The sequence below is a fragment of the Prionailurus viverrinus genome, chromosome B1 (assembly GCF_022837055.1).
Source record: "Prionailurus viverrinus isolate Anna chromosome B1, UM_Priviv_1.0, whole genome shotgun sequence".
Taxonomy (NCBI): Eukaryota; Metazoa; Chordata; class Mammalia; order Carnivora; family Felidae; genus Prionailurus; species Prionailurus viverrinus.
This window is the reverse complement of record NC_062564.1, coordinates 81,458,770-81,747,127: the sequence shown is the minus strand read 5'-3', so window position 1 is coordinate 81,747,127 and position 288,358 is coordinate 81,458,770. Positions and strand designations below refer to the sequence as shown.

The window sequence follows — 288,358 nt, the reverse complement described above, 5'->3', positions numbered from 1 at the left end:
TTAATTTGAAGGCATTTTCCTTTACATTACTTTAGAATGCTTAATATTTTGACTAATGTACTTGAAAGAGTAAAGCTGTGGTTATTGTATGTAAACTGATTACTTTCTCACACTCTCTAATGTAATTTCCTGTACCACTTTCAACACTGAATACATCAACTCTGTGGTCTTTCTGTGTCTTTTTGTCTCTCCACTAAGCAACATCACAACTGTGCTTCTTCTTAATGCTTTGGACTGTTACTGTGTCATTTTTTCCCCTAATTAACCACATATATAGAGACAAATGGGCAAGAATATAATTTGTATGTAGTATTTTGACTTTAGAAAGTCTCTCTCTTTTTATTTTTTTAATCATTATAAGATTTTTTTTTTTGCAAAATGCCTCCTCACAGAAATTTTAAAAACAGCATCTGCAATATAAAGAAGCAGAAAAAGAAGGTGCATATAATTCCATCACTCCAAGGCAACCATTGTTAACTAGTCTTGCTTGTTTCCTTCTATTTTTTCCAGAACTGTTTTTACATGATTCAGATAAATTTTGTATTGTCTTTTCCATTATATCATGTATATTTTTCATTATTAAAATCTATCCATCAGAATTGTTTAAATGCCTTGATAACATTCCATTATTTACTTAATATTCCTTTAATGTTATAATTTTCAATATCTTTGTATTAACAATGTTTAGATGGATTTCTTTTCTTTTTTTCTTTGTTTTTCTTAACTAATACTGTTGGACCTCTATCTTTCAGATGCATTCGAAGCACCTGAAGAGCCCCATGCCCAGAGTTTCTGATTCAGTAAGTCTGGGGTGGGGCCAAAGAACTTGCTTTTGTAACAACTTTAGGTGATGCTGATTGTCCAGTGACATTTTGAGTCACTGGCATAGCTGTAATTAACAGAATGTACACAGATTGATTTCAATAAATTTCTAAAAACAGTGCTTCTTCCTTCCACAGTAAGTTATATCTTTGATATTGCAGAGGAAAAAATAGTAACACTTAACTTGATTAGAAAAAGAAATACTGATGTGTATTAAAAGGCCTCTAAAATCTTTACTCACAGGCTTTTGCTAACGTATTTGTGCTTACTGTGGAATCTTACTGGAACACTTATCCATTTGACCCTGGAGCTACATCACTATACAGCTGGTCTCTTTTTTTTCTTTTCTTTCTTTCTTTCTTTTTTTTTTTAAGTCACCTGCTCTCATTTAATTCATTTCCTTTGGTGTTTTCCTTCCTGTGGGAAGTCTCTGACATCTGTCCCACATACTTCTTTATGAATACAAAGGCTCATCTTTTATCTTATTTTTAACTTTTATGAGTCACTCTTACCCTTTTTATAGTTACGACCTTTTCATTCCTTATGTTTTAAAAAGACATTCTACACTGTAATTCTTGTGGTCGCTTTTTTCAAAAACAATCTTATTTTTTAACACCTTTAATTATCTTCTGTTGACTTTTATATTTAGGTCTGAGCCTAATGTCAAATACTAGCAGCACAAGGGCTTCTTACTTCATTGGCACCATCATGTGGCGAAACTGTGTATCACAGTGGAAAACCTGCCACATTATATAGAGATAACACTGGAACTGGAGAGCCCATAAGGTGGGGGATCTGAAACAATCCTATTACTTTAGTTAATGCACAGCAAAATGAGAGCTAATAAACACCAATGATTAATTATGAGGACACTGCCATTGAAGAGCTCAAACCCTGGCTTTCCCATTTATTATGATATGGCAATGGTTAATCTCCTTGACATTTCCTCATAAGTATCGGGCTACGAGCAGCATCTGTCTCACAGGAATGTCATGAGGAACAATTACTAATATGACAATAGCACAATGGCCATCAAATAGCTCAATAATATCAGTTGTGATTAGCTGTTAACAAACCATCACATTCATTTTTTTCTTTATGTTCAATATAGAATAGAAAGAGCACCAAAGAAGAAGACTTCCTCTGAGATTTTAGAGAATTATGCTAAAATGGTAGAATTATTTTCAGAATGATCGGAAGTAGCATGAAGTTAAAAACTGCAAAAGGTAGATATTGAAAGAACATTTAAACAAAAAATGTCTTTTCAGAAAAAAGGAAGGAAACTTCTGGTAAGGTCTTCTAAATTCTTCTTACAAAGTGAAATTTGAAAGTTATCTGGTTGAATTAACCATAACTGACCGTCAAAATAAGTAATTATTGGGGGGGGAGGTAACTTAAAATTCTTTTCAAGGGTAGAAAAAAAAACCTTTTAATATTAAACATAATTTATAGTCCTATATCCTTTTAAAGGTTATTTTTTTTTTAATGTCTATTTATTTATTTTGAGAAAGAGCATGAGCTGGGTAGGGACAGAGAGAGAGAGAGAGAGAGAATCCCAAGTGGGTTCCCTGTGGAGCCTGATGTAGGGCTTGATCCCACAAACCACAAGATCATGATCTGAGCTGAAATCACGAGTCAGATGCCTAACTAATTGAGCTACCCAGGTGCCCCCAAAATGTATGCTCTTATAAGTCCTTAAAAGAGATACACTTAGGATGAAATCTGGATGCTGGTAATTTTTCTATTTGAAAATGAATTTTAATTATTTCATTAGCAAAACTGGATAAAAAGTTATTTAAGATCAATGAGAATAAAGCATGTGGGATATTTGCCATGCCCTCCCCCCTACCCTTTTAAAACCATGCACACCATTAGATAGAATGGGTAATCTTGCCAGGACCAGAATCTTACATTCAGTTTCCAAAGTGTAGTTTCCCCAGATAGTTAGCATGGTTCAAAGAATTTTCGTTATGCCATTATGCAAATGCAGTCTATGTTCATTATCTTTCTACTTATTAAATTCATCAAAAGCTGTCCAGGAACAGATTTTCTGTTTTGTCAACTACACCCACAGTCTTGTTCCCAGATTTTTCATCAGTATTTTCAGACTGTGAGGGAAAGAAAGCAAGAAATGGGAATGATTTCATGAATTTTAAATATGCTGTAACTCTTGTTTCAGTGCAATACTCAAGTATATAACAGCCGTCTGTAGTTGCTCACAGCATACCCCAATCTCAGGGCACTGCCAGGTTAGCACAGTTGGTTAGAATGTGGCACTAATACATCCATAATCAATTCCTACATGATTCAGTTGGCTGTGGAGAGAAGAAAAACGTCTTTAGTGTCAACATGAACTTCTGTGGCTAGCAGTTTAGAAAGTCTATGCCTTTGATTACTGAGATTTGGGGATTTTCCAGAAATTTAGTATTGACTTCTATTTTAATTTTACTGTGGTCAGAGAACATACTTTGCACAATTTCAATCCTTACAAATTAATTGAGGCTGTTCTAAGGCCAAGAATATGATCTTTCTTGGTGTATGCTCTGGGTGCACAAATAGGAGATATATATAGGAGATCTATCTATCTATGTATCTATCTGTCTGTCTGTCTATATATACACATACACATCCATTTAGGCAATGTTTCACAGTAGTACAGTTTTCATGTATCTTTCATTAAATTTATTTCTAGATATTTATAATGCTATTTTAAATGTTATATTTATTTTTAAATTTTTAAAATAATTTTTTGAAGTTTATTTATTAATTTTGAGAGAGCGAGAGAGCAGGGAGAGAATGAGAGAGAAGGAGAGAGAATCTCAAGCACTGCCCACACAGAGCCCGATACGGGGCTCAGACTCACAAACCATGAGGTCATGACCTGAGCCGAAATCAAGAGTCGGACGCTTAACCTACTGAGCCACTCAGGCGCCCTTAAATGTTATATTTAAAAATTCATTTTCTAATTGGTGCTTGCTAATATGTAGAAATACCGATTCTTATATACTGATCTGTTATCCTGCGCTCGCTAACTTTAATTATTCATTCCAGTAGATCTCCAAGATTTTCTACATGGACAGTAATTAATCTAAAGACAAGTAATTAATAGTTTTTAAAAATAACTTTTGGGGCACCTGGGTGGCTCAGTCAGTTAAGCGTCTGACTTCAGCTCAGGTCATGATCTCCTGGTTTGTAAGTTCGAGCCCCACATTGGGCTCTGTGCTGACAGCTCAGAGCCTGAAGCCTGTTTCAGATTCTGTGTTTTCCTCTCTCTCTGACCCTCCCCTGCTCATGCTCATGCTCTCTCTCTCTCTAATCTAAACATTAAAAGAATAATTTTCTATGCAGACCTCTGTGAATAGACGGTTTTATTCTTCCTTTCTAATCTTTCCATGTTTTATAATTTTAATTTATTTTTGCCTATTGCAGTATCTAAGAGGACATAAAGTTGAATAGAAGTAGTGAGAGCAGACATTCTCACCTTTTACCCAATCCTAGGATTGAATATTTCACCATTAAGCATGATAGTAGCTACAGGTCTTTCTTAGATGCTCTTTATAAAATTGAGTCAGTTCTCTTTCTAGTTTTGTGAATGTTTTCAGCATAAATTGGCAATAAATTGTGTCAAATGCTTCTTCTGTGTTTATTGAAATGATCATATGATTTTTTTCCTTTTTATTAATATGGCAAGCTACCTTGTTTGATTCATTAAATGTTGAGCAAATCTTGCAGTCTAGGAAAAACCCCAACTGGCCACTGTATTTTATCCTTTTTGCTGTGTTCAATGTGTTAGTATTTTATATAGAATTTTTGCAGTTTTATTTATGAGGGATATTGGTCTGTGATCTTTTTCTTCTAATGTCTTTGTCAGACATTTCTATCATGGTTATGCTGTCATTATAAAATTAGTGGGGTATTATTCTCTCCTCCTCTGTCTTCTCAAAGACTTTATATAAGATTGACAGTTTAGGGGCGCCTGGGTGGCTCAGTCGGTTAAGCGGCCGACTTCGGCTCAGGTCATGATCTCGCGGTCTGTGAGTTCGAGCCCCGCGTCGGGCTCTGTGCTGACAACTCAGAGCCTGGAACCTGTTTCAGATTCTGTGTCTCCCTCTCTCTGACCCTCCCCTGTTCATGCTCTGTCTCTCCCTGTCTCAAAAATAAATAAAAACGTTAAAAAAAAACTTAAAAAAAAGTGACAGTTTATATTCTTTAAATATTGATAGAATTCACCAGTGAAATCATCTGGGCCTGGAGTTTTCTTTGCAAAGTGTTCTTTAATTATGAATTCAAGTTCTGTAATAGATGTACAACTACTAAGATTTTTCTACTTCTTCTTTAATCAGTTTTGGTTAAGTTTTGTTTTTCCAAGAATTTATCAATTTCTTCTAAGTTATCCAATTCTATTAAGCTAAATTTGTAATATTCTCCTTTGATGGTTTTAATTAGAATTTTCCAGCCTCATCACTATTGCTATTTGGGGCCAGAAAATTGCCGTGGGGAATTCTGTGCATAGCGGCAGTCGTGGCTTCTATATATTATATGCTGGTAGCAGCCTCCCCCATTGTGAGAACCAAAAATGTCTCTAGGGGACAAAACATCTCCAGTTGAGAACCAGGGTTTTAATGTCTGTAGGATCTTTAGTGATCTTCCATTTTAGATACTGGTAATTTGTCTCCATTTTTAAATTAGTTTTGTTAAGAGCTGTGTAGGGTGTACAAAAGCAGGCTTTGCCCCAAATTTGGCCTGTGGACCATTTCACTGACCTTGACTTAGAGCATTGATTAACTACTCTTTTTTCATAAAGTAATAAAAAAGGTATACATTTTTTCTCTAAGAATACTTTATCTGTATCCCATACCTTTTGAAATGCTGTGTTGTGTTGATGGATATTAGCCAAATAATGGCTATGGAGAGTTATTTATCTATGGAGAGAACATATGAGCATTATTGTTATTCGAACAAAATTGCTTACAAATGGACTTTTGGTTCTGTGAGAGACAAGCAATGAAGAACAATTAATATAACGATATAATAAAATTTAGTCACATAAATTAAATACACTCTCCCAAGTAGTTGATAAATTGATATAAATTCCTACCATCTGGTGACAATAGCCTTCTTGCTCTTGCAGCTAGGAGAAGCCGCAGTCTGCACCACCCAGAACATCTATTAGGACAAGAAGAATATAATAATTTTACCACACCTTATCGAATATTGATTTGCTGCCACCTGCTGGGAGGCAGGAGTTTCCAGTGTCCTTAAAGGGCAAGAATGATGACCTTAGAAGCTGTAAAACTTTGCCTATCTCATAAAATGAAGCATAATATAGGAACTTTTGGGCCTGAAAGAAATCAATAATTTTATTTTTATTTTAGCCTATTTTAGAAATCAGTAATTTTGAATACATTAACTGTGTATAAAGAAAATATGATCTGTATATAAAAATGGGAGTGCACTCTTTTCCATCTAAGAGAAATTAGATGGTACATTTGCATTTACCATGAAATGATGTACAATAAAGTTCCTTAAAATGATGAGTTCCTCAAGTGCTGATTGTATATTTATGTAACAGCAATTAACCTCTTGACTGGTGCTAATGGAGAAACTTCAGAGCTGAAGAACCACTACTAAATGAAGATTAGTAAAAAAACAATACTAAATCTAATGATAACAATGCTTGTGATGGGCAGAAATATAGCCTATCAAAGATGTCCATACTCTGATTCCCAGTGCCCAGAGAGTGGAGCTGTGAGCCCAGAGAGCAGAACCAAACAAGAACCACAGATCAGTGCTTGGCTTGAAACTTAATGGGGACTGCCTGATTGGTCTTTGAAATTATTTGGGACTGGTGACTCCTTTTTTTCTTCCATTTTCTCCCTTTTTGATTGGGAATGGCTGCAACTGCTCTCCTGAGCCTCCTCTTCCATGGCATTTTGAGAGCAGACATCTGGTTTTCTAGTTTCACAGGTCTATAGATGGAAAGGGATTTTGCCAGGGATGGGATTATACTTAGAGCCTCACCTATACATAATTTAGATGTGGTTTGGGATTTTTGAAATTCAGATGAAATGCTGCAATGTGTTGAGAATTTGGGGAGACTTAGGGAGGGGGTGAATAGATTTTGCATGTGAACAGACCTGAATGAATCTTTGGGGATCAGAGGATGGCCTGTGGGAGCAATGCCTCTCCCATAGATGTTCACACCCTGATTACCAGAGTCTGTGAATATTACAAGGATAAAAGGATTTTTGCAGATGTGATTAAGGTTAAGAACCCTGAGATGGAGAGATTATCCTCGATTACCTGGATGGGTCCAGTTTAATCACAAGATCCTTAAAAGTAGAGACTTTTTGACCAATGTTAATGACTTTGAAGACAGAAAGGGACCACAAGCCAAGGAATGTAAGCAGCCTCTAGAATCAGGAAAAGGCAAAGCAACAGATCTTTCCTTAGAGAGGATTCTCTCCAGAAAGGAATACAGTTAAGCTGATATCTTGATTTTACCCCAGTGAGACTTGTGTTGGACTTCAGATTTACAGAACTATAAGAAAATAAATCTGCCTTTTTTTAAACCACTCAGTTCATGGTAATTTCTTATCACAGCAAGAGAAAATGAATATGAACAGCTAGGGGTTACTATGTTCTGCTCCTGGGTAACTCTCTCTAAAAAGGAAGCTAAAACACCTCTGAAAGCATATTACATAATCTGGCCTCGGCCACCTCTCTGACCTCATCTCCTACAACTCCTCCTGTTTTTTATCATTCATTCACTCTGTTCTCCTTACTATTCTTGAAACATGCTAAGCCCGCTGCCCTTTCTTAAACCCCACTTTCCTTAGCTCCGCGTAACCCACTCCTTCACTTCCTTCAGGTCTCTGCTCCAATGTCATCTTCTCAGTGAGGTCTTCATTGTTGACCCTATATAAGTAGTATGTGCCCCACCCTTACCTGGTATCCCCAAATCTCTGACCCTAGTTTATTATTCTACATAGCCCTTATCATTTGATACATATTTGCTTGTTTACTGTTTGTTTTTGTTTTTCTGTCCACAGTATTTGTTAGTTGTTTATCAAGAGAAACTATTCCACAACCCAATATTCAGGAACACAGGTCAGTGACAAACTTCCACGGAACTCAACCCAAAGAAATTCTTTACATTCCCAAATTACTTTGCACTCAGAAAGATACCAGTCCTCCTCATCTCCTCAAAATCTTTCATGTAATCCTAATTTCTGTAGAAATCTGCATATGCCTTCTTTCTTGGTTTGGCCACAGCAAACTTACAGAAAGCTGCAACCCCCAGGGATACAACAAATGCTTCAACAATATGAAACTGCAGACACTTGGACACAAGGCCTTGCACCTGAGGTTTTGTCAAAGCACTGGAAGTCATGGCAGCTCTTCTCCTCAACACTAACCTCAAACTCAATGTTCTTTCTCGCTCCCCAAATGTACGCTGTATGTGGCAGGAGCTTTATCTATACATTATTGATGGCAGCTTTCTCTCTAGAACTTAATAGAGTACATGGGCACACAGCAGTAAAGAAATATTTGTAGGAATAAGCGAACATTTTAAAAACTATCAACAGATTATAAGAATTCACCAATATTGTTAAAATTCTAATGCAATATACACAACATAGAGCAGGGATCTTTGGATGATATACATGAACATTACTTTGGTAAATATGCCTCAATGGATTCAATATCACACCCTTGAGAATGAGGTCATTTCCCAAGTGATTTCCTATAGTTCTTAGACATGGCACACCATATCTTAAGGTCAGATTGTAAGAAAATTAGTATATAAATGAGTTCTGTATTTTCCTATAAATAAGCATTACCAGCATTTTTTTTAAAAAAAAAAGTTCGTAAAAAAAGTAAAAGCTAGGGGCGCCTGGGTGGCACAGTCGGTTAAGCGTCCGACTTCAGCCAGGTCACGATCTCGCGGTCCGGGAGTTCGAGCCCCGCGTCAGGCTCTGGGCTGATGGCTCAGAGCCTGGAGCCTGTTTCCGATTCTGTGTCTCCCTCTCTTTCTCTGCCCCTCCCCCATTCATGCTCTGTCTCTCTCTCTGTCCCAAAAATAAATAAAAACGTTGAAGAAAAAAAAAAAAGTAAAAAAAAAAGTAAAAGCTAGTAATTGCTAGCTACAATTTCTTCCCTAATTTTTAATTTTAATATTTTTTAATTTTTTTTTTTTTTTGAGAGAGAGAGAGAGCATGTACAAGCGGGGGAGGGCAGAGAGAAAGAGAGGATCCTAAGTGGGGTCATTGACAGCAGTTAGCCCCGCACGGAGATCATGACCTGTGAGATCATGACCTGAACCAAAGTCGAAGTTGGATGCTCAACCGACTGAGCTACTCAGGCGCCCCATCAGCACAACTATTAATTAAAAAAATTTTTAAACCTATAGAAAAGTTTAAAGAGCACTTGTATACTATTCAGCTAGAACCACAATTAACACAGTGCCAGGTTTTCTCTTTACATATACACTTTTTTTTTTTTTTGGCCTGGATTATCTTAAAGAAGTTCCCAGACAGATTTCATGATGTCCTTCCTAAATACTTGAGCACGTGTCTCCTAAGAATAAAAGCATTATTGTAATAACACAATTTATCATACCTGAGAAATTTAAGTCAACAATAGATCTACTTTGCTTCCATGTTCAAATTTTCTCAATTGTCCACAAAATGCCTCTAAAACTTAAAAAAAAAAAAATTTATAATCCTATACAGTTCAGTTGCCCTAAATGCAGATCAGTCCTTTTTTAAAAATTTCTTCTGTCCTTTGACCTTACTGAAAAGTCCAAATAAATCGCACTGAATTTATCTGAGTGTTCCTCACAGATTCAGGCTAACATTTTTCGCAAGAATGCTAGAAATTTAAATAACCTCACAGCAATAGGTTTGTGTTTTCCCCAGTGCTGATTCTAAGTGTTTTTTCCACAAAGCATCTATTAACGTTTTGCAAAGGACGAATGTTCAAAGAACAGTTTAGGAAACACCTGGATAAGGAAAGAAAAGAAAAAACAAAAGAGAAAAAAGAAAAGAGAAGGAGGGATGGAGGGAGGGAGAAGGAAGAAAGAAATGAACTAAAGTGTTTAAGTTTGTAGAATAACAACCAGGTAAGGATTAAAAATCATTTTTAAATTAACAAAGTCCTCATTTCCTTAGGTAAAGCAAACAGAGCTTTCATTAAATTTAACACTAATCCAAAAAAAAAAAAATTGGACAGATGAATAACCCCAAACTTAAAGAAATGAAGTAACCTCTACCAAGTTTTATCCTTATTGTATTTAGTGTGTTCAGGAGCTGAGATATGAAACCAGATCTGACTGCTTCCATGTTTTCCACAAGGCCCTCTACTTCACTCAGACTTAGTTTTATTTTTCTGTCATTCATTGTACTTGGGTCAATTACCATTACTCTGGGGTAAAAGTGGTGGTCTTTCAGTCTGAATAATAATGAAGACACTAAGGAAGACCAATTCATTCTTTTTATTGTTCTATGTTCAACAAGAATGAACCCACAAGTAGTTGAGAAAGGCCTAACCTCTCACAAATGCATGCAATTATGCTTATCATATGGGGAGACTGGGGTCAAGGCTCCAGATATTAATTATAACATAGCCCTCCGTTATGACCATTTCTATTTGCCATAATTTGAACCTTGCTATTTATTGCCTATTGATGCTGTCTTTATTACATTACAGCATACATTTGGGAGACTTGTTTTCCCTAAAAATCCTACACGCAGGTAAAACTCAGGATTTACAACTTATTACAGAATCCAACAGGTTTTCAAGAAACTAGTTACCATTCCGGCCCCGCTGTGAGGTAGCAAATATTAAGCACGTTCATTTCCATTTCCATTTCAGCCGGGAGCCTTTCCCCGTCGGTGGCTTTTCGAGGGCAGCGAGTTAAATTAAAATTAAAATGTTAATCAATACGAATGGTAACTTTTAAGAGAAAAAGCTACTCCATGACTTAAACACTTGAGTTATATTTCAGTTGAACAGTTATTCCAATAGGCTGGAAATTGCTTGGCGGAGTTTGGAGTCTTCCTGATGTCACCAGTCTGTTAAAAGGCCCAGTTTGTGTGTACCCCACATTTGAAGCTTCTGGGAGATAAAAAAGCGGTCTGCGCTCGCGGGCCGTTGCACGCCGCGGGAGCCCGGGGCTGGACCCTGGCTCCGTTCCCCGGACTACTAAAGTGCCAAGGCCGGAAGGGTATGAATGTTACTCTGCTGCTTTGGAGGCGAACGATCCAGTACGGACCTGCTTCATTTCTCGGCAGATTCCCAGCGCCCGACCAACTTCCCCACCCCGACGCAGGCCCACAGGCCTTAAAGCACACGCGTTCCCAGCACACGACGGAATTCTGCGGCCACGTCCGCCAGGACCCTAGTCCCGCCCTGCGCCGCCCTCCAACCCCCGGCAGCCCTCCGGGGCTCCGCGCGTCCGGCACCGGGTCCTGCGTCTGCGCGTCGCGGCCAGCGCGGGGCGGGGCGAACCCTGCCTGGCGGAAGGGGTGGGGCAGGGCCGCACTTCCGTGGCTTCGGGAGGGTGAGTGCGGGGTGGGGGTTGCGCGAGGCGTCTGGAGCCCGAGCTGGCTCTGGCCTCCCGCCGCCGGTGGGGGCCAACCCCAGCGTCGGGGGCGCCTCCTGGAGGATTTGGGATGGGGGAGGGAAAAGGAGAATATTGTTGGATTGGGCGATATTAGGAATGCGGAGTATGTGCTGACAGGAAGGCGTCGGCAAGTTTGGTTCAAAGGGAAGGGTCGCGCTGTAAAACAATATTTTAAAATTTACATCATTTTAGTCAGGTTTGTGAGCTTACTGTTGTGCCACAGTAAGGAAATTTTGGTGAGGTTGCTGGCTGGTCCCTTGCCGATGCCAAACTTGGTGAATGGTTAACCAAAGGATGGAGAGGGAAAAGGCACGATAGTCCAGTGTAGCTACAATCAAAGAGTGAAATTAAAACTTGTATGGAATATAATCTAGGATGTAAAGTAGGTTCATACTGAAAGTCACAGAGTACCTAGACTTTGTCAAGTACTCTGGAAAGGCATGGGCTAAGTCTCTTCTAGCAGACATACCGTATTCAAATAATTTATATTTCTTATTAGCAAATGAAAGACCACCTAAGCAAAAATGCCATGATAAATTTTTTTATTATCTTTCTTAAGAGTTGTGCCCTAGTACATATACATAGGAAAACTGATCATTATAGCTCTTCCAAGTTGGTAGGAAATCAACTTTCCTGGAGGCCTGTGAAGATACTAAATCATTTTGGGTCATCTGCAATGTCCACAAAGTATTATTTTATTTTATTTTATTTTTTTCAGTTTATTAGTGAGGGAGAGAGAGAATCCCAAGCGGGCTCTTCATTGTCCGTGCAGAGCCTGACTGGGGCTTGACCTCAGGAACCATGAGATCATGACTTGAGCCGAAATCAAGAGTCGGATGCTTAACTAACTGAGCCACCCAGGCTCCCCCCCAAATATTCTTTTATTAGTAAACAATATTGTTTTGTGCTCAAGGTAATAAGAATTTTAAAAAGGGAACAATTCAGTTATTTTTAGGGCTGTGTTCTGTTAGAGGCAAAACATGCTAAAAGTTATGTAACCATAAGAAATGTAAATATCATCTTGAGATATTTGAAGACTAAAGAAAACCTATATTTGGCATGGGAAGGACTGGCAACTGCTTGAAACATTTGCCTGTTAGCTGACTGTTCCTCATATAGTCATGTATGAGGATATGTGGGTCCCTCATATATAGATGTACATAGGGCTCCCCAAGACCATTTTGGATTTGAACTTGGGTGATAGCAATCGGGGTGAATGAAAACGTTTAATGGTGATGAAATTTTAAAAAATAGAGATTTACCAAACAGATTGAAACCTAAAAGTGGAAATTGGGAAATGTGAGTCGTAACTGGAAATGTGATAAAAGGTATAGTGGACAGGGAACCTTAGAGTATTTCCTGCATGAGTTCCGTATGTGTTCAGTATTACTCTTATATAACAATGACCTATTTAAAAGTTGCTTGTTTAAAAAGTCATTCTGCTCTACCAAAATTTCCTGAGATTATTTGAAAAGGAGAATGTAAAACCTTCTGTGGGGGATGGTGGGAGATGGTAAACAGATTAATGGCACCTGACAGTTTATCTTCTAATCAAAAATGATTACCATTGAGAAATGGAAACACATGGTGTAACACTGCATTGCCTGTATGAACTGTGCTTTGCTGCAGACACTGACCTAAGGTATTGATTTTGGAAATCCTGTATGCTTTTTCTTGCCAGGGTAGTTATTGAAATTGAGAATATTCATTGGATCAATTTCAACAAATATCCCAAGTCAGACTGGCTGCTGCTGAGCAAATTTTTAATGAAGGAAAACATCCATATATTGAAATAAGACCTTAAAAAGAGAATCCTTAAATAAATATATATTTACTGTAAAATCTAGCAAAATGTATGTTTTCAAACATTGATTAATTGAGTAATCAGCATAATGGAGTTATTGACCCATACAAAATTCTAGTACACATTCTTTTATTCTGTGAGCAATAAAATATGCTGTGGGTACAAAGATAACTCATAGTCTAGGCAAGACTAACAACTTAACAATGTGACCAGCATTATAATTGAGGGATGTAGCCTGCGTAGGATGACAAGAGATATGAGTGACAACTGAAAGGGCATGGAAAGGGGCAGAGAACTGTTTATAGAGGAGACACTTGGGTTGATTTTTGAAGGCTGAAGAGGAATTTGTGAGATGATTAAAGGAGAGAAGGGATTCCAATCAGAAGGAACATCATGGACAATGGCCAAGATGTTTAAGAGTGGTTTTTCTGGGACCTGCGTGCAGATCAGAATAGTTATAGCCATGTGGTAAAAGTGGAGGAGGGGAATGAATTAAGTTGGAGTTGGAGAGTTATTATTTATGTAATAACTGTCTTAGCTGGATTGTAAACTTTATGATGTCAGAAGCTATGTTGGGCACATATACCGATGTATAGCACAGTGCCTGGCATATAGTAGGTTCTCAATAAATAGTTGCTGAATAAATGAATGGCTGAATCCCAGGAAAACTTTTTATTTATTTTTTTTACAGATAAGGCAGAGGGGACTTTTTAAGTATTTTAAACAGAGGAGTAAAATAGACCTACATATTATGATAAGTGGTAATATGGTCATAGTAGATGAGCATTTTTCAGGCGTAAGGTTGTACCTGTGGTAGGTTGTAATCTGCATTAAAAAAAAAAAAAACAGAATAAGAAAGGTAACATTAGAGTGTATCACGTGAATTAGCAGTAAGAAATGTTTTGTGAAACTTTTGTTTCAGCTATATTCCTATTTGTTGGCCTGATGTAAGTGTGTTTCTTCCCATGGACCGTGATCAAAGCTTGAAAGCCATTATAGTAAGGTGGGAATGAGGGTGGTGTAGAGGGAATGGATATAAAAGAAGTATTGGAGGAAAACAAATGTGATTCTTAAAATGTTGCTGTCCATGTGAACCTTTTGCTTGAGAGGGGTTTCACTTACCAACTCATTTTAGTATTTTTGCCCACTTGGTGTTTTTCACTGTATATTAACAAATTGACATTCTGGTTTATTACAAATGGCAATGCTTTGAGAGATCTCACTGAATGTTGTAAATGCTGCAAAATTTCTCTTGTATTTTGGTAGTACACAGCTTAAAATTGTAGGTTGAGACCTCCACGATTCTCAGGAATCATGAAAATTCATTGAAACAGTTTAATTTGATTATTGGCCAAGTTTTAAAATTTCTTTCCTTAAGAAAGCAGGAGAAGATGCTTAGTTACATGTGCAGATGGGAAGTCTTTTTCCCTACCTCCATAATTTTGCTACTCTAAAGGCTTAGTCTGTTCTGTAGGTGACATATTATAATGGTGGAGGGTTGTTCAGACAAGGCTGAATTACACTGGCTTTAAAAGAAATTATGGACTTCTTCAAAATCTGGTTGATTCATTAAATTAATGGGTTTAAGTATGTTATACACTGAGTTATCAGGTGTGAGTTATTTGTGGAGTGAAAAACATTTAAAACTTGTATAAATTTGGCTTATTCTATCACCTAATATACTATTGGGATCTCCTACTGGTAAGGTTTGTACAGAAGATGTAAACTAATTTTTCATTATGGCTTAAGCAAAAAGAAAAAAAAATGAAGATAAACAGCCTGCCATAATCATTCTGTATTTAAATGTAAGGGGTTATTTGGTGTTCTCTTGATGTGACATGACACCACCTGTCTTCATATGGATCTGGATTTTTTTTATTGTTATTTTTATTTTTTTAAGTTTATCGAGAGAGAGAGAGAGAGAGAGAGAGAGAGAGAGAGAGAGAGAGAAAGCACAAGCAGGGGAGGGGCAGAGAGAAGGAGAAACAGAATCCCAAGCAGGCTCCACACCATCACCATCAGCGCAGAGCCTGACACAGGTCTCGAACCCACGAACCGAGAGATCATGACCTTTGATTCAAGATCAGGATTGGGACACTTAACCGACCAAGCCACCCAGGTGCCCCATAGATCTGATTTTTCAAATCCATAGTTTTTCCCAAGTTCTGCCGTTAGTTGTGAGGCCTTAAGTCAATCAGTGTAACTTTACTGAGCTTCACCTATAAAATAGAATCTTGTCTGCTATTGTGAGGCTTAGCTGAGGAAATGTATACAGGAATGTCTCACACATGATAAATGCTCAGTGAAAGGTAACAGCTGCTGCTCTGCTATTCACATGGTCCAGAAGGTTTGGGGGCAGCAAGAAAATCAGCCCCCAGAGATTTGAAGGTGTAAAAACCTTGAATTATATACATCTGGGTAGCTCTTTGGTTTTCGCAAAAGAATGGGGGAAAATGATATCATCTTTTTCCTGATTCTTGTCACTTAAAAGCCATTTAAGATCTGTATTGGTATCAAAGGACAGAGAACTTCATAATCCCAAATTGTGATAAACTCTGCAGTGTAAACCATAAGCTTGTCAGATAGTTGGTCTGGATTTTCTGAAAAAGACTTTGATTAAATTATTGTAAGAAATAACTATTCTAAATGTTAGAGCAACTTATATTACTATTTATTAGACAGTTTTTAGTTTCATCTCATTTATTTAGGGAATACTGTTTGTTTGCATCATTAGAAGTGGACATATTTTCATCTCGTGAACTCTTATTACTGGGTTTTGATTGCTTACAAATTTATCTTTCTGTTTTTCTGTTTTGGAAGATTAGTTAGATGTCAAAGGTGCCTTGATTCAAAACAGGGAACTTAGAAGGTAGAATGTTTTTAGATCACACAGGTTAAGGAGGTACTCACTTTCCTTTCAAGTATATTAGATTAACATAAGTAGAGAGTCCACTCATGAACCTTAAAAAAATTAACCGATTACTATATGCCTGGCATTGTGCTGGATTCCGAGGAAACAGAATAAGACACTGTCTCTTCTCTGGGACAGTCATTGGCTGGGCTGAGGGATCAGAATTGGTGGGGAGAGATCTGTAAATAGATAAATCAGAAAAGATGAATAAAACGTTGTGGAGCTTTGCAGATAGAACAGGTGACTGCCTGGGAAAGGTGGGGGAAGATGTGTCCTAGAAGAGGTATGTTTGAACTGAGTAGGAGTTTGTCATGCAAAAATGTGGAAGATAAGCATTCTGCTAATTTAATTAGCATTCTGCCGAATTTTTATTATAGCATATAGAATTTTTGTGTTTGTTTTTTAAAGCTGCCGTCCTCAAAAATGGTTAGTAGCCCACGTATATCACATTATTTCAGAGTTGAACTTCATATCTTAATATTATGTTGAACCTCATATCTTAATATGAGAATTCTGGTAGAACCTGTGCACAGAAGCATAGCTAAAATATGATTATCACTTTTTTCACCTCGTAAATAATTCTTTTTACTGGGTTTTTGAGTATATATGTTAATTTTATGTTTAATTGAGAAATTGACATATAAATATACATTGAATGTAATGCTGTTGGTCATAGTAACTGTTTAAATTAAGGACTCATCAGGTTTGATTCTCACATTATGAAATCTCAGTGCAGAAGGAAGCAAGTTACAGATTACAGATACAGACAAAGGTAAAAATTAAATCATGAATAGTTACTAGACATTTCTTATTAAAAGTATACAAATTCTGTGTTTTATCTTTAAAATGATTTTTTTTACTATAGCAACTGTATTAGTTTTCTTTTGCTGCTATAACAAATAACTATAAACTTCATAGCTTAAAACAACACGAATTATTCATCTTAGAGTCCTGTAGGTTAGAAGTCTGACGTAGGTTTTACGGGGCTAGAATCAAGGCATCTTTGTTCCATCCTAGATGTTCAGCAAGGGTGGGCTGAGTCCTCCTCACGTGACATCATTTTGCTGTTCCACCTCCCTCTTTCATTTTAAAGGACTTTGGTTATTATATTGGGTCCACCTGGATTATCCAGGATAATCATTTTATCTTAAAGTCAGCTGATTAGCAACCTTAATTTCATCTGCAACTTTAATTCTGCTTTGCCATGTAAGGTAACATATTCACAGGTTCCAGGGATTAAGACAAGGACATCTCTTGCGGGGGGCGGGGAGCTTCTGCCTACAACAGGAACATATACTTCTTTTAAAAAATCAGAAAAATATGATTAACCAAAAAACAACATATAAGCACTATAATACCACTCATTTATAGATGAAGTTAATGTTTTGACATATGTATTTCTCTGTATGTGTGTTTGTATGTAAAATTCTATGAAAAATGGTGTAACACCTTGTTTCCAGTCACACTTTTGGTAATCCCCTTTGGGCTCATGGATTTAAATCACACCTAAACACTTAATGATTCTCAAATTTACACTTCAGCTCTGACCCCTTCCTGAGACTAGTAACACAACTGCCTACTCAGGATGCCACTTGGATATTTAGTAGGCATCTTAAACTTAACGTATCAGAAACTAAACACGCCTAATCTTACCCAAAACCTGACTTCCTGCAGTCTTCCTCAGTTCATTAAAGGGCAACTCCATCTTTGCTGTGGCTCAGGGTAAGACCTGTGCCTCATCCTTGACTGCTATCTTTCTGTCCCGTCCTATATCTCATTCATTAACAGGTCCTTTAGAATTCATCCAGAATCCTGATTTAACGCCATCCCCACCTGGTTCCTGTCCTCATCATTTCTCATCTGGTTATTGCATTGATCTCTTAGCTGGCCTTCCCATTTCTGTTCTTGCATCCCCATCAGATCCTTTTAAAACAGAAGTCACATCAGGTTCTCCTTTGTCCTATCGCTTCCCTTCTCAGAGTTCCTCCAGTCCTATCTATAGTTGTATGTCCCTCTTTGGCCTTCTCTCCTATATTTCCCCTCTTATTAATGTCTAGCCACACTGGCCTCCTTATTTATATGTCTATTATCTGTTTTCTCTTACTAGGATGTTAGCTTTATGAGGGCAAGAACTTTGTTCTGTTTTGATCATTATATCCCCTAGACTATTGCATGACACATGGTAAATGCTCAAGTGTTTCTTGAATGAGTGCTTTATAATTTTCTTTCTCTGTCTCTCAACATACTACTTTCTCGTTTTTGAGCATAGCTTTGTTGGGTAATGAATCAGTCATGGTAAAATTTGTTAAAGGGAATGTTTTAAATAGTTATAATTTTTTCTTAGACTCTATAGACAGCATCTCTCCTATGGGAGGATAGGACTAGGATTGGTAGTAAGAATGTTCTGTATCCTGGTCAACATTTCCTCTTCTCTGCGCTTTGGCTCTTCCGAATGCTGCCACTGTCACTGCATACTTTTAAAAAATGCTTTTTACTTGCTTTGGGAGGGGCAGGGTTACTAATACCTTTTAGTCAAAAGACTTCTCCTTTATCCCAAAATAATTTATTAAGAAAAAATGCCACAGAGAGTCAAAAGACCTGAGTTTGAATCCTGGCCCGCCCATTGGTTATGACTAATTTAGTTACCTAACTCACTCTTGTTTTCCTTCCCTTGTTAAGTGAGAATAAATAATAATAATAATAAATGTCATCATAGAATTGTCTGGGGAAATAAAGTGAAATGGAGTATTTGAAAATGGATTATAAGCTCTTGAGTGACAGGCAGGTGGGAAATGAAATGAGTTCAGATCGGCAGCCTTTTTTTGTTTGTTTGTTTTTCAGCAACTGCAACTTGCCAGCCTCTGTAGTGAGCTTTGAGGATTCTAGTGTGGACAATAAGGTCTTGAATCTGACTTGTCTTTCCCTTAATGCCTTGCCTAAGTCCAGGTCCTCATCATCCCTTTTGGGTCTTTGCTAGGGTTTCCTAAACTGGGCTTTATGTTACCAGGGTCTAATTACTCTTCTTACCACCATTCCCGGTGTTATCTCCTAAAAACCAGAGCTGATGGTGTCACTAACCTTTGTATAGATCACTGTTGTGTCTCCCCTGCCAACAAGGCAAAATATAGCTCCTTGGCCTCGGTTTACATCCTGTTCCAGCTTCATCTCCTACACTAGTTCCATATATAGACTAGGCTTCTGCCTCACTGACTTGTTCAATCTTCTCTGATGGCAGGGAAGAGACCAATTTCCATTTGTGACTCTGTACATTAAGTCATCAGCCTGGAAAGCCTGTCTCGTCCTTCAGTTTTTGTTTTTTTTTTTTGTAATCCTTTCAGACTTAGCCCTGACATTGACCCCTCCATGACTCGAACCTTCTACTCCCCAAGGAGAGTTAGTTTCTATAATTTTCTCTGTTCCCACAGCCCTTCATGGGTTCTTTTTTTTTTTTTTTTTTTTTTGGACATGGTGTTATTATTATTTTTTTATTTTTTATTTATTTAATTTACATCTAAGTTAGCTTATAGTGCAACAGTGATTTCAGGGGTAGATTCCTTAATGCCCCTTACCCATTTAGCCCATCCCCCTCCCATAATCCCTCCAGTAACCCCTCTGTTTGTTCTCCATATTTAAGAGTCTCTTCTGTTTTGTCTCCCTTCCTGTTTTTATATTATTTTTTTTCCCTTCCCCTACGTTCATCTGTCCTCTGTCTTAAAGTCTTCATGTGAGTGAAGTCATATGATATTTGTCTTTCTCTGACTAATTTCGCTTAGCAAAGTACCCTCTAGTTTCATCCATGTAGTTGCGAATGGCAAGATTTCATTCTTTTTGATTGCTGAGTAATACTCCATTGTGTGTGTGTGTGTGTGTGTGTGTGTGTGTGTGTGTGTACACCACTTCTTTATCCATTCATCCATTCATGGACATTTGAGCTCCATACTTTGGCTATTGTTGATAGCACTGCTATAAACATTGGAGTGTATGTGTCCCTTCAAAACAGCATACCTGTATCCCTTGGATAAATGCCTAGTAGTGCAATTGCTGGGTCGTAGGGTAGTTCTATTATTAGTTTTTTTGAGGAACCTCCATACTGTTTTCCAGAGTGGCTGCACCAGTTTGCATTCCCATCAGCAGTGCAAAGAGATCCTCTTTCTCCGCATCCTCGCCAACATCTGTTGTTGCCTGAGTTGTTAATGTTAGCCATTCTGACAGGTGTGAGGTAGTATCTCATTGTGGTTTTGATTTGTATTTCCCTGATGATGAGTGATGTTGAGCATTTTTTCATGTGTCAGTTGGCCATCTGGATGTCTTCTTTGGAGAAATGTCTATTCATGCCTTTTGCCTGTTTCTTCACTGGATTATTTGTTTTTGGGTGTTGAGTTTAAAAAGTTCTTTATAGATTTTGGATACTAACCCTTTATCTGATATGCCATTTGCAAATATCTTCTCCCATTCTGTCGGTTGCCTTTTAGTTTTGCTGATTGTTTCCTTCACTGTGCAGAAGCTTTTTATTTTGATGAGGTCCCAATAGTTCATTTTTGCTTTCGTTTCCCTTGCCTCTGGAGACGTGTTGAGTAAGAAGTTGCTGCAACCAAGATCAAAGAGGTTTTTGCCTGCTTTCTTCTCGAGGATTTTGATGGCTTCCTGTCTTACATTGAGGTCTTTCATCCATTTTGGGTTTATTTTTGTGTATGGTGTAAGAAAGTGGTCCAAGTTCATTTTTTTCTGCATGTTGCTGTCCAGTGTTCCCAGCACCACTTGCTGAAGAGACTGTTTTTATTCCACTGAATATTCTTTACTGCTTTGTCAAAGATTAGGTGGCCATACGTTTATGGGTCCATTTCTGGGTTCTTTATTCTGTTCTACTGATCTGAGCGTCTGTTCTTGTGCCAGTACCATACTATCTTGATGATTACAGCTTTGTAATACAGCTTGAAGTCCAGGATTGTGAGGCCTCCTGCTTGGCTTTCTTCTTTAAGATTGCTTTGGCTATTCGGAGTCTTTTCTGGTTCCATACAAATTTTAGGATTATTTGTTCTAGCTCTGTGAAGAATGCTGGTGTTATTTTGATAGGGGTTGCATTGAATATGTAGATTGCTTTGAGTAGTATCGACATTTTCACAATATTTGTTCTTCCTATCTAGCAGCATGGAATCTTTTTTCCATTTTTTTGTGTCTTCTTCAGTTTCTTTCATAAGCTTTCTATAGTTTTCAGTGTATAGATTTTTCACCTCTTTGGTTAGATTTATTCCTAGGTATTTTATGGTTTTGGGTGCAATTGTAAATGGGATTGATTCTTTGATTTCTCTTTCTGTTGCTTCATTGTTGGTGTATAGGAATGCAACCAATTTTTGTGCATTGATTTTATATCCTGCAATTTTGCTGAATTCATGAATCAGTTCTAGCAGTTTTGGGGCCGAATCTTTTGGGTTTTCCATATAAAGTATCATGTCATCTGCAAAGAGTTAAAGTTTGACCTCCTTCTTGCCAATTTGGATGCCTTTTATTTCTTTGTGTTGTCTGATTGCTCAGGCTAAGACTTCCAATACTATGTTGAATAACAGTGGTGAGAGTGGACATCCCTGTCTTGCGCCTGACCTTAGGGGGAAAGCTCTCAGTTTTTCCCCATTGAGGATGATATCAGTATTGGGTCTTTTGTATATATGGCTTTTATGATATCAAGCTATGATACTTCTATCCCTACTTTCTGGTGGGTTTTATCAAGAAAGGATGTTGTATTTTGTCAAATGCTTTCTCTGCATCTGTTGAGAGGATCATATGGTTCTTGTCCTTTCTTTTATTGATATGATGAATCACATTGATTGTTTTGCAGATATTGAACCAGCCCTGCATCCGAGGTATAAATCCCACTTGGTTGTGGTAAATAAATTTTAATGTATTGCTGGATCCAGCTGGCTAATTAATATTTTGTTGAGGATTTTTGCATCCATGTTCATCAGGGAAATTGGTCTATAATTCTCCTTTTTGGTGGATCCTTTGTCTGGCTTTGGGATCAAGGTAATGCTGGCTTCATAGAAAGAGTTTGGAAGTTTTCCTTCCCTTTCTATTTTTTGGAATAGCTTCAAGAGAATAGGTGTTAACTCTTCCTTAAATGTTTGGTAGAATTCCCCTGGAAAGCCATCTGGTCCTGGATTCTTGTTTTTTGGCAGATTTTTTATTACTAATTCGATTTCCTTACTGGTTATGGGTCTGTTCAAATTTTCTATTTCTTCCTGTTTCAGTTTTGGTAGTGTATATGTTTCTAGGAATTTGTCCATTTCTTCCAGATTGCCCATTTTGTTGGCATGTAATTGCTCATAATACTCTCTTATTATTTTTTTTATTTCTGCTGTGTTGGTTGTGATCTCTCCTCTTTCATTCTTGATTTTATTTATTTGGGTCCTCTCCTTTTTCTTTTTGACCAAGCTGGCTAGTGCTTTATCAATTTTGTTAATTCCTTCAAAGAACCAGCTCCTGGTTTCATTATCTTTTCTACTGTTTTTGTTTTATTTTGGTTTGGTTTCAATAGCATTGATTTCTGCTCTAATCTTTATTATTTCCTGTCTTCTGCTGGTTTTGGGTTTTATTTGCTGTTCTTTTCCCAGCTCTTTAAGGTGTAAGGTTAGGTTGTGTATCTGAGACCTTTCTTCCTTCTTTAGGAAGGCCTGGATTGGTATATACTTTCCTCTCATGACCGCCTTTGCTGCGTCCCACAGGTTTTGGGTTGTGGTGTTATTATTTTCATTGACTTCCATGTACTTTTTAATTTTCTCTTTAACTTCTTGGTTGGCCCATTCATTCTTTATAAGGATGTTCTTTAGTCTCCAAGTATTTGTTACCTTTCCAAATTTTTTCTTGTGGTTGATTTCGAGTTTCATAGCGTTGTGGTCTGAAAATATGCACAGTATGATCTCCATCTTTTTATACTTGTTGAGGGCTGATTTTTTGGACATGGTGTTATTTATTCTGTGGACTTTTGAAGTGCTGAGATTATGTCATTTAGGGTACGATAATGAGACTGACAGTCCACCTAAGAAGGTGTAATGGATTGAATGGTGGCCTTCAAAAAGAAATCCATGTCCTAATCCCTGGAACTTGTGAATGTGACTTTTATTTGGAAAAAAAGGGTTTTGCAGATGACATTAAGTTAATGATCTTGTGATGAGATCATCTTTGATTATCTGAGTGGGCCCAATTCAGAGACAAATCTCCACACCGAGGACAGACATGAAGAGAAGGCCAAATGAAACCCGAGGCAGAGACCTCAATTGTGCATCCATGAGCCAAGGGACACCAGGGGCCACTGGGAGGGGCAGGGAACCGTCTTCCCCTAGAGGCTTCAGAGGGAGTGCAGGCCTGCTAACACTTTGATCTCTGACTTCCAGCCTCTGGAACAGTCAGAGAATACATTTCTGTTGTTTTAAGCCACTCAGGTTGTGGTTATTTGTTACAGCAGCCCTAGGAAACGAATACAGCAGGTCAGAATAAAATGACTGGAACATGGTAAAATGTCATTGTCATCACCCAACAATAACATCATCATCACTATCATTCTTAAACCTAGCCTGGGACCTGAAAAGTAGCATACACCTTGAAAATAGTGGTCGAATAAAAATACATTTCTTCCCTGTGAGCTTCCAGTCTGTGATAATGGTGGAGGTATTGTTGAGAAGTATGCTTACAGTGAGCTTCCAAAATAGATCCCCCTCTGAACTTTTTTGTTTTAAATATCTTTTTTGTATGTTTGTGTGAAGGGTGGTAGTGGATGTTTTAAATTGTTTTTTAGAACCATTTTTTACACAGTTTTCCATAAACTGTCCTTTTAGAAGAAGACTAATTTTGTACAAATAGAAGTCATATTTCCCCCAAAATAGAAAAAATGATGAGCAGTTACAGTTCTAACAATAAAAAATACTTAAAATGTCTTCTTTTTCCTGTTAGAATGTTATTTAGTAAAATTGATTTCATGCTGATTGGTCTTGAAATACAATTTAGAGAGGTACTTTGGAGCAATCAAGTAATTTATTTCATTCTGCTACGAGGAACTGAAAACCAAAATTTTCAAATAATCATAAACCCGAATTTGGTAGGCCATATGTATCATTTGTATGTAAATTGTAGTTTGCCACTGGAAGCTAGATCTGTGACCTAACTCTTAACCAAAGTTTTATAAATTGGTATAATAATAATAAAAGCTAATGCTGTTGATTTAATAAATAATAATAAAAGCTAATACCTCTGTATTTTCTTGACCCTCCATGTACTATGTCAGCTTTTGTTGTCAAATACAGTTTGGAGTGGAGAGTATCAGTAAATCTAAATAAAGCATCCTCATCTAATTCCATAGTGGTTCAAACTTCAGTGTGCTTATTTCTCTACAGAGATTCTGATTCACTGGGGCTGGGAGTATGCAGTTTTAGTAAGTGCCAGGCGGTTCTGGCCATGGTTTTTAAAAAAATCCTCTTTTTTAAATGTTTATTTTCCAAAGAGACAGAGACAGAATGCGAGTGGGTTAGGGGCAGAGAGAGGAAGACACAGAATCTGAAGCAGGCTCCAGGCTCCAAGCTGTCAGCACAGAGCCCGATACGGGGCTCGAACTCATGAGCTATGAGATCATGACCTGAGCCAAAGTCAGATGCTCAACCGACTGAGCCACCCAGGCACCCCTGGCCATGGTTTGAGATAGGCTGATCTAGTTACCATACAAACCTCACAGTTCATTTCACATGGAGGCCCCGGTGGCGGTGGTGGTGGTGATGATGGTATACTTATGTTAGGCCATTCTTTGAATATATAATAGGGTGAGCCTATTGAATACATACATTTATCTAAACTTAGACCTCAAGTGCCTGCACTACTAAGCACTTTTTTTTTTTTTTTTTTTTTTTTTTTTTGTAGAGAAAGAGTAAAAGGCTAGCATCAGAGGGATTTTTTTAAACCTTTTGAATGAGTTTCAAAATAGGGTATATTTGATCTGAGGAAGTTGTAAGGTCTGTAAACAGAAGAAAATAAACATGGCATAGAATTTCTACCCTACAGGGTTTTTTTGTATATTTTTTGTTTCGAAGAAAATTTTAATGTACATTGTATTTCACAGTAACTCCATAATTTAGGGCTACTCTGGTTGTTAACTGTAGGCAAGGGTGGGGGGATCTTCTCTCATGTTTGGTAAGAAACTTTCACCTATTTGTACTGCCAAGAAGCCTGATTATGTGTGTTTTAGAATATAGAGAAACCACTAAGCTTGCAGTTTTACTAACTTCAGAATCTTAATTGTACATTGAACTGGCAAAAATATGTTTTCTTCTTCTAGGGAATCACAAATCACATTGAGCCAAAAAAACATCCAGTGTTTTCTGCAGTTACAAACAAAATGAATATTCCCATGCTACTACAACACCCTCACCGGCATTTCCTAAAAGGCCTTTTAAGAACACCTTTTCGACGTTACCACTTCATCTTTCACTCAAGTAGTCATCGCGGATCAGGAGTCCCTTGTGCTCAGCCATTTAATTCTCCTGGACTCCATTGTACAAAATGGATGCTGCTGTCAAATGGTTTAAAGAGAAAATTATGTGTACAAACAACTTTAAAGGAACACACAGAAGAACTTTCTGATAAAGAACAAAGATTTGTGGATAAACTTTATACCGGTTTAATCCAAGGGCACAGGGCCTGCTTAGCAGAGGCCATAACTCTTATAGAATCAACCCACAAGAGGAAAAAAGAGTTAGCCCAGGTGCTTCTTCAGAAAGTATTAGTCTACCACAAAGAACAAGAACAAATAAATAAAGGAAAACCACTAGCATTTCGAGTGGGTCAGTCTTTTTTTTCCCCTTTATGTCTGTTCAGTAAATATTTTTCTACATTTTGTCTGTTTTGAAAGAGGTCTAAATAGTTTTCAATCTAATGGGAATTCTTTTTTCCTTTTCAGAATTTTGGGCTGGATTTTAAATGCCTTTTCTTTGCAAATATTAGTCTTGTTATGTTGGGGGGTGGAAGACTGTCATGGTCATTTGAACCAAGGCTCTGTATTTTAAGAGAATAATATAAGATTTCTATTTTTGCAAGAATCATGCTGTGGCTCCCAGGATAGAATATGCATATGAGGAACTTTTACAGGTTTACTTCTCTCTCTTGGTAGTCCTTCTGCTTGATAGTCTAAAGTAAATGCCTTGGTTTTGTGTTTCTATCAACTGTAATTATTCTTATCACATTTCAAAATTCTACCTCTCAGGTGTTTCATTAGTTTCTATGGGCAAGCCTCTTTCAGGTACTTTTTGTTAAAGTTTCTGGCAGTTGCTTGGCTCTAAGCACAGCCAACTCAATACCAAAATGTATTTTAAAGGAGGGACCGTATTCATTTGCTATCTAAACTATTAGATGTTCACTCGATTTCTTGAACAGTTGACTAGATTCCATAGTTGTAAATAAGCTTGTTATATATATTTTTTAATCGCGCATTATAAAACAACGTAGATGTGTTTGGGTGGAGTGAGAGCTTTTCATGATGGCAAAATAGGTGATTCCAACCAACTTTCCTACCAAAAAGAACTAGAAATGGTGAACAAAGTGCAGAAATTGAATAAATACACTTAAAATACACTTAAAAGTTGACTGGCATTGCATTAGACTTACATCTCAGTTTATTGATGATATGGGATTAAAGCCTCCTAATTTTTATGGTAACGGTATGAATTTTAAAGATAATTTCAAAAAGAGTTCACCAACCAACATTTGTATTGGTCTGCGTTCACACATCCTATTCTGCCATCACTGAAGGAACCCTCATTTTGACAGTACTACGTTGGGTGTTAATAATCTTTACGTATTGCAGACAGACAAAATAGCAGACTCCGAAAGAGAAATTCCAGCTATAACAAAGTGTTTACTTGATAAACCTAAAAGATATTTGAAGAGAGAAGGTCCCAGAAATATCTAGAGTTAACCAGCAACTCACACATAACTAATAACTCATAAATTTTCATTGCTATTCTGGTTCTTTTATCTTGGTCTTATGAGGCCAGATAAACCTGTGTCTCTGTGGTAGTTATTTTATTACCATCATAAATACGAGTAACAGATTCAGCACCCGTACCGATGTTTAAGACAGAGACCTGCCCTGAAAACTTCAGTAAGGAGCCAAGCATACCATATGACGTACACATACTTTTGAATATAATTACAATTAAATGCTTAAGTTTTATATACTTTGTGAACATAACACATATATCTCTTCCTTTATGCCATATGCTGTTCGAAACATTGCAAACATTAACATCTAATTCTTGACGACAACCTGAAGAGATAGGTGCTATCATATGCATTTTATTGCAGAGGAAAAAGGCACAGAATGGTTAAGTAACTTCACCAAGATTACATAGCTCAGAAGAGGTGGAGCTAGAACTGGAACTGGCCACCTGGCTGCAGAGTGTGCAGTCTTATCTGCATGCTCTGTGAACTCTCCAAGCAGGGGAGTTTTCTGCCTCTCTTTAGACAAATTAATTTTTCCTGGATCCAGTTTATAGGATATATTTTGAGTTATGGGTGGGAAGAAACAAATTATCCTTCATAAATAGAAAATTATTTTCTCAGTCACTGGGAATTTCTAGAGTAGTGAGTTGTTTTTCCACTGGGAAGATAAAAGTACAGCCCTGGGGTAGGTGGAATAATGACTGGTCATGATGAGAGGTGGGCAGATGTTGAGGGAATGTAGCACATTAACGACAGAGGCAATAAAGTCTGTCCAGAAAGATCTGAGTTATGGTAAAAAGGCATATCCTATTTTATAATCTTATAAAGTGAATTTGGTGAACATATGGAGCTCAGGATTGTTTTCTTCCTCTATATTACTCAGGAACTAGATAAATAGTGTTTTGTTTCATTTAGGAAATGTGAAATACATTAATAGGAGTTTTAATAAATTAGGAGAAATAGAAGGTAGTCTATTTGAATAGAACTTATCATAGGGCTGATTTCATTTCTTAAATTAGAAGGATTCTCTCTACTGTAGGATTGTCTGGGCCCCCTGGTGCTGGAAAATCAACCTTCATAGAATATTTTGGAAAAATGCTTACTGAGAGAGGGCACAAATTATCCGTGCTAGCTGTGGACCCTTCTTCTTGTACCAGTGGTGGTGAGTATTGCTGATTCTTTTTAAACTGCAAAGCAGGGGCTCGTGGGGCTCTCTGTTATAATTTAGTGGGAATTTGCACAGTCAGGTGACTTCTAACCTCTAGTGGAGTTTGGTCTCACTGAAAGAAGGGAGTCCTAGGGGCAAGGTGGAGATTGAGGGAGGTAGTTTGGGGTATTAGGCTCCTTGGCTAGTGGGTAGTCCAGGAGTAGCCTGGCTACTTAGAGAACTAGGAAAACAGGTGCCAGAAGTTGAAGATCATCAAAAGCAAATTTGAGCCCTCTATCACACCTGAGGCCAGGCCCCTACTTCCCTCCTGTTGTTTCCTCCTGGCAGGATCAGCCCCTATGCAGTTCAGAAAATGGGTCCGTCTATTCATTGCCTTTTTTCTTATATTGTTGTAACATCTCTTAAGCTTAAAAGAAAATCTTATTGCTCTTTACAATTTGTCACCCGTTAATATTACATGTTCGGTTCAACAGAAAGCTCTTAGGGGGTCCATGTAATATACCGCTGTTGTCCCTACAGCACTTAGCATGGTATGTCACGTACAGTGCTCAGCAATTACTGATTCAGGGTCACAGTCATCCGAGTTTACTCACAGCTCATCAGAGATACGATGAATAAACTTAGTTTCCCCAAAGGATCATTTAAGGAAAACATAAAGCATGCCATATAAATAGGAAGGTTTTTCTTCCCTTATCCCTCTTTATGATCTAGGCTTCTCACATTGCAGTTATTCATTTCACAAGTGTTTGAATGTCTGCTATAGGCCAGGCATTGTACAAGGAAGGTACCATGTTGTGTAATGGTGAATGAGACACAGTCCCCTGGCCTACGGAGCTCTGTATCTTACGAGGGAAACAGACATGTACACACAGGCCATTACAATGTAATGTGTGTTGTGGCGGGGGGAGGGAATACAGGGCACTTTGTGGAAATGTTTGGTTTGCATACGGTGGGTTTAACGCTAAAAAATAGAGATGATATAATCATATTTTAGGGGCTTTAGGTCAGTAGAAAGGTGGACAACAATTCCTGTCACCACCCATTGAGAACTTTAGCTGAGAGTATGCACGGTTTTTGATTCACTAAAATAAAAATGTTAACCATAAAATAAAATTGTATTTACAACGTTCAAGATTAAATCCATATCAGTATATTATCTTATTTTCAGTCTAAGAACTTTGGTAAAGGTAAGTATTTGAACAAAAAATTTTTTTTCTTTAGTGTTTGTTTATTTTTGAGAGCGGGAGCTCAAGCAGGGCAGGGGCAGAGAGGGGGGACAGAGGATCCAAAGCAGGCTCTGTGCTGACAGTGGTGAGCCTGATGTGGGGCTTGAATTCAAGAACTGCGAGATCAGAACCTGAGCCAAAGTCAGCACTTAACCGACTGAGTCACCCAAGTGCCCCAGAACAAATAATTTTTTTTATGGTGGCTCTCATTTTCATATAGGTGAGAGATCCTTTTTTCTCTTTTCCTTTGTAGTATTCTAGAATACTTGCAGTAGCAAAAGAAAACCATAGCTTGAGATAGTGATAGCAGGTATGGTGACAAGATAGTCTGATTAAAGTTGCATAGCTATGTGGTTCTTAATTCTTAAACTAAAAATGAACATCCCTTTCTCAGGTAAGAAAAAAAAATACATATATAGACTTTGAAAGAAAAAAATACATGGGGATAAACAGGACACTATAAGTTTACATTTCTACTTTAATATTGCTATAGGACTGTGCATTTGAAAGTAGCATGATGCCAAGGTTGAGAAGCATTCCTTTTTTGGCCAGTAGTCAACCCTTGTTGTGTTTTGGATTCACAGATTCCAGTAGTAGCTTTGAGACTTCCCTTAGGGTCTGCAAGTGACAGTTTTGGACTCACTGGCTAAGACAATTATATGGGAGAGTAATTTCATAATGTTTAGTTCAGTGTGTTAAGATCTATAGGATAATAATTTAAAGTATAGCTTTGGCAGATTGTCGACTTATCCAGAGATGATTTCATGTAGAAAATTGTTTTAGGAAAAAGTTTTAGAAAAACATCTAAATATTTTTAGAAAAAAGTAAATAAGGTAGTTGAGATGCATGGTAGGCGTGTGCTCGAGAATTAGAACCTATGGGAACTCTAAACTGGAGTCATGAGTGGAGAGCTCATATCTTTAAGGAACTTCTCAATGTTTAGCATCAACTTTATGTGGAAAAGTTAGCTCTTAGGCAGAGTGAAAATTGAAATTCGGGTTAGAACAGCACTACACCTCCAATGTTGTTATATGGCCAGAGGAAAGTAAAAGTTAAAGGAAATTTCAACAGTTCCAAGGCTTTTATTTTAGTCTTTTAGAATTTGCAAGTAGTGACGTTTACCAAAATACTGTCGTAAACCTTGGAACATCATTCATTCTGTACCATAGGTATTAAATTAATTGCCTACTGGGAACCGGCAGTCATTACAGAAAATGTAAGATGTGGTTCCATGGGCAAGGAACTTATATTAAAGCACTGGCACTAATGACAGTCTTGGTATGGGACACTGAACGACGCTTAGCAGTATCCTTGGCCTCTACCCACCAGATGCCGGTAGCATCCTGCCCCCTGTTGTGACAAGTAAAAATATCTTCAGACATTGCCAGATTTCCTCTGGGGTCATAATCATCTCCAGTTGCAAACCATAAAGACAATAATGTTAAAAGGACAGTAAAGAAGCTGTCTTGGCTGGAATTGGAAGATTGATTTGGGGGCAGTGGAAGCTGAAATTGGACGGGTAAGGTAGGGCTGCATTGTGAGGGCCTTTAGTGTTAGACTGAAGAATCTAGATTTGAACCTCTAGCCAATGGAAAGCCGTTATAAATTTTGAGGGGCTTGAGGTGTTAATTTGACATCATATACACTGTGTGGCGCTAAAGCTCAATTATATGAAATGATTTTGAGATCTTGGGAGAAATGTCATAAGGCACTTTCCCTGGGAATTGGCTGATTGATAATTGGCCCCTATAGGTGTTCCATGATTATAAAATGTAAATGTGTGTTTTAGGATCACTCTTAGGTGATAAAACCCGAATGACTGAGTTATCAAGAGATATGAATGCATACATCAGGCCATCTCCTACTAGAGGGACTTTAGGAGGTGTGACAAGGACCACAAATGAAGCCATTCTGTTGTGCGAAGGAGGGGGATATGACATCATTCTTATTGAAACCGTAGGTGAGTATGATTTTCTGTTTCATAACAATGAAGTACTATAACAAATGCTATATAAAGATGAGTGACAGCTAATACCATTTTGTTCATTGAGCATATATTTACTAACGGTGTCATTAAATACGAGGTACTGTATCTTGGATTCTATAGGAGATATGAGAATATGGGCTATCATCCTTACCTTTAAAGAAAAGCCATGTGTCTGGAGAACTGTTACACAGGGGTGGTGTGTTGTAAGTACCAGACGAGAACTGTAAGCATTGGAAACGATATTTTAACATAACACCTATTTTGTTTAAAGCACATTTCACATGTCTTCAATATTCGCTCAGAAAATTCATGTAGCTGGGTACCTTTTTAATACAGGGCCATGTTTTACTTCATCTTTATATCCCTAGCACATAGTTATACCCAGTGAAAAATACTGAAATGGAAATCCCAAGAAATTCGCCTTCCTCTGGAGAGACAATCCACTATTACTGAGTGATAAATGTTTGTGACACAGTCTGACTTGGGTTTGAGGGATCATGGAAGACTTCCAGGAGGAGGTGACAGTTAAAATCCATCCTGAAGGAGGAATTGGAGTTAAATAAAATGAAATAAAGAGAATGAGAGGACATGGCCCATTTAGAGAACTGCAGTTTGCTCAGGAGATTTAGCGCATAGAGTGTGGAGGCCGGGCATGAAGAGAGATGGGGCTGGAGACTAGAAACTCCACCATCTAAGGGTGGATGGGGGAAGAGTTGCCCATGCGGTTGTAGGAGAATCAAGGTAGAGGACCATAAGAACCAAGTGCATGACCTGGAAGTTGCATTTGACTGCTTGTCCCAGAGACTCAAAATCAACTGTGCCTCAAACAGAGAGTGGTTTATTTTTTGTAAACAGAAGAAACCTGGAGGCAGGCAGTCCCAAGCAGGTCTGGTCATTGTACAGTGCCCTCGGTGTCCCGGGGTTTCTGTCTCTGCTCTCCATTCTTAGCACTTAGTTCCCATCCTCAGGGTTGCTCATGGTTAAAAGACAGCTGATGAAGCTTGAACTGTCACCTCCACCTAGGTAGGGGGAGGGAAGGTGGGGGGAAGGGGTGGGCCCCTCCTAGCTGGGTCAGCTCCCTTTCAAGAACTTTCCTGAAAGCCCCATCTAGTGACTTTGGCTTTCACTAATTAATCATCTCTAGCTGAAATGGGTTCAGGTGACTGTGGGCTTTCGCCTGGTACATCGGTGCTTCTGACAACATTGGGATAAGGAAATAGGGGAGAATAAATATGGAATGGACAACCAGAAGTCTCTGCCACCCCAACGGACAGAATTTCGAGAGGAGTTTCAGTGAAGCAGGTGATGTGGAAGTCAGATTTAAGTGGGTTGAAATTAATGTGAAGTAATGAAGTGAAGACCAGTGAGCACACGTTGATTTTTTTTTTCTAGACACTTAGGTATAAAGAGAAATGAGAAATATGGTGATAATTGGAGTAGGTTGTGAGTTTTTGTCTTATTTTTTTCCTGTTTGTTTGGTTTTCAGATGACAAAGACATGAGCACAATTCCTGTCAGGTGTTGGGGAACAAGAGCCCGTAGACTAAGGAAGTTAAAGATAAAGCAAGGGCAAGAGCACAGAGGAAGTAGGAAGGAAAGAGAGGGTAACCTTCAGCCAGTACTTCTTATACTGCGACTGGAGAGGAGGCAGTGAGCAGAGCTGGTGTTCGGGCCCGCTGATCTGCAGAGGGTGGGGAGGGAAAAGCTGAGGGGGTTCTTGCCTTTATTTCACCGCCACGTAGGAGTCATGGTCATCATGCGGGGAGATTATGGCACAGTAAATGTTTGTAATAGCCACTGTGAGAAATGGGAAGGCAGCTGACTGAGGGCGTTTGGGGGCATTGCTTTTACCAGGCAGTGAGGAGGAGGTAGCAGATGTTAGACACCATGATCCTGCTGTGGTGCCTGTTCTCGAGCCATTTCTCCGGCACGCTTACGGAGGAGAGAACACGGGTAGTTGGACTGATCCATGGGTGGGGGTTTGTGGGGCTCACAGGAAGTTGAGAAGGCAAGAAAGCTGAACATCTTGACAGACATGATCTAGGGTTAGAGCCACATTGCTCAAGCTGCTTACTGCTGAGAGGGAAGCCAGGAAAGAGTTGGAAAGGGGGAGGAGAGAATGGACATCTCGATGTTCTCCATTCAGCCAAGACTAAGGCTAATGGGAATAAGCGAAGGGGAGAGCTGGGAAGGTCACAGTTTGCTCCTAGGAAAGCAGTGCGTTTAATAAATTCTCGAGAGGTGGGGTGTTTAAAGTGGGATCAGGCTGAGTGTGTGATCGTGGGTACAAGTGAATGAAGTGGAACGGGAATGGTGGTCAAGGTAGTTGAGAAAGCAAATTACTATGAATATTTTAGCATATAGTTGTGATTTACAATTGCAGGTGTGGGTCAGTCGGAGTTTGCTGTTGCTGATATGATTGACATGTTTGTTTTACTACTGCCACCAGCAGGAGGAGATGAATTGCAGGTAATTATATTGACTTTTTTTTCTCCCCAAACACAAAGTATACATCTCTGAAAGTACAAATTTCCAGTGTTGTACTTCTGTAAATTAAGTTGCTGTTAATGTAGGGAAAGAAACAGCATTCATATTGGCTAAAGTACCTGAGTCAAAGACAGATTCTCTATGTTTTTTCTCAACTTACAGTAATAGAGTTTATGACCTCGAGCTAACCATACAACTTAGATTTTTCCACCCGCAACACGGGAGTGAATGGAATACGTGGACAGCTCCAGCCAAAAGAGACTACTGTTGTGTGGGTGTTTGTAGTACAGAGACCGAGGCACTGTTTGCTATCAGGTTATTTTTCTTCAAATGTAAATTGGAGAAAAAATTACAAACATTAAGGAAAACCTCAAAGACTTTGTTTATGGAAATGCAGATGTTAGCGATAGGTGTCTTCTCTTTTTAAGCACTTAATGACGGATGATTTTGCATCCTGCAGTGTTAGCTCATGAGAAAGGGAACCCATCATGAGTCAGTGTGAATTGTCTCCTGCCACTCATTCATGTTGTGTCTTAATGACATATTTAATCGTGAATGTATCTTAGCATGTTAGTCTCTAAACTTGGAAGAGACATTGTAGATGACTTCCATAATCCCAACAGCTGGTGGTTCTGAGTAATTTCTGTTGAGTAACTGTAATTCCTGGAACCCAGGGTTTAGGAAGATGTAGAGGAAAAGTTAGTTAATAAAGTGCGTGACTCTCAATTGACTATTGTCCCATTTTTGGCTATAATTAAATGAAGTGTTTCTGATACATCACTGTCTTTTTCACTTTAGGGTATCAAAAGAGGCATAATTGAGATGGCAGATCTGGTAGCTATAACTAAATCTGATGGAGACTTGATCGTGCCAGCTCGAAGGATGCAAGCAGAGTACGTGAGTGCACTGAAATTACTCCACAGGCGTTCAGAAGTCTGGAGACCAAAGGTTAGCTTGCCTTCCTTTCTGCATTTTCACCGAGTGGATCATGCACATTAGAAGAGAGGATGCAAGTCCCAAGCTAGACAGATAATCAATCTTTGCTTGTATGTGAGATTACAATTTTAAAATTATGACAAAGCCAGAGTGTGCAGTCATGATTTTAAATCTAATCCTTCAACCACTAGATGTCAAAAACTAGATGTGAGGGGATAGATTAGATTGCTTAATGCTTGACTTGAGCCATTTGGAAGTGATAGCAAATCCATTCTGAAAGGAACCATTCTTAAGATTATGGAGCAATTAGTGATTTGATTATCTTTATTAGAGTTTGAGTAGGAGAGAAGAGGCTTTTGATGTGATAGCTTCCCTTCCCATTATGCTTGTTGGGTGCTATTTTCAATAAGAAAAAAAAAGACAAATTCTGTAATAAATGGTACGGTAATATTGATGTGGGCAGCTTTATCTGCAGGAGGACACTATGTTATTAAAGAATAAGCTACAGTCACTACAGTGAGAACAGCCACAACCTGTCTTCCCATCAGCTCCCGGTCTCCCTGGTCACATTGTCTGCGTTGTACTTGCAGGTGCTGGATGCTCAGTTCTTGGCACCTGCTGAATCAGGGAACTCTGACAAAGGGAGGGTATGGGGCTATTTTCTCAACTGAGTTTCATGGTCTGGCACTCAGGCCTCAGGGAAACCCACCCAGCCCTGCCCTTCTCATCCTCGTGACGCTCTCGCAGTTTGTCTGTGTTGCCCCTGAAGACCATCTGAGCGACCCTAACAATTGACCAGAATAGACCCTGGGCTAGAGATTTTGAGCTTGAATCAGTGTCTTGTTTCTGCATGTATTTAGTAATCCTAGTAAGTGACCTCAGTCTGTTTCTCAGTATATTCACTTCAACACAGTGATAAAATGTCTCCGTTTCACTTGCCTATTTTCATACACTTTAAGACTTAATTGGCAGGAAACCAGACTCCCCGTGAAAATGTTTTCTATCATTTTAAGTAAAACGGTCTTGGGTTCTTCCCTTTTTAATAGGTAATTCGTATCTCTGCCAGAAGTGGAGAGGGGATCACTGAAATGTGGGATAAAATGAAAGAATTCCAGGACCTCATGCTCGCCAGTGGGGAGCTGACTGCCAAACGACAGAAGCAGCAGAAAGTTTGGATGTGGAATCTCATTCAGGAGAGTGTGTTAGACCATTTCAGGACCCATCCCGCAGTCCGGGAGCAGATTCCTCTTCTGGAAAAAAAGGTTCTCAGTGGAGCCCTGTCCCCAGGACTAGCCGCAGATGTGTTGTTGAAAACTTTTAAAAGCAGAGACTTGTGAAATGTATCCTATATAATGACTTTATGTGACATTGCATAAAGTATTTTAATATTAAAGGTCACTTATATGCCTTTATTTTCAGCAGTTATTTTGTGGTGCCCTTGGCCCCATTTGTGAACTATGCTTGAAAAGTCAAAGAATGTTAGATATGGCTGGCAAAGGTCAGGCAGTCGGCAGTATTTGTAAGGTACCTGTTGTATGTTACTGATTTCCATTTCTTTCTATTCTCGTACGCTGCCATGGCAGCTGGTAGGATAGTTTCTTCTCATCAGTCATAAGCAGAGAAAGCTGAGGAGAACAAAAGAAGGTCATGTACCTTCTTTGATTTCTTTGATTCCATATTCGCTGAGTTTCCAGAGAAAATGTAAGCAAGAGTGACCACATTTCTGAATTCTTACTTCAGGCTAGAATCATACACGGTGGATTTCCAAGAGCTGAAAATAATGACTGGTGTTTAGTGTACCGGAGTATTCTAGCAATTTCTGAAATGGCTGTGTACACCAGTAACAAAACAGTTGGACTGTGTAGTGATGTGAACACAGTTTTTTTTTTTTAATTAATTTATTTTTTATTAATGTTTATTTCTGAGAGAAAGAGAGAGAGAGAGACAGAGTGTGAGTCGGGGAGGGACAGAGAGAGAGAGAGAGGGAGAAAGAGTGTGAAGCAGGCTCCAGGCTCTGAGCTGTTAGCACAGAGCCCGACGCGGGGCTCGAACTCACAAACTGCGAGATCATGACCTGAGCTGAAGTCAGACACTCAACCAACTGAGCCACCCAGGTCCCCAGTGAGCACAGTTGTAAAGTCTATTTGTCTAGACCTGTGGATCCCCCATGATAGGCAGGAGAGCCCAAAGGGAACTGGGGGAAATCAGCTGCAAATAATGTGGCCCATTAATCCCCAAGAGTTGGAGTAAACCCTCAAAAGACCCAAGTGAGGTCACAGTGAGTCAAGGGTTATTCAGGTTGAATTATTACCAAAAGCTTTTGCTTCTCTTCTTTCTTGGTCATTTGATTTCATATTAGCATCTTAAAAATCTATCTTATTCCTGATGGGGAGGAGCAAGTTTTCCAACAGAGGAAGTGTGGCACAGTGATTTAGAGATTGGGTTCTGGAGTCAGACTGTGTGGGTTTAAACTTTCAACCTAGATCAGTCACTTGTTAGTTGTTTAAGTTTGGACAAATAGCCTACCTCTCTTTAAGCTTTGGTTTCTTTCCTGCTAAAAGGGAATTGACACATTAACGTTATAGGGTCGGTGAGGGTAAAGGAGATACCTCAGGAGAATCATTTTCCTACCATGATGGTACCTAGGAAATACCCAGAGGCTGCTTCCTATCATTATTATGTTAGTTACAAATACCTGAAACTGTACAAATCTTATATATAAATTGAATTTTCTCTCACGGTCTTACTACTACCATCATGTTCTTGTGATATTTTATGATTGTCTCTAAAGTACCTGCTGTAGTTAATTCTTTGAATATATTTTATACTGTTTGATGGTAGTTGTAAGTCTATACATCTGAATAAAATTGTTTCTAACCAAAAAATTTCTCCATTGCACAAAATATCTTCCCAGAAATTTAAACCTTAAACTATTCTGAATCCTTTAGAATATTTTACACAGTATGTCAGCTTTCTGGAATTAAATTGCCTAAGTATTATTTTAGCAAACATGTGTAGCTTTTTTTTAATGATTTTTTTTATTTTTTATGATTGGTGTCACTGGCATACCTACATCTCATATGAGGTTTAGGAGAAATGGAAAGATTATCCAGTCAGTTCACCTCATTTCAGAAAGGACAACCATTAAACCAGATGAAAACTGTTTTTAGAATCTTCCAGAGAAAGAAGTTCATAATTTCCCTTAGTAAACTATTACAGGGTCTGACAAACATGTCATTTGTGGTTCAGTGTGAGTAGCAGTGGGAGCAGATGCATGCTGCATTATGAAGAAGGTGGCCAAAGAGTGGCTTTTATTAGCCCTAAACGGAGCTATGCATTTCTTCTCAGTTTGAGTTCCTTTTAAATGTTATAAATATAGTCATAGAATGTGTTAGAACCCCTCCCCACCCTTGTCCTCTTTCACTCGTTATTGTACCACGGGCTATAATGTGGAGACCAATTTCTAAGATACTGTTTACATTTATTTGCTATTTGTTATACTGGAAGCTGTAGAACATAGTAAAATGTTTGTAGCCTTTAAAAAAAAAATTCCATGCTCTCTTTTGTTAAGCTCGAAAATGCCATCCTTCCAGGCCATCTGTGATTCTACCATTGCTAAACCCTTGACCTGGTCAAAAACGATGGATTTTGACTTAGATGCACGTTGTCAGATTTCAGCGGTCACTAACTAGCCGTATGATTTGAGGCAGGTTTTTTTTCCTCTTTTGTATGCACCAGTTTCCTTATATTTAAAATTAGGGTAAGAATAGCTATTTTGTAGGGTTGGTGGGATAATTAAATGAGAGTGTGGAATATGTCAACACAGTAAGTGGTAGGTGTTTGGGGGAATATTATACACTGACAGCTCGTTGTTCTGTAAAACAGACTGGCATCATTTAATTTGAGTTTGGCCAAACTACTTAATCCCCCTGTGTCCCAGTTTCCTCATTATTAAATGGGGTTGACTATATATTAACTATTTTAGTTAATATATAGTTCCTGGACACAGTAAGTGCTAAATAAATATTTAAAGAGCAAAATATTTAACATCTTAGGGTTGTTTTAAGGATTAAATGAGTTACTCTCCCCCTATCTTAAAAGAATAATTCTTTTCTGAAAAAACCTCATAGGTTGACTTTGCCTCTGTCAAAAGTATAATTACCATTAATTTCTGTAGGTCGGTAAAAAGGTGCTCTGTTCTAAACTGAGCTTCAAAATTGACAGACGTTTTGCTAAAACAGTACCAAACTTCATTAAGGGGACTACAATTACTTGTGCAGTTATAGCTGCAGTTAACATTACTCATCATACGGGGTGCCTGGGTAGCTTAGTCGGTTACGCATCTGACTTTGGCTCAGGTCATGATCTTGCGGTTTGTGAGTTTGAGCCCTGCGTCAGGCTCTGTGCTGACAGCTCAGAGTCTGGAGCCTGCTTCAGATTCTGTGTCTCTCTTTCTCTCTCTGTGCCTCCCTGATTCATGCTCTCTCTCTCTCTGTCTCTCAAAAATAAATAAACGTTAAAAAAAAAAAAACACTGAAAATATTACCCATCACAATACAACCTAGCAAGGAATTCTTTATTTTTATTTATTTATTTTTAAAATTTTTTATTACATTTATTTATTTTTGATAGAGACAGAGCACAAGTGGGGGAGGGGCAGAGAGAGAAGGAGACACAGAATCCGAAGTAGGCTCCGGGCTCTGAGCTGTCAGCCCAGAGTCTGACGCGGGGCTCGAACTCACGAACCGTGAGATCATGACCTGAGCTGAAGTTGGACGCTCAACCAACTGAGCCACCCAGGCGCCCCTATTTTTATTTTTTTAATGTTTTATTTATTTTTGAGAGAGAGACAGAGTGTGAGTGGGGGAGGGGCAGAGAGAGGGGGACACACAGAACCCAAAGCAGGCTCCAGGCTCCAAGCTGTCAGCACAGAGCCTGATGTGGGGCTCGAACTCACAAACCGTAAGATCATGACCTTAGCTGAAGTCGAAGTCGGACGATTAAGCAACCAAGCCACCCAGGTGCCTGAAGGAATTCTTTCTTTATTATCACTCTCTCATATGGTTATTTACTTCTTTCCAAGAGTGCATGTAGCTTTTGTAGCTCTGGTACATGCTGAAGACAAGAGTTAATAAACATGCATATGATACTGTTTATGCAGTTCAACCTTTAATACAGAAGAAAAAAAAAAAAGGAAAAATCAGTGAAAACAATTGTAGCATTACACCCACCCAGTAGATTGCCATCATAGAAGTCATGACACCCTTGCTAAAAACTAGTAAAGTACAAGGATTTTGAAAAGAGAAGCAGTAGCTTTTATGATCTATATGTTTGTATAGATGGTGGCACTCAGCTGCTCCTAAAGCCTGAGAAAGCCATATGGGGCTTCATAAACACAAATGCTTCCTAAGCCACTTCTCAAACACCTCAGAAGGTCGAGTTCTCATCATGTAAGGGGTGTATCTAATGAACAACTGTAACTCATGTAGGGTGTCGGAGTGATGGCTGGGACCAGTACTTGCTAAATGTTAGCATGGTTATTCAGGTGAGATGAAGAAAATGATAAACAAGTCAAAATTTGCCTTGAAAAAGAACAATCAAAAAGCGACAGCAGCCTGTTTATTTTTCTTCCACTATCATATTTGGGTTAGTTGGTTACTAATTATGAACTTTCTTAACCCCCTTGACATAAATGCTTGATGACAATTCCTGCTCCATGAGGTTCATATAAGTTCAACATTTTGGTCATTAGTGCTATGTTTGATTATAAAATATTAGAGTGGCACAAAAGCAGTTATAAAATACTGAATTTTTTTTTCAGAAAAAACTGTATTATGAAATGTAGATGGTGCTAATGTGAGTCGAAGTACATTAATATTTACCTGTAAATTTGATGCATAAAGGTAACCTTGGAGAAATTTACTTTGCTTAGCCACCTCAGCTTCCTGATGGGAGGAAGGTGAGTGCACATGAAAGTCAGTGAACTTTTCTACTCACAGCAAGACCAAATGCTTAATCTCAATTAATGTTTCCTTTCAACTAACACGGAGGAAATCATGTGAGCTCATCCTCAATGCTCTGTAACATCTGCCTGGCCAGTGTTAAGGTGTGGTTAGAATTCCATATAGAGATATCTTAGGATGACAGTAAAGCCATTTATCAGGCTCATACCTAAATACCAAATCTTGTCATGTATAGAAGCCAACTATTTCAAAGATCAACACTCTTCTTATGAATAAAATCATATGAGGTTTTACGCTCAAATTTTGCTGACTTGGGATTCCGTCCTATCATGAGACAGGATCTCAGTCCCCGAAAGTCCTCTTGTCACGTATTTTTGGAAGTCCCTGGGGTTCCTCACTGATGTACAAACGAGCTCACACTCTCACGTGCAGCTTGCTCCTCCCAGGCTTTTCTTGGGCCTCTGCTATTTTAGCTGCTGCCGTTCCTGTAGGAGAATCCTGCCTTGCTTAGGTGTTCCAAACTGTGAAACTCTTTTTTTTTTAATTTTTTTTTTTCAACGTTTATTTACTTTTGGGACAGAGAGAGACAGAGCATGAACAGGGGAGGGGCAGAGAGACAGGGAGACACAGAATCGGAAACAGGCTCCAGGCTCTGAGCCATCAGCCCAGAGCCTGACGCAGGGCTCGAACTCACGGACCGCGAGATCGTGACCTGGCTGAAGTCGGACGCTTAACCGACTGCGCCACCCAGGCGCCCCAAAACTGTGAAACTCTTAAGTTCCCCAAATAGTGCTGTTCCCTGAGAACAGGATCCTTGCCTCTCTCCTCACAGGGGCTGCTCCCACAGGCTGGGGTAGGAACCAGTTACCAGACGATTTCTCATTTTCTCATAGTAGTCCTATTTTCATTGTACTTGAGCTCTCCTGTCTCCTCCTGAGCATACAGTCTCTGAAGCAGATTTTCCCCTCACACATCTCCTCTTCAAAATGTGGATCGACTCCGGCAAAAGATGCCTGGGTTGGAGAGTTGGCAGGCTCTTCCCTTCTGGCATATCAACTTTATGTTGAGTCATGATCTCCCAGCTTCACATATCGATGATTGCTAATTCTGTCAACAACCTGTCAAGAGAGGCGTTATGACCCCATTTTACAGGAAAAGAAATTGAACAACCAGAATATTAAGAAATTTATCTAAATTTATTGTTCCTAAGTGTGATATACATTAGATTTTGAAAATACTGTTTTCTAAGTTGCTCAAAGCACTTTATGAACTTCTTTTCATACTTCCTATAACATAGTTTCATGACAGATACTATATTCATAACTTATAGATGCTTCTGTGGTATAGGGTAGATTTGTGCATAAATCCAGATGGTAAGATCTTGCTTGGTATTTGATCTTAATGGCCTATCTTCTGTAACTTACTATCTTAGATTTTGTTCTTTTGGAAACTGGTGCCTCAATGTATTTTTTTTTTCCAGTAGAATTTTCTGCTTCTGTTTGAAGATAATATTTTAGATATTAAAAACCAAACCACAATGAAACTTAATGTCAGTTTTTATATTAGCCAGGATTCTTGGCCATAAATAATAGAAACCTACTAGTTTGGGCAAAAATCCTATTTATTGGCTTATCCAGTCATAATGTGGGGAAAAGTAGGGGTTCAGCAAGCTTTTCAGGGACATAAATAACACGAGGGTTCTCCGTGTCTCATTTCTTCCCCTCTGTGTATTGACTCCATTCTCCCAGCTTCCTCCACGTAGCTGAAGATGTGGCAACCAGCAGCACTTGGGTCCAGGGGAAGAACTTCTCTCCATAGCTCCAAGTCTAAAAATCTCAGGGAAGCACTCAGACTGGCCTGCCTGAAAGATCACAAGTTCATCTCTGTGGCCAGAAGTATGAGGACTGGGATTGGCTGGAAACACTTGGACTTCAAAATAAGCAGGGTGCTAGTTACAGAATAAGGTAGGATGCCAGGCAGACAGAACATATGTCTACTACAGATGACTGAGTATGCTTTGTGTTTTGCACTAAGGTGAGATATAAATAAATGTTATTGATATGTTATATTTAAAAGATATGATTTTTGTGAAAATGAGCATTAGCCCAATTGTTGGTAATATATCACCAGAACACACAAGTGACATTCATGTAGTCAGCTGCCACTCATTTTTAAACTCATGTGGCTATACCTCTATTTTGTTTTTTTTTTAAGTAGGCTTTACGCCCAGCACGGAACCCAACACAGGGCTTGAACTCATGATTCTCAGATCAAAACCTGAGCTTGAGAGTCAGACACCCCAATGACTGAGCCACCAGATGCCCATATACCACGCTTATTTATTGAAAATATCTTTCCCTAATCCAGTTTTACAAGTAGAGTATTCCCCCCCACCCCCAACCACCACTAGGATATTTACCCTTCCTTACAGTGAAGATGCATCTGAAAACAAGAAAGGATCAGTATGTTAAAGAGGAATGGTTTAAAAAGTGTGGTATAGCTTAGGTAATATTTCCCTTTTATGTCTAACTGATTAATAGAAGATTTTAGAGTTCTTCAGCCTAACTACCTCCTTTATGCAGTTGGAGAAGCTGCAACTCATGACAGGCAATGAATTTTGGACAAAGGTCTTTTGAATGCATGGTTGACCCACACTCAGGAGAAGGTAGAGTTACTTTAAACATGGGGATCTCGTGAAAATCCAAAGATAGGAATCAAAGTTCAGCCTTCAGGAAAGGAGGTGATGATGAGGACCTACATTTTAAACTCTGACACATAAAGAATTTGGAAGTCTTCACTCTCATCCTTACAACTTAGAGACAGCTGGTCAAACTGAAAATTCTCTTTCTTGGACCTCTGGAGAAACCACACCGTGAAATCTGGGGATAGAGGTATAGCCAGAGAGTCACAGCCAGGGTCTGCTTATCTGGAAGAGACTGTTGGAGCCATAAATTAGTAGGAATGCTTTAGTGGTTACTCTGAAGAACTGCTTAAGTCTGAGTGGGAACTGGTGGGAGAGTAAGAAACTTCTGGGGCTGCAGTCTTGCGGGGCCCATACACTTTCATGGACTTTACCTGTAGGAAGCGTGTTGTCACAGTCAAGACCCAAGAAAAATCCCCTCGTGGCGCTGACAGGAGGAAAGTAAGAGTAATCGTGTAGTAAACCCAGGATCTTCTCCATAAGGACTACACTTCAGGAGAAAAGACTTTGCTGGGGCCTTATCCAAGCTAGGGTAAGGGCATTCCTCCCAACCCCTAGTGGTTTTTGTTGTTGTTGTTGTTGTTGTTGTTCTTTTTCCCTCACCTAATATGGGAAAGGGAACGAGGTCAACAGGGGTCATGGCTTCAAGGGAATAGATTGGGAACTCTGTGGCCAGTGAATGGGGTAGGGAGTAGGAGTCGGGGAAGCTATACTAGGGGAGAAATACTTGCAAAGATCACAGCCCAAGGACACAGGACAATTTAGAAGACTGATATTTAATCATAAGTTTATAGAACACTCCTCCTTTCCCCACATTATCATCATCCGAACAGGGCTTCAGGATAATGCCAGTGAATTACCATTGAAAGAGTTGCAAGATATAGACTCTCTCTGAGGAGGAGTATGTAAGGAAGCCCAAAGTCAAGAGGGGAGGCAAAAACAAGGACACTAGAGGATTTTGTAGCTTCTGTCACCTACAGCTACAACAAACATGAAATATATCCCAACACTTAGCCAGATTAACATACATCCTCACACTAAAGGGCTATTTACCTCAGTTCCTGTTATTCAATACATTATGTCTGGATTTCAACAATTACAAGACATGCCAAAGGCAAGAAAAAAACATAGTTTGAAGAGACAAATCAGTCATCAGAATCAGACTCAGATATGCACAGATATTAGAATTATTAGAGAGTTTAAAATAACTGATTGGGACGTCTGTGTGGCTTAGTCAGTTAAGCATCCAAATCTTGATTTCGGCTTAGGTTTTGACCTCACAGTTGGTGAGTTTGAGCCCCACATCCAGCTCTGCACTGGCAGTGCAGAGCCTGCTTGGGATTCTCTCTCTCCCTCTCCCATGCACATGCTCTCTCTGTGTCTCAAAATAAACTTAAAAAAAAAAAACTATGATTAATATATTCAAAGCTCTAAGGGACAAATAGATAACATATAAGAACAGATGGTAAATTTAAGCAAAGAAATGGAAACACTATGAAAGTATTGAAAGCATATGCTAGAAAAAATAGAAATTTAGAATGCCTTCAATGGGTCATCAGTATACTCAACATGGCCAAGAAAAAAGATCATTAAGCTTGAAAATAGGCCATTAACAACTTTCCAAATTGAAATGCAAGATTAAGAGGATGAAAAAACCAGAACATTCAAGAACCATTTCAAATGATAAAACATACAAGCCATTGGAATACTAAAAGGAGAAGAAACAGAAGAAATATTTCAAGTAATAATACCTAAGAACTATCCAAAATTAATGGCCAAGCATCTGGGTGGCTCAGTCATGATCTTGTGGTATGCTGCTGTCAGCAAAGAGCCTATTTTCGGATCCTGTACACCCTTCTCTCTGTGCCGCTCCCCTGCCTGTGGTCTCTCTCTCGTTCTGTCTCAAAAATAAACATTTAAAAAAAAAAAATCAAAATTAATGGCAGACACCAAGCCACAGATTCAGGAAGTTCAGAGAACACTGGACAGGATAAATACTCAAAACAGGAAGAAAAACACACATGTAGCTGCATCACATCCAAAGAGCAGAAAACCGAAGACACCATGGAGGCAACTCTCACACATGAACTAGCAAGTCTCAGTCATGACACCTCTGCTTCTTTCTTTTTTCTGTACCATTCTAGACTTTACTCTTTTATAGCTGTTTTCTTAGACCATCAAGGCCCTTTCGATTTCCAATTTTATCTCATTATTGTATAGTTCTAGTTCCCGCATTAACACTTCATAGTTTCTTGGTTCCCAATTTCAAATTCCTGATGGAAACGTGATTGCCCTGTTCATCTTTGGAGGCAGTAGAGCTCATGGAAGGAAATCTCTGGGTGGGTTTCTTGGAATCAGTTGCCCACCTCCACCTGTGTTTCAGGGGGTGGGATAAAGTATGAATATGGTTCCTTTTTGTTCATCAAAAAGAGTTTGTAAGGCACTGTTTCTTGGGGTTTGGGAGGTGGGCCAGGCAGTGATGTATACTTCTACTACAGAACAAATTATGTAGATAAATTGGGTAGAAAATGAGTTTCAGAGGGGTGAAGTGATTTGCTTAAGCAGTCAGTATGACTCAGACTCAAATCTACTTCCCTTTACTCAGTGAGCTATTACATGGATTAGAAACAAGCTGTTTTGAAAAGTGTATTGCTTGTTGACCATATAGTATCCATCATTTACCATCACTGTTATGGTTTGAATTTGCCACTTAAAACATATGTTGATGTGCTAATCCCCAAGATCACAGACTGTGATCTTATTTGGAAATAAGGATTCTGCAGATGTGATCAGCTAGAATGAAGTCATGTTAGAGTTGGATGGGCCCCAATGCAGTATGACTGATGTCCTTATAACCAGACAGTCATGTGAAGACAAAGCCACGCAGGGAGAACACTGTGATGATGAAGGCAGAGACCAGAGTGACGCAGCTGCAAGCCAACGGGTGCCAAAGATCGCCGGGAAACCACCAGCCGCGAGGAAGAGGTGAGGGAGGGTTCTACCACATGTTTTAGATGGAGCATGGGCCCTGCTGACGCCTTGACCCCTGGCCTCCAGAACTATGAGACAGTCAATTTCTATTGTTTTAAGCCACCCAGTCTGTGGCACTTTGTTAGGGAAGCCCAAAGAAACTAATATAATTGTCTGAGTGTAACTTGAAAAAGGAAACTCCTACAAAAATTTTATTACACTCCTCTCCACCCCAAATATAAGAATACATTCTTTGACCTTCCAATTCCGCCCTCCCTCGATCCCTTGACAGCCCATAAAACCAAAGGAACACGAGAGATGCCTCATGTTTCTCTTGTAAAAATTCCTTGCTCTTGTTGGTATTCCATAATTTCTATCATACCTTGGCACTGAACTCATTCATTGTAAAACGTTTAGACAATAAAGAAAGCAATGTAAAATATAAAATCACATGTAATCCTCCCACTCAGCTATAAGTATTAACGTTTTTATTTATAGCCCCCTAAGTCTTTTCTTACACACACATATACTTTTTATTAAACAAAATTGGGATCAGAGTGTATACATTGTAATCGGTTTCAATTTTCAAATAGTAAACATAACCAAAAATAAATCTCAGGAAAGACAAGAGGCTTTCTTTGAAGCTTCTCCTCACTAATTTTATCAGTTTTATTTTTCTGTTCCTTTGCACTTTACCCTTCTTTTATTTCCATCTAGTCCTGTTGCAACTGGTTTCCTGTGTCTCCTAGACCACGTTTTTTGATCCGTAAGTAAATAAAAATTTCCAAATCACAGAATTGGTAAGTATGAAGAAGTACTTTAAGATCAAGGACTGAGAATTGATATTAGTATAACTGACAGACTCAAACAGTTATTCACTATAACACATGCATGCTCATTCGGCTGTTGGCTACACTTATCCAAATATCAGAATTTGGCACCTTGGGGGGAAACAGATTTTCGCTGAGATTGAAGCTTCGGCTTCATATGGGATCTTTTTTCTCAAGGGAATTCCCGCTTTTTCTGGCCTTTATATTACTTGCTTTCCTCCTGGTTTCGTCTTGGAATGGCATCAGTAAGTTTCTGCCTCCACAGAATACAGCCTTGATGTATCTAGTCTGCAGTGATGGAAATAGTGAGTATGTGTGTGTGTGTGTGTGCACACACACAAACTTTTGGCTGGAAAGGGACAAGATTTATGCATCTGGGTAGAAGTTACGTGAATGTACATATATGTAAAGTATATACGTGTCCTTTATTACTTGATGTTATATCTCAGTTTTTAAAAATTACCGCCAATTTTTAAAAAGTACTGTCCAAGGTTTAAACTGGAGATCTAGTCAAGAGTAAGTAAATTCCAGAGACTGCAGACCAGCCATTATCTTAGCTATAGAGACCACTAGCCTTTTCAGCTCTTGGACTGTTCCATAGAATAGCAATACCCAGAGATGCTCTCCACCCCACTAATGGAGTTTTGTGGTCAAGGAAGTTTAGAAAATGCTTCACTATCCAGGCCCCTTTGAATGATTCATTAGGCATACTGAAATATCAAAGGCTCTAAGTCCTACAGCAAAAAAACACTTATACCAACTTGTCCCAAACTTATTTAACCATGAAACTCTTTTCATCAATGCCTATTAACACCTCATTAGAATAATCAGCTTATGTTTACAAGCCTGGTCAAGGCCTACCCACCTGCCAGTACGCCACCTGCTGGTTTTATTGGGTATGAGGCCACTCACTCAGGAAGCTTCTGTTTTCACTAAATCTCACAATCCAGAGTTCATTGTTCTAGTGCTCTTGGATCAGCATTTTCTTCACATTTAACAAACCAGGGACTGAACGGCATAGTTTGCTATCATTCAGTTGCACACGGAGGTTTTTAGAGAGTTCAGACTCTCAGCTAGCAAGTCAGACCACACAAACCAGCACTGGATGTGTCCAAGAGAAATGAAGCATCTGATAAAATGAGAACAAAGAATGAGCTCGAAGTCCTTTAGAATTCTAATTTTAGAGCTTAAATATTTATGATAATACATTCAGTCAGTCTGTTCTATCTATTCTCTAATTTGAAGTTTGACTTATTTTTAACAGACTTGTTCAACATCTAATAGACTGATGAAATAACTCTAATTCCCCCTAGACCCAATGTGAGTCACTTTCACTTAAATTGCAGTTTCACCACTCTTGGTTCTGGAGGTTATAGTTGCTAAAGTGATATCATCATTTATTTGGGAAGAAGAAACAAAAATAATATAAAGGATGGGAATGTGATAATAAAGGACACTTATGCCACAATTTATTTTTTTAAAGAGCTTATTTTGTCACAGATTTGTTTATAGACTGCCACACAACCTAAGAAGAAAACTTTTAAATGTTTTCTACAAATAATCTTTCACAATCTGTTCTATATATTTTCCTGTCCCCAAATAATATGTACTGCCAGGAGAGATTTCTTTAAAACCACCGTTTTCCCTAGAACGGTTGAAGCATATGCACGGTTATTACCTGACACTGGGTGGGTTCAAAGGTGCTGGGTAGCCAGGTTTTCGGCCCCCTCCCTCCCTCTGCATCTCCATTTTATCTGATCTGGATTTCTCGAAGGAGCCCCAGTTCCATGGGAAAAACAGCAGCTGGGTCTGAAATCTTTGCCTAATTCTTCTAGGGTGAGGGTACTTATATGCCCAGCTACAGTTTTAAGGAAAGAAACTCCTAACTTTAAATACTACAAATTATTTGCCAGTAATTTTATTCTCAAAGAAACATGGCCCGTAGTATGTTAGCCTCACTATAAAACAACTTTTTTAATGTTTTATTTTATTTTTGAGAGAGAGACAGAGTATAAGCAGGGAAAGGGCAGAGAGAGAGGGAGACACAGAATCTGAAGCAGGCTCCAGGCTCTAAGCTGTTAGCACAGAGCCCGACGCGGGGCGCAGGGCTGGAACCCACGAACTGTGAGATCATGACCTGAGCAAAGTCGAATGCTTAACGGACTGAGCTACCCAGGCGCCCCAGCTTCACTATAAAGGGCTGTTTGAATTCTATTCCTGGAGCACCATTCCCAGTATTCAAAGACCAGTTGCATCAGAATCACATAACAATGTAAGTATGCTGATTCCTAGGCTTCTCCTCAGACCTGTGCAGTCCCTGAAAGCAGGGCTCAGGCCTCTGCATGTTTAGCAGGCCCCGTAGGTGCTCATCCAAACACCTATGGAGATGCTGGTTGTTCCATGCTGGTGATGGGTCTGCTGGCAGAGTTGCCTCTGATTGCATCCAGATGAGGTATGACATCAGCATTTATAAAGAATTCCACAGGTTATGGGAATGAACACTGAAGGTGGAGAACTCCAAGAGCTGATAGTTTTTTTTTTTTTGCTTTGTTTTTTTTTTGGGGGGAGGGTGGGAGGGGGGCAGAGGGAGAGTGGGGGAAGGGCAGAGAGAGAGGTAGACTGAGAATCCCAAGCAGGCACCCAGCTGTCTGTGCAGAGCCTGCCTCTGGGCTTGATCCCACCAACTGTGAGATCATGACCTGAGCCAAAATTAAGAGTTGGAAGCTTAACCTAGTGAGCCGTCCAGGTGCCCCTCCAAGAGCTGATAAAAGGATGAAAGCTGAAAAACCTATTTTGATTTGCCAATGAACTGTTAATGTGGAGAAGGATAGGCAAACATATTTAGTAGTGATGGATGGAGGAAATCATGTGAATGGAAGATTGAATACTATCACCTCTCAACCTAAAAAAGGCTCACAGTGGTATTTCAATGACCTTAATTCTTAACCCCGGCTGTCTTTAGAATTCTTCAGGAGTCAGCCTTTAAAATATACCAGTGCCTGGGCCCTACTCCAGACCAGTTAAATCAAGCTCTATGGGGGTGGGATGGGGGGGTGGGTGAGGTCTGAGTTGCTGCTTATTTTAACAGCTCCTGGGGTGACTTTAGTTGTGTAGCCAGCTGAAGCACCATTGCTCTATGACGTAGGAGAAGCTGTCTGAGTCACCTGTTATTGTTGACATCACAAGCAGTTCATTTTGCTTCCAGATCCTTGGAGCCCAGTCTTTAGAAAAAAATGAATGCTTGGCACTGTTCTTTTATCTCATTTCCACCTCTTAAACCACCCTCATTAGGATTCACTATTTTATTTAGGAAAGCAGTTTCCCCCTGCTTTCTTGACATAATTTGCGGCAGTATATTGCTCAGAGCAAAGGCCAGAACGTTCTATACCTTATGCATTTGCTAGTTAAAATCTGGGGCTTGGGGGTAGAATTTGTGGAATTTTGCGTTCTGTTGCTTGGCAACTTTAAGAGAGGTAAGCCTATACGTTCTGTGAGCATCAGAGTTACAAAGTTTGGTGAGCCCAGTCAATTATTTCTTGATACTAAAAAGAAATTAGTTCTCCATTATGTAGAGGGCTTGAAAAGTTGTCATTCAGAGCAGGGCATCCGTAGCGATGTCACACTTCTTCTACTTGACTCCACAAATTGTTCTGCCCTTCAGCCCTCTCACCTCTCAAGAGTTCGATCTGATCAGACGCAAGGCTGGCATATCTTGGCAGAATGAAGCAAGGTGGTCACATTCCTCTGTGACGACATACGCAGGCAGTTACCGGAAAAAACAACTGGATGAGTCCACATGCAGCCGATTTTCTCTTAAAGCAGGACAGCATTGGCCTGAGTGTAACCAGTAAGACTTCTTTGTAATTTGCACCTGGATGTGTCACTATAAATAGACAAGAATGCTAGTAGGAGGAAGAAGGTATTGTAGACCCTGAGAGCCTTCATAGACTTTTAACTCTGTGTATTTTCCTGTGTAAATGTCAGCTGGAAGAAGAGCTAAATGTCAGTTACCAGCTGAAATTATGATTATATTCTCTTTTAGTCCCAACATCATGTATAACTATCTACTCTTGAAGAGATAAAAATGTGAGTATTTGATTAAATTGTAGGTATTTTGTATTCTCTGTTCAGCAAAGAGGTGCTCCTGAGAATTTCAGTTTGTTTCTTGTCTAGTTTTTCCACTTTTAGAAGTTGAAAAATTCCCTCAGAGCAGAAGGAAAGTTGACAAAATCCTCCTCTTTTCCCCACCTTGTATCATCTATCCATAAATGCAAGCGTTGAGGTCCTGAACGACATTTTCTGAGTATTTAAGTTCAGTCTTACGAAAGGCCCATAGAAAAAAAGAATTTGTTTCATATGGTGACTGAAACTATAGAAATAAGTAATCACAAAGGAAGGACATTTTATCGGTGTCTGTGGTGGGGGAAGGGGTAGTGTGTTTCTGGAAAGATCTCAGTGAAGCAGGTTTCCTCTGAGCTGGTTTAGGAGATGGGGAAAGGAAAAGCATATTGCATAGAGAAGAGAATATGCACAAAGGCAAAAAAGTGTTTAATCCAAGTACGATCAGACAACCACAAATAGCTCAGTGAGTTTGAGACAGAAAGCAAAAGTGGAAAACTATGAGGACTTGTTATGAAATATGTCCCTCTGTATATTAATTGTCTACTATCTCATCCAAATTCTGGAAATGTATTTGAAAATCAACTGGATTTTTCACTCCAACTTGAGATGTGAGTAATTTCTCAAATAATGCCCTAGTAATTATTAACTGTACTGCCTTCCGGGTCTTTCCAAATCATCAAAACAGTGCTGAAAACTAAAATGTCTCAGAATTCCTCTTCTATTAGATGCCTTGTCTAGTTTATTCCAACACACTCTAATCTCTGTATTTTTATTAAAAAATTTTTTTAATGTTTATTCAGTTTTGAGAGACAGAGAGAAACAGAGTGCAAGTGAGGGAGGGGCAGAGAGAGAGGGAGACACAGAATCCAAAGCAGGCTCCAGGCTCTGAGCTGTCAGCCCAGAGCCCTACGTGGAGCTCAAACCCACCAACCGTGAGATCATGACCTGAGCCAAAGTCAGACACTTAACCGACTGAGGCACTCAGGCGCCCCTCTAGTCTCTGTATTTTTAGTTGCTCTCCAGTATGTTGACACTTGAATTATTTTTGGAAATCCTTTTGCTAATTCTATGAATTCTGAAATACCTTTTGGCCAGATAGAGGAATCTTTATGCATGGCCAGGGTCATCTTCTCTGAAAACAGTGTTTGAAATCTGGTATCCAAACAGATCCAATCATCAGAGCAGGAAAAAATAAATAAATAAATAAATAAATAAATAAATAAATAATTAGTAACTCAAAAAGTACAGAAATACAACATCTGGTGAAAATGTCCAGAACTTCAAATCTGTGTCCTATTCAGAGTGTGATCATCTCATGCATCATTCCAACCAAGGCCCTCTTGTGACATTGCAGACATGAAAGACCCCAACCTTGTGAGGCTTATCTTTTTGGGGGGACCTCAGAAATGTAAATATATCGTTGGCATAACTACAGCTTATTCTGTTACAGGTTAAAAAGCAGTAAGTATTATAAATGAAGATGAAGGGCAGATTCAGCTCATTTTGAAAGCACTGATCAAATTCTAAATTTGCTTTTGTTTTTAATCTTTTTCTTGGTTAATTTTAGCCCCAAGGCAAATGTCTTAAGTTCTGAGCAAAAGCTGTTTGATTAAAATTTTGTAAGGCTCTAAGCAGACATTTTTACACTGCTATACAATGAAAATGGTCCAAGGGGGATTTTTGAATACAATAAAAAATGACTGGTTATTTAAAATGTGTTAAGGCAGGGAAATATTAAGTATACAAAACACAAGACCTTTTTTTCACTTATTTATTCACCACATACATTGACTAGCCATATAAAACAAGATGGAAGAAAATTGGTAGAAGTCTCAATCATTTGGTTCTGAATCAGCTTTAACAGTAAATATATAAAATTCATAAACATGCAAAAAGAAAGGAGGGGGGAAAAGGAGGGGAAAAAAAGAAGAAGGGAGATTAGTGTGGTATAAAACGTAGACTGTGGGTTATCAATTCCACTTGTCTGCCAAAGTTAAAATAGGAGTTGCATTTTGACATCTGAAACTAATGTAACATTGTATGTCAACTGCACTTCAATTGAAAAAAAAAAAGAGTTGCCCTTTGGAATGCCTGGACAGGGATATGGCTCGGTATAAATAATTTTAAGTCTTGATGCTTTTTTTATTAAATTATTTCTTTTATTCATTCATTAATCATATATTTATTAAGCTGCTACTATATGTGAGGTCTTTTAGGATAGATGCTGGGGCCACATCAGTGCTCAAAACATACATATGGCTCTTGTCTTCATGGAGCTTATAGTCTGGTGAGGGAAACAATCACCAGGGAAACAAGCTATTTGTGTTTGAAGGAAACAAATAGGGAACTCGGTTAAAAACAAAGAGGGGTGGCAGTTTCTTACAAAACTAAACATGGTCTTTCTATATAATCTAGCAGTCACGTTCCTAGATATTTACCTAACTGATCTGCAAACTTACATCTACACAAAAACCTGCATGTGAATGTTTATAGCAGTTTTATTCATAATCGCCCCAAAGTGGAAGGAAACAAAATGTCCTTCAATAGGTGAATCAATAAAAAACTGTCACATCCACACAGTGGACTATAATTCAGCAACAAAAAGAAATGAGGTATTAAGCCACAGAAGACATGGATGAATCTTAGCTCCATAGCCCTAACTGTACAAAGCTAGTCTGACAGGCACACATTGCATATTCAACTATATGATATTTTGGAAAAGAAAAACTAAGACAGTAGATAGATCAGTGATTGACAGGGGATAGGAGAGGGCTGAGTAGGTAAAGAACAAGGATTTCTTAGGTCAGTGAACCTATTCTATATGAAACAGTGATGGTGACTATAAGACATTAAGTTTTTATGAAAACCCATAGTACTTTACAGAGCAAAGAGTAACATTTAATATGAACAGATTTAAAGAAATTATTTAGGAAGTAGGAGGGTTCCCAGGATGGCATACAAAATGTGACAAAGCGGTATAAATGTATATTACAAATGTATGAAACAAGCTCACGGAAGGAGGTGTGGGAATAAAGTGTTGATCTAAGTAACTATTTTTTTTAAGTTTATTTATTTATTTGGGAGGGAGGGGCAGAGAAAGAGGGAGAGAGTTCCAAGCAGGCTCTGTGCTGTCAGCAGAGAGCTTGACATGGAGCTCAAGCCCATGACCTAGGATCATGACCTGAACTGAAATCAAGAGTCAGATGCTTAACTGACTGAGCCACCCACGGGCCCCGGATCTAAGTGACTTTAGAAATGAATGGAGATTGTGAGACTAAAAGGCTAAAGGAACAATACATAGCCTCTGTACTCTAGTTGATAAAGTTGTTTCCTCTAGGGGGACAAGCAACAATTCTGAAACCACTATACGTATATTGGAACTGAACAATCAAGTAGATGGACAGTGGATGTTGGAGTGGGAACTTAATGATAAACAAAGGGAAGAGGATAGAATGATCCACGTAGTAATGGATTAGAATTGAGTACATCAGTATGAACACGTGTTTAGCTTAATATAGATATAGATGGTTATGTAAAGAAACATTTATCGCCTTATGTATATACACAGATTAGTATGCACACGTGTGCTTCCTTGGTCCCTGTGTGCAGCCCATATCAGTATGGGACATCGGCTGAGAGGGCCTAGAAATAAGACCTTGGAACAGTGAGCACACCAAATACCCAGATTTTAGTTTTTAATACTATCGTCTAGTAAAGGAACCAGAGTTTCTTGGACAAATGGTGATTCTCAGACTGGAGCAGAAGATATACAAGATGAGTTTGGAATATCTGGTAGTGCCAGATAGTAAGAAAGTGTCAAACAAAACAAAACAAAAATGATGGAGCCAACTGAAAGAGCTCCCAATGACCAAAGCTGGAAAAATTTAAGCAACAAAATAAAGCAGCGTTGGATCATAGTCCAAAGTATAAAATAGGCACCAGTCCATACTCTGATAAATGAATGACTAAATTAATTCATTAGTGAGGGGGGAAAGGACACATCCCTCATGCAGAACATTTTCATAATTTATGCAGTTATCTTGTACTCAAGGAGGTGGAGCATAACTCAGAGTAGTTAAGTGTGAGCTGTGCACAGCGACTTTCTTCCATTGACCATAGAAAGAGAAAAGACAGTAACTTTATAGTGGGGAAACCTGACAAATACTACTTCAAGCTAGCTGAGAGAGGTAAATGTCAATAATGATAAGCCATACTGATAGTCTTTAGCCTTGGTATGAGAATGGTACTTTAACGCTGTGGTTTTCTCCCTCAAAATATATTACCCTCATCTAATCGGGAGAAAAACATCAGGTAACTCCCAATGAGGGACATTCTACAAAATACCTGACGACTAATCCTCAACGTTGTCAAGGTCATCAAAACAGGAAAGTCTGAGAAACTGTCACTACTAGGAGGAACCTAAGAAGACACGATGACTAATAATAGATGTAACTGGGTGTGGAGTACATGAGAACTCTCTGTACTGTCTTCACAATAATTCTGTTGATCTAAAATTGTTTAAAAGTTAAATTTTAAAAAAGGTAACACCAGAGATGCTAAAAGAGAAATGAGCAAATCCACAATCATAATTGAACATTTTAACACTCTTCTCTCAGTAATTGGTAGAACAAACAAATATCAGCAAGAACACACCAAATTTGAACAACATGATTAAGACACTTGTCCTGAGTGACATATCTAGAGAAGTGAACCCACCACCTGAAGAATACACATTATTTTTAAGAGTATGTGGGCTACTTTCAAAAACTGACCATATGTTGGACCGTTAAAAAGTACCAAATTTCAAGGGCACCTGCAGGGCTCAGTCAGTTAGGCGTCCGACTTCAGCTCAGGTCATGATCTCACTGCTCGTGGGTTCGAGCTCCACATCGGGCTCTGTGCTGACAGCTCAGAGCCTGGAGCCTGCTTCGGATTCTGTGTCTCTCTCTCTCTCTGCTCCTCCCTGATTCATGCTCTATCTCTCTCTGTCTCTCAATAATGAATAAATGTTAAAAAAATTTTTTAAAAGGTGCCAAATTTCAAAGGATTCTAATCATATAGAGTATGTTCTCTCACAAATGTTATCAAACTAGAAATTGATGACAAAGAGAAGACTAGAAAATGTCTAAATATTTAGAAATTAAACAATACATTTCTTTTTTATTTTTATTTTTATTGTTTATTTATTGTTGAGACAGAGAGACAGAGTGTGATGAGCAGGGGAGGGGCATAGAGAGAGGAAGACATAGAATCCGAAGCAGGCTCCAGGCTCTGAGATGTAAGCACAGAGCCTGATGCGGGGCTTGAACTCACATGCTGCGAGATCATGACCTGAGCCAAAGTTGGACTCCCAACTGACTGAGCCACCCAAGGGCCCCAACAACACATTTCTTATAACCCAGGGGTTAAAATAAAATCACAATGAAAATTAGAATATATTTTGAATTGAGTGATAAATAAAATATAATATACAAAAAACATGAAGGCAATACTCAAAAGGTGAAAACAACCCAAACATCCATCAACAAACAATGGATGGACAAAAGGTGGTATATACATACAATGGAATATTATTCAGCCTTAAAAAGGGAATGAAATTCTGATACATGCTATAACTTGGATGAACCTTGAAAACATTATGCTAAGTGAAAGAAGCCAGACACAAAGGGGAAAATATTGTAGGATTCTACTTATTCGAGGAACTTAGAATAGGAAAATTCATAGCAACAGAGAGTAGAATAGAGGTTACTAAAGAATAGGGGGAGGGGGAAATGAGGAATTATTGTTTAATGGACATAGAGTTTCTAAGATGACAACAAAGTTCTGGAAATGGATAGATGCACAACGGTTGTACACCATTGTGAATGTACTTAATGCCACTGATCTGTGCACTTAAAAAATGGCTACAATGGTGAATTTTAGGTAACGTACATTTTATAATAATAGCAATTGCAACAGCAGCAGTAATAATAACTGATGAAGGTCAGGATTTCCAGAATGCAGAGGGAGGATATATGTATATCCACTCCTCTATAAAAACAGAAAAATCCTGGAAGAACTGTCAAAATCAACTTTTCAAAAACTCTCAAAGTTAACCATAGGTGTGCAACAATCTGACGAGTGTGTTTTCAAGAAAAACTGCAGAACTTTGGCAAGAATATCAGGGTTTGTGGCACTGAAACTGTCCTGTTGATAGTTCTTGAAAGCAATGGTTCCTACACTTGCTTGATCATGAGAATGATCCGTTTTGTTAAAAAGAATGATTCTCAAGCCACTCACCTTAGAAATTCTGATTGGAACACCAGTGAATCTGAATGTTTACCATATGTTCCACATGATTCTTATGATTAGAAAACAATGGGAAATGCCACTTTGTAAGAGGGTGAAAGACCCATTCTAGCAACATGGCCACCTGATGCCAAACTCAGTGTCACTCCAGGGGCTTTTGAGTAGTCACTCTTTCAGTTGCTCTTTTCAGTTGAGTAATCTACAAAACCGGATGTTGTAGGGGTTTAAGTACTCTCCTTTACGTTCTAGGGCAATGCTTGCTTGCCTATCTCAACCTCGGACTCCCGGGTGGCCTCACTGTTGCTCAGGAGGAGTACAAACCCAGAAAAGATGAAAGCTATGATAACTCTGACCGGGCCTTGCAGAACAGTCCCGAAGTATTTGAAATGATTTTCCTTTCTGACTTGGTACTTATACAGACAAATCCCTTCATGAAAAAGCAGCAGTACATTGGACCATGCTTCTGAAGTGAAGAGGAACTGGGCCAGGCCTTATCGAAAGCCACTGGACGAATATGGAGCATTAGTTTGTTATAAAAATAATACAAGGGGAACAGAGAGCAGAAACGTTTTTATAATGAAGGAATGTATAAATGAATTTTTATAAGAAAGGAAAGGATAACATGATACAAAATTTTCATGAATGTATAAATTAAAAAAAGGAAATATGAAAGAAATTTAGTGCTTACCAGTAGGCCAAAATATGTCAAATTTCTAGGAATAAATGTAATCAAAGATGGGCAAGATCTCCACACAGAAAACTGTAAAACATTAGTGAGAGAAAACAAAGATGACCTAAGCAAATGGAGAGATAAACCATGTTCTTAGATTGGAAGATTAAAATTTGTAAAAATATCGGGGCGCCTGGGTGGCGCAGTCGGTTAAGCGTCCGACTTCAGCCAGGTCACAATCTCGCGGTCCGTGAGTTCGAGCCGCGCGTCAGGCTCAGGGCTGATGGCTCAGAGCCTGGAGCCTGCTTCCGATTCTGTGTCTCCCTCTCTCTCTGCCCCTCCCCCGTTCATGCTCTGTCTCTCTCTGTCCCAAAAATAAATAAACGTTGAAAAAAAAATTTAAAAAAAAATTTGTAAAAATATCAACCTCCACAAATTGATTTATAGATTCTATGCAATTCCAGTAGGTGTTTTTATGGAATTTGACAAGATGATTCAAGACAAGAAAATAGCCAGGACACCCTCAAAAGAGAACAAGGTTAGAGGGATTGCTCTACAGATAACAAAATGTACTATAAAGCCTCAATAATTAAGACGGTATTATGGCATAAGGGTAGACAAATAGACCGATGGAACAGAATAAAGAGCCTACAAACAGACCTCTGTATATATGGACAATTATTTATGAAAAAGGTGGCAGAGCAGTGGAGAAAGGCCATTCTAGGTAGATGAATTCCAGATGAATCAAAGAGCTAAGTTTGAAAGGCAAAACAATAAAGCCATTAGATGACAGAGAATACCTTGATCTTGCAGTTGGCAAAGACTTCTTAAACAGAACACAAAGAGCCCTAAACACAAAGAAGAAGTTGTATAAGTTGAACCACTTTAAAATTAAGAAGTTCTGGTAACAAAATACACCACTAAAGGCAGGAAAATGTGAGCCACAGAGAGGATGAAGATATTTTCAACTCAGTGACCGACAGAGGGCTCGTAACTATAATATAGTATAAACATACTATAATCCAGGAGGAAAAAGACAATCCACTAGCAAAATGGGAAAGAGACTTTTAAAAATGAAATTCACAAACCATATAACATACCATATTGAGTATAACCATAATGTTACAATGTAATGTTGAGCACTATAAGCCAGATGCAGCATGTATTGTATAATTTCATTTATATGTATTTCTATATATCATTTAAAAAAACAGCCCAAACCATAGTGTTTGGGTATGTCTGCTTAGGCGATAAAAAATATAAAGAGAAGCAAAGAAGATTCCCATAGACATTAGTAAACTGGTCCACTGACTACCTGTATTGGACCTACCCCAAACCTACTGAAAATTAATTAGTTGGATTGGGCTCAGAAATCTGCATTTTATTTTTATTTTTTAAAATATTTATTTATTTATTTTGAGGGGAAAGCAGAGAGAGAGAGAGAGAGAGAGAGAGAGAGAGAGAGAGAGAATCCCAAGCAGACTCCACGCTGACAGCACATAGCCCAACACAGGGCTCAAACCCATGAACCGTGAGATCATGATGTAAGCCAAAACCAAAGTCCAACGTTTAACCAAATGAGCCACCCACGTGCCCCAGAAATCTGCATTTTAAAATTAACACCCTCAGGCGACTCATCTGCTGCTTTAGGTTAGGAGAAGATGTAGGGTGGGATACCAGGCCCTGTCTCAGGGATGATTAGGGCTAGTTTGTTGGCTGAATGAATGTCCAGGAGCATTTTACGACTCTCTAGGCTAACATCAATTCCACTCTACACCTACCTTACACACATAGTTCCAGGTCCCTGGAGCTTGGAGACTCTCTTCTCCCTCTAATTAGATGCCATAAACAATGTGCTGCACTCTAGACATTGATGACTGCCCATTCTATACAAAATAACTGCTTCCCACCAAAACCCTGCTTGCCTAAAGTATCATACGTGTTTTGAATGATAGACACAGTATCTGAAAGTTCCTGAATTACTCCTCTGCTATTAAATTCTACACTTTCCTGGGAAATCAAACAATTACTGTAATATTTCCTGTTCCACTCATAGCACTTATCTTATTTTGAAAACAACTCCCCTGGGGCACCTGGGTGGCTCAGTCAGTTAAGCATCTGACTTCGGCTCAGGTCATGATCTCACAGTTTGTGAGTTTGAGCCCTGCATCGGGCTCTGTACTGACAGCTCAGAGCCTGGAGCCTGGAGCCTGCTACGGATTCTGTGCCTCCCTCTCCCTCTCTCTCTCTGCTCCTCCACCGCTCATGCTCTCTCTTTTTCTGTCTCTCAAAACCAAATAAACATTAAAAACAAAAAAAAAAACACTCCTGAGAGAAAGACTCACAAATCCTGTTAAAACAATTATGAACTTAATGTTTGAGCTTTTCATGTAGAAAAATTGGATGTTTTACCCTTTTATGATGAAACAGAACAAACAAATCACTAAAGATAATAAGAAAGTCCAACTTGGGTTGATTTTAATGGGAGTGCAGGGTTATGGCTGGGAGTGTGGAAGGAGGAGCAGAAGCAAAAGTTTATGGAGTCAAATGAAAAGATGAGTGAAAATCCCTCTAAAACCATAGGCTGTGGCTCATCACCCACAGACTCATAACTTGTTTCTTCTACTTGCTTCAGGGTGTCATCACCTAATGGCTCTGCCTTCAGTCCCACACTCTGCACGGCTGGTTCCCCAGAGTCTACAGATGCTAAGGGTAAGTGCAGCAGTCAGCTGCGAGCCCCTTTGCCAGGGCTGCTGTCTTTGTAACTTTTAGGCTCTTGACTATGGTCCACATGGTTTCCATTTGCCTCTGAAAGACAAGGTGTCTTCAGGGAGAAAACGAATATGTTGCACCCTGGATCTGTGATTCTTAAAAATGAGCTATTCTGGGGCCAAAATGTCCTCATCCATATTAGTCCCAGAATGTCACTTCTACCAGAGTTTGGAGATCCAGGTAAGGTATTCTGAACTTGACTGGGTACATCAAAAAACTTAGAAGAGAAACCAAAGCTATAAACCACCAACGAGTAAGCTATATTTACTCATCTATAACCACCACCACCCTGTTTTAGTTATATTAGAATAACACTAGCCGCTAAAACATGGAAACCTCAAATTCCAGTTGCTTAGCATAATAAAACATTTTTTTCTTTATATATAGCCCAAGGTGGGTGTTTTGCAGGCACAGACGTTCCACATGCTCCAGGGACACAGATTCCCTTTATTTGGGGGTTCCACCATCCCCTGGGGTGCCAGAGTTCTTTGTTTCCATTTAAAGGGTAGGGAAGGCACACCTGCTTTTTTCTCACTTCAGCCTGGAAATGACGTACGTGCCTCTCTCAGGGTCACATTGCAATGGGAGTAGCCACAAGGCTCCACCTAGATTCCAGACTGTTTACAAATGGGTTCCTCGGCTGGGTGGCCACTTCCTGGTAACAACTTCACAGTATAGAGGGGAACAACTAGCCTTCCTGCCACACACACGCTGATTTTGAGGAAAAAACACAATAGGTTTTCCCATATAATTTCCATCTCTCAGGGTGCCATCTTCAAAGGTTTAATACGACTTGAAATCTCAAATTAGGACTTTTTAGCACTTTATAAAATCTTCTGGTCATTTTTCTCACTTAGTATTTAAAGGTTTAATATGCGTGCATGTGTGGTGGGTGCAGAGTGGACATTATTTCCCAAATAATGGAGATAAACGTCTTTAATGGCTGCCTCGGACAATCACTATCCTGCGGGCTTTCCTATTAAAATGTGGCTTTATTGGAATAGTACATTTGAAGTGGATTTTCTGTGTTCTTCTATGGTTTGTTGAGGCAAGAGGACAGGACAGCTAACCATTTGTGCTATGGTTAAAATCGGGACAGACTTTCTTTCTCCCCTTTGCAGTAATGAACACAAAATGAAAACACACTGTGTAGCTCCAAGACAAGTCTGAGCTAGGGTACGGGGAATTAAACAGCCTGATCACGTCATTCGCAGTAAGTTAAGGTGACAGTGCATCTGATCTGAGTAGTGCAGAGTCCAGTCCTATTGCATTTACACTGCTATCTCTGCCCTTCAGAATTCTGATTAACCATGCTAATTACCCATGGCCTGTGAGCGCCGGTAGCTGAGTGGTCCTGGAGCTGGATGGGTGGAAGTTCTTTTTTTTTTTTTTTTTAATGTTTATTTTATTTTATTTTTTTTATTTTTGAGAGAGAGAGAGAGAGAGGCAGAATGTGAACAGGGGAGAGGCAGCGAGAGAGGGAGACAGAATTCGAAGCAGACTCCAGGCGCTGAGCTGTCAGCACAGAGCTCGATGTGGGCGCCGAACCCCTGAACCATAAGATCATGACCTCAGCCAAAGGTGGGTGCTCAACTGACTGAGCCACCCAGGCACCCCTCTTTTTTTTTTAAATGTTTATTGATTTATTTATTTTGGAGAGAGAGAGAGAGAGAAAGCAGGGGAAGGGCAGAGAGAGAGAGAGGGAGACACAGAATCTAAAGCAGGCTCCAGGTCTCGAGCTGTTAGCACAGAGCCTGACTCAGGGCTTGAACCTACGAACCGTGAGATCATGACCTGAGCTGAAGTTGGATGTTTAACTGACTGAGCCACCCAGGTGCCCCTTGAAAGCAAAAGCAACAACTTCCCACTACATGATGTTTTCCTACCTCCTCTTCTGCTGTCATAGCACAGTACTGGTAGGAAGAAAGGAAGAAACAACAGAAGTGTATACATTCATGACGATGACTTATTAAGTGATTTGGCCCATGTTGCCTTCTTCACTCTCTTCCAACGGTCATTTTAACTTAACTTGATGACTACTCTCTTCCTTGAGAGGCGACAGTACACCTAGGTAGAATTATTTAACTTACTCAAATAATAACTTCTTGTGTTTCTTTTCAATTTCTATGCCCAGTTTTTGGATTATCAACCGTAATTTTGCTAGAAGCCCCTAATGATGGGAGGTAAAGCATGGAATCAAGTGACCATTGATCTATTATTGATTGTCTCTTTGTAGACACATATACATTCATCAATATGCAAATAAGATGGGCTGTTCTTTTTTTTAATTTTTATTTATTTTTGACAGAGAGAGAGAGACAGAGCATGAGCAGGGGAGGGGCAGAGAGAGAGGGAGACACAGAATCCTCCGAGCTGTCAGCACAGAGCCTAACGCGGGGCTCGAACTCACAGATCGCGAGATCATGACCTGAGCCGAAGTTGGACACTCTACCGACTGAGCCACGCAGGCGCCCTCATCAGATGGGCTGTTCTTAAGTGCAATTTATGATCATCATAGGAAAAATACTCTCAAATTCTTTTTTACAATTGCTTTTCAAAGATTCATTCAGTCTTTTGTTCTACCTACACTAAGGTGGTTTTTCCTTTTGCATTATTATCCATTTTTTTCCCAAGTGTTTGATTTGGTTGTGGCTTTCCCTCCTATGGTCCATCACATGCTCATCTCTCACATTCAAAGAACAAAAAAATAGCTAATAAAAATTAGAGTCTCTTTTTTTCTTACTGAAGTAAAAAAAAATGGTATATAATTGGTATAGAAGTTTCAGGTGCACAAGATTATAATTCGATATTTGTATACACTACAAAGTGATCAATGCTATATGTCTAGTTATCACACATCACCATACAATTGAGCCCCTTCACTCATTTTGCCCACCCCAATACCCCTTCCCCTCTAGTAACCCCCAAGTATCTAAGAGTTTGTTTTTGTTTTGCTTTGTCTGTTTTGTTTTTTGGATTCCACACAGAAGTGAAATTATATGGTATTTGTCTTTCTCCATCTGACTTATTTCACTTACCATCCATGTTGTCATCAATGGCAAGATATCATTCTCTTTTACGGCTGGGTATTATTCCATTATATGAATACCACATCTTCTTTATCCTTCAATGGATAATCAATCCATGGATACTTAGCTTGTTTCCATATCTTGGCTATTATAAATAATGCTGCAGTGGACATAGGTGTGCATATATCTTTTCAAATTCATGTTCTTCACATAAATACCTAAAAGTGGAATAGCTAGGATCGTTTGGTAGTTCTATTTTTAATTTTTTGAAGAATATCCATACTGGTTTCCATAGTGGCTGCACCAGTTCACATTTCTACTAACAGTGCGCAAATGTTCCCTTTTCTCAACATCCTTGTCAACACTTAATATTTCTTGTCTTTTTGATGACAGCCATTCTAACAGGGTGAGGTGATGTCTCATTGCGGTTTTGATCTGCATTTCCCCGATGATTAGTGATGTTGAGCATCTTTTCATGTACATGTTCGCCATCTGTATGTTTTCTTTTAAAAATGTCTACTCAGGTCCTCCCCATTTTTTAATTGGTTTGTTTGGGACATTTGTTGTTATTGTTGAGTTGTGTGACTCCTTTATATATTTTGGATATTAACCTCTTATCAGATATATCATTTGCAAATATCTTCTCCCATTCAGTAGGCCGCCTTTTTGTTTTGTTGATGGTTTTCTTCACTGTGCGGAAGCTTTTAAGTTTGATATAGTCCCATTGGTTTATTTTTGCTTTTGTTTCTCTTGCCTTTGGAATCAGATCCAGAAAACATCACTAGGACCAGTGTCAAGGAGCTTACCATCCATGTTTTCACCTAGGAGTTTTATGGCCTTAGGTTTTGCATTCAAGTCTCTAATCCATTTTGAGTTAACTTTTGTGTCTGGCATAAGAAAGTAGTCTAGTTTTGTTTTGTTCTGTAAGGCTGGCCAGTTTTCCCAACACCATTTAGTGAAGAGTCTGTCCTTACCCCACTGTGTCTTCTTGGCTCCTTTGTTGTAAACTAATTGATTATATATGTGCAAGTTTATTTCTGGGCTCAACAAATAAAAATCGAGCATTATAAAACTGCATTACAACAAATGGAAATTGTTAAACAATTTAACTGTCTCTCCATTTATACTCTGCTAAGACAGACACTAGCAAAACATTTTTTTTAATTAAAAACCTTCTCTCCAGCAGAAACAATTTCTGAAGAATGTGGTGGAATGCAGCACACTAGAAGGCAGCACTCCCCAGCAAGCCCTCTCCCTTCTTTTCTTCTTTGCACCATGCCTGTGTCCCCTCTAAGATGTGCCCAAGTTACCCTTGCAAAACAGTACACTGGCCTCTTTGATTCCTGCTGTTTCAGGAGATGTAATATGGACTAGGGAGGAAGTTTTATATACTATGACCACATCAGAGCCCAGATGTGCCAACATGTGTGAGATCTCCCTGGGATATTCCCTAACCGCAGATAACAAATTCCAAGTCCCAGAAGGAGCTCCCTGGAACTGTTTGTATGGTATATAGCTTCTTATAAGGATGACGATGTTTAGGAGAATATTTACAAGAATCAAATAATATTTGAAGAGGACAACATGGAGATAGTTTGTCACGTTAGTTCAAGTACTTGTGTCCATTTTTAACATCCTTCTTTTTCACTTATTCTTTTACTCCCACTTTTATTCTTCTGTGAAGACTTCTCCAAACCTCAAAAGACTTCTAAAAGCAGTAAGAATTCACCAGACTATTTCACAAGTCATGTTTTCACACGGGGAGATCTTAAAACATAAACAAGATGTTTTCACTTCTTTTTCCTGTCTCACTTGCAATAAAATCCCAATTCCTTACCAAAACCTACAAGGTCTTGCACAAACATGACCCTATCTTTCCAGTCTCATTGCATGCCTCTGCCCTTTTGTTCTTTTAGTAACTTGAAAATGCTAAGCCATTTCCTACCTCAGGACCTTTGCATATACAGTCTCTTTGTTGGAATGTGATTATCCCAGCTCTGCCGAGCTGCATCCTTCAGGTATGAATTTAAATGTTACCTCTTCAGAGAGGTCTTCCCAGGCCACCATATTTAAAATAAGTTCTTCACAATCTTTCCCTCTTAAATTCTGTCTTGGTGCCTAGTTTGCTTTCTATCTATTATTGTATTTGTTTACTTGTTATCTCTTTCCATTTCTGGAACATAAGTTCCATGAGAGCAGGGACTTGTCCATCTTGTTTGTCTCTGTATCCCTAGCACCTGAGACAGGGCTCAGCATAAACCAGATGCCCTATAATTGTGTGTTGAACAATGGTTTTTATGGACCTTCCATTGTGGACTTTCCCCCGCAACGATAGTTTCTTATTTGTAATTTGTCTTCCAAAAGGGAATTTATGAAGTACTTTTAAATATTAGAATGTAGTCTTCACGGAAGCAACCTTTCAAAGACTTGTGTTCCCAGTGGCCAGTCTGTAGAATTCTGTGTTGTAGCACATAAAATTGTAAGACTCTAAAAATTGCATAAATAAGTAGTGTGTGGCCCTATTGCATGTGTACATGATTTTAGTTACATATACTCCTCCATCCCGGCCCCAGGTCCGCAATGGGCTGAAGGAGATACAGCTAAGCAAACCCCAAATCTGAAACATAGACATACAGTAGTATAAACGAGAAATGGCAAACATGATTTGGGATGAGAGGGAGAGAGGAAAGAGAGCAGAATAGCTGGTACCTGTAGGGCCTAAGGCAGGGGAACTGCCTTCCACTTCTTAGGAATGTTGATGTCTTGTGGCTTTCGAGTTTTGTCAATCTTGTTTCCATAATGTCTCAGGGATACATGCCTCTGGTACTGTTTCTGGGCCATTTCCAAAGCTTATTGGTCCTAGAGGCTGGGGGCCCAGAATGAAGGTGGAGGCAGATGGGTTAGGGCATGCCTGAACAGAGGAGGCTTTGCCCACAGGTTTTCTAGTCTATCTGAGAAAGGGGCAATAGGTTGGCCCTGGGATGGAATAAGAAAGGAGTAAATGGCAGCCAACCCAGACAACCTGCTCCCTGCCTTTCAGGAAGAGACTCACAGCTCCCCAGTCAAGGCTCCTTCACACCCAGGCCAGCTTTTCCCGGATAGGGGTGATGAAAATATGAAATGGGGCTTAGCTAAGGCTAAGAATGAACTCTTGAGATGTTTTGGTGCAAAAAGATGATGTTTGTTAAAGTTTATTCATTTAATTTAAGAGAGAGAGAGAGAGAGTATGTGAGCAGGAGAGGGGCAGAGGAAGAGAGAGAGAGAGAATCCCAAGCAGGCTCCATGCTGTCAGTGCAGAGCCCAATGTGGGGCTTTATCTCACAAACCATGAGATCATGCCCTGAGCCGAAATCAAGAGTCAGATGCCTAACCGACTGAGCCACCCAGGCACCCCCAAATAGGTGGTTTTATTAAAACACAGGGACAGGACCTGTGGGCAGCAAGAGCTGCACTGCGGTTGTGAGGAGTGACTGATTATATACTTTTAAGTTTGTGGAAGGAGTGGGGATAAAGATTAAGTAAGTTTCTAAGGAATTTTGAAGCAAGGCTTTCAGGACCTTGGGGGGGGGGGCTAGCTGCTGTTAAGATAAGGTCACTTTTATTCTTTAATAAAATATGAACATTAAGACATGGAGGCAGCCATGGGTTCCTGGAGGAAGGTCACGCTCTGCATGTTTCAGGTGTCAGTGAGCTGCAAGCCGAAAGCAGATTTAATTTAAGCTACATTTCTCTTGCCTTTGTTTCCCTCATCAGAGGCATCAGGGGGACCTTCCCTCTCCGAGGCATTGTCATTAGTGCAGAAATGGGGCCAACAGAAAAGAGTGTCACCTCCCCCTCAGCTACCAGGAGAAACCCTGGAATGACACCTCCCTGCACAAACAGAAACCTGGTTTTTGTCTTTCTCTTCCACACAGTCCTATGCCTGTCAGCTGAGTTGTTTCTACCCTAAGACCCCAAGCTTTTCACTCCTACCATAAGCACCCACCCATCCCCCACCCCAGTTGCCTGACAGGGACTGATGTTACCATTTTTCTCCTGGTACAGCCCTTCCAGGTTCATCCTGTCGGGAGGAGGAGACTCCTCAGGCTTTGGTGAGGCTGTCTTCATTGTCTTTTCTTAGGGCACCCTTGTTTGCCTTCCACTGTTGCCAGACGAAAGCTGGCCCTGTGGGAGAGCTGAGGACTTGGCAGGCTGCTCCCTCACCTCACCACCTAGTGCCCTCATTCCCGCCCCCTCCTCCTCTCAGTGTGCAGCCTGCCAGGCCACTGGCTGCCCAGGCACGCAACGGAGGGAACAGGGTGACTTAGAACAAGCCTCACTCGCTGCAGGCTCCCCACATTCGCTCCAAGTGTGGGCGGTCAGAGCAGAGGGACCTTGTAACGATGGGATTTAGTTTGCTTTCTGGCTCATTTGTATGCTTTGCTGTGGGAAGTGCATTTCTTTTAAACTATAGAAAGACAACAATCTTACATCAATGACAGATAAATCTAGATAGCCTGATGAGCAGTTTGCCTGGGATTGATGTCCTCACCACACAACAAGTGACAGATATGCTGAGTGACTGCCAGCACACCCCAAAGAATCCCAGGATAGAACCCCCAGACTCAGGAATTACCAATGTCCCTTTCAGAAGTTGGGGATTTTATTTTGCTCTCTCTGACTATTTTGAATTAGGAACCAGTGTCATAAATGGTTAAATGAGTTTGCCAGAAAATATTCAAGTGTAAGGCAACCGTATCCAAGTTCCCTGCAGAGAGTGGACACAAAGGAACACTGGCAGCCAAGCCTGTTATTAGGAAGGTCACAAGATGCCATCTGTTACCGTGTGCACTTTACTGTTCAAGCATAACATCAACTAGGAGGTAGCTGCAATAGATTGCGCCTGTGAACTTAAAAGACAGCACTCTGTTGGGCGATTCTAGTGGGCTTGCGTGAACAAACCGTGCTGTCTGCCTATGGGGATGCACAGGGTTGTATGGGGAGGAGATTAGAAGAAAACAAAGTACTGTTTTTAGGTCTGTTCTTGGTTATGGCTCCAGTGGAATTTGGGATGATACTGGCTGGTTTTCCTAATCTTTTTCTTGCCTCGTTTTAGCCATTATAAAATATGATAGTGCCACTCTTTCTTTATCTGTAACTATGAAAGTGTCTTATTCTTTAGTCACAACTTAAAAAAAAATTTTTTTAATCCCTAGAGAAATTTAACGAATTGCACAATCAGTGTTTACTTACTCTTGCCTACATTCGTCAATTGTTAACATTTTGCCACGTTTGTTAACTGGAACCTTTTCTCTTGTTTTAAATTTTTACTTATTTATTTTGAGGGAGAGAGCACGAGTCGGGAGGGGGGGCAGGGCAGAGAGAGAGGGAGAGAGAGAGAATCCCAAGCAGGCTCGGTGCTAACAGCAGAGCTCAAGTTGGAGCTTGATCTCAGGACCGCGAGATCGTGACCAGAACCAATATCAAGAGCCGAATGCTTAACCAACTGAGCCATCCAGTGCACCCTCTGTCTCTTTATACTGATACTTGGTATACACTTCTTTGCTAAACTTTTGAGAATAAATTACAGATATCATAACAGTATATCCTTAAATACCGCAGCACTTACCTGAGTAAGAATGTTCTCTTACATAACCATAATACTATTATCATATTCAAGAAACTTAATACTGATAGAATATTTTTCACCAAATATACAGACCATTACATGCCTTATTTTTTTTTTAATTTTTTAAAATGTTTGTTTACTTTTAAGAGAGAGAGACAGGGGAGCAAGCAGGGGAGGGCCAGAGAAAGAGGGAGACACAGAATCTGAAGCAGGCTTCAGGCTCTGAGCTATCAGCACAGAGCCCAATGGGAGGCTTAAACCCACAAACCATGAGATCATGACCTGAGCCAAAGTCGGACGCTTAACGAGCTGAGCCACCCAGGTGCCCTCTTACACTTGCTTTCTTGATAACATGCTTTAAAAAACCAAATACCTGTAGTATCACATCAGTATTGGCACAACATTTAAGGACCTAAATGTAAAGGTAGAATTTGTTGGCTGTTACTAATATTGTTAGTTTCATCAACAAAATTGCTCAGTTTGGTACATTTCTAACATTAGGAAGGGAAACAGGGAGGTGGATACACACTAGCAGATTAGGGTAACATTAAATGTCCTTAATTAAAAGGCCAGCTGAAACTACCAATGTCAAGTTGCACTGTGGCCTCACTTTGTCAACTTTGAACTCACAAAGAAAAAAATTACTAGCTAACCATGCTCCAACATATGTGGGTTTGCTGATGTTCCTCTCCACAAACAGACTAAAGAAAATGAGAGAGATTTCTGAAAATGTCAGAAAAATGCTCAGAAAGATGACCACGTTTGGGTAAAAGATGGACAGATAAGTAGAAATCCCTCATAGAATGTCTAGCACAAATTCTAGTGCCTGTTTTTTCCCATAATCCATCAAATACCTCAAAAATACTTTCTATAAAACTTTAATATTATAGAAGCATATCATTTACTAATTACTGATTATCATATAATTCTTGAAAGAAAAGGTGACATAAAACCATTCAAGGCCTCTGGCAGCCCAGTGGGATTTATAAAAGTCTCACAGAGCTTTGAAAGGCTAAGGATTCATAGCTAATGGAATAATCAGAACTAACTGTGCAGCATAAACTTTTTATCCACCTGCTTTTACTGTAGCTGTGAAAAAGCAGGTTTTTCTTGAATTCACCTGAATAAATTGTTGGACTCCATATTGGACTTTAGCTTAAGATATCTTGTTTTAGAAGTTTATCAGCATAAAATTGCACAAATAGCAATGAGCATTTGACAAAAACTATTCCTCTCCCTTGACTCATTGCTAATGAAGAGACCCCATCATATTATGCCAAGCAAGTCCCCCTTTCTCTTTTAAATCAATTTTTATTTATTTTTAATCAAATTAAAATGTTCTCTTATTTTTTAAATCAAAATACACCAGAGAATGCAACATGACTAGTCATTAGGGAAATGTAAATTAAAACCAGTGAGACAGCACCTCACATCCATGAGAATGGTTATCATCACAAAGACGGACAATAACAAATGTTGGAGAGGATGTGGAAAAACCAGAATCTTCATTCATTGCTAATGGGGATGTAGAATAGTACTGCCACTGTGGAAAACACTTTGACAGGTTTTTTAAAGTTAAACATAAACTTATCGTAGGAGCTAACAATTCCACCTATAGGCATATATCCAAGAGAAATGAATACATATATCTACACAAAGACTTGGACATGAATGTTCACTGCAGCATTATCCATAATAGCCAGAATTGAAAATAAGCCTTATGTCTATCATGGTGAATGGACAACAAAATTTGGTATATTCATACAATGGAATATTGCTCATCAATAAGAAGGAACAAAGTACCAAACAGCTGCAATGTGGATGAACCTCAAAAATATTACGTTAAGTAAAAGGAGGCAGAGAGACAAAACCACCTGGCAGATGATTCTGATTTCTGCGCGATGTCCAATAAAGGTAAATCTATAGGGAAAGTAGGTTAGTGGTTTTCTGGGGCTGAGGGCAGGAAAGAAGATTAGCCAAAAATGGGCATGAGAGATCTTACTGGGATAATGAAAATGCTCTAATACTATATTATGGTATTTTGATGGTTGTATAACTCAGTACATTTACTTGGAATCACTGAACTATATACTTAAAGTGGGTCAATTTTATGATATATAAGTTATATATCTCAATAAAATTGTTAAGAAATATACCAGGGCTGTTTCAGACCTTGAGAAAAATGTATACCCTTACAATTTCTGCATAGCCTTGGTTCCCTCTGATTCTAAAAGTATAAGCTGTATATTATAGAATGTTCCAGGTATGAAGATGTTTATCCCAACTTCTGGTTTCTGGTTCTGCTTGTAAGGAGCTTGGAAGATGCCTCTCCATTCTAGCAACAGGTAAAAAGCTGGACAAAATTTAAAATTAACAACTCCTCTTGGATTCATAAGAAAGGTGAGGACACAGGGAAAACTGCTGACCCCAAGATTAGAGAGACAGAAAAGGGAATATAGGTAGTGACAGTTTACCAAAGCAGAGACTCACAAGCAGAAACCACCATAGGAACCAGTAACGGGGTCTGAATATCCGAACTATACTTGATGAATCGCTGGAGCTGGGAGTTAAAAAACTCCAGGAGGACCCAGGCATAGGAAAGCACCTACCGTATTGTGAGACTTACCTTCAGGGATTTGGCCAGGCTACCACAGTAAATATCAGAGAACAATTCCCTTGTGCTTCCAGCAGGCAGAGGGGAAGTACCATTTTGAAGTACTCCAGAGTCTATGTTCTTAACAAGGTCTGCCCTTAGGAGAAACTACTTTGCCAAAGCCTAATCTGCTCGGGTATCACTATGGTAGTCTAACTGAACTGGGGGAAAAGAAAAACCAAACTCTAACTTACCTTAGCCTTCCATGAGGGAAAAGAGAAATACTCAACTCCAGCCCACTCTAGCCATCCTATTCTACCTAACATGGAAGGATGAAAACCCTAGAAACACTGTGAAGTTCACTGTCCAGAGGGATAGTCTCACTGAAAGACTGAGACCTAATCATAGGACTGTAGAATGCTTCCTCTCCCCCATACCCCATCACCTCATTATTAAGGGCCTATTTACAGCAATTCTTTTCCTTGGAACATCATGTCCAGCTATCAAGAAATGTATGTAAGCCAATTTGACAATAACTTATATTCATAAAAAAGAAAGAAATAGTTACAAGGCATACTAAAAGGCGCAAACATAATTTGAAGAGATAGAGTAAGCATCAGAACCAGACATGGCAGGATTTGGTATTATCAGACCAGGGATTTAAGGCAACTATGATTAATATTCTAAGGGCTCTAATGGATAAAGTAGACAGCATATAAGAACAGACGGGCAATGTAAGCAGAGAGATGCAAATCCTAAGAAAGAACCAAAAAAAGAAATGCCAGAGATCAAAAACACTGAGGAACAAATGAAAAATGAAAAATGCCTTTAATGGATTTATAAGTAGACTGGTCACAGCTGAGGAAAGAATCTCTGAGCTTAAAGTTATCTCAGTAAAAACACCTAAACTTGAAAAGCAATGAGAACAAAGACTAAAAAATAGGACAGAAGAGCCAAGGACTGGAACAACTACAAAAAGTATAACATATGTTTTGGGAATACTGGAAGGAGAAGAAGGAGAGAAAGGAATAGAAGAAATGTATGAACAATAACAACTGAGAATTTCCACAGGTTAATGGCAGACACCAAACCATAGATCCAGGAATCTCAGGGAACATCAAGCAGGATAAATGTAAAACAAACAAAATACTTAAACCTAGGCATATCATTTTCAAACAACAGAAAACAAAAGATAAAGAAAAAAATCCTGAACAAAGCCAGAGGGAAAAACACCTTACCTATAGAGAAACAAGAATTGTATCCAGCTTCTCCTTAGAAACTATGGAAACGAGAAGAGAGTAGCATGAAGTATTTAGTGTTGAGGAAAAAAAAAACCCACCAACCTAGAATTCTGTACCCTGTGAAATTATCCTTCAAAAGTGAAGGAGAAATGAACACTTTGTCAGACAAAGAAAAAGTGAGGGAATTTGTTGCCAGTAGATCTGCCCTTCAAGAAATGTTAAAAGTTCTATACAGAGAAGGAAAAGAATAGGTCAGAAACTCAGATCTACATAGACAAGAAAAGCATTGAAGAAGGTATAGGTAAACATAAAATCAAAACTTTTATTTTTCTAATTTTTAACCTAACAACAGTTTATTCAAAATAATAATAGTAACAAAGTATTCAATTATGTAGGCTTATGTATGTCTTCCAATAAAGGAAGCTAGAGAAAAGAAAATGTTATGAGGAAAATCATAAGGGAGAGAAAAAACATTTTATAACACTACATTGTAAAAAATCCATTGTAGGTGGGCCTTTGCAGTCCTAACACATGCTGTTAAAGGGTCAACTGTATATGTACTTATTTATGCTTAAATACAAGAGAAATGAATGACAACAACGCCATAAGGGAGGGGAGAGAGGAAATCAGGAATATTTTGTTATTATACGGCACTTGCACTACTTGTATAACATGTGGTATAATGTGACTTGAAATGTACTTGGAGTAGTTGTAACTACTCCAAACCCTAGGGCAACTATTTAAAAAGTAAAAAGAGAGGGAGGGAGAGAGGGAGGGAGGGAGGGAGAGAAATATAATTAAAATGTTAAGAAAGGAGAGAAAATGAAATCATATAAAATGCTCAACTGAAACCACAAAAGGCAGAGAAAGAGTAGAAGACAAATTTAGGAACAAGGAACAAGGGCAACAAATAGAAAACAGTAACAAATACGGTAGGTGTTAATCCAGCTATATCAATAATCCCCCAGGTGCCTTGACACTACCCAACTTCAATACTTACAAGAAAGTCAGAGTAATTAACACAATGCGGTATTGGTGAAAGAAGAGACATATAGATCAGTGGAACAGAATACAGAACCCAGAAATAGACCCACATAAATACAGGCAACCTATCTTTGACAGAGGAACAAAGGCAGTGCAATGGAGAAAAGACAGTCTTTTCAACAAATTTTGTCAGAACAACTGAACATCTGCATGCAAAAAAAAAAAAAAATCTAGACATACACTTTACACCCTTACAAAATTTTCTCAAGATGGATCATAGACCTAAATGTAAAATGCAGAAGTGTAAAACTCCAAGAATATAGCATAGGAAAAAACCTAGATGACCTTGGTATGGCAATGACTTTTTAGATATGACATCAAAAACATGCTCCATAAAAGAAATAATAGATTAGATCAGCTTTATTAAAATTAAATTTTTCTGCTCTGCAAAAGACAAGAGAATGAGAAGCCACAGATTTGGAGAAAATATTTGCAAAGATACTTTTTATAAGGAGTTGTTATTCTAAATATACAAAGAACTCTTAAAACTCAACAACAAGAAACAAACAAAAAAAAAACTGACTAAAAAATGAGCCAAAGACTTTAACAAACACCTCACTTGGAAGATATAAATATGGCAAATAATCATATGAAAAGATGCCCCACATCATATGTCATCAGGGAAATGCAAATTAGAAAACAACAATATCATTACACACATATGAAAATGGCCAAAATCTGGAACACTGACACTATCAAATGCCAGCTGGTAAAGATGAAGAGCAAACAGGCACTCTCATGCATTGCTGGTGGGAATGCAAAATGGTGCAGTCACTTTGAAAACCAGTTTGATGGTTTCTTAGGAAACTAAACATGCTCTTACCATATGATCTAGCAATTGTGGTCCTTGGGATTTATCCAAAAAAGTTGAAGACTTATGTCCACACAAATACTTACTTACACATAGATATTTATAGCAGCTTTATAATTGTCAAAATTGGGAAGCAAGGAAGACGTTCTTTAGTAAGTCAATGGATAAATGAACTGTGGCGCATCTAGACAATGTGATACTATTCAGCACTAAAAAGAAATGAGCTGTCATGGAAAGACATAGAGGAAGCTTAAGTGCATATTACAAAGTGTAAGAAGCCAATCTGAAAAGGCTACATACTATAGGATTCCAACTACCTGACATTATGGAAAAGGCAAAACCATGGATACAGTAAAAAGATCAGAGGCTGCCAGGGGCTGGGAAGGAAGAGGAATGAATAAGCAGAACACAAAGGAATTTTAGGGCAGTGAATATACTCTGTATGAAACTATAATGATAGACACATGCCATTATACATTTGTCCAAACTTATAGAATCTACAACACGAAGAGTGAACTGTAATGTGAACTGTGATTAGGATGTTACAGTGTAGGTTCACTGACTGTAATAAATGCACCACTCTGGCAGGGGGATGTTGATAATGAGAGCTATGCATGGGGTGGGGGGGAGGCAGGAGTATATGGGGACTCTATGTTCTCTCAATTTTGCTGTGAATCTAAAACTGCTCTAAAAAATAAAATCTTTTTTAAAAAAGAGCATCATTTGAAAAGTTAACTATTTTTAGATGGGAAAGGGGACATAGATAATTATTTTTTACTGGATTAAAATTTAAGAAAATTAATAAAGACTGAACACAGTCTCTACTTTAGGCTTACGTCAGGACAACCTCATAGAGAAAGCCAAAGTACATGTAAAACTGAATAATTTTGATAACATTTTAAAAATCATAGATGTATAATTTCGATGTCCCCTTAGCTATTATCAGTCTGGTTTTCTTTTTAAAATAAAATTGAAATGTGTACCATAAAAAAAATTACCTCCACCCTCAAAAGCTCCAGAATATTTACTAAACATTAACTTTTAGTCACAGTGTCATTTTACCTGACTCTTAATTTTTCCACTGGTTAAATTCTAAAGGGAAGTAAGTAATGTGTGTACAATTCCTTTGCATGGTACAAATGGGAATGTAAGAGATTTTACTCTAACCCTGGGTTTACTCCTGGTTTTCCCTCTTCATTTGGATGCAGGACTATTACCTCATATGACCAGTTCTTTCAAAAATTCACATGATGTCAAGCACAGTGTGGTAAGTCCAATATTTCTCAATGACCTTGACATAGAGAGCGCTTAAACAATCGTACCCTGCATATTTCATAAAAAACTATTTATTGTTTAAAATTACTTACTCATCAAACATGTATTTATGAACGCTTATTATGTGTGTAGCTTTCTTTTAGCTGATGGGGATACAGTGATAAACAGCCAAGGTTATAAATTGTGAACTGATGATGTTGTGTCTCTTCTTTACAGTTACCAACGTTCCTCTTTCCCATGTAAGGCAATAACTATATAGATTATATTGACAATTTAAAAACAAAAACAGCTTTTCTCTGACTGTAACCTTTCAAATAATACAGAGAAATAGAGACAGAAGTAAAAATTATCTGAAATCCTTTCCCTCCCCCCAGCGATAATTGCCATTAACATTTTAGTGAGCTACCTCAGGAATGTCTCTCTATATTTATGCATATGTAAAGATACACACACACACACACACACACACACACACACACACACACACAGAATGCCTTGATGGGATCCACTGTCCTCTGCAATCTGCTTTAATCACTGAATATTTTCATGGACATATTCTTTCAGTATTAGCAATATTTATCATTTCAATGGATACATAATGTTCCATTGACTGGATATATCCCAATGTAAAAATATCCTGTATTGCTAGGCATTTAGGTGTTTCAAATTGGCAACTATTGTAAATAATGCAGTGATGAGTAAATTTAAATGTAAAATTTTGCAATTGTACAATTATCTCCTCAGGGTACTTTCTCATAAGTAGAATTCTTGGATCAGGAGTTGTTATGCTTATTTTAAATCTTGATATATGGCCAAATTGCCTTCCAGAAAATTGGCCTCATGCACCAGCGGTCCTCAAGAGTGCCTGTTTTCCTATATTTTCTCTAACACTGGCTTTAAAAAATAATTTTAGTATTTCCCAATTGGATAGATGAAGATATTTTACTTTCCTTTTAATTTTAATTTCCTTGATTATTAGTGAGTTTGAGCATCCTCTGTTTATTACTTATTCATAGCTTTTTTGTGCTGATAGTCAATTTTCATAATTGAAGGTAGTTATGTTTTCTAAAGTCCCTACTAACACTGAAGTGGTCATTATGGAACTGTTGCTCCTAGGAGAAATGTAGGGCCAGCTTCCTGTGAGCCTCTGGTCACGACATTTCATCAACTGTAAATTTGTATTTATGTATGTTTCTGTTTAAAGCTACCTATTTCATATGTATTGTTGATTCACTGACACTGAACTAACAGCCAACAGCTCTATAAATCACGCCTGGATGAAGTTTACCTAACAAATGTATCTTTTCCATAAGGCACATCAAAGTCCTCTTGCACGTAGGAATGTTACACAGCACGTCAGCATGACACTGGGGGCCATTTCAAAAAGTGATACCACTCACAAAATGCATAAAAATGCAGAAAATGTGGCACTAAACAGGCCACAAAAAGGACACTCGTGTAAAGTACGAGAGCTGAAACAAGAAGGCAAAGTGACCTCTGGTTTGACCTCGACTGGAAACATGCACATCAGGTGACTCAACTTGTTAACTCTGTGCATGTCCTTGAATGCTTCAAAAGTGCTGCACGTATTGGCTTTGGGGTTACAAATAAATTTTAACGAGTAGGAAAATTGGAAACTACGGAATCCATGAATAATGATGACTGACTGTATTCATTTCCTTTGCCCACTTTTCTATTAGGGTGTTTAGCTTCTTCTCATTGATTTGTATAAGCTATCTCCGTATTAAGATAGTACTCTTTTGCCTATCCTACTTTATACATTTCTCCCCCTATTTTGTCTTTTGATTTCACTGTTGGTGTCTGTTACGACAGTGGGTTTTGATAGCAGTATCAAACTGCCTCCTGAATGAGGAAGCACAACACTGGAAAAAGAATTTTATTAAATTTCTATTGTTGTGAAAGCGGTTGGCATTTATTTTTATATTTTTCACAGGCACACCAAATTCCGTGTGGTGATTTTTCTCCAGCACCTCCAAATTATGAAAAATCAGGTAAGTCCTGTCCTAACCTACCACGTTACATCATGTTCTGCCTTGATTTGAATGATGGTCTTCATCTGATATTTTCACCCCTTCCAGCATCTGAGGTCATTCAAGGCCTTTTGCATTTCTGCTTCTTTCCTCCTGTCATGCACCCTGTCATTTTGTTGTACTTCTCCTAACAGTAAGGATGGCAGGATGCAGAAATAAAAGGAGGGGGAAATCCCAGAGAAACATTTCCCAGCAGCACCTCTGAAAAAGACTATACATGTGAGAAGGTTGTGGTGGTAACAGATGTTGGGTGGGACTGGGAAACTAGTATGTATGTGAGTGTTTGAAGTTATTGATTAAAAGTGATTTTGGAATACTAGTAAATTTCATTTACTCATATTACGATAGACTCTACCACAAGTACTTACACACTGCCTGTCTCTTTTACACTAGGTATGAGAATTAAAAAGCCAGCATCTAAGAATCTGATGAGCTACAAGCGACTAAAGAAAGACTTTCTGAAGCATGTAAGAATCTTTTTACTTGTCACCCAACAGTGGATCCCTGGAGTAGTGTCAGTGAGTGTGCAGTGTGGCAGTGAGGGTGGTGGTGTGTGTGCGTTCAGAGTTGGTATGAAGGGGATCCCAAATTTACAATCAAGTGACAAATAGAAAAGTACACTATCCTGATGAACATTCTTTCTTTCTTTTTTCAAAAATTTTTTAACGTTTATTCATTCTTGAGAGACAGAGCATGAGTGGGGGAGGGGCAGAGAGAGAGAGGGAGACATAGAATCTGAAGCAGGTTCCAGGCTCTGAGCTGTCAGCACCGAGCCCAAGTTGGACGCTTAACTGACTGAGCCACCCAGGTGCCCCAGTTGAGCATTCTTTCTTAAAGCATCCTGGACATTTTGTATAGATCTCTCCGGTTGTTGTGGAAACAAGCCTCAAAGAGGCTTAGGTGGATTGGAAATTTCTCTGGTACTGCCTAAATTTTCATCAGTGATATCAGTGATTTGCTGGATTCTGGCTCTTGCAAAAAAAAAAAAAAAAAAAGGCAGTAGGTTCTCAGATTGTCCTTCCTTTCTGGAGACCTACCCTGGGTGCCCAGAGTCCTGGCCCACTCTCCTCATAAGCTTGTTCCACCACCCAATATCTACTATCTCTGCTCCCCCTGACGTGGCTCTCCAGAGCAGGGCCTCTGTCTTTGCCGATCAGACTTTCTCCAAATCAAGTAATTTTCTTAAAGTTTATTTCTTTATTTTGAGAGAGAGGGAGAAGGAGAGAGAGGGCAGAGAGACAGAATCCCAAGTAGACTCCTCACCATCAGTGCAGAGCCCAACACGGGGCTTGAACTCACAAACTGTGAGATCATGGCCTGAGCTGAAGTCAAGAGTCAGACACTTAACTGACTGAGCCACCCAGATTCCCCTCAAAATCCAGTAATTTTTAACAGGATGTTAAAATGGAATTCTTTTTTTGTCTTAAAAGTTCTGGCAGAGATTCCTAAAGAATGAGTTGAAAAAAAGAATAAAAACTAGTTTCTACAAGTACTCCACTGACTTCACCTCAATATAAAAGTTACAACTAATTAGTTTTGCTATCCCATTACTTTTGTTTATTAAGATTTATCTTTAAATTAACTTGAAAAAGGGGTTAAGCATCTGACTTCGGCTCAGGTCATGATCTCATGGTTTGTGGGTTTGAGCCCTGCATCGGGGGCTCTGTGATGACAGCTCTGAGTCTGGAGCTTGCTTTGGATTCCGTGTCTCCCTCTCTCTCTGCACCTCCCCCACTCAAGCTCTGTCTCTCTCTGTCTCTCAAAAATAAATAAATGTCAAAAAATAAAATAAAATAAGTGGACTTGAAAAAAATCCCAGCCTCACCCTAAGTAATTGTATTTGTGACACCACAGATTTGGTATTCCTAGTTGTATGTATTAGACAAAAACCCTGACTATTAAAATAAGAAATGTTATTCAGGTACCACCTAACATTATCACAAAAACCACCAGTTACATGTACATATCATTTTGGAACATGCTAGTCTTTGAGCACCAACTAGCTAATCTCACAAAATTAGCTAATGGGGCCTGGCTAGACAACCCACCTGGGTTCCCCGGTACCATTCAATGATGGCCTTCCAAAAATTGTGCACTTTTCTTGATTTTTCTGCTTTAGGCTTTGATACCTTTCCTAGGGAACATTGTAAGCATGACAGGGCAGGGCTGTGGTAGGCTGTGGAGGGAGTTCTTTGGGGGCATTTGAAGCTGGGCAGTGGACTAAAGGATGTATTGTACGGGTGGCCGGGGACCTCCCTTCACTGTAGGGTTGCTGCATCCTTCTAGGAAGGGTAGATGATTTCCTGAAAGTGTATTTACTGCTAGCCGGGCCTCCTGGGGTTTGCTTGGGAGAATCATTAACCATTGCTAAATAAATCAGTCCCTCTTGCTGCGTGGAGTTGTACTGGTTCCAAGCGATTCCACTGCCAGTAGCTGCAGCTGCTCTTGGGAACAGTTGCCTTTCTCTTTGAGATACTTCCCCGGCCCCCACCCCTAAAGTGACTTTACTATACTCACAGTGGCCTCTTTTAAGTCAACAATTCCTGACAAATTAGTGGCATTACATCCTACTCTTGATTTTGCGGTACAACAGGCTAAAAGTACTCCCCGTCCCGAACCTCGCTGCTCCCACGAAGAATATGGGGTACTTGTTTGGGAAACTTGGGGCTTGAAGTTCTGACCAAAAAAAACCAAATAAACCATGACCTTTTATTTATTAGACAAGGCAAAATCTTAAAATTTTTTAGAGGTGCTATATTTTGGGGGAGAACAAGCAATGAGGGGTACAATGTACAAATTCGTGCATCAGCAAAAAGTAGGGATTGAATGAAATCCTCAGCAACACGTAAGGACTGGATGAAATTTTCAACCATCATTAACAATATTCTCAGTTTTTAAAGAATCTGCTTGGCGTTGAATGCCTTGGTAACCATCTTCTTAATACTGCTTTTCCTGGGCCCTATCTTCAAGGAACTCACGTTGTAAAATTGTCAAGTAGAGAAACTCACACCCAGGAATGTCCATACTAAAGGAACCCTAGGGGAGGCAGGGGAAACAATCTTACCACTCACGAATGATTAAGTAAGGGGCGGGAGAGAAGCAGCGATGGTTTGTGATGCCAGGGTTCTTACATGTTTTCTCTCTCCTGCGTTTGGACTGGCCTTCCTAACAGAGACACGATACATGTAATAGGTTAACGGAGATGGAAGAAAATGCAGGAACAATCCCGACTCCTGCTCAAGAATGAGGTCTTGGCAACTTCACTCCCAGTTCCGTGCAGAAAGTAACCTCAGTGGAAGGGCAAGGGCTAACAACCAGGCCATTTTTCTCCAGCTTCAGGAACCGTGTAATTCGGCCAGCAAGGTTGGCTCGTCTGAAGACTCAGAAAGTGATCAGTACTCCGTTTATAGCCTGGGAGGATCGTTCTCGTCACTGAGCTGAGTCGGAAAACCCAGTCCCAGAGCTGGAGGCCTGCAGCTTCGTTTAGTTAAAGACTTTGAGGTAAGAGTGGGCCCGGTAAGATCTAGACCTTAACCGACTGGCTTTTTCAGACACTTCCCTGGGCTTCAAACACCCTCCATCCCTCGATTTTTTTTCCCTCTTAAATTGGAAGCGGGAACAAAAGTTATCGGTGTAATCATTACATAAAATCATTTTTTTAAGTGTTAATACCTGGAGCCACCCTTCTCTGCAAGAACCACAGAAATGGTGCTGTGGCCCCCACAGCTGCAGGCTCCAGCATCAACGGGCCGGTCCCCTCTAGCTGGAACCCCGGGCGGGGAGGGCCGCAGGGGCGTGAGAAAGGCTTTTTTGTATTCAGAGCAATAGCCCAGAAGAGCCGCAGCCTTCCACGGCCAGGCTTTCCTCCGCAGCGGCGCCGCGGGGAAGCAAACGCGCCCGGGCCGTGGGACACGCGGCGGTGATTCCGGGGACGCCGGCTGGGAGCTGGGGGCGGGGAATGCCGCGGCTTTTCCAGCCCCTGCTCTCCCGGGAGGAGCCTCGCGGCCTCCACGCCCCGCCCACGCCCCGCCCCTCTGTCCGCCGCGGACTTCCTCTCCCCCTCCCCCTGCTCCCCCTCCCCCCCACGCTCCTCCCTCCCGCAGCTCCGCACGTCCCGTCCGCCTCCCGCTCTCCCCGGCGCCGCGCGGTGGAGGCGGGGCCCAGGCGCGGCTGCCGTGGCGGCGGCGCGAAGTCCCTGCGCGCGGGAAGGAGCCAGACGCGGTCCAGGGCCGCAAAGCGTCCCAACGGCTCGTGTTCTTTGAGGGCAAGCGGAACAGTGTGGTTACGAAAGTAGCTACTTCCTACCCCTTGCTGCCCACCTCCCGCCCCGCCCTCTGCCCCTTCCTCCATTTACTCCCATTTACCCAGACCGTCCTTCACATGATTGCTGTTGAATAGAAAAGGTAATTCATTAAAAGTCGCACCACCACCCCTACCACCCCCCCCACCTCCCCCCCCCACCTCCCCCCCCCACCCCCCCCACCCCCCGCCCGCCTCAACTCCTAGTGGTTATTTTTGTTCTTTAACCCGGGTTAGGCTAAATACATTCCCGGGAAGCCATCTGGTCTGGTTCCCGGGATCCCTTCGTATGGTTTCCATTAAGCTCGCCAAACCGTGCATTGAAAATGTAGCCTTGGAGCCACTCAGGAACCTCCAGGATTTTTGCTTTTGCCAACCTCGTTTAGAGAATCTCAGGCAGAGGGAGGTAAAGGCCTCTGTTTAAGTTCTGAGTCAGGTACCCAATGTTCTGGCCTATGTTGTAATTAATATGCTTGACTACTCCAAGAAAATACAACTCTCCATGTCAATTGGCATCATTCCTTCCTTCCTTCATTCATTCAGTATTTGTTTACCAGATGCAAGGCATTGCTTATTAGAGTTGTGTTTTAATTCTAAAACTCTATGTTAACGGCTTTACAGATGAGGTTACAAAATAACCTGGCCACAGAAATTCAGTTCGGACAGCAGCATTTGTGCGGTTGGGTCTACACCTTTTCTTCTGTTGTCTCCCATTTCTCTATCCCCCACAGACAAAAAACAAATACTGGCTTGTGGGAACATACTCCCTTACACATGGATTGGGGTTTATGGTCCAAGAAAAAAGGAAACAGATTCATACATAGTGTTATAACTGCAAAGTTCCTTAGAATTCATCACAATAAGCCTGTCAGTTTATTGAGGAGACTCTGAAAGTGTAGAGAAGGTCACTCGGCTTTCAGTACTGTGGCCTAATTTGAGGAAGAGACAGAGACATCAAGTGCCTTCTCATATACTGCACAAAGGACTTTGGTCAAACTCAATTCAGTTGTAGTACATCCTCTCTCTTGCCCTTCACTCCGCAGTCCCTTCTCTGTCCCACTCTGGATCTTGCCTGGGGAGGGAGGTGTTACAGCCCTTTCTTCCTTCCCCTAGCCTACGCTTCACTCCCTTCTTTCTCTTTTTCTTCCCTTGCTATCTCCACCACCACCCCCAACCCCTGACCATGAGATTTTATTTGGGTTTTTAAAATGAAACCAGGTGCTGCATAAAACAAAAGCAAAGTAATAACAAGGAAAGACTATCCAATGCCTAAGGAATGTGCTGAGTTTTATGACTCAGGCTGTCCTGGCAAAGAACTCCGACTTACATGGAGAGGTGGGTGGCACAGAGCACGGACCATACATGGCAGCCCTGGCCTCCCCAGATAGGCACGGTCAAGGCAGCCTGTGACTCATTTTCATAAAACCAGAGACTCTTGTTCCTTGTGGAGCAAGACTTCCTGGAGGCTAGAGCCAAATGATCTTCAACTTGTCCCTACGGGGCCAGTTCAGCCTGACATAGCAGGGGCCACCTTGATGTTTGCAGGGGAAAGGAGCCTGGGCAGAAGGCCATCCCTGGGAAAGAAACAGGCTTGCTGGACTTGGGCAAGGGTTTTGGTGCACTGAAGTGATGAGTAACACGTATGCTGCAAAGAGACATGAAAAATTGGCTCGTATTGTACTGGAGACAATGGCTTATGAGCTCCAGGTGACAGGACTGCCCCAGTGCCTTGGAAGAGGAGAGTGTGGCAGAGGTGCTGGGAGCCCAAAGGGTGTTTGCTCTTTGCAGTGGTGGGTGGTGAAGAGCGCAGGAAAAGCTGGTCCGGTTCTGGCGCCATTTCTGGGGGGGCTATTGCTAATGCAATCGAGAGTAAGTAAGGGCAGGAGTGGGGGTCTCTCCATAAACACTCCAGAGACACCCAGGCACACATGCTCACATTCTGAGAATTCTTTGCACATGAGCATAGGAATGGGGTGAGGTGTACATTTTTTCTGTTACTAAGAGACAGGCTGAGAGAGCTGAGAACGAGAAGGAGAATGTCTCTCCCAGCAGAGGTGGTGGGAGGGGTCTGAACTTGGGTGACAAGGATCTGTTTGTGCCTCCTTCATTGCACAAGCCTGGGTAGAACAGGACTGATAGTGTTCTTCTGGTTTCTGCCCACCTCAGAGGAGGCTGTCCCTTTTTGAATGAGAATGAATCTTGACTGGCGTAAATGAGATCTTCGTGCAGCAGCCTCTTGGGATGGGGCCTTATTTTTCCTTTTCTTCTTTCCCTTTCCATGGAATACCCGTTGAAAAGCTACAGTGACTATTCCATAATTGCAGGAAAATTGCAGGAAAAGCTCAACTTTTTCATTAAAGTCTACTTACCTGGAAAAATAAAGTCTTTTAAGGACCATGACTTCATAAATATTTATAGTGTGAACAGGCGTCACTCTGGTCCTGTAGGAGAATGGGCTCATTCAGTTTTATTTATGATGTGACACTCGGGTGAGTGACATCCGTCATCTGGGTCGGTCCTACACTCTGTTCCACTGAAGCATGTTTATGGAGTGATTATGCCTGCAAATATTTGCTATATTTAGTCCCTCTCCTCCCCTAACCCCCTCTTAGCCTTTTAAACTCCCCAAACCAGCAAAAAGCCAAGCTTATGATCTAGGGAAGATTTGAACCCTAATGACAAGGCACAGGGGCTGGAACAAATGCTATAGAAGCATTTGACGAGCTGCGAGGCAATTTGAGTGGGAGCAATGGTGGTTATTATAGCATTCATACACTGCGGTGTTTTTGTTGGGCCTGTATCTAGCAGGTGAGAGCTCTCAGCTGGGCGTTTGACAGGTGATGGGCACAAGCCTGGGTGATGAACGCAGATGGGTACTTATGAAACTTTCTTTCCTGGGGAGCTTTCTCTGGACAGGCTCTCATAGCCCTCAAATCTGTCACTGTGCACCCTGGGGATCTGGGGGCAGGGGACAGTGTGAACTCTGTGGCCTCCCCTGGGTCAAGGTTTCTGGTGAAACCCGAGGCTGTCCCCTCTCAGCCACACCTGGCCCCTGGCTGTGGGGTAGCAGCTGCCCTTCTTCAGCTGGGGAGGAGGGAGGGCCACCTTTGGTTTCTAGTTTTACAGCTACACATGCCCTGACCTAGGCATTCCAGGCTGGACCCAGGCCTGCTCCTGGGCTCAGTGCTTGCCTGGGATCGGCTTGGCCACCTATTGTTTATCCTGGGAAGGGCCAGGTCTTGGCACAGAGGCCTGAACTGTTGCCAGCATTTTATTTTTAGAGACAGGAAAATGTTTGCTTTTTGGCAGCTTCTTTTTTTTTTTTCTTTTTTTTTTGGCACACACCGGGACGGCACAAAAAAAGTTCAAGTGAGAGATTCCAAGCCTTAAATTCATGGCATGTGACATAGGCAATAGTACCATGAACCTCTCAACAGAAGCCTTTGTGGAGCCTAAGGCTTTCCATTAGCAGGCCTCTTGTGTGGAGTGGGTCCTGCCTGTTCCCTCCCCCCACACCCACCGTCAGCAAGAGGTCTCTAGTCCATAGACCCCCAAACTGGACATTTGATGAGTCCTTTTGCGATGTGTCAGCTGGTCTGAGATTTTGTAGTTCTTACCTCCATTCATTTCCTTCTCTGCCAATTCATAATGCAGTCCAACTTGGTAGACAGAGGAAGAAAAACAATCAGCCCGCTAAATCTGATGTTTATCGCCCCTCCTCAGACCCACTGTCATTGTCATCACGATGCTTGGGGCAAAGCATCCAGCTTCCATGGCAAGAAGGGCATTACTACACTTGGAGAGTCCATTTCCAACTTTCATTGAAAATTATTATTTGTCCCAACATTGTCCCTCTTAAAACATATTTTCTAGGTCCTGGGATTCTAATTACTGACAATTTATCGGAAAGCACTATGTAAACTGTAAGACATCGGGCAATGGTAAAATGGAATGGAAACAAAAAACCAGAAGCAGACCCATAAATACAGGGAACAAGCTGGTGGTTGTCAGAAGGAAGGGGGGGGGGTGAGAGGAGGGGCGAAATAGGTGAAGAGGATTCAGAGGTACGAACTTCCCGATAGAAAATAAGTCACGGAGGTGCAAACTACAGCATAGGGAATATAGTCAGTAATACTGTAATAACATTATGTGGTGACAGACGGTGATTACACTTACCGTAGTGAGCACTGAGTAACGTATAGAATTGCTGAGTCATGATGTTGTTTACACCTGACACTGATATAACATTGCATATCAATTATGCTTCCATAATAAAATTTTTAAAAAAAGAAGTTGAATTGCATTTTCTACCTTCCTTTCTCCCCAACCTTTCCAAAAATTACTTTCTTTTTCATTGAAGTATGGTTGACACACAATGTTAGTCTCAGGTGTGCAGCATAGTGATTTGACAAATCTGGATGTTATGCAATGATCATCACAAGTGTAGCTACCATCTGTCACCATTCAACCCTATTGCAACATCCTTGACTATATTCCCTTTCATCCCTGTGATTTATTCATTCCATAACTGGAAGCCTGTGCCTCCTCACCCCTTCACACGTTTTGTCCACCTTCCTCCTCCCTCTGTGGCAACCACCACACACACACACACACACACACACACACACACACACACACCCTTTTAATTACAAAAATAAAACACACGTACATTTGGGGCATTTGACTGGCTCAGTTGGTAGAGCAAGCAACTCTTGATCTCGGGGTTGTGAGTTCAAGCCCCATGGTCGGTGCAGAGTTTACTTTGAAAAAACAAACAAACATGAATATATTCTTCTTTGCCACTTGATTACCTTTCATTTTTCTTTTTGCTGGAGTACATCCTCTGTTAGGTTCCTTTTGCTCTCTCTCTTTTCTCCGCCAGAAAGTGTCTGTGGATAATACATTTTTCTGAGGGCTTGTGTGTCTGAGAATATATTTTCATCTCTCTCTTGAGTGTTAGAGTTGTTATACAACTCTAAGTTTGAATTTACTTTTCCTGAACATGTCTAAGCTCTTGTTCCATTGTTTTCTTGAAACTTCCATGGTTGATCTGAATTTCACTCCATTGTAGGTAATTTATCTGAATCCTATTTTACCTTTTAGGACTTTTTTCACCTTGATGTTCTGGAGTTTTAGTATAATATCTGTATGTGTCAGTTTATTTTTAAAATTTGTCCTCCTTAAGACTGATAGGCTTAAGGGTCAATCTGAGGGCTCCAGTCTTTCTTTAGTTCTAAGATGTGGGGCGGTGAGGAAAAAAGCCAGAAAAGTTATAGTGATCTATACGAAAGTGCCAGGGAGTGGAGAAAAGGAACTAGGTGGCCTGAGTATTGGGAGGAATTTTAAGGGGTTCTAAAGAGAGGGAGAAGAGTAATATTTGAAGGGATTCATCATCAGTAAGGTAAGGAAAATGTCCTCAGAAGAGTTTTTAAGATCTGTGGATGTACATCAAGACTATATTCCCCTCTTTGGTGTTTTAGGGAGAGGCTAACACTTGAATTGCTGTTTGTTATATTTTTTCTGTGGGAATGTTTTTTCTGTGATCTGTGGCTGAGACTGAACCACAGACTGCCTTGGATTAATTAGTTATAGAAACAATTATTCTTATTCTTATTAAGCAAGTATTTTCTTTCACTCTTTCTCTCATTCTCCCTCTCCTCTCAACTTCCCCTCCTGGTCCAGGCTGCAGGGTCTTCTTTTACATAATGAAGAAATGGAATTACATGCTCTGAGGTCCAGCCACTTCTCTATGACTCTCATTCCCTCTCTCTTACTCATCTTTCATTTACCTACCCAAACATTCTTTTTTAATGGCTAATAGCTCATAAGAAGCATAGACAAATAGTTTGTTCATTCATTTCTGTAATCTAATTAGTCACTAAATGAGCTGTCATGAGTAGACTATAGATTTGGACAGAGAAGATGGGATGTGACCAAGCTTATAGCAGGTCAGGACTCCTGGCTTAAGATCTGGCGTGTGAAGTTTTGCCAACCTCCCCAGAAGCAACTACTCTATCCTGAGGAATTTCTTCCACAGATTGTCTCAGCCCACCCACTGGAGTTGATATGTGGCAAAGGGGAGAGATGGGAAAGGCTCCACTTACAACAGCATCTCTGAGCAGACAAAGGCCAAAGATGGCAACAAAATTAAATTATTCTTTGGGGCACCTGCGTGGATCCATTGGTTAAGCGTCTGACTCTTGGTTCTGGCTCAGGTCATGATCTCACGGTTCGAATCGGGCTCCACACTGACAGCACGGAGCTTGCCTGGGATTTTCTCTCTCTCCCTCTCTCTCTCTCTGCCCCTCCTCTGCTCTCTCTGTCTCTCAAAATAAATAAACTTACAAAAAACTTTAAAAAATTAAATTATTCTTCTTGAAACCTAATCATTGAATCAGTTTTTATTTTTACCATGTGCATGTATTACCCTTTAAACAGTACTAAAACTTGTTATTAAACTTTTACAAGTATGAGGACTATAGGAGTAATCATTGAGGGTCCAAATTCTCCTAGGAGATTTGGATTGCATGAGGGCTATTTCTTCCACTTCTAAATATACACATTAAAGTGTTTGATAGGAAGAGACAGTAAACATATGCAGCCTATATAATTTGAATTACTCACTCTCCAAACTCAACAGTAATTAGGGCTTGAGTAGCTACAGGCCCAACACCCCTGACAAATACTGAGCTGGTCGATAGATGCTATTCTTCTCATTAGACTTTGAGACATGCCTAAGTAGGAATGCAGTATATCATATTAATACCATTTTGATGTGTAATGTGGCTCTTTTCAGATGACTTCCTACATAGTGATTGAACTTTGGTAAGTGGATGCCTGATGGTCTTGGGTAGGATCAAGATGGGAATGAACTTTCAAGTGCTGAAACTCTATCAAGGTCAAACTCTGCTGACCCTCCCCATTCTAGACGGAGGAATTTGTTCTGTGGATTCTCTAGGTTCAGCCATCGGAGCTGATGTAGGACCTGGAGGAAAGAGATTTTTTTTTTTAATCTGGTGTTTATTTATTTTGAGAGAGAGAGAGAGAGAGAGAGAGAGAGAGAGAGAGAGAGAGAGAGATACAGAGTCTGATGAGGGACTCAAAATCACAAACCGTGAGATCATGACCTGAGCTGAAATCGAGTCAGATGTTCAACTGAGTGAGCCACCCAGGTGCCCTGTGGACACAGAGGAGAGAATTTTGGAAAAGGGAAAAAGGATTGATGTTCAACCAACAATAGCATCTCTGAGGGCAGAAGATGCACTCAGAATTAAGTTCAAGAATCCTTTGAAAATGTAGGGCAGCCAGGTGAGACCGGTTCACTTGGACCCTGAAGGAGATCGGGTGTTTCTTCCAGTTGCCATCAACATTTCTTCTTTTCTGGAATGCAAGGTTTCCTCTACTTTGTGTGTGACCAGTGCTCCGTGCATCTCCAGAGAGGGTATATGCTTTCCATGTCATAGGTACTCCTGCCCTTCTGCGAAGAGTGTGACAGTGTGAGGTTTTTAAAAACTATGTGTTACAAAAGAAACTTGCATTTACTTTATAATCGCATAATGTTGTACAGTATTTAAAATTTTTGGTTCATCTCTAACTGATCGTGTCTCCTGACTCTTCAGCTGTCCTACGTTGTCCTTCAGCTTCTGTCTAGACTTTCTGTTCAGCAGTAAATGCTGTATACATTTGTCTGTAAATACTTTTCTGGAATTAGGTGCCTAAGGAAAGAATCCATTTTTAAAGGGAGAGAACCTGAAATAATAACCACCCTTTTTTTTTGAAAATGTAGGTTTTCATATAACAACATTTGTAAAAGCAGGCCCACCTCTCAAGAAACACATGACAAGTATCTAGCAGATGTCATTACTGCAAAGCATTCCCCTCAAAACCCTTCAATTTTCACTTCCTCTGGGTTTGCTGCTTTAATGGCAGAGCCCGGCATGGTGACACCCTCTGCTTCTCAAAGTGTGGTCTGCGAGGCTCTGCCAGATGGTCTCCTTCAGAATAAATGCTTTCAATATGATAACATTTATATTTGTGTTTCTGGCATGAATTAACAATTTTGTCATGATATTTAATAAATAACAGATTATTTCATTTCGATCTCATAGAATCCGGTACCTTTCTTTCCATTATGTCTGATGAGGGTGACTTTTTTTTTTTTTTCCTGTTGGTAGGATGACAGCAAGCTGGGGCAGAAGAATTGAGCTGTAGCTCTTCTTCCCTAGCTGAAGCGGTGTGCAGCCTAGAAGGGTTTGAGATCCATTGCTTTTACAAAGGTCGGGTTTGCACAACGTTAGAAAGGGACAGTTAGTTAGGGCTCCAACATGAACAACCTCTGTAGGCTTCAAGATTTACCCCCTGGGCCTAATATTCTGGAATTTGGTGACTAAGTCTGTGCTCTCTGGCCACATCCATCAAGGTTCGTTGTTGTTTTTGTTTTGTGTGTGTGTGTGTGTGTGTGTGTGTGTGTGTGTGTTTAGAGACCTATCATATTCCTTTCTAAGCCTTCATCTTTCCACACAGAAATCTTTATTTTATAGTTCTGGCAGCAGTAGAGGGGATTTGGAGGGTGACTTTCCATCTCTTGGTCATCTTTTTTTGCATTTCTCTAGACTCTCGTAGTTAGAAGAACTGCTACTAAATTTTATTCATGCAGTCCGTTTCCTGCGGATGTCTGTGGCTAACAGAAACTGGTCCAGGCAGACACAGCAACAGGAGGCATGGTGTGAACACAGACTTCATGCACTTCAAAGGATGAGTTACATCAAAAGTGGTATGGAAAATTGGTTTGGAGTGTGGCTAGGGATTGTAATGTCAGTAGCTTACGCTTCTCTCTTTGAAGACAAGTGAAGTTAGGAGAGGGAAAAGAGTAGATTTCCTTGAGAGAAAAGGGAAGATTGGGCATCTTTTGGCAAGGGGTAGGCATGCATGATTTTTTTTTCCCACTACCAAACTCACTACAAGAGCAGACTTTTCTCCTCGTGACTGGATCCTCACCATCAATTCATTCTTTAACCTGTAAGAGTTTGGTTTCCATTCCCAACCTGTCTCTGAAACTACATCCTCAAAGACCGTCAATGGCCATCAAATTGGAAAAGACTAAAATCCGACTTCACACTACTCATCCTTTCATCCAATGTCGTATAAAAAATTCTCTCTAACCTTGGATTTCTCTAACAATGTTGCGCTTGTCGATGACTTCTCTGATGGTTTCTTCTAAATCTCCTCTGTTGCTTCCTCCTGCTTCTCCACTAAAATTGGAATCTCCCAACATCCTGTCTTTGGCGCTCTGCCGCTGTTTTGTTGTTGCTGTTGCTACCATGATGTTATCATCCTGTCCCCTGGCTCCACCTCTCATCTTTGTGTCTGCAAGTCTGATCATGAACTTTATTCTGAGCTGTGGAATAAATTTGTACAGTCTTTCCCACACAAAAATGTCCTATTCAGACAGGAAACCATTGCAAAGACACCTGGCAAGGATGCTAAGGACCTGCACCGGGACGTTAATAGTGGAAAGACAGGATAGAATCATGAAATACTCGGCAGATAAAATAAGCACAACTCTGATGGATCGACTGTCCAAAGAAAGGGAGGAAGAGACAGAAGGAGAGAGATAGAAGGGGGCAAAGTTGAGCCCAGGTGTTGTAGCTTGGATCACTTGGAGGTTGGTGTGCCCTTTACTGAGCTGAGGAATACATGGTTAAGGGGCAGGTCTGAGGGAGAAGACAATGGCTTCCCTTTAGGACATTCTGAATATACCACATATCTCTGCCTTTTTGTCATTCGAGTCTTCCTTTTGTAGTGCTGTTAGAATTAACTGCCTAAAACAAAGGTCAGATTATGTCATTCTCCTCCTCAATTTTTTTTTTTTTTTTTTTTTTTTTTTTTTTTTTTTAGTGCTTATTAACTGCGGAGTTGTTTAGACATTCTGTCTCCTTAACAAGGGGTTTGAAGCCCTGCACAAGCTGGCTTTGTTTGATTTCATTATAATCTCCTAGCACAACAGAACCCACCATGCAATTTCTCACCTTCTTGCCTTTTCTCAAGCTGTTCTTTCAATCTGGACTGCACTCCCCACTTTTTCTGCCTAGAAAATTCCACTCATCGTTTAGATTGCAGTTTGTATGGGATTATATCCCTCATAAAGCCACCTCTCACCCTGGTTGGAATTAGTATCTCTTTATTCAACTTTTCCACAGCAATATATGTGTATTTTTCCTGGTATTATAATGCATTTGCTCAAATATGCATTTCTTCTATTGGTTGATAAAACTCTTTAAAGCTGGGGAAAGTATCTTATTTGTCTCTGTTTCATACCAGCTGCTTGCACATGACTTCCCACATATTTGTTGCTTAGTAAATAATGAATGAAAAGCAGAGAAACGGTTAGAATGGAAGAGGAGTCAGGGGGAGAAGTGATTGGTAGGATAGGCTTGGGCTTGCTTTAGAATATGGCCAACTGGGATAGGCACTTTGTGTGTGAAGAATAAGTGTGGGGAATAATAATGAGGGAGGCAATGAATTCTGGGTAATAGGAGGGACTCATATTTAAAGACAGGATCTTATGACACAAAATCATGTATGTACACAATTTAGCCTTACTCAGAGGCAGACAAGCCAAAGTGTAAACTCCTTCATCAGCAGGAAATTATTACTCTGCCCATTTAAAAAGATACATGGCCTCTTTGTGTAACCAAGACTCCTGTATATTTAGCTATTGCTGCTGCTGTCCATTGTCTGATGCCATAGAGAGACGGGACCTTGACTGATAGTGTGGTGATGACTGCTATGCCCATTTAGTTAATTGTAGAAAAAGAAGGGCAGGAAGATATGCTGATTAATGGGATTTCCTTGACTCTTAATTATTCTTTTCATATGTTACCCTTTCATCAACCTGCATTTATTTTCAGCAGCACAAAGGAAAAAAGAAAAAAAAAATTTAATAAGGTGAATCCCAGAATAATAAAATTCCTGGCCTTCTTTCTGGATTCTTTCACACAAATACACACATCTTTTATGTTTATGTCTATATTATGTATGTATTGTATGCATTCTTTATATATATTTTCTATGTAGCTATGTAACTCTCCATCATCAGTCCATGCTTAGCCCAAACCTCTGTTAGCAGGAGGACTGCTAGTTGTGGGTTAGAAATAGAAACAGAGATGACCCATATCCTGACTATTTCTATCTTCAATCAGCTGTTTTCCTTGAGGACAGATACTTCCCCGCTTAGCACCAGGTTCCTGAGGGAAACCTGTGTACACGAACAATGCCAGGTAAGCCAAATGTAACCATTTTATTTCTCTCTGCGGTCTGGCTGCCCATCCCTTTGCTGGACTCCTGTTCATGGTAAGTTGGTACTTATGAGAGATACCAGGGGATGCCTTTTGCTTGGGCTTGGGGCTGGCCTCAGAAGCCTGGGGAATGGCTCCTCTCTTCTGGCCTCACTTGGGCTCTCACGTGGCTCCCCTAGGTCAAGGAGGCTCTCTGAGGTGGGAGGCAGCCAATGTCCTTGTCAAGTGACTTTCCCCTAATGGAGTCCTATAAGAGCTCAATTCCTTCACAGACATCAAAGAGCAAACCCCAAAGGGCAGACTCTAGAGAGACTCTATTGTATGGAGCCTTCACCTTCTTCTTATGTGCCACCCCTTCCATTCCGTAGCATCATGACCCAATACTGTCTGTCCTTGGCTCTGCCCAATTTCAGTGTGGGGAAAGGAGAAGGGCTTTGAGCTAACTCAGTAGGTTGGATATGTGGCCAACATTGGTTTAGAGGCTAAAGTGATGGCAACGTTCTTGCTGAAGATGATGATTTCATTGGATACCTATGGTTCCCCATCTCACAAATCCACCTTCTTAAGCCAACCTTTGCAATAGTAACCAGCTGTGGTCAGATGCGATTGACAGCACTTGCCCTTGGCTTCACCAGGAGCCTCTCACATTCTGCACCATTGGCTTCTTTGCCACCTTTGCGGCTGCCTGTGGGAAACTATGCAGACATTCTAAATCATGGGTAAACCTGGAAGTGCAAGGCAGTTAACTCTCTGGGGCTATTCCAGCCCCTTCTTTTTTCTGTCCCTTGGGCTGTCAATTCTGAGATACATTTATACAGCTTCTCATGAGAGTTTCTGGAAGGATTGCATCCTACTTGTTCACAGCAATGACCAGCTGGTCAATACACCCCGGGGGTTGGCTTTCCCTTCTTACTTGCTTCACTCTTTATGGTTCTCCACTTTTGTTTCTAGAATTGCTTCCCCAAATAAATCTCAGGGTTCTGCTTTTTAGGGGGACCTAGAAAATAGATTGGCGATGGGGGTGGGGGTGTGTGTCACTACAAATGCTGATCAAACCCATTGCATGTAGAATGTTATGGCATTCTATTTGAAGTGGGACATAAGAGGACAGGGGGCTTGTTGGTTCTTTATAAGACACACTGAAAAGTGTGGACCACCAATTAGGAATTTCAGTTAAAATAAAAATAAGAGTACGCTGAGGCCAAGTGATGGCATCTCCTGTCTAGAAATCTTTAAGATCGAAAAGACACTCACCATTCTGGAATGGTTTGGCTGGAGCCCTACATCCAGGCCAGAGGATGGCTAGATAAATTTCCCTCGTCCTAGACCAGTGGCTAGACCCAGACTCTTGGCTTTAATTGTCTGATGACACGGATAGATCAGTTATTTTCCTGTGTTTCTGTAAACACGTGGAGACTTTCCATCCAATGGAAGTGACCGGGAACTTTCTTAATGTGTTTAGAGTTTGGGGGCTGAGAATCTTTTTTTAAACAAGTAGAAAAATAAGCATGTTTAGTATATTCTTTCATTGTATTAAGACTAAAATGTCTTTTTACTTGTTAAAAGCAACTGTTTGCCTTTCTACAGAAAACATTTGAAATGTGGCAGGTGGTGGCAGAGGGCTCAGAGGACACAGTTGTGCTAGTTACCTGGACTAGGTTTAAAACAGTGGGGAGTGGGGTGGGAGGAAGGGGTGAAGTTAGAGAAATGAAGACAGCCCGGCAAACACTTTCCATCCCCATCTAGTTACCCCCTAACCCATCTAACCAGATTAAGTACCCACAGTTTGGTAACATAATGTTTGAGCCACCCTCAAGATGATGGCAGGCTATATAAGCACGATGATTTAGTGTTTAATCAGAAGAGAAAAGTTTTAGACCTCTCAAACTGAAGACAGCAGAACAATATTTTTAGCCACTTTTTTTTTCTCCCACGAGTCTGTTGTAGTTTGAAAATGTTGAGATGTCATTTTTGCTATAACTGCCTTTCAAGGATTCTGCTTTGTGACCACTTTGTTTCCAAAGGCTGATTTTTGCTTATTTAGAGAGTGATAGAATCATAGTTTATTATGCGATATCTGTTAGGGGGTAGGAGTGTTACAGATCACCCAATTTAACCTATAGCTTAGGCCTCCAATTCAGGTGATCCGACTCCATGGTAATGGCCCTCAGGGTTGGAAAACACTATCTGTAATCTAGCTATTTGCACTAACTAGGGTAGAAAGCTACCTGTTAGGGATTGGCATAGGGGAAAATAAGTTTGAAGTGTGAATTGAGGTGGAATCCGCTCTAGGTCAATAATTCTACTGAAAACTAAGGACTAACGAACGAATACTTATCCTAACTCTTATCAAAACAGAATTCCAAAGGGATACAGCAGTTGACTTTCTTTTTCCCCTTTGCAGCTCTGACCAGTGTGAGCAACATTTGCATTTCCTCTTTTATAGATCCAGCGATCAAGAAAGAATTTATCAATAGATCTGCTACCTCATAAAGAAGAGGTCTTGGTTGATGACTTGAGTCCATTCAGAGCTTGGACAGGGGAAGATTGTGCACCTTAGTCCCCACAGTCACCGCACTTTATTTACCCCAGGGACTGCTTTTTGGATACCTGCTTTGTTACTTAACAGTAGTTATTTGCAAAATAAACCTCATTTTGTGTAGGACTTTTCTGTTTTGAGACAGTGGTGTAAGAATGTTGGCTGGGGTCTCTTGAATATTTGTGGTTGGTGGCTCCTTAGAATGGAGTCCAAATCCCCAAGGGCATTATTTTGTCCTGTGATTTTGCTCACAGGGCGCAAAGGATTCCAGTTCTACGTTGTCTATCTTCTGGAAGCGGGATGCAGTCAATCAGCTGCTGTCCTCTTCCTTCCCCCCTCCCCTTTTGTACGTGAAGAGCTCCTCTTGGGTCTCCTTCCTCCCCAAGGACCGAAAACACTGGGGTGACCTGAGTTCTGTTTCAGCAACTAATGGGATGTGTCCTCTTCTTCAAATAGTTCACAAGCCCCACATGATCTTTGGCAGGTGGGGGTTCTAATATGATTAATCTGTGGGGAAGGAGGTATATGTGCTCATCAGACCTTGAGATTTCTTCCTGTGCCCGTCTGTGACCAGCACTGGGGCTCTGTTAAATTGTCAGGGACTTTTTGGTGGCCAAAAAAGAGAGCCAATCAGCCATAGATACATTATAGAAAACATGGCCTTGAGTCTTAAAGTATATTTATTTAACATGACAGTAGGAAATGTATGATTTCAGATTAAATTCAAGTAGGGGGCCACAATACTGGCTTGGAGCTGCCCACGTGCACATGCAGCATTCTACGTAAGCGAAGATGTTAGAGGCTGTGGTCTGTTCCGTCACAGATGGCTCCGATCCCAATCATTCCTCAGTCACTGGAAGCCCACTAGTGGAAGACAATTATGAAACTGATGATTATTTTCTTTGTATTTCTGGCTTTTCTCAACCACAGGGAAAATGTGAGGTAGGTGTGGGATCTAAGAAAAAAAAATATGTGTACAAAATGAGAAGCCACCCCGGCCTATAGTGCTAGCAAAAGGCAAAGAAGTCTGACTTATTTTAATATTTTCAGTAAATATCAGCTGCCTGCAAACACAACTGATATTGAATAAACTGAGAGAACTTGATTCAATTCCCTAAAAATAGCTTTTGGACGAAAAACTGAAGGCGAAAATAGTGTCTGATTAGTAACTGGTCATTTTCAAAGTGGCTTCTCCTACATTATCTCATTTTTATGAAAAGTAAATTTGACCTTTTTAAATGCTAGAGTGAAGCAGTTCATAATTTCTTACAAGGAGCAAAGGACATTACATTTGTAAGCATGCAAGCCGTGAACTGGATAGAACATTTTCTTTTGCTGCTTATATTTTTTATCAACCATCGATTCATAGGGAAGATCTCTAATGAACAGAACTTTAAAATGGATTTCAAAAAATTATTGTTTCAACTTAGTGTGCGTTTCATCTTTTTTTTTTTGTCTCAGTTTCTTTCTCTGGTACCTTCCTTTGAATGGTGAACTATTACTTGCATTTGGATAGATTATTATTTAGCTTGCAAAATAGACTATTTCCCCCCTCATTAAAATCTCATACTTGCCAAACTTCGTTAGGAGAAATGGAATTATTCATCTGCTTCCCCCCTGCCCTTTGGCTATGGGGTCAGTAAAATGATGTTAAGCACGAGAGGGTAAGGCTGGTGAACACTTTTAAATGTCACTACGTAATTTCAGGAAGGAGCCGGCCTGCAACTGTACTGAATGATGGATATGCTTTCAGCCTTAATGTCTATTAATGACTTACAAAATGACAGTTTGCATTATCACCATCGCTGTTCAAAACTTGCATTTTGCTATAGCTGTAACTAGAAGGGGACATTTCCTGAACTTATTTAAAATATGCTGAAAAGTTAAAATGGGAACAAAACAAGACAAATAAAACCCTGCGACTAATAAGCAGTCAAGGATGGCAACCAAGGAGAGAAAAAAAAAAAAAAAGAAAAGAAACAAAGAGTATAGCCAACCTTTTTTTTTTGTTTAATTAGAGTATATTATACTTCCAAACTGGATACACTAGAAATTGGCAATGCAACATAAGATGCAAAGAAATATACCAGTTACTGTCAAAATGACCCTGTACAGCCTTGTAATGCAAAAAGCTTTATACAATACAAATTTTCAGTAATGTACACAAACCTTGACAGTATGATCATCTGAACATAATATGAAGAATTAAAAAAAGGATAGAAGAAAGTGCTGAGAATGCTAACTGCCGTACTATATGGAAAAATAAGCTAGCTTTCATTGAAGAATGCATAGTGAAAACAGAATTGAAGTTAGTTGGCAGGTGAATTTCTCAAAGACGTTAGTGTTTTACACGGAAAGGATATCTATGGAATAATCCTTCCCTGAGTATCAAACTGCAAACCAAATTCGAGGGTATATATTATCTCGGTGGAGTCTGAAAAATGCTGTAGATTTTTCTTTATTAATAACAATAATAATAATATAAAAAGTCAAACAAACTCCAAACACACCTTTTCTCACTCAGAAAACTTTTATAATTTACCAGAAAGATTGATGACTCTTTCCAAAGTGCTAAAAAAGTTGCCCAATTACATTAAGCATAACTAAGTCATTCAAATACAAGTTCAGTGGCAAGCAGTGAAATGCATGGCATTTGAGCAGTAAACATCTCCTTCCAACATCCCTCTCAATCTTGAAAGTATCAGCCTAGGACCTCATATTGCACAAGTGGCATGCTGTAAAACCTGTAGTCCTAAATGTAGGGGCCACCCTTTCAGGTTTTTAACCTGCTGGTGCTTATGTGTGATTCACCTTTTCTGCCAGCCTCAATAGGATCACCGTGGCCCTCTATTCTGTCATCACTGAACTTGTAATTTTGAAAGCACATTATTAGCCAAGTGGCACATTCTCCATTATATGGGGATAAAGACAAGACTTAAAAAAAAAAAAACCAACCCACCCATAAACCCAGTATTCTTGGAGTGTATTGTCCGTAACTGTCTATAGTGTCTTTTACCGAGACATTGACATGGCGAGGTTGAACGACGTTTCTAACATAGCCAAGAACAAATGTCTCTGCTGGAGAATGACCGAGGGTTCGGGAGCTTCCTGCCCTAGCTGGCTCAGCCTCCCTGCCCCTGGGGACATCTCCTTAGTGTAAACAGGTTTTCCAGGGCTGGATGACTGGAGAAGAGAAGTGTATCACACCTGCTCGGTCTGGGGGAAGGAGGATGGTATGGGGGTGGGGGAGTCCATGGTGTGGACAGATGGTACAGTCTTCTGGCTTCCTGTAGAACTGTACCAAGTTCGAGGGGGCTTTCAGTGAAGCAAACTGACTAGAGGAAGAAAATTAGGGATGCTTTTATTTTCCCCTGGTGAAACAGATGAAAAGAAAAACCCCAACTCTAGGATAACACGTGATGGAAAACAGCAACGCAGTAAGAAGGCATTCCTCTTGTACACCAGTTCGTCAATAGATAAATAATATATAAACTTTTATATTCCAATCTTTCCATTATTATACAAAGCACGTTTCTTCCTGCTCTTTCAGCCTGTTTCATACTGGAAATTCTGTTGTCTTAAAAATACAAGCAATTAACATATTCTGCCAAAGATTCTTTTTTTTCTTGTTAAATCACCCTTTACTTTTTTAGGATTAGCAAAGGGCTCTGCGACCAATCCACATCTGCTTCTTGCTGCAATAAAGTGCTGCACATAAGTTGCCATTTTAATGACCACAAGATAAAAGCTTTAAATAAGGATAAAGTTAGCCTCCTAGCAGGTTACATCTACCAGGCGTTAACAAAATGGAATACAGAATTATTAATAACATGGAGAATACCACTATAGCCAGACGATCTGCAAACACAAGGGAAACTTCTCAGGGGCATAAATTGAACCGTAGGACTAAACAGCACCTTTTTGTTGGGTCGTTATATGTCAAAGAGGTTGTGACAAAATTTCCAAACATACAGTCTACTCATTCCATATAAAAGGTACATTTGCTTCCTTTTACTTTTTTTTTTTTTTTTTTTTGCAGATGAGAAACAAAAAGTAGTGCAAGACCAAAGCACTGTGCAAAAAACTGCCTTTTTTTTTTTTTTTTTTTTTTTTTTTTTAGTCTGAGCATGGATACCCAGAATTTATCCAAACCCCTTTAATCTCCTTGGCTGGATTTATCAACCATAAAATTTTTCACTCATACAGTTTTTTTTTTCCTGCAAATGAATGGTAACCACTGAATTAATACATCATATATATATATATATATAATCATATATATATATAATCTGCCCTTTAACAAATGATGCAGTGTGTGCACCATACACATTGTATATGTATGAACACACACACAAAACACACAAGTTTTGTGATGTTGGCTGCAGTTCTGCGAGATATTTCTTCCAGAGTGGTCTCTTGGTTCTCACATCTTCATAACCAAGAAGATCTGAGCACAAGGTCTCTGGCACCCTGTCGGAAATCTCAAGCAGCACTGCGGGTGTCTACCAGTCCTTCATCGACTAAGCACCAGGCCCTACCACTCTGTAGCCATAAAATAGAGAGGGAAAGGTGATGAAGGAGCTCGGGGAGAGACTGTCATGGATGAACAACCCAGGAGGGAAAAGAATGTTCATCGCTGTGAAAGAAGCCAGTACAAAGAGATGTGCAATAGAAATGTCATGGCACACGACACACGGCTTTCTCTTTCAGAATCCGCAACACCCACACGCCCCATTCACCCAACAGAAAACAAAATGCACCGGTACATAAGCTTGCAAGTGCTGATTGCTATTAAGGACACTCTCTTTAGGGTCTAACAAGACAAAATTCCTTTCAGATAAAAGTACGGAGAAGGGGCTGAGAGTGGGAGTGGGTGGCTGGGGAGGCATGCCTCTGAAGGTAGAAGTATGCAGTAGGTCACCTCTCTGAAGATTGGATAAAGCAGCTTTCAGGTCAATGCAATAGGTATACACACAGAGCCAATTCTCTATTCCTTACTAAAGATATACAGTACACGTGGTTCAGACCCAGGGCGGGTCTGTAGGTTTTGCAGCAACATACACCTGCTGGGGTTGTGTTTAAGTTTTGTGGGTTTTTTGTTTTGTTTTGTGTTGTTTTCTGTTTTTGTCTCTGTCTCTTTGTTTTTGGTACAGAACACGGCTGTCCTCAGACAGTCTCTGCTCTTTCTCTTAGTCCGAGATAGGCGAGGAAGGAGTGTTTGGGTGAGGGGATGCTGGGAGGCGCAGTCTGAGGTCGGGGAGGGTGGAATGTGAGATCCAAGTGGTTCTTGGGGTATAACATTGTCAAGGGAATGAGATGGGCAAAATCCGAGTTCCGGTACTTGTCAAAGCGCAAAGGGGAGCCGTTGAAGGCCAAAGCCTTGAGTGCCAGGTTGGGCTCTGAGCTGCTGCCGTGGGCAGCCGACAGGGCCACGGTCTGCAGAGCCTGGGAGGCGGACATGACCGACAGGGGAGACAAGAGATTCCGGGAGCTCCCGACGACGAGGAGCGGGGCCCCGGGGCCGGCTGGTTCCTTGGGGGCCGGACACAGGCCCTTCTTGTCCTCCTCGGGGCAGTCCCCACTCTGGTGCTTCTTGACGTGGCGGCTGAAGACGAAGGGGTGTGTGGTCTTGAACAGGCACTCTTCGCAGCTGAAGGTCTGGCGTGGGGCGTGTTTCAGCTTCTTGTGCAGGTTGAGATTGTCCTTGCGCTTGCAGCTGTAGCTGCACTGGTCACAGTGGAAGGGCCGCTCCCCGGTGTGGACGCGCACGTGCTCGATGAGCTTGTTGGCGGTCTTGGACAGGTAGCCGCACTGGTCGCACTTGTAGTGGTTGCCGAGGCGATGCTCCCGGGTGTGCGTCTCCAGCTCCAGCTGGTTGGCCTTCACCGTCTGGCAGATCCGGCACTTGTACTCCATCTTGTAGTGGGTCTTGAGGTGGCACTCCATGGCAGCGGGGCGGTTGGTGGAATAAATGCAGAATGGGCACCTGCCGGGGGGTGGGGGGGGTGGGGTGGGGGAAGCAACGAAAGGGGAAGGTTCAACTGGACAGGTTCTGCTGCAGCCCCGCCTTTACCCTCCTCGCCAGCCTCCCCTCACGCCCCCCCCCCCAAACTCTGAGGCCTGGCCTGCCCCTGCCCCTGCCCATCCCAGCCCTGCCGCCTCTCCGGGGTTAAGACGACCCGCTTGGCTCTCTCTGCCGACAGAGCCATCCCCACTAAGGAGCCGCTCTGGCAAGGTACGCTCGGCCTACTGTGGGTCTCCTGGCTGGACCGGTGAGCACCAGCCCGCAGGAAGGGGAGCAGAAGAAGTGCGAGGAATAAATAAGCGGTTGCTCCCCTCCGTCCTCCCCACCCGACCCCTCGGAGCCCTCCCCGCCTCCCACCAGACATAGCAGAGGTCTAAACCTCATGACCTCCCCTCGAGATGGGAGCAACACAAAGAATCGACTTTTCATGCACCACACCAAGCACACGCAGAAAGGCTAAGAGTTTTGAAGAACAGCTTATAGGGGGAGAGCTACCTCCGGCAAACAGAAAGTCATAGGGGTCAGAATCGTGCTTATTGAAAGGGTTGTTAGGATGAGAAGGCCTGTGTGTGTCTGTCTGTGTGAGTGTGTGTGTCTATACATAGGTCTGAGCTCCTAAATCCTGTCTCCTGCAGTCCTGGTTCTCCATCGGGGAAGGCAGATGCAGACCAGGATGGGGCGTGGGAGAGGGAGGCCCACCCACCAGCCCATCACTAATGAGGGATAAGGAGGGAGGGAGGCGACTGCTCTCTGGACTTTGAAGACATTATTAGAAGATTATTAGATCATGGAGATAATAGCAATCCAACTGGATCATGAATTCTCAGTGGGCAGGACCATATCTTACATTTCTTCTGCGTTCTCTGCAGTGCCCGGTAAAGTACTCAGCACACGGTAGGCACTGATTCATTACTGGACTGGTCTCTACAACATAATTCTGGCAGATTCTGGTCCCAGCTCCGTCACCTCATTGGGCTATATCTGGATGTGCCCTGGGACCAAGCCTGGGCCTCTCCGTGGCTCGGTTCCTCCATCCTAGGCAGTGAGGCTATGCCACCCCCAAGCCTCCTGGCTGTCCAGAGGGGCTAGGAGGAGCAGTGAGGGCATGTTTACAAATTCTGCTGAGCTGCTCTTTTGGAAGCCGCAAGGCTCAAGTTGGTGGCTGACAGGATAGCTGTAGCGTGTTTGCTCTCTTTGCACAAAGAATGCAAATGCAAAAGTGGCTGCCTCAGCCCTTGCTTGGCACCTGCGGGGCAGGGCCCAGGAGTGGTCTGTCCTCTGAGGGTTTGGAGAGGTGTTCAGCAGAGCCCAACACAACCAAGTGCACCGTGCACTGCTCCTCAGCGCCAAGCTCGCCGTTAGCCTTTGAACCTCAGCTCACAGAAGAGTGCACACGAGAGAAATATAAAGCCCATTCCCAGGTCAGGTGCACACACAACCCCTACGCCAAGCTGGGCCTTACCTAGAGGAGTCTGAAACTCACCACTGTCCTGAGCTACGGCAAAAGAAAAATAATAGTATAATCTTATTTGATCTGCATTATGAACAGGATATAGAGTACAAGCAGTTCCATCACAGAAAAGCAACTTAGACATCGGCAGTCTGTTTCATTTTAAGGACATTTCTGTGACCCACAGCTCAATCTTTCTTTCGCTGCTCAGGCAAAGTGCTAAGGGTTTTCTGTGCTCCCATTATTTATCGTAAAGACACTCTCTCAGGCAAATTAATTCTCTGATATGGCAAAGGGAAAACAAAACAAAACAAAACAAAGACTCACTGTATAGCCAGAAGGCATTATCAATTTTTTCAAAGTATTCTTCTACTTGGTCATCCTAGAACATAAACTATTACACAGGGGACCGTTAGCACCACACCGGAAGTGTCTGTACTGGCAAAAGCATCAGCATTCACTGTGCATTCTCCCCAATGGGTCGGAGGCTCGGGACTCTGTAGGTCCCCAAGGAAAGGCTAACTGACAAAGCCACAACTGGCAGGGGCCGCAGAGTTAATGGGTGTGACGGGGCTACTGGGAAGGGCAATTGAGTGCTAGTCCAACCACGGAAGTACATGGCTTTTTTTCTTTTCTTTAAATAAGAGTAAACAAGTATTTAGAAAGGGACAGTGGGAACAAGCCAAATCAAATTCCCAAATAAGCGCTTGCTGGGCATTTCCCATTTATTGGCTGTCTCGGATTATAATCTCCCCTCCCCCATCCCTGCAAACATCCCCTCCCCCTCCCACTTAAGTGCCCCAAGAGTGAAACAAAACGGAATTGGACAGTAGGTGCTGCTCCCTGACTCCTCTGTTTCGTAAAGTTTTTGAGGAGGGTGCCTCTGACCAGGCAGGAGCTTGGAGGAGTCAACCCTGCATTGCTCCCGACATTCGACCCCCAGGTTGGTCCCCAGGGTCCTTTTGGGTCTCTCCATCCCTCACCCATTCAGGAGAGTCATGCCGCCTCTCTGGCAATTTGTGAGTTTCAAAGATAAAAATGGTTAAAACAAGAGGTTCTTTTTTTTTTTTCTTGTGTCAAGTAAAATATAAATTTTCATCTTTTAATTACACAGTTATTTCAGCTAAACATGAATAATTGTGCCTAGAAACTTGTGTGTCTTCCTGTACTCAACGACGTATGCTTCCTTCTCTACTAGGTCATGAGTGCCTTGTGAACAGGGGCTGATTTCGGAATCACTGGGAAGATTAAATTCTGGTAGTGCTAGGATATAAATTTCCTGAGGGTGGAAATTACGTTTTATTCCCTGTTTGCCCTTCAGCACCTATTATCAAGCCAGACACACCGTGTGTTTGATAATAACTGATGGGTCTCACTTCAGACCAGAGGGCTTCTTGCAAATATTGGTTAATGATGATGCTTGTGGTCTAGGTCTTTGGGGACCTGTGAATAATGTGTGACTGGAAACATCAGGTCTCATGAAGGCTAGCCAGGGAGATCCCAATCCCAGTTCCTGGGAAGGCATAAGGCACGTCTGCAGGAAGACCCGAGGCACATGATCTCTGCATGAAAAACACTGCCTCCTGCCTGTTCGAAAAGGCAAGGATCCAATAGCTGGGGGTGTTGTGCAGATGGGGTGGTCGTAATGCTTGTTTAAAAGATGTATATGGCGAATCATCTAAAAAATAGAAATGGTGAAGTGCTGTGACAGCGTAATGACTTACACCTGGGGACACGAACCCCCAAGTCCATAAAATCAAGTCTGAACAAAACTCAAGCAGTGTAGGATGAGTCTCCCCCTGCATGCTGGGCTCCTCCGCCAGGTCCTCTTGCTTGCCAGGAATCCTAGGATATTGGTGAAATGGATTCTCCTGCTGTGTCTGCTGGACCCCTGGGCAACAAGTCTAGTTCACATCCAGCGAAAGGTAGCTGACTAACTGGCCCCATGCCAAGCTCTCCCTCTCGACGACCCCCCCAAACCTTCGGGGAGGGGCTGGGGTAAGGATGGGGAAGGGTATTAAATAACAACACAGTAAAAGGTTCTGTACTTGCTTTCCTTACTTGAGCCCACCGGTGGGGACAGTGTGGCATTTCTTATGCTCCAGCAGCTGTTCAGGTGTCTTCATGAACTTGTGGCACACGTCACACTCAAACATCCGGGTGATAAGGTGTATCTGCAGGTGGCGCTCAAACATGTTCTTCGTCTTGCAGACAAAGTTGCAAAAAACGCATTCGAACCCTGAAAGGACGGAAGCTGGGTGTGCGGGTGCACGTGGCAGAGGGACAGGAGTGGGACAGACATCCCACTGTTTCTCCTCCTCCCCTTTCAGGCACCGCGCCCAGCATCTTGGTGGTAAAAGGAGTTGAACATACAGCTCCAGAATCAATGCCACACTGCCCATCTACCCACCCTGTATTTGGATGCCACTAAAGCCAAAAGAAATACAAATTTTAGGCGACAGCATTACACTGTTCACAGGTCGAACATCTATTTCCCAACATCGCTCCCCTCAAGGGCTGATTTGTAAGGCTGGGTCATCCTCCCAGAGTGGGGAGGACTGAGCAGGCCCACAACGTCCTCCCTTACCTTTCTCTGGCTTTTCCTCACTATTCAGTGAGGGCTGGCTCCCAGGCACAACAGAGATGACCAGCACGTTGTTTCCACTCTTGTTTTTCTGGGAGCTGTCTGAATCATCTTTGCTGTTGGCTGAATCACTCAGAGCTGAGAGGGAGGATGAAGAGGGGCTATTTGATTCACTGGGGGTCTTCCTGTCTTCTCCTGAAAACACAAACAAAACCCCCAAAGCCAGGTCTGTTATTTAGGAGATGGTAACCCTGAAATAACAGCAATTAGGGGTGGGGGAATTGGGCTTCATGGCTGCATCATCATTCAGGGAACACAAAGTGAGGCTTCTGGAGCTCTCCTAGTGCACCGACTGGGATCTCAGGTCTCCGTCATCGATGGTGATGACACTTGTGGTACTTGGGAACTCTCTCATGCTTTGAATGCATGATTTCATTGTATCTTCTCAAAAATCCAATGAGGCACAATGGTTAGCATCCCCATTTTACAGATGAAGGAAGGGAGGCACAGTCAGGGCAACTTGGCCTAAGTTACATGCTAGGAAGTGGCAAAGCACAGATTTCAGTTGGCTCTACTCCAGGATCCATGCTCTTTATCAGTGCACTGGACTCTCCCTCAAGACCAGGAGTGAACCGGTCAGTGGGCCATTAAAACCCAGTGTCAAGAGACTAATGCTTCCATTCAAGATGAAGTGTTAGGGACTGGATTTACCATCGCGACTGAAACAACTAGAACAAAACCAGACAAAACATATCAAACAAGAGTTTTTGTTTTTGTTTTCCAACAATCGTTTTTACAGCGTTGAACATCAGGCACTGAAGAGTGATCCCTGAGAGACAGGAAAGAAAAGAGGTGGCCCACTTTCTGCCTTAAGAGACTTTAGTCTCCAGGCTGCAGTGCCCATCAGTTTCACTGAATTGAGGAAACAGCACTGAGGGTCTGGGGAGATCAGTATGGCTAGACTTCACAGAGCAGGGTCTAGAGAGGGGAGGTTTCCCAGAGGGGAGAGAGCAGCACAGAGGAAGGACTCAAAGACCTACAGAGGGTCCCCCATGAGTATTCAGTGGAGTAGGGACCAAAGCACCTGTGTGAGAAAACTACCCAAGGCTGGAAAGAAAAAAAGGCTTAGAAAACAGTGAGTGCTGTTTCCACTAGCTAAATTTGAGAAACTCATAATTCCCAGGACACTCGGTGGGAAACTGAGGAAGATCTCTCAGTAATGGGTAGTAATCAGCCCTAGGTTGACCACTGCTCCAGACCCGCCTGACAAGTCACAAAAGCCAGACACAAAGGAATCATAGTTTCCAAGTAATTAACTGCACCCTAAAACAAAGGTCAAGAATGTTTATAGGAATATAAAATAACCAGTACCCAACAAGGCAAATCACAATATCTGACATCCAAATAAAGATTAGCAGGCATGCCAAGAAACAAGAAAACGCAACCTAAAATGGGGTAATCAATCAGTCAAAGCTGACCTAGAACTGACACAGTTGTTAAAATGCGCAGACAAGGACATAAGAACAGTTATTATAACTGCATTCCAAATATTAAAAAAGTTAAATAGAGATGTGAAAGATATAAAAAAAGATCCAAATCAAATTTCTAGAGAGAAATTTACAAAAATTACAATGTCTGAGATGAGAAATACACTGGATGGGGTTACCAGCAATTTAGACATGGCAGAAGAAAAGATTAGTGGACCCTGAAGATAATAGCAATAGAAATTATCTGCAATGAAACAGAGAGAGAAAAGAATCATAAAAATGAAAAGAACATCAGTGAATTGTGGGATGCCTTCAGATAGCTTCATATAAGTTTAATTGGAGTCCCTGACTGGGTGGGAAGGGCAGAAATATTTGAAAAGGCCAAAACTTTTCCAAACTTGAGAAAAACCTTAAATCCACAGATCCAAGAGGCAAAATGAACCCTATGCATAAGAAAGCTGAAGAAATTGGGGAACTGGGGTGGTTCAGTCGGTTAAGTGTCCAACTCTTGACTCTTGATTTCAGCTCAGGTCATGATCCCAGCGTTTTGGGTTTGTCTCATGTTGGGCTCCACACTGGGTGTGGGGCCTGCTTGGGATTCCCTCTCTCCCATTCTCTCTGCCCCTCTTCCACTCACGTGTGCACCTCTCTCTCTCTCAAAAAAAAAAAAAAAAAAGATGAAATCTATATCAAGGGCTATCATAATCCCATTGCTCAACTAGTGATAAAGAAAAAACCCTACCGGCAGCCTGAGGAAGAAGGATACATTATGTGCAGAGGAACAAAAATAAGGATGACAGCAGATTTTTCACTGGAAACAATGCAAGTGAGAAGTAGTGGGGCACCATCTTTAAAGTGCTGAAAGGAACACCTGTCAATCTGAGATCTTGTACTCTGTGAAAAATATTTCAAAAATGAAACTTTCCTCCCCACCCCAAAAGCAGAAAGAATTCATCACCAGCAGACTAGAATTACAGAAAATGTTAAAAGAAATTCTTCAGGCAGAAGGAAAATGACACCAAATGTAAAAACGGATCTACACAAAAGAATGAAGAGCATGCATTTACCCACGAGGGTAAATTGGTACTGAGGCAGCAAGACAATTGGTAATTTTAATGGTCTCAGTTTACCATTTTGTGTCATTTTAGATTATGAAATTGGGGTAAAAAAATTTTTATTAAAATTTTGTTAACGTTTATTCATTTTTGAGAGACAGAGACAGAGGGTGAGCAGGGGAGGGGCAGAGAGAGAGGGAGACACAGAGTCCGAAGCAGGCTCCAGGCTCTGAGCAGTCAGCACAGAGCCCGACACGAGGCTGGAACCCACGTGAGTTTTTCTTATTTAAAACTCTTTGAGAGATCATAAAAGTAATTTTGTTAAAAATAATATAATAGAGAGTTTATAACATATATATAAGTAAATGTATGACAGCAAAAGCATAAAGGCTAGGAGAGGGGACAGAGAACTACGTTATTGTAAGACTCTTACACTACCCATGAAATGGTTTATGACTTAAACGTGTACTGTAATAAATTAACAATGTACATTATAAACCCCAAAATAATTGGGGGGCTCTACACTGTTCACGGTTTAGGAGATTTGATATTGTTAAGCTGTCAGTTCTCCCAAACATAATCAAAACAACCCCATCATTTTAGGTTAAGGTAGGTGATATAGGGAGACTGTGCTTCAGTAATCTAGTGATTGTAAACTCTAGAAACGAACTTTCTTTGTTAGAAGATTAAAAAATGAGTCATATATCGTATATAGGCACAAGAAGTCCAGAAGCAAACAAAGCTGTAATGGTGGTTACAGCTAATGTGTGACATTATTAGTGTTATGTTTATTTTATTTTATTTGGTTTTCAAAATTGTCTAGAATGCCGTAAATTACTTTTCCAATTAAAAACAGGTTTTAAAAGGAGGAAGGAAAAAAATATTTACCCTCCTACAGTGTTTCCAAGTCTTGTTCCTGGCAGAACTGAACTTGGTTCCTGGACAGACATGATGTGACCTCATTCATGGACCCCCAAGGAGGCATGGAATATGCCTTGAAAGTATAGACCTCCTTTGGTACAAGGAAGGTATGTGAAAGCCAGCCCCGTCATTGGCGGTCTCTAATATGTGACCTAGGTTTAGTCACATTTTGTAGACAAACAGAATATTTTCAGTGGGGGCCCTAAGTCTATTGCTTCACCAAATCCATCCTCTAAGATGGGTCTCACTCACAGAATATTGCAAGTGATCATTTTAAATTAGTTTTTAGAACGAAAACATATGATTTTAATTACCATCTTTAACAACAGCTTTAAGTACCTTCAGGCTTAAGGCAGTGGGCAGAGCTGCCTAAATTAATCACTGTGTAAATACACAGGTGTCATGACAGCAACTCTGCGATTCGGCATGGGGAAACAGCCCAGCCCGCTCAACTTGTAATCCCTACCCCACACCACTTCCTCTGCTCTCAGTTCTCCTCTCCCTTTGCTGTCTGTAGGGAGTGAGCTGGGGTGCCCTTGTCAACTCAGTCCACAGCTTGCTGTCATCCAAGGGGTCATTCACTTTCAGCAGCACCAAGATTCTTTTTTTTTTTTTTTAAGTTTATTTATTTTGAGAGAGAGAGAGCACAGAGAGAGGAAGAGAGAAGGAATCCTAAGCAGGCTCTGTGCTGTTAGTGCAGAGCCCGATGTGGGGCTAAGTCTCATGAATCATGAGATTATGACCTGAGCTGAAATCAAGAGTTGGATGCTTAACCAACTGAGCCACTTGGGTGTCCCAGCACAAGGATTCTTGGTGAATGATTCTCTGCACAGGCAATGCAACCTCATACGTGAGGACAGCCAGCTGAAGTGAACTTTAAAAAAACCTCGATATCTTAGGGGCGCCTGGGTGGCTCAGTTAGTTAATCGTCTGACTTCAGCTTAGGTCATGATTTCACGGTTTGTGGGTTCTAGCCCCGTGGTGGGCTCTGTGCCAACAGCTCAGAGCCTGGAGCCTGCTTTGGATTCTGTGTTTCCCTCTCTCTCTGTCCCTCCCCTGCTCACCCTCTGTCTCTGTCTCTCAAAAATGAATACACGTTAAAAAAATTTTTAAATAAATTTTTTTAAAGACCTCAATTTCATAATCTAAAATGACACAAAATGATAAACTGCGACCATAAAAAATGGTCAATTGCCTTGCCACCTCAATATAAACACCATTTTTGACATACTTCTGTTTTTTTTTAGAAGTAAGCATATCTATTTTAAAATCGTTGCTGTTAATTGCATAGTAGTTAAGAATAAAGACTTTAGATCCAGAACACCTGAGTTTGAGTGCCACCTGTTCCAATTAATAAGCTGAATGACTTAAGACAAGGTATTTAACTTAGTGCCTCAATGATCTCATCTTAAAAATGGGGATCATATCGGCAGCCTCATATGTGTGTTGTGAGGGTTAAATGGGTTTTTATATATAAAGCACTAAGAACAATGCCTAGCTCATTGCAAGCATTACAGAAAAATGTATTATTATTATTATAAAATATAACATATAATATTTATAAGTAATACTAACAACAATAATTAACACTTTGTATTTTCCCATACTGTTTTATATACCTGGCACATAGTTGGCTCTGAAAAAATTTATGAAAATAATTATGAGTTAATGGTTTTAACTGACAGTATTATATATCCTTGGAGTAGACTTATCCTACATTACTTAAGTATTTCCTTAAAATTAAATTTTAAGTGAAAATTAATATTCCACTGGTTGATTTTTTTCTCCTAGGGACAGACTCCCAGAAGAAAGATGACTGACTCGCAGGCATTTTCAAACCTCTTGGTCTACACTACCTAAGTAGTTTTGAAAAGTTCTCCCACCCTGTAGGGTCATGGCCATCAGTATCAGCAGCATCTGGCGATCGTGGGTGACGCTGTAAAACACGCTCCTCACGTGATACATGAAACATAAGCCACTCTTGAGTTTTAACTGGTGGCTAGTGACGTTCCTTAGATGGAGTGGTTAGCCTTTATTTCTTTTATTATGTATGGACTGTTTATGCCCTTTGTAAATTCTGCACTTAGAGACCTAAAGTGTTTCTTACCAGTTTATATCAATTCTCTGTATAGTAAATATATAGCCTCTGTCATTTCAGGCTGGTTTTTGGGTTTTGTTTCCCATCTTTTCCTTTTCTTTGGCAAATAGAAGAAGATATTTTTATCCATCAAATCTCTTGATTCTTTTCCTTTGCCATTTTTTGTATCACTTAAGCTTTCACAAATCCTTCTCACTCTGGAAGTTTGATAAACATTCTATTTCCTTCAAGCTTTTCTAGGGCTGATTTGTTAAGGGGATTGTGTAAGTCTTCTGGTATTTATTTTGGTGTCGGTGTGAGGGTAAAGTATTGATGGTGGTATTTTCCAAAGAGCTATTCAGATTCCTCAGTGCTGTTACTGCAACATTTAAAAACTGCAGCAAAATTTGCATTGATGAAATCAGAAGCAACCAGAGGGAATATTTTTCCCTTGCAGAGATCACTTCACTTCTGTAACAAGAAAGCACTGAGGATTTCTTAATGTACTGAAATAAAAGGTGTCCATTTCTATGTCAGGTAAATCAAATCAGAGGACAAGGCCCACAAAATGAGAGTCTTATGCCTGCTGGACATCTCCTGCACATTCAAAAGGTCAAGGAATGGACGGCCCAGAGAAGTTGAATGAGTTCCTACATTTGCAGCGTTATTTATGGTAACATCGGGTGTAGAACCAGAATCTAGAATTCAAAATGTGTTTTCCTCCATCCCAAGTACCTTCTTCCACATGGATTATATGCATAAGTCAGTAGACTCTCAGGGTTCGGTAAGGGGCACGTCTGAATAATTTTCTTGCTTAGAACACACAAATGTGTGTAGACGTGCTCGGGCACACATATTCATTCACCGGATGAATGTTTACTCCTCACTTGCACTGTGCAGGCACTGGTCTAGGTGCTTGGGAGACAACAGCAACTTAGATAAGCTTCCTATTCTCAGGAATATATAGTATAATATGTATTACATAGTATATATACTGCTCTATATCATAACTTTGTAATTACACAGTTTATTAATTTGCAGATTTAGATGGACATATTTTGGGTCAAATTCAAACACTTCAAAACAGCAACTAGATGCAAGAAACCCTCACTGTGGGGGCGCCTGGGTGGCGCAGTCGGTTAAGCGTCCGACTTCAGCCAGGTCACGATCTCGCAGTCTGTGAGTTCGAGCCCCGCGTCAGGCTCTGGGCTGATGGCTCAGAGCCTGGAGCCTGTTTCCGATTCTGTGTCTCCCTCTCTCTCTGCCCCTCCCTCGTTCATGCTCTGTCTCTCTCTGTCCCAAAAATAAATAAACGTTGAAAAAAAAAATTAAAAAAAAAAAACAAAAACGAAACCCTCACTGTGGAACCATTAGCTTATAAAAAGGGTCAGCAAATTATAGTCCTTTGGCCAAATCTAGCCTCCCGCTTTTGTAAATAAAGTTTTATTGGGGCACTGCCAGGCCTGCTCAATTGTGTATTGTCTCGGCTACTTTCAGATTCCAATGGTAGAGCTGAATGTAGCGACAGAAACCGTATGGCCCGAAAGCCTAAAATATTCACTATTTGGCCCTTAAAAACAAACAAACAAACAAAAAAACTGTCTCCCTGGCTAAAAAAAAAAAAAAAAAAAAAAAAAAAACCCCAAAACTATAAAATAGGTTATAACCTTATTCCCTAATAGCAGCAGTGTTACAGGCTTCTACTGTATTAAAAAAGCAACTTCTTTAATGCATTTCTTTCTGGCTCTCTGTGCCAACAAACAAGAATATTCTTTGCAGGTAGACAAGGAGCCCTACCACCTCAGAGGGAACAAGATCTCTGTGTTCCCTGTGGCAATGAGTGTGTTTGCATTGGTTACTTGTCAATGTGAAGTTTCCACCAATGACAATTAAGTGACTCTAAATCCAACGGCTTTCCAGCCATTTTGGTTTCTATGGTTTCTACGGCTTCCTTGAGGTGGGGTGGTGGCAGAGGGGCTGTGGCCTGGGGAGGGAGGAGGAAGGTTCTCGACTGGGTTTAGGCATCCTTGGGGTGCAGAGGGTTAGAAGAATGGGAGAGTAACAGAAACGGGGGGGGGGGGGGAATATCTGAAAAGCCAGCGGAAATGGAAGAGAGTTTGGCCTTTCCCTCCACTGGCACTCCCAAGATGCTGAATTTAATTTGTCTTTGACATGGGCTTCCCAGCTCACCTGCTGCCCATGGTGCTAATGTGGTTATAGCGAGACAACCAACGGTAGAAATGGCACCTTCTCACCCGGCATAATGGCTTTCTGCAGACCTCCAAGTCATAGCTTCTCAACTTATGATAAAAGCAAGCTTTTATTGCTGTTGGCACCCTGGAACCAAAGCGGCCGGTAAAGCAAAGAGAGATCTGTCTCGGCTGAGCACATCGTCAGCACAACTGTCAGGAACTTCCCCTTCTCAAATCCTTCAAGGGCCAACGATGTGAGGGGCTGACCCAACACCCAGTGTTGGCAGTTGGCAACATCAGCTCGTAATCTGTAAGCACCACACAACGCAGGGTGGGGGAGGCTCTTCCTCATTCTCATTTAATGACTCCACGCTGGTGTCATTTGTAACCATCACTTGTGAGAGGATAATTGCATGGTGGATTCAAAATGTTAACATCGTTAAGAATGGCAAGAGCCTTAAATGGAAGGAGAACACTGGCAAAGTCTTGGCCACACACAGCCTGGAGAGCGATCAGGCTGTTTGGGGAGAATCCGATTTTCCGCCCCGCCCCCCTCCCCGAGCAGACCTGATATGTGTCAGGGCCGGAGTTTCACGGGACAGGAGCAGAGCCTGTTAAAGTACGTGCACACAGTGTCCTGGCACAGAGAACCACAAAGGTTCAAACCTCTGCCAAGGGTTGCTCGGACCTGTCAGAACAGCAGTGAGAATGGACTAGAACGGAAACTGTTCGGGCCCAAGCTTCTGGAGGCACATCCTAATTGCTGACTTTGGACAGAATGCCTCACCTCTGTGAAGCCTCCGTTTCCCCACCCCTATAGCACAGGAACAGTAGCATCGGCCTCAGAGGCCTATGAGGCTTAAATGAGATCCAGCACGTGAAGACACAAGGGGAAGGGCATCACGAGAGCCCGATGGCTGCTACCTAGGATGACGACACCCAGGGTGAGGACAAGCCGATGGCTCAGCACCTCACAACTGCATCTGAACGTGTGGGTCTTTCAGATCAGCAAGGCCCAAGCTGTGCCAGGCAATGGCAGGATGGCCACGGGGCACTGTGGCTCCGAGACCCTGGGAAAGTCCTCCCTTCTGAGGAAGGGAATGTCAGTGTCGCGGGGTGATGAGGACGCTTCTGCCAGGTGGGCATGCATGCTGGCAGGTTGGGGGATGGAGGAGAGAAGGACCGACAGTGATGGTCACCTGTGTGCTTGGTGCCAATGTGAGCCTTTATCTCTGCTTCCTCCATGGTGACAAAGTCACAGGCGGTGCAGCAGATGGAAAACATCCATTGCTCCTTGTCCACGTGGAGTGACATGTGGCTGACAAACTGGACATTGAGCTCGGTCTCAAATCCACACACGTGACAGCTGTATGAGGGGACGAAAGAAAAGAAGGGGAGAGAGAAGAGTGATACTTTGTGGCACACTCAGAAAACTGGACTTTGACACATGCTTTTCTTCCCACCAAAAGGTTTTTTGCATTAGAAAATTATTCTACTTGGGGCGCCTGGGTGGCTCGGTCGGTTAAGCGTCCGTCTTTGGCTCAGGTCACGATCTCACGGTTCAGGGGTTTGAGCCCCACGTGGGGCTCTGTGCTGACAGCTCGGAGCCTGGAGCCTGCTTCGGATTCTGTGTCTCCCTCCCTCTCTCTGCCCTTCCCCTGCTCACACTCTTGTCTCTCTCTATCTCTCAAAAATAAACATTACCAAAAAAAAAATTAAAAAAAAAAAAGAAAATTCTTCTGCTTTCTGGGATGCCTCTGAAGCGGTCACCGTGCCAAATGGATTAAGTGTCAGCATAATGTAACAATCCCATACATGCTATAATGATGCTGAATAATCATACAGTTAATTAAAAATTACAGGTTCCAGATGCCGCACATCACCTTACTGATTCCTGTGGGCAAAGAGATGTGGTGCAGACTTGCCAAGATATTAGTGGTGTGGATACACTGATCAATTCAGAGCACCCCGCATGCCCAGCGAGCCTCTCTCTGGCTCTGGAAACCTTCCGTGTAGGAAGGAAGGCACATGCAGGTCATCAGATCACACTGCCAGCAGGAGCAATTCCTGTCTGTGACAACTGCTGATAGAAGTCACCGTCCATGGAGATATTTTGTGCAAAAGCAAGTGTCTACCAATCTGTATGGTCTACCTCTTGGGCACAATTCTGAGACTTGGGATTTCACTGCAACCAAACCAAATATTGATTCATGGTCAAATATGAAAGGGAAACATGAAACTCCAGACACTGAAGACAATACAACCAGGGGCAAATATGCAATGCTTTCAAGGCTATTTCCTCAGAGTTCTCAGATTTATTTTCCCTGGTCTTTTTCTCCTTAGGACGGTTCTCAGGAAGTAGCAAGGTGCTCAGTTACAAAGGTTGGGAGCTTTCCAGCTGCACAAATCGAGAAGCTAATAATCCCCGGAGCCCTGTCACTCCCTGGAGCTCCACCCCAGAGAGCTACCTCCAAGACCATTTCCCTTTCAATTACTTCTACCAGGGCCATCCAAGCCAAGAGAGGAGTCAGCGTGGCTGGTGGGTCCAGTGTAAACAAAGCAAGTATTAAAATGAAGGTCAGCACTATGACTAAGCACTATGACTCCCCGGGTGGGGAGTGTTCTAGAAAGTTGGGGAAGGCTGGGCCAGTTCCACTCACAGCTCACCTGTAATAATAAGGGTGCTTCTTCCCATCACTGCCTTCAGAGGTGACGGCGCTGACAATGTCCTCAGTGTCCGTACTCACCAGCTTCACCGAATGGACGGTCAGGTGCTGGTTCAGGTTCGCACGGCACTTAGCAGCATAGGGGCACAAGTGGCATTTGTATTTTCTTTCCTCTGGGGAGAAGGAACAGGAAAAAAACCCCAAACTGCTCTCAAAAATGAAAACCCAACACCTGCAGGAGACCACTTAGAGCTGTCATGGCAAGGAAGGTTCAGATCTCATTTCAAATGGGGACAAAGGGAACACCTTGGGATTATAAATATCTAAAAGTCTTCATCCGGGAGGTCACTGCTGTATCAGTACTTAGATAGAAGAAAGTCCCAGGGCAGCCGGACCATCTGCTTTTTCCTAGACATCCACAGGTCCCTGTTCCTGATAAGGGGAGCCCCGCAGGGGCTAAATGAATGTGTGTGTGTGTGTGTGTGTGTGTGTGCGTGCGTGCACACCTGCCATGCGTCAGCCGAGGGTGGGTGCTTAGCTGGGGAAAGGGGAGTGGAGCACAGCGTTCCTGGGTCTGGTGTAAGAGAAGCCCCATCATGTTCCCTAAGCTCCAGGCCTGGGTCAGCCAAGAAATAAAAACTCATGACATTAAAGGGGGAGAAAAATGACTCATGTGAAGTAATATGATGGGAGATGTTCATTTTACATAAATAGAACTAAAAGCTGCAATTAATTTCTTAATGAAAACCCTCTCCTAAAACTGACGATGTTTCAGGACTCTTTCCAGAGGGGCATTCTGAATTCATTCGATTAATCAAGCAAATTATACTCGAAGGAGCAGGCTGGCTTTCACCGTGCAGATAAAGGGAATGGACGACAGTGGAAAAAAGCAAAGAGCAAACTCCTTTTCCATCCTTACTTCTTACTTTGTCTCACTGGGCTTGCCCTTAAAAAATACCTGTCTTACTACTTCACAGCAGAGAATAAGGAAAAAAGTTCTTCCCCAACCAAATGCAAGCCGTCATCATTGTTACTGTAGATGGTCCCCACATCTGTCCTGCCGGTGGCCTGGGGCTTGGCGGGGCCAGGGGAGGAACCCGGCCATACAGATAAAATACAGCCCTTCCTTTTGGGGGCGAAGGAACTTATTCTTGCCAAATTGATTAAGTTACTATTTATTCCTCCTTTATCCTTTCTTAATTTGGTTGCCGTCCCTTTTGCAATGCGCAGAACCAACCACATTTCTCTACTATTATATGAAGATAAAGATAGCAACTGTTTCTCCACAAGCTGCTCTGTCCCTCTGCTGCTCCCATTTCCCACAAAAAGATGGAACCAGTAACGTGGGTGCAGCCCCCATCGCCTGCACCCTCCAGGTGAGAGCAATGCATTTCTCAGAATTCAGGAACCTTACCTGGATACACTTATACGTGTATCTTTTCTCATCAAGCCTACTTTCAATACAAATAAAAACCCTTTCCGGGGCCTCTTTGAACATGCCAGCTAAAATGGTTTGAAGGGCCAGGATAAAAACATTTCCACCACTTCCAGTGAGAATTGTCTTAGACAAAGTCAGCTTCTTGACAGTAGAGAGGCTGGTGATCCAGAGTGCAGACGGCCTAGGAGCGAGGCCTTGACTCACCTGTGTGCAGCGAGAGATGTCGGGACAATGTCTGCTGTCGGCCAAACACTTTCCCACACACATCACAGGGAAAAAGCTGGTCATTGAATTTCCAGGATGGCAATCCGTTTCCTGCCTCTAGTACTATCTTTTCTGTTTCTGGGCCAAAAGAGCAAAGCATCATGAGGGATAGACAAGGCATCGTGAACAAGCTGCATTTTAGTCAATATCCAGCAGGACGTTAGCAGGGGATTCCTTCTGAACAACGTGGCTGATAACTGCAGAGAAGTCCCAGTTAACCTCTGGCCTTCATGCTCACTTCTTGTTTCTAAGAAGCTATTCCTGAAAGTTGTGGTAGCAAATGATGCCACTTCTAGTCAACTCTCTGGTGTTTTCCCTCCCTATCATTAAAGGTCAGCCAACCAGACCCTCCAGTGGGTTGACAGCATGGTTTAGCGCTATGCCCAGTATACAGCTGGTACTCAATATTTGCTGAGTGACTAGTTGAGTTGCACGTTAGAACTCCAGACATGTACGCTCTTGCCACAAGACGGTAAGTAAACAATCTCCGATTCTTACTGAATTGGTAGGAATCTGACGGTAAGTAAAGAATCTCAGATTCTGATGTGAAAACGAATGGTTAGATCCCTTGAAAGGACATACACGTTCACTGTTCTTTATGAAGAAAAGTTTTGCCCTGTGTTCTGGGTTGTGTAAAGTCCTTCATGAGGAACTTCATGTTTCACAGGCTCAGTGATGACAACTGCACACTATTTGCTGTGGTCTGGTGTTTGTGTCACGCCCTCCCCCCATTCATATGTTGGGATCCTAGAGCCCAAGGTGATGGTATTGGGAGGTATCACCCCCAGGAGCTGACTGGGTCATGAGGGTGGAGCCTCAGGAATGGGATTAGTGCTCTTATGAAAGAGACCCCAGAGAACTCTCTTGCCTGTTTCGCCTTGTGAAGACACAGCGAGAAGTGGGCAGTCCGGGCCCTTACTCGACCATGCTGGCCCTTGACTTCACACGTCTGGACTGCGGAAGCGTGAACAGTACATTTCTGTCGTTATTATAAGCTAGCCTGCCTGAGGGATTTTGTTACAGCAGCCCAAATGGACTCAGACACTACTCCACATAAAATTCCCTAAGGCAGTAATGTACCACTAGCGTTTCCCCAAAGGTCTCATCCTATTAGGAAAAATGGTGAGATCGCTGGTTATCTGCACATACTTCACAGTCATGACTGAGATGTGTGGACACTAATACATCCTCTGGTCCTCTTAAAAAAAAAAAAAAAAAGGTTTCACTTTCCCATCATCATCCATAGGAGTACGTCTGATTTTTTCATCCACGTTTCTTCTCCCTGAACTGTAACGGTTTGTACAAGCATTATTTCTACAGTAATAAAAGGAGCCAGGCGACAGAATACTAAAGAGCGAAGGGGACGAGTCAACGAGAATGCTTTTCTTAGGCCTCACTCTGAAGAACAAGACAATTTACGTAGTTGGTGTCTTGTCTACTACCTCAGTAAATTATCATGAACCTTTTTAAAGCATTGCTTTTTAAAGTACTACTTTATAGAACTGGATACCAAGTGGTGAGAATTAAATGGCGGAGAGAATTTTTTTGTAAGATCCGTGCAGATGAAAATGCTCAGACCACCGGACAGAGAGACATCAGAAGAAAGGACTTTATTTCACGCAATTTGGTTTAAACTGCTTCCCGAGTATGGGCTTCCACCTGTATTTGGGTGAGTCAGCAGGATGGGTTTTTGTTTGAGTGCAGATCTGTCAGTGGAATCTAAGGAAAAGAAGAAACAAACACGTGTGTGTCCGGGGGAGGGGGAGGGGATGAGGTGGAATCACAGTCACGTTTGCTCTGAGGCACCTGCCAGCAATCCCAACACTGATAAGGCACATTTATTGATTTATCTGTGTTTGCTAAAACACAGCTTTTGGGGCCTCAGGGAGAACAGCTAGTCTTATTAAAGCAGGGAGGTGCGACTAAAACCCTCTGGGGGGAGGGGGTGGAATTGTGGGGGGGAGGGAAGGTGAAAAGGGAGGTGCTGGCCACTGAGCTGTTGAGGACACAAGAACCACTCTCAGATGACTGTCCTTGAGCCCAAGCAGTGGGCATTTCAGCCACACGGCGATGAGAGGGTATTTCAGTAGCTCCTTTTAAGTATGTAATCAAAATGGTGCTTCGAAGGAGGGCAACGGTAATAATTATAAGAAGAGGTCAAGAGGGTACAGGGTCTTCGAATACCTTCACAACAAGAATGAATTAATTGGGTCACATACCAAACAAGGAGATGCAATTAAAACTAAAGAAGTCTCTTAATGAGTCTTTTAAGTATTAGTCACACACTCGAGAAGCTGAGCATCATATGAAGTCCAATTTCCTCCACTGGCCTTAGAAAACTATTAAAACTATGAATACTTGCTTCAGCCAAGCAGGAAAAAAAAACCCACAGTCGCGGTGAAGCAGCCAGAGCCATCAGAAGCCGTCCATCTCTGGTACCCTAGGCCTTGAATAGGGATCACCTGCTTTCCCTGCTCGCTTGCTGTCTGCATTTAGTTTATTTTTATTTTTTTTTCCAACGTTTATTTATTTTTGGGACAGAGAGAGAGCATGAACGGCGGAAGGGCAGAGAGAGAGGGAGACACAGAATCGGAAACAGGCTCCAGGCTCTGAGCCATCAGCCCAGAGCCCGATGCGGGGCTCGAACTCACAGACCGCGAGATCGTGACCTGGCTGAAGTCGGGTGCTTAACTGACTGCGCCACCCAGGCGCCCCTGCATTTAGTTTATTTTAAGATGTTAGTTGAAAGACAACTTCCCCACAGTGTTGTTGTTGTTTTTTAATATTTATTTTATTTTTGAGAGAGAGAGGGAGACAGAGCACGAGTGGAAGAGGGGCAGAGAGACAGGGAGACACAGAATCCGAAGCGGGCTCCAAGGCTCCAAGCTGTCAGCACAGAGCCCGATGCGGGGTCTGAACTCAAGAACTGCGCGATCACAACTTGAGCCGAAGTCGGACGCATAACGGACCGAGCCACCCAGGCGCCCCACTGCTGTCTGCATTTACAGCGGCCACCCATTTTCATTTCACAGGCAGGAACAAGGCAACCACAGGCCCTTTGCAACTGGCCGTGAACACAACTTGCAAATCACAGCTGGGTGAGGCTGGGGAGTGGAGGGCAGTGCGAAGGGGAGCATTGTTTTGACACAAGAAGCACTAAGGTAATGGGCCTGCTCCTCTCCTCACAGAACTGCCATGGAGCCGAAAGGGAGCTCAGCGGATCCTGCGTTCTTCCACGTGTCCTGTGCATGGCGCCATTCAAATGCCACCCGAGAAACTGCAGAATCTTTTTTGATTCCTCCCTCCTTCCCTCTCTTTCAGCGCATCCAGTCGGTCACCAAAAACTGTCCATCTACTACTAGACTGAGATCTGAATGTGATGGGCACCTAGCAAGTGCCATGAAAATGTCCATGGCCTGCCTCTCTGAAGCACGACTGGCCCCCATTGCCACTGACAGTTATCAACTGCAGCCGCAGGCTCTCGAGGGGAATGCCCGATCAGCGCAGTACCTTCTGTCTGTTCTTGATGATCGACCATTACCAAAAATATTTTAAAATCATTAAATTTATTTAATAAATATTTTATAAAAGAAATATACATAAAGAAATATTTATAAAGCCTGATATACAGGCCTGTCCTAGCCTCTATGAATTAGCAATAGTGATTGTAACCCTACATTAGGGAAAACACTGTGAGGGCGGTGGGCAAGCGTTGCGATTCACAGACTCAGACACCGTGCTTTCTCGCTGTAATGGGGCCCGAATGAATTGGGCTGTCCTTGTGGTCACAGGCCACAGGTTTATTTTTTATTTTAATTTTTTAAAATGTTTATTTATTTTTGAGACAGAGAAAGACAGAGCATGAACAGGGGAGCGTCAGAGAGTGGGAGACACAGAATGTGAAGCAGGCTCCAGGCTCCAAGCTGTCAGCACAGAGCCCGATGCAGGGCTCGAACCCACCAAGCCTGAGATCATGACCTAAGCTGAAGTCGGATGCTTAACCGACTGAGCCACCCAGGCGCCCCCACAGGCTACAGGTTTAACAAAAAGATTTCATGTTCCAATTTGTGTGTGTGCATGGACAACACCGTGGAAGCTAAGTTTGATATATTTTTATGAAAAATGTTTCTATTATTTGATTTGTTTTAAAAAAAAAAACTTTGGAAACAAACCAACAAAGATCTCAAAGATCTTTCTGGGACCGCACTGCCTGAACGGAGTTATCATCTCTCACCGGGATTGTTGCAAAGCCTCCCGAACAGCCTCTCTATTCCACTCGTCCCCCGTCACTGGTTCCAAAACGGTCTTTTGGAGGCACAGATCTGATCCGTCTTGTCCTGGACTGCAACGGCCCCTCCAGGCCAGACTCCTTCGTGTGCCTTCTGAAGAGCTTCACAACCCTTGCAATCCTTCCCCAACCACCTTTCACCTTCAGCTCCCCATGTCACCCCCAACCACCCAAACATTCGGCAGAGCGAGCTACGTGCCCTTTTGGAAAACTAACCAGTCCCTTTTAAGTCGTCAATGCTTTTGAATCAAGTGCACCTGCATCAGAAGCTATTCCCCATCCCAGCCCTTCTTCTGCCCAGCAGTCGGGCTCATTTTCAAGCCCTATCCAGATTTCATCTCCTTGGTAAAGCCTTCCTCAATTCCCCAGGCAGAATTAGTCATTTCCTCTTCTCTGTCCCAAAGCACCTTTATGAATACTTTCATTGCACCACCTTACCTATTATATTATTTGTTTGCATATCTTCTATATTACATATATCTTTTTCATATAAAACAGCCAGTGAGTCCAATATGCAGCAGCACTCGATAAATGTGTTCCCTGGTCTCCCTTCTCTATGAGAATGTGAGTCACTGAGGGCAAGGGTTTCTACATGATTTACTTCTGTATCTGCAGCATTAGCACTGACTGACACATAACCAGTGTATATGGTATACATGTGTTGAATATATGAATGACTGAATGAATCTTTTTTTTTTTAATGTTTATTTTTGAGACAGAGAGAGACAGAGCATGAATGGGGGAGGGTCAGAGAGAGAGGGAGACACAGAATCTGAGGCAGGCTCCAGGCTCCAAGCTGTCAGCACAGAGCCCAACGCGGGGCTCGAACTCACGGACAGTGAGATTGTGACCTGAGCCGAAGTCGGAGGCTCAACCGATTGAGCCACCCAGGCGCCCCTGAATGAGTCTTTTTCTAGAGAAAGCACGTGCGAGAGTGTGGGAGTGCATGCACACACGTAAGTTGGTAAGGGACGGGGAGAGAGAGAGAGAGAGAGAGGAGAGGGAGAGAGAATCTTAAGCAGGCTCTATGCCCAACATGGAGCCAGACATGGGGCTTGATCTCACAAATTGTGAGATCATGACCTGAGCTGAAATCTAGAGTCAGAAGCTTAACCGAGAGAGCCATTCAGGCGCCCCTGAAGAATCTAAGTGAGGTAGGGAATAAACACTATTCTTATTTCATACTGGGAAAGACCGAGGCTTAGTTAATAAGGTTTATGGCCAATTCAGGGTAAAAATAAGGCTACTTGCCTTTTGAATGTGTTTCAACTCAATCCAAGAACTGTGATTTAAGGATTCTATCAGTGGAAACATCTACGTTTCTGAGCCATACCCCAAAGGTTCTGTAACTTTACTTCCTCCCAGTAACAATAAGCCAGAAGATTATTCTCTTCGAGATAAAGTTTTGGCAGACATTGTTTATCAGTTAGCTCAAAACTCATTCTTAACTTTCTTTCTCCCCTGCCTATTTCACTATAGAGGCAGCTGGGGCAGCCACACACAAAAGTTCTAGGCAGTGAGAATGTTTTTGCTTTCCCTATCAAAGAGAAGATATCCTTGGTGTTGGTCCTCTTCTCTTTTTTCTTGGCTTGATCACAGAGGAAATGCCTGGATATGGCAGCCATTTTGTGAATAAGAAGCATGAGGCCAAAAGCCAACCTGCTAAGGATAGAGGAACGGAAACGTGGGAAAAGTCTGGGTCTTTGATGGCATCTTCTAGTACTTGAATGGCAGCAACCGCCCACCTATGGACTTCTTGTTTTGTGAAGAAACTAAGCCTGTTTGTTTCAGCCACTATTAGTTGGGTTTTCTATTACTTATGACATTCTTTTTTTTTTTTAATTTTTAATGTTTGTTTATTTTTTAGAGAGAGAGAGAAACGGAGCGCAAGTGGGGAAGGACAGAGAGAGAGGGAGACACAGAATCTGAAGCAGGCTCCAGGCTCTGAGCTGTCTGCACAGAGCCCGATGTGGGGCTCAATCTCACAGACTGTGAGATCATGACCTGAGCCAAAGTCAGATGTTTAACCGACTAAGCCACCCAGGTGCCCCTACTTATGACATTCTTAACTGAAGTCCCCTCCCATGATTCCTCTTGGTCTTAGTACTTTGAATGTTACGTTCTGGCCTTTGACGAACTTTGTTCTAAAGCCCCAGCACCCTATGGAGAATTTCATGTTCATTATCAATGGCAACAAGTGTACAGGCAGCTGATCACACATCCACCTTAATTATCTTCTTTTGTTCTGATAAAAAACAAAACTTAAAGTTTCTTTTAGATTAGTAAGGAATTTCCTTTTTAAAAACTTTTTTTTTATTGAGGCGTAACATTTAACAGATAACAGCAACTGCTTTTAAACTGTCCCATAGTCATGAAACAGTTTGGAATGTAGGTTTATTGAACAAATGTTTTGCTCTTCATCTTTATTCCCATGTCCCTTAGCGTTTGTTTCATTATTTTAAGTAGCTATGAATAATGATTTTCTTATCTCTTTCATAACAAAATACTCATCTAATGATATCTTTTTTAGCCACAGCCTCAGAGGATTTCATTTCCTACAAAGCAGTTTCTGTCTCTTCATAGTCTTAAGCTCAGATTCCTAGGAAAGCCATTAATTGTTTCCACAAATTCCTGACTACTCAGTATTATCTGATCTGATGCTTTTCTCTCTACTTTCCCACCTGTGGTTTTGGTCCTGAACGTCATTTGGGACTTTCCCTGTTCCTTAAACAGGTTTTTGTTTTATTTATTTATTTATTTATTTATTTATTTTTAAATGCTTTCATTTATTTTTGAGACAGAGAGAGACAGAGCATGAGCAGGGGAGGGGCAGAGAGAGAGAGGGAGACACACAATCCGAAGCAGGCTCCAGGCTCTGAGCTGTCAGCACAGAGTCCGATGCGGGGCTCGAACTCATGGACTGGGAGATCATGACCTGAGCTGAAGTTGGACGCTAAACCAATTGAGCCACACAGGCGCCCCAGGTTTTTGTTTCATAAGAAGTAAATGTATACAGGAACAAGCACCTTTATCCCCATGGTGCAGCTGGAAAAACAGGAACTGAGTGAAAGGAGAGTCACTATCTTAGCGGTCCCCATACTCTCAGCTCTTCCCTTATACAGTGAACTGTGGTTCCCTCATTCATAATGAGGAGGCCTAATGGCCAAAAGACAGTATGCCAAACTGTGCCTCTTATAACCTAATGATCCAAGGAGACAGGTTTCATTTCATACACGGGCCCTGAGAAGATGAACCCCAGCAAGTGTTTCTCCAAAAATTTCCATGAAATAAACCAGCTGGTAGAATCTGGGAGGGAGCTTGACAGACCTGCAGAATACTAAATCCAGTAGAAAACTCAGATTCCTTTGAATCCATCTTTCATTTCCATGAGGAAGAAACCAAGGCTGGATTCCAGGCCCTCTCTCACCCCAGCACCCCCCACAACTTGTACAGGGTTGAATACCAGAATCAAGGGTTCCCTGGTAATGAAGGCTCCATCTTGCCCCAAATCGCAGTTCGGGAGGAACCTTAAGGATCCTCTCCTTCAATGTTCTCTTCTTACTTACAAGGAAACTGAGGCCCAGAGAAATGGAGTAATTGCCCTAGGTAACCTGGCTCATGACTCTGGGAGAGCAGAGACTTCAGACCCACGGTCCCACTGAAGCTCCTCCAAGCTTCGTGGGATTAATGCCAAAGTCTACAGCAAACAAGGAAGGGGTTTTTCTTCTCCTGTTCTTTGGCTCTGAGTTTAATATTCTTGGTTACAAGTGGACATGTGCAGATTTAGCAACAATTCACAGACACTAGGATTTCCATCCATTTTTCTTCTTGAAAGTAGCAGCCTAGAATGTTTCCAGCCGCAGAGAAGTTAGAAACTGTAGTATGTCAAGAGTCAGAATAAAGAAGGAACAAGAGGAAGATTAAATAGGAAAATCCTAAAAGTCAGTCCTCTCTGAGGTAAACTGGTCGTTACCAAAGAAAATTCCCTTGGACATTTCATTGACATTTGGGGAGTTTTTGGCAAAAAACAAAAAAAACCCTGCCCCGAAACCCAAAATCAAAAATAGAATAAGCAGAGCAAAGGAAAGGAGTTGAGTTTAATTCTTTTCCATTTTAACACCATTTAACCCCCGACTGGCATTGGTGCATTTGCTGTGTGAGAAATCCCTGCATCTCCTGCCAAAACAATGGTCTCAAAGAACCATCTCTCAACCTGATTTTGGCAAGAGACATGTGGAGAGGGAAGCCTTTATTTGGTTAAAATTGTAAGCAAAAGATTGGCCAAAATGTGACCTCAACGCATAAATAACTGTCCAGATTGACTAACGCTGCGTGGCTGCCGCATGAGGAAGAGGCTCGGGGCCGCCTGGGTTTTCCATTATGACAGATGGTACTTTGATCATTTTTTTCTTTCATCGTCAAGCCTGGAACTTCAAGGCCTTTGTCAACTGAAATTCTGAAATCCTGTGCCTTTACGGTCAGTACCGTAGGTACTGGATAAGTTAAAACCCACCAGGTCATTTCCAGGCAGGCCATGTGATTTTCTGGTTAGATCCCACCCCTACTGGCTCCATTCTTTGGTGTCACGGGCTCTGCAGGCCACTGCTTAGAACAAGCTGCTGCCTTCTGAGGGCAGCCTGTGATTTAAGGGGTCAGCTGTGGTTAAAGACTTTTGGGGGCTTGACATTTATGCTCTAGTGTGTAGTTCTTCTACAGTCTTATTTTTTTTCTTTTTTCTTTTTAAGGATCACTTCAACTTAGGGTAACTCAGCAGGTCCTCCCAGATCTATTAGGCTCCCTAGGAACTCCTCTCCGCAAGTCTTGGTGTGACCAAATCCCCTTTAAGGACCACTTCAAACACTCTCCCAAAACACAGGACTTTCTGCTGGTCAAGAACGTCAATGCATGAACAACTAAGAAGCAGAATGTAGTGATAGTTTTAATCACTCTGTGTCCAATTAAAAACACCAAGTTGAGATACTTAGGCATAAGAGTTCACAGGCTCTATCTTCTGTAGACTCATTTCAAATTTTAATGCTTAACAAACTTAGGAGGGTCCATGCACAGGCCCTGGGAAGATGAAACCCATCAAGTGTTTCTCCAAAACTTTCCATGAAATAAACCTAGTTGGTACAATTTCGAGGGAGCTCTACCAAACTCTATTCAACAGAACATTCGGTCAAGTAGAGGACTCAGACTCCTTTGAATCCAACTCTTTCATTTCCATGAGGAAGGAACCAAGGTATAGATTCCAGGCTTCTCCTATTCCAGGGCACCCCACAACTTGTACAGGGTTGAGTACCAGAATCCAGGTTTCCCTAGTAACAAAGGCTCCATTCTGCCCCAAACCTTAGTTCAGGGAGGAACTTTCAGGAACCTCTCCTTTAATGTTCTCTTCTTACATATAAGGAAACTGAGGCCCAAAGTACTTAAGCAATTGCCCACAGTCTCATTCAGGCTCCTTTCAGCCTTAAGAAGTCAATGCAAAGTCTATAAACAAGAATGGTCTGTGAAATTGGTTCTTAGTAAACATCCTGGTATTAACCCAGAAAAATTTGGGTAACATTTTTTGCTTAGTGCTGGGCAACAGTTCGCCTCAACAAAGCCTTACTGGTTGACTTGTAATCTGTTAAACTGGTAAAGAATCATAAATGTTTTCTAGGTGTGTGTGTGTGTTGGTGTGTGTGTGTGTGTGTGTGTGTGTGTGTGTGTATGCGCATGTGTTTTAATGCAGGTCATTTTAAGTCAATAGAAGAAAACTGGACCTTGATCTCTCTGGTAGTAGAAAATGGTTAGGACTTGGTACTCCTAATTCCAGTGAGGCCAATCACACAGATCTTGAGCACTTCAGGGAACTTCTCCAAGCATCCAAACATAGAGTATCACTGTCAGCATCTAGGCCTACTGATGTCTGTCACCTCTAATTTAGCCTTAAAAAAAGGTTTGGATGTTGCTTCTACATTTCCACCCTACTTGTATTTCCAAGATCAGTGGGTCCGCAATAAATGCTTATTGAATAAATGAGACAGTCATATCACCAAGATCGTAATTGTTGAACTAAGTGGCAACCTCATTCTACATTGCAACATGAAAGCAAACTGACAATATTGATTCAGGAGTCACATCTAAAGGACTTTGGCTGTTATCTTGTCAATTACATAGATCAGTGACCATCTCCCTTCTTAATGATGATAGTAGGACCTAACAGAATGTCCCAACGTTGAGGACATTTATAAATCTTTGTAGGAAAACCATCAGGCCTAGGAGCTATGCCCTTCTTGCGGCTTTGTAACAGGCCTTGCTAATTGCTTACGTAATATCTAACAGAGCTGCAAGTATTTTTTTTAGGGCCGTTATGTGCCCAGTTAGAAATATGCCCTTCCCTTCCCAGCCTCCATTGCAGTTAGGGGCTAGTCATGAAACACTGTTCAGGCAAATGAGATATAGGTGGGGGTTCCTGAAGACAGAGTCTCTGACATTCCCCCACTCCTGAAAAAATGGCAGTCTGGTAAAAAGGCCATTCACCCTGGGCTCTTCTCTCTTGGATGATAGAGCAGCCCCCTCTCAGCCAAGAAGATAAAAGCCATCTGATAAGGGAGGTGGAACAGAGAATTAGAAGGAGGCTGGGTTCTCAAACAGCTACACCAGTCCTATCCTGTCTATTTCTGAATTCCTAATTACGTGGAAAAAAGAGACTCCCATTTGGTTGAGTCGCTGTGGCTAAGCTGAACATAACTGTAACAGACAAAGGTTTAAACTGTATAACTAGTTTCACCCCATTTTGGCAATTTATCTCCATTAGGCAAAACAATATCAGAGTTTGTTAAAAGTATATCAAGGAGATAATGCATAATTAAAACAATAGCTTATGTTTATGGAGTATTTACCATTATGTGAGCCACTGTACTATGCAGTTTACACATATTATACTGAACCTTATAACAGCACTATGCATTAGTTACTGATATTACCGCTCCCAGTTTACAAAAAAAGGAGTAGCAGGCTCAGGGAGGTTGAATAGTGAATTCAAGGTCACCTAGCTAGAAAGTGACAGCCCATCCCAAACCCAGGTCTCTCTGACTCCAAAGCCCATATCCTTAACAATTCATTACATTATACTATTCTTTACTGTAAGCTCAAAGAAGAAAAATCGAAACATTCTGGTTTATTTTATCAGAGACAAATCTGCTACAGTCTTGATTGGTTCTATTTTAAATTCTCCTGTATTCACCAACCACAAAGAATAAGCGTCTATGGTCCCATTGATGTAACGGGGGCTTTACTGGGGCAACCCAAACGCCTCATTGCTCTTGCCTACTTCCTCTAGGCTTCTTCCTGGCTCTTCGCTGCTGGTGGGCTTCTGTGCGTCAAAACTCTGAGCACCGATTATGTAAATTTTAATTACAAAATTCTTTTCAGGCCAGCTTTCACCTGCCCCAGAATAAGACCCTCTAATGACTGTTCTTCCAACTTTTCCCAAGGGAGGAAAAGAACAGTCATTCAAGTGTGGAGCTACCCCAACTGCACATTAGGTGACGGAAAATCTTTAAATCCAAGAGTCTCCTTCTACGAACTATTATAAAGTATGGGCACATATGAGAATATCTTGGGAAAAACCTTTACTGTCATTTGGGCAAACAGAATTCCCTCTTTTTCTCATCTTCAGTGTTGTACTGGGTGGTAAATATATACTTATTGAATAAGGAAAATAGCAGAATACTATAAAATAGGAAAATTCAGACTTCTGAAAACACCTTCTAAGGTATGAAGGTTTTAACATCCATTTACTCCTAAAATTATATGATGTGCAGCACACCTATAGAGTATTTTAAAAATATTTAGAATGTTTCTTTTAAAATTCAAGTCACAGTCATTTCCAAATGTTATTCAAGTAAGCCTCGAGGGATTGTGCACTTCTCTTCACTAAGATTGGAATCCACTGGTATTCTCAATTATTTTAGTCCTCTTTTCTTATGGACAAGCCTTGATCATATCATGCATTCCTTTAAAGATTTCTAAATTTCCTTAAAGCCCTTATCAGCTCCCAGACACTGCAATATTCTTGTGTGACTGTATCCAGTTTCAAATTTTCAGACTTCTTCTCTCTCTGCTCCTAATCTATTGAGTTCTGTATTAACAGAAAATATAACTCTTCTATTTTGCCTTTCTCTTGACCTTGAGTTTTAGCACATTATAAAATTTATGTTAGTTGATGTCAGCTTTAACATTTTATTTTTATTTTTTTTCAGCTTTAACATTTTAAAGCAACACTGATCACAAATATTTTTCTCCTGGACCCAGAAATACTATCTATTTGATTAAACAGACTCATGTGTGTTTATATGGTGGAGATTTCTGTTTGTTGGTTTATTTAATGATTTTTTTCCCCAGGTAGGGATCACAGACAGGATTGGGAAGTACCTTGTTAGCTAGGAGATATGAGAAAGGATTGCTAGTATTTTCCTACTAAAGTCTGCCACACCTTTTGGGATGAGCACTGGGTGTTGTGTGGAAACCAATTTGACAATAAATTTCATATATTGGAAAAATAAATAAATAAAAAAAAATAAAGTCTGCCACAAAGACTGGCAGTACTAATAATCTGTTACCAAGAATGGTAAGTAACACAGTTGGCAAATATTTCATTTTTAAAATAAAAATATCAGGCCATCTCCATAATAATATCATTGTCATTAGTTCAAATATCTATGGCTAAGGTTTACTCAGCACTATTTTCTTCCTGGAACTGTGCTAAGGCTGAGTCCTCTACTTGTATGATTTCATTTAATCTTCACAACAATACATTAAGATTGGTCTCATTAGTATCCTCATTTTATAGATGAGAGAAGTCAAAGCTCAGAATGATTAATGAATCGGCCTGTTCTCACGCAGCTCCTTAGAGGCAGAGCCAGGATTTGAACCCAGGATGCTCAAGCTGGGAGAATGTGTACTCACTCAATGGCTTCCCTTACACCGCATGTAACCCTCTAGGTGTGTCCACGGAGTGTCACTCCTTTTTGTGAAGGATCTTTCATCTCTGTGTCAAAGTAGAAAAAGGCTGTGCTGGCTGCTGGCTTTGAGATTTTCACAGGCTGATGACCTTGATTCGGACTGGGTCCTACGAAGGCCACACTCATGTGTTAATTTTTCTCTTTCCTAGGTGGCAAGTGTCACTTCATTCTAATGTCTCAAATGAAAATACAATCTTATCAGCCGCTTTGAACATAAACGTCCCTGTTGAATACGGTGTGGAAGATTTAACATAAATTTAATCCTACTCCAAACAGATATCCTTCAGACAAGGGGTCTGAAGAACTGAATTTGTATATGAAAGGGCATAACCATTATCAATACAAATACATGGAAAATCTAAGTCACTTCTATTTAATCATTTCAGGATTGAGAGAATAAAAAATGGATTTTTGGCTCACAAACCAGAAATATGAATATCTAATAGCTTAAAAATACATTAAGAAACAGGGAATACTCAATGACACAATTCCAAAGTAGTTGAGCAAAAGGAGAAATCTAAAAAAAAAAAAGTATCTTCCTTCCATTTCAGTTTGAAAACTGAAGACGAAATCAAATAAATTAAATAAAAAAAATCAATGCACTATTTTCATTACAAATCAAACTATTAAAGATCAAATAATAGATTTGGAAAAATGGAGGCACTACCTTGCTCTATAGTGAAAATGCAATTATTTTAGTTACTTGTCCTGTATCACTGTGGGTGCTATGTATGTACTTTACTCATGTATTCTGACTTGGTCATCTTTGAAAGCATCTCTGCTCATCCTCTGTCTGTATACAGACCTTAAATAGAGTGGACAATAAATATTTGTTGATTTGATTAAAAGTTCACTAATTACAGGCAAAGGAGAGAACACATGCATTGATGCATGATATATGTAAATTAATGTAGATCACTTGCAAACAGACAAAAATGAGGAATCCCAGCCTGTCCCTGACATGCCACTTCCAACCCCATAACAGAAAGCCATTACCTCTAACTTTGATAATACAAGTTCAAAGCTCATTCTTTGGAGACTTCACTTTAGCAGAATCTTTGCCTCACCTTCTGTGAACTAGGGAGAACTAAAAAGAAGGCACATTATTACCTCTAGTTTCTAGAGAACCCGAGGTGCAGGTCAGCCAATTGTTTGCCTAAAGTTATACAGTAAAATCCTGGTTGGCAGTGAACCAGTCTTAGCTTAGTGCCCTCTTCACCTCATCCCTCCTGTTTCCCCACACGCTGAAGTTCAGGTTCTTAATCATACTATATGCCAAAGGCTTTGCATAACTAATCAGTCTTCAAACTGTACACTGTAGTATAGAACATGTACTATAGCGGAGAACAGATGTCACCGTAAGAATCTTATTTTCTGCTATTTCTCAATTTTGGCATGTGCACATTTGTAACCTTAACATTGCATGAACAAAGATTCTTGCATTTAATATTAATATGGGGACTCACAAATGCTCCTTGAATTGGAATGCTGCCACATTCTGATTTCAACAGCGTATGGCTGCTTTTTCAGCGTATGAATTTGCCTCAAGGTCCTGTTGGTGCCTTCGGAGCTGAAAACATGGTCACATTCCAATCTTACAGGAGATAATGTCAGGTGGAACTCCTAAAGATATTCACATTTCTCATTTAAAAAGCGCACACATACCCAACATCTTAAAGGCCAATGGAAAAGCTCTTTACTTATCAAGACCAAATTCACAGAACTATTTCTATTGTTAAGGAGACCAGTAACATCCTGAGCAAGACAGAGGACCAAATAACACCAATTCCCAAATACTGGTTTGGCAGGTAATCCTGGGTCAAAAGTGAGTATCCAAAGGGAAGGTTTTCAAACAGATGGGCACATCTATTGTTCCAAAGGGAAGGTTTAACCAAAATGGCAAACCACAATACCTAGACTAGGTCTGTTCACCACGCACGTGGGCCTGCCATATGACGTCAGTCACCATCAGCTGCTTCTAGGGAGTGAATGTTTGCTTCTTCCCTCACTGCATTACTTACAGGTCATGTTACCACATGACTAAGGCGCCATGATAATCTAAGTATGCCCTTTTAAGCCATTTTTGTCCTAAGTGACAGAATGTGGACGTGCCAAATCATGATTTGATTAGGTTCATGTGTGTGGGGCGATGGGCATGTTTAAAAGAAGAGAAGTAGAAGCAGCGGTCGCTTTTCTCCGATTCTTTGCTGTATCTACTCGACTAGAGTAGTGTGTTTGACATCAGTGACTCCTCAACTAAGCCTTCCAATTTCCTTTCAATTGGGAGCCAGTCAACCAAACTTCATATGAAATTATGTAAAAGAAAATTGGTTGTTGATTCTGGGCCCATATAATTGGCCCAGTAGTTAAATAATCATGTCTCTCAATGGACATAAAATGGTCTACTGAATGCAGTAATACACTCCAATGGGACTCCACTGAACCACTTTGGGCCTCAATGTGTATCCTATCAAAGGATGCTAAGGTCCTCCACATCCTGATAAATCGGGAAGGACATACCCATTTGATTCCACAGGCTAGAAGAAGTTGCCATTTGCAATCCTGGAGGGAAGAGACAATTACTTCATTTCCCTTGTCACTTATCAGCTTGAAAGGACGTTCTTTACTCTTTCAAGTGGAGGGCTGCTTAAGAATAAATGTTTCAAAAATAAATATCAATATGCACAGATATGTTTTCACTTGTCTGTATATTCAGTATCTCTGGAAGGATGCCATGAAACTGGTAACACTGCTTGGGTGGCAGAGAGGGGGAGGGAAGAGATGTGGAGGGTGGTGGTAGGAGCCAGGAGTTGTGAACTGGTGGTGGGAGGGGCACTTCATTTCATCACTTCCAAATTGAATTTCTAATCAACCTTAAAAATTGGGTATCATCTCTCCATTTACCCTCTTAACACTAGCGCAGGAAATATGGCAGCAGCACCAATAATCATGTTTATTGGGGTGGCCTAGGTGTCTCGGTTGGTTAGGCATCTGACTCTGGTTAGGTATCTGGTTTCAGCTCAGGTCGCAGTCTCATGGTTCGTGAGTTCAAGTCCCACGTTGGGCTCTGTGCTGACAGTGGGGAGCCTGCTTGGGATTCTCTCGTTTTCTCTCCCTGCCCCATCCCTGCTCACACTGTCTGTCTCAAAATAAATAAATACACTTAAAAAAAAAACAACAACAAATTCACATTCACTGTGTTAACGATGTTCCAGGCGCTCTGTTCTTCCCAACAGCCTATAGGGTAGGTGCTGTTCCCTTTTCACAGATCCTGAACCAAACCACCCACAGTGATCAGAAATGGACATGCTGGGGCTGTCCTTCCAAGGATGGCCCCGATTTACACAATTCCGGGACTACATTTGCAGTAATTATTAATCAATGGAATCCTAGTTTGATCTCGTATCCCAAAACAAACACTGAGGTGTTGAAGAGTCTCCCACAAACATATCATACCTGGTTCAAGTCACAGTATGAGTCTCTCTGTGTTGGATAAAAGAGACTCTATACAACAGAGTAAGTACAGATCTTGCTCTTAGAGGCAAACTCTTTGCCTTTACGTAAAATCACTTTCAAAAGTTTCATGTTGACCTTTATAGACACTCCCTCTACTGCTCTTATATAATAATAGCCAGATGATTATCTTTCTATCAAGTGACAACTGTTTACTTGGTCACGGACAGGAGTCTCATGCTTTAAATTGGCCAAGAAAAGATCTGTCAAGTCCCTAAACTTAATGAAATTGTTCATAGCCCCCTACTCACAAATGCTGTCTTACAAGAAATGGACTTTTCCCCCTTTTCATTGGAGCTTGTTCACCAACGTAAGGTGACCAGTCTTCACTCTTATCTGCTCCTTCTCTGCCTTTCTGTTTTCTGTATTCATTTATTTTAAAAAGAAAGAGTAAAGGAATGGAACCCTTCTTTTCCTGTTTGGAGGAATTACCATTCTAAGGCCTGTTTCTTCAAGTCGTGAGTAATTTTTCAGCTTATACTATGGTATGTTGAGTTTTAAAGCTTCTGTAGTAGAAATGGAAATGGTTTATTCTAAAATTCTCATTGTGTTGTTGTTGTCAAACCCACACAACTCCTGAGTGTTTCTTATCTGGCCTACTAAATATTTTGGCACGGGTCAGTCTAAATAATTTTCATTTCCATACGACTGTATGAAATTGTTTTCATTATCATTTTCTGCTGATAAAATAATAATAATTGCTATGATGTCACCATCATTTTTCTTCACTGAATTGAACATTAAATGGATAGAGACACAACCTGTTAAATTTTATGTTATGAGGACCAAAGGGATTTTGAGAAGAAAATCAAGACAAAGGTTTGTGTACTGGAGTATGGCTTCCCCTACTAACTTCACATTCACACCAGAGTATGTTATGGCCTATAGAAAAATACATCCTTTTCTCAATACAGCATTACATGATTTGCATTTCTACCATTTCAAATAGAGGTAAAATATTGACTTGCTTTCAAAATTTATACTAGTAAAACTCATGCAATGACCTAATAATGAACATGGTGTTTTAGGGGCCAAACAATACTAATTTCAATACAGGATTTTCTTTGAGACACACACACACACACACACACACACACACACACACACACGTGTTTGCAGCTTTAAAGATACTCTAACTTTATTTTTAGTCATTTGCTTACTAGCACTGAAGAGACAGAATGTCAGGGAAAGAGATCTGCTACAAGATGCTGAAATCTAAAATACCGTAAAAAGTAAGACAAACACAGCCATTTGTAGATCTTCTGAGTTTGAATGTTTTCACGGTGAGTTCTTAAGCTCTTTTACTGAAGAGTGAAGAAAATTATCAAGTTTACTGAACTTTGTTGGCTTAAACCAGATATCTCTGAAATCTGCTGAGAAATCAACAAATGTGAAGCAAGGTTATCTACTGACAAAGCAGCTGGAGCACCAGATGTCCACTGAATCTCTAGCTTGTCCACTGATGTGACTTCGTTGTAAGAAACTGGCAATCCACCGTTTCACGAGTTAGTGCAAGTCTACAACAATCCCAGTCTAGCCTCATCTTCATGTCAAATCAAATCCTACTTTTAGGGGCATCTGATTGGCTCAGTTGGTCAAGTGTCTGACTTTGGCTCAGGTCACGATCTTGCGGTTGGTGAGTTCGAGCCCCACATCGGGTTCTGTGCTGATGGAAAAAAATAAAGTAAAAATCCTACTTTAAAAAGTTTTTATTTTTGTGGAGAGAGAATGGGTGCAAGTGAGGGAGAGGCAGAGAGAGAGAGAGAGAAAGATTGAGAGAGAGAGAGAGAGAGAGAAGCAAGGCTCACCAGAAGTGGGGCTTACCTGAAGCAGGGCTCGAGCTCACCCGATGTGGGACTCGAACTCGGGCAAGATCATGACCTGAGCCGGTCAGATGCTTAACGACTGAGCCACCTAGGCACCCCCAAATCCTACTTTTTTAAAAAATTGAAGTATAGTTGACATACAATGATACTTGAATTTCAGGTGCACAACAGAGGTCCAACAACTCTGTAAGTGCCTTACAAGTGAACTACAGTCCATGCAGTGCTATTACTATACCACTGACCCTATTCCCTATGCTGTACCTTTTATCCTCGTTACTTATGCATTCCATAACTAGAAGCCTCTACCTCCCAGTGCCCTTCCCCCACTTTGCCCTTTCCCCTCCCTCCCTCCCCTCTGGCAACCACCCATTAATTCTCTGTATCTCTAGGTCTGATTCTGCTTTAAGTTTGTTGATTCATTTGTTTTGTCAAATCCCACATTTTGACACTTCATTGGGGCTGTGGGGGCCACAGCTCAAAATTAGATCAAAACAACAAATATTTATTAAGATTTTAAAACCAAACGAAATGAACAGATATTTATGACCTTAATAAGTTAAGGTTCAAAAAAACATAAGGCTCCAATCAGCTGATACGAAAACAGTTAGTAAGGTGCAGGAACCCGCACAATGATAACAATGTTTAGAGCTATCAGTGGTGCTATGTGAAGGACTGTTCTGAGAGTTTTACATGTTATTACTTCACTGATCCTTATCATAACCCTATCATTAGCAATTTACAAGAGGAGGAAGTCCAGGCATAGAGAGTGGAAGAAAACTTGCTAAAATCAACCCACCTAGCAAGTGGCAGAGCTAAGATTTGAACCCTGGTGGTTTAGCTCCCGACCTAGTACTGCCTCTCATGTAATTTAGGATTAATGCGAAAACACAGGCCATCGTAGACACCATCATAGTCTATGACCTCTATCTTGACCAAAGGCCATTTGGAATTATTAAGTAGTCTTTGAGTTCCTTGACCTTGAATTAACCTAGGACAAGATATCTGAGGCAGAGACCGCTAGCTGTCCTCCAATATCAGCGGGTTTCTTCTTCCCTTAATAAAGGCAACCCTGAGTTTTAGCTGGACACCCATAATACAACACTGTTTGATCGTCTCCGTACCCGGTAGATTTAGCCACGTGACCAGGTTCTAGACAAGAGGGTGAACAGAAGTAATGTGCACAGCCCCTGGATCTTGCCCTGAGAAGGAGGGTTATGCCCTTGACTTCTTTCTTGCTTTTCTGCTGTTTAGGATGTGGATGGGATAGGAGTGCTAGAGCAGCCGTATTGGACCGTGAAATGGAAGCCGTGTGCCGAGGATGGCAGAACAAGATAGGAGGGGATGGTTCGAGTGCCATGAATCCACGACATCAACCCTGGACTGTTCATACTCTGACTGCTATAGAAGAGGAAAAGAAACTTCTACTGGGTTTTTTTTTTTTTGCTTTTTTTTTTTTGCTTTTGTTTTTTAATGTTTATTTATTTATTTTTGAGAGAGAGAGAGAGAGACAGAGAGAGAGAGAGAGAGAGAAAGGGGGGCAATCCCAAGCAGGCTCCACTGCTGAGAGCACGGAGCCTGACATGGGGCTCGAACTCACAAACCATGAGGTCATGACCTGAGCTGAAGTTGGATGCTTAACCGACTGAGCCATTCAGGTGCCCCAAAACTTCTACTTATTTTAAGCCACTGTTATTTTAGTCTTTTCACAGCTGAAACCTTATCCTAACAAATACACATAATTTCTCATATCATTTAACGTGTGTTCAGTGAGTTTAGGGGGCATGGGACTCTCATTCTATAATGCATATTCTGTTTCCTGAGATTTTAATGATAATTCACGAGCAAGATTCTGTCATGTTTAAGGCTTGTTTTTCAGAGTACTGTTACACTGAAATAGTGTCAAAATTGACCAGTTGTTTATTATGAAACAGGTGCAAGTGTTAACAGCTATTAAGTAACCAAACTGTAGCTTACAAACTTGACAAGTTTTCCAGAAGCACATGTTTACACACAGCTGAAGTGGTATCATTTAATTTGTATATGTGGTCTGTGAGTTTCAGCTTTCCACATGCCCTTTGTACACATCTGCCAACACCCGAGGCAGGGTTTCTACTTCGGCCCTATTGACATTTGGGCCAGATAATTCTTTGTTGTGGGGTCTGTCCGGTGCACTGTAGGACATTTAATAGCACTGCTGGCTTCTACCAACTAGACGCCAGGGGCATCTGCCCTCTGAATCATGACAATGAAACACCCCCAGTTGAGAACCCTACAATTCTTGTATCCTGGGGCGGGGGAGGGGGGGAGAAGCTTTGGGGAGAGCAGATTGTGACTATTTGAATTCCAGCAGAGATATGGACAGGTAGGTCCTTAATATACTTTTTGTGATAGTGGTGCCCTGGTGATTACAGGGGCAAGGAGCATGAGCTGAGTCTTATTTTTTACATTAAGAAGTTCACTGAGCTTTCAATAAGAAAATTCACAGGGCAGTAAAAAAGTCATAGGCATAATTCCAAGCACATTTAACTCTTAGTCCAACTTCCGCTATCCAAGGTTAAGATGGAAATAATTGCCCATGTGAAGTGAAAAAAAAAAAAAACCCCTCTGTGTATGAGTAGAATTCTTTTATAGAAACTCTAATGATAGTAGAAAATTTGACCCTGCAGAACTGAGAGCACTGCCTTACTAAACTTCCAGTTCCTTTTAGCCTTTATATGTTGCTAGCTCCATATTTTCAGACATTTGGATATTATGTATACGTTACCAGTGAGAATGATTTGCAGGTATGTTCAACCATGGAAGCTTTTTTAGCCCCACCAGTCACGTTCTACCATGGTACCTCTGGCAGTCCTTAGCACTGAATCTATTCTGACGAATGGAACTTTTCTATGCTCCATGGGATCAGCCTATTCGAGGCAAATAATACCTTCAAGATCTCTCTCTTATTAGGAAGAGAGGGGAGGACGTGTATTCTGAAAAGATACGTCAGGCCTGTCACCTGGTCCTGAGATGGAACTCTGGGGGTGAGGTGAGGAAAAAGCTGTCACCTTGCATTTCTTTCAGATCACTACACTCATCAGGAAGGTCCCCAGCACCTTTGGCATAATTACTGATTGTCAGGGTGTGGGAAGCCAATCAATTTGATGTTCATTTTCATCAACAAAGCAGAAGTAATGCCCCCAGGGTGGGATGAAAATGACATTATGTTTTAATTGAGAGAATTCTCTCTTTGCTGATTTCTGGAGTGGGTGGAATCCAAGATATTTTTTCTTTTCCCCTTCAGTACTACATATGCTTTTAAAAGCTTAGCTCATTGCTGCAATCCATCATTTCCGGCAACCAAAAAACTCCATTATTTCATTCCAAGCATTTTACCATTCAGGGAGGTTGGGGGGGGGGGGGGACGGGGATGGCGCTGGGAGGGGGATGGCAGGAAGGGTGATCTGCTATTCATAGGAAGAGATTATTTTTTAAAAAAAAGGAAATTAAAGGTAACATACTGGGAAGAGGGGGTTATTTATCCCTTATCTAACACACTGAATAAGAACGAAGGCTGGGCATTGTCATGGCTAACCTAATACCTAAGAAGGTGCAAAACCAAGGACTAGTTTCAGATACAAGGACCTTAACAGCTCAAGTAATGACAGATTTTTAAAAACTTCTTTTTCCTCCCACTTAAGTTCACTTTGCCATCACTGTAAGATTTTGAAAAGCCATTCACAGACATTTGTTCTTCAATGAAATTCACTCTAATGTAAAACATCATTCCTTTGTCTTTCTTACCTAGATACAAGCCATGTATTACCAGACCACGCTGGGAAAGGGTTTCGTTCCTTGTGTTTTGTTTGTTTTTACTAGAGTAAGGTGCAGCTCCAAAGGTCTAGTTCTGTAGTGGTCCGGTTATTTCAACACAAATGGGATTTTGGATCCATAACGTGTTTGGCACAAACCAGCCTGCTGAATCAAAACCGAAGATGGTAGTTCTTGGATTTGCCAGAAAGGAACTCAAAGGTGGGAGATGACTCCAGGTATCCTTATCTGTTAGTCTAGTGACGTCCAAATTTCTGGTTGTGACTCACTGGCAGACCATGAAATGAACTTAGTGGGTCTCAAACACCATAAAAAAGGTAAAATACAATCGGACAGATTAGAAAATATTATATATGGGGGGCGCCTGGGTGGCTCAGTCGGTTGAGCGTCCGACTTCAGCTCAGGTCATGATCTCACAGTCTGTGAGTTCGAGCCCCACATCGGGCTGATGGCTGATGGCTCAGAGCCTAGAGCCTGCTTCCGATTCTGTGTCTCCCTCTCTCTCTGCCCCTCCCCCGTTCATGCTCTGTCTCTCTCTGTCCGCAAAATAAATAAACGTTAAAAAAAAATTAAAAAAAAAAAAAGAAAATATTATATATGGTACATGTGTGAAGATTGTTTCATTCATCTGTCTTCGTCTATTAATCAACCAACCTCTCTCTGCATATTTTATGTTGCCATTTATTTATTTTAAAGTTTATTTATTTATTTTGAGAGAGAGAGACAGCACAAGTGGGGGAGGGGCAAAGAAAGGGAGAGAGGGAGGGGGTGAGAGAGAGAGAGAGAGAGAGAGAGAGAGAGAGAATCTCAAGCAGGCTCCACACTGTCAGCACAGAACCTGATGCAAGGCTGGAACCCACGAAACTGCAAGATCATGGCCTGGGTGGAAACCAAGAGTCAGATGTTTAACTGACTGAGCCACCAGGGGCCCCTTTTTTACACTGTCATTTAGCACACACAAACACATACTCATCTATAAACATGAAATTTACTCTGGGTTTTTTGTCAAAAAAGCTTGAAAGGTAACAACTCAGTACATCATTCGACCTACTTTGTTATGATAAAGTCTCTTAAGAGTCCAGCTCTATGAAACTCAGTACATAAAACAATAGATACCCTTTTCCTAGTGCAGATTTACAACTCATTCTCCCAGAAATCTCTTCAATCCCACCCACATCAGCAATTTAAAAAAAAAAAAAAATGAGCCTAACCTTACTACCACCTGCAAGAGGGTAAAAAAAATCACTTCTTTGCTAGCAAACAGTGTATCAAAATCACTTCATAGTTCTTCAATTTCACAAACCAACAGTCATGTTGGAATCCGGCTGTTTGCAAAAGGATTTAGAAAGTGTTATGGATGTAATCTGAGAGGAGTTAATATCATCATCTCTAGAATGTCAACCACACAATCTGACCTGTGAGACGTCTTCTCTGCCTTCCTTCTGAGCAGGGAGGTTTTTCCAATTGATCAAAGGATTCCTTATGAATCAGTGTATATGACTCCCCAAGACTCTAAGAACGTAATAGAGTCAGCAATATCATTTAGCTTGAGCCAGTAATGATTTCCCAAAGGTCTAACTCCAGGTTTATCCCAGTTCCCCAATAAAACAAAAATGACTTCAATGCATTCAGTGTGCTAAGGACACAAGAACATTCTTGTAGGTTATTTCTGCATACAAAAAAAAAAAAAAAAATCCAGTTTCTCAACAGGGATTCAGTTTTCCTTACATTCATTTCTTTTTGTTATAACTTGTTCTAATATATGGTGTGCTTCCCAGAAGAGGGGCCACCATTACTAGGGAACAATTAGTTGACTAAGAACTTCCTTTTTTTAACTATAAAATCTCTTAAGTGGAAATTTCTGTTTAAAATTGCAAATCCCTTTTAGAGATTTTTGACCAGTTTGCTCTCCCACACAACAATTAAATGAACACACAGACACACTCCCAGTGAAAACGGACATCAACATCAACGGACCACTTGTAAAGGTTTGTCTCTCCACCGTCACCCTTTACCCCAGTGAATCCTGAAGCTTGCATCATCTTAGAGGAAACTGCAATTCACAGCTCACTCAATATTCAGCTCAATATTCAGCTCAATATTAAGTAGTCAACCTCACAGCTTGCCAGCAAGGAGTGGAGTGCTTATTTTATCACTGAAACATATTATCTCACTCCTATCTCAAAAAACTGCCTTTGAATGGCTTGGCTGAAAAATGGTATGGTAACAGGTCTAGACTTAGAGAGTCACCTCCACTATTCTGGTGGCCAAAACGAAAACAACAAAACAAAACACACACACACACACACACACACACCACTTTAAAATGTAGCAGCTTAAATATATACTTATCTAATACAAGTCTTGAAAAGTCTATGAAGAATCTACATTTCCTCAGATATTGTGGATAACAAAATATTTTTTATTTATTTATTTATTTTTCAACGTTTATTTATTTTTGGGACAGAGAGAGACAGAGCATGAACGGGGGAGGGGCAGAGAGAGAGAGGGAGACACAGAATCGGAAACAGGCTCCAGGCTCCGAGCCATCAGCCCAGAGCCCGACGCGGGGCTCGAACTCACGGACCGCGAGATCGTGACCCGGCTGAAGTCGGACGCTTAACCGACTGCGCCACCCAGGCGCCCCAACAAAATATTTTTTAAAAGGGAGTGCAACATTTTAGGATTATTGGAGATAGGTGTGGTGTGGTGCATATGCCGAAAGGTTGTCTTGTACCTGAATCCATCAGTGATGGTGGTCATTCTTACTTAGTTATTAGGTTTTTGATACTTTAGTACTTGGTGGTCTTTCTAAGTATGGAAGGTAAAGAAATTCCTTATTCAGTACCGTTTCCATGAATGGGGCAAAGGTGAATCCCCTACTCCAAAAACCTCACAGTATGTACTAGCAAATATAGGCCCTTCTGATTGTCAGTAATGCATGTATGTAACAAATATTTAGGAATTCCGTTGTAAATAATGGATTTTATTGTTGTACACAATATAATTGGGCATAACATTTGTAAAATGCTGTCATTAGTGGTTTTAGGATTGTAAATCACCTCTTCAATGCCAGAACTGGCAAAACACGCATATACAATAGCCTCTAGGCACACTTTGTAAGCATCTGTTAGAGTAATTTGCAGTTTTATTGGTGAATTCATAGTTCCCTGACATAGCTCTTCAGAAATAATACTGGAGCAAGTCTTGTGTGAAGCTAAAGTCACCTTTCTCATGAAAGCATTCTCTTTTCTACAATGAATTCTAAATAATGAATTTGTCTTATGGTTGCTTTTAAAAATTTCTAATCTGAGCACTGGGTGTTGTATGGAAACCAATTTGACAATAAATTTCATATATTGAAAAAAAAATTTCTAATCTCAAACTCTGTAACTTTCTGAGTCTTTTAATATTACATTGAGTTTTGTATACTTTTTCCCATAAATATTCAGTTAAAATATCTAGATAGCCATTTTTAACTAATTGGGAAAGAAAATCAAAATTTCAACTAAACATAATAAAAATATACTCTCTTTTAGAATAACTTAATAGTAAGAAAAATTAAATGAGAGAAATCTTGGGCAAAACTTACCATCAATAATTAATTATTAAAGGGATATGCACAGATCCCATCCACTATAAAAATAATACTCAGCAAATTCAATTAACTTTCTTTGCCTCTCTTATCTTTCTGCAGGCCTCTCTGTTTCCATTAAGCCTTTCAGGGGACTTTATTCGGGCTTTAAAGATTAAACAAGAAAGAGTCGGATTAATTTTTTAAAATGGAAGTGAGATTATGCCATTTCTCTGCTCAAAACATTCCTCTGGTTCCTGGCATGCTTACAATGAAAGCCCAAGGCCCTGCTATTCACCAGGAGGCCCTATAAGCTATTCTCCTTTATTTCCTTCCAGCCTCCCCTCTCTTCTGGCTGTCACTTCCTGTGCCAAATGCACCCTCACCCCAGGGCCTTGTTATGACTGCTTCCTTTACCCAGAACACTCTATCCCACATGGCTTGACAAGACTCGCTCCTGAACTGGCTCCAGGGTCTGCTTGATACTTTTTATCTCTCTTAGGGAGAGCTTTCTCTACCACCCTACCTTGGGTGACCCCTTCCCAACCACCTTCCCCCTACCTTGCTTAGTTTTCCCATGATGTTATTATATATTACATTTAACACGAATAACATGTTTTTATGATGTTATTATATATGTGTGTGTACATATTATACTCACCCAGTGTAATTATTGGTTTGTTGTCTGCCTCTCTCCCTTGAGCGTAAACCCCATAAGGACAGAGAGACTCTTTGTTCTTGCTGTTCCCCAGGACCACAGAAGTACTTGGTATATAATAGCTGCTCAATAAGTATTTGTTGAATGAGTCAGTGAACTTTCTTTTCATCTTAGCATAGCTTCCTACACTGTTTATCTGATATGTAATGATACTCAGATCCTTTTATATTTAATTCTTGTTTCATAACATCTCAGTGTCCCCCTGACACTGATGGAGCAGAATGAAAACAATCGAAGGGGAAAGTCAATGAACTGGTCTGTAGCCACTGAGGTCATTTTTCTAATTGATTAGGAAACAAAAAAGATGCGACAGAAATGTGAACGCTTATTATTTTGATAGAACTACTGAAAATACCCTCCAGAGCAGCTATTAGTTTATTAATTATACCTTGACGAATGACATTTATGAGACCAGCCGTGCAACACAATAGTACAGTGGAGTGTTCCCTTGAACACTATTTCCACAACCAAGTTAAATAAGATGGTGCGCAGTACTTCTTTGACAGCTGGCGCCCGAAGATAAATTTAATTCATTAATCTCCCTCGTGAGGTTAAAAATAAGTAAGCATCCTGAGACTTCAACCACTCCTCAAGTGAGCTGAGTAAGTACCCGACATGAAACATGTATTTAAATGACTGTGGTCATATTTGTATTTCATATGAGGGTTTCACAGCTCTTTGGTAGTAACTTGCAGGATATTTAACATAAAATTTTGGAAATGACTCTGCCAATATTTGTTTGCGGTAGCACAAGATGTTTAGGAGCCTTGGACAAAAGACCTACCTTGCGTGTGACCATAATAATTATTATAGTGTAACTCAAAACACCGGGAACCTTATCTTTGTTCCTTAACACCTTACTCCCTCTAATAAATTAGGTGTTTTTTTTTTTCCTTTATAAAAGTGTTCCATGCTCATTACAGAGAACAAGAAGAACAGAGACAAGTGGGGGAAAAAAAAGAAACACAACCACAGATCCATCACCACCCCTTAAAGACAACTGCTATGAACATCTTGGTGAACTTTCATTTTATTCCTTTTTCATGTCCAAATGCCTCTTAAAAAAAAAACATTAATTACTATGAAAGGCATGTAATTCAAGGCAAGTCTTAGTATGACACCAGTGATGATATTTTTAAAATACCACATTTTCGAGTGATAAAAGTAACAGTTGGGAGATAGACCGGAGTGCTTTAAAAATTAACATTTTTCATAAAAATGAAAACCAATTTGGCCAAAAATAGTGTCAAAAATAACTTTCACATACCGAAAGCATGCCTACATGTTAAAAGCATTTGCAAGAGTACACATTTTTTTTTTTTTTCTGAGTAAAATTTTCCCCTGCTTTTCTTTTGGCAAGTACCTACAGAGTACATACAAAATTAGTGAGCAAGAAAATAATTGGTAGGAGTCATTTTGTCTGAAAGACAAAATAGTTACCTAAAATCCATATAACCAATTAATTCCTGCCACCATACTCTAGCAAAGACTGACAGCCAGAGTTTGGACCTAATCTTTTTTTGTAAATCATTCTCCCTCTGGGCTATCTGACTCCCTAATTATCCTGCTTCCCCCAGCCCCATTCTCATTTCTATAAAACTGCTGATTTCCCAGATAACCTCACCAATGCCTTCTCCCCACCCCCCCACCCCCACCCATTCATGAATCTTTCAATTGAACATCCCTGAGCCTAATTCCATTCAAGTTAAAAGAGAACCAACTGATTGAGTGACTCATTCCTGGATACTTAAGGCAAGAACTAGATTCCGCAGATGGATGAGTCATTTTGACTGGAAAGCCTGGATGGGAAAGAGTATCTGAGGGTGCGTGTAACAGAGGATGGGGAAATCGTGAAGGTAGTAGGTGCCAATAAATACAAGATGTTAAAACAGTATTCCCTAGTTTGAGGTACTTTGATATCTTAAGATGGGTTCTACTTTCCAAAGACCATTTACAAGCCCCCCCCCGCCCCCCACCCCCAACATCTCTTCTAGCTGAAAATATTTCCATTCACTTTTGTTGCTTTTAGGTAACAAAAAGGTTGATCTCCTTGTCCAAAGCTCCAGGCATTTTCTCATGATAGAAACTTCCAGAAAGATCCGGTGTCAAGCATTGAGGACCAGAATATAGAAGATAATTTCTCCTTTGTTCAAAATGAAGGGAGCTTATTGAGGTTTTCTGATTACAAAAATAATATATGCTTATTGTAAAAATGTCAGTCCATAAAATAAAAGTAAAAATCACTTGAAACCCTAAGTAAATGGAGACAACAGTTAATATTTCTGCATCTACTCTTCCTGATTTTTTTCTTGTATGCACACATTTTATAAACGATAGGATCATTCCATTCAAGGGGATTTGTAACCTGCTTTATAAATAGTCACTTAACTGGCTTCTGGCTGGGACTGCTCACTGAGGTAAGATGGCTAAGAGTCACTGTTTTATCTCTATTTTCAGTAGTTCACTTACTTTACAGATTATTCATTAAGGCCTAAAGTCATCATGTGTAAATGACAGATTCTAAAAAAAAAAAAACAAACAAAACAAAACGTGATTTGAACACATACTTTACTTTTGTAAGTTTTAGAAGTTATAAAGGTAATGTAAATTCATGGTAAAAAAATAGAATAAAGGATACAAACTGAAAAATAAAAGAATACCTTTCCCTTACTATCTCTCTCTTCCTAAACCCAGTCCTTTTCACTCTTCAGGGGTAACCACTGTGAACAGTTTATCTGTTGAGAAATTATCCATGTACATCCATGCATATTATGTGCACAAAAATGTACCACCTCTTTTTTTTTTTTTTTTTTTACCGTAAATGGGATCATGTTACACCTGTTGTCTGCAGCCAGTTTTTTTGTGTTTGTTTTTCTAAATCTAACATTATCTCGTGGACATCCGTTCAAATACATTTCTATAGATTCCCTTCATCTTTTTTTTAATGGCTATCGTTTCCCACAGAATGTCCCATGGCTCATTTCATCAACTTCCTACCTATAGACATTGAATTTGTTTCAAATCTTTATGCTGCACATCTTATACAGCACATCTCTGTCCATATACCTTACATCCTTGTCCACATACTTTAGTGTTACTTGTTCAAGTCTATTTGTAGATTAAGTTCCTAGAATGGGACATCAGATTCCAAGCTCACAAAATAACACCAGAGCATCATAATTCTCTGTAACTTAGAGGACTCCTTTCTTATTTACATGTTTAATAGAGTATTTAATGGAACTACTGCCTCGGGTAACCCCCACAATGGCTCACAATAGAAAAAAAGGAAGGAAAAGACTGAGATGAGATAGAATGCAGAAACATTTGAGACAGCATGTAGCTGAGGGCAAAATGGCGTGCATGGGAATTAATTTCCATCTGTAGTAGCGCTAACTGTTGTTTCTTGCAGAGGTGAGGAGAAAGGTATAAGGCTAGGGAGCTGTGTAGTCTGAGAGCTGTAGAAAACGGCTCCTCTCTTCATGTGGAAGAAACACTTGAGGAAGTGTCAAAAGATTTGTGGAACATGTTTCCAAGCAAGAGAAAAAAGCCATGTACAACTTTTTAATGATTTGAAAGAAAAAAAAAAAGATGTTTTCATTTCATGGGCTGTCCAAATTCCAGGATTCAGGCCTGAATTCAAATCTGTCTCACACAAAGCTTGCCTCTAGTCTTTATGAGACACTACTATGTGAACTTTTGCCCTATTTGGATCAAAATATAACACTGTCCTTCAATAAAATAATTTACATTAAAAAAGAAGCTTATTTGATAAAGCAGTTGGCTCACGGATGCGGAAAAATTCTATATGAAATAATTCTAAACTTTTAAAATGAGGTTAATGACACAGGGAATTTTAGGCCTGGGAAGTTTATTATTAAACATGAAAATCAGTGTAATAGTCAATGGAATACTACTTGGCAATGAGAAAGAATGAAATATGGCCTTTTGTAGCAACGTGGATGGAACTGGAGAGTGTTATGCTAAGTGAAATAAGTCATACAGAGAAAGACAGATACCATATGTTTTCACTCTTATTTGGATCCCGAGAAACTTAACAGAAGACCATGGGGGAGGGGAAGGAAAATAAAAAAAGTTAGGGAGGGAGCCAAACCATAAGAGACTCTTAAAAACTGACAATAAGGGTTGATGGGGGGGGGGGTGGGAGGGAGGGGAAAGGGGGTGATGGGCATTGAGGAGGGCACCTGTTGGGATGAGCACTGGGTGTTGTATGGAAACCAATTTGCAATACATTTCACATTAAAAAAAAAAAAAAAAAAAAAAAGAAAATCAGTGTAATAGTAACCGTAATTCAAGTATTGACTTTTCACATCAAACCAACTAAACTCTTCCTGTACCTCCATTATCCACTCTCTGCCTTTGAAAGTTTCTTTGGTGGTTGGCAGTTAGATCTATATCCAAGGTGAAAAGAAAATGAACACAACAGCCCGGCAATCTTTCTCTTGTCAAACTAAACTGTTTAATGCTAAAAAAGAGAGTTACGTCATGGTAGTGTGCTACTCATATTAGACAGAGAGACCAACTATATTTGGAAAGGGCTTTACTGCACATCTTATATTTATAAAGGGATCCATTTTTATCTGTAGTCAAAAACAGATCTGTGTGATAAAGCCTTATCAGATCTCTCTTTAGAACATTTAACACTAGTTCTTACAAACTAATGGTTTTTCAACAATATGTTTTCCTCCCAAGATCTGATTAGCAACTATATTAGGTGCTAGCTTCTGGGAGACATAATGGTCAACAAGACAGTTTATGCCCACAAAAGAGCTTGCAGTTAATCAAGAAGGTGATGAGTAAACAGGGAATTCTAAATATCCAAGGACATGAAAGGAAGTGGTATCTAATCCAGTTTTGGAGTGGCAGGGAACGATTTCCAAAGAAAACACAGGCTATTAAAAAAACAACCAAACAAGCAGCATACAGGAGAGTGCACGCGCAAAGTGTAGACTTTATCTAGAGGGCAATGGGAAGTCAGCAGGGCTGAGAGGGACACGATGAGATCCGCCTTCTAGAAAGACTAGGACTTGATGATGGAGAGAAGGGAATGGTGGGAGTGACCCTGGACATAGGGAGACCAGCCAGAGGCTGTTGTTGTAATCCAGAGGACCAATGATGGAGACTTGAATGAAGTTCTTGGCAGTTGGGACTGAAAGAGAAGAATGCGTTTAGGAGAGGTAGGAGGTAGGATCTATGCAGGAGGAAAGGTAACTGAATGGAAGTGGAGGGTGCAGAAGAGGTAATAATGAGAGCTGATGCAGCAAATGCTGCCATTCCTGCCCTCCCTTCCTCAGTGATCACATGGCCTTTACTGCTTCAATGCTGCCTTCCCACTGCCAGCACCTGCGTATATCCGCCAAGGGCTTTCTCTAGCCACTGAAGCCTGCTTTGCTCACCTGTGCTGGAGACCACAGCGTGAGGGAATTGACTCCTGAGAGTGGGTTTAAGTGATCGATGGTAGACCACATAAACATCCCAGCTCGCTTAACCTATTGGGGAGGAAAGTCTGAGGCCTTCCATTGCGTGAAATTACCCTCCAGTTGTCCACAGCAGGTGACCTGTTGGATGACAGTCCCCTTATTGGATGCCTTCTTTCCCTTGGCTCGCTTCCTCATTCTTCTCCCAGTGTTTCCTGTGTCACTTCCTACAGAACTACTTGCACTCAACTTTTTGTCTCAGGATCTGCTCCTAAGCAAACCCAAACAAATGGTGTCCAACTTTAAGGTTTGTGTCATGGTGGGTGATGATGATGGTGCTATCCACTAAAACAGAAAACAACAGAATAGAGAGGAGGGTTTTAATCAATCAGTCAATTGACTTTTGGAAGGGACAGGGGAAGGTAGGGGAAAATGGTATGCTTTGTTTGGGACCTGTTGAATGGCAAGTGGTTGAGGGACCTCTGCATGGGATGTCTCAATAGAACTCCAGCAGATGGTACAGTGGACCAAATATCATGAAGCAAATTCAAAGACTGCCCATACTTTTGTGCTACTAGTTAAGTTTTCTTTTCTGGAAGATAAATTGAGAACAGAAATGATAAGTACTCTGCTAAAGGAAAGATGCTGCATAAGCCAAAAAATGAAGCCCCTGACTGTCATTCCTATAATGACATCAAGAAACGGGCTGTGGTGTGATGTGGGGGTGTCTCTCTTACCACCGAGAAGCACTCATTTGGCCCTACATATGGGAATACAGAATGGGTTTGTTTAAATGAAAATATATGGTCTAGTTTGCAACGATTTTTCTCTTTTTTTCTATCCTGGTTACCGGAGGGCAGTTGCTGCCCTGAAAAGGAATAAACACAAAGAAGAAATTGCATGAAATGAGAATATGTATTTTTGATAGCAAAGGAATGGAAAGACATATTGTATACACAGGATAGGCCTTGTAGATTGAATTAGCCAGTCCCAAACTGAAGCCAGAGGTTACTACATTCCCATTTTCAAACAAATACTCTTCATCATCCATTACACATACTTGAGAATTTGGCCTTTTATTCATTCTCAAGGTGCTTCAATAGTCTTTGCAAAAGTAAAATCACGACCACAGGCACTGCTGAGGCCTTGCAAATGGGGTGCAGAAAATTTTATGTGAGCACATACACATTTGTTGTGCTCACAGGAAGACGCAGGGCCGGGGCCAAAGTGGTCACAGCCCCCGGGGCTTTTGGATGTTACATTTCCCACAAAGAACAAACATGAAAGTGTTGATGATTATCTTCGATACCAAGTGATTCAACCCCTGTGCCATCTGGGCGGAGATAAAGAGGCTTGGCCAAACAACCACAGTTGTTTTCTGGTCCTGTCTTTGTCCTGTCTTTAGAGATAGCTCATGTGAGGTATCCAATAAATTTCTCCTTCGCAAAGCTGACCACCCATTAAAAAAGTGCACCTTCACTTCAGTGTGTGAACCCCACAACTGTTGGTCTGCAGAGATCCCATTGGTTATAGTTTTGAAAAGGGCTAACCTGGATACAAAGTTGACAGTGATTAATGCAAGCCCCTTTTCTGCAAGGAGTTCTGAACAGAGTCAATAGCTCTTTTTTTTAGAATTCACCCATGAATTCGTTAGGCTGGTGAGGGATGGATGGGGCTAGTTCCCAGAACATCTTTTTTAGCTTCAAGTAACATCATCTAGATCAGGAAAATCCGAAACAATGAAAACTTTCCCTCTGGTAAACAGCTGGACAGACTACAGTTCATCTACTGCGAGTACATCCAAGAAATGCTATAAGCAATACAGAATAGCTTTCCAATTTGAAACACAACAGGAATCAGATACATCAGTCTACGTGTCATTTAGTTCAGGGCAATAAGTTCGTGCTACAAATGGAAATGCTCCTGCAGACTAAAAGGTGGATAATTGAAAGACTGCTGTCCTCATCATCACTGTCCTAGTCTCTGAAATGAACATGCACTCAGATTGATGGTTTGGAGGTGACCACTTGGCATCTAGACCCATCTATTTGTGAATAAGCCAATTAGCCCTAACAAATGCAGAAAGACTCATAGTGCACAGCTTGGTGAATTTTCACAAAATTACATAAGCATGTAATCAGCAGCCAGGTAAAGAAATGGAACATCCTTGGGGCGCCTGGGTGACTCAGTCCGTTGAGCATCCGACTTCAGCTCAGGTCATGATCTCACAGTTCATGGGTTCAAACCTTATATCGAGTTTTGCACTGATAGAGCAGATCCTGCTTCAGATCCTCCGTCTCCCTCTCCCTCTCCCTCCCCACCCACCTCTCTCCCCCTCCTTCCCTTGCACGTGCTCTCTCTCTCTCAAAAATAAACATTAAAAAAAAAAAGAAAGAAATGTAACATCCTGGCTTCCTAGAAACCCTTCTTGCGCCCCTTCCCAGCTGCTACCACCCCCAATACCGAATACTTATGGTGACTTGTCCCGTCGCCAACTCTTAGTGTGGGCGGTAGAATTTCAGGGGTAGAGACTGATTTTGCCCAGTTCCAGCATTATAGTTTGGGCCCTACCAAGAAAATAAAGGCACCTGGGCTGAAGTTGACAGGACTGCTCCAGATGGTAGACTTTCCCAGATGGTAGACTTTTTGAAAAAGAAGGGATATGGAAGAAGCTTGGAGACCTTCTATCCTCTTTCTACTGGAGAGTGGGCTACACTTAACACCTGGGCTCTCCTGATTCCCAGTCTAGAACTTTTTCTTCTGTACTGCTGACTGGATCACCACTACCTTCAGCATTATGGGCTTTATTTAACCAAGAGGTTTTTACAGTTTCCTGAAACTATTTCTACGGTTCAGAGGATCTACTAAAAATGACTGAAAATAAACATTAACCCTTTCTTTAATTTTCTTAATTGAAAGAAACATTTTTTTTAAATTTTTTTTTTCAACGTTTATTTATTTTTGGGACAGAGAGAGACAGAGCATGAACGGGGGAGGGGCAGAGAGAGAGGGAGACACAGAATCAGAAACAGGCTCCAGGCTCCAAGCCATCAGCCCAGAGCCTGACGCGGGGCTCGAACTCCCGGACCATGAGATCGTGACCTGGCTGAAGTCGGACGCTTAACCGACTGCGCCACCCAGGCGCCCCGAAAGAAACATTTTAAGGGACTACGATTACCAGATATTTTAAAGGAAGAAAGAAAAGAAAGAAATGAAAGAGAAGAGGACAAAATTAGAATTACATGGATAAACAGAATATTCTTATCTTGTAACTTCTTTGAAGTATCTTACTTAAAGGGCTACTTTTTATTCCTAACTAAAAAAGGGTAATCCATCAGTGATACGTCAGATGCCAAATGTGGGTATATGTGAACAAATACCGTAGAGATGTGTTCCTTATGTTCAAGGCCAGTGACACCTCACCTGACTTAGCAGGTGGCGTGACAGGGCAGAAAGGAAGAAAATGTACCGTGTGCAGTTCCGGGTTTGAATTCCGGTGCTGCCGCTCACCAACGGCAGGACTTGTACAAGCTAGTAAGCCTCTCCGCAAAAGGTCCTAGTACAGGTGCAAGTACAGAGTGCTTCGTACTGGCTATTCAATCTCTCTGCATAAAGTGCAGATTCCCAGTTACAAGACAACTAAGTCATGAGGACGTAACGTACAGCATAGGTAACGATATCGTATCGTTAATCTTTAAGTTACTGCCAGCGTAGAGCTTAAAAGTTCTCATCATGAGAAAAAAAGTGTGTCAGTGTGTATGGTGATGGATGGTAGCTAAACTTATTGTGGTAACCACTGTACTATATATATATATATATATATATCTCAAATCATTATGTTGTATACCTTAAACTAACACCATCTGATATGTCAATCATATCTCAATAAAATTGGAAAAGTTATTAAATCTCTCTGAACCTCCATTTAGTCATTTGTAAAGTAAGCATAATTCCCATGTCTCAGTGAGTTGTTTTCAGAATTAAATGAAATGACATCGGTCCTGTGCCCTGATAATTACATTTGACCCTTGAACAACACAGGGGTATTGGGGTGCTGACCCCATGCAGCCGAAAATTGCATATAACCTCTGGCTCCCCAAAAACCTAACAACTAAGACCATACTGTTGACTGGTAACCTTCCCAATAATATGGTTGATGAGCACATTATCTTGAATGTTATAGGTTATATGTACTGTATACAGTATTCTTACAATAAAGACGGCTAGAGAAAAGAAAATTAAGAAAATCATAAGGAAGAGAAAATACGTTTACAGTACTATACAGTGTTTACCAAAAAAAAAAACCAAAAAACTGCATTTAAGTGGACCCGTGCAGTTCAAACCCGTGTTTTATTAGCTTCCTTCTCTGTACGCAACGAATGTGTGTAATCAAAAGGAGCTTAAGCTACAAAATGATACACACCAACAGCACTCAAATGTGCTACTGTCTATCCGTGACTTAGTCTGAATTTAAAAAGAATCCGCTGTCTTTGAAAAAGGATTAAAGAAAACACTTTGCTGTAATCTAGGACAGAGTTTTCTGTCTATCTGTCTGTCTGTCTGTCTCTCTCTCTCTCTCTGAGCTGGTTAAGTCTTAATGTAAAGGAAGGTGATGTGCACATCTTCAAAGCCAACAGTCTGAAAGAGGTCATTCCTATCTGGCCAGTAGCATGGCAGGCTGACAGTCCACTGTGGGTGCCCCTCGACGTGAGGCATCATTCGTTTCGATTTCAGTGAAGTATATGAGATGGTACCACTTATATTAGATTGATGGGCAGAACAGAGAGAGGAAAATAGATTGAGAATTGGCCCAGTGACAAGGCAGACCACTCCAAACTGGTCTTGTTAGCTTCACAGCAGATCCTGATTCGCATATCAAGTCCTGGAAGGACCCAAACTCTCCCCATGTTCTGTACATCCTGTTTATGTGCTGTAAACAACAACGACAAAAAGCGTTGTTTTCTTTTTAAGGGGTTCTGGCAAATGATCGGGGCAGGGGTTTACAAATGGAATTGTTGATACGTTTTGCATTGTCTAACTCTAAGCTCGGTCTGAAATATCAAACAGAAGCATCAGTGACTCCAAACACTTTGAAAGTATTCCACAGAGACCCACATTTCCCTTCACACCCGCTCTGGTTGTGTTTTTGTTTTTTTGGCTTAATACAGAGCAAACATACTGCGCCTTCAAAATCATAATAACACAAGAATTGAAGCTCCATATTGTTTAAAAGCAGTGCTAAGATATAAATTCTTCTCTTGATGGTCTTTGCTTATGGAAAGACGATGGGGAATTGTAAACAGCTGCAGGTGCAATGGTACTAATGCATCTACTCCTTATACAGACCAGCCCTTGGTGCCCTGAAAAACACCCGATCTCACACTCTTTTTTCTATTAGTGTAAATCTTCTACAAAGTGAGACAACGACAAATTAGACAGAGTACATTAAATCATACGTCGTCTGTAATTTCTATCTCCCCCATTATAGGGAAGTTCTTTTATTCCTTTTGTAAAATCACCATCAGCAACACCACCACCCAGGGTGCACTCAGGCATCTATTCATGGCTTTAAGGATATTTTGTCCCCATGTCCCTCCAGCTGAAGGTGACAGGAGCTTTTAACTCGTCATTTTATTAAGGAATCCTGGTGTTCCCTCTGTCTCAGACATTCACAGCAAGTGAAAATGTTAGGTCTTGGCTCACGAACATTCTTTGGTTCTCAGGAAAGTCAGTCTAGAAATAGTGGCAACGACGAAGGCCAGGACACCCTGAAGCTCTGTGTTTATTCTGTTTCTCTGGGATGGCGGCAGCTGTGTGTCTCAGACACCATCTGCCGAAGGCAAATGCCTAGTTAAGTGTGCTATTCTCGATGTCTTCGCAGTCCACAGCCCTACCCACCTCTCCCCACTTTGCTATTCCCCATGCTGCTTGCTTCACTCTCCACAGGCCTGCAACACAATCACAACACGCTGGGTGGGTCCCCTCGGTGTGGAGCTGTGGCATCCTAAAGGGTGCTCTCGAGTGGCACGCCTCCCCTGCCCCACGGGCTTACTCCAGAAGTGTTTAGAAGATAATCTCATCCCGTTGATAGAAGGTATATAAATATATAAGCACGTTATCTATGGTGTTTGAAAAGCCCCACAAACCTAAAAAGCATGTAGGTACCTGGACTCTTTGGGGATGAGAAGAAAGCTATGGGTCTTCAGCATTTGCTGAAGATTGAAACCAGACATGTTAAACCTCATTAATTATGGTCTCTACTAATTGGGAATCGGAGACAATTCTTTGGGCTGATATTTATCTTTGCATTATCTCTGGAAAGAAGAAGTTTGCTAAGTAACTAAAGAATAGAAATAACATTGTAATGGTAATGTTTAAACTACTGAAGAGACGATTTCTAAGAACTCTGAGGCCTTTATTTATACAGTAAGAACAAATTATTTTTTGCCTAGTCACTAAAGCCACCTGTCTCCTTCCTGGCTTCCCCATTTCTGCACAGACACTATTCCTCCCAATTCAACTTGCTCATAGCAAAGCTAACCAGTCTCCCAAACCCATGAACTGACCCTTTGTCTGCCTCTCTCACCAACCACTTCCTTTTCTCTTTAAACCCAGGTCCTCATCAATAATGTTGCCTTAGCATTAGAACATCCCCCATTGGACTCCTCTTTCTTGCCACATCTCCAATGATTCAGCAATCTGCTGCCCACTTGGTCTTCTGAAATTTTCTGTAGGAATCCATGACTCTTATACCTGTGAACCTCAAGATCCTCAACTGTCACTTTAATGTCTTTGCTTCCAGTACTGCATTTAGCAGAGTACCAGAATAATTGTAGGTCCACACTATCTAGCTGAGACCCCTGGGCTCTGACGTGTTTGGGACTCATACTTTCTCTTATTTTAGAATGATAATATGATGCCTGAGACATATTTTACATAACACTCCAGTGGGCCTTCATAGTCAAGCACGTTGATATTTCTGTAGCAAAATGTATGAATTTCACCCTTGGTAGTACATAAGGGCTATAAATCGCCTCCCATTAGGTTTTGACACCAAGTAACTTATTAAAAAAAATTGCAGTTGGTGGAGCTTTTTGGATTTCAGAATTGTGGGAAAGGGACTGAGGAGCTGTAGTCAGAATACGATGGCCATTTATCACTATCCAGACTTGAAAGAAACGTTTTCTTGAAAAGTCTCTGTCCTGCAATCTTTTGTTAATTCAGATTGGTCTTCTCCACAGTTAGCCCAAATTATTGAGGCTGTCCTCACAAAACATGTCTTCAGGTTATGGGAACTTTGTGATTACAAGGTTGTCCTTGTCATTTTTAATTTTTCTAATTTGACTCCATTTCTACAGCATTTTCAACTAGCTTATTTTTTTTTTTTAAAGTTCCTTGTTAGTTGTCTGTTTTAGCAAAATGTATACTCATTTTGCTTGTCCCCTGCCTAAATAAAGGCTCTTGGAAGTATAGACTGATTCTCCCTCAGAATGGTAGATTTACATTTTAAAAATCCCAGTTATGCTGACTTCCCACCCAAAATAAAAGTTAACTTTTTAAGTGAGTTTATCTAATTTGTAATAGGTCTATCCAGCAAACCACACAAACCTCTTCTATACACAGTGAAACATACACTGATATCACTCTTTGAGGTCGAGTTGTAACTTGACCAATAAAACCTTCTTAAAATATAGCCAAGCCAAACATTATTAGGGCAGCAATGCAGGGTTTGGATATACATCACGGGATGCTGGCTGTATGGGTCACAGCACTCTGACAGGCAGTTCCTAGGCAGTTATTTTGACATTAGAAAGTCACAATCCATCAACTTAACAGCAGGGTGATAATTTGGGGACCAGGGAGATGGCTATACAAAATGACACTGTGGGAAGCAAACAGTAGTTCAAATAGCTCCTGTTTGAGAATGAAGACATCAACTAAGCAAAATTTCTCTCCACCTCTAGAACCAGGTATAATGTAATGTGCTTTGGGGGTAGCGTGTTATCTATGGCGTTTGAAAAGCCCTGCAAACCTAAAAAGTATGTAAGTACCTGGACTCTTTGGAGATGAGAAGAAACGGATCTGCCATGACAAGACTAAAGAGTGACAAAGAGTTGCGTTTCCCCCCCCAGTTTTGTCACAAACCACTTCCAGTGACCTGTGTGTGCTACCCCAAGCCAGTATTTCCTGAGATGCTTCTTGGCTCTTTCTGAATTGCAAAACACTCAGACTTCCAGCCATCTGTGACACCTGGCTCCTTGGGCGAATGGGAGACACTTGGGCTTTATCGTTGCAGGGGTTCCTGGCCAATGACCCTGCTGTAAGCCCTTCCTAAACACTCGTGGCCTTGGTCTCCCATGCTCTCCTGGACAAATGAATGGGTGCAGAGGCTGTGGAGAGCTTCTGAAATTTTCTCAGTTGCTGGAACTAAAGTAACAACAGCAGGAAGCTTTCAGGCTGCTGCACTGGGGTTGGGGTGGGAGGTGGGAGGGTGAGGACTATGGGCTACCGTGCAGTGGTTCTCAAGTGTTCTCATCTCATAATAGCTCTGAGAACACAGACAAGCCCTGAGGGATGGCCATGCAATTGGGAAGGGGACAGAAAACACATCTTGCCTTCTACTCTGGAAAGGAGAGTAGATAATAAATTATGTATTGATGCTGAGATTGCAAAAAGGAACATTAGATGGATATATGCAGATACTCTGATTAAGAAGAGAGGCGGAGTCCGGGTGGCGAGATTGTCTTAATGAGCTGTGCTGCCTCCATGGAAACCAGAGTGGTCTTTGTGGCCACCCACACCCCACTAGGGTCATGACCTTCCCTGCTGGCGATTAGTTCTTGCCACTGCCCTCTTATATCTTCCTGGCAGTCTGCCCGAAATACTAACAGTGTGTAAAGCAAATTACTTTCGGGTTATACTTAGCTCTTTCAAAGAAAAAGAAATTTGCCGTATGAACGAAACATCAGCAGGTAAAGAACAACGAGCTCCTAAAGCAAAAATGAAGCACTCGATTACTGCCGACCCTTGATTTTAATAAACCTTTGTGGCTGTTTAAATTGAGTTTCTCCTTTAAAAAAGAAAAACTAGCTTCAGACAAATAACTTCAGCACATAAGCTGAGAGTATCTGAGAATTTACACATTTCAGAAAAGTAATTTTAAGCAACCAACAGTAGAAGCAAAGTCAATAATGTTTCCATACCTGGTGCTGATATTCTTCCGTGAAGCACAGAGTCACTGGGCAGCAGGTCTTTCGAATTAGAGGTGAATGGTGATTGTCTAAATGTATCTTCTGAAAAGAAAGGGCTGGGGTGGGGGAAAGCAGAGCAAAGTTTAGTAAATCAAAGTTACTTACATTACCCAGAGCATCCGGCCCCAAAGACACACAGACACAGACACAGACACAGACACACACACACACACACACACACGCAAATGCAGGATAAGGTACCTTTTAAAAAAAAAATGGTGTTTAGAGAATCTAAGAAGATTGTGCTTAAAATGGAGGAGAAAATATATTACATCAGACAAGTGCTGTCTGTATATTCTGTCTGTTGGTTTTATATTTAAGGTGAATATATGAAACATCACCATCTTTGAAACATTGTTAAGCACAGTCAGGACAGCTGAGCAGTAAATTTTACTCTTGTACTGTATGTTCACTAAGTGTGTTGTGCCCAGATGAAGACCAACTGCCCGGATCAGGATCAGAATCACAAAGGCCTATTTGAGGTTCTTCCCAGAGGAGTGAGAGATTCGCCCTAGTTCACACACATTCTGTCACCTGGGCGCTTAAGACCAATAGCACGCATCAGAAGGACAGCAGGCAGGCCAGAGTCAGGGGCCAGTGCACTTTAAGAGATAACTCACCGGTCCCCACGGAAACCGAGACTGCATCCTAGAACCATCTTGTTTTGGAAGGAGTTAAACCAGCTAACGGGACTCCTGAAAGGACCCTGGGGACCCATTATTTCCCATGAAACTGAGGCCCTGACTTGACTGATTCTCAGTTCCCCGAGTGGCTCAGCTAGAACTAGAAGCAGGGATGTCAGACATCCAGCCAGGGTTTTGCTCTGCAGCAAACACAAAGGATTTGGTTGCTTTTAACCAGAGTTTTCTAACCCAATTGTAGCATCCACCGTCCATTCCTCTAAAGTAAACTGTAAATAAGTAATGTGATCACATGTGTGAATACTGCAGTTATCAGTACAGTCCAACCTGGAGAACGACAGCCCAATTTATTTACAACAGAGGAAATTTATTTATTTTTTTTATTTGTTTTTTTTTCACTATATGAAATTTATTGTCAAATTGGTTTCCATACAACACCCAGGGCTCATCCCAAAAGATGCCCTCCTCAATACCCATCCCTCACCCTCCCCTCCCTCCCACCCCCCATCAACCCTCAGTTTGTTCTCAGTTTCTAAGAATCTCTTATGCTTTGGCTCTCTCCCACTCTAACCTTTTTTTTTCCTTCCCCTCCCCCATGGGTTTCTGTTAAGTTTCTCAGGATCCACGTAAGAGTGAAAACATATGGTATCAGTCTTTCTCTACAACAGAGGAAATTTAATGGAGGAAGTGGGTACACAGGTGGTGAAGGTCCATAGGGGCAGTAATGCAGCCCGACACAGGCTGGTGCCTCCCTGAGGCTGGAGGAACAAAAGAAGGAGGTAGACGGAGCCCAAAGTCGGGGGCCATCTGGTAGGGTCCGCACCTTGGAGGACATGCAGCTCCTGCAGGAGACGGAAAGGGAGTGGCCTTCCCTAAGCCCCTCCCCTTTCTCCCAACAGGGCGTCGGATTGGTGGAACCTTCCCACAAGCCAAGGAGAGTCAGCCTGCAGGGATCAGGTCCCCTTCGAAACTGCAAACCAGGGGGAAGCCTGGGAGGCTCAATCAGCTCGGCCTCCGACTTCGGCTCAGGCCATGATGTCACAGTTTACAGGTTCAAGCCCCACACTGGGCTCTGTGCTGACAGCTCAAAGCCTGGAGTACACTTCGGATTCTGTCTCCTTCCTTCTGCCTCTCCCCAGCTCGTGCTCTGTCTCCACCTCCTTCTCGAAAATAATAAACATTAAAAAAAAAAAATTAAAAACACCCCTGCAAATCAGGGGAAGGAAAAGATGTGAGGGCACGCGAGACTAGGACTGCCACGACTAGTGTTGCTTTTCTAAACATGCCTCAAGGCTATGGTTACTGTCATTAAATAGTAAAAGAAAATATTAAGATAAAGACGGAAGACATACTTCTTGTAAGTACACGAAGTAAAACATATATTAGTTCACAATTATTTGATATGACTGTCAGGCCAGATTTAATGCAACTTTGTATGGCATGCTTTTTAGTTATATCTTAAACATAAAACATTTTAAAGGGGCTTAAAGAGTGAACCCGCTATAGGCTAGTAGGTGATGGGAAATGGGGAAACGTTGTTTTATGCCAAACAGCTCATAACCTGCAAGTGATACAGAATACTTGAAAGGATAAGGCGATGCAGTAAGGTGGCCAACAGCACGTGCTCAAAGGTAGGCAGCTCTGAGTTCAAATCCCAGCCTCACCACTTTGGCTGTGTGACCTTACACGTATTATCGAGCTTCTCCGAGCCTCCGTTTCTTGCCTATAAAGTGGGGTGATCACAGCATCCACACCTCACAGAGAAGCTGTCAGGACTGAATAAGATGGTCTGGAGAATATGCTTCTGTAGTGCCTGGTAAACACTAAGTGCTCAATAAATGTGAGTTATTTTTTATTTGCATCTTTGCCTAACTCAAATAGGAGCATAAATGAGCCAACCTACAAGTTGACAGAAAGTGTAGCGTTTTCTTGTATGAAATGAACGAAGAAAAAGTCACTCTGATTTTGAAGAGTCTTTGACTTCTGGGTGACTAGGTTAATTTCCAACTCTTCCGTGAAGGACACGGTTAACAATCAAAGGGCTTTTAAGGACAGAGACACCTTGGAGGATTGTTGGTCAAACCCAGAGTGTTAAGATTTCTCCACTCCCACCTGGGTAGTGCTGGAGCTTCCATACAAAGGTGGCAGTGCTATTCTTGTTTCTGAGCGGACAGTTCACAGGGGAGACATCAGGAGCTGGTCCCCAGGCACAGGGTTAAAGGTCAGGCAATGGGTCTGCATATTACTGTGACTCTGCAGGTAGCAATTCCCTTAAAATCTGAGAGTTCAGAGAAACCCACAAACTGGTCTGAAATATGGAGACTTCCCTCTGAGGACATCAAGAATCTCAAAAAGGGCTCCCTAATGGGTATCTCAAAATGTCACCCTTCTTGCCACAGAGACATGGTGGGTACTTCCCCCATTCCCTCGATCTGCCAGCAGCTGTCTAGTGAGTGCCTACAACATGCCAGGCCTTGGGAACATAATGGTCAGCAAAACCAGCCATGACTCCAAATCTCAGGGAGTGCAAAGACCTGTGTGGGTACATGAAAGGGAACTGTAATGGAGTCTAACGCTGTGGAAGGGAGGGTACAGTGTTACAGGGTGGGGGGGGGAGGGTGGCTAACTGAGTCGAGACCTGAAGGGAGGGTAGAGCTGTGGGAAAATGGGGAAAGTGTCCCCTGCACAGAGAACACAGCCCATCTACAGAGCTGCTGGAAGGCGCATCGAGGAGGCACATGAGGCTAAAGCCTGGGGAAGGAAGGCACACTGCATGTAGGGATCCTGACTTTGTCCCAACAGCAGTGGGAAGTCCTGCTGTGTTTTAACAAAGCAGTGGGGCTTGCAGAAGACAAGACAGGTGGCCAGAGTAGCGGTCCACATGAGACATCGTGACACCGGTGGCCAATGCGGCAAACCAGCAGTGACACGTGCAGACAGAATAATGGTTTAAGAGATAGGGCAGGTAAAGACTATAGATACATTTATTTTTTTAAGTTTATTTATTTATTTATTTAGAGAGAGAGAGAGAGAGGTGTGCACACGAGCACGGGATGGGCAGAGAGACAGGGAGAGAGAGAGAATCCCAAGTTCGATGTGGGGCTCAAACTCATGAACCACGAGATCATGACCCGCACTAAAAAACTAAGAATCGGATGCTTAACCTACTGAGCCACCCAGGCACCCCAAGGTACGTTTAAAACCAACCCTCAGGTTTCCAGGTGAACCAGGACGAGGCTGCCACCGTATGTGCCAGGAACAGGCTCCTAGATTTTGCTAAATACTGGAAATGGGCTACCTCTGCATTGCAGATCTCCACCGATGTGAGGAGTGAAGCCCAGTTATCACCAAGCCACTCAGAAGAAATTGAGTTGAAAGGGAGACAATCACCGAGGGAAACAACATTCCAAGTAATTTTCTACCCTGGATGCAGCTTTATCCTGCACAGCACAGAAGAGGTTTCTTCTCAGGGAGAAGGAGTCATGCTGCATACTAAAAAGGCAACAAAGGACAAGCAATGTTACGGGGCAAGGACTCAATGAAGAACCCTTCATAAGCCAAGGCAGCATGAGCCTAATGTGAGGTCTTCTCTAGAAAGAGACGATATTAGGTTAACAGGGCATCAGTCTCAGGCCAAACGTGCAGCTGCAGTGCTCTGCATTGGGAGGCGTCCCCTGGAGGCGGGGAGCGTGGTGGTTTAGCACACCATTTGCAACAATCTGAGTCTCCAGTCCGCACTGGCCATTTAATAGTTAAGTGACTTCCGGTCAACAGACTCTCTAGCCTCAGTTTCATCACTGGAAAAAGGTTTCAAAATACCTTCTTTGTAAGGGTGCTGCAAGGGTTAAGTAAGGTATTTCATGTTAATGTTCTTAGTACACAGTACATGCTCAAAAAAAGTAGCAACCGATGCATACATCGCTACTCACTGTTCTAAAGTACTTTGTGTATATTAATTTCAGGTTAGTCCTCACAAGGGCCGTACTGATTGGCTACCGTTATTATTATCCATAAGGAATGCAGAGACTGGGGCACAGAGAAAGGAAGTGATTGTCCGTGCCCCTGAGCTGAGCTCAGATTTGAATACAGGCAGGCTGGCATCCCAGTCTCCAGTCTGCACTCTTACCCACTAAGCTACACTGCCTCCCTCCTGTGATCCCTTAACATCCAGGCAGCTCAGGGGCGGTACAGAACCACAGATCCTCCTTGGAACGAACAGAGCAAAAGGAAGGGATACAGGAAGGAGGGCTGAAGGGGGGCTGGGAGCAGCCATTTCAGTATGCAGGATCCCAGGTAACTGAAGGAAGACTTTTTCACCTGAGAAACACAGCACATGAAAATGATTTAGTCTTTCCCTCCCTCTAGAAGTTAAGATATGCCCCAATTTCCTAAAACTTCTGCAACCCAGAGGCCTGTCAACTTGCAATCCTAATTATTCCCCCTCCATCTGCACCTACTGGTTTTGAGGGCAAGCTCATCTCTGTGATTAAGCCTAAGTGAAGAGGGAAGAGTAACGAGGCCATCAGGTGTTCACAAGCCTCTATTTCAGCACAGATCTGAAGCTCACGGTGGCACCGTGGTTACACAGACATTTGTATATTAATCTTCCAGCCACCTAGATTGGCAGCTATGTTTCAGGAAGAGGAGCAGGAAAAACCAAACTTGCAGGATGCCTTACATAGCATGTGCTTGATTAACGGGGTTACATCTCCAATGACATTAGCCATCTTCAACTCTGCCCATGATCTGAGGACAGAAGACACTGCACCTGCACCTTCGCACCAAGCAATGTCCTTTTCAGAATGTCGAGATGGTATTCCTGAAGCTCCTTTTCTTCTCCCGTGCCTCATGCATTTGTAAAGTGCAGAAGCACATCCACTCTCGGCAGAGGCCCAGCTTTGCGGTGGACGGGGCCGGCCCTGCATTCACGCCACAGTGATGGCCACTGGTGGGAGAAGGTGGTGGACAGGGGAGTGCCAGGACGTGCCTGACACAGGATGAGCTGGGTCTGCATCTCCCCAGGGAGGAGAGCAGCAAATGAAATACGGACTTGCCGATGTGCTCAACTTGCCGATGTGCTCAACTTGAGCACATTTGTACCATCCTTCAACTAGTCACTTAGTCGGTTCCCAGTTCTTCCAGAAAAGCAGCCGGCTTGTGACTGCTGCATGGCTCTCACTTCCTGACTCCCCAGCTGCCCGAATTTTAGTCATTTCACTATGAAAAAGCCTCTCCACCAGAAAGTGAGCTAAAGAGGTGGAAAAAGGGAAACACTGTCAACAAAGTGATTTATTTCTGGTTAATATTTTTGGTGAAAAGCTGGTAATGGAGGAGGCTGAAACTAACAGCTAATAGGAGAGGAGATCATCACCTGTCCTCATATAATGAAATCCCCACCTGCCACAGCACATCTCCTCTGGCCCTGGACAAAGTCTACCTGGAAGCCTTCGTTATTGCGGATAAATGTTCAGAAGCAGCATCTGGAAGCTGTTGGTGTAAACTCCCCATTACTTTTCTTGCCTTTTGCTACTTAGAAAAAACAAAACGTTTACCTATTCAAGTTTCTCTTGTGGGTAAAAGTGAAATGAACATCTAATGTGTCTTTTTACTTTTCTCTGGTAGAAAATCTAAGGTCTAAATTACGAAGGGGCACTGCTGTCACCGTGACTGGACAAATCCAGGCATCAGACGGCATGGCCTGTAGGGTCAACAGCGCGGGGCTGAGGACGGAAAAGATTTACAATAAATAATAAAACAGTTCATAAAAGATTATGGCCGTAAATAGTGATACATTTTGCTAAGTGCGGATTGTGGCACAAACATTTCCACCTTTAACATCTGAGTGTGCCAGCAGGGAGCTGTGCCTCATGCAGAACAGAAGGCCGGTCTACTTACAAACCACCCCTCCCTGGGCACCAGCATTGAAACCAAAACGTTACAGGAATTCTCGTGTTGATGACAACAGCAGAATAAAGCAAAGAGGAAGAGAAAAAGAAGGTGGACACAGCATAGAAGAGAATGTTGGAAGAAGTACTTTTAAATAATGACACAATTGGTGGGAATGCAAACTGGTGCAGCTGCTCTGGAAAACAGTCTGGAGGTTCCTCAAAAAATTAAAAATAGACCTATCCTACGACCCAGCAATAGCACTGCTAGGAATTTACCCAAGGGATACAGGAGTGCTGATGCATAGGGGCACGTGGACCCCAATGTTTACAGCAACACTTTCAATAATAGCCAAATTATGGAAAGAGCCCAAATGTTTATCAATGGATGAATGAATGGATAAAGAAGATGTGATTTATATATACAATGGAATACTACTTGGCAATGAGAAAGAATGAAATCCTGCCATTTGCGACAACAAGGATGGAACTGGAGGGTATTATGCTGAGTGAAATAAGTCAGTCAGAGAAAGACAGATACATATGTTTTCATTCATATGTGGAACTTAACAGAAGACCATGGGGGAAGGGAAGGGGAAAAAATAGTTTCAGAGAGGGAGGCAAACCATAAAAGCCTCTTAAATACAGGGAACAAACTGAGGATTGATGGGAGGGATGTGGGGGAGAGGGGAAAATGGGTGATGGGCATTGAGGAGGGCACCTGTTGGGATGAGCACTGGGTGTTGTATGTAAGTGATTAATCATGGGAATCTACTCTGAAGCCAAGAGCACACTGTATATACACTATATGTTAGCTAACTTGACAATAAATTATATTAAAAAAATAAAAATTAAAAAAATAAATAATGACAATTATTTTAAAGGACCAACAGAGAAGAAATTTTTTTTTTCCTTCTCAAGGACAATAATAACTCTTAGGACTGAACTTGGGAATGGCAAACAGAAAACAAAGATTAAACAAGGAAGAGAGACTTTGATCTGTAATGAGTTTTTACTCAGAACCAGTAAAGATCTGTATACTTCAGGGTAGAAGGAAATTCTATGAAGGTAAGAGTTTCAGACAAATCATCCTGAAGTGACATTCTGACTTCCTTTGCACATTTGCAAACTTTTCTTTAATGAATAAAAAATTTTAAAAAAAGATGGTGTATTTTCAAGTAAAAGCACTTGATTATCTATTCAGCTATGTATCATACTGCATAACAGGGCTTCAGGAATTTTTCCAAGAGCTGCATAAAATATGTCCTAAAGATTCCGGGTTAATTTTTGTTTTGTTTTGTTTTATTTTAAGGAAATCTTAAGAATAGATGATCTGACTCAGATATTTCTGAGAAGTTATAATATATTGCAAAAGGAGTGGAAAAGTTCTGTGGTGGTCAACGTCTGCTCTCTGTGGCTGCTACCTGCTCCCCAGCGGACCCCAGCCCCTCAGCCATCTCATCGGAAGGCCTTGTGTGCGGGGCTTGCCTCAATCTCTGCTCAGCCCCCGTTATTTTTTTTTATTTTTTATATTTTTTTTAAACATTTTTTTTTCAACGTTTATTTATTTTTGGGACAGAGAGAGACAGAGCATGAACGGGGATGGGGCAGAGAGAGAGGGAGACACAGAATCGGAAACAGGCTCCAGGCTCTGAGCCATCAGCCCAGAGCCTGACGCAGGGCTCGAACTCACGGACCATGAGATCGTGACCTGGCTGAAGTCGGACGCTTAACCGACTGCGCCACCCAGGCGCCCCTCAGCCCCCGTTATTAATTCAAGTCCGTAAAATCCTAGTTTTCTGTTCTAATATAGCATGTTTTTTTTAAAGGGCTGAAATTCCATATATTTACCTAAAACCATTGTACTGATATTTTTAAAACTCTGACCTCTGAATCACTTAGACCTTGGGACACACCCTCAGGGTGACACGCTGTATTAACATCTTGAAGTGCACAGGAAGCAGTGGTTGAGAAAATCTTCCATGCCTTAAGAAAAAGTAGGCAACAGAACAGTGATTCCGAGAATAAACCTTGCTGTAGTTCAAGGACTCTCTGACCATGTGGCATATGAGACACGTGACAGATTGAAATGGATACAGGTAACGTCCGCATGGAGTCTCCACGCAGACATAATGACACTAAGGGAAAGGATGACAAGTAGGAAATGTTTTCTTGCAACAAAACCTGGACAGGGCTGACCAAGTCCAGGACTTGCCAAAGGACTGACAGAATACAGTCCTTGCCAAAGAGCAAAGAGGGCTATTTTTGTTAAGCTTTTCCAACACATCAAATACGAAAGATGGGCTTATTCGAAGATAAGGAATAGGGGAACTATTTGGGTTGGTTATAACTAAATCTTCTCAACATTTCCCCAAGTACCTTAAGGTCACGAGAAACTTTCTGAGAAGCTGGAGCCGCTTGCATGAAAATATGCTCACGACCGAACAACAAAACATCACCACACTTTATTTTTGATACCTCATTTTTTTTTTTAATTTTTTTAACGTTTATTTATTTTTGAGACAGAGAGAGACAGAGCATGAACGGGGGAGGGGCAGAGAGAGAGGGAGACACAGAATCTGAAACGGGCTCCAGGCTCTGAGCCATCAGCACAGAGCCCGACGCGGGGCTCGAACTCAAGGACCGTGAGATCGTGACCTGAGCCGAAGTCGGCCGCTTAACCGACTGAGCCACCCAGGCGGTGGCTAGGTGAGATAATCTCATTTTTAAAAAATGAGATATCTCATTTTTTATAAAAGGTCAAGTAACATTATTTCATTTCCAACTTAATTTTCATGATTAACGTGTGAATTTGTAAGAAGTGTTTCTTTTTATCTCGAATATTACTGGCCTTGATTACTTTCTTTGTCAATAGTTTATAATAGAATAATAGATACTTAAAATATTTTTATATACTTACATATCTATGTGTTTTGTAACATTTATAAATGATTGCATTGGAAATATGTTAAATACTCAGTTCCACAGATCCTTGTCAAAGAATTTTTAGCACTTTATAAAAATGCTGGTAAGGTCATTTTGCTAAGGTATAGCAATCACTATATGTCATGTTGGACTGTATGTGGGCCCAAACTTCCAGCTTCGGCCCTCAGTTTCTCTTTGGATGAGAGATTAGCTGTTTCTTCTGAAACGGGCCCAGATATTTTAGGTATACCAGTCGGTGCCAATTTTCCTATGAACATTCTAGCAGTCAGTTAAAAAGATAATCATCTATAATGAATGAAAACAGCTTCAATGGTGTTCATGAACACTGTCCTTGTCTTTGCAACACCAGAGAAATAAGGATGCCCTATTCTTGAATGATTTTATGTATGTATTTATTTATTTTAATAAAAGAATTTGAACACAGGGGTGGAGAAGAGTGCCCAAGAGTAAAAATGATTGCAAGCCTTGGACCTGAAGACAACTCTGACCATCTGAAACAGCAAGTTCCCTATTCAAGCTTGGGAGGGGACACAACAGAGAAGACCACTGATGACCCCAGTGGGCAGGCCTGGAAACCCAGTCATCGATCACCTTGGGTGCACACGTTTTCTGAGAAAGGATTGTAGTGAATAAAGCGTGAATTAATTGCTACCCATCGGCAGGTGTCAGCCAGGGCATTTGTCTACAAACTGAGGCTTGCATTGCAGACTCAGTGGATTTCTAAAGGGGGCTTGTGGGCAGATGAGAACCAAGGTCATTATACTGCTCGTATAAGCCCCAGATTTTCATCTTTAATTTTCAGAGTTGACAAGAAAGCTAAAATGTCCTCCTTCTCCTCCTGGCCCACTGACATGACTGCATTCTCAGCTGGCACCGATCAAATAGAACTTTCTCAGCAATTAAAAAACAATCAAATGTGTTGTTAATTCTGTATGGTGTACAATGATATTGTCGAAAATATCCTTATCTTTTCAGAGATCTATATTAAAGAGTCTGCAACTGAATGTTATGATGTCTGGGATGTGATTTTAAAGTATAGGGTTTTTTAAAGTATATGTGATCTTAAAGTATAGAAAAGGGTTGTGAACTAAAGTGTGACAAATGTTTTTTCAGTGGGTGATAGGAATATGGTGGTTTATTTCATTATCCTTCTGTTCTGTTTTGAAATTTTTCATAATAAAAAAATCAATAACAACCAAACAAAAATTCCAACCCAAACCACCAAACAGAATAATAAATGACAATAAGAGAAAATATACAAAAGAATGAATACAAATGCCTCTCCGTGAAGAAAATGCTTGACATCATTAAGAATCAATCAATACAAAGATTTTAACTATAAAATATAACTTTAACCTCCCAACTGTTAAAAAAAATTAATGATAAAGCAGAAGACCTTTAAAATATTCTCTCTCTCTCTCTCTCTCTCTCTCTCTCTCGTTAGCATCTGGTAGAATTGTAGATTCAACTTTTTGGAAAGTCAATTAGACAATTCATGTAAAAGGCTGAAAACTGAGTGCTTTTTTGAGTCAATTTATCCCCAGATTGTTTATATTAGCAACAACTTGGGAAAACAAAACAAAACCAAACCCTTGATATCTAATAACAGGGGGCTGATGAAATAAATTATGACACATGCAAACACTGAATACTACATAAACATTAAAAGAATAATATTGAGTTATGTTTACTGACACAGAAAGAAGTTCTTAATATACTGCTGCGTGAAAAGAGAAACCTGCAAAACTGTATATATAGTAAGATCCAATTTTTATAGGAAAGTATGTGTATATAAATGGACGAAAACTTCAGCCAGGAGAAGAACGACCAACTTAGCAGTGGCTGTCTCTAAGTAGCAGGATTGATTATAAATGATTGGTTTTTTCTTCTTTATGCTCTCCAATATTCTCTAGGAATAAGTTATTTTTAAAATATTTTTTAATGTTTATTTAAAAAAATAAACATTTTTGAGAGAGAGAGAGAGAGAGAGCAAGCGGGGGAGGGGCAGAGAGAGAGGGAGACCCAGAATCCGAAGCAGGCTCCAGGCTCTGAGCTGTCAGCACAGAGCCTGACACGGAGCTCGAACTCACAAACCGTGAGATCATGACCTGAGCCGAAGTTGGACGCTCAACCGACTAAGCCACCCAGGCACCCCTGATTGAAGGCAGTTTTAAGACATAGGCGGGGACAACTGTATGTAAATTATGATTCCACCAGTATCAGTCAACTCCAGCTGGAGAAGGGCCAAATGCTATGGAATAGAGAGGCTGTTGAAAATACAGAAGAAAAACAGAGCATCTTACAAAGAAGTAGATATTGGCGATGTTTTTATTTTCTTCTTGCAAAAGCACAAATGCCTTCTATTTAGGGTTGTCTCAGAGGCAGGCCAATCTGTACAACCTAACACCACGTTTTCAGGAACAATTCCTGCTGGTGCTGTGAGCATTCATCCACTCTGGAGCCAGGAAACTTCTCAGGACGAGAAGCACAATGCCAGGCCTTGTGGAGGGCCGCTGTGGCGGGGAGGCCAGACCCCGGGAGCCAGAGCCAACCGTAGGCCAAGGAAATGAACCTGCATATCCGGATCTGCAAAATGTCAGCTTGTGAGGGACCTGGATCTCCCACAGGAACCTGACTCTGAGCATCAACAAGGGCAAGGGGCTTTCTGCCGAGGTGAGCGGAGACTAGATGAACGCAGTCTTCCCTGCAGTGATGCAAGACTCTGTCCTGTGGATGCTGTAGGTAACACCAGTGCGATATGGATGCTTCCTGGCCTGTTGCATCATCCAAGAGGGCTTCTCACCCCCAAACTAGAGGTCAACCCTTGCAAAGCTGATATATTTCTAGTAAAAACTGTGGAGACACACTCAAGAGAAAATCCCAGAAAAGAACAATGGGATTGAACTAGCACCTGAGTCGCATATACCTTTTGGTCATGTCACCCCTGCTTAATTTGTCAAAGGTGGCTAAGAGAGAAAGCTAGATGTCTACTTACAGAGAGTTACAAATGTATGCTTCATCCCTGGCCATTCTGAGTTATACAAACAACGAACACTGTTGCAAGGCAGGAGAAATAAAGATGGCAGAGCTCATGGGAAATGAGGAAAAGGCACAGCCCTCTTTAGATCCTCAAAAAGAGATTTAAACCTGTCTCTTCAGAGTAACACGATACCAAACGGTTCTGGAAGTGTATTGTTTCAACTATAACAGTTCAATATAGACATCAGAGATGGAAAGAAAAATGGCGGAGGCGATGCTTACAGGGCAATGGAGTGTAGGAATAGATAAAAGTACTAAGAAAGGTTTAGTCAAATAAGGAAAAAGTCCAAGTGGCAGCAACAATTTCAGGCCATTGCGATTATATATATATCCTACTATTCTCAGGAATGAGTTTTAATTTCTTTGAAAAATAAAAACTCAAACATAAGTTGAAAAGGATGTATTACCAGTGAAAAGACACTTAGGCCAACAGTTGTGTCAGAGCAGCTGCAGACAGTGGTGCAGGTTGTGCACTGCACAAAGGCACCACACACCTCCACAGATACCAGAGATTTATGTATTTATTGTGACAATATTCCAGCAGATGGCAGTATCTTCAGGAAGGGTGTCTTAAAATTTGCAGTGACACCATATGGCCCACCAAGAGCCTTGACTTCACCAAAAAAAGCAGTGAATATCTTAACTGAAGGGACTCAATGAAATTAGTAGCAATTTCCATTTTTTTTAGAAATGGAATCTCAATGCATTTAATTTTAAAGTCCTAAAATTTAATGGGTAATGACACTATGTGGAGAGCTACTCAACAATCACAAATTTCATTTGCTCTCTTTCTTGTTTTTTTTTTTTCTTAATCGTTTTTGTCTAATCTGGTATTCTTTGTGAGTAATCTTTTACTTTTTAAGGTAATGGAGCATTATTCTCTTTTGCCTTCCAAAAAATGAAAAGAGGAAACTATATAAATTGAGGCAGCACGTCATGCTTTTCTAAATGTGTGCAATTTCTATTACTGAATCATAAATATTTAAGGACATGTATTCAAACCATCACACAGGAAAATTCTATATTGGATACCTCCAAGTGCATATGTCTTTTAGTAAGCACTGTAAGAGCCATTATCTAAATCATAACAAATAGCCCACATTTCAAGTTCTGAAAATTGGGCAAATTAAATGTTGGTTGGCACAGCAGGATAGGAGTCTACCTTTCTCTGATTTTCCCACTTCTGCTTTTTGTCTTATAGTGGAGAAAAGGACAATTCGGGCAAATGCTTCCTTGCTTTTGGAATAAAGCAAACCAGGTGTGAGAAGTTTTTCTTAAGGCCTGCAATCTTATATCCCCGAGGACACTGAATTATTAATGGGTAAAAGGGAGAACAAATAACCAAGAGAGGGTTCTTGGCAGCCATTGTTTGACGTTCCTGATGTTACACAACATTGAGCATATCCAATTCACCTGCCAGGAGCTATCTGATTCTTACTCTAGGGTTCCATTTTCCTATTTCGATCTTATCCAGCATCTGGCTGGGTGATGGTCCATGTCAGAAGATGTAGATCTTCTTTTTATTCCATTAAACTTTGGGATCTGGTTATGATATCATGCCTCATATATTTTCATCAACAAATGATACATATTAGCTGGTTATCTATTCCCTGCAGAATCTAGGCTTGTGCTAGGAAAGGAAATAGAAAAATCAGGATTTTATTAGTCTCTTAAGTGTTCAGTCCTTCTGTTCTCCTGGGTCTGGCCGGACTGTCTCCTCATCTCATTCATCAGGTAGAATGGCATTAAGAACACTCAGTCCACACACTATCTCAAAGGAGACACACAGCCTTCTTTACCCTTAGATTGAATTTGCTGGACTCTGAGGTTAAACAGGCAAAAAGAACTGCTGTTTTAGCATTGACAGCGAAGTTCCAACTAAAGGACTGATTCGGTGAAGGGGCCCCTAGGAGGGCACTAACAAGGGTGGAAAGGTTAAGGCCAAGGCGTTGGTGAGTGGGACCACACGATCCAATCATTCCAGCTGTTAAGTAGATTGATTTCTTTGCCTGGCCACATGGCACTTTGGTAGATTGTTTTTTACTTTGGGGAAGATGATATTATTTAAGTAGCTGAGTCTCAGTTCTTGGGATGAAAAAAAAGGCATTTTCAAACAAGTCCTTAAAATGATGTCTGGGATTTGCTTGAAAATAATTTAGGGGGATGGAGAACAAAAGGAGGGGCCCTGTCAACATAGGTCATGAGATGATAACTGTTCAAACTGAGTGATGGTCACATTCCCTACTTTTGTATATGTTTGACATTTTCCATTGAAAGAGTTTTTTAAAAAAATGAGGTAGAAAGCCAATGATTCAGAAACTTGCTAGTTATTAGTTTCAACCTTTAGCTTCACCTAAACCTGGTTTCAAAAAATTGCTAACAAGGAATGCTAACATCGTTTTCTCTCTCCATATCTGCCCATCTTATAATAGAGGTATTAACAAACAGCAGAACTGCCAATGGAAAGGATCTGACGAGGAGGGAGGTGTAACTGTCAGCGCCATGGAGGACAGTGGGCTGCACATGCATCCACAAGCTTCATGCCCAGGCACGGAAATCGGCACCTTGGTAAGCACATGTTGGAATGCTGAGTTACAATGTTTCTTTCTAGGCTGCTGCACTTTTTCTTAGTTCCTGCAGTTGGAATGAGAGTCAAGACCAAAAATGACAAACAACTGTGCACAGAGTTATGGATTTGTACAGGACAGGGAGAGAATCAGCTTCTCTCTTCAGTACTGCACATCTGCCCTCGGCCCCCTGGATATCCAGACCTTAGGGGCAGGAGGAGATCTCACTGAGTGGAGGGGGCTCAGGCACCCCTGGCATTTGGAAGAATTGATCTCAGTTAAACTTATCTTCAATGTACCTAGCAACCCTCAAACATGGCAGATTCTGATCTTGACTGCGATCAGGAGCCATGTTCTGGACACTGAGCTTCTTCTGGAAAATATAGAAGATCCCACTAAGTACTACCTAAATATCTGGGGATAAGGACATTTTGAGGCTTGTTATCAATCTTTTTTGAAAAGTATTGCAAATCATACCTTAAAACAAAACCCCCATGAGCTGACCTTGTGCATGCAAAATAAGAGCTCCTTCTAAAACAGGAATCAAAAAAGAAGAGAGGTAGTTGGCATTTTCCCCCCATCCCTGTTATCAGTTAACTGAAGTTAAAGAGGATTTCTTGGCACAAAGCCACTTGATTCTGTTCCGCCTGAAGTAATGAGGTGAGAAGGTAAGAAAGAGATCTATTTGAGGAGAGGCTAATTGAACAAGTTCCTACTCAAAGGAAAAATAAAAACACACCAAGGATTCTATAGAAGAATAAACCAAGAATTCTGTGACACTGGTTTCTGAACACTATACCATGTCAGGGGCTCACAGCAAGCCCCCTACTTTGCTTTGGGCAAAAGATCTCATTTGGATTTCTTCTTACTCATAATCTCCCAGCAAGAGAAGAATTTAAGGATTGCTTCATTTTTGCCAAATGGCTAAAAAAATTTTTTCTTCTATCCTATAATTATGCTCTAGCTCCAGCCAAGGAAATGTAGACTATGAGACGCATTTCACTCATTTGGGACTGGTTCAAACCTCCTTTTACTCTTCCCAGAGAACACCTGAAAAGCATAAAATAACATGGCTTCGCAGCACACCTTTCTGTTGTATAAATATTAGGTTATCCTAAAGATGCACCAGAAAACCACCACAGGGGGTGCTGTTGGGTCCTGCCCACAGCTCCTTTCCTGCGTTACCGCACTCATCCGCAAGCGGCTGGCGGTGCTGGTTGCTAACAGCGAGTGAGAGAGCTGCCTTCGCCATTGGAGCCCCTGCAACTAGGAGGCTACTCAACCCTGGCTGGAGGCAGCAAGGGTTGACTTGCTGAAGCTAGTGAATAGGATGGCGAGGGGCGGTGGTCCAAAGAGTCGGCCCCCTTGCCTCCAGGCAGGCTTTACCCTGTGGTGCAGTTCATGCTCCAGAATTCTCTGTGGGATCGAGCTGAAGCTGGAATCCGGTGAAAACCGCGTCCTTGCTCCACAACCTCCCCTTCCCTCTCCTGCCCCTTCACGGCCCAGCATGGTCCTCTGAGCGCACTCCTTCAATAAAACCCGTTCCCAGATCCCTATCTCAGGCTCTGCTTCTAGGAAACCTAGATTCATGACACTTCAAGACACCTAGGACTGCAAATTAAAATTAACATTTATTATTTTTCATCTGCTGTCTTTCAGTATCTCCCAAGCGGGACAATTTCACGTGTTTACACCCATGGACCCAAGACTTATTAAATGGTCTTCAGAATACATGCAGAAGGTCCACTGGAATCTGCAGCGGCTTACATTTCCTGTTTGAGCAACTAACTTAATAGACAAATAGCCCTCCCAGCCCCCAGCCCCATTTCCCAAAACAATGCGCAGACAAGATCGCGAGCCCCGTTTTCCACCCGCGTACTTATACAGAGAGACAAGGCCAGCACCACTGTTCTGGTCTGTTACGGCAGGTTTCCCTTCCCTAATGCGCCGTGAACTTTGTGCGAGGCCAGCTTGCTCTGTTTTAATTACTGTTTGATATTTGATATTTCTAAATTCCAATTCATAGAATTAAAAAGAAAAAAAACCAACAACTCGGGTTAAGGTTCAAATGAGCACCGTTCAGGTGCCTGATGAAACTCCACGGTCAGTTCATACCGCCTCAAAAAGAAAAGCATATTTATCTTTCATTGCAAGAATTAAAAAGACAAAACCGGTCAACTGTTCCCATTAGGAAGAATTTGCTAAGTTTGCTCAGGAAAGCAAAGTTCCTTCATTTAAAGCCTTCTTGGTAGCTGACACGTCGTAGTCTCTGTTCCTATTTCATTCGGTAAAGCCTGCATGTTGGGCTAACTCAGAAGCTGGGGGGTGGCCTGGGGTGGGGGTGGGGAATGGTCCTTCAAAGCTAGAGGTCGCATTCCACCCCCCCCCCCCCAACCAGGGTTTCCTTTTTCCGCAGGGGTGGGGTGTGCACTTGTTGGAGCTTGCGCAGAACCGTTCAGGTCTGGACGGCTTTCCAGGCCGGGGAGGAGCACCGCCACTGGCTGGACCCCTACCTTTCCTATGGCAAATGGATGGGGAGGAGCAGCGCCACTGGCTGACCTCCTCAAACTGCCTTTGGCAAATGGAAAGCTTCCTTATGTTCAGCTGTTAGCAATAATGGCTTTCCTGCGGCCTTTTCAAGCATTTTCTTCTGCTTTAAATTTTTTTGCCCTCCTCACAATGCTGTGATATCCTTGGTGACAAATTATCAGTCCCCAGCTGCCGAGCTACTCAGGAGCACAGCTGCAGTAAAACCTTGGTCTACCGACTGAGCGGGGGAGGCCTGAGATACAGACCCAGCTCCCAATTACAGCTGCACGGCCCGTTTAAACTCCCAAGTCAAGAAACTTCTGCAAAGAGGAGAATATTATCTACTTCACAAAACTACTGTGAGGAATAAGAAAGGAGAACATATGAAAAATTCTCCAGCCAAGTAGCAGCTCTTAGATGTTTGATAAATATTAGTGGTCCTCCCCCTTGGTGTCCTTCCTTTCTGTGTTGTTTCTGTCAAATTTTTAACACAAACTGGTGGCAAAGGGCATGACTCCTTTGAACCCCGTGGGAGAAAACACCTTGGGGACCAATGTGCAACACGTGATTGGAGCCTGATGGCCCCACACAGAGGGCGCTCTGAGGGGACCCCCGCATAAAATGACCTACCTGGTGGTCGTCCGAATGGTGTTTTCTTTTGTGTGATTGTTCTCTTTGCTCACTTTTTCTGTAAGGAGAAAGAATGAAACATATACCTTTCAGGTCATTCTTACTCAATTTGTATCTTCTAAGGCTTAAGCAGAAACTCCCTTAGCGTTTCTTTTTCCCTCCTGCGGTTTTCTTTTGTAAGTATGCAAACCTTCCCTGTCTTACAAAGACAATCATGAAAAGCATATAGAGAGCCTCCCCAAAAATATTTTAGTAAAAACCAATCAAAGGGAAACAGTTACTAACAAATTTTAAGTGTGTTGTCAGATTTTAATGAGGCCTTAATAAGTACATATACACAGACAGAGATGTGCACAAAAACAGCTATTTCTACTGTATCTTTCCCCAGCTGAAAATTTCTGCTTTCCTCTGATTCAGCACGAAAACTGCAGTGGTTGCAAGTGTTCCGCTTCTGACTTTGATGACAACCTTTAAGCATTCCGTATTGTCAGGCCCCTTTGTGAGAGGGGATATAAAAACAGCCACAAGACCTCTGGGCTCTGCAGTCATCAAGCGCTTATTCTGATAAATGTCACGAGGGACAAAAAATATCATTAGCCAAGCAGAGGTACACCCTCCCTTACTCTGTCTTGAGGTCTGTATCTACCAGCTGTCAGAAATTATTTAATTAGCTTTCAAGAACACAAAAGTTGAACTCCGGCCTTCCCGATCCAGTTCAAATGTGAGGATTCTGCCCTGTCACAGCTCTCAATGGCTCAAGTATGCGGAGAAGACCTGGCCAACTCTGCAAGGGTTTCAGATTTCCATGGCAGGGCAAGCAAAAAACTCCAGGTAGTAGGGAGTTCCCAGATATTTGGGAAAACGAAAGGTTTACAACATCTGTCCAATACTTTGTAACACTGGTCTGAAGCTACGGCATGCACACCTGGGTGTGGACAGTTGCTTTCTGTCCACTAAACAACGACGGGGGTGAATTTGGATTCAGAGGCAGTATGCTTTCAGAGAGCAGGAAATCGAGGCTCCGAGATTTGCCTGAGGGTCACCCAGGCAGTAAGTGACAGTGCTAGGGTGAGAATTCTTCCACAGAAAGTTTTTCGCTGATAGTAGACAGTGATAATGTACTGTTAGAGACAGAGACTTTCTGAAAAGAACCACACTGGCCTCACTTGTGCAAATTTTAACTGCTAAGTAATTTTCAAAACTAAATAAATAAATAAACTAAACGTTTATTTAGTTTTGAGAGACAGAGCACGAGCACAGGAGGGGCACAGAGAGGGGGAGACACAGAATCCAAAGCAGGCTCCAGGCCCTGAGCTGTCAGCACAGAGCCCGATGTGGGGCTCGCACTCATGAACTGTGAGATCATGACCTGAGCCCAAAGTCAGATGCTTAATGGACTGAGCCACCCATGCGCCCCCAAAGTTACATTGTTTTTAGATACACTTTCAGCCTGCTTTAAAAAAAAATGCACCTTGTATGATTTGGAGCTTTTGGGAGCTTGCAGAGATCTGTGTGTCCCGTTAAGTTTACAGAATTAACTATTTCTGTTACTGCAGAACTTTGCACAGATACAATCCTTGTTCGAGAACTGGGAGGTCACCATTTTCAGGACCAACTGATAGTTTCAAGCACTGGGGTGTGTTACCAGGCTAACAAGAAGGTGAACTATCATGATGGCATGCAGATTCTAGCAGCTTCTTTTCTCTTCCCTGATACTTTTCTTAGCAGGGGGAGAAGGGGGGACGGGGGACAAGTGAATGCTTAAATAATGAGGCATCTCATGGTGTTTTGAATATGTTATCCATAACAAACAGAGTTTATCAAACATTAGTAACAAACTTTACTGATGCATGAACTTCCATATGTAAGCCAATGCTTGACTACCGACAAAGTATGTGTATTTCTTACAAATCTGAATCCTGTATGTGTAGGTATCTCCAATCTCAATCATGTCCAAATAATAACAGCATATTAAATTTGTTAAGGACAAACAGTATGCAGCCTGAAAGAGTTAACAAAGGAAACAAATAGGACCCTTGTCTGTTCATTCCTACACCTGTAAACTCCAAGTATTCAAAGTAGAAACATTGGTTTACAGAAAATGCTCTATAAGGCTATAGTTGGAAAGAGTCCTCATATTTTCATCTTTTCCTTTTCCTTGATTTTTTTTTCTTTTGGCTAGAAACAGTACAATCTCCTTAATTCAAACCACACTAATTTGGAATTCATGGTAATTCAGTCACTGTTGGAGTAAATCGAAGTTTATCTTTTGAACGTTAGGGGAGAAAAAAAAAGGCTGCTAATCAGATCAACTGCCTAAGCAAAATTAGAGGTGAGATGTTTCGCCTGGACAACAGGGATCATTTGCACAGAATTGAATAGAGTTCTAATTTCAAATGATTCTTAACTATTTATTAACGAAAGTTTGGCAGGAGTTCTACTTGGCAACGTTTTATTAACCGTTAGTTTGAGTGGCAGCATGGGTGTTAAAGTAACAAAATTGATTTCTGTCTGACAAATCTATAATGCAGGTGTTTTTTGCTTTGTTAGAGTGGCTTTCCTTCCAATTATTCCCAATTATTGACATTTTTCTGCACAGAAACATACCTGACAGTTGAAAGAGAAGCTCGGAAGCCATCTTCACAGAGATATCCTGACTGAAGAGGTTTCTCTCTGGGGGCACTCTGCCCTCTGGCATCTTCTGTAAGGGTTCGGTTTTCTCTCGCCCGATTAAAGTGCTATAGCCAACATTCCGGCTGGGTGATACCGAGACATGCGAGTCCTGGATGTCAACCTCCATGGGCTCCTCTTTAATCTTCACCATCTGAGTTTCCTTGTAGCTTTCCGCTGCAAGCAGGTGGACGAGGAGAAACAAGAACACCACGGTTTTAAAATTCTGAACCAAATCCAGTTTCTCATCACAGAGAGAACCATGAGGATTGCGTCTGGGAGCAGGTTAGAAGAGCACCATAGCTCAGAAGAAACACAGTTTCAAAAACGACTTCGTCCAGCCCACCTGGTTCCCTGAAAAGGTTTTCTGAGCGGAAACCCAGAGAAATGAAGTGACTTGCCCAAGGCCACAGCAGCGGCAGCAGAACCAGGCCTGGGTCTCCAGATCCAGCACTCGGGTTCCGTGCCCAGGGTCTCCTGAGCACTCCCCCCATGCACTCCATCCTGTCTGCCACGCCGCTTGCAGAACTAAGGAGAACATGGTGAATGCCTGTCCTTGTTTTAGAACTTACGCAATTTCAGCAAATCAAATAAAAGCAAGCATATTAATACTACGATTGTCTCCCTCTATCTTTAAAGCTCTGCCCAATTTTTCTTCTCTCTCTTCTAGGGCATCTAAATTAATAAAGGGTAAATAGGGTCGATTCAACTGAGACATTTATACCTTGCTGGGAGCTAGTAATCCTCAAGACCACCTAGGAAGTTAATTGTAGCCCAAGGATCGACGCTGAGAAAAATAGCAATCTTACAGGTTATAATAATGGTTCAATTTACTGACTGTTGTTGCTTTAGGTGTGACTATTAGATGTTTGATCTTTAGTCCGAAACATATATTCGCCTTGTAAAGTCAGAGTGTCTTTATGTCCGTGCAGTCCTTAGAGCTAATGACAGCATCTTTGAAACAAAGTGTGAAGGCAATCAGACCATTAATTTGGGTCACTTTAAAATGAGCACACTTTCAAATCAATAAGCATTTACTAGTAACTACAGCGTACTCAGCATTCTGGGAGAAAAAAAAAGAGGAGACAGATAGATAGCAAATAGTGGCCCCTCAAAATATGTCTACATCCTAATCTCGGGAAGTTGTGAATGCCACCTTATTTGGAAAAAATGTATTTGCAGATATGATTAAGTTAAAGATCTCAAGATGAGATTGTTCTAGATCATCCAGGGAGGCCCTAAATCCAGTGATAAGTGTCCTTATAGAGGAGGACAAGACACAGTGGAAAAGGGCATGTGAAAACAGAGACAGTGCTTTGGACTGAAAATGTGCCCCACTCCACCCCCGAATTAATATATTGAAACCTCATCCCCAATATGAATCTGGAAGCGGGGCCTTTGCGAGGTGATTAGTCATGAGAGTGGAGCCCTCATGAATGGATAAGTGCTCTTATAAAAAAGACCCCAGAGAGCTCCCAGACAGCAAATACTTGAACTCCTTGATTTTGGACTTCCCAGCCTCCAGATCTGCGAGAAAGAAATTTTTGTCATTTATAAGCCACCCAGTCTATGGAATTCTGCTGTGGCGCCCTGACCTTAGCAAGACGAGAAAGTGGAGTCATGTAGACACAAGCCAAGGTCATTGCTGTGAGCTGGGGTGGTTAGAGCAAACTATGCTTTCCTTACAAAGCAGGAGAAAAGTGAGAGCCAAGTACATGCACAGTTTATTGAGTTGTAGGAAAGAAGACAGAAGAGCATTTCTAATTAAATGATTACAGTTAATGTAGTGTTGTCAATAAAAGCTTACATAAGAAGTGTGCTAATTGTTCTTTTTTCCTCTTGACATACTACACATGCTTTTCAGGGAAAATGACTTGTGTTTTTGTCAGCAACTAAATTGCGAGCAACTGTTATATTTAATTTAGATCCCTCCCCCCTTTCCCTATTCTTGCCAAGCTGCTGTTTCTCGGTACATCTGTGAAACTCATAAAAACCAAGTTCATCGATTCAGTCATGGCAAGGAAAAGAAAAGAAAAGAAAAGAAAACATTAAGCTTTCAAAGTTACACACCTAGCTTCTCTGCCTTGACTTGCAGTCCATCTGCCTCTTTCTGGAGTGCTGACTCTACCCCCTGGCCACCCCTTAGGGATTTGGTGACCTGACGGCCACCGTGACCTCTAGCTACCTAGCTACCTCACTCATAGGTGCCGTCACAACACACGTTTCCCTCTTTGTGTTCCCTCAGAGTACTAAATATTTGGGAAACAAACAGTGGGGTCAGTGTCACAGGTAGGTAGTGATGTCTCCGAACCCTGCAAGTCATTCCAAGCCTTGAGGACAAACACAAAACATGCCAGCAAAGGATTCACTTAATTTTTAAAAGGAACCTCAATGATATAAAGAGCAAAGCTAGAAAGTAGCTCTTTATCTTCTCCCATCCCCTTTCCCCAGCATTGTCCCTGGTTTAAAAATCCCGTGGCTAAGGTGAACCACGGACTTGAATGGTATCGGGTTTTGAAAGCTACTTGGGATAATTTCAAGTATGATTTACGTGAAGTGTTGTCTGCCCTTTCTTATAACTCTTGACCTTTCAAAATTGCACAAAATGCTGATTACTGATAAAAAAAAAAAAACAACCTTTACATTTTTAATCTACCTGATAGACTCGAGACTCACAGAGAAGAGTTTTCAAGCTGACATCTCAGTGGGCAAGTAAGGCATAATATAAGAAATATCTTGGTGCTTCTCGCTCTTCCATGAAATAGCATTATTGCCAAATGGTTTTGTTGTTGTTGTTGTTGTTAAAGCAGGGTTTCTCAACCTCAGCACTGATGACATTTGGGGCCAGATACTTCTTATTTTGGGAGGCTGTGCTGTGCATTCTAAGATGATTAGCAACATCCCTGGTTTCTACCCACTGGATACCAGTACTACCCATCCTCCAGGTGTGAGAACCACGAATAACTCCAGACGTTGCCAATATCCTCTGCGGGGAGGGGGCAAAATCACCTGAACCGAAAACCACTGCTATAAAGTTTTTGCGACACTTTGACGTTTAGCCCCCTCCCCCAAATTTAATCTGCACCCGAGGCAAGTAAGAAAGAAAAGCTGCTCTTAAGTTATAGCTTAGGCTCCCCCACATACTAATCCCATCTCAAGCTGGTGCCTGGACAGGCTAGCGTAGGAGGCAGGAGGCAGGCTGACTTGGGAACAGATCCCAAGTTGGCTAGAGATACCCACCGGTCCTCTCTCTCCCCTCTGCCTAGGGCATCCTGACAAAACAATTGTTGAATTAATCATTTCACTCTTTGCTTGGACTCCCTCACCCAGAAACATGCCTACCCAACCAGGGTTTACTCATTCCCATCATCTTCCTTCTCCACGTGCATTGTAAATCCTTCTAGAATGTCTTCCTAAAATAATAGGACAAATACTAATTTTACCCCCAAGTGACTTATTCTGCTATTCCAAGAAAGAAATTGGCACATGGAAAAAGAGGAAAGACAAGAGTGTTAACAGTAGGTTATATGTGGGACGTGGGTTGAAGGTGACTGTTTATTGCAATGCTCATTTGTATCTTGTAATTTTTCTATGATAAATATAGATATTTTGTCGTTTACTTAAAATTTTAAAAACAAAAAAATGACAACATATGCCCATAAAAAGGTGATTATTTCCTCTTTAAGAGTATTTAGAGAGGCGCCTGGGTGGCTCAGTTGGTTAAGCACCCGACTTGGGCTCAGGTCTCCATGTCACAGTTTGTGAGTTCGAGCCCCATGTGGGGCTCTGTGCTGACAGCTCAGAGCCTGGAGCCTGCTCGGATTCTGTGTCTCCCTCTCTCTCTCTGACCCTACCCCCCTTGTGCTCTGTCTCTTTCTCTCTCAAAACTAAATAAACATTAAAAAAAAAAAGAGTATTTAGAACACTGTGTATGCCTGGTAGCATAGGAGAAGTAGGTTTCAAATTAGGTAAGTCCTATTTAAACTCTGCTTGGCAGAGGGGAAAAAGCAATGACAACGCAATAATATTGTCTTTTCTGCTTTCACAAACAGTACATGTTAGTAATTACCAAACGGGATTATGTCATTCATCCATCGTGTGGCTGTTTCCGCCATTTTTTCAATGTCCACTGCATACTGAGTACTATGATAGAGGCTATGTGGGATACAGAGGCAAAGAAGACACAGTTCTGGCCCTCAAGCACTTTTAGTCTAAATGAATGATCAGACAAGTATAAACAGCCCTCTAATAAAAGAGGTAAAAATAAAATACAGTGTGGGAAGAGGAGTTAAGGACCACGGGGAACCACAGCACAAAGGCAGAATTGTACTCGACCTGGAGTGTTCAAGGAATGTCATGTTTTCTGGTTTGGCTGGGGGGCCAGCATGGAGAGGTGGAACCGGCACCTTGAAGAAGCCAGACTCATAGCATAGAATATAAACATAAAAGCAACTCTGTTCCTGTCTTCCATTGTCTCTTTAAAACTGCCCTGTAGAAAGAGCTCCTCTCCTGTCCCTGGGTGAGAAAACTCAGGCCGACCCATAACCTGGTAATTCTTAGACAATTCAAAGCCTTATGGTCCTTTGAGCAGCAAAATGGTCCTGATTCAGAATCCAGAAGGCCCAATCCCACAGGTTAGTCCACAGTTCCACCTTCTGGGAAGGTGAGTCCCTGCCCTTCCTTGGAAGGGTCGACAGGTAGCCTTTTGGGAGGAAAGGATCTGCTTCTTCTCCCTTTCTTGTTGCCTTCTCCCCAGCACACTAGTGGCCCTTTCAGACCCTAGAAAAGAGCTGGAGAAGGCGGGGGAAGAAGCGGGGGACAGAGGAGGGAATGGTCTTTGCTAGCCTGTTCTAGAATGGTTTCACCCTGTTAAGGCCAGCAGGCATTTCTCTCATGGGATCCAAGCATGGGATCTTCAGAGATCTTTTTTTTTTTTAATGTTTATTTATTTATTTTGAGAGAGAGAGAGTAAGTGGGGGAGAGGGAGAGACAGAATCCAACCCGAGCTGTCAGCACAGAGCCCCACTTGGGGCTTCATCTCACAATGGAGAGATCATGACCTGAGCCAAAATCAAGAGTCGGACACTTAACGGACCGAGCCACCCAGGCGCTCCTCTTCAGAGACCTTTAACTTCGAGGTGATCTTTCCCCTGTAGTTCCCTTTACCTGGCTGAACTCCCTCTTGTCTGGGGTCCCTTATTCCCTCCACCGACCCAGGAATCTGCCAACCACCAATCATCTAGGCAGCCCCACTGGAAACCATATAAGACAACACCCATGCCATCCGTCCTGCAGGAAAATGGTCTACCCTGGAGCCACATTTAACACCTCCCTCTTTACTTGATCCTACAAACTGAGCAAGCTCAGACCCCACACAGTACTGCAGTGGCTCTCGGTGCTCATGCACGCAGCCCCCAAGGCAACTCTCCATTTCCCACCTTCTAGATTTCCCAGGCAGACGTCAGACCCCAGTGTACTAGGCTCCCCTCCTGAGGAAAACAGGACAAACGTCCTAGTGGGCGCCCCTTAAGCTGTGCTCTCTAGAGTTGGGGTGAGGCCAGTACCTCTTCCCTCATCCCCACCAGCCTGCAGTGGGGGGATCACAGCACAGTTGTCTCCAAGATTCCCTCACCCCCGTCTTCAATTGCCTCTCACTTTTACACCTTCAGTTTGGCCAAGAGGTCCAAGGGGCGTGTGTGTGTGTGTGTGTGTGTGTGTGTGTGTGTTAAAATACACATAACATAAAATTTACCATTTTAGCCATTTTTAAGTGTACAGTTTAAGTATATTCACACTGTTGTGCAGCCATCACCAACCACCCATCTCTAGAATTTTTCACCTTCCGTAATGAAGTTTTACCCATTAAACACTAACTCCCCATCCCTTCTTCCCCCCCAACCTCTTGTAACCACTGCTCTATTGTCTGGCTCCAGGGTAAGAGTTTCCTTCCTTCCTCCCTTCTCTCCCTCCCCTCTCTTTCCTCCCTCCCTTCCTCTCTCTCTCTCCCCCTGCCTATCCCTCCCTCCTTCCTTCTCCCCTCCCTTTCCCCCTTCTTTCCTCCCTCCCTCCCCCTCCCTCCCTCTCTCTCTTCCCTTCCCCCTCTTTCCCTCCCTTCCTCCCTCCCTTCCTTTAAAATTCTTCCTGCTGAAGCCAAATCCTCCCCTGAACAACCGTTTAACAAAAAGGGTCACATTATATTCCAGAGAAATAAAACTGGAGAGGTAGGTAGGGACAGCATGCAGAATCTTAGGTGGGGGCCCGGAAGCCTTAGGGAGAGGGGGCAGGGAGGAGCCAGCCTTTGGGAGGTTTGCACAGAGGAGGAGCACGATCGGATTGCACTGCAGAAGGCCAACCTGGCAGTGGCACTTGGAAGGCCTGGGAGGAAGTGGCAATGAGGGCAGTTGTTAGGAGCTTATGGTGGTAATCCAAGCAAGGAGAGGATGAGGGCCTCAACTAAAGGTCACAGGGACAGAAGAGATTCACAGGATACTCTAGAGGTTGAATGGGGAGGAGCTGGAGGCGACTGGCTAGGAGTCTGAATAAAGAATGAAGAGACCAATGTGAGAGAAATTATAAGGAATGTTTGTACGTGGCCTGGATGAGGGGGAGCGTGATTAACAAAATAATTCTATGATTTCTAAGCCTTGAGATTTGGAAGACGCTACCAACAGGAGTAGGAAAATAGAAAAGTTGAGTTGGGGAGAAATACAGAGGGAAACTTTCAGTTCTGTTTTGCCTAAGTACTTAACCAGGAAGTGGAGGTCAGGATGGCTGTGGGCAGAAAAGTGACAAGTGACACACAGACCAGCAGTTATCTGACTCCAGAGGACTTGGGGAGATCCAAAGGAAGGTGAGTAGAGAGAAGCGGATGGGGAAGAACTGTTACCTCTACTTTTAGGAGGAGGAAGAAAGAATGAGGAAAAGAGGAGGAGGGGGCACCTGGGTGGCTCAGTTGGTTAAGCATCTGACTTCAGGTCAGGTCATGATCTCATGGTTTGTGAGTTGGAGCCCCACAACAGGCACTGACAGGGCAGAGCCTCCTTGGGATTCTCTCTCTCTGGCCCTCCCCTTCTCCTGTGTGTTCATGTGCATACACTCTCTCTCTCAAAAATAAATAAACATTAAAAAAAAAAAAAAGAGGAGGGGGAAAGGGAGTGCCCGGCATGGTGTGTTCATGGAAACCCAGAGAGAAGGAGCGAGGCACCCGGGCACCTTCACGAGAGCCTTGAGCTTCCGGCCAGCCACCGCATTCTTGCCCTGGGGTTCCTGCACCCTTAGATCATTCCTCCCCTTAGTTCCATCCCCTCTAAAGCCCCAGCCCCACATTCCCTGCAGCATCCCTCAGCACACCTCCACGTGCCTTCGTGCTCCTGTGATGCTGAAATATTCCAGTTGCCTGAACGTGCCATGCTGTTCCTCACCCTATTCCCTTCTAAAATGCTCCGATCACATCCTATTCAGATTTCAAAAGTACAGTTGGCCTCTGAACAACTCCTCCTCCTGCAGTTGTAAGTTCACATGTAGGGGCGCCCGGGTGGCTCAGGCGGTTAAAGGTCTGACTTTGGCTCAGGTCACGATCTTGTGGTTTGTGAGTTCGAGCCCTGCGTCCAGCTCTGTGCTGACAGCTCAGAGCCTGGAGCCTGCCTCGGATTCTGTGTCTCCTTCTCTGCCTTTCCCCTGCTCATACTCTCTCTCTCTCTCTCTCAAAAATAAACATTTAAAAAAAAGAAAAAAAATTCACACGTAACTTTTTTTTTTCTTTTTCTTTCTTTCTTTATTTTTAAGAGAGAGACAGAGTATGAGTAGGGAAGGGGCAGAGAGAGAGAGAGAGGGAGATACAGAATCCGAAGCAGGCTCCAGGATCTGAGCTGTCAGCACAGAACTGAACGCAGGGCTCGAACCCACCAGTCGTGAGATCATGACCCGAGCCGAAGTCGGACGCTTAACCGACCGAACCACCCAGGCGCCCCCACGTGAAACTTTTGACTCCCCCACAACTTAACTACTAGCAGCCTGCTGTTAACTGGAAGCCTTAATGACAACATAAATAGTTGATTAACACAGTGTTGTATGCCATACCCATCTTAAACAGTATTCTTGCCACAAAGTAAGCTAGAGAAAAGAAAAAGTTAGAAAATCATAAGGAAAAGACATTTTACAGCATTGTATGTATTTATCGCAAAAATCCCTGTAGATGTGGACCCACGTGGAAGTGAGCCTGCACAATCGAGCCTGTGTAGTTCAAGGGTGACCTGTATGCAGGTGTCCCCTCTGTGAGCAGCATTCCTTTATCTTGGTCGAGCGACGCTCTCTCTCCGCTCTATCCTATCTCTAGATTGTACGGCCCCTGCAAATCCTGTAGCGCGCTGCAATGATTACTCACACACGTGTGTCCCCTCTGGGCCAACCTGGCAGGGGAGAGCTAGATTCCCACTTGTCTTCCATCCCCAAGACATTGCCCCGGGCCTGGCACATTCGATGTGCTTCATGTATTATCCGTCACACGTGTCACCTGAAGCACAGCACACAGGAGGCATGCGATGCTATCCTCTGTCTCTTGACTCCTCAGTCCTACACAGACACTCACACATGCAATGACCTCAAAAAAGTATGAAAGGATGGAACACTGGCCACGGCGCTGAAACAGACAACAAAAATGGACACAGGCGTTTCACTCTCCAGGCGGTTCACCATCACGATTCCCAGCTAGCATTTTAGAATAACAAGAAGCTTAAGGAGCAACGCCAACTATGTATGCCAAGCGGAAACAGTACACTTTTAAGAGGGCTACCCCTGTCAATTAGATAAGTTAAAAATCTTTCATCTCCAACTTGCCATCCGCAAAGATACAGGGTTCTTGTTGGTCATAAACACACCGTCCGGGTATGAAACCTGATCCCCATAGACGGTCGTTTTATTATTAACACCCTGTGAACAACAGTGCAGGTCAAAAGGACCAGGTGAAGTGACATGAACAACTGGGAACAAGAAGTGAGATCACATGGTAACGTCCCGTCGCGGGGCCTGGCACCACCGGCATCTGATAAAGGCGGCCGCTTTCTGCCTTTGCTTTCTCTTGCTTGACTTTGCCCTTGCCAAAATCAAAATGGGATGGAGAGCTGGGCTGGGTTTCCTAGGTTGCTCGGGGAAGGACCGAGCCCCAGGCCTGCTCGAGCAGCGGTGAGGGTGGAGGCAGAAATGGAAATGCTATTCCACAGAAGTCTGACACTATCTGTCGGACTCTTTCTCCTCGGAGAGAAGCAATGTGGGAGTAAGGCCAGCCTCAGCCCGGCGGCCATTCCCTCACCCTAAGACTGGGGCTGGGTCTCCAGCGAAATGGAGATAAACTTAGCTCCATTCTTCGTATGGATATTAAGAACCCGAGTCTTAGATGCTGAATGCTATTCTTCCTTTCCTCTTTCTTAGCCCACCCCGTCCTTCTGAAGTAGCCATCACTCGGAACACAAGCACACGCATCCTAACACAATTTGCTGCTCTTTAGGGGACTGGATTGGTATACGCTTCTCCCTGGGAAGTTTTATATTAAGTTTCGTTTTTCTCTATGGTGTGGCCCTTGTCTCATTTCCACCACGCGTAGAGTAAGGTGGGCCTCAGCAGAAAAGCTCCCCATTCCTGCTCTGAGTAATGAAATCCAAGGCTGAGGATTTTCCATGGATGCTGCCACTCCCCAGAGAGAGGGAACACAGGCTCTCTCTCACATCAGCTTCCTACTCTCCCTGTGGGCACACAGCTCATCTGCTCCTGGGGAAAATGAGAGGAAATGCTCTCCATGAAATACCGTGATGCAGCAGATTTCTCTCTAGTTCTTCTAGTAATATACGAGGACCTTCAAAAACAATATTTCCCAACAGAGGAGCCCTACATGATTTCTAGTACACACACACACACACACACACACACACACACACAGTTTCTGATTCCCAAAAACAATTTCAAAGATATTTTATCAAAGATATTTTATCAGAATTGGCCTTTGGAATTGGCTCACCAAAACTATAAATCACCTACTGTTTCTCCTCTGTATCAGCGCTGTACATGGCCATCCAGGAAGGAGAGTACACAGACATCTGATGATTTGGCTATGCACACTAGAATTCACAGTTCACTAGACAGAGGTAAGCAGGGAGTCAACTTAGAACCAAGTTTTTAAAAACATAAAATGAGGGAGGCAACTGGATGGCTTAGTTGGTTAAGTGTCCGACTTCGGCTCAGGTCATGATCTCATGGTTTGTGAGTTCGAGCCCAGCATCGGGCTCTGTGCTGAGAGCTCAGAGCCTGAGCCTGCTCTGGATTCTGTGTCTCCCTCTCTCTGCCCCTCCACTGCTCACGCTCTGTCTCTCTCTCAAAAGTAAACAACCATTAGAAGAAATGAAAATTAAACAAAAATAAAAACATACAATGAGAACACCAGGTGTTCCATCTGAGTCTGCAAGAACAAATATGTCCTAAAAAATGGAACTTGAACTTTAAAGGCTGAAGAGTTAGTGAGACCTGTAAGTTCTCTTTCAGGGGTCCAAGAAACCTTATTTTCTATTAAAGCAAAGTACTTGATGCTTTATCCTTCAGTCGACTTTTAAACTTGTCTTCACATCCTCTATACCAGCAAGCAATGCAACAGGTCCTTGCCTGGGATATCTCAGCTGGGCATTTACTGGTGTTTTCAGACTGGCCACAAAACTGGGACCACCATCGTAGCACAAATTTAAACTCTATTCTGAGTATGATGTTACCTAGTGTTAGCTGACACAGGAGGCTCACGTGATGAAAAGGAGGTCCTTTGGACGTGCAGAAGACGATCACAAGTCAGAACACGTCCATCACGCTAAACAAATTCTGCATTCAATTTCACTTGTGTCCAATGACAATCAAGCATTAAAACGCTTTGGTCACCGGGGGCTCTTCTCCAACCAGCAGATGATGTAGGGCGGCTCAGTCATTATCTTTTGACCCCCGAGTGTCCTGGTGTTAATGTAAAACCTCTCCCAATCATCTTGTTTTCTTTTCATTTGATGATTTCACTACAAATTAGCTAAAGAGGCACATTTAAACTGTATGTCTGCCATTTGGTAACATTCCAAATGATCTCATTTTTTAAAAATTAACCTATTTTTCATCTAATGTCCAGCATATACTTCGCCTGTCTCCCATTAAAAAAGAAAGAAAGAAAGAAAAAAGAAAGAGAGAAAAAGGGTCAATTAAAGTATCTGATCTAACGTTAAATCTATTTAACATTATTATCCTTTGCCATTTAATAAATCTAAGCCCTGTCCACCTCATCTGCTGTGATTAATTGGCCTTTATATATCCTCAATGAACATGAATGCTAGTTGGGGGTGGGAGGGGATGAATGCATAGGTTTTAAGCAGAATCCCTGAAAGATTCAGTTAAATTCTTGCTGACATAAAAATAACCAAAAAGCAGGGCTCCTGGGTGGCCCAGTCGGTCAAGGGCCTGACTCTTGATTCCAGCTCAGGTCATGATCTCAAGGTTTGTTTGTGAGTTGGAACCCCGCATCAGGCTCTGTGCTGACAGTGGGAAGCCTGCTTGGGATTCTCTCTCTCCCTCCCTCTCTGCCCCTCCCCCGCCTGTCCATTCACTTTCTCTCTCTCTCAAAAAATAAATAAACTTAAAAAAAAAAAAACCAAAAAGTGAGGTCCATCTCTGTTAGGTGATCGGTTGACCACTGTTTTATGCACAAAGAGGAGGGAGAAGGACAGAGAGAGTCCCTAATATTCAGAGAGAGGAAGGAGCACATGAAGAATTTTATTTCAGTAACTAAGTTTTACTAAACTTTAAGTATTTTCCATTAAAAGATAACAGGGTATGAGTATATGCAGACAAGTTTAAAATGTTTTCCTTGGGTGGTGCTAAATATTACTGAATCACGTCCCAAGTTATCTCTGTTGAGAAGTCCTGACTATTTCTCTTCCATTGGTTGATGCTTCCAGCAGGCAGGGAAGGGCTGGTAAACATGATGCAGAGCAGGACATCACATAACAACAGAGGTAGAACCCAGGCAATAACTAACTAGAGTGAGATATGGGCAGCTATAGACGGGGTGGAAAAAAAATGTAGGACCCATGCAGGAGAGGGCACTGTCTTATTTCCCTTTGTGTCCCTAGTACCTAAAGCTGGGCTTAGAAAATAATAGGAGCTCAATGTTGAATGAATAAGTGAAAGAAAACAAAATAATAAGAAAGAATAATACATAATACATATAATACAAAAACAAAAAAATAAGAAAGACAAAAGACCATAAAGAAAAAATGGAAAGACTAAGAACTCAAGAATAGAGTTCATTTAAACCCCTAAGACATCTTTACATACTTGTGCCAGGAACCAAATCCTTCATAGCCAATGATAAATGAGGCTTTGCTTTTGATAGGGCACCGTCCCTAGTACTATGCTTGTGGAGATCCTTGAGCCATGGGTGGGACCATGTGATGGTGGAAAATGGTTCCTCTGGGCTCTTAATTCCCCATAATTCTTGGAGACATGAGTGCCTGGGTATCCTCACAATGTATTCTGGCTGTGTTTCAACCTTCTTTTCCAAATGTTTTTTTTAAATCAAAGTTACTTATAAGTAGCAATAAATGACTCATTTTAATTTCCCTTCCTCTCTCTGTTCTTGTGTCCTCTCCAGTGCAGGTGCTGAAGAGCACCAAAACAGCCAACTGGCAGCAGGAGGAGGAAGGGGAGGGAACCCCTAAACTGTGAATGAGGCCCCAATACTTAACCATTCACTGTTTGTTTGTTTTTTTCTTGACCACTCACTGTTACACACAGGATGAACACTATAGCTCTGGGTGTCTCCCAGAAAGCCAAAAAAGAGTCGGATAGGAAGAGCTTTCTAACATAAACAATGTGTTAGGAGAAAATATTTTCAACAGCATTAAAATGGGATAAACAGGGCACAAAGGCTTTAGCACAAGGAACCGAAGGAGACCACCATCTGTCTCCATTAAATTATCCTCCCACTCCCCAGTTTTCTTCTTTATTTTTCCACAGCTCTTTCAAACGAAGTGAAGAGAAAAAGATATTTTCTACATATTATCCAGTATGTGAGCTAATACGTAAGCACTGATGAATTCTAAGTGACGACTACCACCAATATTCAACTGCACAGTGAGGCATGCTGATTCCACTCTCAAAATAAGTCCCACAAATCACTGCAACTTCACCTTTCATTCTCATTAATCCTTTGCCTCTGCTGAGAGCCTCTCTCCCTCTCGACCAGAGGGGCCATTAAGTGTACCTTTGGCTACATGTATGTGGACCACAGGACTCCTCCAGTATGGTATCTCCATGAATAATACTCCCACCCCCAAACACTAAGAAGAATTTTTACTAGCAACAATAGGGAGGTGTGTGTATGTATATGTTTAAGTGGGTTTAGGGGGATAAGGATGATAGTAGTAGGAAGTAAGGAAGTGAGTTCATAAATCATTCTTTAAACAATGACCCTCACCACCTGATTTTGGACCTAAGATGAAATGTGGTGGGTCACAAGTATATTCTATCACTTCTCCCCCATTTCTCCAGCTGTGGAGATAAGTGATCCAAGCATATGGCAAGTCACAGGAAACCAGGAAATGTGCTTGAATCCAGCTGCTATCCCATATTTAGAAAATAGGAAGTAAATCAACTCACAGCACCAACTCAGGATGGTTTAGATTTGGGGAAAATAGATACATGGGTTCAGTAAATAGAATTATGAGGAGGGGAGACCAAGATCCCTTCGGAAAGAATGTCACTCGTCCTCATATTTGGATAAAGCAAAAATGCCACTTTTTAATCTTTTGTCTTCACATAAGAATAATAGAGGCCATTAGGGAGAAATAGAAACAAAGCAAGCCTAAAGTGAGTAGAAGGAAGGAAATAATAAAGATTAGAGGAGAAATAAATGAAATAGAAACTAAAAACAAAACAAAACAAAAGAATAGAATAGATTAATGAAACCAGGAGCTGGTTCTTTGAAAAGATAAACAAAATTGACAAACTTTTAGCCAGACTCACCAAGAAAGAAAGAAGACTCACATGAAATCAGAAATGAAGGAGGAATAGTAAATGACACCACAGAAATACAAAGGATATAAGAGAATACTAGGAAAAATCATATGTCAACAAATTAGATAACCTAGAAGAAATGTATAAATTCCTAGAAATATAAAACCTTCTAAAACGGGTTCAGGAAGAAATAGAAAATTTGAAAAGACCAATTACTACCAATGAAACTAAATCGGTAATCAAAAAACTTCCAACAAACAGAAGTCCAGGATAAGATGGCTTCACAGGTGAATTCTATCAAACATTTAAATAAGAGTTAATACTTACTGATCTCAAACTATTCCAAGATATAGAAGAGGAAGGAAAGCTACCAAATTCTTTCTACAAGACCATCATTTACCTAAGGACACTACAAAAATATAACTATAAGCTAATACCTTTGATGAACATAGATGCAAAAATCTTCAAAAAGCATTAGCAAACCAAATCCAACAATACATTCACAAAACCCTTTACCATGATCAAGTGGAATTTATTTCAAGGATGCAAGCGTGGTTCAATATTTGCAAAGTAATCAACACGATATATCACATTAACAAGAGAAAGGATAAACACCATATGATCATCTCAATAGATACAGAAAAAGCATTTGACAAAGTACAACACCTACTCGTGATAAAAGCTCTAAACAAAGCACGTTTAGAGGGAGCATATCTCAACATAATAAAGGTCATATATAAAAAAAAAACACACAGCTAACATTATACTACTCAATGGTGAAAAACTGAGAACTTTTCCTCTAAGATCAGCAATAAGAGTGAAATATCCACTCTCACCACTTTTATTCAACATAGTATTAGAAGTCCTAGTCACAGCAATCAGACAAGAAAAAGAAAAGAAGACATAGAAATCAGTAAGGAAGAGGTAGAACTTTCACTATTTGCAGATGACATGACACTATAAATAGCAAACTCTAAAGACTCCACCTAAAAACTACTAGAACTGATAAATGAATTCAGTAAGGTCACAAGATACAAAATTAACATACAGAAATCCATTGTATTTTTATACACTAATAATGAAGTAGCAGAAAGAGAAATTAAGAAAACAATCATATTTACAACTGCACTGAAAATAATAAAATACCTAGGAATAAACACAATCAAGAAGGTGAAAGACCTGTGCTCCAAAAACTATAAAACATTCATGAAATTAAAGATGACAGAAACAAATGGAAACATGGTCCATGCTCATGGATTAGAAGAAGCAACATTGTTAAAATGCCCATACTACCCAAAGCAATCTACAGATTTTAAGGCAATCCTTATCAAAATACCAACACTACTTTTCGCAGACTAGAACAAATAATACTAAGATTTGTATGGGACCATAAAAGACCCTGAATAGACCAAGCAATACTGAGACAGAGGAACAAAGCTGAAAGTATCACAATCCCAGATTTTAAGTTATACTACAAAGCTGTAGTAATCAAAACAGTATGATAGTGGCACAAAAAAATACACACATAGATCAATAGAACAGAATAGAAAGCCCCCAAATCAACCCATGCTTGTATGGTCAATTACTCTACAACAAAGGAGGCAAGAATATGTAATGGGAAAAAGACAGTCTCTTCAATAAATGGTGTTGAGAAAACTGGACAGCTACACGCAAAAGAATGACACTGAATCACTTTCTTACAGCATACACAAAATTAAACTTGAAATGGATTAAAGACCTAAATATGAGATGTGAAACCATAAAACTCCTAGAAGAAGACATAGGAGTAATTTCTCTAACATTGGCCATAGAAACATTTTTCTAGATATGTCTGCTCAAGTAAGGGAAACAAAAGCAAAAGTAAACTATTTGGACTATACCAAAATAAAACGCTTTTGCACAAGCAAGGAAAACCTCAACAAAACGAAAAGGCAATCTACTGAGTGGGAGAAGATATTTGCAAATAATATACCCAATAAGGAGTTAATAACCGAAATATGTAAAGAACTTATATAACTCAACACCTTCAAAATTAATAATCCAGTTAAAACTGGGCAGAAGACATGAATATTTTTCCAAAGAAGACATACAGACAGCCAATAGACACATGAAAAGATGCTCAACATCACCCATCATCAGTGAAATGCAAGTCAAAACCACCATGAGATAGCACCTTCAGTCAAAATGGCTAATATCAACAAGAAACAAGAGATTTTGGAGAGGGTTTGGAGAAAAAGGAACCCTCTTACACAGTTGGTAGGAATGCAGACACTGGTGCAGACACTGTGCAAAAGAGCACGAAGTTTCCTGAAAAAATTAAAAACAGAATTACCATATGACCCAGTAATTCTACCACTGGATATTTACCCGAAGAAAATAAAAACACTAATTCAAAAATATATATGCACCTCTATGTTATTTACAATAGCTCAGATATGGAAGCAACCCAAGTGTCTATCTATAGATGAAGGGATAAAAAAGATGTGGTCTATATTCATGCAACAGAATATTACTCAGCCATAAAAAGGACAGAGATCTTGTCATTTCTAACAGCATGAATAGACTCAGGGGTATTACGCTAAGTGAAATAAGTCAGTAAGAAAAAGACAAATACCACATGATTTTACTCATATGTGGAATTTAAGAAACAAATGAATAAACAAAGAAAAAAAGAGACAAACAAAAAACCAGATTCTTAAACACAGAGAACAAACTGATGCTTGCCAGAGGTGTGGTGGATGGGGGTATGGGTGAAATAGATTAAGAGTACACTTATCTTGATGAGCACTGAGTCATCTATATTATTGCTGAATCATTATTTTGTATACCTAAAATTAACATAACACTGTGTGTTAAAAATTTTTTAATTTAGAACTTTATTTACTTATTTATTTATTTTTATTTATTTATTTTATTTTTTTTTTTTAAGAGGAACAGAGGCACCTGGGTGGCTCAGTCAGTTAAGCGTCTGACTCTTGATTTAGGCTCAGGTCATGATCTCACGGTTCCTGAGTTCGAACCCTGCATCGGGCCCCAAGCTGACAGCATGGAGCCCACTTGGGGTTCTCTCTCTCCCTCTTTCTGATCATGTTCTCTTTCTCTCTCAAAAATAAATAAATAAAACTTAAAAAAAGAAGAAGAATAGAAGCCATAAGGGAGAACAGTTTGCTACATTAGTTTCCCATTCTTGGTCCAATATGGACACTCCCCTACCCAATGGAAACATGTCCCATTGCTCTCAGGTTGTGGCTATCTTCTGGAGCTTATGCACTGAGTGACCCAGGCACTATCACCCACTTGAGCCCCTGCTCAGTGGGTGATGGGCCACTGAGCAGCAGACAGGCTACTTGACAGTGGAGAAAGGATTTCCTTCTTCAGCGGTAGATCTGTGATACCTGTTTGTACCCAGATGAGCACAGAACCCATTGGGGTTTAATTATACACGTGAATAAGTTAAAGGTGAAAGGTTAATAAGGCGATGAGGAGAAAAACCCCTGTGGAACAAGAATGTTTTAGATCTCTAGTTGAGGGAAATAGTGGCCATGCTCTTCCTCACAAGACTATAACTGTGGTAACATATAGCCAAAAAGGCCGAGACCTTTTTGAGGACCACGAAAACTAGGGCGGTAGAGGAGATCCTAATGCAGTGATAGGGCACGCAGCTTCTACCGGGCAGGGAAATTTGTCCTCTGTGTGAAAAATGGAATAGAATGTTTGACTGGTTACTCAAATATTTGCGTCCACACTGCAATTGGATCCCTCCAAAAATGAAGCTTCTTCTTCGAGCTGTCACCATTGAATAGTACTTATTAGTGGCCTTCTTTGCCACGGTTCGCGTAATACCTGCAGTCATTTATACCAGAACACAGAAAACAACACAGCAACGAGGAGGGCACACTATTCCAGCTGCAAACACATTTTCTAGGTGGCATTCTTCATTCTTTTGCTCTGTATTATTAAAGGAAGACCTGGAACCCCTCCACATTCATCCTACCCTGCCTGCACTCCCTCCCCTTCATCCTACCCTGCCTGCACTCCACCCCACCCCCACCCGCCATCCTACAGCCCTACCCTCACCCCTTACAGCTGTGATCAAACCCTTGCCTCCGCCAGTTCAGCCAAACAGAAAAGGAATCTACAATGAAGGTGGAGCCTATAAAATTCCTTTCAGAGTTCTTGCCTGGCTTCTGGAAACGCACGCCAATACAAATTTTCGTGGCTATATTAATATATGCAGCTATGCAACAGGGAAATGATAATAAAACAAGAGCCCTTTTGAGTCCAGTCCTTCTGAGTCCCAGGCCTCAGTGTGGGAGGCGGAGGAAGCTGGGTCAAGAAAGCAAAAGGGTGAGCAGAGGGGTGAGGGCTCTAAGGGGAAAAGGAGTTCCCAGAGGCTCTGGCCCTGGGGGTGTGAACCGGAAAAGCTCCTGCATTAAGGCGGGGAGCAGAGCAGCAACAGCCATTCAGGTGTGTCCCTCCACGACCTGTAAGCTGTGTGTGAAATTACAAAATGAATAGAAGGGTGCATACTAGTCAAAGAATGAGGGTAACGCCAGTTACGGTGGGAGAATCTGTTCGAAGCAAGTTCTTTCTTCTTGCTGAGAAAAGGATGGTGCTTCCAGAACTGCATATGGCAAGCTGCTACTCTGTCTGCCTGAACAGTCAGGTAAATAACACCACTGTACCTCCATTGAGTTTAACAAGACCTAGACCTTCAAGAAAATGATTCTCTTTGGTATATAAACATGCCACATTTTTATCTTATTAAAGTGATCTATTCCCTGTTTGTATTAGACATAGTTTTCACACTCCAAATACCTTCAATTCTCACTGAGTTTTCAAGTACTAAAAAAAGAGTCTAATTCCTTATTTAAGATTTAACTCCTGGGGTGCCTGGGTGGCTTAGTTGGTTAAGTCTCCGACTCTTGATTTTGGTTCAGGTCATGATCTCACAGTTTGTGAGTTCAAGCCCCACATCAGGCTGTGCGCTGATAACATGGAGCCTTCTTGGGATTCTGTCTCTCCCTTTCTCTGCCCCTCCCTGCTTGCACTGTCTCTCTCAAAATAAATAAACTTAAAAAAAAAAGATAGAACTCCCCCAGTTATGGGTTTTCTGTGTACGTGTGTGTACATACATATATACGTATACAGATACATATATGTACACATATATGTACACATATACATATACATGCATATCCCAAGAGTTGCTTAGGATATATATGGCATGAGGACAGTGATCTAGCCATTAGCTGTAAGCCCCATTACTAGTCACATTCATTGTAAGTCATTTCAGAAGCTGACATACAAATACCCTTTGCCATCAGCTGAATCATAGAATGCTATGGCAAATGCAGAAATCAGACAGGTCAACTGCACTAGGGAGGTCTGTGTTAAATAAATTAGCTTTCATAGGCTTTATATCTGAAAATTAAATGCTGTGCTCATATAAGCAAGGACAGGCTTTCATTTTAATACTAAACTATTCTGCATTTTCACTTAATTTTTGGAATAACAGAAAACATGACGGTGCTCACAAGCAACAAAAGAAAAAACAGTGAACCTGGACTATATCAAAATTAAAACCTTTTGAGCTACAAATAATGCCATTAAGAAAATGGAAAGACAGTCAGCAGAATGGGAGAACATATTTGCCAATCAGGTATCTGATCAGGGGCTTATATCCAGAATTGCTAAGGAACTTTTACAACTCAAGACTAAAAAGACAAATAACTCAAAAAGCAGGAAAAGGACTTGAATAGACATTTCTCCAAAGAAGATACACAAAATGGCCAATAAGCATGTGAAAATATCCCCAGCATCTTAAGTCATCAGGAAACACAAATCAAAACCACAGTGGAATACTAGTGCATACCCAGTATGACAGCTATAATAAAAAAGACAGGTAATAATAGGTTTTGGCAAAGATGTGGAAAAATTAGAACTCTCATACATTGCTGAATGTCAAAAGGTGCAGGAATGTCAAAAGGTGCAGCTGCTTTGGCAAATAGTTTGACAGTTCCTCAAAGTGTTGTATATGGAGTTACCATTGGATTCAGCAGTCCACTCCTAGGTATACGCCCAAGAGAAACTAAATATGAGTCCAAAAAAAAACTTGGACATAAGCGATTACAGCAGCCTAAAGTTGAGCAACAACCCAAACTTTCATCAATAGATGACTCAATAAACAAAACGTGGTATTATATCTATTTTATACCACATAGAAAATTAATATTAATTATTGATGTATTTATTCCAATAATATTCAATGGAATATTATTCAGCCATAAAAAGGAATAAAGTACTATAGATGAGCAACAAAGATGAACCTTAAAAACGTTATGCTAAGTGAGAGAAGTCAGTTACAAAAGAGCGTATATTGTATGTTTTCATTCATATGAAATGTACAGAATAGGCAAATCTATAAAGACAAAGAGCAGATTAGGGATTGTCTAGGGTTGGCGGTGGTATGGGGATGGTTGAGGACTGACTGCTAATGGATAGTTCTTTTCAAGGTGGTGAAAATGTTCTATAACTAACTGTGGTGACAGATGCAAAACTCTGTGACTATACTAAAAACCATTCAACTGCACAAAAGCCAACATTGCCCAAGAATAATCATGAAAATTAACAACAAAGAACACTGAAAAAAGCAGGATTAATCTGAGGCTCACAACCAACACTATCTTGATTTATTAAGTACATGTGTCCTTCTACAGAAAGGTTCCCAGATGCCATTATTTCATAATAAGTTAAAAAGAACCTCTACTGAAGATGCTCTTTTTAAAAAATGAAATGTACATTTAATAGAGCTTTGCTCCCTGTCAGCCTTAACGTAGGCATGTTACTCAGATGGACAAAATTTATTTCTCTCATTGACCATTTCCTCGGCACAGGGTTTCTCAAAACTTAGCTGTCAGGTTCACTTGGAGGGCTTGCAAAAACACAGAGAGCTGGGCCTCCAACCTCAGAGTCTGAACAAGGTCCAGAGTAGAGTTCAAGAATTTGTATTTCGAACATTTCCCTATCCTCCCCCACCCATGCTGATTCTGCCAGTCTGGGGACCACTCTTTGAGAAGCAATGCCACAGCACATACAGAGTTGAGGCTGGCTAGGCAGAGTCCTGGCTGGGCGGGTCTTCCCCAAGACTCTACCAGAAAAGAAAGGTAAAAGTCATCCAAAGGCCAAAACACATTTACATTCAATATTTAAATAACAGCAATTACCATAATCTGCTCCTCAAACTTTTGTGGTTCACACATATTGTTTATCTTCCTGGTTTCATGCCACCCCCATTCTTGCCCACCCAAGACGCGTTTCTGGGGATTCTTCTCCCTCACAGCCATCCTATAAGAACGCAGCCATGTCTGCCCAACGTGACCTTATCCCTAGTGACAGAAGTTTCCACTGGTGGATCCCACTTGGAGCTGGGGCAATCAGCTGGAATTTGGAATTGGGACTAAGAAATTTCTGTCTGGCTCCTCTTTTGAATAAAAGGCAAACTCAGAAAGCTGCAAGAAATTGCCATTTTCCACCATGTGAACTGGGTAATCGAAAAAGCCCATCTGCATTGTACAGAGAAGCAGGGATGAGGTACAGGATGAGAGCTTTCTGGTTTCCACATGGTCCTTCAGACTCTGGCTTCAGTGAGGGACACACCTTTCTGCATCCCTCCCCTGGGGTTCCATAAGTTTACCCCAAACCTACATCTTCTGTTAAACTCCCCTGGCTTGCCTAAACCGGCTGAAGAGGATTTATTATGTACAACCAAAAAGGCCTTAATTAAAACTGTTAATAAAGTCAATTTGGGGGTCTCTTTCCTCTCTGTTTCAGTTCACCCCAGAGATTAAACTCATCTGAAACTTCATCGCCCCCAAGTTCACCTGCTTCTAAATATTTCATAGCTATGGGACACCTGGCTTCCTCAGTCAGTAGCATGCAACTCTTGATCTTGGGGTCGTGAGTTCGAGCCCCATGCTGGGGATAGAGACTACTTTAAAAAATTATAATAAATAAATAAATAAATAAATAAGAAAATAAATTAATATTTCATAGCTGAAGCCCTATCTTACTCAGGAGATTCCCTGAATCCTATACCATTATGTATTTCAAATCTAGGGCCTGCTTGGATTTCTCTAGAAAGGCAATTGTAATTTATTGTTCTCTCTAAGACTAGACCGGGATAATTAAATATAAATCAGAAATGAATATAAATCAATTCAGTTTCTTTCCTTGAGCAAAGAAATAAGAAAACCTATAGATGTGTTTCAAATTAAGGTCTAATATTAGGTTGTATTTACCATGGTAGATAAATTTAAGTGTTTAGTTTTTCATTAATGTTTCAGAAATAACTTCAACTTTTATTTTTGTGGAATTCATATTTTTGAGATTGCATTCTTAACCCGCTACTTCTAGGTTCATCTACAAATATGTTACATTTGATGTATTTATTCCCATGCAAAGCATGCGGCTCCCCAAAAGGAGAAGGGGCATTTCTTTATCTCTGTGTGTCCAGCTACTTCTCTCACCACACAACAGAGACAAAACAGATAAAGTTTTGTGTTGCCTTCAACACTGCATCTCATCTGCAGCAACACATCTGTTCCATAAGTTTGTGAGGTCACTAGACGTTGCAAAACCAGGGTTTAATAGTGACAGGATTCTCTTTGTCTAATGTTACACATCCTCTGTATTGAACTTAGGATTTTGGCCTCCTTAAATCAAGACTTCTGGGAATTATCTTTGGCAACTATGCGCCTTAGCAAAAAGGTCTGATTGTTTTGGCTGCCTTGTGTCACATAACAACAGGTAGTCACAGACATCCAGCAGTTTCCTTAGAGTGGGTTGCTTTCTTTATGGTAATCAATTTACTTGGCCCAGCTGTCAGGCACTTGACTTCCCAATTAACAACTGGAAGCAGAACTTGAGCCGCAGGAAGGAAGAAAACTCAGATTTTCCCAAACACACAGTTAATGAAAAATTTAGCCTAGCCTCTACCTCATCTGTGTTTTTCCCATAAAACGTAAATGTCAATTTGGAAAACAATATACCTACAGACATTTCTCCACACAGGAAAGTTTCACATGATATTTCACTAGGCCCTGTGCCCAACATCCATCACTGAGGAGTCAACATAAATTAATTTAAAACTGGAAATGAGGCAGCCAAAATTGTTGACCAGTTTCCTCGTTATTAATTCAGTGAAAAGACTAAGAGTGCCTGCACTACAGATCACAGCTTCTAATCTCAAGGAAATAAGCAACAAAGAAGAAAACTCCTTTTATTACACATCTTCTCAAATCTGGAAGAAGGAAAAAAAAATGTATACTAATGCATGGGGCATACTTTTCTCACCCAACTCTTCCTGGCCGAAAGGATTTTTCTCCATGCCACAGAAGACTATAAATGAAAATCAGCAAGGCAGGAAGCAATAGGGACTCCTGTTCATGAGAATGCCTGCAGAAGGGCTTTGTGGGTATCAAGCCAGGTGAACCTAATGCAGCCTTGACTAACCTGCGTGTGTGCAAGGACATCCATGTATGGACAACAGCAAGACCTCTTGTCCATAGAAGGACGGGAACTATCGTGGGAAAGGGGATTTGAAGACACTAACAAGTCCTTTACTTGGATGTCTTTGAGTGTATGAATCCTGAAATTGCTAAAATTACATCTTGAGGAGAGAGAGCATAGGAAGTTTTTCCCTAACATCCTTCCAAAAGCACTGCTTCATCCATGATTAGAAACTCTAATATCCACTTTAAACCCAATAAAGAGTGAGTCCTCTTTACCCTGTGGCTTAGGAATGGAAGAAGCTTGTTTTTAAGTTACATGTCTTGTTTTAGGACTAACTTGGAAACTTCTTCACAGTTTACCTGATCATAATCTGCTAGAGGGTAGATGTGTGCAGTTCTAAGTGCAAAATGCTTGTGGAATGGAAGCCACTGCCCTGGTCTGCCTCTACTAGATCATAACCATCTAGAAGATAGGGGCTGTGATGCATATCCTTTTGACCTAAGTCTCCTGCAAAAAAAATGTTGGGGAATTTTTTCAGGACAAAAACAGAGTTATGTTAGTCGTTCGAACAAGTTTTCACTTCCACGCTAGGAAGCAGGGCAGATGCCCTTTGGAAGTACGACTGTGTCATAACATTCAACTGTTGTTGAATAGCACATGTGCTCAATGTAAGTCAACATAAACATTTAGAAGGGTCACTGTTGTCTACAAATATCAGTAAATGTGCAAGGCTGTATGACCATATTCTATTTGAGAGATATCATTATTATCTAGGAAATGATTTCATACTTGAGTGTCTCAAATCACATCTGTTAAAAGGGTCAGGATAAAATGTCTTCCTTAAAGAACATCTTTTCACAGGACACCTGGGTGGCTCAGTCAGTTAAGCATCTGACTCTTGATCTCAGCTCAGGTCTTGATCTTAGGGTCGTGAGTTCGAGCCCTGACCTAGGCTCCACACTGGGCATGGAGCCTACTTTAAAAAAAAAAAAAGTTTCCTAAAATCTCATTGCATATTATCTTTTGGTGCCACCCCAGCTCTCCCTGCTCACAATACTGGTTGCATAACAAACTCTGAAACAGAAATAGTAAACACTAGGATCCTACCAACAGGAGTTACTGCTGATAGAGGGTCACTGCCATATGAAAGCCTATGCCACACAAGAAGAATCAGAGATGGGGCGCCTGGGTGGCGCAGTTGGTTAAGCGTCCGACTTCAGCCAGGTCACGATCTCGCGGTCCGTGAGTTCGAGCCCCGTGTCGGGCTCTGGGCTGATGGCTCAGAGCCTGGAGCCTGTTTCCGATTCTGTGTCTCCCTCTCTCTCTGCCCCTCCCCTGTTCATGCTCTGTCTCTCTCTGTCCCAAAAATAAATAAATTTTTTAAAAGAAGAATCAGAGAGCTGTGTGATCCCTTTGAATTGACTGGAAAAACAACAGACATTATACTCTGTCACTGAGACTTTTCGACACAGGAAGGAGGGCTCAAATATATGAAAATATGTTGGCCTGAACACCATTTTTTTAAACTTTCAGCTTTCGGCAATCAGCACAATCTTGCTAGACCTCCCATCTGCTAAAAAGAAGCTGAACCATCACTGTGAAGTTTAGAAAAACGGGGCTATAATAAGGATGTAATAACTGTCTTATGCTTTATCTATAATAAATCATATTCCCCTGAAGTTCCAGTGTGTTCTAAATTAACATCAAAGGAAAGAATTCTTAACCCCACCAACTGGCAAATACAGGAATTTCAACTGTTCTGATATAATGGCTCTAAGTAAATCACTATTAATTTCTTACTTCCCAACCTACTGGTCAACCAGAAACAGTCAAAATTGCTGATGAAATTACCAGGAACGAATATCCCTAATGTATTTCCTGCTTTCATCCTCCAAGTACAGCAAGTTACAAACTGAAAGGGCTTTTGATTCATATTAACATTTTGAATATAGTTTCTAAAAATCACCTATAGTGAACTGAGGCTGGGATATGACTTGGTAAGTATTATTATTGATGTAACTTTTCTTTCCACGCTCTGAAAGTCATACTTTTGAGTTCAGAAGACCCTAAATTTTTACCTGTTTTGAAGGCACATATGGGAGACTGCATGGAAAAGAACCCAAAATACATGAATTTCAAATTATAACCCATTTCTCCTACCGCTGACAGGCTGGGATTACACTTAGATATGATTAAAATATTATTCATTCATCCCAAGAACTTAGATTAATTATTATAATATTCCATTATGAAATTTTCTCTTCATAAAATCTCTTATTGCCACTCTATTGGTAATTACTTCAAGTGCCATCTCAACTGCTTATTAAGAAAAATATTTTTAATGGTTCTTAACGAATACAGTATAAATACACACAGAAAGAAAGGTCCTCTATTAAGAAAGAATAGATATTTTGACCAATTAGCAGAAGTGCTTTGAACGTCATTAGAACCCACTTAAGATTATGACCTGCATCATCTTAGAAAGCAACAGTGTCTTCCAACAATTTCCAGGAAAAGAAGGCTGTATTTCACAAGACAGGTACACAGTTAACGTCCGCAAACAGACTTGTACACATGACACAGGAACGTGAGCCAAGTCATCCAGTCACTCCTGAATTCACCTCAATAATGTGATGTTGCCACCATTAGGCTAATTACAACCTGTGCAGGAAGGAGCCCAGCTGATCAAACGAAATGAGCAGAATGTGAATATTTTAGAATAAACCAAGTACCTGATAGTTTCATGAGAAGTTCGGACGCTGCTTTGACTGACATATCCGGCCTTAGCACGTTCCCCTTCCCCTCCTGGGGCTTAAGGGTGTCCTCAGCGATGCTTGGGGCTGACACTTCAGATTCCGGGCTGAACACATAGCTGGACCGAGGCAAAGCGGCACTTAAGGCCTCTTCTTCCTTCGGCTCCTCTTTCACTTTAAAATTAAGATTCATGGGCTCCTTCTGATTTGCAGCTGTCAGAAGAAGAAAGGTATTGTATATATACATATACAAAAGGCCACTCCCACTCTTAGCTGCCCCCGGACTTAATGAGATATGGAATGCACAATCAGTGTGCCAACAGCAAGAGGGACCACAACCCGATCAAAATAGGATGGGACCTGGGCAGAAAAAAATACAACACTCTCCACGAGCACAGGACTCTGAAGAGTGTGGGCTTCTGAATCTTTGGAACCCATCATAGTTGAAGAAGTGCTGCCTCTACAAAGTGGTCATTTTCTCTCTGGTTTCCCCAAATGTCTTCTTTCCTGTGTATGCTGCTGCCTCCCTGACCTATAAGCATTCTTCCCACTTAATCCTATTATAAAATAATGCTTTCAGGCAATTATCCTGCCAGAAAATATTCAATAGAAACATGAGTCAGAAGCAGTCCCCAAAGCCGAAACCTGGGGTGGGGTGGGAAGGTGACGAATTTGCCAGAGAAAAGCTCAAACTAGAGATATCCCACTCTTGCCTTATTATAAACTGACGTTCCTGACCCTCGAACACTGGGGCACGCACTTGGAACTGTTTTCCAGTCACGGTGAATAAATCCGCATCTGTGGTTCAAGTCATTTCTAAGCCCACGATGGGCATTTTTTTTTTAAAGGGTTTTATTTTTAAGTAACCTCCACATCTAACGTGGGGCTCGAACTCACAACCCCGAGATCAAGAGTCACACGCTTCACTGACTGAGCCAGCCAGGCGCCCCTCACAATGGGCATTTTTTTAAAAGAAATGCTTTTATCTTGAAATAATTTTGGATTCACAGAGAAGTTGCAAGATGGTTCACGGAGTTCCCATATATTCTTCGCCCAGCATTCCCTGATGCTCATATCTTACATAACCATGGTGCATTCGTCAGAACTAAGAAATTCACATTACTATGATCTAAACTCCAGATTTTATTCAGATTTCACCAGTTTTTCCACTAATGTCCTTTTTTCCATTTTTAGCATGGGTGGTTGGTGTGGAGTGTGCGGTCAGGGCAGAGCTAACTGGTCTATTATGGGATGGATTCTGTGGCTTGGCTACACCATAACAAGCCTTCCCCAACTGAGCTACTCACTCCCTGGGAAAGACCAAGAAGGAAGACAAGCATCCTCTTCCGCCACTGGCCACTTTCCCGGGCATCTTGCTCCCCTTTAATGGGCCATGCAGTAGGACCTTTAGGTTGGTTATGTTAGATGTGTCGGTCTTTTGAGAAAGAAGATCTCTTCCTAATATACATTTCTTAGTAACACTTATTAGATGAGCCAAAAGCCCATTCCCGCTTAACACAAAAGAAGATGAAGATAAATCCACAAAGCTTTTGACTTGTTGCCCACCACCTACCGTAGCCTATACACAACCATAAAGTCCTTTCTCCCTTGTTCCCTCTAAGGATATATATTCTGGAATCACAAGTTTACACAGATCAGCGTATTTAGAAACTGGACCTTGGAAGGCTAACGTGACATTTGGAAGTGTTACCACCAGAAAGATGCACAGCTGGCACTAGAACCTAGTTCTATGAGCTGCCCACCCTAGGTTCCTTATTTACCTCCACCCTTACCTACCTCCACCTCACCACTCCTCCACTTCGGGTCCCTGTACTATAAACAACAGGTGAATGTAATTTGACCTTCAAGTACCACCTTCTCAATGAAGTCTACCCTGACTATCCTATTCAGAATTGCAATCCCCACCCCATAGTACACCTAGTCTCTCCTACCTTACTCTAATCTTCTTCTTTTTTTTCCCCAAAATACTTATCACTTGATAACTTATTGTTAAGGATTTAATTGTACCCACCCCCACCAGTTCTTATGTTGAAGCTCTAACCCACATTGTGGCTGTACTTGGAGGCAGGGAAATAATCAAAGTTATAAGAGGGCATTAGGGTGGGGCCCTAACCCAATATGATTGATGTCCCATAAGAAGAGACACCAGGGAGGCACGCACACAGAAGGAAGATCATGGGAGGACACAGCAAGAAGGTGGACATCTTCAAGCCAAAAAGGGTAGCCTCAGAAGAAACCACACCTGCCAGCACCTTCATCAGACCTCCAGCCTCCAGAACTGTGAGAGGTAAGTTTCTTTTGTTCAAGCCACCAGTCTTTGATATTTTGGTATGGCAGCCCAAGCAGACTAATCACATACCGTATAATTTTGTTTTTATTTATTATATTAACCATTATGGTCTGTTTCCCTAACTCAAGGGTAGGCTTCAAGAAAGCAATGACCTTAACATTGATGTATCTTGAGTGCCTAGAAGAGTGCCTGGCACATATGAGGCGCTCAATATGTATTTGTGGAATTAATAAAATATGGTAGCTACAAATTAGTGACATCTGATGGTGCTTCACTATTACCTGTGGAAAACAAAAACTAAGAATCCCAAAATATTAGAAGTGCTTTCCTTGGATCTGATCATTAGACTGGGAAAAAGACCTAGAGATAAAAGCTTTGCTATCTACACCATAGCACTTACTGAGGTATCTGTGAGTAATCATTCACTTGGACTCTGGCATTACTAAAGGAGGAGTCCAGAAAAATTTCAAGAAAAGAGGTCCAAATCTGGCCCTTTGGGGCACCTGGCTGGCTCAGACAGTAGAGCATGTGACTCTTGATCTCAGGGTTGTGAGTTTGAGCCCCATGTTGGGCACAGAGATTACTTTAAAAAAATAAAATAAAATAAAATAAAATAAAATAAAATAAAATAAAATAAGATAAAACAAAATTTGACCCTTTGGGGACAATGCCATCAGAATCTAAACCAAAGAGAACAATGATGGTCTCTAAAGCAATCCTCATGTATTTCTGACCTCAACCAGGACGGTGCCTCCTAAGAGGACTTTGTTTATTTAGCATACTTCTCTCCTTTCAACCACTTTTGGTGAAGGGGGTGGGAGGGGTTTGCTAGCCATCTCCTAAACCCTCTCTGGCCCTATTCCTTTCTTCCAGAACCCTTCATAAAATCCTTTTCCAAAAGTATCCTAGTTAGTCACAACAGAATAATTAAGTGGTGTTTTGTCTATTAAGTCTAAAATTGTGATTCTTTGGGAAGGAAGGAATAATATACAAAGTTATGTACTTTTAAAAATGTTCTGTATCTTTTATTTTAAAACTTTTTAAAGTTCTAAGGTGAGGTTAGGAAAGAGAAACTATCGAAGCCCTAGAAGCAAAATCCCAATTTCTAGAGAGAGCAACCTTAAGCTGACACTCTCTGAAGATACAACCAGCTTCTAGAAGTTATTAGTTACGATACATGCATACATACATAAGGATTCAGAAAAAAATTAGCATTGTTAGTACAACTCAGATTTAACAGAACTTCAGTAAGACACTTAAAAAGACAATAGGCAAGCTGGTATGTTGCTGGATTATAAATGTGCAGACATTTCATACATGGTTTTCATTCTGACAATGTCAAGAATGACATAAAACTAGTAACTTTCTGGGGAAATGTAAATATAGTTAACAACAGATCACACACACAAAAACAATGTGGGAAACACTCATTTGCCCAAGTTTTAATTTCCCAAACACTTGTAATTTCCCAATTTAATTTCCCAAACAGATGTAAAATAGAAATATGAAGGCTACCTACCCTCTTATTAAAAAAACTTTTTTTTGTTTATTTATTTTTTAGAGACAGAGAGAGAAACAGAGCACGAGCAGGGGAAGGGCAGAGAGAGAGAGAGAGAGAGAGAGAGAGAGAGAGACAGAATCCGAAGCAGGCTCCAGGCTCTGAGCTGTCATCACAGAACCTGATGCAGGGCTCGAACTCACAAACCGCAAGATCATGACCTGAGCTGAAGTCTGACGCTTGACCGACTGAGCCACCTAGGTGCCCCTACCCTCTTATCTTTTAATTACCAGAAATATTTATACTAAAAATAGTACATAAAGCTTACATTTTAAAATTAATCTGACTGAATAATTGCCATAGTTTTTTATTATCTTGCTTTTGTTTTTTATCTTACTTTAAAAAAAAAAACCCATTCTCTTTCTACAGAAAAAGGTCGAATTAAAGATGTTTTCTTTTTTTTGTTGTTTGGGGAAACTGCTATGAAAAAAGGAACAATTTACAATTCACTGCCTCGTCTTTACTTCATTCTTCCCAACACAAAAATCTGTGCGCATATGGAACTCAATTCGTAAAAGACTTTCACAGCCTTTACCCTGACTTCTGTTTATGTATCTTAAAGTTTCCAGATACTCCACTTTTAATGCAGTGAGGAAGCCCCATAATCAAGAGGCCTCTGTTCCCAACACTTTAGGACCTGAGCTACTTTGATTATAAATTATGTGTATCTGTAAGTTCACACACTCAAATAGAGCTGGGCTGCCATTTAAAGGAAATAAATCAGCTTTTTGAGGATTTAAAAAGGATGTAAGATAAAGATTCATATGGGAAATGAATAGGAAAGCCACTGGGATAAAATTATCCCAAACTTCCAATTATAATAGGCAAAGACTAAAAAAAATACACACACACACACACACACACATATATATATATATATATATATCCCTCTTTATAGCAAAGGGTGATCAGTTCACGCTGAGATCCCTTCTAAGTGCCCCAACTCCCCCAGGACAATTCTATAAATGTCTGTAATAATAATGCACACACCTAGCATTTGAAAAGTTAACAAAAATTGGTCCTTCCATCAATCACAGGAGGTAGATATTATTACTACCCCTATTTTATAAGTGAGGGAACTAAGAGCCCAAGAGGTTAATAAACCAAACCTTCCAAATCACAGAGACACTAGGCTTCAAGGTTTCTGGACAAAAATGCACCCAAGCTCTCTCCTTTCCCTCCAAGCGCTTCTGAGAGGGATACTACCCTAAGAGGTTGGACTATGGGCTTTGGAAATAAGAGATATGGAGTGAACTAGGCTTTGTTAATTATAAGGGAAAGGTGGCACATGATCTAGAGGTAAGGGACAGAAAACGTCCCTTTCTGCAGGAAGGAATTTTGTCAACATCTAAGAAGGTGGAAGAGGAAGAATGGACTGCACCGTGGCCGCTGCTCTTCTGTTTTGTCCATTCCCTCCAGGGAAGGAAGAAGATGACACTTACCCTGCATTTAATAAGACAGGACTCTCTTTCAGCTCAGAATCTGGCAATTGTGGGGGGCGCCTGAGTGACTCAGTGGGTTAAGCGTCTGACTTCGGCTCAAGTCACAATCTCACAGTTCTTGGGTTCCAGCCCTGTGTTGGGCTCTGTGCTGACAGCTCAGAGCCTGGAGCCTGCTTCGGATCCTGTGTGTTCCTCTGTCTCTCTCTGCTTCTCCCCCTCTTGTCCTCTGTCTGTCTCTCTCTCTCCCAAAGATAAATAATAAACATAGAAAAAAATTCTTTTTAAAGAATCTAGCAATTTTGTGAATGCTGAAATGCTACATGAAAAAGGTAGGCCATGAAGGATTTTATTTACTACCTCACCCTTCAGCACAGCCAGGCTCTTGGACTTGGAAGGGGCCACAGATTGGTGGTTTTCAAACAGTGTTCCAAGGAATCCTAGGATAAGCTTCAGGGGTCCCAACAAATGTTTGTTTCAAATTTAAGTTTTTAAGATTCTTTAAACTAATTTAAAACTTAATTTAGAAATGTGCACAGTCATCTGTGTTGTAATGGAGACCCCTAATTTTTACTTGTGTTGACAAGTTAATTGAGTTTCATATCACTTGTAACGCATTGCCTCCCATTATTACAGGAGTGGCAGAGCTCTAGGAATACATCATTAATAAGGAGGAGACTGGCTCTGCACTGATCTTTCAAAAAATTCAGGCCTGCACATGTATGTCCATGTAAAACTGTACAGTTGTGATCCTCCTGGAGTCTATGTGCCTGCCTTACATCATCAGGCTTTCTCACCCTCAGCACCACTGACATTCTGGGCAAGGCAAATTTGCCGCGGAGGGCTATCGGGTGCGCTGTAAGATGTTTAGCCGCATCTAAGGCCTCTACCCACTAGATGCCAACAGCACTACTCCGTCATGAAAACAAAAACTCACTGCCAGCTGTCCCCCATGCACACCTCTGGTTGAGAGCCACTACCTTAAATTAAATGCCAGGGTGGGTTCAAGCGTATCTACTTTGGTGAAGCTTCCGATCGTGGCCGACAGACAGACAAGTGCAGATACACAGATATATCTAGTCTATCATTTACAAAGCACTTAAAGTGGGCCAGGAAGTATGCTAAGTGTTAGTTTATTTGAAATAATTTATTGGCTCTTCACAGCAACCGTACTACTGTCCCATTTTGCAGCTGAGGAATCTGAGACTAGAGAGATTAAATAAATTTCCAAATAACAGTCCATGGAGCAAAGCTGAAGTGGTTACTATTGAATCACAAGTGGCTTTACTGCATAGAGAAAGTGTTAAATGCTTCTGGTCTTATGATAAGGAACGAGGGCGGTTGCTTAAATGTTGTCAACTTGCAAGCAAAAACTTTTCACTATTATACTCTTTTTTCAAGCAGCTGAATAAATTTAATTAAAGGCATCTTGAGATTACAAGGCGAATTGTTACACATCTACTCTCATTGGCCACAGCATCCCTGTGTAAGTGGTGTTTCTTGAAAGTGCAATCGGCAAAATAAATTCAGAAATGTCCTTGGGGCTCACGCTGGTACATGGCCTCTCTCGACTGTAACATTAATTGCATGTTGTGTGCTTATCACGCAGCAACTTGGCTCTGGTTGCTGGACTGTTTGAATAAATACATACAAGAAATGTGAACTTAAAAAATAAAGTTATATTAAAAAAACACACATTCTGTGTGTTTTACATATTGAGTCTGCACTTCAGATTCTGTTTGAAAAAAATGAGTTTATTCTTTAAAAAATGAAGTGAAAACCATTACTGTTTCCGCTTCCTTTATTTCATGATAAGTAAACACAGGCTCAGAGAATGATATGACCTGTTGAAAAGCACACAGATCATTAATGACAGAACCAGAATCAGAGCTCAACCCCCCATATTACAAATAACTACCCAAGTCCCCTTAGCAGTATATGTGAGTACATATGATCTGGCAGGACCTGGGATTATTTGACAACCTGATGCACTTTAGGTGAGAAAAAAAATAAACTGCCTTCTAAAATTGTAAGGAAGGCCAAGATTTAGTTCAATAATAATTAATTATAGTGGAGCATTGCTTTTAGATGCTAAGCATATTATATTCAAATAGAATGTTTAAGACATTAGCTAAATATTTTTAAATGTTGCTCTCTAATAAGGTAAACTACTTAATTTGCCTTAAGTAGTTTTATAATTAGTGTTTAGCGAAGTTTTAACCGTCTCATATTTCTCATTAATCCCCACCTGGGCTCATCTTTATTTCTGTATCAGTGTCCTCAAAGCAAGACCACACAGGTCCCCTATGACAGCTACGACCACAGTACACACACAGTGACAAAAGGGAAACAAAACAGCCTCTGGGGCAGGGTCAAGGGTAAGAACAATGAGCAGTGCCTCAAGAACTGTAAAATAAATAAATAAGGTTTTCCTCCATGAACTAACCTAGCAAAATCAACACATCATGAGCAAAAGTAGCTATCTGCAGTAATCTGCTCAACAGACAGGGTATCTCCCATGTCGAGAGCAGGAAGGACAAGTCCTGAAGAACCAATCAAGGCATGAGTAGATGTGAAAGAAAGCTGCATTTTAAATTTATTCTATTAACACGTACAAAGAATGAAATGTATGAACAGCAGTGAAGTGATTTGTATGTATGAACAGCATGAAGTGATTTGAGACTTGAAAAAGAAAACCTAAAGATTGGATAATATGTTTCCAACACTTTTCAGGGAAGTTGGTGACCATCTGCCCCAAATGACATCTCCTCTTGATTGTTATACTTGTCATTTTAAATTACCATGCTGACATTCTGGTTTACACATCAGTTGTTAAATGATTTTTGTCATTGTGGAACACCCAGAGAGAGAGTTCGAAGAACTCTAGGCTGTGGTAGACTATAAAATGGCCATAATGGAGGGGCACCCGGCTGGCTCAGTCGGTAGAGCATGTGACTCTTGATCTTGGGGTCCATGCGACTCCTGATCTTGGGGTCCTGATGCAGAGCTTACTTTAAAAAAAAAAAAAAAAAAAAAAAAAAAGAGGCCATAAGGATTCCCTCCCTGAAACCCCACCCCCTTGGAATGGGATTTTGCAGCTCCTCCCATCAAGAGGTGGAGTCTCTTCTCCCACTCCCTGAATCTGGGCTGGAGCTGTGACGTGCCTTGGTCAACAGAAGGTGGTGGAAGTGAGGTTGGGCCAGTTCCTAGCCTACCCTCCAAAGGCCTTGTGCACTTCCACTCTCTCCTTTGGAACCACGCCCGGCTGCCGTGTGAAGGAGCCTGGGCTAGCCCACTGAAGGGTGAGAGACTCTGAGGAACAGGGAGAATTCATCCTAGCTGAGGCTATGCTAGACCAGCCCTCCCCCAGCCCATGTGGCCACGGACTTTAGATGGATGGGTCAGCCTCGAGAGACCCAAAGAAGCACCCTGCTCAAACCATGCCCAAATTGCCAATTCACAAAACCCTAAGCTAAGTAAATGGCTATTAGTTTGAGCTGCCAAACTGTGGAGTAGTTTGGTACTGAACTAACTGTGTGAGACACTCCAGTTCTCAGACTTGGCCTTACAAGCTGAGGGCCTGGAACACGGGACTCGAGACCACACCAAGGGACTCACAGCCTTCAAGGCTCCCTTTGAACAGCTGCCTCCTTTCCGCAGACCCCCCTCTGCTCCATCTTCTTTCTTCTAGCACTATGGAGCTGATTGTGAATTTGCAAACCTTTTTTAAGTGAAGCAATATCACAGCCTCAGAAAACCTGACTTCTAGGATGTGACTAATGGAATATCTTTCCTATAATCCATCATGAAATGCATCGTGGATGGTACAAAGATAAAGATGTTACAAAAGAAACATTATCTGTTCCCTTCCTCCCACCCCAACACAAACCACAGCAACTTGAAACAGTTCAAGAGGCAAGACTAATGATACACAAGCAATAGAATGAACTACGCAAATAATACCACCACCAACCTGAACGATAAAGACTCTAAATATCACTGGAATTCACAGGGGGTGGGACGGTTGGCAGTAAAGACCAGAATAACAGGAACAGGCTCTACTGAAGAAAGGGGAACCAAAATATTCTTTGAAGGATGGCCAGCATTTGCATAGGCCACACAGTAGGGGTGGGCATCACAGGACTGGGCCCCAACATTGCTAGAAATTCTCTACAAAGATGCAGAACCAATGCGTGTCAGAGGTGCATTAAAATAGTTAACTTAGTTTTAAGAACAAAATTATTCTGTTTTGAAAATTCTTATTCCGCCCCTCCCCCATTTTACTTAACAAGGGGGAAGATCTATGGGACACCACAGTTCAAATTACCAGACCCCTGGAACAACATGAGTGAAAGCAGAGAGACGGTAGTGAGAGGCGTGTTATGTATGAGCTGGTGAGGACTGTCAACATTTTTCCAGACAGGAGTGAAGATACGGTTACTCTGTAGAAAGAAGTCAGCCAGGGGCATAACCTGATGCAAGAGGTATTAGAAGAAGAGTCTGTTAGAATGTCACTGGAGGGCCTAGAGGGGGGCAGCTGGGGTGGAGAAGGCACCAGGGAGGGCAGCTAAAGGGGCAAGCTGGCTAGGTGTGAGCTGATGGCCAGGAGATGCTGCACGCAGAGGGATGGATTATAGATATATTTTGAAGACACAAAAAATTTAACCAGATTAGTGACTGAATTAGCATGCATTAGCAATGATGCCATGGTTTGAAGCCAAGGAAAATAAACAGCGAAGCAGACGGAGGTCAAAAGACAGTTCGCTCAACTGAGAAAAAAAATTAGGTAATAGCTAATTAAGTGGTCATGAGCCAAGGCTTTGCAGTTAGGCAGAGCTGAATCTTTGCTCTCTCCCTTGTAGCTAAAACCTTTTAAGCCTCAACTTCCTCATCTATAAAATAGGTTTAGTGATACTGACCCTCTATGCTTTCAAGAGGGTTAAATGAGAAATTGCATGAAGCCATTGGCACAGTGCCCCGCTCACTGTAGACGCATTTGATTAGTAATATGAAAATAGTAGTAGAAATAGAAACAATAGTAATGAACAATAACAAGTAGAAGAAAATGTACTTCTGAAGAAAGGAAGAAAATGACTTGGATTCAGGTTTGCAGAAACACAGACTTTGATACATTTTCCCAAGGATCTATCAAGATAATAAATTATTCTCAGGGCAATTCTAGAATTAGGTATACTCCATCCAACACAGTGAGGAAAGAAAGATCTGGATTCCAGTCATGACCCCTTTACAGTTAATCTCGTTGAGTCTTGCTCTTTGTCTACATGCTTGTCACGAGACAATGTATTTGGAAACACGCCATGCACTGTAAAGTCCTACGGAAATATTAGTTGGCCTTACTGTTTTTACTATTTGCACTAAGTAATTCCTGAAAAGCCTAAAAGAATTAATGCAACTTCCAATGGGGTCTAACATACAGCATTCAGAGAATGGCTCCCTGCTGGGGACTCTTAACTCTGAGACAGCAAACGAGGTCAAAGAACACAGCCAAGTTTGATTGTGCTGCCTCCTTACTTTGTGATTTGGGGTATAGGCAGCCTTGGGGAGCGAATGCTGGAACCAGTTCCGTCACTTATTGGGAGTGTAAACTTGGGCAAGTCTCTTAATCTGTTTCTCAGTTTTCATCTGTAAAATGGGAATACGAATACTATCTACCTACAGAGTTGTTATGAAGATCAAATAAGTTAAATGGCACAGAGTAAGCACTACCTGAGTGATTGCTGAGGAAAAATAAGAAACAATGAGTAGACGTCACAAAATCTCCGCAGACATTTCTGTACATGTGTGTATAACTCCAGGCCCCCTTTCTTATAAGGCTACCTGCTCCTTTTGTGACTCAGATCAGTCCTTGTCTCATGGAGTGGCAAGTCATTGAAAAACAGGAGACACACACTCTCTCTCATATATATGAACCGCCACTGGGGTCAAAAAAAAAAAATCCAGGATTTCAAAAGGGCATTCAGGCTGCCTGCACGGATAAGGTCCTAAATGCAGCTTCCAACACCAAGAATTTCAGTCACATGATCAGTGAGTGCTCATCATGAGAAAAGCAGGGCAGGGTTAAAAAGTAAGGTCAGGACGCCTGGTTGGCTCAGTCGGTGGGGTATGTGATTCTTGATCTCCGGGTTGTAAGTTCGAGCCCCACGTTGGGTCTACGTAGAGATTACTTAAAAAAAAAAAAATCTTAAAACAATAAAATGAAATAAAATGAAAAGGGCCAAACTGAGGGCATAAAGGAGGGTTGTTAAAAATAAACCCACTGGAGAAAGCACGTTCAGGGATGGGGAGTGGGAGCCCCTGGCTACTGGCACTGAAGTCTTAGGGCATGACAGGCACAAGGACAGCAGTTACTTGCAAGAAGGCTCATTTGTAAAGATGTTTTATAGAAAGCCAATCAGAGCCACCAGGAGATAAGGACTACCTGGTTTACTGGGTATCTCCCACCCCTCCTTCTCAGCACAAAACAAAGGCATCGCAGGATAGGGCAGCTGCCATTTACAGACTAACTGTATTGTGAGGGCAGATGCATCCAGTTGTGTGAAAGAGACAGAAGCAGAAAGAACAAAGGCCTGCAGGAAACGGCAAGATAGGACACAAACACATTCACCAAATCACCCTTATTTATACAAGAAAGCCTTTGCTGTTGTAACCGCTGAGCTCCTAATAAACCAGAAACAATTCGGCCTGTACCCATTTGTAAGTCCCTGCTTTAAAAATGCCATCTCTGCCCAGTTAGAATTATTTCAGACTCAATTTTATAAAATTAATATAATGTGGGAGACAGTATAAAAAAAATTTTTTTTGCCAGTTTTCCAAATTAAAAATAGTTGAAATGACTTGTATCTTTTATTTTGGAAAACCAGCGACAAAAAGATATTCCCAGCCCGCGACCGGAGATGCCAAGTTTCTGTCAACTGCTTGGTTACAAATGGAGAGTTAGAATTAAATTTTGTATCTTGAAGAGTATAGCTCTGAGGAAGAGAAATGATGCAAAGACTATTGCAAGCAACTGTTAATCAGGCCTCTAAGGATGACACTCCCAGCTCTTTGATGTTCTAGAGGAGTCTCGAGACTTTCTGTTTCCAACTGGAGAACACTAAAATGCTTCTTTTCACTCCCCTGTCATGAGGCCCCACAAGGAAAAACAAGGGGCTCAACAGACATGACTCACCCTGGCCTCTCATTCATGTCAACATTGACCTGTGGTGAGTGCCCCAGACCCTTCTTGCACCACCAGGCCCCTTTGAGTGGTCTGCGATAGAAAGTAAGGGGAGAGAGCTTTACTTGAAACAAACACCACCACCACCACCAACAGCAACAAAAAACACTAAAAACCCCACAAAATGAAGGTGTACTGAAAAAACTTTCTCAGGTACCAAGTGCACATTCCATGTCAACAGGGCCTCAGTCCTGGCTGCACATTAGAGTCATTTGAGGATTTTATTTTTTATTTTTTAAAAGTTTATTTACTTATTTTGAGAGAGAAAGCGAGCACAAGTAGGGGAGGGGCAGAGAGAGAAGGAGAGAGAGAATCCTAAGCAGGCTCCGCACTGTCAGAGCAGAGCCCAACTCGGGGATCAAAGTCACGACCCGTGAGATTCTGACCTGAGCCAAAGTCAGACGCTTAACCGGCTGAGCCACTGTCTCATCTGAAGATCCTAAAGACAACACCAATGACTAGGCCCTTTCCTAGACCAATTAAACCATAACTTCTGGGAGTGGGGCTGGGCCCTGGCATTTTTGAGAAACTCCCCCAGGTACATACAATGTGCAGCTAGTTTAGAACTGCTGCTAGTTAGGGAAAAGAGGTCCCAGGAGCAGCAGGAACTGAGGCACTCCGTGATTGGGTGAGCACCTCTCCCAGCACATCCCAGTCACGCGACCACTAGCCCACTTGCTCTGATAGTCCTCGACCTGCCGATACCTCTGGCTCCCAAGAAAGATCTATGCAAATATGTAGGGCTGTAGCCCTCAGCCTACCTCTGAGGCTGAAACCCTGAGCGAAGTTTACAAAATGATTTTTTCCATCAGCCCAGAAAGCAGCGGGGGCTTCCCTATCCTCTTCTCTGAATCAATTCCAGTGCTGAGCCTGGAAGGCTCGGTTCTAGGGAGCCACATTAATCTTGTAGGACTATGGAATGTTAAATGTGGGCTCAGGCAGAGAAATTGTTGATAGATCGGAGAAGGGGTTTGATTTCACAATCACATATACTGGGAAACCTCAAAACAGAGGTGGGGTGGGAGAAGGATTTAGAGTCTGTTTAAAACAGCATTCTACCAGCGATTTTTAATCCCTCTGGGTTCCATGAAGTCATCTTTATGCTTAGTTTTAGTTGAAGGAGCAAGAAAGACTTCCCTTAATAACCAAGCAAGAAAGAATCAAGTGTTTTCCATCTCTCTTTGGGAAACAAGTAGGTATGTACATGCTTGAATTTGTCACTGTGCTCCAGTTCTGCTGTGATGTGGCTGGCACAGAGACTCGCGGACTCGGTGCCCACAAACAGCTGCACCCTACAGTCCCAGCAGGTGCACGCACAGAGCCCAGCTCAAAATTCGTCGCAAGAACAATGGCGCCGTTATGACACCAAGGGACAAGGCCTCATACTGACCACCACTGCACGACATCTGACGATGGCGAGAGCTAGAAACTCAGCCACAGCTCCCTGGGATCTGGCCTTTTGGTCCCAGGATCATATTCACAGACGCAGCCAGGTAGAGCACCACAGTGACAGCAGCTATCAATTATACGGCCCAACCAACCAGAGAGTTAGTGGAATTAAAGAAAAAACAAATCCCTCCAGAAAATGTATTCCTTTGCTTTTAACGTATCTTCTCCTCCTGCGGCTGCACTGCCACAGTCACCAAGTTTACATTTACATCCAAATATGCACACACAAAAAAAATTACCGATGCATCTCACTCCCCGGTGACTTTGTAACAGGTTGCTAGGTAACAGTGCATACAAGTCAGGTTTCAGGACCTCTAGTAAGCCACCATAAAATAACTGCATGGGCCTTTTGCATAAATAGTGTGCATTTGTTATCTGTTTCCTTATGCCAATTGATCAGTCAGTAAATACTCTGACTGCCAAACTGTAAACAAGTACCATCAATAACTGAGAAAACAGATCACAGTGTAAGGCTTTAGTGCAGGGAGGGTCTTTCACCCCCAACCCACTGACTGGCTTCTCTGGAGTCTTTCTTGTTTGCAGTGCTGGCTCTCAGCAGGCTGTATCTTATGCTCCCTGAGACTGGGTCTGGAGCTAATTACAGCCTGAGCCCAGCGGGAGTAGTGGATTATACACCAGCGTTTTATCCAAAGACCAGTCCTTCCTTCACCGCCTCTCCCCCTCCTCCAGATTTAAAAACTTCCTGCAGTTCTGGAGTAAAGGCAGTAACCCTGGTACTAAGAGCTACTCACCCCTACCTAGTGTCCCCCTGGCTGTTGAGGAAGGAAATGTCCCATGTTGAAACCCTGCTAAGTGAAAATGCCATTTGCATTCCTTCCCTTAGGAGTGCATTGGAGGAGCCCAGAAAAGGAGCCCCTTTTGCTATAATATTGGTGGGAGAGACCATCAAAGAAGAACCGGTGACCTCCCCACCACCACCAGAGGCAAAGCCTGAAGGATCAACAGCAAAAGGAAAACTATAAGCATGCATTCCCCCACATTTTCAAAATGTTTAAATATAAAACTCAAAGACTCTGCAAGCACATTTTCCCCTAGATTGGGGCAGAAGAGGGAGAAGGCAGCAGAGGGGTAGAGAGGAAGAGAGAGTCCCCTGTTCTTCAAGGCCATGGACAGATGCACTTGGCTCCGGGTGGCCTGACCATTTCCAGCCGAGAACTCCCCACCCCTGGCTGCCCGTAGGTGGGCTGGCGTGCCTCACTGTTGGTCATTCCTGGTCATTTCTGATGCCTCATTTCCGTCCCCTGCTTTTCCCCATGACTACCAACCAGTATTGCACGCTCCTGAGGGGCAAAGATCTGGGGTGCTGGGGACATTCCGAGAGCCCTGACTGAAGTGTCACTGAGCAAAGGGACTTCTGAGTGCGCAAAACTAAACCTCTATTTCACCTGGCAATGACATTTAGTGAAATGCGACTCACAGTCCATTTAAAGGAAGGCGGTGACCAATTATTCTCCATTTAAAAGGGTATTGTCAATCTCCAAAGAGCTGAAATGGCATTTGGAAATCATCGTGGGGACTGCCATCTTCACTGAAAGACAGAACCAACTCTCAGCCGACCTTTCCCCACCCTGCACATCTCTTTTACAATTTAAAATCATACTTTTAAAAATGTAACCAGTAGAAGCACAATCCCACATCGTGTTTTATCATTTCCAAACAGTCAGGAAAAATAGTGCTCCCTCAATATCGCCACACCCCCTATTCAACTCCACAACTTAACCAAAGAAATTGGGGGGAAAAAAGGACAAAAACAAAAAAAAAAGTCATGTATAAGCTGACAATGAATGTGATGTCAGTTAATAATAAATATTGATAACCTACTTCATCTTCTTTCCAAAAGGCAATGGGGCAGGTGAGAAAGAATATTTTTTTTTAAGTTTTTTTTTTTTAATTTCACTTTACATGAGACACCTAAAGCAGTTAAATTCATAGAGGCAGAAAGTGGAATAGCCGTTTCCAGGGGCTGTGGGGAGGGTGCAATGGGGAACTATTGTTTAATGGGTACAAGGTTTCCGTGTGGGATGATGAAATGTTCTGGAGATGGACGGTGGTGATGGTTACACAACAGGAATGTACTTGATGCCAAAAAACTATACACTTAACAATGGTTAAAATGGTAAATTTCATGTAAGGCGTATTTTATTACAACAAACATTTTTCCAGCGGAGAAAATTACGTAAAGGTAATCTTTATCATTTGCTCAAATTTTAAAACTGTAAGTCCCGACAGTAGTCTGTGTGTATATCCAGAGACTTTATATGTCCTTTAAAACTCTTTCAAATTAAGGCAATAAAGAAACTGAATAGTGCAAACTGAGATGTTCCATACAAGCACTTTAAAAGAACCAAACACAGAAACAAGTTAAATATGGCCCAAGGTCACACAAAGAACTGTCACCAATTTGGCTCACCATGTGTCCTGCCCCCCATAACAAGAACCCATAAAGGGGAAAAAACCAGAAGGAAATCAACAAGACCTGTTGTTTCTAGACCCAAACCACAGAGATGCCTACTTCCAAAGGACTGGGGGAAAAAAAAAAGTCAAGGAGAAAATTCATGAAGGTGTAAACTAGCAGAATTCAAAGGGCTCTTGAAATCACCTAGTACTACCAGCTTATTTTTACAGATGAGAATCCTGGTAGAGAAAGAGAGAGAGAGAGAAAGAGAGAGAGAGAGAGAGAGAATACAACCCTATTCAAGTACCTGACAGCTTCATGAGAAAATCAGACGCCATCTTAACAGAGATGTCCTGGCTGAACAATGCTGACGCACTGTTGGCCACATACTCGGAGGGGTCTTTCAGCTTTGTGTGGTTGGCCGGCCTGTCGGCAGCATTCAGAGTAAAGGAGGTTGGCAGGCCGTTATCTTCCTTGGGTTCCTCCTTCACCAGCAAAGGCGAGACGCCAGCCCCACCCTGGCTAGTCCTCTCTGGAGTGTTGGACGTCATCATGGTCCCCACTAGCTCTGTCCCTCCTCCTTCCCTTTGCTGCCCCAGGCAGGCACTGTCACTGAGGTGGGGAGATCCCTTGACATCTGGGTCTGGGATCTCCTCCTTCACCTTGGCTTCTGTCCTCAGGAAATGCTGATGGCAACGCATGTGGAGTTTCAGGCTGAAGTGGCGTGAGGAGGTAAAAGGGCATAGCTGGCACTGAAAGGTCTCTCCCCGGTCCTGGTGCTGATGAACCTGACGGAGAAGCAAGAAGAATGAGCTGTCCACCATGTGCTTACGGAAAATGCCTCGTCGTACATCCAGACTATTCGTCCACAATTTCCTCACAGTACCAGGGCTGGCCCAGGAAATAAAATCATCAGAGGAGAGGTTTGTTACTGTGCCCCAAGTAATAAGGTCCGTCCCTAAACATAAAGCAGGTCCACGTAGGTTAAGAGTCCATTATTAGAGCCACACTCACAACTGAGGATGCTGTCTGCCAATGGAGGCTGTGTTTAGTAGAATCCTCCAAATAGTTTAGTCATCTCATCTCGGTTGGTCTTTGGAGAAAATATAAACCCAGCAGATTTCGAACTTACATAATTACCAGCTGGGGGTCAAAAGAGGCAACCTGTCAAGCAATTCCTCTCACAATAATAAGTTGCGTGTACCCAATCATTGTCACTCAGAGAATTAGTTATGTTTTGCAAACACAATTTCAATTTTCAAAATGCTTCTCTGGGTAATTAAGAATGTGGAAAATGACGTCTCCGGGGTATTCCCGTTTCATAGACAGGGAGACTGAGACCCCAGTGTAAGTGGCTTAAGCAAAATTACATATGAAGAAAGCACAGCAGAGTGGGAGAAAAACCAAGGTCTGATCTCCCCCAGGTATTCTCAGCAAGGTGAAACCAGGGTCTCCAAACGTGGTTCTATCAGGCTCCAGATTCTGATGTGGGCAATGGAAGAATGCAGACTTTTAAATCCAGTTCCAGTCTCGCACGCACAATACCTGTAGAAATTGTACGAAACTTTTCTCTTCCTGTCCCTACCAAAATGTAGTGCTTGAGAAAGTGAGGAAATCATTGCACTGGCCTGAGCCAGGCTTCGAGCTGGCAGGTGCTCATAAGCGTGTAACTTCCCCATTCAGCTCTGCCAATGTACTTCAGGGCTGACCTGCTATACCCTGCTATTTCAGGACTGCCCCTCCCTTGTGTAGAAACTGCCAATTGTGTAGATTTGGGCCAAATGATTTGGGGGAGTTGTGGGATCTGGACACACAAGTGATCAGGATTTCAAAAACCAAAATAGAACTGACTCCTCATCTTCCAGTGGTGACCTAAACGGGATTTGAACCCAGGTCTAACAAAGGTTAAAGGCTAGTTTGTTAATTCACTGCACTACCTGGACCCTCTGCATAGGCTTCCTTTCCAAAAGAGCAAGTTTTACTACAGCTGTTTATGCATTCTGAATGCAATCCAAAAGCATTATTCACCAGCCAAAACATACTTTTAAATAATGTTAAGTGACCAACAAAAGCAAAGAAATTAAAAGTTAATGGTGAGATCCTGTCGCTACAGCACCCCACTGTGGCTTTTTGAAAAAAACAGTCGAAGAGGTTCTGGGTCCCCCAAAGCATAAATTTCTCAGAAATAACCATATAAACTTAAATTCAGTTGAAGCAAGGCCTTGCTTGTTACAATGCTTCCGCTCTGCCAGGTTGGGAGGGGCTGGGGGTAGGTACCCGTTTGTCACTGGTCGTTAACATCACCTCTCTCTGTTCCGTCACAACAAAGAGATCTCACTCTGGAGCTGATCATTTCATTTGCTTTCTCACAGAATCGTCCACCTAATTCACACAGGAGCAGGCACCCTGGGGGGGTTCGGGCACAGTCCCACAGGACCCTGGCAGATGCTGCCAAAGGCATGCCCAGGAACCAGGTGGTAAAGGTCACGGGGCAGAATGCTTTCCTGGGAGCAGCGCGGTGGGGCAGATTCCGTTTCAGAAGTGTCCTTACATCTATTGACCCGGGAGAGTAGAGGAGCTAATCCAAGAACAGGAGCTCTGGAAGCAGCTTCTGGAAGAAGGAAAAGGACAGAGAGAGAGCCCAAGTCCTCAAGGCGAAAGGGAGCCCTGGACTGAAAAGAGTCTGTGCTCAAGTATTTTACGTGGCTTCTCTTCCACCAGATCCTGGTCTTGCTATATTTAGTTGTGGAAAAATCAGTGTCGGTTTAAAGGAAAAACAGTGGCCGAGGTGTTGACTTTCGCACTTATCGTTTTATTTGAGCTACACCTTCCCAAAGGGGCTGTATGTCGCATTTGGCCTTCGAGAGAAGTATTCTCTCTACCTTCCAGCTGTGGTTTCTTCCCTTCTGTCCTGACAGAAAAGCACTTTCTGTTGTAACTGTAATCTCTTTAGCCTAACACTGGCTTTAAAATCCCTCCAAGTCTGCTAACGTGAAGAAATGCTTGTCTAAAGCATATCATTCTTTCCAGGCCACGTAAGAGACGTCCTTACTGACTGGTCATTTTGCACGGGGCACCTAAGGGCTGGGAATAGAAGGCACTGTTACATCATTAGGTCCATCTCCTGGTGGCGGTCGGATGGACATAAGGAAAACTTTGGCAAACATCTGCTCCACCCCCTTAGGGGACCAGGCCAGACAGGGAAGGGGCATCCTTGGGAATCACAGCTCCTTAAATGGCAGGCCTGAGACCGGCAGAGCTCAGTGCTCTGACCCTTGTCCAGTCTCTTACCATTACTTCATCAGTGTTCTTTATTTTAGCAGTCCTCACCTTTTCTGTTCAATCTTAGCTTACGAATTTCACATTTAATTCCCCTATGCTCACTCATCCAGGAAAGTTGTAAAAGACTTAATGGAAATCTAAGATAACCCTGAGGAAGCTGGAGGCATTTACAAGCTCCTTCCTCAGCTGCCCATAAAAACATTTGCGAGATCTACGAAGGAGGAAAGGCAGGTTTTCAAAAAAATGTACAGTGCCCAGCACCCGGTAGGAACACAGTAAATACAGTCCTTATTGAACAAATAAAGGAGAATCCCAATTTGTCTTAAATAAATCTATGTCATCATTATAGAAGGATGTATGTTAGAATAACAATAGTGGTGATTTCTGTGTGATGGGAGTGAGGGTCAATTTTATAATCTTGTTGTTTACCAGTTTTTTTTCTAAATTCTCAGCATTAAAGATATATCACCAAAAAAAAGGCAATAAAATTTAGAGTAAATTCTTTATACCACATCATTAACCTATTTCCAAATGTAAACACTAAATCAGACAACTTTTGGATAATAATGACCAGGTTGGCTACATTTACTGAGTGTTCTCCATGCGGGGCATTGTATTAAGTTGCTTTATGCCCATTATCTCATTTAACCCTTATAACGACTCCAGGAGATAGACTGGATGATTATCTCCATGAATGGAAACAAAGGCTGGGAGAGGTTAAATGATTCACCCAAAGTCTCACAGCTACTAAAGTCGTGGAACTGAGATTCTAACTAAGGTCTTTCTGACCGCACACAGCTTGAGATCTTAATCTACAGGTGACACTGCCCCACTTCACAGGCCGAACTCGTTTTAGAAAATCTATTCATATTTGTAGTCTCTGGTGAATGCAGCAGAAGCAGAAGCTATCCATTCACAAGACCACCGCCATCATATTCCTGTGTGGACTATACTTACAAAATCTCTCTAAAGTATGTTGAATCCAAACAAAACCATGAATTCTTTAATTAAAGAAAGAAAATGGCCCATATGCGAGGTGGAGAACAGAGAAAAGAAACAGTACACCATTTGATAAAATTAAACTTGCATGAGCCCTTCTCACACATCCCTTATCAAAAGCTGGAGTCGTAGCTCAACAGGTTAGGACACCATGAGTTTGAATAAAGTAGTAATTTCACACAACTGCTTTATTGTACTGGTTATTGATTTGTTCTGAAAGCATTCTGAGACCCCGCGACCCGCAAAGCCCTCGCGGCTCTCATCTGTAACACTGTCATGGCCGACCGTCTGTATCATCAAGGCACCCAACTCATCTCCCTGTAGCTTCAGGGTCAGTAGTTCCTGCTATTGAAAACCCAGCTTTTTTTTTTTTTCCCCATGGGTTTATAAATAGGTTGTTTTATGTGACCCTAAGCTGAAACCAAGCTTACAAGGTGTCAGGCTAGATGCAAGTTTTCTGCTCACTGAAGCTTTAAATTTGTCAGACCTGATTTCTAAACACAGCGTAGGACATAGTAAGGAAAACAAATTTTAGTTTTAAAGGCATTTCTTTTGAAGTCTCAGCCTGCTAATGAAACCCACTTTGCAGGTGTAAAATACGAGATTTTATTTTGGGAAGAGGTGATAGAGGATGAGGAGGGTGAAAGGAAAAACTAAGTAGGTTCAGTTAAATCCAACCAACCAGAACTCCTGGTTAAATGGATTCTGAAGATGAAGGGCATGCTACTCTCAGGAGAAAAAGGCAAATGATAGAAAACAAATTACATCATGGATTTAATTTTTTTTTTAAATCTTCTGAGCTATTTCCTAAAATTAGTAGACGTTCTGTCCGATCACATTTTTTTTAGAGCTACAATTATAAACGGTGATCACTGATCTATTCAGATGGATTAGACTACATGGCTTTGAAAAAAAGCAAATATCTTAATTACGTACATGCACAATGCTTCTTATGGCAGGAAAGTAAAAACTTCACAAACAATGTCAACAGCCAAACCATATTGAAAATATCAGTGGAAAAATGAAGGTGTTTACTGAAATTAAATAACCACTATTGAACATTTCTGTGTCAGATACTTTGCTAATATTATCTCCTTAAATACTAACAAGAACTCTTCCAGATAAACAATATCATTCTCATTGAACAGATGAGAAAATTGAGAGCCTGACATTCATTTGCTCAAGGCCTTTAGCTAGTAAGTTTCACAATAAGATGTAAATTCAGGTCTATCAAATTCAAAAGCCCATGCTCTTTTGATCTTGTGATTTTCTTCCTTGAATTTCAGGGGAAACCTTTATTAGTAATGGGGTCTGCCAGAAAGCTATCTAGATGACGAAGTTTTCTCCATCTCATGTACGAGTGAAATACAGAGTCTAGACAAATCTCTTATATGTTTATTACCAGTGCAAACTCCCCAGCCGTTTTTAAAAAGACATTGAAAACAATGTCCTTAGATGTTTGGTAAGTGTGATCCTGGGAATTAGGACAGCACAAACACTGAGAGGTTCAGGAGGACTCAGTCCTGTCAGATACGCGCCCCCACTCCCGCCCCCACCCCAAGCCTCACAGAGGGCAAAAGTTAAAGCCCAGGCTTCTCTGAAGGTTCTCACACCTCCTATAAGGCGTCTCTGGGTGTTCCTGTGGGTTTGTAAGCTGGAGAGGAAAGCAAAAGCAGAAGACGGCAGTCGCCTCTGGGGCGCAGGTCCAGCAGCCCGTCGTCCCATACTGGTCTTCCCTGCCCTTTGCTCTTCCCTAAGTCTTCCTCCCGGCGCCCCAGACACATATTGCCACGCAAGGCCAAGGTAGGCTGCTTCGCCCCAATAGGAAAGGACGGCTCTACATCATGTCTATTATTTGGATACTGGAGCTTCTGTTTGGTTTCAAGTTCTTGGTTGTAAAACAAACGGGCAGACTGTCACAAGGAGACCCTTTCGAACGTGCTTCATTTGCGCCACCAGCTACCTCAAGACGAGGAGAACTGAATGCCACAGGCTCCACCAGCGGCCCCTCTCCCAGGAGCCTCCTGCACTGGACCGTGTGCAAGAGCTCTGGCTGTGCCTCCCTGTCCGTGAGGCTCATCCGCAGCTGCCTTACCTTCATGTGGGATTTGAGATTGTCCTTGCGAGCACACCGGAATGGACAGAGCGGACACTGGTGACTTTTTAAACCTGTGTGGATCACCATGTGCCGCTTCCAGTAACTCTTCCTTTTTATAACCAAACCACATATCGGACACTGGAAAGGCTTCCCGCTTTCCTCTTCTGAGGCTTGGAAGAGGGAGAAAGAAAGAAAAAATTGAGGAAAATTCAAAGGTACATTGCATCCAGCACTAATTCACATGCACTGCTATATAAAGAACACTAATAATGATCCGGTATTTTTCCTGGGCAATTCCAAGGCTTTCTCCATGAAGAAGTTTTATTACTGCTTTTCTCCCAGTAGAAACCCACATCCATCTCATTAATTCCATGTGGCTTCCATTTTTCAAAACTTGATCATGCTGCCGTGGGAAAGTCTTACTTTCAAAGGCCATCTCACACTTAGGAAGGCATCTGCAAAGGGGCTCTGCCTGTCCTGTCCTCGTTCAGCCCAGAGAAGCTTGACTTCGGGGGCTTTGTTTCCTGAAGGAAACCTCTGGATTTGAGGCCGTATCTGAATTCCTAAACTTAGAAAACAGCAAGAAATAAAGACAGGGAAAGACGCACTGCACCACACTGAAAACCAAAGAGCCATCATAAGCCTCACACACCAAACTCCTATGGCGACAAATTTTAGGATCCTACCACTGACATAGCTAGTTAGTTATGTCTGGAGCAAATGCTACTGCCAATTTAGCCATCAGGGGGTCTTAAGGTCAGGGCTTTTCCCCCACCCATTTCTGTCCCTCTGGTTGCCACTAACAAGATGCACTGCCTTCTCTGAACTGGGCCCCACAACCCACTTTGGGAAGAGCTACAACGAGGCAGTCACGGATGCTTCCATTTTTCAGGAACGCAAACAAACCAACTACTTCCTCCAAGGAAAGCTAAGCTAACTCTCTCCTCCATCCCCTCAGGAAAGGGTCTCTTTGTGACACTATGCGGCTATACTGCTCAGTGTCACGCTCACGTCTGCAATTTGGAGACAGAATAAACACAAACAAGTAGAGCTGAAGACTCAGACTTTCCTTTCTTAATCATGAGGGATCAGAAATATTTCCGGGGCGCCTGGATGGCTCAGTCAGTTAAGCGTCCGACTTTGGTTCAGGTCATGATCTCTCAGTCTTTGAGTTCCAGCCCCACGTCGAGCTCTCTGCTGACAGCTCAGAGCCTGGAGCCTGCTTCGGATTCTGTGTCTCCCAATCCCCTCTCTCTCTCTCTGTTTGCCCCTCCCCTGCACTCTCACACTTTCTCTCTCTCGCAAAAATAAGTAAACATTAAAAATTTAAAAATGTTTTTCCAAATGGATTAAATAAGACTAATACACTCATAAAGCAATACGCTCATATATGGAGCCATTTTAAAAAATGAACTAGATCTATAGATGCTGATACAGAAATATGTCCAAGATATTAGAGTTAGTAGATATGCAAGCAAGATATGCAAGCAAGATATTAAACTGTATGTCGAGGCTGATTCCACTTTTGTTTTACAATACCTGGGAATCAATTGCTAATACAGCAAGGTAAAAGGTTGAAAGGAAACGTTATAGAGAATGAGTCTAGCTGACAGCACTTAAAGCCATTCATTAAGCTTCACCGCTAAAAAGGGGACACTGTGTGCTTTCTGATAAGCCATCTATCAATTATTCCTATAAAAAGTTTAATTGAGCCTCTATATAACTACAAGTTTATCAGAAATATAGGTGATTAAAATAACAAAAACACGTTAAACACACACACACCCAAGGGACAGAATGAGCCAAAGCCAGAATGTGAGAAATTCTATAGGACGAATGCGTCTCTTCAAGCGAACAGCGCTTGGAAAAGGGACACGGTTATGGAGGCATATTAAACAAATATGAAGTGTGAGGGTGATTTCAATCCTGACCTGAACAAAACAATTATAAAAAGACATTTTTGAGATAACTGAGGGAATACTGATTATAGCCCAGGCATTCCATAAAATCATGAAACAATCATTGATCCCGTTAGACGTGATAATAGTTACCATGGCTATTATTTTTCCAAAGTTCCTCTCTGTTGGAGATAATGTATATGGTAATATTTACAGGCAAATGGATATGAGGTCTGGGATTTGCTTTTAAATGCCTGAACAAAATAAAGAGAGGGGGTAGGAAGAACGGGACGCACAAATGACAGAAAACGATATCCTTTTATTAGTATGAAAATTGTCCGGAAGCATACCCAAGAAACCATTAAGCAGTCACCTGTGAAGAACTGTGGATTAAAAGGAAGGGGTCGGGGAGGGAAACTTTTGTTTTCATTTTATATTCTTCCATACACGTTGAATTTTCTAATGCACACGTTACTTTTATAATTTTAAGAGGCTGTATTCTCATGTGTAAACTTTAAAATCATCTTATTATTTATTCATTGAGTCAATTGACTATATGCAAAGGACCGCTTATAATGGATGGAACCAGAAAGGTTCTGGAATACAGTGAGGATATTCCAAACACACTGTTTTACTATTGCCAGTATAATAAGTAATACTGGTTACCCTAACCAAACAACCTGAAAAAAGAAACTCCTATTGAAAAATATACCTTCCGGTCTAGAAATCCTACTGGTGATGTTTCTGTCACAACTATTCTCTTTTCTGATTGGAGGATGGAGTGGGATTGAGGGTTCCCTTTCGTCCTAGGACAAGCACACTTTGTAGAGGCCTATAAACACACTTTCTTATTAATCTGACTGTAGATTTCCTGCTGTTTTTTGTTGATTGCCTCTGCTGACCTGGAGTCCCATCCCTAATCTGGCCTCTCATTTTCTATTCTCCATTGTCATTTCTTCCATTCGGGTATCTTGATCATGAAGCCTGCACATTGAACAATAGATTTGAGAGGAAGGACTGAATCAGGCCTCTAGGTGAGATTACTGTCATCAACCAGAGGGGGAAAAATGATAATGATGTCTATTTGGGGTTGTAAGAATATCGAAGTAACAAGAAAGAAACACACAAATAGGCTGCCACTAATCCCTATTTTCCAGAAGTATTTCCCAGTGTCTCAACCCTAAACTGCCTAATGTTACAGAATTGCCTGGGAGAGGAGAGAAAAACGGAGATGTCCTCTACTGACCTGAGGTTTCTTGGCACATCACACGAAGGCAATAAAAAGGCATTAACTGACCAAAGGAACATCACCAGAGTCCCCTGGACACCTTGTTTTGCTTAATGTGATCAATATCTTTCTTATTTTTTCTTACGCCCCCCACCCCCCACCCCGGGTCCCCTAGTGTGTATTATAGAGCACACTACATGAAACCTTGATATTAGCACTTCCTATAAATCTATTTTATTTTGGAGCTATGCTTCCTTAGTTTTAATTAATACCAAAAGACACACGAATTGTGTACAAATTAGGGTGTCCTTGGATTGACTGGGAAAAAAATCAGAATACTCATAATGAAGAGAAACTAATGGCAAGATATGTGGTCAAATAGCTACATTATTATAACTTTGAAATTTTTAACTGATCATGGCAGGAAAGGAAGAAGACAGAAGCCAAATGATAAAAGTAACCATAACACAATGATCTATTTTCCAAATTGGCCATTAATCTCCCCTGGTAACATCTGCATTTTTGTTTATTAGAAATTTTTTGATATTTTAATAGGATGCCCTCCATGTGTAAACAATGTTGTTAACTACTTTGGAGAAGGGAGGAAACAAGGATATATTCCAGTTTGTATGCCAAACTATTTTCAAGGCTATAAATTTCACTCGAATTTAGAGCCTAAGGAAATATGACCACTTCCTTAGACTGAACCACATATTCTTAAGGCAAAAGGCTTGAAACATTCATTATTTTACATAGTTTACAACCGTCTGGGAAACTATTCCCCCCAAACATATCACTAGCTAGTTAGTATCACCACAAGCAAAACTAGATCCCACCAAATGCTAATAAACCCAGTGGCATGGATAGCTGTTGATTTGCTTCTTTGGAGAAAACACATTCTCTTTACAGGCATTAGTACTACTGGAAGAAGAGAGATAATAAATGTGTGCAGTTCTCCCGTCACACAGTAAACGGAAGCTACTGGTAGTAGCTGTTGCAATAATAGCAGTGACCATAAGTTCTAGTCGTACCCTCTAAAGCAGGACACTCACCAGGAGAGCAGATGTAAATTTAAACAACTGACATCACATAAATACATAGCCCGGGGCCTGGCCCAGAATGGCACTTTGTCACAGGAGCCAGGAGAAAACAAAGGAACAGGAGTCCACTGTGCTACACAGGTAGGGTCCAGCTCAGCCCAGGCAGAACTCTGATGGCCAAATTCAGCTTGGCAGGGAAAAGAGAGAGGTGGAAAATACAGAAGGGGAGGAAGGGGAGGAGGGGGAATTGGCTGGGGTGAGGCTAGAGGTCTTTCCCTGTGTGTCTCCAGCACCCAACAGTGCTAGGTACTATGTGCAATTCAATAAATGTGTGTTGGATTGTAATGAGAGTAATTGGAAAGGGCTGGGTCAAGAGAGTATCAAAAAGTGAAATGAGTGCTGGAAATGGAAGAAAAAGGTACAGGAAGCTGCCAGCAAGTCCCAAAGGCAGCAGTGTCAGCCCAAGAGTACATGCTTTTCACATAGCACACCAATACATGTGCCAGATGAATGGGTGTGGAGAGATGTGCACGTACTTACATCTTACCTATTTCCAAAATGAATTTGGAGGAGCTGATATTTAAAATGCATACAGTATGACTACACCATTAATAAGATACAATGGTAAGTGTTTAAACTATTTACAATGGGACAAGATCTACAGAGGCAATCTTGTGGGAGGTTTGATGGTGAACTTTAAGAAGCAACATATTTACTTCAAAAAAATTATATTTGTTTTGAGTTGATAGGGTTAAAGAATAAAAAAGGAAAAGCAAGGCATTTTAACACAGGAAGGAATCTTGGAGATAATTCCCAACTAGCTCAGTTTATATAGATGAGGAAGCTGAACAGAGGTGTGTGCTTATAATCCCTGTGCTAGTTAGTGGCAGTGTTGAGATCAGAGCCAATATCTTCACTTCCAGTTTGGCGACCTACCAAGTTGTCTACACATAAATCCACAAAGCAACAACACTTCATTGGGGGGGGGGGGGGGGGGCGGAATTCATGGAGGTTTTTATTAACTTACGTGCTTTAACTCAAGGTAGGAATTTTTTTTAGTGTTTATTTATTTATTTTGAGAGAGAGAGAGAGTGAGCAGGAGCAGGGGAGGGGCAGAGAGAGAAGGAGAGAGAGAATCCCAAGCAGGCTCCATGCTACCAGCACAGAGCCTGATGGAGGGCTTGATCTCCTGAGCTGTGAGATCGTGACCTGAGCGGAAATCAAAAATCAGGAAGCTTAACCAACTGAGCCACCCAGGTGCCCCTCAAGGAATGAATTTTAAAACAAATGTAACTGTTTCGTAGGCGCTGAAATCAAACTTTCTTTTGGTACATCTTATGTGGCAACTTGCAGAAAATGGAGCTAATGTGCAAGTAGTTTGCAGGTAGTGTCTGCATACTTCCCATATGCACCTTACCATATACATCAAAGGGGTTCAGGATGCCAGGTGACCCTGGGTATGCATGACCTTCATGGCTGTCCCCACTGAGGCCTCCTAACTTACTGCACATCTGAGTAGGATGACCCATCCTCCTTCCTAACAATATACATGGAATTAATATATTTTCATAGGATTTCATGGACATGTCTCTCAAATGCTATTTCAGGGTATAAAAAACTATGTTGGCAATGGATATCACCAGGTTTATCTGTTGTCTTTGACACTGATGATTATTAATGCATATTTTAATGATTGCGAAGTATTCAATAAAACTAAGAAGTTTTAGATATCTGGATAGACTAGAGGCAGTCTATATTTAAATCACTGATATATTAAATCACTGAAATATACTTGAGGTCAGTGACAGATAGTTCTGAATCTTGATTAAAAAGTGAATTTTCTAAACAAGTTCCTGCCTTGTGATCATTGCCGGATTACGGTTAGAATAGCCATGGTCCTAATGGGCGTAGAGGAAGAGGTTACCTTACACTCTGGCCTTTCTATGCCTTTGCAATAATTTTAATAGCATCACGTAAATATGAAAGAAAACAGGATCCAGAAAACCTCTATCTATGGACCCAGGAAATATTCTGAGCTTTCAGTTGTAGAAGACCAGCTTGCTTCTCAGCACATTTAAATTTTACTCCGTGAAATAAGATGTTCTGGAGACCCTCTCTCTGAAACTCTCCTTGTTATTTCTTTTAACTGGGAGCCTGGCATCCTGGGACTCTTGCTGGCCATTTACAAGAAACTTTGTCTTTAAAATAAAAAGCATCTATTTTATTCTGAGAGGCAACAAACAGTAGCTTCAAAGAGAATTGAGTCAATGTGTGACATTTATCTTGAGAGCAAACGGACATAATCTTCTCTCTCCCGTGTCTCTTTTCAGAGGAACAGTGCAGCATGTGCTGGGGCACAGGGTCACATGAAAGAAACCTCCCTCCTCAAGTGTCACGTCTCTCTAGCAGGGGGGAAAGGCTACTGAGCGGTGGACTCTTTAAGGAATGAAATACACCATGACCTGGCAACAACTGAATCCTGTTCAAAAAAGAGGAATAAGGTCAGACCTAAAAGACACTTTTTTTTTCCCCCATGGTTTGGACTTCCCTTGACCTAAAGAAGGTCGAAGAAATGCTGGGGTCTAAATTACTCAATACAGGATTGGCTTTTCTAGCACATATCTCTTTGTAACTCTAGAATCAACTTTATGTGCCCTTTTTGCAACATTTTTGGGAAACAGCTTTAAAACGTGAGCCCTGATTAAAATCAGGATGGTGCTGTAGTTATTTTTATGGATTTTTTTTTGTGGGTTATTGTTTGGGTATTTAAATTATTGGGCAACAGATAATTTTCTTTCTTTGGTGCAAGAAACCAGCCACACTAATTCATTTTGAATTAAATGAAGCTTTCTAAGCTAAAGGAAAAAAATAATAATGAGAGATGCTTAGAAACATGGGTGACAGCCCTCACCACATTCTCCTAAATGCTTTCTTGGTATGGCCAAGTTACATCTGAATCTAGCCCCGGGTCGCCCTGAAGCCCACAATACAGAGTGTTAGAAGGGGTGGGGGACTAGATGGAAAAGACCCATCTTTCTTTCCACTTCTGAGATTAAAAAATCTGTAACAGCAACCAAATCATCTCTCTGTGATATGAAGGTAAATAACAGAATTAAATAGTCTATCCGCTCCTCCTTAACCCATAATCTAGTTAGCATGCCGCGAAGTGATGACATCGCTTTAACTGAGAGGGGCACACAGGCACCCTTCCTCCTGTTTGCAACCCAGGGAGCAAGAAACAGAACTCGAATTTAGGATGCATCCACATGGGCACACCAAACATTTTTCAAGGGACCATTTCAAGAGCCCTCGTGTTTGTCTTCACAGCAATCTTTCCTCTTGTGTGAGTTTTACAAAATGGGTGATTTTTTCCTACAGTTATTCGTCAATGGAACTGTTTCACCAACTCACGGCTTGTGCACAGAGGCACGTGGAGAACAGGTGACTTGGGTACCAGTCAACCAGGAGGGGGTTGCAGAGACACAATCCAAGAATTTCCTCTCTCTCCTCTCTCAGTTTGGTCATTTTGAACATGGCACTGATTAAAAGAGTAAGTGTTTTAGCAATAGAAGAAATCCAGTAATAAGAAAAGAAAAGAAAATGATTGTTTCTAGATCTCCATGTTAAATTCTGCTGAGAAGCTCGTTGCGACGGTTTCATGAATTAAATGCATTTAAACCATGAAGGGAACCTATCTTTTCCTTTGGGTATGTATCCTACAACCAAACAGGCAGAAAGTCTACCGTGCACTGGAAGTTCATGACCTCTTTCACATCTTTACATGCATCTAAGCCCTGGAGTGAAAAAAATGATACTTCACCACTGTTGCTAGCTAACTCAAGACGTTTTACAATGACAAAGCGGCCACAACGTGCCTTCAGGAGACACAATTTTATCAGTTACCTCTTTCTGAGTCTCCAGTCAACTAACATTTATTATTAATTTTATATAAGCTTTTCTAAGTAACTGAAGTCCATATGAATTTGTAGTGTAAATACCGTAAGTGCATTCATTCAGTAACCAGATACAGAGAATATTTATAAAACTACATTTAAAAAAATTTTGTTAATGTTTATTTATTTTGAGAGAGAGAGACAGAGTGCAAGTGGGGGAGGGGGTGAGAGAGAGGGAGACACAGAATCGAAGGGAGGGGTGGAGAGAGAGGGAGACAGATTCCTAAGCAGGCTCCAGCCTCCGAGCCGTCAGCACAGAGCCCGACACGGGGCCTTACAAGCCATGAGATCGTGACCTGAGCTGAAGTCGGACACTTAACCGATTGAGCCACCCAGGCGCCCCTATAAAACTACATTTTATATACAGCCATGCCTTTCTTCCTGCTGCTCCCCTAAATGAAATTTCTATAAATGAGGGGTGATTTTCTCCATTGCAAGATTACCCAGCTCCCTTTGCTCTTCTCCTGGTTTCCTAATTTTAGCCATTTCACCAGATGGCAGGTAAAAAGTGAGGAGAAATGAAATTCGGAATGGATAAACATTTCAGGATTTTATGGACCCTTCAGAAACTCTGGAGTGACTGGTTTGGATCACTTAGAGTCATAAAAGTTCCAGGTATCCATTTCCTTAGTTCTATTCTGCTGTTTACACAAGTTTTAAAACAATTAGAATTAGTGCATAGAGCTCACTCAGCAATTTAAATGGAAATTTGTCTGAAGTGCATCAAACCAATGTTAGCAGCGACCATTCAATTATTTGCCATTCATCAATGTGGCTGCAAATAATCAAAGCTGGCTAGACATACACAACAGCAGTGTTTACACTGACGAGGGCACACATAGTCTACTTCCTGTTCCAATCTGACAGGATATCCTCGGGAGACATCTGAAACTCCATACCTCCATCCCGGGACCGTGAATTTACCATACGCACAATTTAAAAACAACCCAGCACAAGATGGGATGCTTCCACCGTGAGAACGCAAGTGACTAACTTTCTCCCTCAGACGAGTCACTTGTGAATGTCAGGGCTCCACAAGACAACGACTTCTCCTTTGGAAACACTGTCCTCCCAAGAAAAACTTATGATTCAAATTTTCCACATGCACATGCCTTCAGAATCTGATTGGATTTGAATTAAAAAAAAAAAAAGCATCTGCAGGAAATGCTTTGATTATGTCTGAATGACAATATTCTTTAGGGTTCTTCTATGGCAAGAAATTACAGAAGAACAGGGTAAGTGGGAAAGGTTTAAATTCCACACACACACACACACACACACACACACACACACACAAATAATAAAAATGCTAACATAAAAGTATACAGTGTGATAAATTAGGGCAGAGTAGTTACTGTATACAGAAGTCCATTTGTGATGGGAGGTAGCAGGAGGGTGGGCTCTCCCTTGTCCACTGTATCAAAAGCAGCGGGTTTTTGTGGGGTTTTTTTTATCCCCCTATGTTCAGTGATGCCATGCACTTCATGACAAAGCTGCTTTGATCTTCTCCCATTAAATATGTCTTGTATGGACCTAGCCTGCACTTGGTAAGAAGAAAAAAAAAAGATCATTTATATGAAAGGGAGGAGTACTGTACGTCTCCAAGATTATTCATTACCTTTCAAAAATGAAGCTATTTGTGAAGTCTTTGTGTAACACATACATGAAAGAATACTACGCTGCTTGCTTAAAGTATTTTCTTGTGCTCCTGCTTTCTTATTCCTGCCTCGGATCAGATGGGGACCCCTTCCGAATAAAGCAATGAAGAAGACATTGCAATTTACGGTCAAAAGAAAGAAAGAAAGAAAGAAGGAAAAGGAAAGAAAGAAAGAAACGTACACGATGATTGAAATAAAAGACCCCATACCTGAGCTGGAGGGTTTAGAAACTCTTCCCTTAGGAACTGGGAGTAACAATAATTCCAAGGACTGTGGTGGTGGTGGCGGAGGCGGTGGAGGCGGTGGCGGGGGTGGTGGGGTTACTTTCTCTTGCTTCTTCTCTGAAGGCGGTGGCGGTAGAGGGTCCTCAGGCACCAGTGATGATTTCTCAGCCAGAAGACTCCCAGCAGCCCTTGCTGCTACCTCTTTCAGAAGGGCCGCCGAGGAGGTCATGGAAGCCAGGGAAAGGAAAGAGCTGGCCGGGGGTGGGTGTTCCTGACCGGGAGTCAAGCTTCTCTCACTGACTTTCTTGGATAAGGCTGCCAGCGTGGAACTGGCAGACTGGGAGCTAAAAGGGGAGGAAAAGGACTCAAATCGCATGGTCTCCTCAGTCCTGGTGAGAGATTTGTCCTGCAGAACGGCATTGGCTGCGGCTTTCAGTTTGAGGATGGCTGAATCCGGAGACAAGCCGCAGGTGGTGGTTGAGTTTGACAACCACTTACCTTGATTCCATATAAAACGGTTACTTGGAGCGTATTGGTCATTCTGTTCCTGCTTCTCAGCCAACTTCCTGGCAAGAACACTGAGCTGCTGGGCATGGTGGGACGGTGGGGAAAAGGAAAGATTCGAGCCCACGTTCACTGGGGACTCCACCCTGCCATTGGCCGTGGCGGTGGCATCGAGTTTGAGGGAGCCAGCCTCCAGCAGCCGCCTCAGGTTGCTGCTCAAGGGCTTAGTGGAGCCTGGGGGGTCATCCTCACACAAAGAAGACACGCCAGGGGAGAGGTGATCTTGACATTGATGTGAGTCTCTCAGGACCTCACCGTCAAGTCCCACCAGCTCCAACGTGTGACTGCTGGGAGTGGCACTTCCCAAGGAGGTGTCAGGGGAAGTGGACTGCTCTTGGATCCGGTCCTCCAGAGACAGCTTATAGTTCTCCTGGACTTCTCCATAGGATGCTTCTGACGGAGTCTCTGAAGAGTTTCCATACCAGTGCTCTCCTTCACTGAGTTCTCCCTCCGCCTCTTCCAGCCTACTAACATCTGGGGGAATTAAGAAGATCAAGTTTACTCCCCAGTGGGCAACAAGCAAGTCTGAAGACATTCAAACGGAGTTGTTGACATGCTTCCTCTTCCCCTCGCCCCAAGAACCACAAGAGAGACAGCAGCAACCTTACCAGAATGTCAGGTGCTGAGTCAGACAGTCTTGGCAGAAGCCTTCTGAGAGAAGGTAAAATACTAAACAGGCAAAGGTAAAAACACACCCACCTACGAAACATATTCATCTTTCTATAATTATTCCAGACAAATTGAAATGGAAAAGAGGGAGAGAGAAAAATGGATCCGGGAGAGAAGTAACTGCATGAAGAGACTGCTATTCTCAGTGGTGGGGGAAATGGAAAGAAACACATTCCCTTGTTAAAAAAAAAAAAAAAGAAAAGAAAAAAGAAAAAAGAAACGGGCATGATATCTTTAGTGTCGCATCAGAATTAGAGAGGCAGCCTGGCAGGGTGGGAAAATGTTGTCTGTGAGGCACAAGACAGTGGGAAGCCGCTTCCCCACTTTCTGATTCCATGACCTCAGGCAAGTCGCTTAGCTGGTTTGATAGAAGAGGCAACTGACTTTTTTTGAAAAGTTCATCCAACGATGTAAATACTACCTGCCTGTTAGATATTACAACTGCATCCAATTGTTATGAAGCTTAAATCACCATAAGCATGTGACTGTGATTTGCAAACAGGCAAGAACTATATAAAAATCAGATCTCATTCACAAACACTGCTCACATTACCGATTTCTTAAAGTGACAGCATTTCCCATGTTATGCATGTTACTTCTTTGAGAGTCCTGGATTCCGATTACCAACATGCCTGCCATCTTATCACAGGCAATGATTAAGAATTTCTCTCCTCACTCCACTAAGAGTCTCCTTTAATTATTTTCCGTCCATTAATTTTTCTTTCCACCACTACCACACTGACTGCCCACAAAGCACCGCTCCGTTGGGACTCCCAGCCATTCCAAGAGCACCCATGAGCTCTGTCATTGCTCTACCTTTGCTCAAGATATTCCTTCCATCAGGAATGTCTTTCCTCAGAAAACCTGACTATTTATCCTTCGCCTGCCAGCTCAAAAGTTTCTTCCTTGTGATTCTCCCCGGAACTCTCGGAATTAATCTCTCCTTTCTCATTCATTCACTTATCCAACAAACAATTGTGGAGTATCTGTGGCATGCCAGGCATTGTTCCAGATCATTCTAGACTGAACCAGACTGAACCACACTGAACGAAAATCCTGCCTTCATGGAGCTTCGTATCCCAGGAGAGGAAGATAGATGGCACACAAAATTTAAAAACTAGTAAGTCATACAGTAAGCCGGAGGTTGGGAAGTGCTATGGGAAAAGATACAAAGCAGGACAAGGAGGATGGGGAGATAACAGGCAGGAGGGAAGTTGCAATCTTAAATAGGATGGGCATATGGGGCCTCACTGAGGTGGTGACATTTGAGCAAAGACTTGAAAGAAATGAGCAGTTGTTCATTTAGCTCCCTCTGGGAGAGCGTTCCATGCAGAGGGAGTCACTGTAAAGGCCCTGATGTGGAAACACGTGTCCGTGGCCCAGCGAGGAGGCTAGTGTGGGTAGAGTGCGGTGAGTAGGGGTCAGAGCAGAAGGAGAGGAAGTCAGAGAAGTAACATCAGAGAAAGAGAGGGAGGGGAGAGAGCGAGGATGGGTGTGTGTTGTGAACCAGTGAGGCTATGCACACCTGCAGAACACTGTAAACTGTGGAAAGGTCTTTTGCATCTGGTGACATTGGGAACTACCAGAGGGCTTTGATATGATATGGCTTACATTTTCTTTCTTTTTTTTAATTTTTTAAATGTTTATTTATTTTTGAGGGGGGTGGGAAGGGGCAGAGAGAGGGAGACACAGAATCTGAAGCAGGGTCCAGGCTCTGAGCTGTCAGCACAGAGCCCGACGCGGGGCTCGAACTTGGGAATGGCGAGATCATGAAGTAGGTTCAAGTCAGACACTTAACTAACTGAGCCACCCAGGCACCCCTGATGTGACTTACATTTCCAAAGGGCTGTTCTGGCTGCTGTGTGGAAAAGAGGCTACAGACACAGGGTGGAAGCAGGGAGACCAGCCAGGAGGCTGGAACCCAGGTGAGGGATGACAGTAGCTCAGCTCAAGGTGACTGCCAGCGGTGAGAAGCAGCAACGTTCCGTGCATCTTTTGAATGCAGAGCCAACGTTCCCATGTTCTGTTTACACTGATTTTACATCACTCTAAATTATCTACTATAGACTTATCTTCTAAAAAGTAAGCGGTGGTGTTTCTTGAAGGCAGGGATCATGTTCTATCATCCACACATCCCCCACTGTGCCTAACACGATGCCCAGACCCCAGCGGAGTTCAATGAATGTTTAGGAATTGAGCTAAAATTTCCCATCGTGCCAAGTTTTGCTATATGATATGGTGTCTCTTTTCTGAATAGAAGTAGTTGAACTAGTAATGCATGAGCTACAAGCTGATACATTGATCTTCCCATGCTATTTAGAGAAGAAATGTCACAAATGACAAATTCTCTTTCACTAAGCTAAAGTTCCATGACTCCTTCCTGAGATTCTTTATTAAATTATCAAGAAAATGTAAAATATCAAATGGAATTTGCTGAAAAAAGGCAGATAAAATTGAATTTTCTCTGTTAAAAACAGTCTGGTTCCTTGTGATTTGCCACATTTCCTTCTTCCCACTCCATTTCAACATTTTTCATCTTCGCTGAAACCAGCACGACCCTAAACTACTCATCTCCCCACTGGCTTCTCCAAGAGATGCCTTTTTTTTTTTTTTTTTTTTTTTTTTTTTTAACCAAACATCAAGTAGTCAACATCCATTTCAACGAGAGGGCTAATTTTGTGTTCCTTTGGTAAGCCACCTTTCTTGATTTCAGTTTAAATATCTTATCCTTCAGAAAAATCACATGGGAACAATCCTGTAAATAGTAAGAAGCAAAAGAATCACTACAATAAGAACAGTTGAGTATCTCAAAGAATTTCTTCTCTGATCTTTATTGATGCTCACTGAAAGAACGTAGGAAAACAAATGATTCAAAAGTGAGTACTTTCAGATGATATTTTTGTCACACTAGAGTAGCTCCAGATAGTCAAGACTGGTCCAGAACCAATGTGGTGTCAGTTAACAAGGTGCCTGAAAGCAGGGTTTTGAGAACCACAAAAATCCATAACCACATGTCCCAGCTCGTCATTTTACTGAGACTATTAAATATTCTGAGGGAATATCCTGGTGGGATCAAAAGCACATAGCCACCTACTGTTAATGCCAGAACCAAGAACCCAAATCACACAACAACTGGCCCAGTGCTTCTCTGCAAAGCCCCAGTGCACCGCCCGCCAGATGCCCTCTGAATGGCAACTTCTAGTTGCCAGAAACTGCTGCCCTCCTACTCCTGGTCATCCATGCCTCCACGCTCTAGAAACAGAAATCAGCAAGAGAATTCTCATAGATAAGGACAGTAGTCACTCCTTATCTTAGGATAAACCATTCAGAGGTAAGTATCCATTATTCCCATATTCTAATCTCTCCATTCCTTCCAGGCAACTTCTTTGTTGGTGATCAAAAACTGATTCAACCGCCTCTAGAATTCAGCACTTCTACTGGCAAAGCCCCAAAGGCATAGCTTAATTTCCTACCCCCTCCACACCCTCAGTGAGCAAGACTAGTCCCCCTCCAAATGTGCTGAGGCTGGTGAGTGCATCAAAAACTAAAGCTGTCCTGGGGCGCCTGGGTGGCTCAGTAGACTAAGCGTCCGACTTCCGGCTTAGGTCATGATCTCACAGTTTGTGAGTTTGAGCCCCACATCGGGCTCTGTGCTGACAGCTTAGAGCCTGGAGCCTGCTTCAAATTCTGTGTCTCCCTCTCTCTCTGCTCCTCCCCTGCTCACGCTCGGTCTCTCTCTCCAAAAATAAATAAAAACATTTAAAAAAAATTAAAAAAAACAAAAACAAAACTAAAGCTGTCCATTCAGGCTCTAATCCTACCAAGCAGTGATCAGGAGATCCGAACATTCTTGAATGATACAAACAGTTAATATCTACGTTTAGAGAAACTTTCCCAACCTTGCCAAAACATAAGCGCCCAACAAGCAAACCAAGCATCTCTTAAACGGACCATTTTACGGCCTCTAAAATAGCTGGATGTTTCTCAACCAACCCATTCCCGGTTCTTTGTGGACGTGACCACCTAGATACACTCTCTTCCTGACTGCAAGAAAACTCGGATATGTAGAGTATTTTTTAACTCGCAATACTCTATTCATCACTTTTCTGAAGATGCTGCTACTAAAATTGAGACTATTCAAGTAATAAATCACCAAATAATTTCAACGCACATAGCCTAGGAGGAGCCAGACCAGAAACCCGAAAAGAAACATTTTTGAAATTATTCTGGCATCACCTGAGGTCAAGCAGAAAGTGGGGGAAGCTTTCAGAGACATGAATGCAAGAGAAGTGGAGACCTGCAGAGGTTGGAGAAAAATCATAAGCGGCTCAAACAAATATGCTTTCAGCTCAAAACAGCAGCAACAAGGATTTTCTCCCACAAATATTAATTCTCCTCCCCCTGCTGGGCTGCTCTGTATTTCACATCTGAATTCATCCAGGAGATGTCCTTGAAGGCTGCATCGGTCCAGTTACGGGGAGCTCCCCTTCGGCGGGGTGTGCAGGAGCCCGTAGCACCTTTCACACCACATTATGAGAAAAGATTCTCATTGGAGAAGCCCAAAACAAAGCATTCTGGCAATCTAGGGGATTAACTTGTTGGACACCACAAACTTTACAACAAGCCAGGCTTGACTTTTGACTCTCTTTCACAATTCGAGAAGCCCCTGGGCAGCGAGACAGCTTCATTTTCCTGTCCGTCAGGAGCACAGAATCATGGCACGTAATCTCTGAGCACCCCACATGCTGCGGTCCCGGAAACGCTTCCTGAGCACATGGACTGTGGATTTCACAGCTTTCCTAACTAAGGCTCCCAGGGGAAGCCTCTAAACGGCCAATGTAAATAACTTCCTTGTAAATACATTATTTTTAACCTCCAGAATAGGAAGCTATTTCCATTGCTAATTTTACAACAACCTATGTCTCTGACAAGCCAGGTTCACACTCATTCCTGTCAATTTTACACAACAGTCTGTTTTTGTGTTTTTCACTTTAAATCATCAACTCAAAGAATTAAGAATAGAAGTGGTACAATTACGGAACGAAAATATGCTGAATAAATTTTGTTTCCATGTGGTGAATATTTCTCCTTTGGGGAAAACAAAACAAAATTCCACTACCTAACACATTTATTTATAATTCAGTTCTCAAGCAGAAAACCGGTAACTCGATATCTGCAACTCTGGCTGCGTTTTTTTCCAACTCACTTCCTTTTCAGTTTGACAGTTTTAATCAGATGCATTTAATTGGACAAATACTCAACTCAGAAGATCCTCGATCAGAAAGACAGGGAGCGAAAAGAGAAAAAAGAATGCGAGAAAGAGATACCTATTAATTTTTATGCCTTTTGGCTGTGGTTAAAGTAAGCGGAGATGGAGATCTAAAAGCCCCATTTCTTAATCTACCCACAACTCATCCCACCAGTGGCTCCACATGAATCTAACCAGCAGGTTTTGAAAAGAACAAAGTTTCACCTCTTAGGACTCATGGTGAGTCCTCCTGTATCAACACCTTCTTCTTGTGACAACAGGTGTCTTCACCTAGTACCTACTAACTAACCCTCTGGCTCACTTGCATCTAAAAATCTTCCCAGTGTTCTTCCTTTCCAGCTAGCATACATTTATAGCTAAATATTTACACTTAATTTTTTAAAAGATTATTTATTCTTGAGAGAGAGAGAGAGAGGGAGAGTACGAGAGGGCAGACAAAGGGAAAGAAAGAGAATCTCAAGCAGGCTCCGCACAGTCAGCAGCACAGAGCCCTACTTGGGGCTTGACGTGGGGCTTGACACGGGGATGGAACTCAGGAACCGTGGGATCATGACCCGAACTGCAATCAAGAATCAGATGCTTAACTGACTGAGCCACCCAGGCACCCCTATACTTAATTCTAAGATCACACATGTCTATTAGTAATATCACCCTATTAGTAATAATCACTTGCAATTATCTAGTATTAGACAACCAATTTTTCCATGCAATTTTATACAAAAGTGGTTTGTAAGGTTTAAGGAGCTGTATACAGGAGTTATTAGCAAAACCAATGCTGATGAGTGACTTAATTTAACAAATATTTACTGAGCATTTACTATGTTCGGGGAGCTGTTTTCTGCAACAGAGAGCTTCAAAGACGCAACAGTGTCTTGCCCAACTGCTGCAGTCGACAGGGAGTGAGGGTTACACAAGTATACGAAGCACAAGGCCCGGTGTTATCAGAGCAACCCAGCAAGAGTTGTTTGTGCATAAATTAATTCCAGTGGTGCACATGGCTTTGGAAATGGACCTTGAAGGAATGAAGATGATTTTAACAGATGACACTGGAAATTCATGTATAGGAGGGTTTGCTAACATTCAGGTGACTAAAACCTAATAATTTTTTTTCCTGCATTCTTCACATTTTAAAAACTGACCATCTATTGATTTGTGAAAGGGCAGATTTTACCAATTTTCTTACCACACCCGCTGGTTTTGAAATCAAACCATTAGATTATAAATGCCTGAGGCAGGGCCACAGGTGAGTCATTTTTGTATTCCTGCTGGATGCCCTGGTCCTAGTAGGGGTACCAGGGCACAACCAGGGGACACAACCTGGTTGTAGTGACAACCAGGACCGCAAGAAGTGACAGGTGCGATTCCCAGTCCCTTACCCAAACACACAGAGGGGCACAGGGGAGCCGGCATCTGAGAGGAGGGCAGTGCACTATCGGGGTACTCTCTCACTGCTTCTCATCTCTTCTCAGAGACTAGCCTTGTCCTCTCAGGCCACCTTTCCCTGGAGGCTGCCAATTGGCCACACAGGTTCTGGGTTTTCCCTCTCAACGACTTACCACCAGAGAAAGGTCTTTCCCCTCTCATCAGCCTGTTGGAGGTCCTATTCCCTTCTCCAGACTTACCACTGAAGCCAGAGGGCGGGGGTTCTACAATTGACTTAATGTGGGTCACAGAAGAAAGGAGAGGGAAGAGACACCAGGAAGACAAAAACGATGACCCCTATAATGTTTAATAAAGGTTTAGTATGCTGCACATCAGGCTGTTATGAACCAATTTTATGATTTTAAGCATAAAACATATCCTCATGTAGGCCAGTTTTACCTGCCAATTTTTACACTGTCCCTTTGTAGCCTAAACGCCTTAGCACATGCCCCACACCAGGTGTGCCCGGCACTGAGGGAGCACTCTGGGGTTCAGGGTTCCGAGGCCACAGTGCGAGTGAAACGCACGGGCCGGCAATCGGCCCCAGGGGGGACAAAGCCTCAGAGATCACGGTTATCAAAACACCGATGCCCAGGGTACCCAACCGCTGTCAGCATGGCCAGGGAGAAAATTTAAGAACTGCTAGTTATTTAAAACGGCCAGGGTGGAGAAGACGACCAGACTCCTGTCACCAGTCCAGCTGGGGAAGAGGTGCTGCCAGGGCACTGGGAAATGGGAGGAAGTCTGGAGAGGATAAGAGTCGGCAGACTGAGATGGCACGGAGAGGCCCTCTGGGTCAAGACGAACATTGTGCACACAGGAGTGGTTTTAAATTATAGTTGCAGATGTCCACGAGTAAAACAAAGGTAACACAAAGGAACGCACCGCTCTTTATCTGCAAAGGGAGCTGCAAACGGTAGGGGAGCTGCTTTCAGGATTTTCACATAAAGGTGCCAGACCTTCCGGTGACCATCAAACTGCCCGTCACAACATGAATGGCAACTCCTCCCTAAGACTGCTTAGACCAAAACCCCCGCAGCTTGCCTTGACGCTTCCCTTTTTCTCAAGTCCTCATCGAACTCATTTGTAGATTCCACTGGTCCCACCTTCCATATACATCCCAAATCTTGCCACTTTTTACCACGCCTACCATTCCCACCCTGCTATACAACACTGCCGTCCTTGGCCTGGACTGTGGCAGTAGTCTTCCAGCTGCTCTCCTCACTTCCGATTCTTGCCCCGCTGTGCTCAGCCAGCAGCCGGAGTAAGCTTTTAAAAATATATGTCACACTCCATTACCCCCATCCCAGAAGCCTCCAAAATGGCTTCTCATGTTTCTCGGAATAAAATCCAAAACCCTTCCCTTGCCCTCAGGGCCTCCATAATCTGTATCCTTCAGACCTCATCCCCTATTACTCTGCCTTGCTAATAAATAATAAATAAAGAGCAAAATTCCCCCCAAATAGCCACACGGCTGACTCCTTTACTTCCTCGGGTCTCCCCTCAAAGCATCACTGTTTATTAGAAGAGAAGCTCCATGAGAGAGAGGACTTCGTCTTCTTTGCTATGTGCTCAGCACTTAGAATGGCACGGAGCAGGTGTTCAGCTATTGTCTGTCAAATGTATGAATGAGAAAGAGGATGCGCTTAACAATCAGAAAGGCAGCACTTATCAGTACTGGAAATGAGAACAATTTTCAAAATTACAAAGATAATCCTGTTTTTCTGATGTGAGTCAAACATGAAATAGGGAAAAGAGAGTGTTTTGCAAACTTTTCCACCAGTCTCCCTAGTGGCCAAGAAACGAGCACAGCATCCCAAGGTAACTCGGGGCCGCAGCCGAAGCCCCCTCCAGAAAGTCCCAGATTTCTTGGACTCTCCGCTTAACATTTCAAGGGAATTCCACATTCTACTCTGTCCTAGAGCTGTACTTGTTCTTACTAAATACTGCAGGGCTGTGCTTCACAAACCACCGAGGAACATCGATTCTCTGTGTTCCCAGCTGCTCTGGAGAAGCAAGGATGTATGAAAAGTATCTAGCACAGTGTCAAGAGCTCAGTAAAGGGCGGCTATCATGGTTACGATCATTACCGTCGGAAAATAGACAGTACTAATCCTATTACCCGCACTTCAGACAGAAAAGCTAAATCACAGAGGGTAACTTTCTCAGACTGCACAATGGATCTGTAGGAGACCAAGAACTATAACTCTATTTGCCGATTTTGAATCTGTTGTCTGAATTACTTTAGAGATGGTAAAGCCTTGGAGATTTAGTCCGTACGGCTAGTCTCTAGGCAGAGGCCTAGAAAGGGCCAGTGATTAGTCTGTGGCCCCATACTTGATTTGCTAACATAGGCAGGACTTGAGCTCAGATGTCTCACTCCAAAGGCCAGTGCTCTACTAAATCACGGCATAATCATCATTAAGTGAATGAATGAACTCTAGAACAAGACCTGGAACACAGCAGCCTCCCAACAAACAGTTGTTGAATGAATGAACAATCATGCATAAAACACTAAAAATATGCCGGGTACTTTATTAGATGCGTCAGTATTCATCAGCAAATTCTTCCCATGATTTCATGTGGTAGACCATAGTCTCTTCATTTTACAGACCAGGAAACCAAGGCTGCAAAGGTTAATGGCTTACCCAATATACCCACTTAGTGGGTGACAAAGCAAGGTTCAAACCCAAACCTTCAGGAAATCTAACAGAGTGCGAGTTGTTTGACAAAAAGTAATCTTTCAGGTAAGCAAAAAGTACGGTAACTTCAAGTAATCAATATTTTAAGTTTCATTGTTTTTAAAAAAATTTTTAAAGTAGGGGTGTTTCTATTTATTTACTTATTTTTAAGTTTATTTTCGAGAGACAGAGAGCAAAACAGAGGAGGGGCAGAGACAGTGGGAGACAGAGACAGAATCCCAAGCAGAAGCAGGCTCCACACTGTCAGCACAGAGCTTGATATGGGCTCCAACTCACGAACTGTGAGATCATGATCTGAGCCACAATGAAGAGTCAGACGCTTAACCAATGGAGCCACCCAAGCACCCCTTTGTTTATTTATTTTAATTAATTATTAATTTTTTATTTAGAGAAAGCGCACAAGTAGGGGAAGGGGGCAGAGCGAGAAAGAGAGAATTTCAACCAGGCTCCAAGCTCAGGGTGGATCCCTACAAATGATAGGACTGTCATTTGTAATTCTGAAAATCGTTCTCATTTCCAATACTGATAAGTGCTGCCTTTCTGATTGTTAAGCGCATTCTTCTTTCTCATTCATACATTTGACAACCCTGGGGTCATGACCTGAGCCAAAATCCAGAGTCAGATACTCAGCCAACTGAGCCACCCAGGCACTCCTGCATTTTAAGTTTTATTTTGATGGGATTTCAAAAGCATACACACCCAGACACGAGCTCCTTCTTTCTAAATTTGTGGCTTTTTGTCTCCCATCCAGCTTAATAAAACTGTGCAAACTAAGGATGAAAACCTGGTGTCATGGGTTGAATTGTGTCCCCCACCCAAAGATGTTGGAGTCCAACCCCCAACACCCGTGAATGCGACCTTATTTGGAAATAGGGTCTTCACAGATGAACCAGTTAAGATGAGGTCATTATTGTGGACCCTCATCCAGTATGACTGGTGTCCTTATAGAAAGGGGAAATCCAGACACAGAGACAGACACGCCTACAGGCGTGAATACCATGTGAAGACTAGAGTGACCCTCTCACAGCCAAGGAACTACCACAAGCAGGGACAGACTTCTGGAACAGACCCTTCCTTGTGTCTTCATTGTGTCTCTGCCGGCCAACACCGTGGTCTGGGACTTCTGGCCTCCAGAACAGTGAGGCAATAAATTTCTGTTGTTCAAGCCATCCAGTTTGCGATACTCTGTTACGGAGGCCCCAGAAAACTGAGACATGTACGTCTGAACGAAGGCCTGAGACTTTTTCTGGATTGGTTCACCTCTGGATTCTGAACCGGAGCCTAGCTTAGGGCTGTAGTTTTTGCACAACCTGGTTATCACAGAACGGACCATGCTGCTGTGCCGTGCGATGTCCTCCGAGGCTGGAAGGACTGGGAGCCGACTATTAAGCTATTTTTACCTACCTCTGAATTTTAACCAAATTTTGTTCAAATGAAAGATTCTGAGAAAGACGTTAAGCAAGAGAAGTCTTCTATTACTAGAGCTACTTCAAAATCTCCAAACAAAAAAATACACTCGTGGCCACATATGTTGTAGCAAATTAATAAGAAAGGGATAGTTCAAAGTATAGCATGAATCCACTGACCACAAGGCCAATCTACACACCAAAACACTTCTGGTTAGTCCACGGATTGATAACTTGCTCCTTCACCCTTTCCTGCACCTCCATGTTACAGAAAGCATATAGAATCTGTCCCCTCAAGCAATCAGAAGTAAATTTACCATGGCTACCATGGCATTATCAGAAAAATTGTCTGTTAAGGCTGATAAATCGGTCGATTATCTGCTTCCTTGACTTTTATTTCCTCTTGTATAAATGTTTTCATCCCAACATTACCAATACCTGTTATAAGATGAACCATATATTACCAAACTACTGAAATCACCGGGAAATTCTTAATAGATCAAAAAAGAACTTAACTACCAAAAAAAGCCCTAATAACATAATAATGCACTCTGTCGTCTAGGAACAGCACTCTATAGAGAGATAAATGGCTACTTATTGAAATCTCAGCTTATACATAAAATGATACATTTCTTCCCGGGCACATTTACCAAGCACTGACATCACATACCTTGTAATGAAACATATTATGCTCATAATCATTCTGACTGCCAAAAGAAAATTTCACACAGTAAGTCCTTTATTTACTAAAAATATATGTCTATACAGGAAGAAAATGGGCGTTTGGGGAGAAGAGATTTACCAAAGGAGAAGAGAGCAAATGAAATTGCTTTTATTTAGTGCTTAAATACATATAAAATAAAAGCTGCAGAGAAGACAGATCCCAATCCCCCACATTTTCATGAAAGAATGTTGGTGCATGGGCACCTGGATGGCTCAGACAGGTAAGTGTCAGACTCTGGATATCAGCTCAGGTTATGATCTCACTGTTCGTGGGTTTGAGCTCACGTCGGGCTCTGTGCTGACAGCGCAAGATGCTCTCTCCCCCTCTCTCTCGCTCTGCCCCTGCTCATATGCGCATGCTCTCTCAAAATAAATAAATAAACTTAAAAAAAAAAAAAGGAATATGGGTGCAATGAATTGTGAGAGAATGGTTTTTTTTATTATGCACAAGAATCCATGACACCGATTAGAAGGACAACCCCTAACTCAAAGTTAACTTTAAATACGGATTTAGGCCAAGAATTTTTTTTTTTTAATTTTTTTTTCAACGTTTATTTATTTTTGGGACAGAGAGAGACAGAGCATGAACGGGGGAGGGGCAGAGAGAGAGGGAGACACAGAATCGGAAACAGGCTCCAGGCTCTGAACCATCAGCCCAGAGCCCGACGCAGGGCTCGAACTCACGGACCTCGAGATCGTGACCTGGCTGAAGTCGGACGCTTAACCGACTGCACCACCCAGGCGCCCCTAGGCCAAGAATTTTAACCTTTATTCCGACCAGGTTTTGTGCCACAGCTGCTACCAAGCGGCCAAATGTATTCTTATTTATTCTTTTATTTTCCCTGGCCACCTTCTGGAACACACATAAGTCAATGATCTGGCCAAAGACCATGAAAACAAATACCACAACCAACCAACCAACTAGGGCAATCCCAAGGGCCAGGAGAGCCTGTAGCTAGGTTAACATCGCCTCAACAACGGGGTCCTGTGGTTTCATCCACTTAATTGTCTTTGAAGGATCCGGGAGGTGGGAGCTTTCCACAGGCATGCCCACTTTGGGGTTTGTTTCGCTGAGAAACCTTTCCTAGGTCTTTCACTCAAAAGACCTGTCACTGCCTTCTAGCTGTCTATTCACTACGAGCAATGCTCCACGGAGGAAAACATTCATTCCACTTCCCAACAAAGCTCAGATGCTTCTGGAAATGCATCAAGTGGTAAGGATGACATTAGGAAACCTGCTCTACTGACAACTGCTTCAAAGGAAGGCTCAGGGGCGCCTGGGTGGCTCAGTCGGGTAAGCAGCCGACTTCGGCTCAGGTCACCATCTCGCGGTCCGTGAGTTGGAGCCCCGAGTCGGGTTCTGTGCTGACAGCTCAGAGCCTGGAGCCTGTTTCGGATTCTGTGTCTCCCTCCTCTCTGCCCCTCCCCTGTTCATGCTCTGTCTCTCTCTGTCTCAAAAATAAATAAACGTTAAAAAAAATTTTTTTAAAAAAAAAAAAGGCTCAACTCCAAGGTAAGGCTCAAAACAAGAAATATCCCTCTGGCATGCATACATGTGGCCCCAAAGTGACCAGGAGTGACTGACATTATTCACACTCTGCTTCCTCTCGTTCTTAACCTTTTGGGGGGGGAGTCTAGAAGACACCCTGATTTTGTGTTCAAATATGCACACTGCTTCCTTTCCATCTTCTAGAACTTACAACTGTAGGCAGCCCTCTAGGGGCAATGTTTCCCATGTATTACAAGAACCTAGTTAACTGGCCTATCCTCCCCCAAAATCTGGTGTTTGAAAAGAAGGATGAAAATGTATTGAGCAATTTAAAGAAGTTCATTTGAGGAATACAAGTTTGAAACGCTGTTTGACGTAAATACGCTCAACTAATCGGGCTTTGTTTTAAATCTACATGTTTTGAAGTTACTTAGAGAAAGCCAAATTCTTCTGGTATTTCCATGTTAATATCAGCAGCAGTGACTCCAGTAAAGCAGGTTCTGCAATCTTCTTCTGTGAACAGACAGACAGCAAATACTTTAGGCTTTATGGGGCACCTGTGGTCTTCATCCCATGTTCTTTGCTTTTGTTGTTGCTGTTGCTTTTTTTTTTTTTTTTAACAATTGTTTAAAAATGCAAGAACCATTCTTAGCTCAAGGGGCTGCACAAAAACAGGCCACAGTTTGCTGACTCCTGCTCTAGAGTATAGGTGATTTACTTTTTCTTTATAATAAAAGTAGAATGGTACTTAAAATGATATCGGAAATTCAGATATATGACAACACGCTTCATCATCATCTTAATCCAGCCACCTCTGTGAGTCACTGAGCATGTCTGTACCTCGGTTTCTTCACTACAAAATGAGGGGCAAGAACAGATCAGTGATTTATAAACCATACCCTCAAGGAGCCCAAGGACTCCAGCTTACCTCCTACCTTAGCACACACTTAAGCCGCACAACCTGGCATTGACCTTGTCTATACACTGGAGCTCTCCTTAAAGACAAGGGTTCCACTAATTTTTTTTTTTTTTTTTAAGTTTCGAAAATACGGTACCAAATGATCTCAAGAATCCTTCTGGTGTTAATTCTCTATGAATCCAATATTGGATAGTTGATCCTTTTCAAGTCATTTGATTGGGAAGTGTCAGGTCCTTTAAAACCCTGTCTTGAGATATTTAAAGGAAGAAAAACAAGAACAAGAATGAGATCATACTCTAAGAGACTACCCGTACGTATGTATTTAGAGCTGTGGAAATCCACCAGACAGGTCTATCAGAGGGTTCCCGAGTCCCACAGATTAGGGGTCTGGGAAAAGCAGAATGGTTTCGCAGGGGAAAGAGCTCTGAGTACAGACTCAGGGACCTGGGTTCCCATCTGAATTTGGAACTTACAAGCTATATGACTCATGTTTAGTTAACAAAAATTCGAGAGCCCACTGAATATGAACTCCTGGTGCGGGTGTTAGGAATATGGAGATGAACCAGACAGACATGGAACGTTCTGCCTCCCATCACACGATCCCTCATCTGTAAAGTATGGTAATAGCGAAGGATTTGTCAACTGCAAGGTGTAGAGAACATTAAGCTAGAAAGCTACAGATTCTCTTCCTTTTAAGTACATAAAATAAATGCAACTTCAAGGATTGACCAAATGAATACAATAAAGCCATAATAGGTTTTGCAGAGCAAAAGAAACCATTTCTAGAACCTGAAGCAGCAGGACAAAACAGAAAGGGCACAAGCTTAGAACTCCAGACACTCCCACTCTGCTTCCTAATAGACCCACCTGACATGCACAGGCCTATTCTCTTGTTTATAGAATAAGATACTGATATCGCCATGAGGCTACTGTGAAGGGAAGTTAGAATTACGTAAGTAAGGCACCTGGCACAGAATTAGCACTCAGTGAATAATAGTGTCCCCTCGCCCTCCCTCCCAGACACCTAGAAATCTCAGATGAGAGAACACTGTATTTTAGATGGTAGGGCTTACCTCAAAATTGTTGATATTGCTACCCAGCTCTATATCATAATCACCTCAACCAAAGAGGACAGGAAACTTCTGGTTGTTATGACCATGGAATCCAGATGTAGAATATGCCCAGTCATCAGGAAAATCTTACAGTCTTGGCACAGTTTGAGGACAGAGAGAGAGCAACAGCCAATAGCTGAGGGGAGACTCTACAGTCTGGAATGTGCCACAGACTTCCAACCACAAAAGTTCTCTTTGCACTTCGTCTGTGGTATCCCCCTGTGGTGTAGGCCGTGGCCTCTGCTCTTCTCGGCAAGTCTCCTCCGGAAGCACATGACTCTCCCCAGGCTTCTCTAGGCCGCATCCATGTGAATGTCTGTGGCACTGTTCATCACCTCCTACCCAGCCCAGCTGTACACGTTAGCCAAATCATTGTCTCATTGCTGAGAAAGGATGACAGCAGATGTTCTCCATGGTCCTTTCTACCTCTAAAATCCTTTGATTCTGTGATTCACTCTTAACCTCATTCATTCAACTCATTCATTCATTCATGCAAGAATCTTTATGAAACACCTCCTATTTATTTGATTCTGTGACCCGTTCTTAATTTCATTCATTTGTTCATTTATTCAACCATATCTGACCACTTACACCAGGTACTGCGATGTGCAAGAATGTACAAAAGTAAATATGGAATAGGCCATGCCCTTAAAAAGCTCACAGCGATAAGGACATAGAGGAATAAGCAATTACAGTGTGGCATGGGAGGTATTATGAGAGACCAGTGGGAACCAGTGGAGGTTCCCTAATTCCTCCCAGTAGGTGGAAGGAACAATAGTAGGGGAGGAGGGGAAGCTGGAAAGGCCTCCCTGAGAGCTGAGTGCTAAGTGCCTATTGATAAGCAGAAGGTTAATCTGATGGGTTCAAGACATCCAGAAATAGGGGGAACGAATCTGCCAAAATAAGGAAATACAAGCATGGTAGTCTGTCATATAGATAATTCAGTATGAATGAAACAAGGGGTATACAGCAGGGCAAGAGAAAGGGGGCACAGATGATGAAGCATCTTCCATACTTTACTAAGAAGAGCAAACTTTATCCAGTTAGGGGATGTCTGGGATGTCTAAAAGATCCTCAATAAATCCACGAGTGTTTTAGAAAGCCTACTGTGGTAGCAGTGTGGATACTGGGCTACACAGAGGCCAGGGTAGGGGGATGGGGATATGACATTGAGGCAAAAATAAATAAATAAATAAATAAATAAATAAATAAATAAATAAGTTGTGAATCCTTACAGGAGAAAATGAGAGTGTATGGTACAGCAGTGGCAGGGAGTGGCCATGATGAACTCCAGAGATATATCTACAAGAGAGTCAAGAGGCTTGGTGATCAGTTTGATGCGGGAGGAGAGGAAGAGGATGGCATCTAGGATCACACTCAAGCTTCTGTCTTGGGCAAGGGGGTTAATGGTTGGTGAGGACAGCAGTCCAGGCAGAGAACACAAGAAGCCCAGAAACACTCCCAGTTTCCCAAGCCCAAAAGCCTTGACCATCTCTTGTCCGCAGCAAAGCACGGTCCACCTAAGTCATGCCGGCCCGTGGCACCTACATCTGCGTGAGGAAGAAAAGTACTAACTGCAAAGTGTATCGAAAGCTTTACTTTCATTTTAAAACAAACAGATATATTATAGAGCAAAGTACATTATTTTCATTCCTATTTGCAGACAGAGCAAGAGACTTCAAAGATACCTCAGAGAAATCTCAGAGAAGCTGAGAATACTTCCCTGTCTTCAGGGCTCTCTGTCTTTTGGGTTCTTCAGTGCAAATATTCACGCAGTGCTGCAGTATAACATTCTCACGTAAAGCTGAAGAAACACGAACGCCGACACCTGCATTCCCATTTCTATGCAGACAGCTTAGACAGTGGTTCTCAAAGTGTGGTCTGTGGGCCCCTAGTGGTCTCTGAGACCCTTTCAAGGGTCCTCAAGATCAAAATTGTTTTCATAAGAATTCATAAGATGTTATTTGCCCTTTTCACTCTATTGACATTTGCAATGATGATACAAAAGCAATGATGGGTAAAAAATTCTGGCTCCTTAGCTCCAATCAAGGCAGTAACACCAAGCCACACTAAGAATCATTGTATTCTTCACTGCCACACACTCACAGTAAAACATACACACACACACCCCAAAATAACCAGGTCCATTTCACCCAAGAATGTCTTTGATGAAGCAGCAGCAAAGATTATTAATTTTCTTAAAGACTGACCCCTGAGGAAACACCTTTTGAATATGATATGTAATGAAATGTGTCCATGAAGCACTTCTGCCATCACTAAAGTGTGATGGCTATCTCAAGGAAAAGTAAATCTGTGATTTAGTTGAGAGGTAAACCAGCCACTTTTTTCATGGAACATCACTTTTGACTGAAAGCATAACTGACAAACTATGGTCATTCAAATTTGGGTATCCAGGGGTGCCAAGCGGCTCAGTCAGTTGGGCGTCCAACTTAGGTTCAGGTCATGATCTCATGGTTCGTGCATTCCAGCCCTGCGTCAGGCTCTGCACTGACAACACAGAGCCTGCTTCAGATTCTCTCTCTCCTTCTCTCTCTGCCCCTCCCCCACTTGGGCACACACTCTCTCCCTCCTCTCTCTCAAAATAAATAAATAAACTTAAAAAAAAATTGGGGTACCTGGCACACTATTTCTTGGAAATGAAGTAAGGCTGATACTTTAAGGAAAAACTGACAGTATTTGTAGCCAATGATAAAATTCAAGCTTGCCAGCAAGAATTAAAATTTTGGAAAATCCATATCTTACGCTATGAACTTGACAGTCCCTCAAGACAAAGTGATATGTGCATGCATGTTCACAGCAGCACGGTCCATAATAGCAAGAAGTAGACACAAACCATACACCCCTTATAGTATGGTTCTACAGTATAACACTAGAGAGCAGTGAAAATGAACTCACTACAACCACAAGCATCAGTGTGGATAACTCTCACAAAGATCACCGTTGAGTGGAAAACCAAGGTGCAGAATACATGCAAAACCAAACAGGGTAAAGCTAGCGGTACGATAAGCAGAAAACTCAGGATAATGGGGACAGGTAGCAGGCGAAGGGCACGTTGAAGTCTGATAGGGTTGAAACGTGTTAGATTGGGCAGTAGGTTTACAGGTGCTCATTTTACCATTATCCTTTCTTATCTGTGTATATATGTTCTATGTGTTACTTTTTGTAAACAGCACTACTTTACAGCTTTGAAAGGGAAGCACTGCATTAGAGCTTTCTTTGCCAAAGAAAACCAAAGAGGTGAGGAAGGGGCAAGAGGCATGGGGTGAGCCCTGGCTGAGGGCCTCCAGCACTGGCCCCAGAGAAGCCCATCACCGGCAGTCTCTTCCAGAGACAACTTCAAAGCAGCATCTGTGCCATCCATGGATCTTCGGTTTTTCAACAGCCCTCCCTGCATAAAAAAGGCCATTTTTGCTCCTTCAGGCCACCAGCTCCCATGTCACTTGTCATCACAGTGAAAGAAACTACTACATTTCACAGCTGATTTTGTATTGTATCCAAACTACAAAATTTAGTAATCCTAATCTCTTATCATCTGGACCAGCTCCTACTACATTTTTCCTGCTTCCTATCCTTACATCACCAATATAACCCTTTTGATTCAACTTCTTAGTGTCTCCCACATACTTTTGGCTTATTTCACCCTCTTTTGGCTAATGTCATTTCTTCTGCTTAGAATGTTCTCTCCTCTCTTCTCAAGATCTAAATGCATCCCTTCCTTAAGGATGTTTTAAGTGTCACTCCTCTTCAGGAATCTTACCCATCACTCCCACTGGGTTTCCTCGAACATTTACACTTCTAATTCATATTATATTGTCTTGCACTTGTTAGCATATTGATTTGTGCTTATCCTCTGTGCTTGTTTTGTGTCAACATTTCAAAGAACTGTCCGCAGGGGCTGCAATCTGTACAATTTCTACAAGTCACATAAATGCTCAAAACTTTTTCTTAATGAATGAGCACCCAGTAGGGACTACAACTCTCAGCGGCCATGCCCTCACTGCTCTAATGTGACACCATGTGTGTTGACATATGTCCTTCCTTATTCCCAAAAGACTTTCAATTCAGCATACCGAGGGAGGTTTTGCTCCGTGGTAGGTATAGATCTCCCACTTCACTACAGAAACCAAACAAAGCAGCATTTGCTTTAGAGAATTCTTTTTCATAATATTAAATGATTTCAATGTAAGTCAGCGTTGTCTCCTCACATCCCACTCCTCTTTATCTGAAGTCCTTTGAAAACCACCCCTCCAGGTGGTTGAACGAGCTTCTTGGTAAACACAAGATCTTTCATTTTTGCACAGTTGTATTTATTCAACAGGCCCTTATCTTTAAAAATCAGTGATCTTCCCTATAACTTCTATCCTTTTGGTCCTAGTCTCTATTTTCTGGTCAGCATTTCATAAATCTATGAAAATACCTTTCAAGCCGAATTTTAATTATTTGTTTCATCTCTTTCTGTGCCCACTTGGCTCTGAGATCCTTGTAAGCAGGGACCATGCTCTATTCAACTCCACTGATCCCTACTCCCTGGCACAGAGCACTCAGTTACTGCTGCTTGAATGAATGAATGAATGAATCAATCAATCAATCAATCAGTCGATCAACCAACCAATCAATTAAACAAGTATCAGTAGACCCAAACTAAGAATTTAAGATGAATGACAATTCAGAGTAAGTTCACTCCCTTTATCGCTTGACAGAACTTTATATATTTGAGTGTAGTTACCAGGCATGATTGTTATCTAACTTCACTCTTAGCTTCAAATTAAGCACTCCCAATTGTCTCAATAATTAATTCCTTATATGATGAATTCAAGAACCTAGACTCTAGTTGCCTCCCTTCTGGTGAGTAGTTTATCAATTTCCCCCTTTAAACTGGGGCACTCAATTTGGCATTCAATTTACAGATGTGATCTAATCAGTTTACAAGACCAGTGTTGCCACCCTTGTTCTGAATTCAGTACTTGAATTAACTCAGCCAACTCTGCTGAAATGCATCCATTTTTCGAATGAAGGCTGAATTTTAAGTGTTCCTTATTATCTTTTTGCTTGTTATCTATTAATAGTGGTTATCTCTGGGGGTGAAAGTTGGGAAAGGGGACTTTAATGCTTTACTTTGAATATTTCTACATAGTTTTAATTATTTACACTGAGCCGGCACTGCGTTTGCCATTAAAAGCCAATATAGACTTTAAAAAATAAATTAATAAGCAGAATTCATTCATATCTGTGATTTCTATGGCTCCAGTCTGATGAAGTACACTTAAGTCACGTTTCAAAGACTTGTACTGTACTTCTGTATTTTCTTTTGTATATATTTCCTCACCTCTCCGCAAGTATTCAAGTAGCCTTTGGTGCAGAGCAGTTCTCTCTAAATGTGATCTAGTGGTCCAGCCAACCCAACCCCACTTCTCGATCATGAAATTTCTCTCCTTATCAGTGTCAGAAAACAGCTCGCTATAATTTAATTCCCCTCTTTCTTAGTTTAGATTAAAATGCAGTAAATTATCATTTGAGGTTTGCTTCCCCTAGAAGGGAGAAATCATGCAGCACATTTCAGGAATATTTCCTGAAGCAGAGGGTGTCCCACACTTTGTTTCCTTCCAAATACAGCTGTGTTTCATGCTGTAGAGAGGACTGTTGGGTTAACAAGTAGGGCCAAACAAGCACAGATTAGAAGACAACTATAATTCTAGGCCATTACACGAAAGCAGTGTTCTCCATATGGAGCACGTAATTCAGACCCCAGAAAGTGTCACGGCATGTGACTCTCATTCTCTTACCCTCAGCTTAGCCTAAATCTTTGAGGAAAGAAATATTATCGGTGGCACAAGTTCTCACGAATCACAGAGCGACGTGCTTCATCGGCACCTGTAGAGGAAGGTCCCTGAATGGAAGTGCAGGTGGCAAAGGCATGTCCTTCCTGTGTAGGGCCCCAGGAAGGTTTTGAAGTCCTCAGAGACGCAGTGGGCCTCAGAAGACCAGTAGATGGTCCAGCCCTTGATAGTGCAGACACAGGTGACCTCAAGCTAGTTCTCCCTCTCCATGGCTCTGTTTCTACTTCTGTCCAACTGGTGGGAGGAGTCTTTCCTGTTTGCTTGTAGGCAGATGATATCAGTGAAAATGCTTTGTGAACAATAAGATATAACATAAATAGGAAGCGTGGGTGATCTACTATTATCCATTTTACAAGATGGTGCGAGGTAAGCCCAGAGAGGTTCAGTGACTTGCCCGAAGTCACAAAGCTAGTGAGAAACCCCGGTGACTGTAGGGGGACAGTGGACAGAGAAGACTGGAGTCCTTGTCTCCTGCCTAGTGCAGGTTCCTCCCCGAGCCTCTCTCTGACTTCAACCTGGAGGAGGGAAGTCAATTACTCAGGTCCATGAGCTATTTCCAGGGTTTTAAAAGTCAAACAAATTATTGTTAATAAGCTGCTAGGCTCAACATGTCTTTATTTTTGGCTGAAATGGCATCCACCCAGAGTGGGAGTTCTGGTAAGTTCAACACTGGCTATCCATTCAAATCGGTCAGAGAACTTTTTAAGAACGTCCATGCCCAGGTTCCATTCTGAGCCATCAAATTTAAATTGCTGGGGGTGTTTGCAATTTTTTAATCTCCCAGGTGATTCTAACACGCAGCCAGTTTTGAGAACCACGGTGTTGGCTAATGGTGATCAGAAACTTAGAGGCAGCAGTAGTTGTCTTTGACTGATTACACAGCACAGTTAGAGCCATCTTACTGGGATCCTTAGTTGAAATGAATTTACACCTCTTGTCTATTAACATGGCCAGCATGTATCGTGCATATACTCTGTGCCAGACACGAATCTAAATGCCAACTTGTGTGAACTCAGTTCCCATAGGACCTACAATGTTCCCCCATTTTACAGATGTGAAAACAGGCAGAGACTGCGGTAACTTGCCAAGGTCAAGGCTAAAATGTGGTGCAGCCAGGACGGATCTCATGCATCCCTGGGACCAGGATCTTAATCCCCACCCTATACTGCTTCTTACTACTGCCATAGAATGTGGCTTACAATACTTTAGCCTCAACGATGAATTAAAAGATCACTGAATGTTGAAGAATGTAGGACGGTTTCTAACCCAAAGGCCTGCAGGGGCCGGGCAGGAATATACATGAGGGAGGTGGGCAGGTGTACATGCAGACGGGGACATGGCAGCAGAGTGGTAGGAACCGTGGCAGACTGTCGAGCACATGCCCGGGGAAGGGAGACAGCCGCCACCGACTGTAGCAGATTGCTGCCATGTGGGGAGGTGGGCCCCGTGCTGCTGGCTCTTCCAAGTTTTCAAAAGAAGCTAGAAATTTGGATTTTTATGTGAAACCACCCATTTCCAAATGCTGTCTCAAGTTTTTAAACATACTGTGTGGGGCAAAACACATCGGTAGGCCACTAGCTTGTAACCTCTGATATGATCTATCTCCCACACACAACACACACACACACACACACACACACACACACACACCTGAATTCTTCATTTAAAATTAATTTAATGTGTTCTCTTGGCCTGGTTCTCTGCAATTAAAAACAACAGACCCTGACTTTCCTTCTTTGGTGCAAAACTTAAACTACCTAAATAACACATGGAAAAACCAATATAAATTTCCCCTGGGTAATTTTAATCAGTGGACTGACTGTTGAATAAATGAATAAATAAACATTTATTAAATACCTATTTTCCCATTTGAATCTCACTATAAGTCTGTGAGCATGGATTTATTGTCCTTACTTCACAGTAAAACCCAGTCATAATTCATATGATTATTACACAGTTTAGATGTAATTCAGGTCAAATCACACAAACCGAACATGTTCCTACAGTAAAAGTCTAGTGTAATATTGTTCGCCTATGAAACAATATTAGTCAAGCCTATTTTAACAGCCTGATAAAAGAATTTTACCATATCACATTATTACTCATCACTCTCATGAGAGATATGGAAAAAAAATTTTTTAAACACAGAAATCACCAAAAAGTCCTGGGTCAGAAATGCCTGTAGTCTAATCACAATCTAAGCAAATGGAAACTTATTTCATATACATAATAAGAGCTGATATTTCTTGTGCTCTTTCTACGCATCAGGCACTAACTAGGCATGGATTCGTGTGTGCATATATTACTGATATTTATCAATATCGATACTGATATTTATCAATCAAACCTTATAAGAACCCTATGATAGAGGAACTCTCATCACTATTGAGAGATGAAGAAACCAAAGACGGGGAAGTTAAGTAATGTCCCTGAGGTCACACAGCAAGTCAGTGCCAGAGCTGGGTTCTGAACAGCCTGGTGCCAGAGCCTGTACATTTAACCACCATGAACTTGAAGCACGTGTGTTCTGTTTTCACTTAAGTTGTACCATATACGGTAGACATAGTGAAAAGAGGACAAGGTCACATGATATGTTCTCCCTGTCATTACAAAAAGCAACAAAAGCTTTTTCAAATATCCTGCCAGACAACTTAAGAAACGAGCACTATAGAACGTTAGAAAAATCCAGCACCCTTCCACAAGTACAGTAGCTTGTCTTGAAAGCTCAGATAAGCAGAGTGCTCTGCTGGTCAATCCCGTAAAAGTTCATTTTCCCCTGGTCTTCTCTGGTCCCCTTTGAAGGCCAACTTCTTTAGAGTATTCAAAACAACCCACCCTGAGATCCTCTGGTCTCTCACTCCTTGCCTTTTTTTCTCCAGCCCACATTTCTAATGGGGTCTAACCACTTGTGTGACCTGTGCTGGAATTACAAGAAAGACAGAGAAAGAGAGAGAGAGAGAGAGGGAGAGAAAGAGAGAGAGAGATTATTTTAGGGTTTCCTTTTTCAGGCTCAAGCTTCAGAGAAGGTCCACGCATTTCTTCGTTGCTGATAGACAGAACCTGGCTGAATTTGGACTTTCTCAAAAACAGAAGCAATGAATACCCAAGCCTTAGTCACTTAAGAACTCTAGAGACAGAACTTCAGTGGTGGAGGTTGTTTTTTAATAAGAAGGGAATGGACGGCTGGAAACAATATCCTTTTTAGGCACACAGAATCTGCTGTATTTAATATAACCCTGGGTCAGTCTGTGAAAAGCAGAGTTGCTAAAGGCCACATGCTGATCTCAGACCGTGGGCGTGTATCACTGTACATTTTATAAAATTAGCTACAGTGCAGCCTCTATGTGTGTGTATACATGGCAGTGAAGCTGACTTTTATAAAATAAACAGGAATATGCACCCATGCAGCTAAAGATTAGTATCAAGCCCAAGTCTGATTTTAATTTATGAAACTACCTTGTAACTACAGCAATTCTATCCCAAAGGTGGGTCCTTGGGGAATGATGAGAGTCATCTGAGAAGCCCCTGCTTCAGCACCTAGTCATACACTATTCTCTGATATCATAAAAAATGTAATTTACAGACAGAGGACAGAAACACAGAACTTGCCCCGGAGCAGAAGAGAGAAAGCAGCTGGCAACTTCAGCCTAGCGAGTATTCCTGGCTATTTCTAGGGTCTGTACTTTGCACATTAGTTTCTTGTAAAATATGACAGAAGACACTTCAGCTACCATGAACCATAAAGTATTTTGTACACTTGGCCCTCAATGGTGTGAATTACTGAGCTGCACCTAGCAAAGTAGGGAACAGAAGAGAATACATCAAAAACAGGACACAGCATCTTCATTTATAATCTCTATCTAAAAAACGTGATTCTAGAGTATCTTAACTAAGCCAAAATACAGTAGTAATAAAAAGCTGATAGAAACAAAACAAAACAAAACAAAAAAAACCCACACGTCTTACCAGAACTAGGCCTGGTCTGAATTTCTTTCCGATAAGAGAAAACTTAGAATCTATTCCTTCACCACAAAGCCCATGGTCTAGTAAAACCTTATGCTAGAAAGCCTTGAACGCCCCCCAAATGTCCTATTTTTTAGGTCATACCATCATTATCTCGTTCTGCGATCAGTCTGATTAAATTATAGAAAATTACTAATACATCACTCAGAATGCAGATATCAGCTCCAGCCTGTTGTGTTTGTTTTTCCGTCCTCCTGTCTTAATGCTCCAGTGGGTACTTACTTCAAAAAAGAAGAATGGAAGAGAGACCAGGCAACTCCCCACCAGGAAGGGGAAAGGATACATTAACCTACTCTCAGGACTGTGCTTTCACAGATGGCACTGCCGACCAGTCACAGAAACCAAGGGAGCCTTGTTACACACAGTGGCCGGGTGGGCTTCACCACCACTCCTTCACACCTTGTCCTCTTTGCGTCCAAGGACACCACTCTGCACGCAAGTGACCGGGGTGAGTGACACTGGGTGAGTTTTTCTCTTTTGTCAAACTGATTCACGCTGACCCTGTCTGAACTCAAACTACCGGGATTACTAAATAAACTGGTTTACCAACCCAGCCGAACAGCACACGATTCAACAAACCCAGTCTTCCCTACGAGAACCTCTTGACATTAATAGGACTCCTTGTATTTGAAGCCACCTTTTGACCCCAAGAGAAGCCTGCCGGGTTGCTCCACCAACACAACACTGTCCCTTGGGTGTTTCCGCAGCCTTTGTCCACCTAATTTTATAAGCCTCGCAAGACAGAGATTTTCCACACCTCCTTTGGACCTCTCCTAATAGAGGCCATTCAAAGGCTCTAAAAACTCAACTGCGCAGCCAGCTCTGACCCTGGCCGACGGCTGTCCAATTTATACTGCTCTAGCGTGATTTATTAACACTTTGTGCTTGAGGACTTGTCAACTCACACCAGCTGTGGCATCTCCAGAGCAAGATGGCAGCACATAGATAAATTAAAAATCAATTTTTTTTACTTGAAACTATTTTGAAGCATTAGAAGGAATGTGATTTTGAACTGTCTTCCTTATTTTAACAAGAAAGTTCAGTGTACCCTACTTGCTTCGGGAATACACGGATTTCCTTTAGGAGAACAGATGAACATTACTGCCCAGCATCAACCTAACCTGCTGTGTGGTACTTCAGAATCATTAGCTCTGCCTGACACGAGCAGTGAAATATTTTATTGCCTCAGACTCAAAATTTTTCCCTGTGGTTCCTGTCATAGTCAGGAGGAAGTGCCTCGTCACTGAAAAAAAATAGTAAGACCAAGTAGGGGAAAGAGTTAAACCTTCTACCCCTTCTCTTCCAATAGACATAAAAAGACATGGAAAAATATAAATATAAGGGCTTCTGCTGCTTTGCTGTCATTTTGCTTCCCACATTTACTAGAAAGCAAGAGATGATTTTTAAAGTTTTGTTAATGAAGAACACAATAACGTCTTGACCCACAACTGAGTAAACAATGAAAATACTAGAATAACAAAACAACTGTTCCATTAACTTTTCCTTTGTGCTCCCCCCTGGGAATAAGCATCAGGCAGATTTCCAATGATAAATATAATAGGATCTGAACTCATACATGTTCATGGGTAAGTTGAAGCTAATGAGGAAATCTTAAAAGTGCTGATGGCGCCAATGGTAAAAGGATTTACAGATGTAACAAACACAAGAGAAAGCCCTTCCTGACCGTTTCCCTCCTCAGTTAGTGATCCCAAATGTAGTGATGTTTAGAAAGTGCTGAGCCCCAGGCCTGGCAAACAGTCACAGTATCACTTTCCCCCTCTTCCTCTTTCTTAGACCGACAAACATTTTTAAGGTATGCAGTTTGGGATTCTGCTACAGATAAGCACATGGTATGCTTCAGAGGATCTCTAGGACTTTTTTTTTGAACATGGTATTGGACCCTGCTGGTGAAAAGAACTTTTATAAAAGAGCCATCAAGAGCAGCAGAATCATATTTAAACCCAAATGGTAATATTGCTCTAGGCCAAGAAATAAAGGCTTTATTTTGAGTAATAATTTTTCAAGCCACTTCTCAAAAATAGTTTAGGTTTAACACCCTTTGCTGGAGGTCACCTCCAAAAGCTAGTGCAGAACTTGTTTTTGATTTGTGGCCAGTAGAATCACCACTCAACTGTATAGGACAGGCTATTTTTTTTTTTTTTTCTGCATATGTATGAGGCCCATATAACAGAAACAAAAACAAACACACACACACACACACACACACACACACACACACACTCTTACTTCTGAGGCTCGGGAGAAAATGACTATGTAGCATTTTAAATCAGAAATCTAACGCTTAGGTTAGTAGTGTCAGGTTAATGGCTCACCCATCCCCAAGGCTAATTCGGTTCTGAACAGTCCCATGGGTGTCTAGTTGAACAGAAGGAGCTAGGAAACCTTAGCAGGCCAAAGCCCAGCCTGGGGAATTGCTGGAACTCCGTGCCAGGGGCTGAGACGCACCCCAGACTCGGTATCAGATAGTACCAAGTGCTAGTCTGGATTTCCAGGACTAATCTACTTGAGGGTGGAGCTTCCAGGTTCCCTGGTGTCTGTGCTGTAGAGTGGGAGCCCTTGTCAATCCACGCCATGCCTGGCTAGTAGTATATCTAATAACAGAAAAATAGGTTCTGCACATGAAGTCTATTAGTAGCAGTGGTTGATGAGGGGGCTGAGGCGAGGGGGCGGGCCTAAGGGAAAGTAGAAAGCACTTTGAAGTTTGTATAGATTCAGTTTTCACCAATTTCTTTTTTGTATTCTAATTTGTATTCTACTTCTAATTTTAAATGTGTGTTTACAGGTTCTCTAGATTCTTAAAGCTATATTAATAGTGTCTACTAGCCACTTCTGTGTTTGGCTTCAAAAGCAAACTTCCCCATCACATTCCCCCTCTAACGACCCTCCCCCCTAAATTATACACATCGCTCCTTTCTTTCAGGGTCAAGGTTAAAATGTGCCACTGTATAACTTCTTAAAACCCTGAGATGACTTCTATCAGTCCCAGAGTTACTATATTTTAACTCTGTACAAAAAAGTTCTCCAGGTTAAGGCAAAATCCTCCCCTCATATAAATAAACAAATAAAGAATTTAGCATTACAATGAAGTCTTAAGACTACAGTTATATTCTACATTAAATATGAATTAACACTAATTTTATCAAAGTCAATATTTATTATATCTCCCCACCACTGCAAGTTTCTTTAAGACTCACTCAGCACTTAGGAAGCCTTGGGTTACAGTGTCTGAATTGCAAAATACACCATTTGCCCAGAAATTCCTTAGTCCAAATGCAAATTGCTTACAAAACATGTGTAAACCATGCTTAGAACAGGCAGCACACATCCACAAAAAGGTAAGTGGAAAGGCTTTGCAAATTAGGCTTCCCTTTAAAAACTACAGGGACATTTACGGTGTTTCCAAAAAGGTAATTGCTTCTTACTTCACTAAAAGTGGCTTTATGTGACTAGAAGGAGTTGATTTTTTTTTTGTTTTTTTTTTAAGTTGAGTGGATAACCGTATTCAATTAGAGAACAGGGTGGGAGAGTCCACTCTTAAAATATAACTTAATCACCAGGCACCAGCAAGCAGGAGAGGCCCACCAGGCATACGAGCTAAAATGGAGCCTGAATTTCCTCTCAGACGGAGAGGGTAGTCGCACGAGGTCAGGGTCAAGGTCACCAGCAGGGCAGGCTGCAGCTGCCCGAATGCGCTACACACAACGGGAGGGAAGGCGTTCCATCTCCGTCAGAGCCGAAAACAGATAAATCCCTTCTCCTCTCCTACCCTCCCTCTAACCCCGCCAACATTTTTTTTTTTTTTAAGCAGGGGGGAGAAGAGAAGAAAGGAAAATGACCAAATAACCTCACCGTCCTGGTTTTCGCACACAAGCTCATCAGCTCCCAAAGTTGCCATCTAAGGGCAAGTTCGCAGAGAACACTGAAGCCCATTTTGTCCGAGCAGGGCAAGCCTCCCCCGACCCCCCCCCCCCCCAGGATTCCTGCCTCCTCTCCCTCCCCCGCCACACGCCCCCGAAAAGAGCTGGGAACTGGCCGACCGGCCATGTGCACGCACACACTCTTCCACCAACTGCTGCGAGTTTTCTGTGAATCGCAGCGCGGAGCCTCCCAACTCGCCCTCCCCGACTCCGCCGCCTTCTCTTCCCTCGCGCAAAATTTCCCTACACACGCAGCCGCCTGCGAGTGATTTTATGTGCATATATATTACATATGTGATATTATCCTCAGAACCTCTAGCGGGCAGGCGAAGAAAGGACTGCACAGGGGCATTTTTTTTTTTTTTTTTTTAAAGGAAGGGGAAAAAAGCACAACCCAAGCCCTGTGCGTCGACTCCGGCGTACCGGGAAGGGGAAAGAAAGAGGAATGTTTGCGGAGCGGGCTGCCTGCAAGTGCCCTTGCTCGCCACTCCGGCCGCGGCCCGGGTGACACCGAGCGGCGGGGGCGCTCGGCCCGAGCAGCCCGCGCCCCCTGCCCGTCCCCCCGGGCAGGCACCGCCGCGGATATTTCGCGAGGGGGAGATCGATCGAGCTGAGCTGCCTGTCTGCAGCGGAAACGCACAAGCTCACACACAACCCGAGCCCGAGACACCATAACCTTAACCCTTCCCCCACCCTCCGTGAACTTCAGGTGACCGACCACGTCGGCCTGACACCCAGGCGGGCGGGCGCTCCGGCTCCGCTCCCGCCCCCAGCCCGGGTTTTGCAGGATCGGGCTCCAAGCAGCGCCAAACCACCGGGAGAGGGGAGCAGTGCGGGGGGAGAGAGAAGAAATTGACCCTCGGTCTCCCCCGACCCCTCCCTCCGGCGCCTCCGGCGTCCCCTCCTCCCCGTCACCCCGCCCCACGCCTTCTCCCCTGCCCCCTCCTCCCTGCATTCAAGGAGCCGGGCGGCCCCGGGGGATATTTTTAGTTGCTTCTTTCTCCTTCACTTTTAGCTTTAGCAGCATCTCGGAACACTCAAAGCGGAGAAAGATTGGGGTGGGGGGGGGGGGCGGGAGCTGGAGAGGGAGTGGGGGAAAAGTTAAGAGTCTAGCAAAGAAAAGCCGGAGGGAGGGCGGAGAGGGACCGGGGGCGCGGGTGGAGGAGGGGAAGGGGACCGGGCCGTGCCGGCGGGTGTGTGTCTCCAGTTGGTGTGTGTGGCTGCAGCCGGGGAGGGTTGTGATGCACTTTAGTCCTGGACTCTGCTCAGGCTCGCCGGGGAGGGGGGTCTGAGAGCCCGAGTCTCGCCTGGCTCCGTCTGCTCCGACTGACCCCGCATTTTATTGCGGCCAGGAGCCCTGCTCCTCCCTCCCCTCGGCTCTGCAGGGACCTCGCGCGCCGCGAGCCGCCCTGCCTCCTGCCTCCGCCTCGGCGCAGCTCCCGCACCCCACATCCGCCCGCCGCTGCCCGGCCTCGCCCCCCGCCCGGCCGCCCCGCGCCCCCCGCGCCCCGGCGCGCCCCCTCGCCCCGGCGCCGCGGGAGCAGCCGCCCGGCGGCGCGTGTGTACCGGTGTGTTTGTGTGCGGTGCCCCCACACCCTCCCCAGCCGCTCCCGCCTCGCCCGCCCCCGACTCCCCTCCTCCGCCGCCGCCTCCTCCACCTCCGCCTCCTCCTGCTCCTGCCGCCGCCGCCGCCGCTGCCGCCGGCGGCTCCGGGGCCGACCAACCCCGGCGCAACCTTTAGCCGGAGACGGACCTCTCCCTGGATCCTGTAGCCGGCGGGCGGCCGCGCGCCCTCGCCCCGACACCCCCAAACGCCATGTCACGGCCCCCAGCCCTCCGCACGCCCCGACCCCCGCACCCTCATGCACTGGGATCCACAAGGATTTTTTTTTTTAAAGATTCCAACCTCTCCCACCACCCCCCCCCCCGATTAAAAAAAAGAAAAAAACCCGGCATCCACACTACTCCCCTCCTCCCGTCTCTTGCCCCCTCCCCCCAGCAACCCGGAGTGAGGAGGGGGAGGGGGAGGGGAAAGGAAAAAAAGCCCGATCTCAAGGAAAAAAAGAGGGGGGGGGGTGAGAGAAAGAAAGAAAAAGAGAGAGAGAATAGAAAGGGCACGGGGCTGATCATCACCAACATGGCTGCCTCAGCATAGACCTAAACGAGGAGTAACCCGGGCTGTGTCTTTGTCAGTTTCACCTCTGTAACCCTAAACTAATGCAGAAAACAACGGAGGAGGCTGCGGAGGGGAAAGAGGAGAGGGAGGGCGAGAAAATGGCACGAGAGGAGGTGGAGAAGGGATGACTTACGTGAGGGAAGGCGCTTGGGCTGCTCCTGCTTCCTCCTGGGCATTTTCCCCCTTTTCTCACATTCTCCTCCTTGGTTAATGTGAGATCAAATAAACCCCCGTGGGGGCAGAGAGGCAGACACTGGCAGGAGCGGGGAGGTAGTTGGGGGGCGGGCGGGCGGGCAGGGGGAAACCCCTTCTCTCCGGTGTGTGCAATGGGCTGAAGCTGGTTTCCTGGAGCCAGATGAGGGGTTCTCTTCTTTTCTTTCCTTTCTTTTTTTTCCTTTTTTTTTTTTTTTTAATTTTTTGGTCGTGCACCTGGCTTGTCCCCGAGCGTAATATTCTTCAATGGAAACGGATCTAATAGGTGTGAGTGTGTGTGTGTCCTATGCTCGCGTGTGTGATGGGAGGTATAAATAAATGAGTGCCGGTGCGGCGGTGTCTATGGCCGCGCTCTGTGTCTCCGAGCCCCTAACACTAATGTCGGGATCAAAGGGCAGCGGCGGCGGCAGCACAGCTCACAGCTCGCTCTCTTGCTCTCTCTCTCTCTTTCTCGCTCTCTCTCTCCTCTCGCGCTCTCTCTCTCTCTCTGTCACACACACACTCACACATACACAGAGGCACAGACTGAGGGAAAGAGCGAGAGCTAGACACACACACACACACACACACACACACACACACACACACGCAGAGCAAAGAGGAAGGTGCCCTAAGGCTCCCAGGGCGGACTCAGCCTGGGATTTGCAACCGCTCCGTCTGGAAAGAATGGGGGGCGCGCGTGCGGGGGTGGGATGGAGTTCTTCGAATTTATCCCGCTATTCGCCAAATCTAGGGGGAAAAAAGTTTTCCCCACTCTTTAAACAACGATTAGTTCATTATTCTTGCTGATTTTTTTTAAGAAAAGAAAATAGATTTTTCTCTTAACTTTCTTTTGTTTATTAAACTACATTTTGTTCTGTATAAAATTCTTCAGGCTTTTTCACTGCAGGAATTACTCTTCTCACCCCATCACCTTAAGTTTGTGGAGGTTACGGTTTCCCACACATTCTTCCAAAAAACATTCCAATAAAAATAATTTAAAAAAAATTAAAAGATAACATATGGTGAAATCGATAATGAGGTTGATGGAATAAATGCCCAGTTTGGGAGTGTTTAGTGGAGTTAAAACTGAAAAACGCTGCCTACATGAGAATTACATCCCCTTGACAAAGGGGGAAAAATAAGATTCGGTCACCCCCATGGTTGTTTTAACAGCTACATGATACTCCTACAGTGCACAAAGCAAGCTTGGCTTCTGAAATTTACTTTTTTTTTTTCCTGCTGCTGTAATGCAGGTATATGAAGCTTACCCTGAAGCGATTCTAGTTTGCATTATGAACCCAAATATAGCAGTTTTCATCAACTGATACGTACTTTCATTACTTTACAAATCACACATCTTTCTTCAAAGAGAGACATAAAGAGGAAAAACAGAAAAGGATGGGTCTCACTCTAGCACAAAAGATACTTGGTGAAAGAGGACTGTTCTCTTTGTGACTTGCAGTCATTTGGATAAAAGTTCACTCAGAGGTTGTTAATGATTTAAACTCCAAAACCTGCTACTATAATTGAAGTAAAAATGGTCTGAAGAAGAGTTGTTTCATAAAACTCTCTTTGTAAGAGGAAACTTTGAACTTAGCAGAATACATTATATGTCATGAGTCAGATGTAGCTAAAAAATAAAAAGGTGAATTATTTAACTACATCTTCCCTTTTTAGCTTTTTAAAAACTCTGACTCATCATCTTATTATGTTAAATATTTTCTTACCAATTTTAAAATAGACTTTTTCATCAAAGAAGGTGGAGGCATGGTGAAGATACAGAACGTTAAAATGACACTCTGTAAGCTTACTTGGATATCTAATGCCTCTTTGAGGTTCTAGCTTAATTCTCACAACTTGAGTGGTGTTAACAGCCACGGTGGATAAACCCCTACGCTCTCCTTAAAAATAACAATAAGCCTTTATATTGCATACTTTTATTACAGAAGCTTACAGAGTGTTGTATCTTCCATGAGATGTTTTTCATTGATAATGAAATCTCAGGATGAAACCCTCCTTGCCAACTACCGGAAAGATCTAGCTTCCGTGTGTGACAAGTAACGCTATCCGAAACAGGTTTTGAAACACCTGCTTGAATTCAATCTAAAACCAAAACAGAGCAGTCAAGGTTAAAATGGAGCATCATCCTTAAACCAGTTCTTCCCTGAGTGTTGACTTAAGTAAACTGGTGATCTGAGTTTCCCTGCGTTACAACTTGAAATGGAACGATCTTCCAACTCAGATAGAACTCAGCTTGCCATGACTTGAGTATTGTCAGTAGCATTGGACTCGAAATTAATATATGAATGATAAGTCAGAGCCCGTTCATTCCAAATAGATTCATTGCCTGGAGTATGCAGGCTCTTTAAACCTAACATGGAGTAAACAGAACTGTCATGACACTCCACCACTCCACCCTCGGAACTTTTGGCTAGGATATGAAGGACCACTATGAAGGAAGTAAGAACTCTGCATCTATGCACCACCACTGTTTTCCTGAATTGTTACGAGTCTTTACAATGCTCAGTACGCCATAATCGAACACATACTTCAGGCCTTTCCTCAAAGTAGAGCACATTTCCTGCAACCTTTTACAGGCATGCAGGCAAACACTGTAAACTTTTAATTATATAGGTATTCTATCAACAGCCCAAAGCATTTTTAACTGACTGTATTCATACCTCTACTACTTTCCAAAAATTATTTGAAGTAGGACACAACAATAGAAAATGGAGATAAGGGCACAACAATTTCTGTTTAAATCTCAGCTTGGGATCGGTCTGCTGCAAAGCACTCTACGAGGGCACCGCATCTCACCGGCAATGGCTATATGTGCAGAGAACACAAACTAAGTTTAATGGTAGACTAACCTAAAATATTAGGATAATAAGTAGCTGGAGATTGCTACAACAGATTTCAAAATCAAATGAACAAATGATTTTATGTATGTGTGCCTTTTGGATGCACGTACTCATGAGCCATTAGCTTGGATTATTGTTGACCATAGTCATTACACTGGAATATTCTATTTGCTTCACCCCCACAGTCCAAGCTTTTAAAGAATATTTTACCTTAATAATTATAGTACTCTCTCCACCCCCGTCTCCATCACCTCTCAAATGTGAGATTAGAATAGATTTTCTCAAAATTGTGCATTCTAAGATGTTTCATAAATGCTCACTCTCCCAGGAGTAAATTCTATCCTAGCCCCAAGTATTGCTAAAGTGGGTAGACAGAGGGAGCACTTCCCCTGGAATGGTGTGTGGTCTCTAGAGGGGTCCTTGAGGTCAAAACTATTTTCATAATAATACCAAGATGTTATTTGCCCTTTTATCTGTGTTCATATTTACACTGATGATGCCAAAGCAATGGGAATAAAGTGCCAGGACCCTAGCAGCTCGAATCAAGGCAACGGCACCAAAATGTGTTAGTAGTCATTCTCTTCTTTACCACTGTGCACTTGGGGAGTGGGGGGCTTGGGCGGGGGAGGAAGATTCACTTAAAAGTGTCCTTGATGGAACAGTAAAATTTACTAATTGTGTTAAATATCGACCCTTTAAATAGTCTTTGTGACAAAATAGTAGATACGTGTAAAGTTCCTCGGCTGCATACTGCAGTACATCAGTGTCTCCAGGAAAATCATTTGTGGGATGGTTTGATATTGCTGCTTTTTTCATGGAATACTGATAAGGGGCTCCTGGGTGGCTCAGTTGGTTGAGCGTCAGACTCTTGATTTTGGCTCAGGTCACGATCCCAGTGTTGTGGGATCAAGCCCTGCCTCATGCTCTGTGCTGAGCATGGAACCTGCTTAGGGTTTTTTTTCTCTCTCTCCCTCTGTGCCTTTCCCCTGCTTGTGTGCTCTCTGTCTGTCTCTCTCTAAAAATAATAATAATAAATAAATAAATAAGTAAAATAATGATAATAATAGTAAAGAATGACTGAAAGACAAACTGTGGTTATGCAGAGTTGGATATTTCTCAAAAACTGAATTAAATGAACCTGAAACTTCAAGGAACACAATGCATGATATTTTTTGGCAATGATAATATCTGTACTTATAAGTGAAAATTATAATTTTAGGGGTGCCTGGGTGGCTCGGTCGGTTAAGCGGCCGACTTCGGCTCAGGTCATGATCTCGCGGTCCGTGAGTTCGAGCCCCGCGTCGGGCTCTGGGCTGACAGCTCAGAGCCTGAAGCCTGTTTCAGATTCTGTGTCTCCCTCTCTCTGACCCTCCCCCATTCATGCTCTGTCTCTCTCTGTCTCAAAAATAAATAAACGTTAAAAAAAATTTAGAAAATTAAAATTTGAGATAACTTGTGTCCATCACTGTGAGTTTAACAGCTTCCTAATACAGACTTCTCTGATGAGATCCATGGTGACATTAATGAATATGACTTTTTTATATTGTGTAAACATTTTGGAGGAACTGCATAAATCAGTGAACCAATGTTTCCCAAATGACCAATACATGATGATACAAAATCATAATGTAAATAGCCATTCAAAGTACAAAGTAGACCAATGGATTTTAGTGTAAAAGTATAAAAAGTTCATTGATAACAGTTCCAGAAACCACATGTAAGTAATCTTTAAGAAATTACCGCTCACCAAGTTTCGATGTAATGTCAAAGAAGAATGTCCATAATTATCTGAAAAGGTTACTAAAATACTCCTCCCTTCTGGGGTACCTGGATGACTCAGTGGGTTAAGCATCCCACTCTTGATTTCGGCTCAGGTCATGATTTCACAGTTTGTGAGATCAAGCCCCGCATCAGTCTCTGCACTGACAGTGAGGAGGAGTCTGCTTGAGATTCTCTCTCTCCCTCTCTCTCTGTCCCTCCCCTGCTCATGCTCTCTATCTCTCTAAATAAATAAAAATAAATAAATAAATAAATAAATCTTTAAAAAATACTCCTCCCTTCCTCCAACTACATATCAGTATGAAGCTTGTTTTTCTTCATGTACGTCTTTTACCAAAGCAACATATCACAACAGATTGAAAGCAGAAGCAGAGATGAGAATCCAGCTCTTCTCTACCAAACCAGACACTGTAGAGATTTGCAGAAACAGAAAACAATGCTACTCTTCTCACTGAAATTTGGTTTTGAAAAATGTAGTTATTTTTCATAAATATGTGTTACCTTTTATTGAGTTTATCATTATGATTATATGTTAATTAATAAGTATTTTCTAAAGTCTGCAGTTTTGATGCATAATATAATAAACATCAATAGGCGTAACCTGTGTCTTCTTTGGGGCCCTCGATAACTTCTAAGAGGATAAAGGAGTCCTGATTCCAAAATGTTTGAGCACCACTGCCTTAGAACTTAAGATGCAGTGAAAGAACTTCTCTGGGTGTTTTAAGAGAGGCCTGGGGATCTGACTGTAAATATGTTTCAGCTTCTCATAAAATGAAGCACACTTAGCTTTAGGAGCTGAGCGTTGGTTATGTGTTCCCTAAGACTGGCTCCTCTGATAGGATCCCTTATGCGACACAGAGAGGATCTATGAGACAGGGTTCTCCAGAGAAACAGAATCAATATGATATATATAAATATTTACAAGAGGAGACTTATTACAGGAATTGGTTCACATGCTTATGGAGGCTAAGAAGTCCCACGATCTGCTCTTTGCAAGACGGAAAACCAGGAAAGCCAGTGGTGTATTTCAGCCCAAGCCCAAAATGCTAAGAACCATAGGACCTGTGTCTGAGGGTGAGAGAAGACGGATGTCCCAGTTTAATCGGAGAGAGTGAATTTGCCCTTCTTCTACTTTGTTCTAATCAGGCCCTCAACAATTAGATAATGTCCACCCTCATTTGTGAGGGTGATCTTTACTTAGCCTACTGATTCAAACGGTAATCTCTTGAAAAAACCCTCACAGACACACCCAGGAATAATGTTTTACCAGCTACCTGGGCATACCTTAGCCCAGTCTAGTTGACACATAAAGTCAACCATCACAGAGGAGAAGTAGGTGTTCAGCAAGTCCTGCTGGAAAAGCCCAGCCATGTGGTGGAGCTGGGTATTCTGAACACAGGGTCCAAGCCTCTTCTGGTCTCAGGCCCCTTTAAGAAAGTGAAACCACTCAGGGTCTCTCTCTCTTTCCCAGGGCCTGAGCTATCTGCCTCTGTACACTCTTTACCCCCAAAACGCTCCACATCTGACATTTTAAATAATTAGTGCCTGTCCCAAAGCAGAGAAATGGGTCTGGCGTCTCTCCTGGCCTGGACCTCATGTGTTGTAAATCAGTATCCGGTGACGATGACCAGCCATCATTTATAGAGAGAGAGGCTTTTGCTGTAATCTGTACATGTGCTCTTAGGAGGCCGGGGCCTGGCTGGGATCAGCAAGTTTTGCCACAATTTGGATAAACCATGCTTTCAAAAGCATATGACCTGACAGAGAACCAGGCACAGGAAACACTTCCGAGCATTTGGGGTGTATTTCGTCCAAATTCCTGTGCTTGGGATCTTTCCCTTAAATATCTTACCAATTGTTTTTCAACTCTGCACCCCCTCAAAGTCCAAGTCATGCTTAGATTAGGTAAATTCCTGATCTCCGTAATCTATGTTTCCTTCACCTGGGCCATCCTGTCAGCACTAATGATTGGGTCACTCAGTCCTTCCTTATTCATTCCAAACTTGAATCCCAACTGAGACTAAAACTCTTGTCTCCAAAGCCTTATTTGCCAGGTTTCTTAGCATCTCTATCGACTCAGCTTCCCTGGGCCTTTTTTTTTTTTTATCTACGTGGATGAAAACCCCCCTAAGCAGCTGCTCCCCACTTTCATGCATTTTTCCAACTGATTTGTCTGGTCGCTTAATGTACTTCTTTGCTGCCTGACCCAGTCACCTTCTGACCTGCTTCAAATCATACTGCTGTCTCCTTGCAAGTTCCCTCGTGCATTGTGGCTTTGCTCCCAGCCCCTCTCTCTGGCTGCAATCAGCCCTGATTCAGTTTCCCTACAATTTCTATCTTTCCCTTTGTCAATTCTCTTCCCCATCCCCTTTACCCACTATGGGGCAGCCACTGGGCCATCTTGGCAAAGTTGTTCACCCAACCCACATGTCAAGCAACTTTTGACCACAGCAGTATGTGGCATAAGGCCCTAGGAAAAACAAAAGGCATAACTATAACATAACAAGTATTATGATTTTTGGTGACCAGCAAATAAATGGGAGCAGAAGCCGATCAAAAAGTTTCCTGCGGGTTTCCCTTATATACTCTTTCCTCCATGATTCCCATCTCTGCCATCTGTAGTCATGCCAGTCTGCCTCCATCCATTTTTTGCCAGATTTTATGTGGTTTGATACCTCATGGAAGATAAGGCCAAGTTACCTTAAGCTCCAAATGCATCTTTTCAGTGGTTGAGGGGTTGGCTATGCCTTTTTATTGGATTAAAAGTCCTTTCATATACAACAGCACATGATAATCCCATGGGAGTTAGCTGACATGCTCCCTCTCTTCCATCATTTGCTCACATATTTTAATATTTTTAATAAGGAGAGAAAATTTGAGCTCCAAATTAAAATCACAGAACTTTATGGCCAAAAGGTGTCTAGCAGATCACATGGTGTAGCCCTAGTATTTCACAGATGAGGAACTGGAGGGACTGAACCGTTGGATGATGCTTCTGGCTGGGTTTCCACTAGTGACTGTTTGCTCTTTCAGTAAATTAGACTCAAACACAGGATAATGTAAAAACATATTTATGCATCCTAGTGGATTTAAGCAAACCAATTTTGCAAACCAGGACTTAGAAGCATTTGATATAACAACATAAAAAGTTAGGGAATTTCAATATTGTACATGGTAAATTCAGCATAGGTTTGATATTACTTAACTAATTTTTGGAAGGTTCTTTTAAATGTGAGCAAAGGGCAGCTAGGGGGGCTAGAAAGAAAGGTTTAAAAGTTACCCCTCAAAATTCACAAACCATAGACATAAACTCTGTTGGAAATGTAGATAGTATTTTTTTAAATTTATGTATTTATTTTGAGAGAGACAGAGGACAGAGAGTGCACACTGGTGGGGGAGGGGCAGAAAGAGAGGGAGAGACAGGAGGTCCCAAGCAGGCTCCCCACTGTCAGTGTTCAGCCGACATGGGGCTCCAATCCACAAACCATAAGATCATGACCTGAGCTGAAACCAAGAGTCAGATGCTCAACCAACTGAGCCACCCAGGTACCCCAAGAGTATAAATATTAATGATTAAAAACTGGAAACCCCTTTTAAAAAAAAAAAGCAAGGGAGAAGAGGTGCTATATCTTTTGAGCAGAAACATTGCAGACATTTCAAAATAAAATGTTTATACCTTCATGAAAAGAGTGTTTTAAGAAGCCCAACTTCTGATCTGTTCCAGTGTTAGCCAGCGGTGCCTTGGCCAATTGTCTTACAAAAGTCTTCCAGTGGAGTTTATAGGTACCTTGAAAGAATGTCAATGTATCAGTTCAAATCTATTATGCTTAACGCACAAACCATGGGTCACCCAACCCCGTTCCCTGACAGCAGGTCAGCAGGGTTGTTTTCACGTTGGGCACTCTTTAACAACAGCTGCTCCAGAAACCTCATCCTTCTCCCATGTTACATTCAGGATGACGTACCTGAGGGGCAATGGGGAAAAATGGAGCTTTGTGAAAAGTTCAGGACAAAAAGTGATACCTACAAGCTGCTCAAAACATCAGGAAGGAACAGAATGGATAAACTACAATATACAAACTTGTCCCGGGATCTCAACACAACTGGTTCAGCAAGTGTCCTTTCAGTAAACAGACGCTGGTGAGTGGATTAACAAATTAGTGTGGAGTTACACTCTCATACAGATGCTGCTCCGTGGACATTCTGTTTGTACAAGCCTCACACACCAAGACTCCCTGTGGCACCTGTCTTGTTCCCAAAGAGCCCCAGACTGGCTGCCGTGTAGTTCCTATTGGATGTCCCGAAAAACAGACAAGAAGCATGGTAGGAAATACTTAATTTCCAAAGGTCGTGCCTTTAGAAATTTGCACCCCAGGAGGTTCAAGCTCCATTTGTGCCAGATTGTTTGTTGTTTTAGAGAAGGTTAGGTTGCTGTTTCTTTCTTTCTTTCTTTTTTTTTTAATTCTAAGTTCTCAGAGAATTTCCTTCTTTGTAGGGTGTCCATGGGCAGCTTTGCTGTGTCTTTTTGCATAATATAAATGTTTTGTTCAGCAGTATTTCTGTCTGAGTGTCAACATAGTTACATATGGGGTGGTGAAAGAACATACTGTATCAGCAAGGACTCTCTAATTCATTTTCACATTAACTTTTTAAACCATTTCTATGGCTGGGGAAGCTGAGGCATGGTTCAGGCAAGAAATTGCTCGAAATCATGTTATTAGACCACTTTCACTTGGAGCTATAGATATTTTAATTCAATGACTAGAACTCTACTTCAGCCCTAATGATATAGAGAGTATATCAATCAGGCAGAAGCCTAAGGAACAGATGGGCCATGTATCACACCCTAGAGGCCAAGAGACTCCCAGCTTTTATCTAATAGAGAAGGAGTAAACCCAGATGCCCTGGTTCTCTCCTCAGGAAATGTTGCTTCCAGTTCCCTGAAAGACAAGGATGAGCTCCCATGGAGATACCAATTGTTACGTTAGTAAAGAGAACAAAGTAATTTCTAAAGTAACCAGAACACAAGTAAGCAGAAATGGACACTGAATTCACTGTGCACTGTTGAGGGAGCAGTGGGTTGGTTCTTCTGCCATTGCCTCTGTCAGTTGTCCTCCTTCCTTTGCCCTGTTCTGTGCCCCAGGAGTTGACCTCAAGTGACTGTCTCACTCAAGCCCCCTGGCTGGCTTGATCTATAGTGGGATCCAGCCAAGAGGGGGTGCTTGTAAGAGGAAAGAGAGTGAGAGGGGAGAAAGATAGGGGTAATTCTTTCCTCCCTCCCTGCTTTGACGCCATGGCTGTAATTCTGTCCTTCCATGAATACAGCTTCTGAGCACCACTCAGACTTCACTGGACTTGGGATATACTATTTCCACCCCTGTTCCTTCAGTCCTAAAGGTGGTCATGGCTTTCTACCATAACTAGTCTCTAGAGGGCTCACCAGCCCTGATTTGTTCCCATAACCTTACCCACACGTCTTAAGTAGTCCCTTCATTAGAGGTTCTTTATTGACCCATACAAGGTGAATTCTGCTCACTGACTGAACCTAGATTGATCAAGCTCTTCTTTCTTTCTTTCTTTCTTTCTTTCTTTCTTTCTTTCTTTCTTTCCTTCTTCCTTCCTTCCTTCCTTCCTTCCTTCCTTCCTTCCTTCCCTTTCTTCTTTCTCCTACTATTTCATAAGTACTACTATGTGCAAAACACTGTGCAAGCCACTGGAAATACCACGCTGAGCAAATAGCAATATTATCCTTAACTCTATAATTTACAGAGCTCCATGGCTTATTTTAGTTACCCCTTCTTTGTTATTTCACCTAACTGAGATGATTTTTTTTTTTCTTTCTTTCTTTTTTTTTTTTTCTTTTAAAGTATAGAAATTCTCCAGGTCAGTTAAGAACTCTGAGAACAGGAAATGAGGCTATGTGAGAAGTAATAATAGCCCAAGTCCAATATGAAGCAAATAATTAGTAAATGCTATGGATTGAATGTTTGCATCCCTCCAGAATTCATACGTTGGGACGCTACCCCCCAGGGTGAGATGGAGGCTTTGGAAGGTAATTAGGTTTACATGAGGTCATGAAGGTGGGGCCCCATGATGAGATTAGTGCCTTTGGAGGAAGAGACACTGGAGGACTTTCTCCCTCTCTCCCTCCGGGGAAGGTCATGTGAGGACACAGGTAGATGGCCCTCTAAAAGTAAAGAAAAGGGACACCTGACTGGCTCAGTCAGTACAGCATGTGACTCTCAGTCTTGAGGTCGTGAGTTTGCGCACAAAGTTGGGTGTAGAAATTACTTAAAAACAAACAAACAGGTAAAAGCCAGGAAGAGAATCTCACCAGAACTTCACCATGCTGACACCCTGACCTCAGACTTCCAGTGACCAGAACTGTGAGAAAATACATTTCTATTGTTGAATCCACCCAATGATATGTTATTATGGCAGCTCCAGCTGACCGATATAGCAGATGATAAAAATGTTAAAAGAGAGCAAGGAGAATCAATTGCCTAAAGAAGAGCCTACATCCCTAGCCCCCCAGGATCCAGGACCATCTCGGTCCCATACTCTGAACAAATTCAGGGTGACCTAAGCAAAATTGCTAAGTGGGCAAGGTTTTTGCCACACCTCACCCCCATGCCTCCTCTGCCCTTGTCCCCTCCTGCTGGGAGCACGTTTGATGCCCACTTGTCCCTTCAGCAGTACTGTTCCTTTCAGCATCCAGACTAACAACTGTGCAGCCCATCAAACCCACCCTCTCCCAGCAGATCAGGCCCATCATCTTTCTACATCCAAAATATCCCTGTTCCTTTTCTCTCCCATTTCCCAGGGCCTCCAAAAATTTTCCAAAAACCATAGCCAATAAGATAATGAGAGTTGTTCTTTTTTTTTCCTTTTATTGTCCACAGTATTGAAACATATAGCTATGTTTTTTAATTAAAATTTAAGCACTTAAAAACAGTAACAATAATATATTAGCTACTCAGTGCTGATGTCTTCAGCCCTATGAATAGCTTGTTACCATGTTTTTTCAAATAGGAATATGTATAAAGTAGCCAGAAAGTATAGGATATCATAGATTAAACATGGCCATCTTTCTGGGATGTTCCTTTCACTCAAATATTTGTTGGGGGAAAAGTAAGTAATTTAATATTGAAATCATTTTAAACATACTTTTATTAAGATATATTTGGACATACCAGACAGTTTAGTTTTGATCATGGAAAATGGAGATAATGACTGCAGATTCCTTACCCTATGAGGTTGGTGTGGGGTTTAGATGAATCCTGTGTGTGAAGTCCCAAGTGCAGTAACTGCTCCTGAACTATGCCACGAGGTCCAAACTCTGCATAAACTTTTAAGTCAAAATGCAAGGTCTCAAAGAAGTTGTGCCGGAAACCTCTTCGAGCTCTACCTCCTAAACTCCCAGGGAATAAGTTTTCATTTTCTTTGGCTACTGGAGGCAAGAGTTTGAATATATTACCTCTGCTTTCTGGGTTCCCCATGCTTTATCCCAGAGCAGTGACTTTAATAGCAGGAATTTTAGGCATTGTGGCATTCATTCTGTTATAAATTTCACTTATAAAACATTTATTGAGGTTTTCATGATTTGATTTGTTTTAAACCAACTATTCTCCCTCCTCCACCCCCATTGTTGTGCCCGAAACAAAATAAATGGCCCAGTGTTATTTGGCATTCATCTGACATAAATCATAACCCACATTGGATTACTTTCAACTCTACATTATAGTCTTACGGAAAAGTATGGTTCTGAATGAGCACTCCCCTTTCCCTTTTAACACTTCTCTGTGTCCAAAACAAACAGATAGGCAAGCAAAAATTTTTTTAAAAATAATAAGAAAGAACAACGTAAAAAACAAAATTTACTTCATAAACTGGGACTTTCTCTGAATTTAGAAAAGATTGTTTACACCAAAATGAATTAAATTAAAAAAAAAAAGCTCATATATACATATGTAAATTTCGATGTGGCACCAAATCTCAGATTGGAATTTTATCCTTTTCTTGAAGTTGTTACTTATTTATTTTGAGAGAGAGAGAGAGAAAGAACCAGCAGGGAAGGGGCAGAGAGATGGGAGAGAGCAAGAATCCCAAGCAGACTGCACTGTCAGTGCAGAGACCGAGGCGGGGCTTGAACCCACGACCCGGGAGATCATGACCTGAGCCGAAGTTGGATGCTTAACTGACTGAACAGCCCAGACGTCCCTGGAATTTTGTCCTTGAAAGGACTAAAGTCAGCAAGCAGGCAAATTTAATTGGCTCAATGTGTTCTGAATAAATGAATGCTTTTAATTACACACTATTTTAAGTACCTGTGTCACCCTTCAAGTTACAATGTTGGACAACTGCATTCAACTCACCACAAAATACACTCAATACTTAATAGTAACATCGCATGAATATTATGGTTAATATCCTCCCACACCAAGTATGCTTTGGGTATACAGTGTAAAAAAAAAAAGGGGGGCCACAGTCCCTGCCATCACAGAACAAATATCAGAATGACAATTCATAATTCTTTCTGTAAAGGGGTTAGTGCTAGTACCTTAGACTTTATCCAGTTACTTTTGCTTAAAAAATTAACAAAACAATTAAACATATAAACACTGGAAAAATAGTAAATGTGGTAATGTCTTGTTTCACATGCTTTGGTCAATGAGCTTGTGTCTTATTGAGAGCTCTTTCAGTTCAGACATCACTCAGTTCACCGTGCATTTGTAGTTAAGTAGCTTGTCTAAATGGACGGCAGGGGCTGGGGTGCGAGTGGCCTGTACACTTGGAACAGGGCACCAGGAGCACCTGCTGTTTCTCCACTCCAGAGACTGCAGACCCATCATTGCCACATCTTCCCACCTTTCAAGAGAAGCAGGCCATCTGAATTTCGTTGAGAAATCTCTGAGTTTGGGGACATAGATACTAAACAAAGTACATCTGTAGGTCAGATCTCTGGATCACCAGTTTGTGGTCTCCCCTCTGTCTATACATAACCCCCCAAAAGTCCTTGTAATTCATACATTACTCATATATATGGGACCAAAAAATAAATAAGGCCCTCCAATACATTGCGTGTCACAGATTCATGGACTCTCAATTCTGGAAGTAGGTTAGCAGTTATCTAGGCTAACTTGTGATTTATCATCCCTACGAACAGGGCAGACTGTAATCAGACATCTCTTATTGTGAGATAGTTCTTTTTTAGAGTCCGTCAAAATCTAACATTTCCCTTCCCACCCAAGTGTGGCTATTATCAAACAGAAAATAACAAGTGTCGGTGAGGCTGTGGAGAAATTAGAACCCTTGTGCACTGATAGTGTAAATATAAAATAGTGTAGCCACTGTGGAAAACAATATGGCAGATCCCCAAGTAATTAAATTACAATTATCTGATGCTCCAGCAATTCCATTTCCGGATATAGCTACAGAACAATTGAAAGCAGGGACTCAGCAGATATTTGATCCGTCACATTCATAGCAGCATTATTCGCAGTGGCCAAAACGTGGAGACAATCCAAACACCCACTGACAACTGAATGGCGGTGTATACATACAATGGAATATTATTCAACCTTAAAAAGGAAGGAAATTCTGACACGTGCTACAACATGAATGATCCTTAAAAACATTTGGCCGAGTGAGATGATCCAGGCACAAAAGGACAAATATTGTATGATTCCACTTATATGAGGTACCTAGAGTAGTCAAATGCACAGAGACAGAAAATAGAATGGCAGGCATTGTGGGGAGGAGGGAATGGGGAGTTCGTGTTTAATGGGCACAGCATTTCGATTGGGGAAGATGAAAATGTTCTGCAGATACTTGGTGGTGATGGCTGCATGGACAATGTGACTCTATTTAATGCCACTGAACTACACACTTAAAACTGGGTAAAGTGGTAAATTTTAGGTTATATGTATATTTTACTACTATAAAAAATGTAGGGGCATCTGGGTGGCTCAATCGGTTAAGCAGCCAACTCTTAGTTTCAGCTCAGGTCATGATATCGCAGTTCATGGGACTGAGCCCCCTCCCCTGCATGGGGCTCTGTGCTGACAGTGCAGAGCCTGCTTCGGATTCTCTCTCTCTCTCTCTCTCTCTCTCTCTCTCTCTTTCTCTGCTCCTCTCCACCTTACATGCTCTCTCTCTCTCTCTCAAAATAAATAAATAAACTTAAAAAAAATGTAGAGAGAAACCTAGCATTTCTGCCCTCTGAAGCCATACTACATAGGTCTGCTCTTTTTCATGAATATCCTCCAAATATTGGCCAAGAGCAGCCCTGGTACTTCCCAGTCTCCCTTTCTGCATCTTTCTACTCTCCTCTGGAGTTCTTCCGGTCTGTCTGGGCCCAGTGCTTAGGCCAGAACACAGTGCGTGTGCAAAGGTGAACAGGAAGCTTGCCTCCCCTGCTCTAAATGCAGACTTTTAGGAGGCTGTCTCCAATTGCATGACACCAGAGTGTTAGGTTTTATCTCATTTTCTGTGGGCCCTTAGCACTTGTGCCTCCAGCATCATTAGTATGGCTCACTTATTTGCGAATGATAGATGGCCTCCAAAGAAAGAGGTAGAGAAAAGAAGACCTCCAGGAATGTTATTCCCTGCTCAGATGTCTTCAAAACTAATC

General features: G+C 41.8%; 3 protein-coding genes across 12 annotated transcripts; 2 read left to right on the top strand and 1 right to left on the bottom strand.

Annotated features, from left to right (window-relative positions):
- The first annotated feature begins 11,350 nt into the window (after nucleotides 1-11,350).
- MMAA (metabolism of cobalamin associated A) lies at nucleotides 11,351-36,908 on the top strand. The gene is made up of 7 exons (XM_047857367.1): nucleotides 11,351-11,386; nucleotides 25,478-25,982; nucleotides 28,178-28,300; nucleotides 31,322-31,492; nucleotides 33,902-33,987; nucleotides 34,804-34,953; nucleotides 35,988-36,908. Exons 2-7 carry the CDS (start codon nucleotides 25,538-25,540, stop codon nucleotides 36,276-36,278), a joined length of 1,266 nt encoding a protein of 421 aa, XP_047713323.1. The 5' UTR covers nucleotides 11,351-11,386; nucleotides 25,478-25,537; the 3' UTR covers nucleotides 36,279-36,908.
- A 14,006-nt stretch (nucleotides 36,909-50,914) lies between these two features.
- CB1H4orf51 (chromosome B1 C4orf51 homolog) lies at nucleotides 50,915-97,112 on the top strand. Of its 2 annotated transcripts, XR_007151671.1 has the most exons (7): nucleotides 50,915-51,252; nucleotides 61,121-61,197; nucleotides 76,792-76,850; nucleotides 78,813-78,870; nucleotides 79,303-79,376; nucleotides 82,243-82,410; nucleotides 96,952-97,112. XR_007151671.1 is itself a non-coding variant. In XM_047856741.1 (6 exons), the coding sequence occupies exons 1-6, from the start codon at nucleotides 51,020-51,022 to the stop codon at nucleotides 82,348-82,350; spliced, it is 609 nt and encodes a 202-aa protein (XP_047712697.1). In that variant the 5' UTR covers nucleotides 50,915-51,019; the 3' UTR covers nucleotides 82,351-82,503. The 2 variants fall into 2 exon arrangements, 1 of the variants encoding a protein (XP_047712697.1); XM_047856741.1 differs by lacking the exon at nucleotides 96,952-97,112 and having other exon boundaries at nucleotides 82,243-82,503.
- Nucleotides 85,207-273,543, bottom strand: ZNF827 (zinc finger protein 827). 9 transcript variants are annotated; one of them, XR_007151669.1, is made up of 14 exons: nucleotides 240,606-241,748; nucleotides 230,617-230,789; nucleotides 224,548-225,028; nucleotides 207,810-208,043; nucleotides 181,474-181,713; nucleotides 178,867-178,924; nucleotides 160,582-160,685; nucleotides 119,144-119,281; nucleotides 117,503-117,674; nucleotides 116,035-116,201; nucleotides 107,107-107,298; nucleotides 106,581-106,758; nucleotides 101,773-103,030; nucleotides 85,207-85,217 (listed from the first exon to the last, which is right to left on the bottom strand). XR_007151669.1 is itself a non-coding variant. In XM_047856737.1 (14 exons), exons 1-14 carry the CDS (start codon nucleotides 273,064-273,066, stop codon nucleotides 102,211-102,213), a joined length of 4,053 nt encoding a protein of 1,350 aa, XP_047712693.1. In that variant the 5' UTR covers nucleotides 273,067-273,543; the 3' UTR covers nucleotides 100,241-102,210. The 9 variants fall into 9 exon arrangements, 7 of the variants coding, with proteins under 7 accessions (XP_047712693.1, XP_047712690.1, XP_047712691.1 ...); XM_047856737.1 differs by lacking the exon at nucleotides 85,207-85,217 and adding an exon at nucleotides 273,024-273,543 and having other exon boundaries at nucleotides 100,241-103,030; nucleotides 240,606-241,658; XM_047856740.1 differs by lacking the exon at nucleotides 85,207-85,217 and adding an exon at nucleotides 104,532-104,564 and having other exon boundaries at nucleotides 102,896-103,030.
- Between the last annotated feature and the right edge of the window lie 14,815 nt (nucleotides 273,544-288,358).

Coding starts and splice junctions, on each gene's coding strand:
- MMAA (XM_047857367.1), top strand. CDS start 25,538: ATGAATATTCCCATGCTACTACAACACCCTCACCGGCATTTCCTAAAA. Junction 28,301..31,321: donor TTCTTCTTGTACCAGTGGTG/GTGAGTATTGCT, acceptor TGTGTGTTTTAG/GATCACTCTTAGGTGATAAA. Junction 34,954..35,987: donor CAGAAGTCTGGAGACCAAAG/GTTAGCTTGCCT, acceptor CCTTTTTAATAG/GTAATTCGTATCTCTGCCAG.
- CB1H4orf51 (XM_047856741.1), top strand. CDS start 51,020: ATGTCACACTTCTTCTACTTGACTCCACAAATTGTTCTGCCCTTCAGC. Junction 76,851..78,812: donor ATGATGTCAAGCACAGTGTG/GTAAGTCCAATA, acceptor TATTTTTCACAG/GCACACCAAATTCCGTGTGG. Junction 78,871..79,302: donor TCCAAATTATGAAAAATCAG/GTAAGTCCTGTC, acceptor CTTTTACACTAG/GTATGAGAATTAAAAAGCCA.
- ZNF827 (XM_047856734.1), bottom strand. CDS start 241,719: ATGTCTTCAGACTTGCTTGTTGCCCACTGGGGAGTAAACTTGATCTTC. Junction 117,675..119,143: donor ACATCTCTCGCTGCACACAG/GTGAGTCAAGGC, acceptor CCTTCTCCCCAG/AGGAAAGAAAATACAAATGC. Junction 103,031..106,580: donor GTCCCCACCGGTGGGCTCAA/GTAAGGAAAGCA, acceptor ACCCCCCGGCAG/GTGCCCATTCTGCATTTATT.